The sequence below is a fragment of the Elephas maximus genome, chromosome 19 (genome assembly GCF_024166365.1).
Source record: "Elephas maximus indicus isolate mEleMax1 chromosome 19, mEleMax1 primary haplotype, whole genome shotgun sequence".
NCBI classification, from domain to species: domain Eukaryota; kingdom Metazoa; phylum Chordata; class Mammalia; order Proboscidea; family Elephantidae; genus Elephas; species Elephas maximus.
In genome coordinates, this window is record NC_064837.1 from 71851070 (window position 1) to 72134619 (window position 283550).

Consider the following 283550-nt stretch of genomic DNA (forward strand, 5'->3'; position numbering starts at 1 on the left):
GCTGATGTCAGATGGATCTTGGTTGAAAGAGAGAATACCAGAAAGATGGTTACCTGTGTTTTGTTGACCATGCATAAGCATTCGACTCTGTGGATCATGACAAACTATGGATAACATTGCGAACAATGGGAGTTCCAGAACAGTTAATTGTGCTCATGAGGAACCTGTACATAGACCAAGAGGCAGTCGTTCCAACAGAACAAGGGGATACTGGGAGGTTTAAAATCAGGGAAGGTGTGAGCCAGGGTTATATGCTTTGACTGTATTTTTTCATTCTGTATGCTGAGCAAATAACCTGAGAAGCTGGACTGTATGAAGAAGAATGGGGCATCAGGATTGGAGGAAGACTCATTAACAATGTGTGATATCAGATGACACAACCTTGCTTGCTGAAAGTGAAGAGGACTTGCAGAACTTACTGATGAAGATCAAAGACCAAAGCCTTCAGTATGGATTACACCTCAACATAAAGGACACAGAAATCCTCACAATCAGACCAATAAGCAACATCATGATAAACAGAGAAAAGATTGAGATTGTTAAGGATTTCATTTTACTTGGCTCAACAATCAATACTTACGGAAGCAGCATTCAAGAAATCAAACGAAGAATTGCAATTGTTAAATCTGCTGCAAAAGACCTCTTTAGAGTGTTAAAAAGCAAAGATGTCACTTTGAGGACTAAGGTGCACCTGACCCACGCCGTGGTATTTTCAGTTGTCTCATACACATGCACAAGCTGGGCAACGAATAAGGAAGACCAGAGAAGAATTGATGCCTTTTAATTATGGTGTTGGCAAAAAATACTGAGTATACAATGAACTGCCAGAAAAGCAAACAAATCTCTGTTGGAAGAAGTACAGCCAGATTGCTCCTTGGAAGCGAGGATGGGGAGACTTTGTCTCATGTACTTTGGACATGTTATCAGGAGGGACCAGTTCCTGGAAAAGGACATCATGCTTGGTAAAGTAGAGGGTCAGCGAAAAAAAGGAAGACCTTCAGCAAGATGGATTGACACAGTGGCTGCAACGATGAGCTCGAACATAGCAACTATTGTGAGGATGGCACAGGACCGGGCAGTATTTCATTCTGTTGTTCCTGGGGTTGCTATGAGTCGGACCTGACTCGACAGGACCTAACAACAACATAAGTGTAAAAGACACGCTGGGTTTCAAAGACTTGTTAGGAAAGAGAAAAAATGTAAAATATCTCATTTGGAATTTTTTAAAAATATTGATTACAGGTTTGTGGTGAAATGAGTTCCTTTAACGTGGCCTTTTGCCTTGGTTCTTTGGAAAAACAGCTTGAGAGATTTTTCCCCTAAACACTGAGGAGTTATCTTTGCCCTAGTTTTCTATCCCAGGGCAGTTGTTACTTTTGTCCAAGTTGATTGACATTTCCTGGGCAAGCTGTAAACAACTTGGTTTGATACTTTTTGTTTGGTCCTGGGCAGCACCCTGCCCTGTGATTGGTATGCATCTTGCAGGAATTGGTCAGTAGACTATGGAAATGAAGTGCCTGTGGTCTATGGAGAGGGGATTGGTCAATTCATAGCCCCTCGCCCCCCACTGGGAGGGGCCTCACCTTCAGTTGACAAGGAGTTGTATATATAAGCAGTTGCTCTGTGATAGAGCCATTTTGTGTCGTCTTTCTCATTATGTTCTTGTAACTCCCACCCAAGTGATTGCGGTGTACTGTGCAAATAAGATAATTGTGGCCCAACAAAGGGAGTGGTCATGTTTGCCATCCCACTAGGCTTAAAATGAGCCATCCCAGAGGATAGACGAGAGAATCTCACCAACACCATGGAAGAAGAGCCAAGAGCGTGGTACATTCTTTGAACCTGAGATCCCTGTGCAAAGACCCTCCTAGACCCAGGAGACAGACAGAGAAAGAGCTGTAACACTGAAGATGGCAAGATGGCGAGAATCAGCGGCAGAGATACAGCGGCAGCAAAGGCAGCAGAGCCAGGAGACTGGCAGGAGGCAGCATGGTGAGCTTTCCGGCCCATGGAGTAAGGTGCCTCTGGGCACTTGGTAGAGCTAGGTCTGCTGACCCATGGAGCCAGAGTCGAACGCTTCAGGCTGAAGCTTACTGGCAGGGTGAGGTGCCTCGGGGCACTTACTGGCAGAGCTAAAAGAGCTTTATAACACTTGCCCAAGCAGGGCAGAGGCCGAGGGGCCAGAGAGAGGCATGTGTGCAGGCATGGCTGGGAAGAGGCTGTTCCGATGGAAGAGCTGTGTCCTGAGCATTCCTGAGCCGGTTGTGACCTGTTATTTCCCTAATAAAGCTCGTAATCCTGATCACTGTCTACGAGTTCTGTGTGACTGTTGCAATGAGTTATCTAACTCAGCGGAGAAGTGGAGAGTGCTGTGGGAGAGCCATTTGGTATTAGAATTGGTAAAGATAGCAGAGGAAGGAGGCATGTTTGAACACTGCCTCATAGAAATCAACCTTGGGCTGTTGATCTTGATTCTCCTTCCCCCTCATGAAGTTAGAGGAAGTTAAATGCCACCCCCATGCTATTTTTATAGTAAACAACCCCACAGAGGGTTTCAGATAGAAAGAAGCAAGAAAAGCAGCAAGAAGAGAGAAGAAGCAGAGAGAGAGAGGAGGCAAAGAACCTCTAAAAGAGCTGTGACATGGGTCAAGGGCTGTGACACTGAAGACAGCAAGAGGCCCAGAAAGGGCCCAGTGGCAGAGCTGGTGGCAACGGGCCTGGGTGAGATCCAGCAACAGTCAGTGGTGACAGATGGCAAGGTCAAGAGGAGGCCTGTCCTTGGGGGGCCGAGAGGAGGCCTGCATGATTGAGAGGAGCCCAGAGAGCTGTTGTACACTGAAGAAGGGAGGCTTTGCCTTACACGGTTCCTGAATCCTGATCCTGTGTTGTAGCCTGTTAATCCTGATTCCACATTGTACCCTGTTCCTTCATAAACCACTTAACAGTAAGTATGGCCTGTGAGGGTGGTTTTTTTTTTTTTTTTTGCCCTGAGAAACTATTTTTTAAACGTTTTTCTATTGTGCATTAGATGAAAGTTTACAGAGCAAATTCATTTCCCATTCGATAGCTTGTACTTAAAGTGTTCCATAACATTGGTTTCATTCCCCACGATGTGTCAACACTCTCCCCATTTCCATCCTAGCTTTCCTGTTTCCTTTTGTCCCAATTATCTATCCCTTCCTGCCTTCTCATCTTTGCTTTTGGGCAAACCTTGTCCTTTTGATCTCATATAATTTATTGTTCTAAGGAGAACATTCTTCTTGGGTGTTATTGTTTACTTTATGGGGCTGTCTATGGTTTAGCTGAAAGGTGGCCTCCAGAAATGGCTTCAGTTCTAGTTTAGAAGGGTGTCTTAGTGCCATAGTCTTAGGGGTTCCTCCAGTCTCTGTCAGACCAGTAAGTCTGGTGTTGTTTGTGAATTTGATTTTCTGCTCCACAACTTCTGTCCTGCTCCGTCTGGGACCCTGTGTTGTCATCACGGTCAGAGCGATTGGTGGTGGCAGCTGGGCAGCATCTAGTTCCTCTGATCTTGGAGTCATGTAGGCCGTAGTTCATGTGGTCCAGCAGTCCTTTGGACTGTTTGCTCCCCTGAGTCCTTGATTTTCTTCACTCTCCTTTGCCCCAGGTGGTAAGAGACCAATAGATGTATCCTTGATGGCCATTCAAAAGCTTTTAAGACCCCAGACGCCACTCATCAAAGTAGGATGCAGCACTTTATGGACTATGTTGTGCCAGTTGATGTGGATGACCCCTGAGTAGTCTGTGAGTTCTGTGTGGCCATTGCAATGGATTATTGAAGCCAGAAGAGAAGTAGAGAATGCTGTGGAAGGGACAGCTGGTGTCAGAATTGGTAGAAAGTTTGGAGGATGGAGGTATGTCTGACCTCCACCTCATGGGAATCAGCTTTGGGTTGATCCTGGTCATTATCCTCCCTGAAGTTAGACAGGTTCTGATGCTACTACTACTACCATTTTACGAGGTCAAAATGAAAATATTTTTGATATATTGGGTTAGATAAAATACATTATTAAACCATCCAAGACACAACAATTGGTCTCTATTCACCTGGAACAACACAGGAAAAAGGAGAGTCAAGAGTAGGAGGGGGTTATGGAATGTGTGGCTACCCGCCTCCAGGAAAAACTGCCTCTTTTGCCACGAGACCAGAAGAACTGGATGGAGCCCAGCTACCATTACTGACCATTTTGATTGAAGATTTCATAGAAAAAGCCTGATCAAAAAGGGGAAAATGCAGAACATAATTTCAAATTTTCATGGACTGTGGACTTTCTGGAGCCATGGAGGTGGATGAACCCCTAAAACAGTTGCCTGGAGATAATATTTGAACCTTGACCCAGAAATATCCCCTGAGCCCTTTTTAAAACCAAAAAATAGTTCAGCTTAACTAGTAAAAAAGGTCTGCCTTTAGCATTGTGCTGTTTTAAGAGCTATCCATGTGGGATCAAATTGACAACAGCAACTTGCAAGATTGGATGGAAACCTTAGGGGACAGTGAGTTTATGTTAATGGGGGAGGGACAACTCAGAAAAGGAGGGTGAGAATGGCTGCACAACTAGAAGAATGTAATCAGTGTCACTAAATGGTACATGTTAGAAACTGTTGAATTGGTGTATGTTTTGCTGTGTATATTCTCAACAGCAACAAAATAAAGAAAATTTAAAGAAAAAAATACATTATTAAAGTTAATTTCGTCTGGTTTTTGTTACCTTTTTCAATGTGACTACCAGAAAATTTTAAATTACACATGTGGAACAGGACTTCCGGAATGGTGGAGCGAGGAGCTCAGCAAATCTTCTCCCAAAAGAGCGAGGCTCAAACTGGATAAAGTTGTTAAAACTAACCATTTTAGGACTCTGGAAATGAACTGAAGGCATCCAACATTTGATAAGCATTTATTTAAAAAAAAATCAAGAACAAGACTACTGAATCTCAGTATAAGCATGAACAGTGGGAGTCTGTGGAGTTTAAATGTGGGGTTACTTTTATTTTCTCCCACTCCGTGGTGGTTCTACCAGAGCCAGGTAGACTGAGAAAATCTGAAGTTCTGCTGACACTGGAAGGGGTTGAATTGATTGGAGGGGAAGGGGATACCCAAGAGGTGTTTGTCAAAAACAAGAGCAGTCTCTGCGGCAAACAGCTGGGCAAGACCAACATGGCAGCTATCTGAGTCCATGATACTGGTGGGAGCAAGCAATAGTTCAGTCAGAAATTTAGTAAGGAAATTCAGTCAATAATACAGTCATAATGGGCCTTGATAAAGCTCCCAGATGTCCTTGGTGGTCTTCAAGGCACGTGCACGGAGAGGCCCCAGCTATACACTCATCCCCAGCTGAATATGAGGCTTTGTGCCAGCAGAAAGTAAAAGCCAGGGCCAACTTGTAAACTGCCTGAACTCTGAATGCATTTCCCAACTCATATACAGAGTGACCCATATACTCATTTACAGAGAAGGTGGAAGCTTTACTGGTTCAAGATTTTTAAGCACAATCTCTGGCCAATAATTGGCTGGCCACTAAGCTATACTGATCCAGGGGAAAGCCTTAGGAAACCAGGCTTAAATATAAAAAATGAATTTAAAAAATATTGGAACAGAGACATCAGTGGCCACACACTGTATGCGAAACAGACTCTACAGAATTAGTCCAGGCAAGAAACTAAAATAAAAAACCAGCATCAACAACACCACCTATGGAAAGGGAAGAGGTACAGAATCCAGTGCTTCTACTATGCCGTTGTTGTTAGGTGCCGTCGAATCGGTTCCAACTCATAGCGACCCTATGCACAATAGAACGAAACACTGCCTGGTCCTGAGCCACCCTCACAATCATTGTTATGCTTGAGCTCATTGTTGCAACCACTGTCAATCCACCTCGTTGAGTGTCTTCCTCTTTTCTGCTGACCCTGTACTCTGCCAAGCATGATGTCCTTCTCCAGGGACTAATCCCTCCTGACAACATGTCCAAAGTATGTACGATGGAGTCTCTCTGTCCTTGCTTCTAAGGAGCATTCTGGTTGTACTTCTTCTAAGACAGATTTGTTCGTTCTTTTGGCAGTCCATGTTATATTCAATATTCTTCGCCAACACCACAATTCAAAGGCGTCAATTCTTCTCTGGTCTTCCTTATTCATTGTCCAGCTTTCACATGCATATGATGTGATTGAAAATACCATGGCTTGGGTCAGGTGCACCTTAGTCTTCAAGGTGACATCTTTGGTCTTCAACACTTTAGAGAGGTCCTTTGCAGCAGATTTACCCAATGCAATGTGTCTTTTGATTTCTTGACTGCTGCTTCCATGGCTGTTGATTGTGGATCCAAGTGAAATGAAATCCTTGACAACTTCTATCTTTTCTCCATTTATCATGATATTGCTCATTTGTCCAGTTGTGAGGAATTTTGTTTTCTACTATATGTTACTAAAATTGTCCAGTATTCAAGGAAAAATTATGAGACATGCAAAGAAACAAGAAAGTGTAGGCCATGCACAGGGGAAAAGCAGTTAATAGAAACTGTCTCTGAGGTGACCCAAATGTTGGGCTTAGCAGACAAGGACTTCAAAGTAGCTACCAGAGATGTATTCAAAGAACTAAAAGAAACAATGTTATAATGAATATTTTGTAAGTATGATGACCATGACTCATCAAAAACAAATTTCTAATAGAGAAATGATTTTTTTAAAAAAAAGCCAAATGGAAATTTGAGAGTTGAACAGTATAATAACTAAAATGAAAAACTCAGTAGAGGGGTTCAATGGCAGATATGAGCTGACAGAATCAGTGAACTTGAAGATAGATCAATAAAGATATCCAATCAAAAGATTAAAAAAAAAAAGGATAGGAAAAATGAGCAGAACCTCGGAGACCTGTGGAACACTATCAAATGTGCTAACATATGTATAACAGGAGCCCCAGAGGAAAGGAAAGAGAAAAAGGAGCAGAAAAAAAACATTTAAAGGAACTTTCTGAATTTGCTAAGAAACATTATATATACAAGAAGCTCAGTAAACTCGAAATAGAACAAACCCAAAGAGATTCATCATAGTCAAATTGTTGAAAGACAAAATCTTGAAATCAGCAAGAAAAAAAAATCAGGCCAAATAAAAAAGAAGGACTTCTACCTCAAACCTTATGCAAAAATTAACTCAAAATAATTCACAAACTTAAATGTAAAACTATAAAATTTTTAGAAAAAACATAGGATATTTTTGAAACCTACAAGATGAATGAAGAATTTTTTGGATTTGACACCAAAAGCATGATCCATAAAAGAACAAATTGATAAATTGGACTTCCCCCCCAAAAAACAAAAAAACTGTTGCTGTTGAGTCAATTTCAACTCATAGTGACCCTATAGGACAGAGTAGAATGTTCCCATAGGGTTTTCATGGAGCAGCTGGTGGATTTGAACTGATGGCCTTTTGGTTAGCAGCCAAGCACTTAACCACTGTACCACCAAGGCTTCAAACTGGACCTCATCAAAATTAAAATCTTTTGCTATGTGAAAGACCCTGAGAAAAAGATGAAAAGACGAGCTACAGACTAGGAAAAAATATTTTCACACTGTGTATTTATCCAAGAAAGGCCTTGAATCTAGAAAATATTAAAAATTGTCAAAAATCAACAATAGAAATGACTCCAGAGATATTCATATCAGACAAAGTAGGCCTTAAAACAAAAACGTTACTACACATAAAGACCACCACGTGTCTGTCAGTTTGTCGTTCTATACAGGCTTTTGTGTTGAAAATGAAGAAACTGAAGATTTTTACCAACTTCTGCAGTCTGAAATTGATCAAATGTGCAATCAAGATGCATTAAAAATTGCTGGCAATTGGAATGTGAAAGCTGGAGGCAAAGAAGGATTGGTAGTTGGAAAGTATGGCCTTGGTGATAGAATTTCCTCATCTTTGACATTAGTGGTTGGTGCATAAATTTGAATAGTAGTCATATTAACTGGTCTTCCTTGTAGGCAGGTGGATATTATCCTATCACTGACAGCATTGTACTTCAGGATAGATCTTGAAATGTTCTTTTTTAAGATGAACATGATGCCATTCCTCTTCAATTTGTCATTCCTGGCAGAGTAGACCGTATGGTTGTCTGGTTCGAAATGGCCAGTAACAGTCCATTTCAACTCACTGATACCTAGGATATCGATGTTTATGCATTCCATTTCATTTTTGACAGCTTCCAATTTTCCTAGATTCATACTTCGTACATTCCACGTTCAGATTATTAATGGATACTTCAGCTGTTCTCATTTTGAGTCATGCCACATCAGCAAATGAAGGTCCCGAAAGCTTGACTCCATCCACATCATTAAGGTCCACTCTACTTTGAGGAGGCAGTTCTTCCCCAGTGGTATTTTGAGCGCCTTCTAAACTGTGGGGCTCATCTTCAGGCACTGTATCAGACAATGCTCTGCTGCTATTCATCAGATTTTCACTGGCCAATTTTTTCAGAAGTAGACCATCAGGTCCTTCTTTCTAGTCTGTCTTAGTCTGGAAGCTCCACTGAAACCTGTCCATGGGAGACCCTACTGGTATTTGAAATACTGGTGACATAGTTTCCAGCATCACAGCAGCATTCAAGCCCCCACAGTACAAGAAACTACAGATGCATGGTGGAGAACAACTGGATAGGCACATGCAAAGGAATCAGGTTGGACCCCTACTACAAATAATAAACAAAAACTAACTCAAAATCGATCAAAGACCTAAATGGGAGAGCTAAAACTAGAAGTTTTGCTCCCACGTTTTCTAGATATGTTACAGTTTTGATCTAGAAACATTATAGTCTGTGATCCATTTCAAATTAACGTTTGTGCATGGTGTGAGACAGAATGCTGAGGTTCATTTCCCCATATGTATATCTAGTTATTCTAGCACATTTGTTTAAAGGACTGTCTTTTCCCTCATAAAGTATCTCAGGTAGCTTTTGAAAAAATAAAGCATGTATGTGTGGGTCCATCTCTGGATTCTCTGTTCAGTTTCATGATCTATCTGTCTATCTTTGCACCATACTGGCTTGATTAATACAACCCTGTGGTAAGTCTTTTCCTTCTTTCCTGTCTTTTCAATGACCTCTTGCTTTCTTCATGTATGATGTCCTTAATGTCATTCCACAACTCGTCTGGTCTTCGGTCACTAGTGTTCAGTGTGTCAAATCTCTTCTTGAGATGGTCTCTAAATTCAGGAGGGATATACTCAAGGTCATATTTTGGCTTTCATGGACTTGCTCTGGTTTTCTTCAGTTTCAGCTTGAACTTGCATATGAGCAATTGATGGTCTGTTCCACAGTTGGCCCCTGGCCTTGTTCTGACTGATGATATTGAGCTTTTTCCATTGCCTCTTTCCAGAGATGTAGTCAGTTTGATTCCTCTATGTTCCATCTGGCGAGGTCCATGTGTATACCCACTGCTGTCGAGTTGATTCTGACTCATAGTGACCCTATAGGACAGAGTAGAACTGCCCCGTAGTTTCCAAGGAGCACTTGGCGGATTCGAACTGCTGACCTTTTGGTTAGCAGCTGTAGCACTTAACCACTACGCCACCAGGCTTTCCAGAACCCACTGCCATTGAGTCAATTCTGACTCATAGCGACCCTATAGGACAAGGTAGAACTGCCCCACAGAGTTTCCAAGGAGCGCCTGGTGGATTCAAACAGCTGATCTCTTGCCTAGCAGCCGTAGTGCTTAACCACTGCACCACCAGGGTTTCCTTTTCTATGTGCATAGTCGCCGTTTATGTTGATGAAAGAAGGTATTTGCAGTGAAGAAGTTGTTGGTCTTGCAAAATTCTACCATTCGATCTCCAGCATTGTTTCTATCACCAAGGTCATAGTTTCCAACTACTGATCCTTCTTCTTTGTTTCCAACTTTCGCATTCCAATCACCAGTAATTATCAATGCATCTTGATTGCATGTTTGACCAATTTGAGACTGCAGCAGCTGATAAAAATCTTCAGTTTCTTCATCTTTGGCCTTAGTGGTTGGTGCGTAAATTTGAATAATAGTGGTATTAACTGCTCTCTTCCTTGTAGGCATATGGGTATTATCCTATCACTGTTGTACTTCAGGATAGATCTTGAAATGTTCTTTTTGACAATTAATGCAACACCGTTCCTCTTCAAGTTGTCATTCTCAGCATAGTAGACTATATGATTATCTGATTCAAAATGGCCAATACAAGTCCATTTCAGCGCACTAATGCTTAGTTATGTTTATGGCTTCCATTTCGTTTTTGATGAGTTCCAATTTTCCTAGATTTGTACTTTGTACATTCCAGGTTCCAATTATTAATGGATGTTTGCAGCTGTTTCTTCTCATTTTGAGTCGTGCCACATCAGCAAATGAAGGTCCCGAAAGCTTTACTCCATCCACGTCATTAAGGTCGACTCTACTTTGAGGACGCAGCTCTTTGCCAGTCATCTTTTGAGTGCCTTCCAACCTGGGGGGCTCATCTTCCAGCACTATATCAGACAATGTTCTGCTGCTATTCGTAAGGTTTTCACTGGTTAATGCTTTTCAGATATAGACTGCAAGGTCCTTCTTCCTAGTCTGTATTAGTCTGGCAGCTCAACTGAAACCTGCCCTCCATGGGTGACCCTGCTGGTATCTGAATACCAGTGGCACAGCTTCCAGCATCACAGCAACATGCAAGCCCCTACAGTATGACAAACTGACAGACACGTGGAGGAGGAAGGATTGGTAGTTGGAAAATATGGCCTTGGTGATAGAAATGATGCCAGAGATCGCATGATAGAATTTTGCAAGACCAATGACTTCTTCATTGCATATACCTTTTTTCACCAACATAAACAGCATCTATACACATGGACCTCACCAGATGGAATGCGCCGGAATCAAATCGACTACATCTGTGGAAAGAGACGATGAAAAAGCTCAATATCATCAGTCAGAACAAGGCCAGGGGCCGACTGCAGAGCAGACTATCAATTGCTCATATGCAAGTTCAGGTTGAAACTGAAGAAAATTAGAACAAGTCCACGAGAGCCAAAGTGCAACAACCTTGAGTATATCCCACCTGAGTTTAGAGACCATCTCAAGAATAGATGTGATACGTTGAACACTAATGACTGAAGACCAGAAGAGTTGTGGAATAACATCAAGGATGTCATACATGAAGAAAGCAAGAGGTCATTAAAAAGACAAGAAAAAAGAAAAGACCAAAATGGATGTGAGAAGAGATTCTGAAACTTGCTTTTGAATGTCTAGTATCTAAAGCAAAAGGAAGAAAGGATGAAGTAAAAGAACTGAACAGAAGATTTTAAAGTGTGGCTTGAAAAGACAAAGTAAAGGATTACGATGATATGTGCAAAGAGCTGGAGATAGAAAACCAAAAATCAAGAACACGCTCGGCATTCCTCAGGCTGAAAGAACTGAAGAAAAAATCCAGGCCTCAAGTTGCAATGGTGAAGAATTCTGTAGGGAAAATATTAAAGGACTCAGGAAGCATCAAAAGAAGATGGAATGAATACACAGAGTCATTATAGCAAAAAGAATTGGTTGATGTTCAACCATTTCAAGAGGTAGGATATGATCAGGAAATGATGGTACTGAAGGAAGAAGTCCAAGCTGCACTGAAGGCATTGGCAAAAAACAAGGCTCTAGGAATTGACAGAATATCAATTGAGATGTTTCAATAAACGGATGTACCACTGGAAGTGCCCACTTATCTATGTCAAGAAACCTGGCCAACCGACTGGAAGAGATCCATATTTATGCCTATTTCCAAGAAGGGTGGTCCAACTGAATGTAGAAATTATTGAACAGTATTACATGCAAGTAAAATTTTGCTGAAGATCATTCAATAGCAGCTGCAGGAGTTTATTGACAGTGAACTACCAGAAATTCAGGCCAGATCAGAAGAGGAACTGGAACCAGGGATATCATTGCTGATGTCGGATGAATCCTGGCTGAAAACAGAGAATACCAGAAAGATGTTTATCTGTGTTTTATTGACTATGCAAAGGCATTCGGCTGTGTGGGTCATAACACATTATGGATAACATTGTGAAGAATGGGAATTCCAGAACACTTAATTGAGCTCATGAGGAACGTGTACATAGATCAAGAGGCAGTCGTTCAGACAGAACAAGGGGATACTGCTTGGTTTAAAGTCAGGAAAGGTACGTCAGGGTTATATCCTTTCACTATACTTATTCAATCTGTATGCTGAGCAAATAATCTGAGAAGCTGGACTATATGAAGAAGGATGGACATCAGGATTGGAGGAAGACTCATTAACAACCTGCATTATGCAGATGACACAACCTTACTTGTTGAAGTGAAGAGGACTTGAAGCACTTACGAAGATCAAAGACCAAAGCCTTCAGTATGGATCACACCTCAGCGTAAAGAAAAAATCCTCACAACCGGACCAATAAGTGACGTCATGATAAGTGGAGAAAAGATTGAAGCTGTCAAGGGTTTGATTTCACTTGGATCCACAGTCAACACCCATGGAAGCAGCAGTCAAGAAATCAAAAGATGCATTGCATTGGGCAAATCTGCTGCAAAGAACCTCTTTAAAGTGTTGAAAAGCGAAGATGTCATCTTGAAGACTAAGTTGCGCCTGACCCAAAAAAAAAAAAAATGGTATTTTCAATCGTATCATATGCATGTGAGTGCTGGACAATGAATAAGACCGAAGAACAATTGATGCCTTTGAATTGTGGTGTTGGTGAAGAATATTGAATATACCCTGGACTGCCAAAAAAACAAGCAAATCTGTCTTGAAGAAGTACAACCAGAATGGCCCTTAGAAGCGAGGGTGGTAAGACTATGTCTTACATCCTTTGGACATGTTATCAGGAGGGATCAGTCCCTGGAGAAGGACATCATGCTTGATAAAGTAGAGGGTCAGGGAGAAAGAAGAAGACCCTCAATCAGATGGATTGACACAGTGGCTACAGCAATGGGCTCAAGCACAACGATTGTGAGCATGGTGCGGGACTGGGCAGAGTTTCGCTCTGTAGTGCATAGGGTTGCTATTGGTCAGAAGGGACTCGATGACACCTAACAACAACAGTTTCATTTTGTCAGTTTTTGCTTTTTTAATTTTGAAGCTCTCATTGAAGATGTATCCATGTTTAGGAATGCTGTGTCTTCCTGGTGAATTGCTCATTATGAAATGTCCCTCCATACCTCTTGTTCTGTCTTGAAGTCTGTTTTTTCCAGTTAATAATATAGCCATGCCTACTTTTATGCTTACTGTTTGCCTGGTACATCTTTTCCCCATCTTTTTGTTTTCAGCTAATTGTGTCTTTATTTTTTAACATCTGTCTCTTGTAGACAATATATAGTTGGGTCTTGCTTTTTTTAAAAAATAATTTTTATTGTACTTTAAGTGAAAGTTTACAAATCAAGTCAGTCTCTCACATATAAACTTGTATACACCTTACTACACACTCCCATTTACTCTCCTCCTAATGAGTCAGCCTGCTCCCTCCTTCCAGTCTTTCCTTTCGTGACCGTTTTGCCAGCTTCTAACCCTCTCTACCCTCCCATCTCCCCTCCAGACAGGAGATGCCAACAGTCTCAAGTATCCACCTGATACAAGTAGCTCACTCTTCATCAGCATCTCTCTCCAACCCACTGTCCAGTCCTTTCCATGTCTGATGAGTTATCTTCGGGAATGGTTCCTGTCCTGGGCCAACAGAAGGTTTGGGGACTATGACCACCGGGATTCCTCTAGTCTCAGTCAGTGGGTCTTGCTTTTTTATGCAGTCTGACAATCTCTTCCTTTTAATTGGAATGTTTAGTCTATTTACACTTAAGACAATTAGTGACATGGTTTAATTTAAGCCTTTCTTCTCCTTATTTGTTTTCCACTCGTCTCTTCTGCTTTGTGTTCCTCTATTGTTTCTTTCCTGCCTTCTGAGATAATCAAATATTATTTTAATAATCCATTTTATTTACTCTTTTGGCTTCCTAGCTATATCTCATTATATTCTATTTTAATTGGTCTAGGGCTTGTCAAAAGGAGCCCTGCTGGCAAAATGGTTAAGCACTCAGCTGCTAACCAAGAGGTTGAAAGATGGGTGGTTTGAAACTACCAGTACTCTGTGGGAGAAAAGACCTAGCAATCTGCCTCCATAAAGATTAACAGCTTAGGCCAACAATAACGACAAAATAAATAAAAGTTAGGAAAAAAAAAAAAAGATTACAGCCTAGGAAATCTCATGAGGCATCTCTACTCTGTCCTATAGAGTTGCTCTGAGTCAGAATCAACTCGACAGCACACAACGACCGCTGCTCTCCAGCCTTTGAGGTATTGTCAGCGCGTATAACTACATAAGTTATAAACCCTACAATGTTTTTTGTCTTTTCAGGAAATGATGAGAAGACAAAAAGCAGAGTTCTTTATAGATCTGCATTTTATCTGATGTCATTTCCCTTCAGTCTGAATTGTGTGCGTGTCTGCTAGAGATGAATTCTCTCACCTTTCATTTATTTGAAAATATCTTTATTTCACCCTAGATTTGATGGATTTTTTCCCTAGGTATAGAATTCAGGATTGACTTTTTTTTTTTATCACTTTAAAAATGGCTTTTCATTGTCTTGAACAGTCAGCAGCTGTCATGGCTCCCTGCATGTGATGTGCCTTTTCCCCCCAGCTTTTAAGATTTTCTCTTTCTCTTTGTTTTTTGTCAGTTTGTCTATGATGTGCCTCAGTGTGGTTTTATCTACATTCCCCTGCTCAGGGTTTGTTGAGCTCTTGCGTCTATAAATCAATATTGTCCTACAAATTTAGGAATTTTTCAGCCATTATTCCTTTAAGCATCTTTTCTGCCCCATTCTTACTTTCTTTACCTGACCCCCCCCCAAAAAAAACCCAAAAAAACCCATTGCCTTTGAGTCCATTCCGATGCATAGCGACCCTATAGGACAGAGTAGAATTGCTCTGTAGAGTTTCCAAGGAACAGCTGGTGGATTCAAACTGCTGAGCTTTTAGTCAGCAGCTGAGCTCTTACTCTCCCTTCTCAATTGCTTATCACCAAAATTCCTGTGGTTTTCAGCAGTGCTCTTAGGTTTGAAATTCCAGATCCCCTGTTACAAATGAAATCGCTTTCCGGACACTTCCCCTTGGGCAAAACCTCTGCAACACTGCGCCTGAAGGACAGGAGTGGACCTCCTCTCTCACAGTGACACCCCTGCTATAAAAAGGACACCAGGCAAGGGCAGTAGCCCCTGGTCTTCTCAACTTGCCTCGAAAGGTTGGCATGGAGTCTCTACCCTACAAGCAAGATGGGGTGAGAGTGAAAGGGACTTAATATTATTGACGTACCACACCTGGGGTTAACTTCCGCCCTACCAGTGAGGATGGATGGAGGAAGGGGGCCCCAGACTTCTTAGCTGCCTTTTCTTAGAATTGTGCTTCTGTGCACAGAACTGAGGTAGATGAGAGATGTTGGTGACCTGCCCCTCTTGAGGAGATACTGTAGTCCTAGACCAGGATCTGGGGGTGAGGGAGCCCCGTGCTCTTGGCTCTAACCACCTGGAGTAGCGCTTCCACCATGCTGAGCAGGAGGCAGGGAGGGGCTCTGGCTTCAGTGCCACAGACTCCCACAGTTCTTGCCAAGACTGAGTAATTGTTCTTGAATACATGTTTCTCCATTTGCTGTATGCCCTTAGGACAATCTTCAGAGACTATATAGCTGTTGTTTTTTTAAATAATTTAAATAATTTCACCTAGGGAGAGGTCCACAAAGCTCCTCAGGCTGCCCTTCTGAAAGTATGGACTCATTTTGATTCAATGCCTTTAGAATCTATTATTGTTGTTACTCGTTTCAATGCTCAAATTGTTCCAAATTTGGCCAGGGCAAGCAAGCCCCTCCGTCTGGCTCCTGTGATCTTTCAACACGTCATTTTTTAAATCTCTTCTCTGTGTTAATTTTATCCGTTTACTATGCAGTTAGGCTCATTTGTTTCTGTTTGTATTCCGTTTTAGTTTTGTTCCCATCTTTGTAAATTAAATTATGTTGTTTGAATATAGAACGTATTAATGTAATTCCGAAAATGTGTGTGTGTGTGCATGTATTGTGTTGTCGTAGGTGGTGTTTAGGATAAATTTCAAAAGTGGAAATGCATAGATAGCTTTTCTGCATATTGCCAAATTCCCTCTGGAGGGTTTGTGCTAGTTTGCATCTCCCCCAGCAGTGAGAGAGCCTGTTACCCCACCGCCTTGCCAAAAGAATGTGTAGTCAAAGTTTTGAATTTGTTCCAGTCTCGGGGGTAAGAAATGATATCCCAGTTGTGATTTGTATTGCCCTTATTATGAAAGGCAGTGATCATCCCTTTATATGTTTAGGGATCTGGCTTTTTTTTTTAAAACACAAAATAATTAGCATCTTTATTGTTTCAGCCACTGGGAGTCAGGTTTTTTTTTTAAATTGTGTTTTTGGTGAAATTTTACGTAGGAAATTGCATTCTCATTTAACAATTTCTTTTTAGTTTTTTTAATATTCAGTGACATTGATACATTTTTCACAATATATCGGCATTCTCGTTATTTCCATTTGGCTGTTCTGTTTCCATTAATCTAGCTTTCCTGTCCCTCCTAGCCTTCTCATTCTGGGTCTGGGGTAAATGTTAACCAATTGGTTTCATTTAGGTGATTATTTTGAGGAGCACAGTACTCACCAAAACCCATTGCCGTCAAGTTGATTCCAACTCGTAGTGACCCTATAGGACAGAGCCGAACTGCCCCATATGGTTTCCAAGGAGTGCCTGGTGGATTCGAACTGCCAACCTTTTGGTTAGCAGCTGTAGCTCTTACCACTATGCCACCAGGGTTTCCACGGTACTCACGGTGATATTTATTTTACGGGCCAATCTGTCATTTGGCTGAAAGATGACCTCTGGGAGTGGTTTGAGTTCCAAGTTTAAAGAGTATCTCAGGGCAATAGTCTTAGGGGTTCATCTAGTCTCTACTCGTTCAGTAAGTCTGGCCTTTTTTGGGGGGGAAGGAATTTGAGTTTCGTTTTACAGTTTTATCCCTTTCTATCCAGGGCAATCTATTGATAGATTGGTTGGAACCATTGATAGTGGTAGCTGGGCACTATTTCTGGTCTCAAAATAGGTGATGTCATTGTTTCTGTGGATTATTGGTTCTGTAGACTAGTTTCTTCTTTGAGTCTTTGGTTTCCTTCTTTCTCTCTTGCTCTGGATGAGTAGAGACCAATAGTTGTATCTTAGGTGGCCACTGGTAAGCTTTTAAGGTGGCAGATGCTACTCACCAAACTAGGATGTAGAATATTGTCTTTATAGAGTATATTGTGCCAACTGACCAAGTTGTACCATGAGACTATGATGCTAAGAACTTAAACCCAGTAGATCAATCCTGTGACTGTTTGATTGTGTCTAGGAAGTATCCAAACTATGCACCTCTAATGGACTTTTATTTGGTTTATGGATCTCTTTTTGTTAACTGCTTTTTTGATGTATAATTAACATTTAAAAACTGCACAGAAAGTGATCAGTTGGTAAGTTTTGACATATGTATACACCAGTGAAAGAATCACAATGAAAATAATCAAACTATCCATGATTTTCTTGTGACCCTTTGTCATCTGCCCCTTCCCCGACCCTCCTCTCCGGAGCAATCACTGACCTACCTCCTGTCACTATAGACTGGCATTTAAAAACTTTTGTATAAATGGAACCATATAATATGTACTCTTACTTGGTCTGGTTTCTTTCACTCATTATTATTATTTTGAGATTCATCCATGTTGTTAGGTGCCATCGAGCCATTTCCAACTCATAGCAACCCTGTGTACAAGAGAACGGAACACTGCCCCGCCCTTCACCACCCTCAGAATCGTCGCTATGTTTGAGTCCATCGTTGTAGCCACTGTATCAGTCCATCTCCTTAATGGTCTTCCTTTTTTTCACCGACCCTCTACCTTACCAAGTTTGATGTCCTTCTCCAGGGACTGGCCCCTCTTGATAACATGTCCAGAGTACAGGAGACGAAGTCTCAGTCTCGCCATCCTCACTTCTGAAGAGCATTCTGGCTGTACTTCTTCCAAGACACATTTGTCCATTCTTCTGGCAGTCCATGAATATTCAGTATTCTTCACCAACACCATAATTCAAAGGCATCAATTGTTCTTCTGTCTTCCTTATTCATTACCTAGCTTTCACATGCATATGAGGTGATTGAAAATATCATGGCTTGGGTCAGGCGCACCTTAGTCCTTAAAGTGACATTGTTGCTTTTTGACACTTTAAAGAGGTCCTTTGCAGCAGATTTACCCAATGCAGTGCGTCATCTGATTTCTTGACTGCTGCTTCCATGGTTGTTGATTGTGGGTCCAAGTGAAATGAAATCCTTGACAACTTCAGTGTTTTCTATATTTATCATGGTGTTGCTTATTGGTCCAGTTGTGAGGATTTTTGTTTTCTTTATGTTGAGGTGTAATCCATACTGAAGGCTGTGGCCTTTGATCTTCATCAATAAGTGCTTCAAGTCCTCTTCACTTTCAACAAGCAAGGTTATGTCATCTGCATATCGCACGTTGGTAATGAGTCTCACTCCAATCCTGGTGCTGCGTTCTTCTTCTTGAATTATTTGCTCAGCATACAGATTGAATAAGTATGGTGAAAGGATACAACCCTGGTGGATACCTTTCCTGATTTTAAACCAAGCAGTATGCCCTTGTCCTGTTGGAATGGCTGCCTCTTGGTCTATTCACCGGTTCCTCATGAGCACAATTAAGTGTTTTGGAATTCCCATTCTTCACAATGTTATCCGTAATTTGTTATGATCCACACAGTTGAAAGCCTTTGCACAGTCAACAGAACACAGGTAAATATCTTTCTGGTATTCCCTGCTTTCAGCCAAGATACCTTATTCCACATCCTCTTCAGAATCCAGCTTGAATTTCTAGCAGGTCCTTGTAGATGTATTGCTCCAACCATTTTTTAATTATCTTAAGCAATATTTTACTTGCACGTGATACAATTTCCACATTCTGTTGAATCACCTTTCTTTATAATGGGCACAAATATGGACCTTTTTAGTTTCTTGGCATAGACAAATCAGCAGTTCCAGTGCTGCATCTGTTTGTTGAAACATCTGAATTGGTATTCTGTCGTTTCCTGAGAGAGGCTTGTTTTTTGCCAGTGCCTTCGGGACAGCTTGAATTTCTTTCCTCATTACCATTGATCTTGATCATATGCTACTTCCTGAAATGGTTGAACAGTGGCGAGTTCTTTTTGGTACAATGACTCTGTGTATTCCTTCCATCATCTTTTGATGCTTCCTGGGTCGTTGAATATTTTGCCCACAGAATCTTCCAATATTGCAACTTGAGGCTTGAATTTTTTCTTCAGTTCTTTCAGCTTGAGAAATGCTGAGCATGTTCTTCCCTTTTGGTTTTCTAATTCCAGGTCTTTGCACATGTCATCATAATACTTTGTCTTTTCCAGCCACCCTTTGAAATCTCTGTTGAGCTCTTTTACTTCATTGTTTCTTTTTAGCAGCTCTGCATTCAAGAGTGAGTTTCACAGTCTCTTCTGACGTCCACTTTGGTCTTTTCTTTCTTTCCTATCTATTCAGTGACCTTTTGCTTTCCTCATATGATGTGTACCCATAGTTAACTAGTTTTTATTGTTGAGTGATATTTCATTGAATGGATACATCATAATTTATCCATTAACCCATTGCTATACACTCAGTTGTATCCATTTTTTGAATGTTGCAAATACAGCTGCCATGAACATTCATGTACAAGTATTTGTATGGACAAATTCTTTTATTTATCTTGGTTAAATAAGTCTAGGAGTGGAATGGCTGGGTCATATGACAGATATATGTTTAAATTTTTAAGAAGTGTTTTCCAGTGTGGTTGTACCATTTTACATCCCCACATCAGTGTGAGTTCCAGTTGCCCCACATCCTCACCAGCACTTGGTGTTTTTAATTTTAGCCACATGAATATGTGTGTACTGATATCTCATTGTGCTTTTAGGTTTCATTTCCCTATGACTAATGACATCATCTCTTCATGTGCTTATTTGCTATCTATATATCTTCATTGATGAAAGATCCGTTCAAATCTTTCGCTCATTAGAAAAATAATCGATAGCCCCTGAAAAATAAAATACCTAGGAATAAATCTAACCACAGACGTAAAAGACCTATACAAAGAAAACTATAAAACACTACTGCAAGAAACCAGAAGAGACTGACATAAATAGAAAAACATGCCATGCTCATGGATAGGTAGACTTAACAGTGTGAAAATGTCAATCGTACCCAAAGAGATCTACAGATATAGTGCAATCCCTATCCAAATACCACAGCATTCTTTAATGAGATGGAAAAACAATCATTAACTTTATGTGGAAAGGAAAGAGGTCCTGGATAAGTAAAAAATTATTGAAAGAGAACAAAGTAGGAGGCCTTATGGTAGTCAAAATAGCTTGGTACTGGTACAATGACAGACACATTGACCGATGGAACAGAATCGAGGGCCCAGATGTAAATCCATCACCTATGGTCAGCTGATATTTGACAAAGGCCCAAAGTCCATTAAATGGGGGAAAAGACAGTCTTTTTAACAAATGGTGCAGGCAAAACTGGACGTCCATCTGTGAAAAAATGAAACAGGACCCATACCTCACACCATAAACAAAACCTGGATCAAAGACCTAAATATAAAACTAAAAACTACAAAGATCATGGAAGAAAAAATAGGATTGCCACTAGAAAAAAAAAAAAAATAGTGGCCCTATTATATGGCATTAATGGAATGCAAACCATAACTAACAATACACAAACACCAGAACATAAACTAGATAACTGGGATCTTCTAAAAATTAAACACTTAAGCTCATAAAAAGGCTTCACCAAAAGAGTAAAAAGAGAGCCTACAGACTGGGAAAAAATTTCGACTATGACATATCTGACAAAGGTCTAATCTGTAAAATCTATAACATACTCCAACACCTCAACAACAAAAAGACAAATAATCCATTTAAAAAATGGCCAAAGGATATGAACAGACACTTCACCAAAGAAGACATTCAAGTGGCAAACAGACCCATGAGGAAATGCTTGTGATCACTAGCCATTAGAGAAATGCAAATCAAAACTACACGAGATACCATCTTACCTGGATATTACTGGCACTAATTAAAACAACAACAATAGAAAATAACAAATGTTGGAGAAAAACATGGATGAATCTGGAGGGCATTATGCCAAATGAAATAAGTCAATCATAAAAAGGACAAATACTGTATGAGATGCTATTATAAAAACTCAAGGTTTACACACAGAAAAAAAAAATCTTTGATGGTTATGAGGGAGGGAAAAACACTAACTAGAGAGTAGATAGGTGGTAACTTTGGTGAAGGGAAAGAGTACACAGTACAGGGGAAGTCAGCACAACTTAACCAAGGCAAAGTCACAGATGCTTCAGAAACACATCCAGATTCCCTAAGGGACCAAGCTACCGGGTTGAGGGCTGGGATCCATGGTTTTGGGGGACATCTAGATCAACTGGCATAACATAGTTTATAAAGAAAATGTTCTACATCTGACTTTGGTGAGTAGTGTCTGTGGTCTTAAAAGTGGCCATCTAAGATGCATCTACTGGTCCCATCCCATCTGGAGCAAAGGAGAATGAAGAAAACCAAAGACACAAGGGAAGTATTAGTCCAAAGGACTAATGGACCACAAGTACCACGGCCTCCACCAGCCTGAGCCCAGAGCAACTAGATGGTGCCTGGATACCACTATCAACTGCTCTGACAGGGATCACAATAGAGGGTCCAGCACAGAGTGGGAGAAAAACGTGTAACAAAATTCACATTTACAAAAAAAGACCAGACTTACTGGTCTGACTGAAGAAGCCCCGAAAGTATTGTCCCTGGACACCCTTTTAACTCAGAACTGAAGTCACTCCCAAAGTTTACCCTTCAGCCAAAGATTAGACAGGTTTATAAAACAAACAATAACACACATGAGGAATGTGCTTCATAGTTCAAATGGACACACCTGCCCAAAAGCAGACAAGAAGGCAGGAAGGGGCAAGAAAACTGGATGAATGGAAACGGGGAACCCGGGATGGAGAAGGGGAGAGTGTTGACACATTGCAGGGTTGGCAAGCAATGTCACAAAGTAATCTGTGTATTAACTGTTTAATGAGAAACTAATTTGCTCTGTCAACTTTGACCTAAAGTAGTTTAAAAAAGTCAAAAATTTAAAATAATTATATTAATTTTGTTGTTGAGGATATACACAGCAAAACATAGACCAACTGAACAGTTTCTACATGTACCTTTTAATGACATTGATTACACTCTGGGAGTTGTGTAACCATTCTCACCCTCTTTTTCTGAGTCCTTCCTCCCCCATTAACATAAATTCACTGCCTGCTAAGGTGCCTATCTAATCTTTCGAGTTGCTGTTATCAGTTTGACCCCATATCGCTAGTTCTTGAAAGAGCATAATGCTCAAGGCAGACATTTTTTCTAGTTAAGGTAAACTATATATATATATTTTTTTATTAGATGGATGGCTCCTGGCTGAAAGCAGAGAATACCAGAAAGATGTTTACCTGTGTTTTATTGACTATGTAAAGGCATTGGACTGTGTGGATCTTAACAAACTATGGATAACATTGTGAAGAATGGGAATTCCAGAACACTTAATTGTGCTCACAAGGAACCTGTGCATAGACCAAAAGGCAGTCATTCCAGTGGAACGAGGGGATACCGTGTGGTTTAAATTCAGAAATGGTGTGCGTCAGGGTGGTATCCTTTCACCATACCTATTCAATCTGTATGCTGATGAAATAATCCAAGAAGCTGGACTATATGAAGCGGAGCGAGGCATCAGGATTGGAGGCAGACTCCTTAATAACCTGTGACGTGTAGATGAGACACCCTTGGTTGCTGAAAGTGACGAGGACTTTGAAGCACTTACTGATGAAGATCAAAGACCACAGCCTTCAGTATGGATTACACCTCAACATAAAGAAAACAAAAATCCTCACAACTGGACCAATGAGCAACATCATGATAAACAGAGAAAAGATTGAAGTTGTCAAGATTTAATTTTCCTTGGATCCACAATCAACAACCATGGAAGCGGCAGTCAAGAAATAAAGACGCATTGCATTGGGCAAATCTGCTGCAAAGGACCTCTTCAAAGTGTTGAAGAGCAAAGATGTCACCTTGAAGACTAAGGCGTGCCTGACCCAAGCCATGGTATTTTCAATCGCATTATGTGCATGTGAAAGCTGGACAATGAATAAGTAAGACTGAAGAAGAATTAACGCCTTTCAATAATGGTGTTGGTGAAGAATATTGAATATACCACGGACTGCCAAAAGAACGAACAAATCTGTCTTGGAAAAAGCACAACCAGAATGCTCCTTAGAGGCAAGGATTGCAAAGACTGCGTCTTACACACTTTGGACGTGTTGTCAGGAGGGATCAGTCCCTGGAGAAGGATATCATGCTTGGCAGAGTACAGGGTCAGTGGAAAAGAGAAAGACCCTCAACGAGGTGGATTGACGCAGTGGCTGCAACAATGAGCTCAAGCGTAACGATTGTAAGGATGGCTCAGGACCAGGCAGTGTTTCGTTCTGTGGCACATAGGGTCGCTATGAGTCGGCACCTACTTGACAGTACGTAACAAGAGAACCTCCTTTTTCCATTCTTCTAGGGTAGATCTACTAGCAACAAATTATCTTCGTTTTTATTAAACTGAGAATGTCATGATTTCCCCTTCATTCCTGAAGGATATTTTCATTGGACATACAGTTCTAGGTTGACAGTTTTTTTTTTCCGGCACTTGAAAAATGTTGTGCCACTTCCTTCTGACCTCCATGGATTCCGACAAGAGATCTGCTGTCATTTGAATTGCTTTTCCCCTGTAGGTGTCATTTGTCTCACATTGCTTTTGAGTTTTTTTGCCTTTAGTTTTTAGAAGTTCAGATATGTGTCTTTGTGTGGATTACCTTGGGTTTATCCTGTTGGGAGTTCACTCATCTTTTGGAATCTGTAGGTTTATGTCTTTTGCCAAATTTGTTAATTTTTTGGATGTAATTTCAATAGTTTTTTCAGCCCTGTCTGCCTGGGACTCCAATGACACAAACGTTAGATCTACTTTTACAGTCCCACAAGTTCCTGAGGCTGTTCACGTCCCCCCCCCCCCACCAATCTATCTTCTCTCTGTTGTTCAAATTGGGTAATTTCTATTGTTCTGTCTTCACGTTTACTAAGTTTCTTTTTCTGTCTCTCTAGCCTATGATTGAGCTCATCCAGTGAGTTTATATTTTTAAGTTCTAAAATTTCCATTTGGTTCTTTTTTGTATCTATTTCTTCGTTGAAGCTATTTTTCCATTTGTTACAAGTATGTTTGTAATTGCTTGTGGAAACATTTTTATGCTGGCTGCTTTGAATCTGTCAATAATATGGACATCTTCATCATCCAGGTGTTAGCAGCTATTGTCTTTTCTCATTTAAAGCAAGAGCTGCCTAGTTCTTAGTATGACAAGTTGTTTTTTCAATTGAAACCTGTACATTTTGGGTATTGAGTCTGAATCTTAATTAAACCTTGCTTTAGCTGGCCTCCTTTGATGCCACTCCAGCAGGGGGAGGGGCAGGGTTCTGCCATGTTACTGCAGATAGGGGGAGCTTAACTCCAGGTTCCAGGAGCCCCGGTGGTTCTGCTGGGCAGGGGTAGGAGTGCCTTGTTAATGCTCCCCAAGCGGCCTCCACTGAAACTAGTGGGGTGGTTAGCTACTGCTAGGTGGTGGTGATAGTCACCTCTCCACTGAGTCTCCTCTGCCGTCTCTTCAGCAGGGAGGGATGGGCATCTCAGTACTGCCTAGAAAGTGCGAGTCTAGACTTCAGCTGCGTCTTCCTGGCTTGGTTTGGGGTGGGGCTGTAGTGTTTTCTTGGTGTTTGGCTGGAGTAGAAAGGATCAGTCTCTCCTGAGCACAGGGTGACCTGGAGGTCCCAGATCCTCCCACCCCTGGGTGCTGCCCTCAGCCCAAGTTGGTCCACAGAGTGTGTCCACCTTGGCCCTCCACACTGGTGCTCCCCATCCATGCTACCCGTGGGGCACTCCACACTCCCCACCCTGCAGCCCCCTCAGCTGGACCTTATGCTCCTCTATGGGCACCCCTACCCCAGCTAGTAGAAGATGCAGGGCTGGGTGGCAGTGGAGCCAGAACTACCCCCAACTATAGATCTGGGAAGGAAAAGAAAGACGTGACAAGCAGAGCTCACATGTGGTTTAATGGGGAAGGTAGGGGAAGACAGAACATCAAGGCAGCATTTTACCAAGTTGGCGTAAAAATGAGACAGAACCCAGACATGAATCTTTACACAACAGTTACAGTGAAGTTCCAAAACTGAAGCAGCAGTTTGAATTGTGTTCCTGAAAAACGCGCATGCGCACGTGCACACACGCACACACATGCGCGCACACACACACACACACACACTCGGTGGCTCCAGGTACCTCCACAGGGGCCAGGCCCAGCTCAGCCGGGGATTATGTGCCCCCAGGTCCCTGTATCATAGGTGCAGCCAGGGCACCGGAGCCAGGGCTGCAAGCCTGGGGCCTGCTATGCAGGGGCCAGAGCCAGGCCCTGGACCCAGGTGCCCAAGGATGAGTGTTGGGTATCTCCTGGGGTGAAAGAAGTCGCCAGATAGCTCTCCCAGTGATGCAATAAATATGAGAACCCAAATGAAGAAACAACAAATGAACCCACACGGCAAACCTCACACGGAACAAAGAGGCTCAGCCCAGCTCTTGCGGGCTTCAGCAGACCCTTCACAGACCAGGCAGCTCTCCGGATCAGCTGGCTAGCCCACTTGGCACGGGAGGACAGTTTACTTCTAGCAGTGGCCTGGGCAGCTATGTGTGCGTTGAGGCAGTGGTGTGAGCCCAGGACGGCAGGGCGGGGGGCCGTGGGGTGAGGTCCCACCGGCAGGACCCTCCCCAGCCTGGGGCAGCCTGGATGTGGTGTAGGGGGGAGGGGTGGGTGGTGAAAGCCATCAGATGGGGTGTTGGCTGGGTCGCATGGGGTGGCTAGCCCTCCCGCACACTGACCCGAGGCTCAGCCAAGGAGCTGTGGATGATGCTGATGACGGCCTCCAGGCCGCTGCCCTCCAGTAGGGTCCCATGGTCCCCCTCGATGACGTGCACGGACACCTTGCCGTCACACACCTGTGAGAGGTTGTAGTCGGCACCCAGATGGTCCCTGTAGGCGCTGCCTGTCTTGGCTCTCAGCAGAGTGACACTGCCATGGTACTTGGCATTAGGCGTGTACTGCTCAGCCGCACGCAGCTTATGGTAGAAGGAGAAGGCCGCGAAGCTGAGCTCTTGGAGGTTGATGCCGTGGTGCCTCCGGGTGATCAGGTCCACTGTGGCCGCCACACGCTGCTCCAGGTCCTTTAGAGGCAGCAGGGCCTCCAGCACCTGTGGGGATGGGCTCTCTGAGTGGGGCCAGGGGGAAGCCTCCACGACTCTGACCCAGCTCTTGGCACCAAGGCCTGGACGTACCCGACCGTACTCCACGTCCATGAACTGCTGCACAAAGAAGCTCATAGCTTCAGTCTCAGCCTCAGCCTCGGAGCCTGAGCTCAGCTTGGCCCGGTAGCTCTGAAAAGGAAAAAGGGAGTGCTGTAGGCAAGCACGTGGCCTGAGAATGACCAGGGACCGTCCTGGGAGAGTGGAGGCTGCAGACCCTGGCCCAGAAGGACCCCAGCCTCACCTGGGTGTAGGCCAGCACATAGGCATGGGAACCGTCCAACAGGAAGAGGCTGTTGTAGGCAGGGCCCTGCTGTGCCTGCAGCTGGGAGCACATCTCAAAGGCCACACAGGCCCCGAAGGAGTAGCCGGCAATGCGGTACGGGCCCTCAGGCTGCACCTGCCGGATGCAGTCCACGTAATAGGCGGCTAGGCTCTGGATACTGTCCAGGGGTGCAGCTGCAAAGGCACAGGGGCTCAGCAGGGTGGCCACAGGCAGGGTCCTAGGCAGGGGCTAGACCACCACCTGGCTCCCTGGGTCCCCATGCCCCTGCCCACACCTCGGGTACACTGGAGGCCGTAAGTGGGGATGCTCAGCCTGGAGGCCAGGCTGTGGAAGACAGTGAGGGAGCCCTCAATGGCGTGCACCAGAAACAGTGGCCGCTCTGAGCTCTGTACGGTGTTGAGGCGCGTCAGCGTCGGCGCCTCGGGGTTCACCAGCAGCATGCTCAGGTTCAGCTGGGTCTGCTGCTGGGCTGCTGGGCTGTCTTCCTTGGGCCCAGGGGATGACAGCTCTGTGAGGAAAGGGACCAGGTGAAGGGCTGGTCTCACTCACAGAAACACACACGGAGATGCGTATGCGCACACAAACACGTATACACGCACGCACGCACCCACACACGGCTAACTTGAGAAACCACCGATGCCTTACAGTGCTGAGCGCTGAACGCTCTCTGAAAGGAGCAAGCATGGGGTAGTGGGCAGCCAGTGAGTGGAAGAACTGTGCTACCCCATGCCAGGACCACCAGATACACAGGCTGCCAGGTGGTGGAGCAAGGGACCCCTCCTGAGAGCTGGGGCCAGCCGAGCAGGCCCTTCTCTGAAAGCAAGTGACCCTGCCCACCCGACCCGCACCTTTGGTGGCCGGCGACGAGAGCTCCTTCAGCTTGCGCAGTGTGAGCTGCCGCACTTCCCTCATGGACAACACCAAGTCATGCTCACGCTCCAGCATCTGTCGCACCTCCACACCCATGAGCGAGTCCAGGCCCAGGTCTGCCAACGAGCTGTCCAGGCTGATGGCCGCCACGTCTCGGATCCCTAAGGAGGCACACCTGGTCAGGCCCACACTGCGCAGGCACTCTGTCTGCCCTCATGGGACTCTGAGGGCCACCAGTGAGGACCAAGTGTGTCGGGACAGATCAGAATCTGAACCTGGCTGTGCCGCCATCCCTTTCCCTGGACCCACTGTGCTCACCCATGATGTGCGCCACGGCCTTCAGCAGGTCCCGCTGGCCGTCGGCCTCGCCATGTGCTGTGGCCTTCTTCTCGGCCAACACAAAGCTGCTCAGCACTGCATGGGGCTGGTTCAGGAACAGGTCGAGCACCTCCAGGCAGGAAACGATGCGCTGGGGCAGCGTCCCGCCGATGACTGTGTCATTGGTACCCATGGCATCCAGGACGATGCCCACGTCTCCGATGGCACCCCATTGCACAGCCAAGCCTGCAGGCAGGGGTGTGGTTGAGCAAGAGGGATGGGGTGTGGCGTTGGGTCTGGCTGGGCAGGGTCGGTGGCCCACCTGGGAGGCTGTCGTGCCGGCGCTGCTCACAGATACGCTCCATGGTGGAGTTGGCAAAGCCATAGTTGGTCTGGCCAGCATTGCCACGCCCACAGCTCACAGAGGAGAAGACCACGAAGTAGTCCAGTTCAGGGCATGCCTCCCGTGTCACCCTATGAAGAGCAGGTGTCGGCCTCCCGTGCCTGGCCCTTGAGCCCTGCCCCCACCCTCAGGGCTTACAGATCCCAGGGCACTTCGGAGGCGGGGCGCGGGAGTGGGGCAGAGAAGGCCCGTCCAAGACACAGCTGGCTGGGTGAACAGCGTGGGGGTGCTGTGTGCACACACCTGTCCAGGTTCAGTGTGCCGCTGTACTTGGGCTTGTTCACGTCCTGGAAGAACTCTGGGCTCTGGTTTTCCAGCATGGCGTCTCTCAGCACCTAGGTAACCAGGCCCCTCAGCACTGGCTCGATCAAGCCCCCAGCACCACCTCCCCCGCTTCAGGCCTCAAGGGGCTGCGCTCACCATGGCCAGGTTGAAGACGCCCCCTACAGGCCCGAGCTGTGCAGCTTCAGCGATGAGGCCTCGCGCGCCCTCCAGAGAGCCAGCGTTACTCGTGGACACAAGCAGCTGGACGCCCTGGCGCCTCAACTCACGGACCTGCTTGGCCTGGTAGCCTGTGGACACGGGGCGCTGGGTGGGCCGGCATGGATGTGCTGCCCTCACCGAGCCCTCCTAGACACAAGGCCCCCGGGCGGGCAAGCCCAGGGACAGGAGCTCCCCCACCTATGTGCCCCTCGTGCCCCCACCTGTCCGGATCCCTGAGCGGGAGGTCAGCACGAGCTTCTGGGCCCCCCGTAGCACAAGCCATCGGGCTAGCTCGAGACCAAAGCCACCCAGGCCGCCGGCGATGATGTAGCTCTTGTGGGCTGGGCAGAAAGTCCTGGAGATGGCCGTGGTCATGGCGGGCCGGGTGCCCTGTGGGACCGCACCCTGCTCCTCCTCGTGCACCTGTGGCCAGCAGCACTGTTAGCTCTGGAAGCCCCTCTGCGCAAAGACACCTGCCCACCCACCTGCCTGCCTCACCTGGACCACCACTTTGCCGATGTGCTTGCCATGCGCCATGTAGCGGAAGGCATCCTCCACCTGGTCCTTATGGAACACCGTGCGCTTGAGGGGCTGCACCACGCCGTCACGGATGCCCGCCTGTAGCAATCCTCTCACTTTTGGCCAGTCACCACTGCTGTCCTCGAAGAGTGCGTCCAGCAGGATGCCATGGAAGGTCACGTTCTTCAGGAAGATGGCCATGCCTGGGGGCAGGCTGGAGGCTCACTTGTGGCTACCAGGGTCCACCTCCCCCGTCTGCCTGCCTGTGCTCTACTCCGTCCACTCTCCTGCCTGCCCCATCCACCCGCCCCGTCCACTCCCCACCCCCATCATCTGCCCAGGCCTCACCCAGCGCGGTGTTGTTGAACAAGTCAATCTTGCCAATCTCCAGGAAGCGGCCGTGCTGTGCCAGGCACCGCACACTGGCCTGCAGCTTCTCCTCCGCCAGGGAGTTCAGGACCAGGTCAACGCCTGGGAAGACAAGCAAGGTGGTCCTCGGGGTCTGCCTGCTGCCCAAGCCAACTGCAAGATCCAGAGCAGACACTGTCCCTCCCAGGTGCCCACTCCCCCTGGACGATGGGGGGCATGCATGCTCACCCCGCCCGGCTGTGTGCCGTAGCACGTGCTGCTCGAAGGAAGTGTCCCGAGAGTTGGCGAAGCTGTCCTTGTTGAGCTGTGGGAAGCGGGCCTGCAGGTACTCACGCTTCTCGGCCGAGCCCACAGTGGTGAAGACGCGGCAGCCCAGGCTGAGGGCGATGGCAATGGCAGCCTGGCCCACGCCGCCTGAGCCCGAGTGGACAAGCACGGTCTCACCACGCTGGATGCGTCCCCGTACCACTAGCGAGTAGTACGCCGTGGCATAGACCACAGGCACGGAGGCCGCCTCTTCCAAGGTCCTGTGGGCGTAGGGAGTGGGTTTTCTCAAGCCGAGAACTGAAGGCCCCCCGGATACCCTAATGTTCCGACACTCACCAGCCAGAAGGCACGTCCCAGAGGAAGTCTGGGGACACCAGGATGGAGGTGGCCAGGCCCTCAGCACCCACCAGTCCCATCACACGCTTGCCGCTGGCGTCACGGCCAGAGAACTCCATGCCCAGCAGGCAGTCCTTGGTGGCCCACTTGCCTGGAGGGGACGTTGGGTCAACCCCCCTGTGCCCTGGTGCTCCACAAGCATGCCCGGGAGCATCCCCAGTCCCCACATGGCCCTTCTCCCAGAGGCCAATACCACCCTAACCTGGCCCAGCCCAGCAGGCTGCGAGTACCTGGGATGGCATCGGGGGTAAGCTTGCCCGTGGCCAGCATGACGTCACGAAAGTTGAGCGAGGCATAGTAGATGCGGCAAAGCTGAGCACCAGGGCTGGCAGGTGGGGCGTGGCGCAGGGGTGAGCACACCCAGCGGATGGAGGAGAGGTCCCCACGGGTCAGCACGTTCACGAAGGCATGCTCTGTCTGTTCCTCTGGCTTGTCTGTGGGAGGCAGCCGAGGCTGCTAAGGGCTGTGCAGGCACCAGGGCCAGCAGGGCTTGGTAAGGCAGCTGAGCTCACAGTGGGGGACAGATGGAGGGCAGGGGGGTTCACCTTGCTCCAGTGGGAAGTGGCGGAAGGCCCCCCAAGTGCCATCACGGTACACGTTCATCACCAGGTTCCTCTCCAGCAGCTTCTGCAGCTCCGGGGAGGTGGGGTCCGTCGGGGGCATGGGGGACGTGCTGCTGAGGTTGGACACCAGGATGCACCTGTGGACAGCCCGGGTGGTGAGGTGGGAAGAGAGAAGAAGGGAAGAGAAGATGGGATTGGGAGGTGGACGGTACGAGAAGAGCAAGGAGCTGTGGGGCGGGGGTGGGGCCATACCGCACTCGGTGGCCCCCTGGCTCCTTGCGCAGACAGTTCACCAAGCCCACGATGCCCGAGGTTGCGCAGCCGACGGCTGTCAGCCATACAGGCTGGGAGGAGGCATCGGCCAGAATGTTCTGCAAGAGCAGCAGGAAGGGTCAAGCCTTGGGCCATGCTGGTTGACCGTCCGGCACTGGGGCGGGCAGGGGTCTGACCTTCAGTGAGTCCACCCATCGGAAACTGGTGTCCTCCACAGGTAGGAAGATGGGGCTGTCCATGGGGGCCAGCCGGCGGCACAGGAAGAGCACAGACCCGTAGAAGGACCGCTTCAGCCCCACCAGGTGCAGCGAGGCCTTGGTGAAGAGGCTTTCCCACTCGTCCTGCAGATTAGGGGCATTAGTGGCTCCCACCTGCGTGCAATTCCCAGCCCTGCCCCAAGCCTGGGGGCCCCAGCACCTGGGTCAGGAGGTCGGCAGCAGTGAGGAAGGCCACAGTCTCTCCGAGCATGTGCCCCTTGAGCAGAGCGTGCACGAGCAGGAAACCACCCTCCTTGAGGGCCGCCACCATGTTGCCGAGTGCCTGGCTGGGGTTGCCGAGGGTGGCCACTGTGCAGTTGCACACCAGGAGATCAGCTGCGCCCAGGTTGCTGGGTGCGGGCTCTGAGGGATCCCACTGGCCTTGGGCCACATCATGCTGTTGCAACCGGTCCTGCAAAGCCTCCAGGGCCTGAGCGTGGCGGTCAGTGGCCGTGTAGTCCAGCTGCAGCATAGGCTGTGTTTTGAGCAATTCTGGTATGCGGGCATACAGGTGACCCTCACCGGCCAGCACCTGGAGGAGGGGAAGAGCTTCTCACTGAACCAGCTGCCCCTGGCACGTGTCCCTCACTGCCCTGCTGGCAGGCCTGTTAGGCAGCAGACACAGGACAACTACCCCAGTGTTCTGCCCTGAAGTTGCCTACGTTGTCCGGTTGCTGGGACAGATTTGTGACAGCACAACAGTAGCGCTCAAGTGACACCTTCCAGAGCAAAGGCCGCCTGCCACTGCGACCGTGCCTGTGTGCACACCCACCTCTACCACCTTCATCCGCAAGCCGTTCACGTTCTCCAGGGCCGTGTCCACACAGGCCCTGAGTTCTGGCCCATCCAGAAGGCCAGCTAGCAGGGGGTCGTTGGCCAGCAGGAGGCGCTCCTGGGTCAGCACGGGGCCCAGCTCCAGCTGCAGGTTCCCATTGAGCTGCAACTGGCAGGCAGCCACCAGCAGCCTCGCTAGGCCATGCTGTGGGGGGTCCCGGGCGGTCAAAACCCCACCCAGTTCAGGCACGGCCATCTTCAGCCCCTGCTGAGCTGCCTTGGCCTGCAGAGTCTGCACCAGCCCTGAGGAGGGAGAGACGGGCGCTGGGGCCTCATTCCATAGGCCAGGTGGGCAGGCAGGGGGTGGGGTCAAGGTGGGCTGGGGGCTCTGGGGCCAGCTGGGTCTCACCACTGCACAGTTGCAGCTCTGTCCGCAAGGCTGCGTTGTCTGCCAGGCACTCGGTTTCCAGGTGTGGCGTGAAGCTGAACTTTTCCAGGACGGGAGTGAGCTGCTCCTGATGCCGCCGTGGGGCCGCTGAGGTTTGTATCCGTGTGAGGAGAGCGCCACCTGCCACAACGCTGTTCAGGCAGCTGTTCACTACCACGTCGGCAGCTATACGGGAAAAGGACAGTGAGCGCCACAGAGTGCTGCACGGCAGGGGCAGAAGTGGAGCGGGACTACCTCGGGAGTTGTCCTGCAGCCTCTGCTGGTGGGTGGTAGGGTCGATGTGGACGGAACCGATGCGGACGGGCAGGAACAGGCTGCGCCGGTTAAGGCCAAGGATGGACGCCTGCAGCATGGTGTCCAGGAAGGTCACCCAGTTGTCGTTCCACAGCAGCTTGCCCGTGGTACCTGCACGGAATTGGAATCACATGTCTCCTTGGGCTCACCACTCACGCATCCTGGCTCTGAGGCCATCTGTGGCTCCCACACTGAAGACTGGTGAGGCCCCTGGGGGTGTGGTCAGTCCGAGTCACCTCCAGGGGCGCCGGGGCTCGTGTGACCAGCATCCACATGGAAACCCACCTTCTAGGTTGGCCTCAAGGATGCCCTGGAAATGGGGGCCGTAATCATAGCCGCGCAGCCGCAGTTCCTTGTACACGTCGCTCGAGGCGAGATGGAACTTGGTCGCCGGCTCCTGAGGGGCCAGGCCATCCTGGTTGTCCAAGAGTCTGGGGTTGGGGTCCTCCCACTGGTACACCTTTCCTATGGGCAGCGCAGCGGGGATGGTGTTAGGGCCACAACGGTACAGGGCTGGGCCCAGCTCCCCCGGGGCCCCCACTTACCACTTACTATCAGGTTGCCATTCTCAGACACCTCGAAGGTGCAGGATGCCTCCAGAAGGCGCACCTCCAGGGGCACAGTCCCTGTGGGCAGTGGGGAGGGGTCAGCACAGCCCCCCGCCCTGGGCCACACCCCCACACCCTGCCCTGAGCTGCCCATGGCTCACCCGTCTTGGGTAGGATGGTGGCCTGATGCAGGGTCACGTCCTCAAACACCACAGGCATCTGCTCCATGACCAGGCCCAGGGTGCGGGCCAGTGTCTTCCAGACGAGGCACAGGTAGCCCGTGGCAGGAAAGATGACCCGCCCATCCATGCGATGATCCACCAGGTAGTGATCAGGAGACTCGGGGCTGATGTCTGTGGCAAACATGGGTCTCAGTCCCTCCTCTCCCGCCCACCTGCCTGCCCACTGCCAGTCCGCCACCCACCCGCCACTCTGTACCAATGTTGTAGATGGTGGCAGAGGAGGAACTGGAACCACTGGGAAAGTCCTTGGCAGTGGGCACATCCCAGGTCTGGCTGTGGTCCCACTTGATGAGGGGCGAGATGAGCGGGGTGCCTCGGGGGACCGGGAACTCCACGGGCGGGAAGAGACCATTGGGGTTGATGTTGATGCTGGGGGGGGGAAGCACATGAGGGGCATGGTGGGGGGCTCTGGGAATCCTCTTGGGTGCCCACTTCTAATCGTCCTCCCTAACACTGTTGGACGCTGACAAGCAGGGTGCTGGAGGAACACTGTGACCAGCGCACCCAGGGTTCTTCTCCACCTATCGCCAAGACCAGCTCCGGCACATGGGTCCCAGGGGCCCCCCAGTCAGTGAGCCCACAGCTGATTATACACACTGCTGCCCTCTCTCCTGAGTAGTAAACTTGGGGTCCCCCTTGTAGGGCCAAGTGGAAGACCCAGGCCAGCAGAGTTGGTGGCCAACCTGCAGATGGAGGACAGGTGGAGCAGGGGCGGGCAGGTGTGGGCCTACCCGGTGAGGTGGAGCTTGCCGATGTTGGTGAGAAAGAACTCCAGGTTGTCCTTGTGGTCTTTCTTCATCAGTGGGATGATGATACAGCTAGACTTGAGACCTCGCTTCAGGACGGCCTGTGGGGACAGCACTCACTGTCCCCGGGCCCCAGCCCTCGCCCATGCCTACTCCTGTCCCACATCCCCTCCCAGGGCCCCTCACTGCCCCTTTACCCCGCTCCCATCTTTCCTGGGTGAACCCAGCCTGGCCCATTCCGCACCCCAAGCGGGCGGTGGCACACACCTGCAGCAGGGCGTGGGGTGCGATCTCCAGCACCACGGCATTCTCGGGCACGTGCCACAGCGCCTCCTGGAACAGCACGGGGCTCACGAGGTTGTTGACGTTGTACTCGGCTGAGCAGGTGCGCGCCAGGCTGCCCTGCCACTGGGCTTCAGGGATAGAGGTGCTAAGCCAGCGCGGTGAGCGAGGCTGTGGCTGCCGGATCACCTGTGACACAGGCTGGCTCAGTGGGGCAGCCACACTGACTCCATCCCAAGCCGATCCTGCAGGCAGCCCCCCACTAGCCCTCAGCTGGGCAGTGTCCAGTGGATCTAGACTTCCAACCTGAACAAAGGCCCCCTAAAACCAGGGACCAAGCCCCGTGACCCGGGCCAGCACCCACCTTCTTCAGTGCTTGAAGGAGCGTGGGCGCGATGGACTCCATGAAGTACGAGTGGAAGGCCAGGCCACCTGTCCGCACCTCCTTGGCAAACACACCCTCCTGCTTCAACTGCTCCACAAACTCGACCACAGCAGCCTAAGAAGGAACTATGTCAGGATCGGGTGGGACTAGATAAGCTTACTGTAGCGACATCTGCCGCACACTGGCAGTCTGGCACCCTCAGGGGACACCGTGTCCCGGAGGAGAGGAGTGCAGGAACCCCCCAAGGCCAAGCCTGGCCCACCAGGTCCTTTGGGGCTCATGCTCCAGTCTCGCCTCTGGTGCCCAGACTGCGTGCCTCCAGTCCACGTGGTATGATAGATGTCCAGGGTGGGCCCATCGTGGCTGCAGTACCCACCTGAGGCCCTGAGATGGTGACTGTGTCCTCGGAGTTGTGGCAGGCAGGCACAACACCAGGGGGGCAGCGCTCCTTGCACTCAGCCCAGGACAGGCCTGTGGGCAGAAAAAACCCACAGTAACGGTCACCACTGTGCCACCTTTACGGGCACTCTCTCCACCACGTCTGATCTTGGAAAGGCATCGTTATTCCTGTCCTGGGCCCCCGCCCGACCCCGTGCACACAGCATTTTGGGTCAGCCTGCCTGCTGCCAGCAGCACCCAGGTCCTACGGCTCTCGCCCACTCTCCTTGCGGCTCTCCAAGGGATCGGAACCTCATCTGCGGTGGGGGGGGGGGGGAGAGGGCCACTCCCAGGAGCCCCAGCCGATGCCTACCCACGGCCGCCATGGCGCCTGGTGGTATGTTAGCCTCCTTGATGCACTGGCCCCTCCAGTAGGCTGCCAGCACTGCCTCCTCCTGCGACATGCAGCCGTCAGCATAGCCACAGGCCACCTCGCCCAAGGAATGCCCAATGATGCCGTCTGGCCGCAGACCCATGGTGGTCAACAGGTCGATGAGAGCAATCTGGGGGCAGGACCAAGGGCGTATGTCAGCCTGCTCCTGTGGGCCCCAACCCGCACCAACTGCAGCCTCCCAAAGACCCATGTACCTGGATGGCAGTGAGGCTGACGAAAGCATGCACAATGTCGTCAAACGTGTTCTCTTCTGCACGGAGCAGCAAGTCTGATACCTTCAGCCCAAACTGCTTCACAACCTCATCCGAACGCAGGATGGACTCTCGGAAGCTGCCCAGGCACATGAGGCTCAGCCCCATGCCACGCCACTGTGTGCCCATGCCTGTGGTGAGAGGAGCTGGGGGTCAGGGATCCACCTGCCTGCTCCGCTCCTGTCCTCCTGGGGGAGGGAAAGGGGGCAGGGCTCACCGGAGCAGATGAACCAAAGCGGGCAGCTGCCGGCGGACACCTGCCGCACCTCCTGGCTTTTGCCCTGGCTGTCCAGCACAGTGTAGCCACGGAAAGGCATGGCAGAGGCAGGGGTGGCCGCGATATCATTGAGCATGCTGAGGAATGCCAGGTCCTGGCCGTGCCTGCAGCCCTGCTCCAGCAGGCTCTGCACAGCCTCATGGGTGCGCCCGCTGGCCAGCAGCAGCCAGGGCAGGGCAGGCGGGGTGGGCACCGGGGGCTGCACAGTGTGGGGCTTGAGGATGACGTGCACATTGGAGCCACCAAAGCCAAAGGAATTGATGCCCACGTAGCCACCGCTCACTGGGAGGGGCCGGTCCACCACACGCAGCCGCCCATCCTGTAGCGCTGGGACTTCAGGATTGGGGCTGTGGAAGTGCAGGTTGGGGGCCCACTGCTCGTGCTCCAGGGACAACAGCACCTGTGGGCAGGGAAGATGTGTGGGCAGGTGGCCCCCAGCCCACACCCTCCCGTCTCACTTGGGACCACAGGCAGGCCCCGCTCCCCAAACCCCCACGTGCTGCCTACCATACAGAACCAATTATAAACCCGCCATTGTCGCTGTTCCGGGGCCTGGCCATGTGTTGAGTGAGGCCCTGCCCACTCCCTGCCAAGACCCACCTGGCAGGTTGGCTGTGTGCCGACCCCTGCCCCGTCCTAGCTGCAAACATTGCTGGGTCAGCCAAATGATCGGGGACAGGCGGGCACATGTGCCATCTCAGTCCACTGCAGGCACGCCTGGCTATACCAGGCAGGCCAGGTGGGGCCGACACTCTGCCTGCTGGCCACCTGCCTGTCCTCCTTCCCTCTCTGAGTGTTTCTGGCTTCCCAGAACAGAGTCTCAGTGCTCGACAAGCAGAGTGGGTGCTCAGCTGGGTGCCTGAGGATCTCAGCTTGCAGCCCAGCCTTCGCTCCTCTACCACGTGGACAGGCAGCCCAAGAGCCCCAAAAGCCACATGACGGGAGGTCTGGGCGGCCCTCTGGTGCACCTACCTTGGCCAGGGCCGCAAGCCCGGAGGCGGGCTCGGGGTGGCCCATGTTGGACTTTGTGGACCCAATCAGCAGCGGGCTCTGGCGCGTGGCACACAGGGTCCGGGCAATGCCGTTCAGCTCCTGGGGGTCGCCCACCTATAGGGAGCATGGGAGGGTCACGGCTCTGTCCCCCTCCACCTCTGCCAGGCGGGCAGGGCAGACAGGCAGGCAAGGCCTCACCTTGGTGCCCGTGCCGTGGGCTTCGATGTATTCAAGGGACTCGGGGGCCACACCTGCTGACCCGTACATCAAGCAGAGGAGGCGCTCCTGGGCTTCTCCGGAGGGAAAGGTCACACCTGGGGAGACAGGGACCTTAGACCACAGCCCCCCACTGCCTCCGCCTGCCGCCCCCATTCCTGACGGCCCACCTTGTTCCTTGCAGCCATCCGTGTTGGTGCCTGCATTCAGGACGGTGGCATACACCCGCTTGGCTAGGGACTTCTTGGTGAGCAGGACGGCCACCACGGCCTCGGCGCGGCAGTACCCGTTCCCTGAGGCAAGTGTGGCAGCTCAGGCCCTGCCCCCTCTGCCTGACTGCCAGCTCCGGAAGGCCCCCCACAACCCGCCAGCCTGTGGCCTCACCAGCTTGGTCGAAAGACTTGCAGGTGCCCTCGGGGCTGAGCATGCCCAACTTCATGAACTGCACAGACGTGTTAGGCTTCAGAAGCAGGTTGATGCCACCCACGATGGCTGCAGGGCACTCCCCACTGCGGATGGCCTGGAAGGCGTTCTGCAGGGCCAGCAGACTGGACGAGCACGCTGTGTCCAGGGTGACGCTGGGCCCTGCAGGGGCATGCTGTGAGAACCGGGCCGCCCGAGCACCTGCCGGTGCGTGCCCTAGCCGACCGGGAACCAGGGTGGGGGCCCCAATAGGGCCGGGAGTGTGGGGAAAGGGGAGGCTGGAGCCTGAGGGCCTCAGCCTCTTGGATGTGGATCACACAAGGGGCTCTGGTGGCCTGGTCTAGTCCCCTGTGGCTTCCCCACTGGGCACTCGTGAGCACTGGTCCCAGGTCCCAGCCATACTCACCTCTGAAGTCGAAGAAGAAGGACAGGCGGTTGGCCATCATAGCCCGCTGGCAGCCCACCATGCTGTAGCCCAGGAGCGTCTCGGGATCCCGGCTCAGCGCCTCAGAGGCCTCGGAGCCGCTCACACCCACCCAGACCCCGGTGCTGGTGCCGCGCAGAGAGGCTGGGTTGATGCCTATCAGAAGCTGAGATCAGACCCCTCTGAAGCCAAGCAGTGCCCAACAAGCGTACCCCACCCCCCTGCTAGGAAGAAGCCACGGGGAAGGAATAGGTGTGAGTGGGCAGTGGGCCCAGCCTCCGTGTCAGGGGGGCAGCAGGCAGTCCAGGTGGCGAACAGAGAACCGGGCCATGGAGGAAACAGATGCCAGAGGGAACTGTAGACCTGGTGAGGCCCCACAGAGGCAGCCCAGGGAGGACAGAGGGTGGCATTGTCTCAGCAGCTCCCCGGCCCCAGTGCTGCCGCCACCGCAGACCTGACCAGCCCTGCTTGCCTACAGCTCTGCTAGCCAATAGGCACCCACGCTCCAAGGCCAGCAGCCCTGGGAAAGCTTCGATAACAAGTTGAATGAGATAAAGGATGACTGTCCAGGCTTGAAAGAAGAGATGCATGCCAGCCTGGAAGCCGGCCTTGGGAAAGGGGCCTCTTTCTTCTCCAACCAACATCACAACCAGACCCTCTGAGAGAGATTCAGGGTCAAGGGAGGAGAGACAGCCAGGATCACCCTGGGGGTAAGCGCCATACCCCCTCCCCGCAGTGGAAGGGACAGCCCCCCACACAAGCAGGGACCCAGGGAGGAGGCACAGCAGCCGTGACGCCAAGGCTCTTGGGCTTCCAGAAGCCCCCGTGCACGGCCAGACTGTAACTCTCAGAGGGGAGGGCAAAGGGCACGGGGCCAGGGACGTGGCCACGGAAACACTGGGATGAGGGCGGGGTGTAAGGGACCAGGCATTGCCGCAGCTGGCCCGACAGGTGCCCACTGGTCCTGGTCCTGATCTGGCCTGAACTTCTGTCCCAGGGCTCCCTGGGAGACGTGTGGGACCCCCTCCTCCCTGCCCGGGAGCCCCCTACCAGATTCTCCTATCCATCCATCAGTCCACTTTCTGCCCTGAGATCCGCAGTGGTGGGAGTGAGGAAACCAGGAGGCCGGGGCACATCCAAGGACACCTCATTGAAAAGCAGGGCCTGGCAGGCCAAATAGCCTGGGCACCTCTCACCTTCTGTTCTGCAAATGCTCCACTCTGACCCTCTCCCCCCGAGCCCTCAGCCACCCACCTCCATCCACAATGGCCTCGTAGGTGACTTCCAACAGCAGTCGGAGCTGGGGGTCCATTGTTTGGGCCTGCTTGGCGTGGACCCCGAAAAAGGAGGCATCAAACTTAGACAGGTCCTTCAGCTTCCCGGCCCGCCGGGGCAAGCCGTATATCCCTGGACAGGGGGAGAGACACAGCCTGTTGCTCCTGGCCAAGCACTAGGCAGGGAGTCTCTAAGCCCTGGAGCAACCAACCAACTGTGGAATTAGGAAGCTGAGAGAAGGGCCAAGTGGGGGAGGGCTCCACAGGGTCCGTGCCCCAATGGGCAGCACAGGACCCCTCATGGCCCCTCCTCAGGGGGACCCCCACTCAGGCACCTGTATGGCCCCAAAGCAGGGTGCAGGCCCCCCCTGCAGGTGGGGCGGAGACCCCCACCAGTCTGCCACTCCCAGCCCCGCCATGCTGACTCACACCTGCTGATCAGGTGAGGCCACCCTGGCTAAGGCGGGGTGAGTCAGTCAGCTTCCTGAAAGTGGATCTCGGTGTTTTATCTGACAGTTGGGACATCTGGGCTAGGTTGACCAGGCCAAGAGGCCTCCCCTGCTCTGGCACTCTTTGGTCGGCGACCCAGCCGGCCTCCCTACCCAAGGGCCTGCTCCCCATGCCTGCCTACCCCAGCTGTCTCAAGCCTCTGCTGCCCAGCTTTCCTGCTCCCGGCAGCAACCCTGCCAGGCAGTAGGTGTTGGGGTGTCAACACAGGGGGTGCCCACTTACCAGCCTTCCATCTCCGGTCGTCATCTGTAACCATGTCCACACCGTTAATGAGATTATCCCAGAACTCCTGTAAGTTCTCCGACTCGGGCAGCTTCCCGGACATGCCTGCGATCACCACCTCCTCCATGGCTCCGTCTGAGGAGGGGAGGATGTTGGTGAGGGCCCACCAAGATCCCACCACCTCAGGCTTTCACTGCCCCCACCCCAGCTACTCGCTCCTCCCAACTACTATTGAGTCTACGACACAACGTCCTGAGAACTTGGCTGACCCCACCCCACTGTGGGCTCCAGCGCGGCACTCAGAAATCGGAGGCCAGGCCACAGCCCCTAGGCCTTCCCTACACCGCGGGTGGGGTCACGCTGGTCTGCCCCGTCTCTCACCATGCCCTGCCACTTGCCCACCCAGCAGAGAGAAACCTGGAGTTGAGAAACTTGGCAGCAGGGGTCGGGGGGCTCCCAAGGAAAGACAAAGGAGCAGCAGGTTCAAGGAAATGGCAAGGTCGGAACTGAGAGGCTGCCCCATAGAAAGCGGAAAGAAGTGCCCACTCCCGCTGGCCAGGTGGCCCTGCGCTTGGCTCCCACGTATTAACCCACATATCACTGCACCCCTCGGCCTCTGACCTGCACGCTAAGCAATATCACAGCGGGGGTGGAGAGAGCTTTCAGGCCATGCTCTGGCCCTGGACCAGCCTATGAAGTATCATACCCCATGCCTCCTGCCAGGATAAGGACTCACGGGACTGGCCTGAGCAGCTAGGGTACCAAGGCCTGGCAGGGCTCTGGGGGAAAGGTGGCCCCTGCCCTTGGGGAATGACCCAGCCAGTCCGGCCCCTCCAGCTGGGTCTGCCTGGCCAAACACTGCAGGCCTGGCCTCAGGCCCCTTGTTTGCTGCCTGTCCACTGCCTGCCAGTCCCAAGACAGAAACCCTGAAAACCAAGGATCTGGGATGGGATTTCCTTGCAGCTCCTGCAAGAACTCTGAAGTCTGACCCACTCAGTAGAAGACAAGGCCAACAGTGGCCAGGCAATTTCCACCCATGCCCCAGGGGCTCATGGAGCAAAGCCACGGGCATCAACTCTCCTCAGACTAGCCCTGCCATCTCAGCTTCATCCCACCCCAGAGTCTTTCCCAAGGAGGGAGGGAGAAACCTTTGCCCTTGCGCAGCCCCCGCCCCCCTAAAGAGCTTTCAGGAGGGCTGGGGCAGTTTCCTTCAGTAAAGTGCTGCTATTTCTCTGCTTGTTATTCACACAAAAGTCTGGCCTGGCGCGGGGGAGCAGGTGAGAGCCCCCAGACAATGCACTTTCCCGCGTGGCTCCGACATCCGCCTTGTGTGAGCCTCCAACAGAACCGGGCCAAAGGCAGTGGAGCCTAGCGCAGCTCCCACGTGATAGGAATCCTCCGCCCGCCGCCACTCCCTCCCCCAGGGCATTCAGAAAGGCCGCCCCTCCCAGACTCGGGTCCAGACGCCGGTGGCACCCCAAGAAGGTCAGAGGGGCCACAGCCGCTCGGGCCCGAGTGTTTTTGTGGGCGCAGGACTGGGCAGGGGACTTCCTCCAGCCCCAGGATCTGCAGTACCAGGCTTGCCCCAGGCCAAGATGGCTGTTCGCAGACCTTCGCTGCACGCGCTGCGCGCCCCCCTCCCCAAGACCCGCTCACCTGCCCCGGCCGGGTTGCAGATGCCTTAGCTTGGGCGCCCGGCGGGGTCAAACACGAGACAAGGGGAAACAGGGCGGCCAGAGATGGAGGAATGGCGGCACTTCCTCAGAGTGAACGCACCGGCTGCGGGAGGCGCCCGATGGGTTCCCCGGCCCCGAGGTCCTCAAGCCCCAACTCCATCAGCCCCCCGGCTGGGCCCAGGGCCTGGACCTGGCTCTGCCCCAGTCTGCCTGCCCCCGGCCGCGAGGTCCCCCGGCGCCGGCTCCATCATCTTCCCTGCCCAGGCCCCGGCCCAGGCTGTGTCCCCATCCTCCCGCCCCGCAGCCCCCCGCTAGAAGTCCCCGATTTTGGCTCCAACATCCCTCTGGGCCAACCCCCGGCCCCTAGCCCAGGCTCTGTCCCAGTCCCCCCGGCCTCGTGGTTCCCCGCCCCAACTCGGTCCCCATTCCCGAATCCACCTTGCTGCCGGCTCTATCCCAGTCCCTCCGGCTTCGTGGTCCCCCGACCCCGGTTCTGCTCCCAGACCCCGCCACTCGTACCTGAGGCGCGGCGGGTGCGGCGAGTGCGGGCGGCGGGCGCTCGGCGGCGGCACGGAGACGAAGGACGGAGCGTGTAAGCGGGCGGAGCGGAGGCCGCGACGCTTTTCTCTCTGGCTCCCTCTAGCTCCGCGCCGACTCTATTTAAACCGCAGCCATCCCCGGGCGGCCACGCCACATGGGCTGACAGCTTGGCTGCGCCGCCCAGGCCAATGAGCGTCGGGGCTGCGCCCCGGGGCCCTGCGCACCGCGGAGAGTGGGGTGATCCCCGTGCGCGTCGCCGTCAGGACTCTGCTCGGGGGCGCGCACGAGCGGGGGCTGGGCCGGGGTACTCTGAGGACGGGAGGGGGGCATCGTTGGGGGGGCGGGGACACGCGGCTGAGCCACCACCCCCAACTTCCGTCCCCGCCCGCGCGGGCCGCGTGCTCCGCCCGGATCCGCCCGGGGCGCATGCGGAGCTCTCCTGTGACCCAGACCCCAGCCGCCCGTACCCGCGTATCTGCCGGGGCCACGTGTGCGTGGCGCCGCGGCGAGGGCTTCCCGGAGGCCTGGGTGTGCTTGGGCCACACTGGGGACACTGTGGTGGCGCTGTTGGGGGCGCGGGCCGCGCAAGGGCGAGCGGCGACCGTCCCCAATCCAGGCCTACAAACTCGCCGGCGGCTCCCGGTTCCACGCCGTGGTCCTTTCGGAGCCGGGGGCGTGGTCCTGGTCCCCGCCGCTACCAGTCGGGAGCCGGAGGCGGGCACACAAGCCCAAGGGCGGTGCGCGAGGGGGCGTTGCTAGGCGATAGGGTGACGAGCTGGGGGCGGGGGCACCCGGCGAGGCGCGGGCTCCGCGGCGAGAGCGCGGTCGTTGACCCTGCCGAGGGCGCCCTGGGCGGGGTTACTGTCGGTCACCGCAGCGCAGCCTGACCTGGTGAGGCCGGCGGACGCCCACCCTCCCGCCGAAGCCGAGTTACATGCAGATCCCGCCGCCCAGCGCCGCCTCCTCAGCTGCCGCCCCCGGGACGCAGGCCGAGGGGAGAGGGCGCACTCATCCGCGAGCAGGTCGGCCCAGACTCCCACTTGGTCTGATGGGGACAAAGGAGCCGCCCCCCCGCGCCACCCGGGCAGAGGTTGCGCGTTTTCTACAAGTGGACCGGAAGGGAGAAGACCGGGGTGCCAGGGCACCACCGTGCGCGGGGCTTCTGGCCCCGGGGAGAAAGCAGCCCCTCAAGGCGCCCGGGCCCGGCAGGGGTCCGCAGGAAGGCCGGAGGGTCGGAGCCGGCGGGGGAGGAGGCGCCCTCACCGGCATGCACGCCCCACGCACGTGCACCCCGAGATAGGCGCCAGCGCGCACACGGGCACACGCCGCACATGCGCCGCGCACTCACGGGGTGGCTCGCCAGCCCGCCCTCTGTGTTAACTCCCTAGTCAAATGTTTTAGAAACTCTCCCAAAAATGTTTCAGACCGAAGAGAACCCAGCGGGGGCCGGTTCTGGGTGGGCTAAGTGGCCGTCCAGGTGGCCCTTTGTGTGCAGCCTCTTTGGTCTCAGGACTTCTGGGCAGGAGGGCCCAGGTGGGGGCTGGCAGGGCTTTTACCCCAGGGGCCAGATGCCACAGCACCACCAGCCATGCTGCTCCGGTCTTTCTCTTCCGTCCAGCCCCTGGGCCACAAGGACAAATGCAGAGCTCCCACCTGCTGCAGTCCAACACCTTGGTTTCTGTCTGAGTTTGGGTGGCACAACCTGAGTGACCTCTCAGAGCTCTATTCCTCTTCTGGTTTACCAGTGCTTTGTGTTGTGGGGCCGGCGGGGCATGGCAGCTTCTTGGCTCCATGCCCACTGCCATCAGCTAAGCGACGGACCAACCTGCCTTAGAATGTGGCCCACCTGGGGTTCTACCCCAGAGAAGGTGTCAGAGACGCACCTGTGGAAGACACAGGCTACCTCTACTGGTTCCTTGGCTAAAGGAGGTCACCCGGCGGGCATCAAGGGAGCCTGGGCTGGCAAGGGAGGTGCAGCAGGGGCACAAGAAGCACCCACCTGCCCGCCTGGCAGAGCTGTGCCCAGTCTGTGTGTGGCCCCAGCATCAGGGGGCCTTGAGGCGCCTGCCTGTGACCCCTACTGCCTGAAGGTGCTGCGGCCCTGTCTCCACTTTCACAGGGAGTTGAGTGCAGCAAACGGCCAAGGTGAGGTGAAGCAAAAGTCCTGTGAACACATTGGGTCTGAATTCCAGCTGTCAGCCACATCAGCAGCGATGTGGCCAGCCAGGCCACCCTGTGTCTCTGCAGTGGCCAGTGTGGTGTGGCGTGCCTGCCCGTGCCTGCCCTCTTGGTGCACCGCCTGGGAGCTAGGCAGGAAGATTTCACCACTCACATCTTACAGGTGAGGCCCTGAAATCCAAGGTACAGAAGAGGTACTCCTGGAAGGCCGGGTCAGTGAGAGGCGGAGTCAGGGACGGAGAGCATTAGCAGCTACCTGAGGCCACGCCTGGGACTGGGGGGGTCTTCTAGGGAGACCAGCCCAGGGCGGGGGGGGGGGGTTCCCTGAGCTCTGCTGCGGGTGGGCTAGGGGAGAGGCGGCTGAGGGTTCTGCAAGGGGAGGTTGGACAGCTGCCCAGGAGTGAACCTCCAAGGATGGCTCTGACCACCGGCTACAAAGCAGATCAGAGGACGTGCGGGGGACAGGCAGGTTAGGATTCCTGACATCAGTGTGCTTCTGGGGAGAATGGGTATGCTTTGTACATTTGGGGTGATGGGGAGCACCCATGTGTACACAAGGCCCCAGGCATCCAGATGGTGGGGGTGGACAGGAAGGTGCCGGTGACCACTGGCCTGGACAGCCTTTATGCTGACAATACCCTGATGTGACCATTTGGTTCAGAAGAAGCTCCAGTACAAAGTTGGCAAAATCACAAACCACCAAGGGCCCTGTCGGTCTGTCCAGCGGTGGGCGAGGCTGACCTCAGTGAGGCAGGCCTCTGATTGGGTGGAGGGGTCACCACACAGAGGGTGGGAAGTTCTGGCCAGTGGTGTTCTTGCCCAGGAGGCCTAAGCGGAGGGCTCTGGGGGGCACTTTAGCCGTGGCTAAGGGAGTTGGTGGCGACGTCTGCAGTGACATGGCTGTGGAGGCTGGGTCAGGGCCTGCCTTGTTTGATTTGCATTCAAGTAGGGCAGACAACTTCTCCAGCCCCAGGTGCTCCGGTCCGGGCACTTCAATGGCCCTTGGTGGGACCAGGCCGCCCAGCAGTGACCACAGCGTGGGCTGCAGCCCTCCACCCCACACTGGCCGAGGTCTGAGCGGTCAGTCCTTCACGTTGTAGTTACGGATCCTGGGCGGCTGCTCATGGTCTCTGGGTTTTGCGGGAGACGACCGGGGGGGTCTGGTGGGCTTGGGCTTGGGCTGGGCTTCTACCTTCTTCCCTTCAATGGCCACCTTCCCCTGTGTCATGGCGTGATTCTGCGGTGGCTGGGGGCTGCTAGCCTCCGCAGGTGCTGGGCGTTCTGCCATGGAGAGAGAAGAGAGGCGTGTTAGCACAGCAGGCTGCTGGCCCCTGCATGGGCGCAGGAGGGGCCCTGGTGCCCATGCTCAGCCTGGTCTTGTTTGGTGGCCTTGGGTCCCAGCCGGAGGCCTGTGCCTGCACCACGTGCTCGATCGGTGGCCCTTGATGGTCCGGCAGCTGGCCCTGCAAACACCGTTTCCTGTCAACGACTGTTTGGAAGGAAACTGACCCCACAGCAGGTGCTGTGGTTAATGGTTGACGCACGGCCCCACCTCTGAGCAAGTCTTTAGCTCTTGCCACCTCCGAGGAGCAAGTCCTGCCCTCCCACCCACCGCCTTCTGTCTGCCTGGCCTCGAGAGGCCTGCTGGGCACTGACTGCGGAGGCGAGGCTCTACATGGCCGAGCGCAGGGCCTGGGAAACCCTACACGCCACAGGCATGGCCCAAACACTGGCCTTCCAAGTCCTGGCGTGATCTTTGCGCAAGGCCACTGCTGGCCACTTCCCCAACCTTTGAGGAAACGACTCTTTCCGGACTGTGAACTGAGAAAGTGCTTCTTTTGTAAATAGACAGAAACCGTTATTAAAGGAGCAACAACAAGAGCTCTGTTTCCTCACCAATCATGGGCTGGTGGGTGGGCCCCGCAGGTAGGGGCCCCAGCCACAGTCTTTAGAACGTCCAGGAGGGTCCGCACTAGATGGAAATGCTCCCTCAGGTTCCAAGTTGAGGCGCAGGTACCTCGTCTGGACAAAGGGCGCAGGATCCAGGGAAACCCAGTCACAGGCAGGCCGACCCACAGATAGGTCTCACAGGTATCAGACTCCTGGTGGTTACAGGAGGCACTGGGTAGGGAGCCAGGAGGGTTCCCCAGAGGGTGGAGGTCAAGCTGAGGCCAAGGCCGGGTCAGCTGGGTGGCTACATGCAGGGCATGTGGACAGCTGTGCAGGGCCGGCGTGACGCCTGGGTGACCGGGAGGGGTCTGTTGTGTTCAGTGGTCCCCTGCCATCTCTCTTATGGGCATCATGTGCTGGACTTGTCCCAAACCCCAGGGCCCAGCCATGGCCTTGGTTCCCTTGTCCTCTCATCTGGTTCCTCCTGGTTTCGCACCTTCTGTCTTCTAACATGCTTGAGACTCGGACACGCCCCCTGGCCTCACCAGGCCTCCCCCCGGTGCCGGGTCATGGGGAAGAGGGGCCCTGATGCCCCAGGCTGGAGGTGCAGGGTCCCGGTCCCTGCTCCCCTGTGCCTGTTGGGGGGACACTGGTGCCTTCCCTTCTCTAAGCCCCACCCGCTCCTCACTGATAAGACACAAGCCCCTCTGTCTCCCCCAGCAGACCCTCTGCCCCAGCACCGCAACCCGCCCTGAGAATTTTCTTTCCCTTTATTTTGGGCTGGCCCTGCTCTGCTCTGACCATCCTGAGTCCTGACCTGGGGCTCCTCAGACCCACCTGGGCCTGGGCGTTAGCTAATTCCCTGAGAGATGCCACCAGGGGTGGGGGTGGGGGGCTCCTTGAGAAAGTGAGGTTCAGCGCTAATGTGAGTGGGGGACCAGGGGCCCTGACCCCACAGGCGGCTGAGCTGGCCTGGCTGAGCTCTGATGAGAGGGAAGGCTGTGACCTCAGGTCCCACCCATAGCATCCTCCCAGGCCAGCCCGCCCCAGGGAGGTGGATGGAACTGGCAGGCTCGGAGACTCATGCTGCTTGGACCCTGCACCAGGGCAGCCCCAGACTAGAGATCAGCCTTGCAGTCCTGGGCCTGCAGCTCCCTGGCACTGTCCCGAGTGGCACACTCATACCCCCCAACACCCTGCAGCCTGCTCCCACTCCAGGTCTTTATCCTTTCCTCTCGCTGATTCTGCCATGTGCTGGGGCTCAGACAGGGCATCTGGGCCCAAGGACCCTGGTCCTGAGTGGGCATTGGGCTTGCTTCCAGCATGTTGCCCTGTGGTCTGACACGGGCCCGCCCACTCTGGCCTTACCTGCTTGCCCTACTCTGCACTGGACAGGTGGCTGTGGTGTCGGGGTGGCCAGACGGTGGGAGAAAAGTGTCTTCTACAGTTGTGGGGGGTGGGGGGGGCGGCAAGGTGGGAGCCTGTCCACTCCGTGTTTGTGCTTTAGTGTGAGCCTAGAACCATCTGTGGCTCGTCCACCTTGATAGGCATCCTGTGGGGGGTGGGACACGTTTCCTGGCATTTCCTTGGCTCTGCCCGGGGCACTCGGGGCACTCGGGGATCCCAAGCCCTTCTGGTTACCAGGTGGGTTCCTTCTCTTGAACCTGTACCGGAACCCCAAGACCAGGCCTGCGTAGTTCACTATTAGGATCAGGGGGCAGGCGGTGCTGTCTTCAGGGCTTTGAGAGGACAGGCAGGGAGAATGGGCGGGACTCCGTTCCCACCCTGGCTCTCCAGAGCCGCTCTCTCGGGACCTGGGGGTGGGGGTGGGGGAGTGGTGAGGCCAGAGAATTCAAGCCAGTTGTGCCTCGGGCACTGGGTACAAAGGCCTCCTGCTGGCTGAGGCCTCAAGCTGGTTGGACTAGTCCTGTATCACCTTCCCTGAGACCTGTCTCAGCTTCCAGGCTTGCTGGTCCCTGGGAACCCAGAGACCCACATCAGCCTCTGGGTGGACGGAAGCTAAGCCCCTTTGTGATCGATGTCCTAGATAACAGGACAACCCCTAGGCTCCATGACCCGCCTGCCCAGCTGCTCTTCCTAAAAGAGGCCTCCGGAGGCACCGCCCTCCACCCTGCACAGCCCAGCAGCGCCCCTCAGAGCTCCCCACGTCTGCAGGACCATGTGCAGAAGACAGTGCCTGCCACAGGGGGCGGTGCCAGCTGTCCTGGGCAGGGCGCTCTGCCAGGTGGGCCCAGGCCTCGCCAAGGGGAAGCATGAGGGAGGTGTCTGGGGGTAGCCACCGGTTCCTCAGGGGAGGAGAAGGGTGCAGGGCCAGGCCCTGACCTCAGGGCCATCCTGTGACACGCTGAAGCACACTGCATCTCTGAGCTGCCACTCCAGCCCCAATCCTTGTTGCTCCTTCTAGAACCATCCTCTGCTGCTGCCCACACAGGCTGCCCTGCCCTCGAGGAGGGAACAGAGAGGAGTGCCTTCAGTTGCCCCCCGATTGCCTCAGCAGGGGCTGCACTGACACAGGCCTGGTGGGCGGGGAGGAACCCCGAGCCTGCTCTGATTCTTGTCTGAAGTGCCACCTGATGACAGAGGGCTGGGAAGAGGCCCGGGGGCAGCTGGCAGGCGTGGTGGGGGTGGAGTGACCAGTGTGGCTTCAGAGACCCAGGCCTCTGCAGTGGAGTGGGTGAGGCCGAGGGGGAGGCCAGGTACAGAGGCGAGAGCTGGGCCTGCAGGGGCAGCTCTGGCCTCCGACCCCAGCCTCCTGTGGTCAGGGCGGTGTCACTGTGGGACGCATGTGGGGGCCAAGAGGAGAACACTGCCAGCAGACGTGGGATCTCATCTGTCTTCTGTTCACTGGGACCTGAGCCCGAGAACCAGGTAAACAGGCTCCATTTCACAGGTGCCACTTTCAGAAGAGGCCTGTGAGGCTCGGCCCAGCTCCCAGTCAGGCCGGCTCCGGCACATCTCCGGGGAGCCCTCGGTGGCAGGAGCTTCAGATGTGACTCAGGTGCCCCTCTGTATGGGAGAGGCTGGCCTTGTCCACTCCCTCCAAGGGCTCCGGGGGAGGTGCTGCCAGGGCTCAGCCTCACCCCAGCTGCGTCGGCTGTCACAAAGGGTCCCTAGGAGAGCTTGGCTCAGGGCTTAGGGAATGGACCCTCAGTGTGGACTCTGCCAGCAGGGCTCTGACCAGTGTAGGGATGGTGCCAAGAGTGTGTTCCCGAGAGACGGCCCTGAGCAGCCTGTACAGCCGGCTAGAGGCCCCTCGCCACCACCTGTGAGACACCGCCTCACCCCTGCCCACCCCCCAGCCTCCGTTCTGTCTGCCGTTGGTCACTAGGACCAGGTCAGTGGCTGGACCTAGAGACGGGGCGCTGAAGAACGTGCCTGTAGGGGGCTCGTGGTGAAGACAGAAGATGTGATGTATCAGAGACAAGGGAACTACCATGGACCTTGACAAACTGCGGAAAAAACTCGGTCTCTCCAGTGGAAAGCAGGAATGTAGAAAAATGAAACAGAGAGACCATAATAAAAAGCTGGAAATGAACTCAGGAGGATTTCCTCCCAATAGCCGTTAAGTCAATGGACCTGAGTGAGTTAAACTCACTGAGGAAAACAAAGGTCCTCAGACTGGATTAAAAAAAAAAGATAAGGTCCAATATGATGTTGTGTAAAAGACACATGAAAAAAAAAAAAAAAAAAAACCCATGCATAAAATTGAAAATAAAAAGGTGGAAAAAAACACGTAGAACTACGCCAGAAGTATTGTAAGAGGCAAAGAAGAACTCTATTTTTAAAGGCTTCAGATCATATCATATCAAGCAAAAACTGACAGAGCTGCAGGGAAAAACAGGTAAGTCAATAACGGTACACGCTCATCTAAAACTGACAGTCTAAACTGATCAAAATAAACAAGCCAGCCAACCCACACAGAGACCACGCACTTGACCTGTAGCAGTAACTGGCCTGATACTACACATGAGGAGCCCTGGTGGTGCAGTGGTTAAGAGCTCGGCTGCTAACCTAAAGCTCAACAGTTTGAGTCCACCAGGCTCTTCTTTGAAACCCTATGACCCTATGTCCTATAGGGTGGCTCTGAGTCAGAATCGACTCGACGGCAATGGTTTTTTTTTTTTTTTTATTGTACATGAAGATGTCTGCAGTACCAAGCTAATAGTGACTCTTTACAGCAAACACAGTGCACAGAGTCAGAGCACGAGCTGTGGTACAGGGAAAGCCTCATTCCAACCAACCCCAAAACCCTCCCAATCTTTCTGCCTCCAAACATCACCACATATTAGTGAATAATCCTTGGGTTATAAAGGAAATCACGACATGAATTAGGAAACATTTAGAACTGACTTTCTGAATCTGTAGGGCTGTCTGAAACGGTACAGCTTTACACAGGCCCTTGGGGAACATCCCATGTGAGAGGTGGAGGAGAAAAAGCAGAGCAAACTCAGAAATGAGAATAAGGAAAGCACGAAGCTGGAGTAGAAACCAGTGAAACAGAGACTAACACAAAACAAGGAGCAGAGATCAACAGAACCCAACTGGTATGTGAAGAGATTAATAAGATAACCTCTGCCGCAAGGGAGAGCAAAGGCACCCAGTGCACTGCCAGGTGTCACAGAGGAACACCGCCCCGTCAGGCGTCACACAGGAGCACTGCCTGTCAGGTGTCACATGGGAGCACAGCTCTGTAGCGTTTTCTTGGCTGGGATCTTTACAGAAGCAGATTGCCAAGTCCTTCTTCCTGGGCGGAGCCACTGGGTAGATTGGAAACTGTAAGTTAGTAGGACGAGCAGAAACCGTCTTCGCTACTCAGGAGCCCAGCAAACGAACAAGGCCAGAAAATGACCAAACCAAACCCATTGTCATCGAGTTTATTCCAACTCACAGTGACCCTATAGGACAGAGCAGAACTGTCCCACAGGGTTTCCAAGGCTGTGATCTTCATGAAAACAGACTGTTACATCTTTCTCCCTTGAAATGTTCAAACTGCTGACCTTTCGGTTAGCAGCAGAGTGCTTAGCCACTGCGCCACCAGAGCTCCTTAGGGAAGAAATAGGCGGCCATTATTTGAAGACAACCTAATCGTCTACTCAGAAACAAACAGAACCAAACACACTATCGTGTTAAGGTAGCAGTTGGAAGAGTGGATGGATGTCAGATCAGTTTACAAACCCCAATGCATTTCTCCACAGAAACACCACCAAGTACGGATCATATAAATACTCAGAAGGGTCCAGCCACCACTGGTCTTGCAGATAAAGTTTCACTGGGACACGGCACGCCCATTCCTCACAGGAGCTCTGTGGCTGGATTGGGGCCTGTTTCCACAGCTACTCTGCCAGCAGCCACCTCTGGCCTTCTGTATCCTCACAGAGTGAGTGTGAGGTTTGAAGCTGTTCCCCAGACACCTGTAACCTGCTGTGAATCAACAAAATGGAAGTGGGTTTGCTCTACGCACTGCTTCTTAAAGTTTTTTGAAGTTGAGGTATGACTTATTCAAACAGAGTCTCCTGTGCCGTCTGACACAGGGCAGTTGGGGCAGCTCTGGTCGGTGTTAGGGTGAGGACCAGAGGCACCTCCCCCCTCACTTCCAAGAAGCCCTTCTAGGATGCTCTCTATCCTCTGGGCTACAATAATGACTTCCCTGAGGAGTCCCTAAGTGCCACGGCGGGAAGAATTGTGAGAGCCCCAAGTGAGTCGAAAAGAATCATGCACCATGCAGCCACCACCACACACATGGGCATGTTGAGACCTGTGTCCTGCCAATGCTGGCTCTTGATTTTCTCTGTCACAGACCCAGATATGTACCAGAAACTGAGAGAGAGAAGGCTGAGGATGGGGCAGGCAAGAGGCAGGGAATAGCTGGGGGGTTATCCTGGGCAGAATGTTGACCTTTGCTAGACCAGTGTTTGGGTGACACCCTGCTTCTCTCTCTCCCCACCTCTTTTAAAATCAACTTTATTGAGGTATAATTTAAGAGTACATTTCAATGAGTTTTGGAAAATGCAGACACCACGTATGTGGAACATCCTGTCACCCCAAATACCAAGCAGCCACTGGTCTGCTTTCTGCCACTGGAAATCAGATACTTATTTCTAGAGTTAGACGTAAACAGAATCATATGCTAGGTGCCAGATACCAAAGGGATGTTTCTGAGGTTCATTCATGTTGTTATACGTATCAGTAGTTCTTTTAATTGCTGAGTGGTATCCCATTATATGGCCACACCATAACTTGCTTATCCATTTACCTGTTGATGGTGGCATTTGTGTTATTTCCACTTTTGGGGTATTATGAAAAAAGATGCTATGAACATGCCCGTACAGGTCTAGTTGTGCATGCGTGCTTCCATTTCTCTTGTATCAATACCTTGGAGTCGTACGGTGGGTTTAAGGTAAATATATGTTTAACTTTTTGAGAAAGTGTCCAGCTGTTTTGCAAAATAGTTGTGCCACTTTGTGTGTATGAAGAGTTTCAGTTGCTCCACATCCTCACCAACATTCGATACTGTCAGTTTTTAAAAATTTCAGTCACTTGAGTGAGTGGGCAGTAGCATCTTGTTATGGTTTTTAATTTGCATTTCCCGGATGACTAATAAAGCTGAGCATCTTTTTATGGGCTCATTGGCCATTTGTGTATCTTTTTTTTTTTTTTTTATTCTGCTTTAAGTGTAAGTTTACAAATCAAGTCAGTCTCTCACACAAAAACTTATATACACCTTGCTATATACTCCTAATTGCTCTCCCCCTGATGAGACAGCCCACTACTTCCCTCCACTCTCTTTTCGTGTCCATTCTGCCAGCTTCTAACCCCCTCTACCTTCTCATCTCCCCTCCAGGCAGGCGATGCCAACACAGTCTCAAGTGTCCACCTGATCCAAGAAGCTCACTCCTCACCAGCATCCCTCTCCACCCCATTGTCCAGTCCAATCCATGTCTGAAGGGTTGGCTTTGGGACTGGTGCCTGTCCTGGGCCAACAGAAGGTCTGGGGGGACATGACCACTGGGATCCTTCTAGTCTCAGTCAGACCACTAAGTCTGGTCTCTTTATGAGAATTTGGGGTCTGCATCTCACTGCTCTCCTGCTCCCTCAGGGGTTCTCTGATTGTGTTCCCTGTCAGGGCAGTCATAGGTTCTAGCCAGACACCATCCAGTTCTTCTGGTCTCAGGCTGATGTAGTCTCTGGTTTATGTGGCCCTTTCTGTCTCCTGGGCTTGTAATTACCTTGTGTCTTTGGTGTTCTTCATTCTCCTTTGGTCCAGGTGGGTTGAGACCCATTGATGCATCTTAGATGGCCACTTGCTAATGTTTAATACCCCAGATACCCCTCTCCAAGGTGGGATGCAGAATGTTTTCTTAGTACATTTTATTATGCCAACTGACTTAGATGTCCCCTGAAACCATGGTCCCCAAACCCCTGCCTCTGCTGCACTGGCCTTTGAAGCATTCTATTTATTCAGGAAACTTCTTTGCTTTTGGTTTAGTCCAGTTGTACTAACCTCGCCTATATTGTGTGTTGACTTTCCCGTCACCTAAAGTAGTTTTTATCTACTATCTAATTAGTGAATACCCCTGTCCCTCCCTCCCCCGCCTCGTAACCATCAAAGGATATTTTCTTCTGTGTTTAAACTGTTTCTTGAGTTCTTATAATAGTGGTCTCATACGATATTTGTCCTTTTGCAACTGATTAATTTCACTCAGCATAATGCCTTCCAGGTTCCTCTGTGTTAGGAAATGTTTCACAGATTCATCACTGTTCTTTATGGATGTGTAGTATTCCACTGTGTGAATATACCATAATTTATTTATCCATTCATCCATTGATGGGCACTTTGGTTGCTTCCATCTTTTTGCTATTGTAAACAGTGCTGTAATGAACATGGGTGTGCATATACCTGTTCTTGTAAAGGTTATTTCTCTAGGATATATTCCAAGGAGTGGGATTGCTGGATGGTATGGTAGTTCTATTTCTAGCTTTTCTAAGGAAGCACCAAATCGATTTCCAAAGTGGTTGTACCATTTTACATTCCCGCCAGCAGTGCATAAGTGTTCCAGTCTCTCCACAACCTCTCCAACATTTATTATTTTGTGTTTTTTGGATTAATGCCAGCCTTGCTGGAATGAGATGGAATCTCATTCTAGTTTTGATTTGCCTTTCTCTAATGGCTAATGATCGAGAGCACTTCCTCATGTATCTGTTAGCTACCTGAATGTCTTCTTTAGTGAAGTGCCTGTTCATATCTTTTGCCCATTTTTTAATCAGGTTATTTGTCTTTTTGTAGTTCAGTTTTTGCAGTATCATGTAGATTTTAGAGATCAGGTGCTGATTGGAAATGTCATAGCTAAAAACCTTTTTCCCAGTCTGTAGGTAACCTTTTTTACTATGTTGGTGAAGTCTTTGGATGAGCATAGGTATTTGATTTTTAGGAGCTCCCAGTTATGTAGTTTTTCTTCTGCATTCTTAGTAATGTTTTGTGTACTGTTTATGCCATGTTTTAGGGCTCCTAACATTGTCCCTATTTTTTCTTCCATGATCTTTATCATTTTAGATTTTATATTTAGGTTTTGATCCATTTTGAGTTTGTTTTTGTGCATGATGTGAGGTGTGGGTCTTGTTTCATTTTTTTGCAGATGGATATCCAGTTATGCCAGCACCATTTGTTAAAAAGACTGTCTTTTCCCCATTTAACTGATTTGGGGCCTTTGTCAAATATCAGCTGCTCATATGTGGATGGATTTATGTCTGGATTCTCAATTCTGTTCCATTGGCCCATGTACCTGTTGTTGTACCAGTACCAGGCTGTTTTGACTACTGTGGTGATATAACAGGTTCTAAAATCAGGTAGAGTGAGGCCTTTGTTCTTCTTTGTCAGTAATGCCTTATTTATCAGGGGCCTCTTTCCCTTCCATATGTAGTTGGTGATTTGTTTCTCCATCTCATTAAAAAATGTCATTGGAATTTGGATCGGAATTGCATTAAATGTATAGATCGCTTTTGGTAGAACAGACACTTTTATAATGTTAAGTCTTCCTATTCATGAGCAAAGTGTGGTTTTCCACTTATGTAGGTCTGTTTTGGTTTTCTGCAGAAGTGTTTTGTAGTTTTCTTTGTATAAGTCTTTTACATCTCTAGTAAGATTTATTCCTAAGTATTTTATCTTCTTGGGGGCTACTGTAAATGGTATTGAAATCCTGGTGGCATAGTGGTTAAGTGCTATGCCTACTAACCAAAAGGTCAGCAATTCGAATCCACCAGGTGCTCCTTGGAAACTCTGTGGGGCAGTTCCATTCTGTCCTATAGGGTCGCTATGAGTCGGAATTGACTTGACGGCAACGGGTACAGGTAAATGGTATTGATTTGGCGATTTCCTCTTCGATGTTCTTTTTGTTGGTGTAGAGGAATCCAACTGATTTTTGTGTGTTTATCTTGTATCCCGATACTCTGCTGAACTCTTCTATTAGTTTCAGTAGTTTTCTGGAGGATTCCTTAGGGTTTTCTGTGTATAAGATCATGTCATCTGCAAATAGAGATACTTTTATTTCTTCATTGCTAATGTGGATGCCACATTATTTCTTTATCTAGCCTAATTGCTCTGGCTAGGACCTCCAGCACAATGTTGAATGAGAGTGGTGATAAAAGGCATCCTTGTCTGGTTCCAGATCTCAAGGGTAATGCTTTCAGGCTCTCTCCATTTAGGATGATGTTGGCTATTGGCTTTGTATAAATGCCCTTTATTATGTTGAGGAATTTTCCTTCTATTCCTATTTTGCTGAGTTTTTTTTTTTTTTATCATGAATAGGTATTGAATTTTGTCAAATGCCTTTTCTGCATCAACTGATAAGATCATGTGGTTCCTGTCTTTTGTTTTATTTATATGATGGATTACATTAATTGTCTCTCTAACATTGAACCATCCCTGCGTACCAGGTATGAATCCCACTTGGTCATGGTGAATTATTTTTTTGATATGTTGTTGAATTCTGTTGGTTAGAATTTTGCTGAAGATTTTTGCATCTAAGTTCATGAGGGATATAGGTCTGTAATTTTCTTTTTTTGTGGTGTCTTTTTTTTTTTTTTTTACCTGGGTTTGGTATCGTGGATATGCTGGCTTCATAGAATGAGTTTGGGAGTATTCCGTGCTTTTCTATGCTCTGAAATACCTTTAGTAGTAGTGGTGTTAACTCTTCTCTGAAAGTTTGGTAGAACTCTGCAGTGAAGCCATCCAGGCCAGTGCTTTTTTTTGTTGGGAGTTTTTTGATTACCTTTTCAATCTCTTCATTCGTTATAGGTCTATTTAGTTGTTCTACCTCTGTTTGTGTTAGTTTAGGTAGGTAGTGCGTTTCTAGGAATTCATCCATTTCTTCTAGGTTTTCAAATTTGTTAGAGTACAATTTTTCATAGTAATCTGATATGATTCTTTTAATATCAGTCAGGCCTGTTGTAAAATCGCCCATCTCATTTCTTATTTGGGCTGTTTGCTTCCTCTTCTGTTTTTCTTTTGTCAGTTTGGCCAATGGTGTATCAACTTTGTTGATTTTTTCAAAGAATCAGCTTTTGGTCTTGTTAATTCTTTCAGTTGTTTTTCTGTTTTCTATTTCATTTAGTTCTGCTCTAATTTTTATTATTTGTTTTCTTCTGGTGCCTGTGGGTTTCTTTTGTTGCTCTCTTTCTATTTGTTCAAGTTGTAGGGATAATTCTTTGATTTTGGCCCTTTCTTCTTTTTGGATGTGTGCATTTATTGAAATAAATTCGTCTCTGAGCACTGCTTTTGCTGTGTCCCAAAGGTTCTGATAGGAAGTGTTTTCATTCTTATTGGATTCTCTGAATTTCTTTATTCCCTCCTTAATGTCTTCTATAATCCAGTCTTTTTTGAGCAGGGTATTGTTCAGTTTCCAAGTGTTTGATTTCTTTTCCCTGCTTTTCCTGTTACCGATTTCCACTTTTATGGCCTTATGGTCAGAGAAGATGCTTTGTAATATTTCAATGTTTTGGATTCTGCTAAGGCTTGCTTTCTGACCTAATATGTGGTCTATTCTAGAGAATGTTCCATGTGCACTAGAAAAGAAAGTATAGTTGGCTGCTGTTGGGTAGAGTGTTCTGTATATGTCTATGAGGTCAAGCTGGTTGATTGTGGAATTTAGATCTTCTGTGTCTTTATTGAGTTTCTTTCCGGATGTCCTGTCCTTCACCAAAAGTGGTGTGTTGAAGTCTCCTACTATTATTCTGGAGCTGTCTATCTCACTTTTCAATGCTGATAGAGTTTGTTTTATGTATCTTGCAGCCCCGTCACTGGATGCATAAATAATATGGTTATATCTTCTTGGTATATTGTCCTTTTAATCATTATATAGTGTCCTTCCTTATCCTTTCTGATGGATTTAACTTTAAAGTCTATTTTGTCAGAAATTAATATTGTCACTCCTGCTCTTTTTCAATTGTTGTTTGCTTGATATATTTTTTTCCATCCTCTGAGTTTTAGTTTGTTTGTGTCTCTAAGTCTAAGGTGTGTCTCTTGTAGGCAGCATATAGATGCACCGTGTTTTTTCATCCATTTTGGCCACTGTCTATCTCTTTATTGGTGCATTTAGTCCATTTACATTCAGCATAATTATGGATAGGTATGAATTTAGTGCTATCATTTTGATGTCTTTTTTTGTGTGTTGTTGACAGTTTCTTTTTCCCACTTAATTTTGTGCTGAGTAGATTATCTTTATATATTGTCCTTTCCTTATATTCTTTGTTGATTTTGTTTCTGCTGAGTCTCTATTTTTTTCTTGTATTTTATTTCGATGTGTAGGATAGTTTGTCTCCTTTGTGGTTACCTTATTATTTACCTGTATTTTTCTAAATTTAAACCTAACTTTTATTTCTTTGTATCGCCTTGTCTTCCTCTCCATATGGAAGATCTATAACTACATTTCTTAGTCCCTCTTTATTGTTTTAATGTTGTCCTCTTTTACATAATAACATCACTGTTTCCCTGTTTTGAGCATTTTTTTATCTTGATTTATTTTTGTGATTTCCCTGTCTGGGTTGACTTCCGATTACTCTGCCCAGTGTTCTAGTCTTGGGTTGAGACGTGACATTATTGATTTTCTAACCAAAGAACTCCCTTTAGTATTTCTTGTAGTTTTGGTTTGGTTTTTACTAATTCCCTAAACTTCTGTTTATCTGGAAATGTCCTAATTTCACCTTCATATTTGAGAGACACTTTTGCTGGCAATTTTTTTTTCCTTCAATCCTTTACATAAGTCATCCCATTGCCTTCTTGCCTGCATGGTTTCTGCCAAACAGTCCCAACTTATTCTTATTGACTCTCCTTTGTGACTTTTCATTTATCCCTAGCTGCTCTTAAAATTCTCTCTTTATCTTTGGTTTTGGCAAGGTTGATTATAATATGTCTAGGTGACTTTCTTTTAAAATTTACCTTATGAGGAGTTTGATGAGCATCATGGATAGATATCTTCTCATCTTTCACGATATCCAGGAAATTTTCTGCCAACAAATCTTCAGCAATTCTCTCTGTACTTTCTGTTATCCCTCCCTGTTCTGGTACTACAATCACTCGTAGGTTTTTTCTCTTGATAGAGTTCCACATGATTCTTAAGGTTTATTCATTTTTTTAAATTCTTTTATCTGATTTTTCTTCAAATATATTAGTGCCAAGTGCTTTATCTTCAAGTTCAGAAGCTCTGCCTTCCACTTGCTCAATTCTGCTCCTCTGACTTTCTACTGAGTTGTCTAATTCTGTAATTTTATTGTTAATCTGAATTTCTGATTGCTGTCTGTCTATGGATTTTTCCAGCTTATTAAACTTTTCATTATGTTCCTGAATAATCTTTCTGATTTCTTCAGTTGCTTTATCTGTGTGTTCCTTGGCTTGTTCTGGGTATTGCCTGATCTCCCTCCTGATGTCTTGAACGGTTCTGTATATTAATCTTTCGTATTCTGCCTCTGGTAATCCCAGGAAGGCACTTTCATCTAGAAGATCCCTTGATTCTTTATTCTGAGAGCTTGTGGAGGCAATCATGCTGCTTCTTTATGTGACTTGATACTGACTGTTGTCTCCAAGCCATCTAAAAGTTACTGTATTAGTTTATTTTATGTTTGCTTATTATATCCTAGCTTCTTGCTTTGTTTTGTTTTGATATGCCCAAATGCACTGCTTGAGTGAGCTTGCCTGATTATTTTCACCTTTGGAGTTCTGACATCCTGTTTCCAGATGGCTAGAGCTTTTTTAGAGCTGTTGTCAGGTATATTGGTCTAGGAACCCACTCACTTTTCTTGTATTGGTTCAGCTCACGTGTCCAGGTAGCTGATCAAGTGTGTGGTACAGGCTCTGTCCTACAGTCTTAGAGGGGCAGGGTTGATTGGTGTAGGGACTGGTATCTGGTTGCAGCAGGGTGTCACGCTCTGAACAAGGCAGGGGGCTGAGAATCGTCCCCCAAGTGTCTCTGAGGAAAGCATGTCCCTGTTCCCTAGAGCGTACAGGTGGGTGGGTTCTGCAGGCAGACTGTGGGCACCCAATGTTTTTGGTTGTAAGGACTGGGAGGTACTAGTTATCCTTGGACCTCTGTCACGGGTGGCTCAGTGACCTGAGTGGAGTCACCAGTCCTTAGGCCCCTGATGTGGGTAGGTGAGGACCCTGTTTAACAGGCAAAGCAATGTCAAACATCAAACACTCGCCTCTCTGCCGCACAGCTGAAACGGCTATAGTCTACCAACAAGGGCCTCTTCTCCTGAAATAGGCCCACACAGGTCCATGCAGAGGGAAAAGGCACTCAAAGTCCACAGACCATTTATGCCTGGACAAGAGCCGCTTCTGTCTTGAGCTTCCCTGGTTAGTGGGGCTGGCAAATTATCTTTTCCCCCAGTTGCAAATTTATTCCTTCACCAAGGCTGGGAGGATGGCTCTAGGCACTCAGCAGGGCCTATCTCAGGCCCAGGGAAATCAGCCTCTGAAGCCAGCTTGGGGATGGGGGGCACAGTAAAATATACTTAAAAAGTACTTAGCTTTTGCCAAGAGCGCCGTCCTGCTCTGGTTCTGGAGGTGTGAGTAGGCTGTGTGGCTGGCTGCTTCTCCCTGAGGAAACTGCGGCAGAATGCTAGTACTAGCCCACCACAGCCGCTCCCAGGAATGGTGCCTGAGGTCTCCCAGGGATTTAGGTCCGGTAACTCCTCTCTGCTTCTGAACTGTCTCTTTCTCACTCTGCCCCTCAGTTCATTTTCTAAGCTTGCCTTTGTTGTTCAGGACTCCTAGCTTGTCATAAATATACTTGTTTCACTTGTTTTTTTTGGTCTTTGTTGTAAGAGGGCTCGGCCGGAAGCATCTGTCTATTCTGTCATCCTGGCTCTGCCTCTTGTGTATCTTCTTTTGTAAGATGTCTATTCAAATATTTTGGCCATGAAAAAATTCGGTTTATCTGTTTCTTATTATTGAGTCGTACATTCTTTCTATATTCTGGATACAAGTCCTTGATCAGATATATGTATTCCAAATATTTTCTCCCAGCTTGTGCCTTATCTTTTCATTTTCCTTTTTATTTTTAAAATTTTTTTCATTGTGCTTTATGTGAAACTTTACAGAGCAAATTAGTTTCTCATTAAACAATTAATACACATATGTTTTGTAGCTTTGGTTGCCAACCCCATGATGTGTCAACACTCTCCCCTTCTTAATCCTGGGTTCCCCATTCCATTCATTCAGCTTTCCTGTCCCTTCCTGCCTCCTTGTCCTTGCCCCTGGGCTGGTGTGCCCGTTTAGTCTTGTATACATGGTTGAACTACATGTGCTATTGTTTGTGATTTAAGTAGCCAATTATCTTTTAAAGAAAAATTTAAAACTGTCTTCTTCATTTACCCACATATTTACTGTTCCTTGCTCTGCATTTCTTTCTGTTAGTCCACGTTTCCATCTGGTATCATCGTGAAGAACGTCCTTTAATATTTCTTGTTGTGTAGGTCTGTTGGTGATGAATTCCTTCAGTTTTGCTTGTCTAGAAAAGTTTTTATTTTGCCTTATTTTTGAAGGATATTTTCACTGGATATGGATTCTATGTTGACAGCTTTAGTTTTTTCAGCGTTGTAAAGACCCTTTGACCCTGGCTTGCATAGTTTCTAAAGAGAAGTTTCTCATTATTAGTCCCTCTGTATATAATGTGTCTTTTTCTTTGCTTTTAAGACTTTCTCTTCATCACTGATTTTCAGCAATTTATCATGTTCCCTGGTGTGTGTGTATGTGTATCCTACGTTTACTTAAGCTTCTTGGGTCTGTAGGTTCAGAGTTTTCATCAAATTTAGAAAAACTGTGGCCATTATTTCTTCAAATACTCTTTCTGTCCTTGCTTCTTTTCTCTGTTAGCCTGGCTGATATTATCTTTCAGGTCACTAAGGAACTTTTTTCTCCATGTTTCATTTTGGATAGATTCTACTGTGATGCCTTCAAGTTCCCTGTTCTTTCTTCTACAGTCTCTTTTCTGCTGTTAATCTTATCCAATGAGTTTTCTTTATCAGATATTGTATTTCTCATCTGTAGATGTTTTGCTTGTTTTTTTAGTATTTTTCATTTCTCATTTTTCTTTAAATACTTAAACATAGTCATAATAGCTCTTTTAATGTCCTTTTCTGTTTCTATTGACTGATCTTCCTCTTGGTTATGGATCACATTTTCCTTCTTTTTCATATTTTTTACTTTTTGATTGGATGCTCTTTTGTTGAGATTTTCTTGTCATCCTTTAAAGAATGTTAGGCTTTGTTTTGGTAGGCAAGTAAGTTACTTGTAGGTCAGTTTGATTCTTTCAAAGTCTATTTTTAAGCTTCCCTAGGGTAGGTCTAAGGAGCCCTGGTGGCGCAATGGTTAAGCACTTGGCTGTTAACCAAAAGGCTGGTGGCTGGAACCCACCAATGGAAAAAAAGGACTTGGCGATCTGCACCTATAAACATTAAAAAACAAAAAAAAAAAACGTTGCCATCGAGTCGATTCCAACTCATAGTGACCCTATAGGACAGAGGAGAGCTGCCCCATAGGGTTTCCAAGGAGCGCCTGGTGGATTTGAACTGCCAAACTTTTGGTTAGCAGGCGTAGCTCTTAACCACTGGGCCATAGCCTAGAAAACCCTATGGGGCAGTTCTACGCTGTCACGTAGGGTTCCCTGTGAGTCAGAATCGACTTGATGACACACGACGGCAACAACAGGGTAGGTGTAGATGAGCCTTCCCCCAGGGACAACACAGCCCTTTCACTAAGGTTACTTCTCTGTGGTCTCCACTCTATGCCCAGAGTGGTCACCAAGGACTCATCCCACTGATGGGTTGTAGAGCTTTGGGAAGTGTTCAGCTCACGACTCCCTTGTCTTTCCTTGGCCTGGCTTCGTGGAGTTTTATTCTGTACACATGTGGACTAGTACTCAGTAAAGACTCAAGAGAACCCCTCTGCAGATTTCTTGAGCTCCTTCCTGCATAGCTCCCTCCTTTCTGGACTCTGCCCTGAAAGTTCCAGTCTCTTCTGCCTCCCCAAACTCCAATTTCCATTTCCACAAGTCAGGGAGGTTGCAGGGCTGTTTGGCATTCCCCAACCTGTACCTACAGCCCAGAAGCTGCCTTCAGGCAGAAAGCTGTGGTCCTAGAGCTCCCATGCTACCTGTTGTCCCATATCTGAAAACAGCTGTTTCACATATTTGGTCCAGTTTTCTAGTTGTTTATGGAGGGATGGTAAAGAAGGGTCCTTAAAACTACATCATGGCCAGAAGCAGAAGTCAGTGCTGGCCACTCTTTAGGCCCAGGATAAAACACCATCAAAAGTAAGCTGCCTTAGCTCCTGTCTGGAGGGGAGATGAGAAGGCAGAGGGGGGTAGATGCTGGCCGAATGGACACGAACATAGAGAGTGGAGGGAAGAACTGTGTTGTCTCATTACGGGGAGAGCAACTAGGAGTGTAGTAAGGTGTATATAAGTTTTTGTATGAGAGACTAACTTGGTTTGTGAACTTTCATCTAAAGTACAATTAAAAAAAAAAAAAAAGGTAAGCCAAGTTGGCTATTTCTTAATTTACTTTATTACTGCAACACGAGTTCTCTTCCTAAGTGGCAGTAATTGTTTCATCACAACGTCAGAAAAAGAGCTAACAAAGGTCTATTTGACCATGTATTTGTTATAAATATTCTCAGAAAGTTAAGAGGATGCTCTGTACTTCTGAGAAGTCTCAGGTTGTGAAAACTGGCAAAGGGGGGAAGTTGGGGATTTCCCCAGCTCCAGACACTGCCACGCTCCCTGTTTTGGCCAGAGCACTAGTTCTGAGATCTGTTCAGTGGCAATTGCTATATGATGCTGTGAGGGTGGTGCCTACCAGTCTCATAAAAATTTCACCAGCCTGACCTGGTCTCTCATTCACAGACCTCGCCCAAGAGCAGCAGCATGGCGGAACCAAGAGGACAGAGGGAGATGCTGAGAAACACCAGGGCAGGAGCCCCTTCACCTCCTGCGGTGCTGGAGTGGCCGTGCTCACAATGTGCTCGTGGGTGATTCTTGCCACCGTCCATCCTCCCAAGGTTGCCACGGACAAAGGAGAATACGTGCTGAGCCTTTAGAGAGAGGAATGAATTCCATGTAATTCCTAGCTAACGTCCCTGGAGTCCAGCCAGTGGGGTGCTTGCTGGGGCTGACATCATTACACATTAGTGGTGAACCTCACACTGGCCTGTCTTTCCCCTGTGTTAGGCTCCCAGGTCTCTAAGCGGGTTTGTGGGAGGTCCTCTTGGGTCTGCTCATCTCACCTTGGCTCACTGGGAGCCTGGCTCTCACCTTCCAGTAGATTGTCTCAGGCTTGAGGGGGTTCTCTTGTCGGTGAACAGATCGGAGGACCATGGACGGAAAGAATGAAATATAATGTTCCCAGAGAGTTTACAATGGAGGCACAAGCTGTCCTCTGAGGTCACCCATCTTGTGTGATTTCCACCTTTTCTTCCTTATCACAGCCTGCTATTCCTCGTCATCTCACTGAAACCCTCACCAGGACCTTCCAACCTGCTCTTCTGGGCTCAACCTCTGGGCTTCAAAGAAACACAAAGTATTCTGCGTAGAGGCTGATAGCTCTGCTGGGGATGAGTGGACAAGGCGGCTCTGAGGTCCTCTGTGTACAGGACACGTTTGTATGTCTTCACAGATGCAAACCCCAAAGCCCGGCCAGCTGACCCAGGGCTGCACGCCCAAGCTGACTTCAGGCAGTGCCAGACTCGGTCCCTGGGTCCCAGCACCATTCCCAGAAAAGCTCAAAGCAGCCTCCTGTCCGAAACAAGCACCCAGGAGGGGAGAAGGGGCGGTGTCCATGGGGCTCTCCCTGGGACTGTCCTGGAGGCTGGCTGACCCCCTACAGAACTTCACACCGAATGAGGGCAGAGACTGCGGGTGCTCGCACACACATTTGCAGGTGTGTAAAGATTTGTGTCTGCTTCTTGGCACCGTGACTCCTGGGCATGAAGAGTCTCATTCTGCCCTGGAGTCTCTGTGGCACCTGGCAGCAGGGGCCCCTGGTTGGAGCGCAAGTACATTGCGGCATATTCCAGGAAGAAGCTCGCAGACACCGCCTCTGGAGCCCCTGGCTGAGTCAGGTCTCCGTGCAGATTCCTAGTGTTTCTGCCAATCTTTTAAAATTGCTAACAACTCCCTGCCACAGGGCCAGGCGTAGCTGAGTGCTGGCTGCGTGTCGCTGCATGTGGCTTGCTCCTACACTGAGGCAGGGTTTGGCCCATGCCTTGGTTTGCTGTGTAGTTAGTTACCAATATTCAAAAACTGACAAGTCTTTACGTAAGAGCCAAGGTTTCCAGCTTCTCTTGAGAAAACAGAAAGGCCAGGATGGTGGCATTGCTGCTCTGGAGGGCTGCTGCCATGTTGCACTGCCTACTGTGGACTGCAGCCCTGCACACTGCCTCAGGCAGCCCACACCCCTCACTCCACTCTTGCCTGCACCCCGGGCCGGGAGTGGGGCCCCCACACCTCTCCGGTTAGGTTCCAGGATGCAGCGGGCTGTGTTGCCGACAGACGGCCCTGGGGTTCTCATCTGTGATGAAGCCCTGCCTCCCCGAGTGCCACACTAATGCCCACATGGCACCCTGAGAGCAGTGGCTGTCAAAGGGGGGCGGGGGGCTCCCCAGGGTCCTCAGATAAGACATTAGGCAGTGCTACCTGATTTGGGTGCATATTAGACAGATTTGAATAGAAATGTTCTCAGAATAACTCTGGAGGAAGCTGCCCGTTAACGGGGTTATGCACAATTTACCTTAACATTTGTGCAGTAATTGTTAACCTTTATTCATAAACCCTTGTCCTTAGTTCGAGGGTGGGCGGGGGCACACGCAGGGCTGGGTTACCCAACAAGCAGGGTACGTGCAGACTCACGTGCACACTCGCTCATCTGTAGTGCACAACCTCACCTGCTTTTCACCACATCCACGTGAAGTTGTTCACAAAAGATTAGTAAATAAACACAAGTAAACCAGTGAGTACCTTGCTTAATGTAAACCAGTGTTTACCAGTTAACCCACCCCTAGGCGCAGGGTCGGGTAAGAGGCTTCTGGAGAAAACAGAACATGACCTGCCTGAGGGTGCCCCCAGGCCAGCAGAGAGCCCTGGGCCAGCTCGCAGTCCCCACTGTGACCCAGTGGACTCAGCCTGGAGTCAGGAGAGGAGACCGTCTAACCACGGGTGGGGTTGAAGGTCCCTGCCCTTTTCCTGAACCACCAGCCTCTAACCTTGACCTCACTTGACCCCTGGGATGACTTTTGCCTCCTGCCCCGACCCTCCTCCCACCCATCTCCTAGGTCCAGAATACCACCTGTCCTGTTTATGTCCTGTCCCCTCTGGGACTCGTGAGTGGACGGAAGGCTGGGATTTGGGCACCCTCCTGCCCCATCCTGTGGCCTTGGGCCTCAGTTTCCTCACTTGAAAACAGGGTGGTGGTGGCCTCAGCACACCATGTGCTGGGGGGACAGGATGGGTGTGACCCTGAGGCACTTGGTGAGTGCTCAGCAAATGCTGGCTTTACTGTTGCTCCCTCTGTATAAATCCATTGTTGTGTGCGGTCCTGTCGATTTCAACTCATAGCGACCCTACAGGACAGAGCAGAACTGCCCCATGGAGTTTCCAAGGAGCTCCTGGTATATTTGAACTGCTGACCTTTTGGTTACCAGCCGTATTACTTAATCAGTACACCACAAAAAAACCCATTAGATTGCATTTATTAGAGGGATACAGCCTCCCCCTGAAAACCGTGGCTGCATAGTGGTTAAGAGCTAGGTCTGCTAACCAAAAGGTCAGCAGTTTCAATCCACCAGGCACTCCTTGGCAACTCTACGGGGGCAGTTCTACTCTGTCCTGCAGGGTCACTATGAGTTGGAATCAACTCAACAGCACCAGGTTTGCTATTCTGGTTTAGCCTCTCTCCACTGCCCTCCAGTCACCCGCCGCCTTCCCAGTGGCAGCCAGGCAGGCATCCCCTCTAGGCCAGTGTTGCTGGTTTTAAAATCGGAGGTGGGGGAGGACGTTTCCCTCTGTTGCTAGCTTTCCTGGCACTATGGAAAGGGCTGCAAAGTCCCAACCGCACAGACAACGGTGACAGATGTGGAAACGCAGGCCCTGCTCACAGCTTAAACGCTGCCAGTTAGAACCAATAACGAAAGCACATTTCCACCTACCAGATTGGCAACAAGAAAATGTTCATAAAATCCCCAGAAACGGTGTGAGAAAAGATGTCCTCTGACGGACACTTGCCGCGTGAGCAGGCTGGGGCCGACTGTTGGAGGGCAATTTGGTAATATCCCTCAGAACAACCACACCCTCTGACCCAGCTATTTCACGACTAGATATTTATCCTGTGACAGACCACTCGGCAGACTCAGGAGGTGAAAATCCACCAGATGGCCCACTCAGGGACTGGTAGGTAACTGGAGACAGACTTCTGCTACGGGAAGTCAGCCAGCTCTGTGTAAGGAGACACAGAAGAGCACCTCGGGTAGACGTGAGAACACAACCAGCTAACTGATGCAGCTGGAAAGAAAAGAGGGGCCCATGAATTTAAGTCGATGCCTGTGTATTCACCGAGGCACAAACACAGGGGACACAGGAGGGTCACTGGGAGATGGGCGACAGGGGTGGGAAGGCAGGCTGGGAGAGTGGGGAGGTGAGCTTTCCCTCTGAACCCCTTTCTCCTGTTCTGACTTATTTCTCAGCCTAACCATTTGCTCTAGTCCTTGGCGGTGGGATGCCGGGACCGACATCTGCTCAGGGACATTTCGGGGTGCCTGACTGTGGGGTCGGGGCTCATGGAAGCCGGCTCTGTGGCTGTGAGGCCCATGGAGCCTGTGCATTTTCTAGTGCTGCTGTGGTCCAGGGTTCTTGTCCACGTGCAGCCGGTCAACCTGTGAGTTATTTATCCAGTAAGATGATGGACCTTTGTCATACTGCTTATGAATATTTACCCAGTTTGACTGTTTTTGAGTAAAAAGAAAATTATCTTAGAAATGGGTCTCTAGGTGGACTTGAACCTCCACCCTTTTGGTTAGGAGCTGAGTGCCACGGGGGGCGGGGGGACTCTAAGCCAGTTGGCCAGTGATTGGCTGAAGGAAGGCCATGTGACCCAGTCCTGGCCAACGAGACCCAAGAAGTCTTTTGGGCACTTTGGGAAACCTCTCCCTTGCTTTATGAGTAGGAAGTGTGAGGCGGGAGCAGCCATCATTGGGTCTCCGGACATTCTTGTGAGGAACAATTAGGAGAAAAGAGCCCAGAGCAGCCACCCTGAGACGCATGTACCCCTGGCCCTGTCATGTGCGTTGACAAACTCTACTTTTAGGCCAGTGTCCCCTGCTGCCATGCCCTGGTGTCAAGGTGCTGACCAGCTCGGCTCTCTTCTTGTCCCGTGTACACGTGTGATTCTCTGAGGGGCCGTGATGAGAGAAAGGCAGGGAAGCTGTTTTAGCCACTTTCACCAGGCTATCCCGTGGGTTGTGGACAAAGTCTTTTAACTGACATGTACCACCCCTTCTCCCTCCCCATGTCAGGCTCCATGCCAACCTGGGGGGGACCCATGCTGATGTCAGCACTCCGGCCACATGCCAGGGACTCCCCGACCACACCATGCTCATCCCACCCCAGACAACCCTGTTGTCACCATGGCCACCAGCTGGTTGCTTCAGACCAGGCCAGCTCTGTGGGGGCTTGCACTGTGGGGAGCCCATGATGCCCCCCCAACACTCCACAGGCCCATGTCACAGCTCCACTGTCACCCCTCCTCTCTCGGCTCATGGCCGCGCTCACACGTGAGAGGAGGAGACAGGGAGCCTGACAGCAACTGTTCTCCAGCCTATCGCTGAGACAGTGCTCCAGGTCCTGTGTTTCTGTATGCAGAGACACTGCAGCTCTTGCTCTGGACTGTCTTTCCAAGTGTGTCTGTAGAGCCAAAGCCTTGGAAGATACAGAGTCTTCCTCTGGGCAAAGGGCCATCTGCTCAAGGCCACTGTGATTCCCACGCTGGGGCTCCCCAGCTGGGCGCGTCCACCTGGGCAGCCTGCACTGCCTGTGGGACTCGGGGGCCCGGGAACCACGTTCCCTTGCTCACGCTGCCTGCTGTGCTGAAACAAAGTCCTTAGTGTCTGGCCCAGGAGTCTCATGTCTTCTACCAGCTTCTAAGAAACTGTGGAGGCTGCCTTGTGAGCTTGTGAGTGAGGTAAGTTCACGGTTCTTCACGACTCCGCCTCTGTCCTGTCACCAGCTAGAGAGGCTTGCTCCTGTCCAACGCCAGCCTTCCCCATGGGCACTGGGACCCACCCACTTGCCTCCTCCAGGACTTCTCTCCTGAGCCTGCCCCCTCCCCCTCCGGAATGATCAACTGTTTCCACCTCTTTCCCAGCAGCAAAGGGATGGAAAACACTGCTGCCTTCCAGAGCAACACCATTCTCTTACTCGGCTTCTCAGCAGCACTGCACACAGCTGGCTACTCCCTCCCTCTTTAAAACTTTTCATCATAAAATATACCAAAAATACATTTAAAAACAAACAAACAAACAAAAAAAAAAAACCCCACCAAAACAAACCTGCTGCCATTGAGTCGATTCTGACTCATAGTGACCCTACAGGACAGAGTAGGACCGCCCAATAGGGTTTCCAAGGAGTGGCTGGTGGATTCGAACTGTCGACCTTTTGGTGAGCAGCCGAGCTCTTAACCACTGTGCCACCAGGGCTCCAAAAATACGTAAAGCACATATAAAATATAGTATACATGCGTAGTTTAAAGAAGGAGCCCTGGTGGCCCAATGGTTAAGTGTTTGGCTGCTGTCATGGATTGAATTATATCCCCCAGAAATGCTTGTTATCAACTTGGTTAGGCCATGATTCCCAGTGTTCTGTGGTTGTCCTCCATTTTGTGATTGTAATTTTATGTTAAAAGGATTACAGTGGGATTGTAACACTACCCTTACCCAGGTCACCTCCCTGATCCAAGGTAAAGGGAATTTCCCTGGGATGTGGCCTGCACCACCTTTTATCTCTCAAGAGGTAAAAAAGAAAGGGAAGAAAGCAGAGAGTTGGGAACCTCATGCCACCAAGAAAGCAGCACCAGGAGCAGAGCACTCTGTTTGGTCCTGAGAAGCTCCTCGACTAGGGGAAGATTGAAGACAAGGACCTTCCTCCAGAGCCGACAGAGAGAAAGCCTTCCCCTGGGGCTGACGCCCCGAATTTGGACTTGTAACCTATTAGACTGTGAGAAAATAAATTTCACTTTGTTAAAGCCATCCACTTGTGGTATTTCTGTTATGGCAGCACTAGATGACTAAGACAGCTGCTAACCAAAAGGCTGGTACCCTACCCAGAGGCTCCATGGGAGAAAGGCCTGGTGGCCTGCTCCCATGAAGATTACAGCCTAGAAAACTCTAAGGGACAGTTCTACTCTGTCATGTGGAGTCACTGTGAGTTGAAAATCGACTTCACAACACACAACAATGTAGTTTAAAGAATAATGAAACTGATACCTGTTTGTCCATCATCCAGCTTAAGAAATAGGACATGACTGCCACCTGTTTTTGTAGTAACTTAAGGGAACACAGCCATTGCCCATTAGTGTCTATGGCTGCCTTTTGTGCTACAAGGACAGTGCTGAGTGGTTGCAAAAGAGACCTATAGCCCAAAAAGCCTAATGCTTCCTATCCGGCCCCTTACAGAAAAAGTTTGCTGATCCCTACTTTGGAATGTCCTTGGTGAGGGACATCTGGTGGCAAAGCCTCTCAGCTTTTATTGTCTGAAAAAGTTTGTTTTGCTCACATTTCCCCAAGTGTGGAGTTCTAGGTTGACAACTATTTTCTCTCAGCACATGAAAGATATCACTTCAATGTCTTCTGGCTTTCATTGCTGCTGATAAGAAGTCAGTGATCAGTCAGCCCTTCCTTTCTGGAAGTCGATCTGTCTTCTCTCTCTGGCTGCTTTCAAAATAATCACATTATCTTTGTTGTTCCTCAGTTTTATTGCGATGTATTCAGGTGTGTGTTTCTTTTTGATTATTCAGATTGGGGTTTGTTAGAATTCTTGGAATTGAGGATTAGTGTCCTGTAACATATCTGGAAAATTCTCAGCCTTAATTCCTTCAAATGTTGCCTGTGTCCATATTCCTTTTCCTTCTGAGGCTTTGATCAACCTGTATGAGACACTCTTACTCTATCCTCCATGTCTCTTAACCTGTTTTTCATATTTTTTAAATCTCTTTGTCTCTCTGGATAATTTCTTCATATCTAACATCCATTTATTAATTCTGTGGCATATAATCTGTGTTAAACCTGTCTATGTAATTTCAATTATTACATTTTTCATTTCTTTAAGTTCTATTTGTACTTTCTCAGATCTGCTTGGTCTTTATAGTTTCTTTCATTTCTTCAAAGATATTAAATATAGTTATTTTATACTCTGTATCTGAGAATTCCAGGTCTACTTTTGCTGTCTATTCCTGATACATAAAAAATCATTTGCCATTTCAACATGTTTTACACGTACAATTCGGTGACATCAGTGTGTCTGCCATGTTGGGCAACAACCACTACTAATGTTACTTATTTTTCATTGAAATCTCATTTGTGGGAATTATTTATGCTCTGGGATGGAGGTGGCTCCCCCTTGAAATGATTTGCGTTTGCTATTGCCTAGTGCTTGAGGGCTCTAGAAGTTCAGAATCCCTCTAAGTCAGCATTTTCAGTCTGAGGTTTATCAGACCGCCCATGTAGTGTGGACTGGGGCTGTAAGCCACATGAGAGCAGACCTGTGCTTGCAAGTAAGGAGCAGCCCTCCACCTCCCCCTCTGTGTCTGAGAACAAGTCTCGATTTTCCCCACAGGTCCTGATGGGATGGGAGGGGGCTGGGGGCATCCTGGTTCACCTTTACACTGAGAATGTTGCCCTTTGGAGTTCCAGTTTTATAGGTGGGTGGGGGCAAGATTTGGCCACTGGACTCCCACTTTGGCTGGGCCCTGGGTTTTATCACCTGTTTTTGAAGCCCTGTGAAGCTGTGAATACCAAATTTCAAGTTCACCCAGTTTGACAAAGTTCTTGGGGTAAAAGCCGACTTCAGTACTCAACTTCCTGTCAGAGTTCCTCCTTCACTTAATTGTTTGTCTTGAGATTTCTTTACCTTCTTGTCAGCTTATTAATGTTTCACAAAGATATTCTTAGTATTCTATATAGCAGTTATAGCTATTTTTAGTGGAAACATCAACCCAGGTACTTATCCTGATATATTACTAGAAATGGAAGCCTGGAATTTTATATTTAGTTAAAGTGTATTTAAATGTGAGGCAAAAATAAAAACACTCACATATAAGGCTTCAAAAAGTTTCCCAGAAACTCTCTTTTAAAATAATCTTGGAAGAATTATTCCAGCAAGAAGGAAAATATATCCAAAAGGCTACTACAAGAAATTCGGAAAGTAAAAATAAGTAAGGATAAATAAAAAAGAACTTAGTAAAATCCACTTCTGTCTAAAAACAACTCCCCTCCACAAACACATCCCTAAGACGACGACAATGGAAAGTGAGAACGTGTTAGGGTAACTTGTTTTACCGAGGAAAAAATACAAACGTTGAAAAGTTTAAGAAACTGATAGAAAGAAATTAAAATAAGTATGGGTCATAATGAAATTTATGAGTAAACATCAGAAGAATAAAAATAGGGAAGATAACTTAAAAGCAAGCAGAAGAAAACAGAAAACGTGATCTATCCAACTGAAGACAGGAGAAGAAAAAAAAAAAGAAAGCATGGCAAATAGAAAATACAAAATAAGATGTAGAAAAAAACAGTATAAGAGTACTCACAATAAATGAAACGTATGCGACCCACCAAACACACAGACTTTCAGGTTGGGGCAAATGGAAAGCAAGTGCTAGATTTTCTGCAGAAGGCGCCCTATAAACAAAGGGTACAGAAAATCTGAAAATAAAAGGAGATAGGTGACCCAGGCAAGTACGACTCAACGCAGGACCTACGGGGCAATCTCGGCATCAGACAGAATAGGCTTCTTGGTGCAAAACAAGCTAAGGGAACAGGAGGGATGCTAAACACGGGTAAAAGGAAGAAGAGATCAAGAAGGCAAAGAGCCTAAAGAGACATGTACCTAACAAAGCACCTCAAAAGATACAGAGCAACAACTGACAGAAGGAGATAAATCAATAATTGTAGTTGTGGATTTAACATATACCTCTCAGAAGAACTGACATCATAGTGGTTTTATTCTTTGACCAATGTAAAAATTTTAGAAATCAATAACTAAAAGATAGTTTTTAAAAAATCCCACAAATTTGGAAACATAAAAAAAAATCTATTCAAGTTAAGGAAAGAAGTCCTGAGGATTACGAAGTGCTTGCCCGAGTGACAGAAGCAATCCTACACGCTGAGGTCTGTGGGGAATGGCCAGAGCAGTACTTGGAGGGATGTGTGTATTTCTTTGGATTTATTGGAAAGGGAGGCTGATTTCTGTCTTGAAGTCATCATAAAGTCAGAACGTCTTCCCTGTCATCCTGTAAATCATCCACAAGGAAAACAGGGAGTGAAAAACAAAAATGCAGTCTTTTCTTCCAGGAAAGCACATTTCTCAAGGGTGAGTGGCACACCCTGAGGGGCAAAACCCAATTCCTTGTTTGTAACAGCAGAAACCGGGCTGGTAGCAAGTGCTTCCCTGACCATGTGTGATTCCTAGAAGACAGGCCCAAAAAAAAGAAAACCAAACCCATTGCCAACTCATAGTGACCCTATAGAAGACAGAAGGGGGGATTAAAAGGAACTGTTCAGGCCAGCCATGTTTGCAGAAGTCGGGATGTCTGTGGTGGAAGGGGAGAAGAGAAACTGTACTTTGTGAAAAACCCAGTAGCTATGGATTTTTATTGGCCAAGAATAAGTAGAAACTAAACAAACTCTTATTTAAGAAAACACACACACACAACAAAATTCTGCTAGACTGGAAAATGGTCCTGGCCTCATTTCCTATATAAACTTCTTATAAATAGCTGGTCAGAAAAATTTATCTTTTTCAAAGATGGGGTGGGGGGTGGACAAAAATGCTATCAGAAAAAAGGAGGAAGGAAACAAGAAAACTATGTGACAATCAACATTCACCAACAAAACTTCTGATGGGATAGACATTATAGTACAATTTTCTGTCATAATTTAAAATTGTAATGAAGCAACAGTCTCTAAGAAGCAAGAGCACAAAACAGAGACACAGAAGCTCAAGTAAGAGGTGTTAAGAAAATGGAGATATGGTTTGAACTGTGTTCAAAAAAAAAAAAAAAAGGAGAAAACAAAAAGATATTAAGAAGTGAAGGCAAAATTGGAGTAGAAGAGAGAATAGAAAACATGACATCATTATGATGTCACTTCTCCCTCAGATAGAGTATAAATTTAATGTAATACTAAGAAAACTAACAATAGGGTATTATTTATTGGAGGGGCTGGGGAACCAGACAAGCTGAATCTAAAGTTGGTATTGAAAAAAAAAAATAAACAAATGAGAATAACCAGGAAAATTCTGAAAAAGAAGTGTAAAGAGGAGACTAGAGCAGCCAGACATTAAAATGGACCATAAAGCTATAACAATTCAAACAATACAGCACTGGGCACGACCAGACCAGCAGGTCAGTGGAACAGAATAAACAGTCCAGGTACAGACTCAAAAGAGATGGAAAATTTAGTATTACAATGAAAGCGGGGTTCCAAACAAGTGGGTAACCACAGTGTCTATGAGTTGGAATTAACTAGATGGCAATGGGTTTTAGTTATCTAGTGCTGCTATAAACAGAAATACAACAAGCAAATAACTTAAACCAACATATTTGTTTTCTTAAAGTTTAGGAGGCTAGAATCTGAATCAGGGTGCCAGCTCTAGGGGAAGGCTTTGTCTCTCTGTCGGCTCTGAGGGGAAGGTCCTTGTCTCTTCAGCTTCTGCTTTCTGGTTCCTTGGAGATCTCCATGTGTCTTGGCATCAACTTTCCCCCATCTCTGCTTCTCTCATGCTTGTTTAATCTTTTATGTGTCAAAAGAGATTGACTCAAGACACACCCAACACAAATCCTGTTATATTAGCATTGAAGAGACAACCCATTTCCAAACAGGATTACAACCACAGGCATTAAAAAAAAAAAAAGCAAATCCCTTGTGCTGTATAGCGTTCATTCAGGCAATGTCCGACCACATGTATGTCCCTGGTCCCATAGGTTATAGTAAAACCTGTTACCATCGAGTTGATTCTGACTTATAGCAGCCCTACAGGACAGAGTAGAGCTGCTCCATAGGGTTTCCAAGGAGCAGCTGGTGGATTCGAACTGCCAACCTTTTGGTTAGCAGCCAAATGCTTACCACTGCGCCACCAGGGCTCCATCACAGGCACAGAGATTAGGATTTACAACACATATTTTTTGGGGACACATATTAATTCAGTCCATAACAATGAGTTACTTAGTAACTGCTGTTGAGGCCTCTGAGTAGCCACCAGGGAAAAAGGAATTTGGGTTTCTACTTCATACCATATATACTGTTGTCATGGATTGAACTGTGTCCCCCCAAAATGTGTCAACTTGGCTAGGTTGTGACTTCCAGTATTGTGTGATTGTCCACCATTTTGTCATTTGATGTGATTTCCCTATGTCCTATAAATCCTATCTCTATGTTGTTGATGAGTTGGGATTAGCAGCAGTTATGTAGACTCAATCTGTAAAATTAACCTACAATTTGAGCCAATCTCTTTTGTGATATAAAAGAATCAAGCAGAGAGATAGGGGGACCTCATACCACCAAAAAAGAAGCACCAGGAGCATAGTGCATCCTTTGGACCCAGAGTCCCTACACTGAGAAACTCCTCGATCAGGGAAGATTGATGACAAGGACCTTCCTCCAACTCTGACAGAGAGAGAGCCTTCCCCTGGAGCTGGTGCCCTGAATTTGGACTTGTAGCCTACTGGACTGTGAGAGAATAAAATTCTGTTTGTTGAACCCATCCACTTGTGGTATTTCTGTTATAGCAGCATCAGATGGCTAAGACAACCACATACCATGATAATTTCCAATGGATCATGGATTTAAATATTTAATAAAAAATGAAACCATAGCTGTATTAGAAGAAATCATGGGAGAATAATTTCTTATCTTGAGATGGAGAAGGCTTAAGTATGGCACAAAAAACCAGAAACAATTTAAAACAAAGACATTAACTACATAAAAACGGAAAATAAGTGCATGACAAACTACTATAAGCAAGGTCAAAAGACATATGAAAAACCAGGGGAAAATATCTGCAATTCATGTCTCAGGAAAGGCCTGATTTCCATCATGGTTAATAAGTTCCTACACATCATAATGGAAAAAGACAACAATCCAGTATATAAACGGGCAGAGAATTGACAGAAGAGGAAATGGAAATGCCTCCTAAGTGCGAGTTAAAACTACACCTATGAGACTGTAAAGATGAACGTCTAATAGCCCTGTGTAGGAGAGGGCTGGAAGGAGCACTCTCAAACACCGCTGGTGGGAGTGTGACCCCAGACAGTCTCTGTGGAGGTCAAAATGACAGAATCTACCAAAACTACACGAATATATGCCTTTGACAAAGCATCCCCCTTTTAGGAATTTACATATGTACTTTCACACACTCACTCTAGTGTACGTACGGGGTTATTCAATTTAACATTATTTGTAATGGTAAAAGATTGGAAATAACCTAATAAATGCATTGATGGGAGACTGTTAAGTAAGCTACGTAGCACCACATAATGGAGCACTCTGCAGTTGTAAAGAAAACTCAAGGAAGCTCTGGGTGTACGGACGCGGAACAGACGTGGTATGGACGCGGTACGGATTCAGTAGGCACACAGTACAAATACCGAGTAGATTACAGTCCACCTCCATCTCCTCACCTCACGTTTGGGTTCCCAGCTGTCTTCAGACAGCCTGGTCTTTTCCTCCCTCCATCTTCTTGCTACATATTGGTCTCATGCAGTTCCCCAAAGGCGGGCCCTTCAGATGAGTTTTCCCAAAAGCATCACAATGATGGTGAGAATCAACTAAAGGTGTGGCCTGGGCATGTGACTTAGGTGACAGAGAGAGAGGGGCCTGAGGGCAGCAATGCTGGGATGGCCACAGGATGAGGACACGTGCTTCTGAAGCCGCCCTGGCATTACGAGACTGAGGAAAGCCCGTCTCTGATGGAGTAACGGGACTCTACTCCATGCCAGCTCCCTGAGGAGGAATCATTCCACTCATCACATGGAATCCATTCAAAGCAAAACACACTGATCCGCATCAGCTAGGAGACAAGGTTTCTGCCCTACAAGTATGCCACCATAGTATGTGACATATTCAGGAACCAAAGCAGAGGAAAGGAATTTATCAAGACCAAAAAACCAAACCCTTTGTTGCTGGGTCAATTCCGAATCATGGCAACCCTGTGTGACAGACGAGAACAACCCCACACAGTTTTCCAGACTGTAATCTTCATGGAACTGGACAATGAGTAAGGAAGACCGAAGAAGAACTGATGCCTTTGAAATATGGGGTTGATGAATATTGAATGTACCATGGACTGCCAGAAGAACAAGTCTGTCTTGGAAGAAGTACAGCCAGAATGTTCCTTAGAAGCAAGGATGGTTAGACTTTGTCTCACGTTCTTTGGACATGTTATCAGGAGGGACCAGTCCCCAGAGAAGGACATCATGCTTGGTAAAGTAGAGGTCAGCGAAAAAGAGGAAGATCCTCAATGAGATGGATTGACACAGTGGCTGCAACAATGGTTTCAAACACAGCAATGATTATGAGGATGGCGCTGGACTGGGCAGTGTTTTGTTCTGTTGTACACAGACAGCGTCACTATGAGTCAGAACCAACTCAGTGGCACCTAACAACAACAGTTTTTATGGAAGCAGATTGCTAGGTCTGTCTTCTGTGATGCTATCAGGCAGGTTTGAACCCTCAACCTTTAGGTTTATAGTAGCTGAGTACAAACTGCTTGTGCCACATATACATGGCTTTATACCCTATTAAAACAAAGTGAGGGAGCCCTGGCGGCGCAGTGGTTAAGTGCTCAGCTGCTAACCAAGAGGTCGGCAGTTCAAATACATCAGCTGGTCCGTGAGAGAATGATGTGGCAGTCCGCTTCGGTAAAGATTTACAGCCTAGGAAACCCTGTGGGGCAGTTCCACCCTGCCCTATAGGGTTGCTATGAGTCAGAATTGACTCGACGGCAACGGGTTTGGTTTTTGGTAAAACAAAGTGCAGCAGTTTGGATAGGCAGAAAGAATGCAGGCGCTTCCTCTCAAGCCTGAGAGGAAGGCCACCAGACACCCTCCTGCCAGTACCCGGACACGCTGGCAGAGCCCAGAGAAGCCTGTTTCTCCTACCTGGAGTTGAGTCATCCTGGGAGGTGGGGCCAGAAGGACTGGACCCCAGATCTAGTAACTTCCATGTGTCCTGGAGGGAGCTGCTGACCAACGACAACGACCTCTGGGTGTGGCGGCTGTTTTCCTCACAGGGTTCCTGGGCCTGCGGTGGCTTTGGGGACCTGTTTTCTTTCTGACGGCTTGATTTGCAAGTCACCGTGGGAATTCTGGGCTGGCTCTATAAAAGTCAGGAAAGAAAATCATCCTTGGAAACCACCTGTTATGGGTGAACTGTGTCCCCTCAAAATATAAGTTGAAGTCCTAACCCCAGCACTTGTGAATGTGACCTTGTCTGGAAATGCGGTTTTCCTGTGCAGGTGTTACAGTGAAATCACAGCCCAGAAGGGTGGGTCCTAACCCTAATCCCTTCTGAGTGATGTTTTATAAAAAGAGGGAACAGACACAGAACAGAGTCCCACACCGGGGGAAGATGGTAAGTGAGGATTTGCGTACAAGCTAAGGAGTGCCAAACCTGGGGCTGAGCCAAACAAGGAAGGAGCCTCTCCAGAGCCGGCAGAGACAGCAGGGCCCCAAATTTGGACTTCTGGCCTCCAGAGCCGCCCGCTTGGTGGCCTTTTGTTGCGGCTGCCCTGGGCACTAAAACGCTAGCCTCTCTCGAGCCTGGAGGATGCAAAGGTCCCTGCCTGTTTCACCCCGATATGCATGTGGACAGCAGCTGGGCTCAGAGATGCACCATCAGAGGTTGGCTGCTGGAGGCCTACAGAGTCTGCTGGCAACACTGGGGTGTCCGTGCCGTACAATGAGCTGGGCAGCTCGGACACTTGTAGGGTGACTGTGGAACCCAGGTTCAGGCTACCCAGCCATCATGGGAGGTGAACCTCAGAGGACGCGGAGGGCAGGTGCCCCAGAGAATGCCCTCAGGTGCACAGAGCAGTAGGGCCACCTTGCCCCTGCCTTGCTTCCCCCCTACAGCTTCTTGGGGCCGTATTTCTTCTGACAGTTTTTGGTTCTCCCTAGCACTTGGAGAACCTCCTTCTTGGCATTCCCAGCATCTTGTATGGGAAAACCCAACAGCAGGAGAATCCTGGATCCTGTGGCTGGCTCCTGTTCATCTGTCCTCTGGTTCTTGGGACTTGAGCTAGCAGTTTACCTGCCAGTCTTGGGATCTGCCAGCCTCCACAGCCTGTGATCCTGCAGCCTGCCATCTTACTTGCTGATCTTGGGATTCAACAGCTTCCGCAGCTTATGAGCCAGAGAAGCCTCGATGAGCTTTCCCACAGGATTGTGAAAAATGCTCTCTCCAAATTCCTGGGGTTTGAGACGGGCTTTGCTGGGCAACACACCCACCACCACAAGCCAGGCCTAAACCATCAATTCAAGAAGCAACCCTCCTGCTCTCCCCCGACACCCAGCAAGGCCACGGGCCACCCAGGCAACCTTTCCACTGGCCACGAGCCTGACAGGAGACAGTAGTTGAGGCCCCCTTATAATCTCCCTGTGCAGTGCAGGCTCTCCGGGCCAAGAGAAGAGTTACCTCACTGGTCACGAGAGGGAGAGGCAGGAAGAAAGGAAAGAACTATTACAAAGAGCTGGACCCACGAGGAGCTGTGAGCGGGGCGGCCGCAAGGAGGCCCAGGTCCTCCTCTACAAAGGCCAGCAGCAGCGTCTACAGCGCTGCTTCAGATGGTGTCTGTGTGCTCCTGCTTGATTACACCGGCCCCCTCAGTCACACATGCCCCTGATGCTTGTGATGAGGAACATCTTTTCATGCGTATTAACCCTCGAGCTTCCTCTGCGGTTCTCACCCCAGGTACACACCCTAGAAGCATTTTTCTACACATAAACCAGACACACACACACGTACAACAACGCTCATGGATAAAAACTGTAAACGACCTCCGTGCCCATCAACAGGAGGAAGGTAAACAAACGTTGGTGTTTCCACACAGTAGAAAATATACCAACTAGTCTCTGGGCCGTGGGTTGGCAAAGAGAGGCTGCGGGCCACACGCAGCTCGTCTTCTTTTTCTGTACAGCCCAGAAGCTGCAAATAGTTTATACTTTTTAACTGTGGTGAAAATATACCCACCAAATACATTTTTAAGTAATCCACCCAGTTGAAAAAAATCATAAGAGTATTTAATAACATGCGAAAATACACGAACTTAACATTCAAACGTCCACACATAAAGTTCATCTGAGCACAGTCATCCCCACTCATTTACGTGTGGTCTGTGAGTGCTGTCAGAGCTGAGCCGTTGCAACTGTGCCCGTTTGGCCCTCAAAGCTGGAAGTATTTACTCTCTGGGTCTTTGCAGAAAGTCTGCCAACCCTGAATGGAACCGCACGCATCAACACGGCTGCAGCTCAAAAAAGCCTGCTGGGTGGAAAGTGTGTGCAGAGGGCACGTGCAGCCTGACGATGTTTACAGAGACCTTCAAGTACCTGCTAGGGGGAGAGGCTGAAAGAAGCTTGAGAAGCGCGAGGGACAGGATCTTAGGGCAGGGCACTCAAAGGGGTCGGACTTCGTGACGTTTTGTTGATTAGGTTGGGCAGTGTACACATGCATGCTCATTACATTAATCTTTGTATTTTCTTACATGTCTAAAAATATTATAGAATTTGTCATGGATTGAATTGTGTCCCCCAAAAATATGTGTATCAATTTGGCTAGGCCATGTGTCTTAGTCATCTAGTGCTGCTATAACAGAAATACCACAAGTGGATGGCTTTAACAAAGAGAAGTTTATCTCCTCAGAGTAAAGTAGCCTAAAAGTCCAAATTCAGGGCGTCAGCTCCAGGGGAAGGCTTTCTATCTCTGTAGGCCTTCTATCTCTGTAGGCCTTCTCATCAATATTTCCCTGGACTAGGAGCGTCTCCACACAGGAACCCTGGGTCCAAAGGATGCCCTCTGCTCCCGGCACTGCTTGGTTGGTGGTAGGAAGTCCGCCTGTCTCTCTGCTCACTTCTTTCTTTTATATCTCAAGAGATTGCCTCAAGACACAATCCAATCTTGTAGACTGAGTCCTGCCTCACTAACACAACTGCTGCCCATCCTCCCTCATCAACATCACAGAGGCGGGATTTACAACACATAGGAAAATCACACAATACCAGCAATCATGGCCCAGCCAAACTGATACCCACATTTTTGAGGGACATAATTCTATCCATGACACCATGATTCCCAGTACTGTGTGACTGTCCAGGATTTGTCATCTGATGTGATTTTCCTGTGTGTTATAAATCCTATCACTATGATGTTAATGAGAGGGATTAGGGGCAGTTATGTTGATGAGATCTACAAGATTAGATTGTGTCTTAAGGAAATCTCTTTTGAGATATAAAAGAGAAAGTTCAGCAGAGAGATATGGGGACCTTATACCACCAAGAAACAAGAGCCAGGAGAATAGCTTGTCCTTTGGACCTGAGGTCCCTGCACTGAGAAGCTCCTCTACCAGGGAAAGATTGATGACAAGGGCCTTCCTCCAGAGCTGACAGAGAGAGAAAGCTTTCACCTGGAGCTGACGCCCTGAATTTGGACTTTTAGCCTACTTTACGGTGAGGAAATAAATTTCTCTTTGTTAAAGACATCCATTTGTGGTATTTCTGTTACAGCAGCACTAGATAACTAAGACAGAATTAATTAAATAACAATACCCACACATTAAAGGATAAATGGGAAAAAATAGCCAAGGTAATTTGGTAGGAAAGAAATTAGAGCCAACCTGTTCTATGAGATATTTAAATATATTACAGTATTTAAAGCAGTGTAGCACCAGTTCAGGAACTGTATAGAAAACAAAATAATAAGGACTCTCTAACCTAAATCATTAAAATCAACTGACAACTTATTAGATTTAAAAAAAAAAAAATCTGAAGGTTAAAAAAATAAATAAAAACAGTCAAAAAATTAAAAGGCAAATGACTAGTGTGGGAAAGATGTGTAACAGACAAGTGGCAATCACTTTAATATGTAAAGAGCTCTCACAAAGCAACAAGAAACGTGCAAACGCACCAGCAGAAAAATTAACAAAGGATATGAATAAAAGAACTATCCAAGAGAAAAAGTGCAAATGGCCAATAAATAGATTAAAAACTTTAACACTACTAAGGATCAAAGAAAGTTTTCAAAGAGGCAATTTTTTTTTAACCTATCATATTGGTAAAAATTTAAAACAGAATTCCCCGGTGAGCAAAGCTACAGTAAAATAGGCATTCTCACTCACTGCTCGTAGTGTATAAATTGGTACAAGCTTTCTGGAAAGTAATTTGGTGGTATGGATCAAAAGTCTTAAAAATGTGTGTATCTTCAATCCAGTGATTTTAATTCTACAAATTTGTTCTAAGGTGATCAAGAAATAGCACAAATATTTATATACAAGAATATTTATCATATTGTTATTTATACTAACAAGAAATTGAAAAAAAATATGAAGGCCCAACAGAAGTAGAAATGGTTAAAGTGATAATGATATACCCTATATGAGTAAAAGCATCAACAAAAGTATTCTGAATAGTTAATATCAAAGGAAAATGTTCAAAATAAAATTGAAAAAGAACAGCTTATAAAACCACATATCACAGGGTCTCATCCTGAGAAAACATCACTGAAAAAAAGAAAGATAAGTACACGGAAAGGCGGTATAACCACGCGTGACAGCAAGGGGTGCGCGAGGAGAGAGGCGCTGAGGGCCTCCCTGATTCTGACAGGCGGTCAGGAACTGTTCAGGTTCTTACCCTTGAAACTGTACATATACATTTTATAATATGTATAATTTATAATTAAAAAAAACAGCAGGAAACACATTGAAATGCTACTGGTAACTATGTTTGGGTACTGAAAATTGGAAGGTTTTTTAAAATGAAAAGGCAATACTTAAACAACTAGTAAAAGCTATTAAAAATCCATTGCTTATTGGCAAAAGTTGTGCGATACAGATATTCACAACAATGACAAAAACAAAGGAGTAGCTGCTGCGGCTGCATATGTACAACTGTAAACATGGCGTGGCAGCAGCATCAGACCTTCTCCTATCACTTCACTACCTGTTGCCATGGAGTCGATTCTGACTCAAAGTGACCCTACACGACAGAGTAGGACTGCCCCGTGGGGTTTCCAAGGAGCAGCTGGTGGATTCAAACTGCCGACCTTTTGATTAGCAGCCAAGCTGTTAACCACTGCACTACCAGGGCTCCTCTCACTTCACTAGGGGAGGAGACTCATTAGCATCAACAGCCCAAGGCTGACTGCTATGAGGAGAGGTCAGACATACCTCCACTCTCCAACCTTTTTACAAATCCTGACACCAGCCATCCCTCCCAAGGCACTCTTTCCTTCTCTGCTGGGTTCGGTAACTCTTTGGAATGGCCACACAGAACGCGCAGACTGTACTCACAGTTACGCGGTTTATGAGGGAAGTAACAGGTTACAATTCAGGTTTAGGAACACTCAGGATACAGTTCTTTGATAAGGACAGCCACTTCTCAGCTGTGCCCACAGGCAGGTCTCTCTCTGGCCCTCGGCCCCTCGGCCTGGCCTCTGCCCTGCTTAGGCAAGTGTTACAAAGCTTTTTAGCTCTGCGGACAAGTGCCCAGAGGCACCCCACTCCGCAGGCAAGCCTCCTGTCCAACGTGGCTCAGGTTTTTTGCTCTGTGGGCCAGGAACGCACTGTCTCCTACTGGTCTCCTAGTTCTGCTGCTGCCGGTTCTCTGCCGTTCTTGCCACCACTTCTCACTGTCTTGAGCCATCTCCAGTGTCACAGCTCTTTCTTTGTCTTCTGAGTCTAGGAGGTTCTCAGCGCAGGAACCCCAGGTCCAAAGGACACAATGCACTCCCGTCTCTTCTTGGTGGTAGTGAGATCCCCCCCTTTCTGCCTCTGGGATGGCTCATTTGCCAAGCCTAGTGGGGTGCCAAAACTGACCAATCCCCTTGTTAGGGTTCCATACACCTTATTTACATGATCCTACCATTTTTTTTTTTTTTTTTTACCCCTAAAGGGTACCATGCACCTTACTTGCATTATTAGGAAGCTATCCAATCACCTTGGTGGGCCACAAGCACCTCATTTGCATAGTCCCACCTAGCCATACAGTGGGAGTTAGAAGACCATGGCAAGAAAGGCCAAATAACAGCAATCCATTGCACTGCAACAACCAAACACCTCATGAGATTTGGTTCCTTGGTTTGGAGGTTTAGGATCATGGTTTCATGAGCCTCAACCCAGTTAAGTGGTCTAATAACATGTCTAGTGCTTCTGTTCCACCTCCTAGTTTGTTGCATAGTGCCTGAGGTCTTAAAGGCTTGCAAGCAGCCATCCAGGCACAACAATTGGTCTCTATTCACCTGGAGCCACAGAGAAAGGAGAGTCAGGAATAGGAGGAGGAGATGGAACGTGTGGCCAATTGCCTCCAGCAACAACTGCCTCCTTTGCCGTGAGACCAGGAGAATTGGATGGTGCCCAGCTACCATTACTGAACATTTTGATCAAAGATTCTATAGAAGAATTCTTTTCAAAAGGAGGAAAATACAGAATAGAATCTCAAGTTTTCATGGACTCCCAACTTCCTGGAGCCAGGAAGGGTGAGTGAACCCCTGAAATTATTGCCCTGAGATAATCTTTAAACCTTAAACCAAAAATATCCCCTGAAGACTTCTTAAAACCAGACAATAATTTAGCTTAACTGGTAAAAAAAAAAAAAAAAAGTCTGCCTAGAGCATTATGCTCTTTTAAGACCTACCTATATGAGATCAATTGACAATAGCAACTTGAAAGGTTAGACAGGAAACTTAGGGGGCAGTGAGTTCACGTTAATGGGGGAAGAAGAACTCAGAAAAGGAGGGTGAGAATGTTTACACACTCAAAGAATGTAATCAGGGTCACTGAATTGTACATGTAGAAACTTGAATTGGTGTATTTTTTTGCTGTGTATATTTTCAACGACAACTTAAGAAATGATATACATATATACATATAAGTAAAGCCCATTCCTCAGATGAGGGACTGTTACCTGAACAGTGAAGCAGGGCTGCATCTGTCCTAAGGGCAGGCTACCATCTGGTGGTGGCCCAGGCACCTCCCCTGGGCTCCGGGCCTGCGGGGCAGGAAGGGAAGGGCGAGGTGGTGTCCCCACAGTCTCTGGAAACAAGAGGGAAAAAGTTTGTTCTCTGTGTGTACATCACTTCCGGATCTCTCTCTTGCCGAATACAAACACTCAAAAAGCACAGCATGTACCTCTCCAAAATCAAAGTAACTTCTATTTCACAGAGAAAATTGGGCCACAGACCAGTGGAAGGCACAGACATGCCGCCACACGTACGCAGCTTCTCAAGAGGGCAGCAGAAACGGACACGTTCACTAACAGACCCAAATACAGATCCCCTCCGTAGCATACACTTAAAAGTTGTGCCAGAAATAATCCAGGCACTCAATGAATATGCATTAATGGTCAGTCCAAGGTTTTAAAATACCTGAATATCTTGGAAATTTATCTTCAAGCCGACATACTATACAACATGGTTGCTGCTGAAATAATATTTATCACAATAATGAACCAATCTGGGTGGACACAAGCTTACTAAGGACACCAAAAGGTTTTTTTTTTTTTGCATACCTGTGTGTATGTGTTATAATTATTGATATTTACTGAACTGGAAGTTGAAACAGAAATCTTTTAAAAGCTTTTTTATCAGTTCATTTGAAGATGGCAACAATGACCATACTGTGTGGTTAGCATCTTAGCTGTGGCTAGCTGCCGTTGAATCAGCTCCAGCTCACGGTGGCCTTTTGTACTTCAGAACAAAATGCTGCCCAGTCCTGCACCATCCTCCCAGTCTTTGGTATTTTTGAGCCCATTGTTACAACCATCATGTCACTCCATCTCATGGGAGCTTTCGTTCATTTTGGCTGAACCTCTACTTTCCCGAAAGTGATGTCCTTTCCTAGCTATGGTCTTTCCTGATGACGTGTCCAAAGCAAGCAAGACAACGTCTGCCACCTTCTCTTCTATGGAGTATTTTGACATTCTTTTTCTTGGTTTATAACACCTAAATTGAAAAAGCTATGAAATGTGTTAACACCTTGGCCAAATTTGCTCTATTTCAATAGGTTTCCTTCCCTGGTTTACTATTTATGCCTTAGCCTAGAATAAGAAAAATTATTCTTCACCTTCTGTGGGCTCTGCCCAGACAGCAAAGATTCTGTCTTACCAGAATAATAATTTTCTGTGCTTTATACTGGCTTTATTATGTCTTGATTATTTAAGAAAACGTTTCCTTGCTTAAGAAAAAGCTCAGGTTCTTTACAGTTGAGTTACCATCTGCTTTTGTTTTTAAATATTTTTTTTAAATAATTTTTATTGTGCTTTAAGTGAAAGTTTACAAATCAAGTCAGTCCTCACACAAAAACCCATATACACCTTGCTACACACTCCCAATTACTCTCCCCCTGATGAGACAGCCCACTCTCTCCCTCCACTCTCTCTTTTCGTGTCCTTTTCGCCAGCTTCTAACCCCTCCACCCTCTCATCTCCCTTCCAGGCAGGAGATGCCAACATAATCTCAACTGTCCACCTGATCCAAGAAGCTCACTCCTCACCAGCATCCCTTTCCAACCCATTGTCCAGTCCAATCCATGTCTGAAGGGTTGGCTTCAGGAATGGTTCCTGTCCTAGGCCAACAGAAGGTCTGGGGGCCATGACCACCAGCGTCCTTCTAGTCTCAGTCAGAAGATTAAGTCTGGCCTTATGAGAATTTGGGGTCTGCATCCCACTGCTCTCCTGCTCCCTCAGGGGTTCTCTGTTGTGTTCCCTGTCAGGGCAGTCATCGGTTGTAGCCAGGCACCATCTAGTTCTTCTGGTCTCAGGATGATGTAGTAACTGGTTCATGTGGCTCTTTCCGTCTCTTGGGCTCATAATCACCTTGTGTCCTTGGTGTTCTTCATTCTCCTTTGATCCAGGTGTGTTGGGACTAATTGATGCATCTTAGATGGCTGCTTGCTAGCATTGGGGACCCCAGACGCCACTCTTCAAAGTGGGATGCAGAATGTTTTGTTAATAGATTTTATTATGCCAATTGACTTAGATGTCCCCTGAAACCACGGCCCCCAGATCCCTGTCCCTGCTACTCTGGCCTTTGAAGCATTCAGTTTATTCAGGAAACTTCTTTGCTTTTGGTTTAGTCCAATTGTGGTGACCTCCCCTGTATTGTGTCCTATCTTTCCCTTCACCTAAAGTTGTTCTTAACTACTATCTAATTAGTGAATAGCCCTCTCCCACCCCCTCCCTCCCCCCTCACGTAACCACAAAAGAATGTTTTCTTCTCAGTTTAAACTATTTCTCAAGTTCTTATAATAGTGGTCTTATACAATATTTGTCCTTTTGCAACTGACTAATTTCACTCAGCATAATGCCTTCCAGGTTCCTCCATGTTATGAAATGTTTCACGGATTCCTCACTGTTCTTTATCAATGGGTAGTATTCCATTGTGTGAATATACCATAATTTATTTATCCATTCATCCGTTGATGGGCACCTTGGTGGCTTCCATGTTTTTGCTATTGTAAACAGTGCTGCAATAAACATGGGTGTGCATATATCCGTTTGTGTAAAGGCTCTTATTTCTCTAGGATATATTCCAAGGAGTGGGATTGCTGGAGCGTATGGTAGTTCTATTTGTAACTTTTTAAGGAAGCGCCAAATCGATTTCCAAAGTGGTTGTACCATTTGACATTCCCACCAGCAGTGTAGAAGTGTTCCAATCTCTCCACAGCCTCTCCAACATTTATTATTTTGTGTTTTTTGGATTAATGCCAGCCTTGTTGGAGTGAGATGAAATCGCATTGTAGTTTTGATCTGCATTTCTCTAGTGGCTAATGATCGTGAACATTTCCTCATATATCTGTTAGCTACCTGAATGTCTTCTTTAGTGAAGTGTCTATTCATATCTTTTGCCCATTTTTTAATTGGGTTATTTATCTTTTTGCAGTTGAGTTTTTGCAGTATTATGTAGATTTTAGAGATCAGGCACTGATCAGAAATGTCATAGCTAAAAACTTTTTCCCAGTCTGTAGGTAGCCTTTTTACTCTTTTGGTGAAATCTTTGGATAAGCATAAGCGTTTGATTTTTAGGAGCTCCAAGTTATCTAGTTTTTCTTCTATGTTCTTTATAATGTTTTGTATACTGTTTATGCCGTGTATTAGGGATCCTAACGTTGTCCCTATTTTCTCTTCCATGATCTTTATCGTTTTAGATTTTATATTTAGGTCTTTGATCCACTTTGAGTTTGTTTTTGTGCATGGAGTGAGGTATGGGTCTTTTTTCATTTTTTTGCAGATGGATATCCAGTAATGCCAGCAGCATTTGTTAAAAAGACTGTCTTTTCCCCATTTAACTGTTTTAGGGCCTTTGTCAAATATCAACTGCTCATATGTGGGTGGATTTATGTCTGGATTCTCAATTCTGTTCCATTGGTCCATGTATCTGTTGTTGTACCAGTACCAGGCTGTTTTGACTACTGTGACAGTATAATAGGTTCTAAAATCGGGTAAAGTAAGGCCTCCCACTTTGTTCTTCTTTTTAGTAATGCCTTATTTATCCGGGGCCTCTTTCCCTTCCATATGAAATTGGTGATCTGTTTCTCCATCTCATTAAAGAATGTCCTTGGGATTTGGATTGGAACTGCATTAAATGTACAGATCGCTTTTGGTAGAATAGATATTTTTATAATGTTAAGTCTTCCTATCCATGACCAAAGTATGTTCTTCCACTTATGTCAGTCTCTTTTGGTTTCTTGCAGAAGTGTACTGTACTTTTCTTTGTATAAGTCTTTTACATCTCTGCTAAGATTTATTCCTAAGTATTTTATCTTCTGGGGGGCTACTGTAAATGGCATTGATTTGGTGATTTCCTCTTCGATGTTCTTTTTGTTGGTGTAGAGGAATTCAACTGATTTTTGTGTGTTTATCTTGTATCCCGATACTCTGCTGAACTCTTCTATTAGTTTCAGTAGTTTTCTGGAGGATTCCTTAGGGTTTTCTGTGTATAAGATCATGTCATCTGCAAATAGAGGTATTTTTACCTCTTCCTAGCTAATCTGGATGCCCTTTCTTTCTTTATCTAGCCTAATTGCTCTGGCTAGGACCTCCAGCACAATGTTGAATAAGAGTGGTGATAAAGGGCATCCTTGTCTGGTTCCCGATCACAATGGTAGTGTTTTCAGGCTCTCTCCATTTAGGGTGATGTTGGCTGTTGGCTTTGTATAAATGCCCTTTCTTATGTTGAGAAATTTTCCTTCTATTCCTATTTTGCTGAGAGTTTTTATCATGAATGAGTGTTGAACTTTGTCAAATGCCTTTTCTGCATCAATTGATAAAATCATGTGATTCTTGTCTTTTGTTTTATTTATGTGGTGGATCACATTAATTGTTTTGCTAATGTTGAACCATCCCTGCATACCTGGTATGAATCCCACTTGGTCATGGTGAATTATTTTTTTGATATGTTGTTGAATTCTATCGGCTAGAATTTTGTTGAGGATTTTTGCATCTACATTCATGAGGGATATAGGTCTGTAATTTTCTTCTCTTGTGGTGTCTTTACCTGGTTTTGGTATCAGGGATATGCTGGCTTCATAGAATGAGATTGGTAGTATTCCATCCTTTCCTATGCTCTGAAATACCTTTAGTAGTAGTACTGTTAACTCTTCTCTGAAAGTTTGGTAGAACTCTGCAGTGAAGCCATCCGGGCCAGGGCTTTTTTTTGTTGGGAGTTTTTTGATTACCTTTTCAATCTCTTCTTTTGTTAGGGGTCTATTTAGTTGTTCTACCTCTGTTTGTGTTAGTTTAGGTAGGTAGTGTGTTTCTAGGAATTCTTCCATTTCTTCTAGGTTTTCAGATTTTTTGAGTATAGTTTTTCATAGTAATCTGATACAATTCTTTTAATTTCAGTTGCATCTATTGTAAAATCGCCCATCTCATTTCTTATTCGGGTTATTTGCTTCCTCTCCTGTTTTTCTTTTGTCAGTTGGGCCAACGGTTTATCAATTTTGTTGAGTTTTTTAAAAAAACAGGTTTTGGTCTTGTTAATTCTTTCAGTTGTTTTTCTGTTTTCTGTTTCATTTAGTTCTGCTCTAATTTTTATTATTTGTTTTCTTCTGGTGCCTGTGGGTTTCTTTTGTTGCTCTCTATTTTTTCAAGTTGTAGCGATACTTCTTTGATTTTGGCCCTTTCTTCTTTTTGGATGTGTGCATTTATTGATATCAATTGGCCTCTGAGCACCACTTTTGCTGTGTCCCAAAGGTTCTGATAGGAAGTGTTTTCATTCTCACTGGATTCTCTGAATTTCTTTATTCCACCCTAAATGTCTTCTATAATCCAGTCTTTTTTGAGCAGGGTATTGGTCAGTTTCCAAGTGTTTGATTTCTTTTCCCTGCTTTTTCTGTTACTGATTTCCACTTTTATGGCCTTATGGTCAGAGAAGATGCTTTGTAATATTTCAATGTTTTGGATTCTGCTAAGGCTTGCTTTCTGACCTAATATGTGGTCTATTCTAGAGAATGTTCCATGTGCACTAGAAAAGAAAGTATAGTCGGTTGCTGTTGGGTGGAGTGTTCTGTATACGTCTATGAGGTCAAGTTGGCTGATTGTGGCATTTAGATCTTCCGTGTCTTTACTGAGTTTCTTTCTGGATGTCCTGTCCTTCACCGAAAGTGGTGTGTTGAAGTCTCCTACTATAATTGTGGAGCTGTCTATCTCACTTTTCAATGCTGATAGAGTTTGTTTTATGTATCTTGCAGCCCTGTCATTGGGTGCATAAATATTTAATATGGTTATATCTTCTTGGTGTTTTATCCCTTTAATCATTATATAGTGTCCTTCTTTATCCTTTCTGATGGATTTAACTTTAAAGTCTATTTTGTCAGAAATTAATATTGCCACTCCTGCTCTTTTTTGATTGTTGTTTGCTTGATATATTTTTTCCATCCTTTGAGTTTTAGTTTCTTTGTGTCTCTAAGTCTAAGGTGTGTCTCTTGTAGGCAGCATATAGACGGATCTTGTTTTTTAATCCATTCTGCCACTCTCTGTGTCTTTATTGGTGCATCTAGTCCGTTTACACTCAGGGTAATTATGGAGAGGTAGGAATTTAGTGCTATCATTTTGATGTCTTTTTTTTTGTGTGTTGACAGTTTCTTTTTCCCACTTGATTTTATGTGCTGAGTAGATCTTCTTTATATATTGTCCTTTCCTCATATTCGTTGCCATTGATTTTTTTTCTACTGAGTCTGTATTTTTCTCTTGTATTTTATTTTGATAAGTAGGATAGTTTGTCTCCTTTGTGGTTACCTTATTATTCACCCCTATTTTTCTGAATTTAAAACTAACTTTTATTTCTTTGTATCGCCATATCTTCCTCTCCATATGGAAGGTGTATGATTACATTTCTTAGTCCCTTTCTATTATTCTAACGTTGTCTTCTTTTGTATAATAACATCGCCATTACCCTGTGTTGGGCCTTTTTTTTTTTAATCTTGCTCTGTTTTTTTGGATTTCCCTGTCTGGGTTGACTTCTGGTTGCTCTGCCCAGTGTTCTAGTCTTGGGTTGATACCTGATATTATTGATTTTCTAACCAAAGAACTCCCTTTAGTATTTCTTGTAGTTTTGGTTTGGGTTTTACAAATTCCCTAAACTTGTGTTTATCTGGAAATGTCTTAATTTCACCTTCATGTTTAAGAGACAGTTTTGATGGATATATGATTCTTGGCAGGCAATTTTTTTCCTTCAATTTTTTAAATATGTCATCCCATTGCCTTCTCGCCTGCATGGTTTCTGCCAAGTAGTCCGAGCTTCTTCTTATTGGCTTCCCCTTGTGGGTGACTTTTCTTTTATCCCTCGCTGCTCTTATTATTCTCTCTGTATCTTTGGTTTTGGCAAGTTTGATTACAATATGTCTTGGTGACTTTCTTTTAACATCTACCTTATGTGGAGTTTGATGAGCATCTTGGATAGATATCGTCTCATCTTTCACAATATTGGGGAAGTTTTCTGCCAACAAATCCTCAACAGTTTTCTCTGTATTTCCTGTTATCCCTCCCTGTTCTGGTACTCCAATCACTTGTAGGTTATTTCTCTCGATAGAGCCCCACGTGATTCTTAAGGTTTCTTCATTTTTTTTTAATTCTTTTATCTGATTTTTCTTCAAATATTTTAGTGCCAAGTGATTTATCTTCGAGTTCAGAAATTCTAGCTTCTACTTGCTCAATTCTGCTCCTGTGACTTTCTATTGAGTTATCTAATTCTGTAATTTTATTGTTAATTTTCTGAATTTCTGATTGCTGTCTGTCTACAGATTTTTCCAGCTTATTCAACTTTTCATTATGTTCCTGAATAATCTTTCTAATTTCTTCAGTTGCTTTATCTCTGTGTTCCTTGGCTTGTTCTGCATATTGCTTCATTTCCTTCCTGATGTCTTGAAGGGTTCTGTATATTAAAGTTTTGTATTCTGCATCTGGTAATTCCCAGAATGCACCTGCATCTAGAAGATCCCTGGATACTTTGTTTTGAGAGCCTGTTGAGCTGATCATGGCCTGTTTCCTTACGTGACTTGATACTGACTGTTGTCTCTGAGCCATGTATAAGTTATTGTATGAGTTTATGCTTGCTTACTGTGTCGTAGCTGCTTGCTTTGTTTTGTTTTGGTATACCCCTATGGGTTGCTTGAGTGAGCTAGCTTGATTATTTTTGCCTTTGGAGCTCTGGTGTCCTGTCCCCAGCTGGCTAGAGCTGTTCTCAGGTATATCAGTCTAGGGGTCCATTCAGTTTTCTTGTATGAATTCAGCTCAGGTTTCCAGGTAGCTGATATCAAGTCTGTGGTACAGGCTCTGTCCTACAGTCTTAGAGGGGCAGGAGTGATTGGCGTATATACCGGTATCTGATTGCAGCAGGGGGTCATGCTCTGAACAAAGCAGGGGGCTGGGAACTGACCCCCAAGTGTCTCTGAGGAAAACGCGTCTCTGTTCCCTAGAGTGTGCTGGTGGGTGGGTTCTGCAGAGGGACCGTGGGCACCCAAAGTTTTTGTTGTAAGGACTGGGAGGTACCAGTTATCTCTGGACCCCTGTTGCGGGTGGCTGGGTGACCTGAATGGAGCTACCAGTCCTTAGGTCCCTGTTGTGGGTAGGTGAGGACCTTGTTTAATAGGCAAAGCAACGTCAAACGTCAAACACCCACCTCTCCACCGCACAGCTGAAATGGTTGGAGTTTGCCAACAAGGGCCTATTCTCCTGAAACAGGCCCACGCAGGTCCATGCAGAAGGGAAAAGTGTTCAAGGTCCATGGATGGTTTATGCCTGGACAGGTGCCGCTTCTGTCCTGAGCTCCCCCAGCTAATGGAGCTAGCAAATTATCTTTTCTCCCCAGTTGCAAATTTTTTCCTTCTCCAAGGCCGGGAGGACAGCTCTAGGTGCTCACCAGGGTCTATCTCAGACCCAGGGACTCAGCCGCTGAAGCCGGCTTGGGGGTGGGGGGCGGGCCTGGTAAAATATACGCAAGCACTTAGCTTTTGCAGAGAGCACCGTTCTCCTCAGGTTCCGGAGGTGTGAGTGGGCTGTGTGGCTGGCTGCTTCTCCCTGAGGAAACTGCGGCCCAAAGCTAGGACCAGCCTGCTGCCACTGCTACCGCCGCCGCTCCCAGCTTGTCACAAATATACTCGTTTCACTTGTTTCTTCGGGTCTTTGTTGTAAAGAGGGCTCGACAGAAGCATCTGTCTATTCCGCCATCTTGGCCCCACCCCAAAAACCTGTTTTTAAATGTTTATTGTCACTTTCACCTGGGCAAACAAGTATTGCTTCTCAGGCACCAGGCATCCTATCTGAAGTGCTCAAATCTCCTGACAATTTATGAATTTTTTCTCCCCAAAATTTAATCCTAAAGGAAAATAAAGCAAACTTGTAGGATATTTCTTATATCTAAAAATATCTTTGAGATTTCCCAGAGGACCCTGGAAAATCAAAAACATTTGTTTTTCCACCTTAGTAAAAAGAGAGGGACAGGAATAATTAGGTTTATTGGATGTGGTATATCGATGAGTTTCACGGGAAGCGCTGCCACCGGAGAAGAGAGGCTCGCCTCCCCTCAGCGATATCTGCCTGGGTGAGGGGCAAGGGGTGAGTTCCTGTGAGGTACCCGGAAATTGCTGGCAGCACGGGAAGTCCCTGGAGGTCTCTCAGGGCCCTTGTTGCCGAGAGGTGCTTCTGTTCAGCCCTGGGGCCTTTGCGCCTGGTGTTATCAGAAAACTGTATCGCAATCCCTCATAACTCAGCTATCTTTTTAAAGGTGAACTCGGCTGGGACCTTGCTCCTTTGATTTGAAGCTGGTGGCTCCTAGGCAGGGGTTTGTGGCTGGGCTTCACACCTCCCACCAAAGGAGTTTCATTAACTTGCAGATGCTCAGGGCTTGCTCCAGACTTCAGATTCTCCACCTGAGATTCAGGACTATTTTATGTTATATCCAGACACTTTTTTTGTCCTCTGTAAAAATTATGTTTATCCATTTTTATAAACCAGATACAATAACTGTTTCCTTTGACGTTTTGTCTAAAACTTTTCTTCAGGTTAGCTGTTTCGCATGCCACAGAGGCAACAAACCTAGCTCCTCAGTTGCAGTATTCCAGCTGGGGACTCCAGTCAGGCCTTTCACTTGTGAACTGTCAGTAAGAAGTCAACCACCACCACTTTAAGTCTTTTGTCATCTACAGGTACCTCTTCTGGTTTACTCCAGCTCATCCCTGAAGGCTCTGCCATCACAAAAGGCCAGAGACCCATCCTCAGCAGGTGACTCGTCCTCAGCAATGGACCGTCCTCAGCAGTGAACCATCCTTAGCAGGGGACCAGCCTCAGCAGTGGACCATCCTCAGCAATGGACCTGTCCTCAGTAGGGGACTGTCCTCAGCTGTGACCCGTCCTTAGCAGGGGACCCGTCCTCAGCCCTGGATCGGCCTCAGCAGGGGACCATCCTCAGCAGTGGACCCTCTCAGAGCCCGGCGGGGGGGGGGGGTGGGGTGGGGGGGACAACTATGCCAGAACCCGGGGCACAGGCAGTGTGGCTTCAACTCTGAGACTGAGCCCGTGTCAAGTAAGGATTTCCATAATGTTCAAGGAGAAGCAGGTGGGTTCTCGAGACTGCAAACCAGAGGTCCAGTGGACTGGGTGAGGGTGATTGTAGCTTTTGTTTGGAATACTGTCGATGTTTTAATGTTCTACTTTCCAGGCATACCCCAAACCAAAAACCAAAAGCGATTCTGAGTCGATTCTGACTCGTGGCAACCCCATGTGTTACAGAGTAAAACTGTGCCCTAGAGAGTTTTCAATGGCTGTGATTTTCAGGGAAGCAGATCACCAGGCCTGTCTTCCAAAGCCCCGCTGGACGGGTTCAAACCTGCAACCATTCCACTGGTAGTCCGCAAGCCATGTGTGCCACTCAGGGACCATTCCAGACACAGAAGTAAGCTCTTTCTCTCCTTAAGTGATCTGTCACACACAATTCAGTGGCTCTGCTTTTGTGAAAGAAAAAGACATATTTGTAACTGATCAATCTCTGATTCTCCTCACCTGACCCCCCCAGAATTCAGAAACTCTTCTGGAGTGTTCTGATTTTCAGGGTAATAGTTATCTGCATAGGTTCAGTAAGAGTCTGCCTTTGTTTTTATCAACACAGACTGTAACCAGGGCCCTCCTGGAAGGTCAGATTCCAGAATGACAGCCTTTAATGAGACAGGAACAGTCACATCTAAGGACTACCGTTGACTTAATGGACTGCCTGGTACCTGGCTTACAGGTCCCCAGCCTTACATGGGCCAGGAACCTTAGGGTATCTTGCAGGAAAAAGATTTTGCTCAGATTTATATTTTTTTTTACCGCAGGAGAAATCTGATGAGACCTTGGCTTGACTTTACAGCCTTCGCACAACAGATCAAAGACTTTCGGAAGTCTGGTCTGAGATTCCTCAGGAGCACTTCCAGCAAAGCAGACTTGAGAATGCCAGGCTGTACCTGGGCCAGGTCCCCTGAGACTGGCCTTGCTTTGCAATCAAGCAGAATCTTTCTTTGAGATTATTATTAAAAAACAAACAAACAAAACCCTCAATAGAAGCTCAGTGTCCCCTGAGCAGTGAGTCCCCCTTTCCTCTTCTCTCCCCAGGAACCACGAGTAAACTCTGATCCTGTATGCTTGCCTATTATTTCATCATATGCGCAGGGTCGTACAATATTTGTCCTTTTGTGACCAACTTCTTTCACTCGGCATGTGTTCAAGGTTTATCCATACTGTGGCATGTATCAGGACTTTCTCTGTGGCTGAATAATACTCCATGTTTTCTTTATCCATTCATCCATCCACAAACATTCAGGTGGCTTCCATTTTTTGGCTATTGTGATGAATGCTGTGGAAGAGATTATTTTTATCAAAGCAGGGAGACTGTAGAAAGCCCCTGGAGCATCAAGGGAAAGGATGCATTGTCCTGGTTATCTGGGGGCTGCTCTTTGTCTTGCTGTTTGTTGACAGACTTGCAAACTAGGCCTCAGTCCTGTGGGGTCTGGACTGACCTCCTTCCCCTTTGGAAGAGCCCGTTTTGCCTCCAATTGAACTCACTCCTTTGCTCTGGATAAACGTGTGCTTTTTGACTTTTCCTTTGAACTGCTTATAACACCCGCTTGGTTCCCTCATTGCTTAATAAACAGAAGAAAACCTTTAACATGCACTCATTTTTCTACCTGGTTGAGAGTCCTGATTTTACCTTTTTCTGAAAATTATCTTTTCACACATACTTAAAGAGACATGAGTAAACGCAAGGGGAGGTCAGGAAGGACACAGGTGACTGGAGCTGCGGTGGCCACCACTGTCGTGAGCTTTCTGCTCCAAGGGACGAGCATTAACACAGAATACAATGAGGGACAGGGGAGAAGAAGGAAACATCAGAGTCGTGGAAGACTGCAACACGGAAATCGTGATCCTCAGGAGTATAAGTAAGTTTAGGAAGAATGTTGATAAGTGTATGGATTTCAGTTGCTTTAGGGGGTCTACATTAAATTCTGTACCCTGCAAACAGAAGGAACCACATCTTCTTTTCAAGACTGCAGGGAGCACTGACAAGAGCTAAGGAAGTACAGGCCACATTCTCTGACCCTCCTGCAGTCAAAACTAGACATAGGAATCGAAAGTATAAACAAAAAAATGTTTAAAAAATAATCAAAGAAATTTTAAAACTCTCTCCTACACAACTCTTGGATGAGATAGAAAAATTGAGCCCACAAAGGCAGAATTTCTGGAAACTATAACAGATAATGTTATTGACAGAAACCCTGGTGGCGTAGTGGTTAAGGGCTACAGCTGCTAACCAAAAGGTTGGCAGTTCAAATTTCACCCGGCTCTCCTTGGAAACCCTATGGGGCAGTTCTGCTCTGTCCTGTAGGGTCGCTATGAGTCTGAATGGACTGCATGGCAATGGGTTTTTTAATGTTGTTGTTGGGTGCCATCCGGTCAATTCTGATTCACAGGGAACTCATAGAACAGAGTAGAACTGCCCCAGAGGGTTTCCTAGGCTGTAACCTTTATGGGAGCAGATTGCCAGATCTTTCTTCCTCGGAGCTGATGGATGGGTTCGGATCTCCAACCTTTTGGTTAGCAGCCGAGCACTTAACCGTTTGCCACCAGGGCTCCTTATATAATATATAAATATAATACTATACTTCAAAACATCTGGGACATGGCTAAAACTATACTCAAAGGAAAATTCACACCTTAAGAAATGCAATTCTAAATAAATAAAAAATAAATGTTAAACACTCAGTTTAAGAAATCAAGAAGAGAACAATAAAATAAGCCCAAGGAAAACAATGAAGAAAGATGACACGGAACCTTCCGGTCAAGACAGAAAAACGGGCAGACACGGGAATCCACCTGTCAGAGCGGCCTCTGAGGAAGCCTCCCGGACGGAAGCAGGGGGAGTCCTTCACACACGTCGAGAGGCACGTCTGACATGTCTGATAAGACCTCCTGAGGGACAGAAGGAGATGGAGGAGGGAGTGTGTGATGAAATCACGGCTGAAGATTTTCAAGGATGGAAAAACAAGAAAACACAAGTCCGAAGATCTAGAAACACAGTGGTTCCTGAGCAGGATGAAGCAAATCCCCACTTAGACACAGATGGTAAACAAGAGATTAAGAGAAAAAGCTTAGAAGCTGCCAGAGTTTGGAAAAGACAGGCCCCCCACAGAGGCGTGAAGGCCAGGCTACAGCTGCTTCTCTGGACAATGGAACATTACCTTTAAAGAGAATTGTAAGAAAATACCAACACGGAGTTCTATTTCCAGCTAAGCCATCCTTCAGAAAGGTGGTCAAAATAAAAATAATTTTGACATGTGAGGACAGAGCTTTACTGCCTACAGATCTTTCCTGAGAGAACTGCCAAAGCAGAGACACCGATACCTGGATATAGGGCGTCTACCTTCTCCCCAGATGCTCTCTTGGAAAGGAAGGAGCGGCCTCCTACCTGACCCAAATAAAGTCACGTGACCACGCCTTCTCGAAGGCCTCAGTGTAAACAAAGAGGCACTGTCTGTGGAGGGCAGTGCAGTGTGCAGCCATCACCCTCTGCGTGACTCCAGGCAGATGGGTGAGAATGAGGCTCTGCAATTCAACAGAACAGCCACCATTCCTGGGCACAGAGGTCTCCAGACACCCACAGCACAGAGTGCCGGATTTTACTGTGCACGATTCCTTTACAGACAGAACAGCAGATGGTGAATTCATCTGTGTCCCAGGCCACTGCTCTGCAGACACGCACTTGGGGTGAGTGTGGGGTCAAAGACTGGAGCTGGGAGGAGGCCAGGGGCTCAGAGGGGGGCTTGGGAGTCCAGGGAACTGGGGGGACCCAAGAGCGGGGGGCATCCAGGGCATGGGGGGCAGGGGACCCCCCCACTCCAGAACAGAGCTAGGTGACTCCGAAGTGGTTCTTTTCAGTGCCAAGAAACCAGCCTGTGACGTTCCAATAAATTGTTTGATAAAATGTGAACTAAAATGATTACTTCCAAATTAATATATTTCCACAATAGGATTTAAAATATGTATATAATAATTTATAACTAAACACAAATTGATACTTTACTCTTTACCCACAGGTGCTAATCAACAATATGGGTCAACTGACTAAAATACAGAAAACATAAAGCTAGATTCCAAGTTTGTTCTTCTTTTACAAAATCATTTCTAGATGGATCAAAGATTTAAATGTAAACATAAATAAATAAAATCATAGAAGTACTAGTAGACATGATTAAGTATTTTTCATAATTTTGAAGTGGAAAACATTACACAAAATCAAAAAACCATGAATTAAAACTTTGTTGGGCAAAAACACCACAAACATGTCACACCCACTAGGACTGCTCGAATCAGAAAGACAAAAACCAGTGTTGCGCAGAAGCGGAGGAACTGGAACCCTCTGATACTGCTGACAGGAATGTCGGATGGCGCAGCCACTGTGGAAGAGTCTGGCGGTTCCTCAAGTGAATCAACAGAGTTACCATATGACTCAGCCATTCCGCTTCTAGGTAGATGCCCTAGAAAAGTGAAAACGTGTCCACACGAACAGCAGCATTTGTCGTAAACGTCAAAAGGCAGAAATAATCTAAATGGCCATCAACTGATAAATGGATGCACAAACAGTGGTCAGTCCTACAACAGAATACTAATCAGCCACAAAAAAGAGTGAAGTTGTGACACATGCTGAAACACGGATGAACCTTGAGCACATGCTGAGTGAAAGAAGCTAGACACAAAAGGACACGTATTTTATGCTCCGATTTATATGAAACGTCCAGACTAGCCAGATCCATAGAGATAGAAGATAGACTGGTGGTTGCCAGAGGCTGGAAGAAGGGAGGGGAGGGAGTGGCTGATGCTGGGTATGGGATTATCTTTTTGGGGTGATGAAAATGTTGTAAAGCTGACCGGGGTGATGGTTGCACAGCTCTGTGAATATGCTAAAACCACTGAATTGTACAACTTAAATTGAAGAATTGTACAGTGTGTAAATCTCAATAAAACTGCTAAAAAAAACTCCATAAAAAATAAAAACCTGGGAAAAATATACAATATATTTGACAAATGGCTAACATTCCTAACACACAAAGAACTTTTACAAATCACTGAGGGAAAAAAAAACCCACAAACAATTCAGCAGGAAAATGGAGTAAAAGACATGATGACAAATCACAACGGCTGATAAACACACAAAAATTTAAAGAAATACAAATGAAAGCAACAGAGTACCCTTCCCTGTCTAGACTGGCAGGAACTACTTTTAAAATGAACGTTTAGCTTCTGTGAGGCTCTGGTCACACAGGTACTTTTATTTACTGTTAAGAACGGGAATCCATGCAACCTCCCTAGAGGAGGATTTTGTAAACCCCTCGCAATTTCAAATGTCTTTTTGGAGACCTGTGAGTCCTGGTGGTCATGCACTGCCCATCAGCTGGACAACCAACCAACCAGTGATGCCTTCACATGTAATCTCCTGGGAGAATCAGTGCTGGACAGGGACCTCAACAGGCTACAAGTGCCCTGATCCATGAGGACGTTTGCCCGTGCCTGTGTGCGTATCTGTGGCCATATGGGCGTGAGTGTGCCCCTGTGTGTGGGGGGGGGTCTACGTGTGGGCGTGTCTCTGCACGAACATGTACATGCTGATGGACAGATAGGCTCCTGGCATTTCCACCTAAAGGTGAATGATCTCTAGTTAGTTGTTTCTGCTTTCTTGATTTCCATGTTTATAACGAGCAAGCCTCCTTTTGCAACCAGAAACGTAAAGGCATGTTTTAAATGTCCGGATTCATGATGAAGCTTGTGAAGTGCCCAGGGGTCCTGATCTCTGGAAAAGGCAGAATTCGCAGGGGTGGGTTGCGGTAGGGAGCAGACAGGGACACCTGAGTCTGAGGGGGTGGTGAGACTCATGCTGGGTTGCGCCCTCTGTCCACCACAGGGAGAGTGGTGGGCAGGGCTCCCAAGAGCCCAGCTCAGGGCCACAGTTCTCACGCCAGGGTCACTTGTCTGCTGTGAGCGAGGTGGCGGGCCTAGGGGCCAAGGTGGCTTCCACTGCTCACCTCACGGTCAACAGAGCTAAGGTGTCGCTCTAGGAGGAGGGCCAGGGGTCAGCAGAGGCTGTGTAATCAGGCCTGGACGGGGAGGGATCACGTAGGTGAGAGGCCTCTCAGGCCTGACTGTGAGCGTGGGCTCCTGCCAAGAACAGAAATAGCCCAAGGCAGGCAGACATGAGTCCCTAGGCTGGGGGCCAGGTAGCCTGGGCCAGCCCTCAGGTGGCACAGAAAGTTCTCACCTTCTTCATCTTACTGAACAATGACAGCACATTTTGGTCACAGCATGCCAATGTATACTACTTAACAACTGAAGCCACCAGTTTATGAACTAGATGAATAATCTTGGTAAAAAAAATGCAGACAGACCGGTCTTGCTAAAGCCTTCACCTTCTCAGCTGCACATTTACCTTGGAGAGCAGAAATTTGAAAACCACGTGGTTTTGAGGAACGATGGCCTTCCCAAAAGAAAGCAAATGTCCCGGGTTTGTGTGTTTACAAGTCCTAAGTAAGTACACAGAGCAGAGCCCCAAGCCCCTCTGACTTTTCTTCCCAAACTGCCGAGAGACTGACACGCTTCCTCCCAGCGCACACACGTGCTCAACTTCAGTCTCTCACACATACCCGTGTACTCACAGTCTCTCACACATACCCGTGTACTCAGTCTCTCAAGCGTACCCGTGTACTCACAGTCTCTCACGCGTACCCGGGTACTCACAGTCTCTCACGCGTACCCGGGTACTCACAGTCTCTCACGCGTACCCGGGTACTCACAGTCTCTCACGCGTACCCGGGTACTCACAGTCTCTCACGCGTACCCGTGTACTCACAGTCTCTCACGCGTACCCGTGTACTCACAGTCTCTCACACATACCCATGTACTCAGTCTGAAACACTCACAAGCGTGCATACCCCACAGGCACGCACACACACTAGCATGCATCCACACATGCACAAGCACGTGGACACACTCAGTCACACGTGCACCCACACACACGCACATAAACTCACGCACACTCACACATACACCCCCCCCACACCCCCACTGCACTTTGGTGTGTTTGCTTCTGTAAACATGCTCTTCTGCAACTTGCTCCTCTCCTGTGGAGACCGTCCAGCCCAGTGCCTCACAGACATGTGTCCACGGGGTGGTCCACACGCAGTCTGTTCCAGAAATGTGTGACACAGAAAGTGAGAATGAGCACCTGGGAGCTCCTGTAGTCAGGAGGCATCGCCCCGAGATCTTCATGGCCATTAGCAGAAGCGTCAGCCCACAGGGACCTGAGGGAGAAGCCAGCCAACACCGTAACTAGTTGGAGGGGCATCCCTGGCGACGGTTCTCGCTGGCAGCTGCAACCTGATGCCGGGCGTCCAGACCATTCCCAGGTGTTTTTACTGTGACAAAAGTGCTGCTGAGAACATCCCTGCACATCTTCTCATGTTGGCGTGACTAATTTTAAATAGATTTCCAGGGAGGAACTGCTGATTCAAGGGTACCATAAGCATTTAAACTTTGAAAGATTCATTCAAACCACCCCCCAAAGGCTTCACCAGTTAAGGTTCCAGCCAACAACGTGTGGTGTGTCCCCACGTACTCCTCGACACCAAACAGCCTCGCATGCGGTCAACTTCACTGCTCTCCTGGGCCTGGGGCTGCAAGGGCTCCTTTGTCAGGCGCGCAAGTCTCTTTGGCACTCGCCATCCGGGCCTCACTTTCTGTGACTGGGTGTTAATTCCTTTTATCTGCCAAATGTGCTCAAACATCTTTCCCAGTCTGTTACTGATAGCTTATCTTTGTTTATGAGGCCTTTTCCTTAGAGACTTTTAAATGTGCAGTCATGTTCCGTATAATGTCCATCTGGGCAACGTCCAACTACATATACATCCCAGTAGTCCCATAAGGTTATAACGGAGTTCAGAAATTCTGTTGGGAGAACAGGACACAGCAGACGTAACTGGCCGTAGCGAACACAACAGCTTCCTGCACACAACCCACGTCTGTCTCTTGTATACACAGCGACTGCGCTGCCAGGTGTATAACGGTACAGTACCTAAAAACCCTGCAATGCATGCATGCTGGTAGTCATGATGCCTGTGTTGCTGGCTTATGGATGCACTGTACTGTACTTCCTACCATTGTTTGGATATGAACTTTCCCTACTTGCAAGTTAAAAGTTCACTGCCTAACAGTGTATGCTTCGAGGCCAATCTTGTGTATTGCGCGTCTCGAGCGTTGCAGTGTTATCTCTGTGTTTAATTTTCTCTAGAAAATATTACCATGAAGTGCATCACGGTTCCCAAATGTAGCAAAACCTGTGCTAGTGACAGCAGCAGTAAGGGGCAAAGGAGAAGCACCAATTTGGAAGTGAAACAGAAGATTATTCAACAAGACGAAGGTGGAAAATCAGTGAATGCTATTGCTGGCAATTTAAGTATGTCGCACTCGACAGTCAAAAGACCCTCAGAAACAAAGAAAAAATTATTCAAGCTGTTAAAAGATCAGCTCCATTGAAAGCTACAAGGCTAACAAAAATTTGAGAGGGACCTGTATCAGATACGGAGAAATCGATACTGATGTGGACTGAAGACCAAACACAAAAGCAAATCCCTCTCAGCCCGCTGACGATCACCGCTAAGGCACCACGCTTGTTCGAGGTGCTGAAAGAAAACGCAGGCCCCGACACGACGTCCAGGCTAGTGCTGGCTCTGGGGGGTTCAAGTGCTTCAAGCAACGCTTAGTGCTGACGCGAGGGCAGCACAAGAATGTGTTGAAACCTTAGATAAACTAATGGTGGAGGGAGGTTATTTGCCCCAGCAAATTTTTAATATGAACGAAGCCTCCTTATCCTGGAAGCGAATGCTTCATCCGTAAGGGGGCCAAGTCACCGCCAGACTTTAAGGCTTTTCGACAGAGGAACGGTGTTGTTAGGAGGCAATGTTGTATATAATATGGTGTTTACATAACGTCCTATTTCACAGAACATATCATGGACATTAAGCAATGTATGGCTGCAATGAGATCAAATCTGCTAATCGTTGACTTTCTGATGTTCAGGTGATGGTACTTTTTGTATCTTATGTACGTCAGCATGCCTCACTCCTTGGGGTTTTGCAGGGATTAACTGAATCAGGGAATGCATGGCCAGTGGCAGGAAGCAGTGAGAGCTGGACCCCGCATCACAGCACACCCAGGCGGACAGATGTCCTAACACACAAACTGCAGGGGCCCTAGGGGATGGAGAGGGAAACAGCCCAGTTCCCGCGGAGAGGGCAAGAACTATAAGACCACCAGACACTGCACTGTGGCCATCCTCTAAAGTCTAGAGGGGAGGGAGCTTTCAAATGAAATATAAACGTCCAAAACTGACCCAAGAGGCAGAAAACCCAGACAAACCACCATGGAAGAAAATGAGAAGATCCTTAAAAGTCAACCTGTAAGACAGGCACCAAGGACAGAAGTTTGTCATGTTTATTGCTCTCTCTACCTTCAGAGAAGGTTGTGACCTAACCGCAGGGAACTTGGGAATTTCTCTGACACTGAGGCAGCCAGGGTGCAGGTGGAGAGAGAGGACGATGGGTTAGCCAGGTTTGCGGCCTGGTGACAGAAAAATGGCTGAAGGCAGGAAGCACCTGGCACCTAGCAGGGGCTCCTTTACATGGATGGCTGGGAGGATGGGTGGGTGGGTGGGTGGATAGGTAGATGGATGAGAGGATAGATGGATGATTGGGTGGGTGGATGGATGGGTAGGTGGGTGGGTGGATGGGTGGGTAGATGGGTGGGTAGGTGGATGGGCAGATGGATGGAGGGGTGGATGGATGGATGCGTAGATGGATGGGTGAATGGATAGGTAGGTGGGTGGGTGGGTAGATGATTCACTGAAACACTTGGCCACAGACTGAGCTAGCTTCAGGAAGCCTCAATGAGGGAAAAGGCAGCTCATTGGAATGAGGGATCAGATGGCTAGGGAGCTATGGCTGCAATGGGACAAAAAGACTGGGATCTCAGGACCTGAGAGAGGGCCCCACAGCGCTGGCAGCACTGGCAGGCCTGACATGGAAGCCAAATTCAAAGAGCTACAAGGTCCAGATGTGGGAGAGGTGCAGGTTAGAAGGTGACAGAATGGAGCAGAATTAAAAGGAAAACGGAGCCATGATCGCTGGAGTCACTGTGACCGTCGAGGGTGAGTGAGGGGACTAGGGAAGGAGTGTGGGCAGATGGCACCGCCTTTAAAAGCAATGAGGCTTCCTTTGAAAACAGCAGAAAAACAGCCTAGAAGTGCCTCTGATGGGCCAGGGGAAGGCCACCTTTGCCCTCGACTGGAACAGAAGGAGGCGGTGAGAGCAGCTGAGTGCAGGTGCTGCCCAAGGGAGTGGGGAGGATAATCCGCACCCTGCCTTGGTTTACACATACAAACATCTTCTAGGAATACTTGCCATTCGGCCCTCTCTGAGCTCTGTTTTCGGGGTGGGAGGTGGTAGGTTCTTGGAATGACAAGGCTCCTAAGGTCTCATCCAATTATTGAGAACCTGAAGCGTTGCTATTTAACAGTGGTCTCTAAGACCGTTCAGGTGAATCTCTCAGATAAGATTCATTCTGAGTCTTTAGCACACAGCAGCCACGCAGCAAACACTTGTGCGGTGCAAATGACACGTGTCTGTGTCTGCTTTTTCCAGGCCATGGTCCACGCCGCTCTCCTGGAAGCCTGTGACCATTGCCCTGGGCTCTCCCTGATGCCAGCCCACCCCAACCCTGCTCACTCTGGCAGTCACAGGAGACCACACTTGTCAAGCACTAAACTTACTACTGTCCTCTGTGCAGGTCTGGGAATTCCCAGACCACAGGTAGAGAACAGCTTCCTGACCTTTCCTGTCTCTTGGTGGGAGTTGTTCCCGAATGCCTAAAAGCAGTTTAGAAAGACAGCCTGAGTGAAGCCAAGACTGGGGTCAGCAGAGATGCCCACCACCAACGTCCCTTCAAAATGCTCTTAGCTCTTTTGAGATACACCAGAACACTGTCCTCCCAAAAAGGAGTGAAGTGGCCTGGACCTGACTTCTAGAGCATTCTCAGTGGACATGGCTCCTGGGCCCTCAACCTCCCCTCAGCTTTCTGGCCCAGGGAAAGTGGAGTATCAGATCCATTCACACCTACAGTGGGCTGAAGACCCCACAGCCCCCACTCAAGGCTCATCATAATAACTTGAAGCTCTCTGGAAATCAGTGTCACACTGCAAATGGGGTGTGGGCAGGGGGATGAGTGAGGTAAGCAATGGTGGCGCGTGGCCGAGGGGGCAGGCAGACTCGCGGGTGAAGCGCAGGAGCAAAGCCTGAGCAAGGCCTGAGTGCGCCCAGGTTCTGCACAGACCACGGGCGAGTAGTCGGCAGAAGGCCATTTCCTCTGCAGTCAGAGGCTGTGATTCCCAGGCCCAGGCCCGCGCAGCGGCCATCTGGGAGGGCGAAGGCCTGGGAACGCTGCAGCCTCGCTTTGCTGCTGACCCGCCAGCCTTCTCACGCTCTGCCAGGTCACGGACCCCTGGCCACTCTACAAGGGCTGCTGTGTTCTGGGACCCCTCCCGGCCCGCCCTGTCCACACCCACTCACCCCGGGGCCGCCCCAGCCCCGCGCGGAGCCGGTTGCCCGCCTCCATGAGCCGCTCCTTGTCCTGCTGCAGACGGAGGATGCTCTTGGTGGCGGCCCTCAGCTTCCGCTGGAGTCGGAGCTCGGAGGAGCGCTGCTCGGGCTGTGGCCCCGGATCCCCGTTCCCCGTGGGCTCTCCGCCTGCTGGGGCCTGGAATGCAAATGTCGGACATGGCGCCGCCTCCCCGCTGGTGAGGGCCAGACGCGAGGGGGCGCCAGGGCACCCCAGCTTTGGCTCCCCTGTACCCTCAGGGTTCCCTCCCTGGCCCCCAGGGTCCCCTTCCTGACTCCCTGAGCGCCCCCTCCCGCCCCCAGGCTCTCCTCTTCTCCATAACAGGCACCTCTGTTCTCAACACTGGTGACATTCTTTCAAAATGAAAAACAAAAACCAGCCAGCATCTTCATGCCTTCTGCAGTAGCTCAGAGGGTAACTGCAAGCTGGGGCTCACCTGCCCCCGACAGCGTGTGGCCTCAGGCCCCTGCCCCTCCCCCCTGCACTCTGGCCCCTCCACCTCTGTCCCCCCCAGTGAGGACAGTGAGCATCAACCAGCCCTGTCCCTCCACTGGCACCCACAGCAACATCAGGCTTGAGGGCTGTCAGGCCTGGGGGTCTGGGGGCCTGGTCGCCTCTTCCGGGGGGTCCTTACAGACATGGAGAGGTGGGGTTGCCCCACCAACCCCAATGGGCACGCCCAGGACCCACCCAGGGCGGATTCGATCCAACCTGATCCGCTACATGGTGGGCAGGGGTGGCACAAAGTGTGGGCGCCCTCCGGCTGACACCAGCGGGCTCACCACCTCCCAGCCCCGCAGAGGGGAGTTTGGAAGGGGGCGGGCACAGAGCCAGTGCAGGAAGGAAGGATGGAGGAGAGGTGCCATCGGGTGAGGGCTGGGAGATGCCCTGGAGGGAGGCGTTGCCCCACTTGTGCTGCCTGGCCTCACACCTGTGAAACCCACATTGTGCCCGCCTGGCAGCGCAGCCCTGAACAAGGAACGAGCGCTGGGTCCTGGGAACACACAAGTACGCCCTGTCCCGCTTGGCATCCAGGTGTGCTGCACATGCTGTCCTAGGGGCTGGCACTGGAGGCCGGGCAGGTGCTACAGGCCAGGGTGACACACCACAGAGAGGGAGGGCAGAGTAACACGGACAACAGAGCTGGCCGTGCCAGCCTGAGGCCCTCTGGAGCAAGGCAGTACTGCGGCCCCACAGCCCCACGGCACACAGGCCCACAACCTCGTGGCCCATCCTCATCCTGGCTGGTCTCCACAACCTCACTCACTCCCTCAGGATGTGACTTGCAGATCCTCTCTCCAAAGGAGCACTACCACAGCCCTGGCAGGCTCTGGGCAGCCACCGTGCTCGTGGCTGCGCAGATCTGGGGGAAAGGCACCTGGAGCCACTCCACATCCAGGGCCCAGCTCTCCTCCAGGGTCCCAGAGGGACAGGAAGGCAGATTTGTGGGGAAACTGTCACGGCCTTTCTGCATGGCCAGCTATGAGCCAGTGCAAGGGGAGGGGAAAGAGGCCTGTAAGGAGGGGACAGTGGAGGGGAGGGGACCCAGGCCTGTGAGGAGGGGACAGCTGAGGGGAGGGGACCCTTCCTGTGGGCTATTTGATGTGAAAAGAGAAGTCCTAGTGGCTGAAACTTAGAATACCTCAAAACAGGTAGAGGTTTAGAACAAAATTCCTTCAAAAGCAGAACCCCTGAAGCTGGACAGGCTGTGGAGGCCAGCTCAGGCTCTGGCTCCAGCTTCGGTGGAGCCAGCCTCTTGGTCAGAGGCTGGGTGTGGGGGCCTGTTGGCAAGCCTCTGCCCATGTCTGGGAGGTCACAGAAGGAGGCTGCCTCCCTGGGCATCACTGTCTAGTCAAGTTCTCAGTTTACTTTGATGCCTCTCTACAGCTCCTCGCCAGAGTACTGACTGATTCCATGACCCAAGCTGAATGTCTGGAGCTGCAGGCCCACACCCCCTGACCCCAGAGGCCTGGCCCTGGTCTGCTTTCAAACTCAGCATCTTGGTGAGGACCGGACGATGTTCCGACGTACCCGGACAATTATAAGGAGAGTTTGGTTTGTTGAAATTCTGTTTCCACAGATGACCCCTCTGTCAGGGTCAGCAGCGGGGCTCTGCACCTTCTTATGTCCCAGGTGGTCCAGCAAACATCGCTGCCCTCAGCTGGCAATGACGTTGGACAACAGCGACACACTGCCTCCTGGTGACCAGAACACACGCAGCCAGCCAGGCCCAACGCTGTGGCTCCGCAACCCCAGGAGCAGGCGGCTCCATGCCAGGGTCTGTCTATCCAGTCACTGGTTTCTCGTCCCCCACCAGTTTCTTGTCCCCCCAGGATCACAGTACAAAGGCGAAGCTGCAGGCCCACAGAATTCAGGCAGAGAGGCTCTCCCGCTCTGCATATGTCTCTGCCTGCAGGGGGTGGCGTTAGCTTTTTATTTCATGGAATTTCAACTCACAGAAGAGTTGCCAGGGCAGTAGGAGGCACCCCGCGCGCTGTCCACCCAGGTTCACAGGGTGGCAGCTGCCCGCTTGTGTCATTACCCCTCACCCCATATGCTTTCTCCTGAGCCCTTTCAGGTCATTGGAGACGCTGGCCCTTTACGTCTTCAACTTCACACGGACAAGCCTCTGTAACCGTGACACAGCCATCAAATCGTAAGTGCCACCTGGACACAGTCCTACAGTCTAGTCCCCGTTCACATTCTATCCAGTGTCCCAGGAATGTCCCTGACCACCCAGGAGCCCACAGTCATTCCATTGTTGAGGCTCTTAAGTCTCCTTCTCTGAAACCCTCCTCAGCCTGCATCGTCCTCACGACGCTGACATTCGTAGCATGTCCCTCACTGTGGGTTCGTCTGACACATCCTCGTGGTTACATCCAGGGCCTGTGCCTTCGCAGGAGCCCCAGAAGGGATGCTGTGTCCCCTGTGGTGAGTAATGTGCAGAGCTGCAGGGTGTCTGTCTGTCCTGGTGTTGGTGACACTCGCTTTGTTCACTAGGTTAAGGTGGTGGCCACCAGGTTCCTCCACTGAAGAACCACTCTCCCCTTTGTCATTAATAAGTAATTCCTGGGAGAGACTCGAGGCTGTAAAATACCCTGTTTCTCGCTGGACCCCATTCTGCTCTGATCAGCTGGCTGATGGGCCCCTACGCTGTCAGCTGACCTCCACTGCAGGGTGAGCACCCTCCTTGCCTGTCTACCCACATGCAGGAGCTGTGTGGAGGCATGCATGGACACATGTGTGGATGCAGGGTCTCTTCTTCCTCCCTCCTACCATCACTGACTGCCCCCGTTTTTCCATGGAGCCTTCCAGGCTGGTTCCCGCATCCTTGGAGCGACTCCACGGAGCCTGGCTCTTTGAGTGCACAACAAACAGGCTCAGCTCTGGGCCTGGACGTGCTCATGGCTCCTGGGAGTGTCTGCCTCCAGGCCCTCTGGGGCACAGCTGGAAGTACACGTGCCTGCAGATACAGCCAGATCCAATCGCATGCAGCCGCAGCAGTACCCCAGCCTGTCACCCCTCTCCATGCCATGACCATCCCTAGCGGAAGCAGCCCAGTGCCCGGCATCCCCGCGTAGCCCTCTTCCTTCTGGCCCTGGATGGCTGCGCAGCAGTTCTGGGAGTGCCTGGTGAGCCTGGTTAGGGAGGGCGCCCATGCTTCCTGTGTGCCACATCCCCTAGGGGTGACTCGAGGTCATCCTGGCATTCTCCGAGTTCACGGAGTGGGGGAGTGCTCCCTAGGATCCTGCATATGAGGAACGTGGCCCAGAGAGCCAGCTGGCCCGTGGCCGAGTCCCTGTAGTCACCCCCCATGCAAATCGATACCATAATTATTCAATTCTGCTCATTTGCATGACTTCCCGCCCCTTCCCTCTAACCGAGCTGGGGGAGGTGCCAGGCCCCGCCTGCTAGATGGAGGGTCAGCAGCGCTCCACACTGAGCAGAGACATGAGCCATGCTGAGGAGACAACACAGGGAGCGGCCACCCTGCAGGGCCAGCAGACCAGGCGAGGCCCCCGGCACAGAACTGCAGGGCAGCTTGGGAGCCCGGAGCCTTGGGGACAGCATGACTCTCCAGCAGGTACAGACACCTGTCCTGCCCCCCAGCCCTGCCCACACTTCTGTCCTTCAGCACTGTCTGAACCCTCATCTTGGGACACCGAGCCACACCCGGACGCCCTAGATCTTCCGGAGCAGGCAGCCAGGTGCCGCATCTGCTTCAGTCCACTCCTAGTCACAGTTCCCGCAGGGGTCCTTGTCCACCCCTAGGTATTTGCTCACCTGTCTCCTGAGGGCTGTGGTCTCTGGTGTCCTTCCCACTGCCTTGCCTCCTTCCTTCCTGGTGGCACCAAGATGCTTCTCCAGCTCGGCCACCTGCTTGCCCAGCTCCAAGACCTCCACATGCACCTGGTCTACCTCACAGGGTAGCTGGAGCCTGACAGCATCCATCTCTGGGAGCTTCTGCAGCACCTAGAGTCATCCAGGAGGTGGGTTAGGAAGGATTCAGGGGTCCGGAGCAGGTCCCTGGAGCAGGTCTGTGGGAGCAGGTCCCAGGGAGGCCAGGAAGCACACGAGAAGAGCAAAGAGGTAGGAAGTGGGGAAGACACCGCCCCTGGCCAGCTGGTGGGTCTGCTTATCACAACTGTGACTGTGAAGCACCTGGGACAGCTGAGTCTCGGGGTTGCTGGGGCTAGCGGGCAGCTGGGGCAGAGCTTGCACTGGGCCCCAAGGTGATGGGGAGGAGCCTCAAACATTCTCCCTGAACCCGAATCCCAGGCAGAACTGAGGCCTCCTGAAAGGTGTAGGTAGGAGGGGCATCAAAGGGGCAGGGAGGGGGAGGGGCTGAGGCCATCAGGAGGGAAGTCCCTGGCCACAGGAACAAAGGGCAGTGACTCCGTTCTGCCTCAAAATTAGTCAAAATTTAAACTTTTGTGCTTCAAGGGACACCATCAAGAAAGTGAAAAGACAACCCACAGAAGGGGAAAAAATTTTTAAAACATAGATCTGCTGAGGGGACTCATACCTACAACATGTAAAGAATTCTCACAGCTCAATAGTGAAAAGACAATCCAATGTGAAAATGGACAAGGATCTGGACAGACATGTCCAAAGACGATCCGTAAGTGGCCAACAAGCACAGGAAAGATGCTCTGCATCATCAGTCACCAGGGAAATGAAACCAAAACCACCTCACACACAGTAAGATGGTTACGATCACAAAGGCAATTCCCAGTGTTGGTGAGGATGTGGAGCAATCAGAACCTACGTCCACTGCTGGTGGGAACATAAAATGGGGTGGCTGCTGTCCAAAACAGCCTAGTCGTCCCTCAAACGACAGAACATAGAATCACCATACGGCTCAGCAATTGCGCTCCTAGGTGTACACCCGAGAGGCTTGAAAGCAGGGACTGAGACAGGTACTTGTATGTGAGTGTTCACTGCAGCACTATTCACAATAGCCAAAAGGTGGTGACAACTCCAATGTCCATCAACGGATGATGGATAAACGAAATGTGGTGTACACATATCCAGCCATAAAAAGCAATGAAGGCCTGATACAGGCTACGACATGAATGAGCCTTGAAATGTTATGTTGAGTGAAAGAAGCCAGACACAGAAGGGCGCATTGTGCATGACAGGCAAATCCACAGAGACAGAGGTGGATTAGTAGTTGGCTGGGACCGGGAGGCTGGAGGGAAATGGGTAGGCACAGTTTCTTTCTAGGGTGATAATGTGTTCTAGAGCTGACTGTGGTGCTGGTTACACAGCTCTGCAAATGCGCTAAGGCCGCTGAGTGTCACTGTAAGCGGTGAGCCGGGAGGCGTGTGAGCCAGGAGGCGTGTGAGCTGTACCTCCACAAGCCTCCTCAGCGTGGCAGCTCTCGTGAGAGCTGGGAACATGACTTATCATGGCGAAAATAATTCATCTGAAAAGTCTGTTTTTCTAGCACCAGCACAAATCCTGGTAAAGTGTTAAAGGAGCCAAGGTGGAAGGCTCGGCTTTGTATCAGGCCATGCACCACCTCAGGATGGGGCCATCCAGGAGGGCGCCATGAGTGGCTGCCTGAGGCAGTGCCACACAGAGTCAGGGAGGCCGCCTCCCTTCCAGGGCCCCCTGCCCGCCCCCAGGGAAAAGTGGAGAATGTTTCCATCTAGCCAGGCCCAGCGTGTGGGCTCCCAGGGGAAGAGTCAGAGGTGCTCCGAGGGTCTGTGTGGGAGGCAGGGCCTTTTGCACCCAGAGATGGCGATGATGCCTGCGCCCTGATCCCTAGGAGAAAAACTAACCAAAGCGTAAAACAAAAAATATTTAAAATTGGGAAATATTTTTGAACTAAGCAGCCTTCAACTGTCATGGACTGCTCTGACCGTCATGGACAGATGGAAAATAAACAGACCCTCTGTTTAAAGACCTGAAAATGGGAAGAAAGTTCTCACTGTAAAAATAGATACTATGAACGTGCAGCAATACAACATGTGCACCAGGACTGGGGGTGCTAGGACTCGGGAAGCGGCCAGCCTTGTCTGACCATGACCTGGCCCTCGGGCCAATGAGGGCAAGGGGACTGACGGGAGACAAGCACCTGAATGTCAGCACTCCTGCCACCAGCTCAGCCTTTAGAGGGCCACATGGGTCCCTGGGGACACTGGGAACCTGGCCTGCCCACCCACACCGCCCTCCCTGCTCCAGGACTCTGCTTTTGTCACCAGGGTCTGACTGAGTGCCTTCTACAGACCCTCCCCACACACAGCATACACCGCACACATGCACACACACACACATTCTCACATATACATCAGACACACGGCATACAGTACGCACACTTCTACACACACATGCACACACATATACACATGGCTTATTGCACATACATGATGACACACAGATCACACACAAGGTATACAGTACAAACATGGCATACACACATGGCACACACACTTTCACACACACCACATACACATGCATACACACACGCCACATGGTACACACGGCACACGACACGGCACACGACACGGCACACACACGACACTCACATGCACACACATACATATACGTACAGCACACACACTCACACACACACACACACACAGGAGATCAGCTGACCACACAACACCCTGCCCGAGAGATTCCACGCCATGTGCATGGTCCCCGGGACTCGCACCTGCCACCAGCTCGGAGCCTGCGCATGTCCCACCCGGTGGCAGCCTGCACAACATGAGCTGTGACGGGTCGGCCTTACCTTTTGTCGGAGCCCCGAGACCAGGCAGTCCAGGAGATGGACCCTCCCCGCGAGCTTCCTGCATGCCAGCACGGTGGGCACCACCTCGGCCTGAGGAGGACCCTCTGCAGAGAAGATATCCGTCAGGCCCTGGCCACCACACAAGGTCTCCAGGACTCATGCATCCCTCTCTTGAGGGATTTGGGCGAGTGTTATCCAGGAACATCCCTCTGCTCTCTCCCACGGAGGGAAAACCCAACCACCGTCAAGTGTCGAGTGGATCCCAGTCTGTGCTAGCCTCTCCACTTAAATACAGGGTTGTCTGTGTGGAAATCAAGAGGAAACCTCCATATAACTCAGGGGTCAAAGAAGAAATCACCATGGATAGTAAGATAGATATGACAGAATAATAATAAAAACACTACCTATCAAAACTTAAGAAATACATCTAAGGCTGTCCTTTCAGAGGTATTAACAGCCTTAGATGCTTATTTTAGAAAAGTAGAAAAGCCGAAAATCAGAGTGCTGAAATACGCATCTCAGAAGATGAGATAAAGAACCAAATCAAAATCAAATAAAGCAGGAGGAAAAGAATAAAGCTAATATTAGGTATTGAGGAAATAGAAAATAAATGTATAATAGAAGATCAACAAGATCAACAGTTGATTTTTTGAAATTATTTTAAAAAAAGATAAATCCTTGTAAGACTAAGCAAGAAAAAGACAGCGAGTGAGAGAGTAGAAATAACCAAGATAATGAATGAAAAAAGGTGTTACCATTTCAGATCCTATACACATTTTAAAAATCATAGATACTTTAAGTGACCTTTTATCTAAAAATTTAGATCAGATGGACAATTTCCTAGTAAAATATTAAAAATGACACACCAAATTCTGGACAGTCCTGTTAACTACAAAGAAAACCTGAGCTCACGATTTAAAACCTTCTCACAAAGAAAACTCCAGGCCCAGGAGGTTTCAAGGTTGAATTCTACCAATTATTTAAGAAAACATTAATGTAAATCTGATACAAACTATTTCAGAAAAACAGGGAACACTTCCCAACACACTTATGAGGCCAGGATAACCTTGATCCCAAAACCTGACATGGACATTATGAGAAAGGAAAATTACAGGCCAGTCTCACTCATGGACTAAATATAATAATTCTAAGCAAGATATTAGCAATCCAAATCCAGCAACATATAAAAAGAAGAATATATCACAACGTGTTGGGTTTACTCCAGAAGTGCAAGTAGGTTTAGCAATCAGAAGCTGACTTAAGTTTCCGGTTCTGGACAAGATGGAGTATGTGCACGCCACCTTCTTGCTCTTGCTAGTTACAACGAAACGCCAAGGACAAAACACATAAAACAACGATGAGATGATTCTGAAAGGTGAGGATGAGGGGACCTCAGGATTCAAGGGGTAACCTGGCAGTGAGCTCCCTGTCTTGTCTTGTTTGTTTCTATGTATATATCCCAGCCTGGGTGCTAAAGCTGCCCATCACCCAGAAACACCAACAAGGGCAAAGACTCGAGGAAAGCCTGCCCACTGGAACCGAAGACCAGGAAGAGGCAGGCCGGCAAGGCGGAACCCTTGGTCACACCCACCCCACGAGACAGGACTCCCACCAACGGTGCTGTCAGCAGCACAGATGCTGGGCTGAACTTCAGCATAGGATGACATCTTTGGAGGATCTAACACATCTTCTAATTGTTCTTCTAGTGTTTTAAATTTATGCTTTAGATTTCGTATTTCTGCTTCAAGGCCCAGAACATAATCTGCCAAGATAAAAAAAAAAAAAGAAAAAGCACATAAACACACACACAGGGGTACACACATCCACAGCACAGAGGCACAGCACTTACCTGCCCTCTCAGGCCTGCTTGCTCACCATCCTGTCCTCCCCTCCCTACCCAACCTTACAACTGTTTTCATGCGATCATGCTATCTATGGGCCGCGACTGTGTTATGGATTCAATTGTGCCCCCCCAAAAGTTATGTGGAAGTCCTAACCCCTGTACCTGTAAACATGACCCTGTCTAGAAAGAAGGGCTTTCTCATTATGTTAATGAGCACATACCAGGGTAGGTGGGTCCTAAATCTAGCCCTCTGAGAGGTGTCTTGTAAAAAGAGCAGAACAGACACACACAAGGGGACAACAGATACCATGTGAGGACTGTCTATGACCAGAGGGCGCCAAGGAACGCCCAGGGCTACCGACAAGGAGGGATCCTCTCCTCAATATCAAGCCCTGATTTGGACCCCTAGCCTCTGAAACTGTAAGACAACAAATCCTTTAAAGCCACCCACTTGTGGTACCTTGTGCTACTGCGGCCCTAGGAAACAAAGACAGCCTAAAAAAACTTTCCCTTCTCAGCCACCAGAGGGCACCATACGGAGACCAGCTAAGCCTCCATGTTCTCCAAGAAGGGTCCAGTGATTGGGAGCAAATACAGTCATGCATCACTTAACATCCACAATTTGTTCTGTGAAATAGGACATTATGTGATATGGATGTGGTGTGAACACTATATTATTTGCTGGGGCAAATAACCTCCCTCTACAATTTACTGTACCATTACACGCCTGGCAGCGCAATCACTTTGTATGTAAGAGACATGAGATACACATGTTGTGTTGGGGACGCTGTTGCATTCACTAAATCCGGTTACGTCGGCTACGTCCTGTTCTCTGAACTCTATTATCACCTTGTGGGACCACAGACATACATGCTGTCAGACGCTGCCCGAAGGGACACCACACGGCACATGACTGCACCTACCCCTGCACCAACCCCACCTGCCTCTATGCACACTGCAGACAACAAGTCCCTGAGTATGGGGACCTTAGCAGGCTTCTGTCCCTCCATTCATGACCCCCGTGACTCCTCCACTATGAACAAGGCACAGAGGGGTGGCATGCCCACCTCAGCTACACCACGTGACACCCCCTTGCGGGTGGGAGCGCCTGTGACAAAACGTGTTTAACAGTCCTGTCCAGGCCTGAGTGTGATGTACGCATTCTTCACGTTTTCCCTTCTGCTAACCAGTGACAAGGTTTGTCTTAGAGGAAAAGCAGCTGTCATACTTTGATTTATTAAAGGAGATGTTAATTTATACAACTCTGAGATCATGTGCAGCCTAGCAGAGATCTGCGCTTGCCCCCTTCCTTCCTCTCTCTGTCTCTTTCTGTGCCCCTCTCTCCCTCTGTCTCTCTGTGCCTCTCTCTCTCTCCGTCTCTGTCTCTCTCTCTCACACACGCACCAGGAGTGGCAGTATCTGCTGCAGCATTTGGATCAGGCTGGTTTGTATCTGAGGTCTTTCCTCCGAGGTAGGCAGAAGGAAGAATTTGATCACTTAGCATTTCCATTTCTTTCCTCATTTGAGCAATAGCGTTCCGCAAGCTTATGTTCTGCTCTTGTAGCCGCTGGATCTCACTCGATGGAAAACCTGGACGGATCTCTTCTTTGTGATGCACTAGGACTGTCTGTCAAACAAGAAATAAAAACAATCTTGAAACACACCCATACAAGTAGAGCCAAGTGATTTTTTTACAAAGATACAAAGGCAGCTCTGTGGAGAAAGGGTAGTCTTTTCATCAAGTGGTGCTGGGACAACTGAAATCCCCGTGCACAAAAAGAACCTGAGCCACATCTCAAAGTTTAGGTAAGAAGTAACTCAAACTCAATCACAGACCCAAATGGGAAATGTTGAACCATAAAAGTTCGAGAGGAAACACAGGAGAAATGTTCTGTGACACTGGGTTTGGCACAGTTTTGAAATGGGACACCAAAAGCACAATCTGTACAAGAAAAAAATGGAGAAATCAGACTTTAGAAAAATGAAAACCTTTTGCTCTGCTAAGACTCAGAGAACTGTCAAAACTCCACAATGAGAAAATAAACAATAAAATGATGAACAAAAGATTTGAACAGACATATCATTAAAGGAGATGCAGGCATGCCAAATAAGCACATGAAAAGATGCTCAACATCATTAGTCATTAGGGAAACTCAAGCTAAACCACGATAAGATGTCAGTTGTTGTTTTTGTTAGGTGCCATTGAGTTGGTTCTGACTCACACTGCCCGGTCCTGAGCCATCCTCACGATTGTTATGCTTGAGCTCATTGTTGCAGCCACTGTGTCAATCCACCTCGTTGAGGGTCTTCTTCTTTTCTGCTGACCCTGTACTCTGCTCCAGGGACTGATCCCTCCTGACAACATGTCCAAACTATGTCAGACGTAGTCTCACCATCCATGCTTCTAAGGAGCATTCTAGAGCACTTCTACCAAGACAGATTTGTTCGTTCTTTTGGCAGTCCATGGTATATTCAATATTCTTCGCCAACACCACAATTCAAAGGCGTCAATTCTTCTTCAGTCTTCCTTTTTCATTGTCCAGCTTTCACATGCATATGATGCTATTGAAAATACCATGGCTTGGGTCAGGCGCACCTTAGTCTTCAAGGTGACATCTTTGCTCTTCAACACTTTAAAGAGGTCCTTTGCAGCAGATTTACCCAGTACAATAGGTCTTTTGACTTCTTGACTGCTGCCTCCATGGCTGTTGATTGTGGATCCAAGTAAAATTAAATCCTTGACAGCTTCAATCTTTTCTCCGTTTATCATGATGTTGCTCATTGGACCAGTTGTGAGGATTTTTGTTTTCTTTATGTTGAGGTACAATCCATACTGAAGGCTGTGGCCTTTGATCTTCATCAGTAAGTGATTCAAGTCCTCATCACTTTCAGCAAGCAAGGTTGTGTCATCTGCTTAGCGCAGGTTGGTAATAAGTCTTCCTCCAATCCTCATGCCCTGTTCTTCTTCATACAGTCCAGCTTCTCATAATATTTGCTCAGCATACAAATTAAATAGGTATGGTGAAAGAATACAACCCTGACGCACACCTTTCCTGACTTTAATCAGTATTCCCTCGTTCTGTCCAAACAACTGCCTGTTGATCCATGTAAAGGTCACTCATGAGCACAATTAAGTGTTCTGGAATTCTCATTCTTCGCAGTGCTACCCATAGTTTGTTATGATCCACGCAGTCGAATGACTTTGCATAATCAATAAAACACAGGTAAACATCCTTCTGGTATTCTCTGCTTTCAGCCAAGATCCATCTGACATCAGCAATGATATCCCTGGTTCCACATCCTCTTCTGAAACTAGCCTGAATTTCTGGCAGTTCCATGTCGATATACTGCTGCAGCCATTTTTGAATGATGTTCAGCAAAATTTTGCTTGCGTGTGATATTAATGATATTGTTCTATAATTTCCACATTCGGCTGGATCACCTTTCTTGGGAATAAGCATAAATATGGATCTCTTCCAGTCAGTTGGCCAGGAAGATGTCTTCCATATTTCTTGGCATAGACGAGTGAGCACCTCCAGCGCTGCTCAATTGATATTCCGTCAATTCCTGGAGCCTTGTTTTTCGCCAATGCCTTCAGAGCAGCTTGGACTTCTTCCTTCAGTACCATCAGTTCCTGATCATATGCCACCTCTTGAAATGGTTGAACATGGACTAATTCTTTTTGGTATAATGACTCTGTGTATTCTTTCCATCTTCTTTTGATGCTTCCTGTGTCGTTTAATATTTTCCCCATAGAATCCTTCACTATTGCAACTCGAGGTTTGAATTTTTTCTTCAGTTCTTTCACCTTGAGAAACGCCGAGCGTGTTCTTCCCTTTTGGTCTTCCATCTCCAGCTCTTTGCACATGTCAGTACATACTCCTCAAACAGTTTACAAAATGACAATGCCAACTGCTGGCAAGGATACAGAGCAACTGTGTTCTGGTAGGAATACAAAATAGTATACCACTTTGTACATCGGTTTGGCAGATTCTTTGCAAGATAAACATACACTTGCCATATGACCCAGCAATCATGCTCCAAGGTATTTACCCAAGAAAAATGAAGTTATATTCACACAAAAACCTGTATATGCAAAAGTTTATGGTTGCTTGATTCACAGTTGCCAAAAACTAAGCAACAACCCAAATGTCCTTCCACAGGTGAACGTACAAACGAACTGTGGCATGTCCCTACCATGGAATACTACTCAGTAATTAAAAAGAACGATGTAACACTGATACAGAGAGCAATAGGGATGAATCTCAAATGCAATGCATCAGTGAATGCAACCAGGCTCAAAAGGCTACCCACTGTGTGACTCCCTTTAATGAAACTCTAGAACAGGCAAAACTGGTGGGATAAAGAACAAACCAGTGGTTCCCAGGGTTAGGTTCAGAGTGGTCGGAGGGCTTTTCGGTGTGATGGAACTGTTCTGTATCTCCACGACGGTGTCAGTTGCACTACCCTATGTCTTTGTCAAAACTCCTAGAATTATAAGCAGTATATAATTTAAGAACTAAATTAAAAACGCAATGATAGTAATGGACTATGATCCACTGAATAACAGAAAACCATGAGTCTACACTGATGTACATGAACAAAAGCACAAATAAATGAGAAGAGGAAGCTCTTCTTTACAATAGGATGCCAACTCATAAATGGAGAAGGGATGACAGGTTTAGAAAATCACCATTTGGTAGCCATGGTAGTAAGTAATCCAGGCAAGAAACAACAGATGCTGAAATAGTGGGTGAAAGAATAATGAGTAGGGGGTGTTATGTAGCTCAAAGTATCTCCCCACAAAATACTTAAGGATTACAAGTATTTTAAAAAATAACTTCACAGTGAGGCCCCTCTTAATCGGGCAATCAGAGTTAGCATCACCAGACTGAGAAAAATCGTCACCACGTGCCACCCAATAGGATGCAATGAGAAGAACATGGTCCACTCTTGTCACATTCCAGCCAAAAAATCCAGACTCTTCTCCCAGGCCACCCTGGCCCTACTCCAGCCCACCTCTGCCTGCTGCCCAGCCCACACCAGAACTGAAGGAGTCCTGCCCCTTGTGAGTGGGAAGCTGCTGCTGTCCCAGCCCTGGCCCTTGTGCGTGGGAAGCTGCCGCTGTTCCAGCCCCGGACTACTACCATGAGGGGATGGCAGATTAAATGCTCTTTTGCCATCTGCAGCCAAACCCACTACTACTATCTTTGGGTAACAAGATCCTTGAAATTTAGTGTCACTTGCCCAAAAGAAAACATGGGGATAATTATACTACCCGATAGGACAGTTAGGAGAATACAAGGAGATGTGTAAAAGCGCTGGCACTTAGGAGAGTATTTAATACCTACTCATTTCTTTATTCCTTCTCAGTGTCTCAGCTCAACCACGACCGCTGTCCTCCACAGGCAGTTGCTTGAGCAAATTACCAGCTCCCCTCTCCAAGGCTGCCAAGGGCCCTGTCTGCCCACCCTGCAGTCAACATCCTCCTGAAGGATGTGTGTGCTCTGCAGCTCTGCAGGCCACAGGGACAAAATTGAAGCCAGGCCTGGTCCCCTCCTTGACGCTCTGACTTTCTAACTTGCTGTCAGCTCTTTCGTGGGCTCCTGTTTGTTAACCAGAAGGAAACCAGTCCGGGCTCATGAGAGGCAGGCATTAAATAACTACCAGGAAAAGGAGAAGACTGCAAACAGAACTGACCCTCTAACCAGGAGTGCCCACCTCAGGATTACAACAACACTTGCAAACAGTCGAAATGGCCAACACTGAGAGGATGGCTAGGCCAATTACAGGCACATGGTAAAATGTTGGTGTATTTGTTGTTGGGTGCCATTGAGTCCATTCCAACTCTTAGTGACCCTATGTACAACAGAATGAAACGATGCCTGGTCCTGCGCCGTCCTTACAACTGTTGTTATGCTTAAGCGCATTGTTGCAGCCACTGTATCAATTCATCTCATTGAGAGTCGTCTTCTTTTTCACTGACTCTCTACTTTACCAAGCATGATGTCCTTCTCCAGGGACTGATCCTTCCTGACATGACCAAAGTATGTGAGACAAAGTCTCGCCATCCTTGTTTCTAAGGAGCATTCTGGTTGTACTTCTTCCATTGTTCATTCTTTTGGCAGTCCATGGTACATTCAATATTCTTTTTCCAACACCACAGTTCAAAGGCTTCAAAGGCGTCCATTCTTCTTCAGCCTTCTTTATTTATCGTCCAGCTTTCACATGCATAGGAGGTGACTGAAAACACCATGGCTTGGGTCAGGTGCACCTGAGTCTTCAAAGTGACATCTTTGCTTTTCAAAGCTTTAAAGAAGGCTTTTGCAGCAGATCTGCCCAATGCAATGCATCTTTTGATTTCTTGACTGCTGCTTCCGTGGGTGCTGATTGTGGATCCAAGTAAAATGAAATCCTTGACAACTTCAACTGCCTTGGTTTTCCTGGTCTCACAAGTTTTTCACCTTTGACAGGGTGCAGTCTTACCACTTTTCTATGCTGTGAGTGGAAAATACTTACATTTTCCTTCTCTGACAGGTTTCGCCTTACACAAGTTCCAGCTCTCACAGATTTTACCGTACATCAAAACAGTGTGCACAGGAATATAGGTAATATATACAGATGTAGACAGACCAAACTAGGCTAGAAGGAAACAGACCAGCATGTCTGAGTGGGCAGGGCTGTGGCTGATCTCTATTTCCTTGTCAAGAATAACACCAGCTCACTTTTACCAGGTCTCCAGGTACTGCACTGACCGAGGGCCAGGCCTCCGGGTGCTGCGCTGACCGAGGGCCAAGCCTCCGGGTGCTGCACTGACCGAGGGCCAGGCCTCTGGGTGCTGCGCTGACCGAGGGCCAGGCCTCCGGGTGCTGCACTGACCAAGGGCTGGATCTCTGACCCTACAACTGCCCTGCAATGGGTCCCACTTGACAGACGGAGAAAAGATTTCCTCTAGTGAAAGTCAAATGTGTGGCAGGTCCCCGACTGCCACACTGCCGGTCATGATGACCGTGGCTCACGTGTGTGACTGCCTATGACATCACGTATGACGCCATGTTCTAGGTCCCACTAAGCACGTTACCTATGCTACCTCATTCATTTCCCACACTGATGCCACGGGAAAGCTGTCCTCTCTTCACAGTGACAAGCTGAGGCTCGGAGAGCCGAATGGTGGTCCAGCTGGTCTGGCCCTAGGTCTATTCCAAAGGCCATGATCCTGAACCATAGCTCTGAAAACTTCTGCTGTGGCCCGGCATCACTCTCAGGCCCAGAATGAGGCCATCATTCCTTTTTGAACCCCAGTTCCCACCTGTTGGCTTCCCATCATCCTGTCTGCCCTCTCAGGCTTGCCCCCATGACTTCACGGCTCACTGCCTACGCTCCAGAGACAAGAGGACACATTCTTCTGCAGATACCCAGCCTTCCCACCTCTTTCCCACTTCCCACTCCCTGCCCTCGGAGAACATCCCACCCTCTGCTGGGCAGAACTGTACAGGCTGCTTCCAGCACCAGGGGCAGAGGGTCTGGGACATGACGCTGCACCAGCCTGGCTCCATTCAAATTCTCCCTCTGCCACTTACAGGGCAGGTGACCAACTCTGTGTGCCTCAGTTTTCTCATCTGTCAATGGAGTTGACCATATCACCTCATAAAGCCCTGTGGGTAGGCCCTATGGACCTCAAATGACTGCTCTGAAGCCCACTGGATCTCACAGCAGTTGCAACCTCTCCTCCCCGTTCCTCCTAGAAACCACCCCCCTCAGTGAGGCCTTTGCACAGCAAGAGCTGGCACTTCAGTTCACAAAGAGACCCACCTGCTGCTCACAACTGAGCATCAACCTCCTTTATGGAGCCTAAGAGCCCACTAGCTGCAGCTATCCACCCCGATGTCTTTGCTTTACGGGGTGCTCTCCTCGCTGTTAGCACCCTGTGGGCAGGAAGGTGGGTTTGCTATCACTCCACACTCCACTTGTCAGCCAGAAACCTGTAAGCACACTCCCCAAGTCCTGGCTTCCAAGCCCTGCCACTCTCTTCAGTTAGCCAGAGCGGGCATCTGCAGATGCCCTGGGGGTTTCCATTTCTTCTTTGGGGACCTGGTGGTCAGAGGGCAGCTTGTGCTCCGCTTGGGCACAGCAGCCTCACCTGAGAGCCCCATGGGCAAAGGTCCTGCCACCCAGGCCCTGGGTGGGGTGGTGGGTGGGGCTATGACTGATCCTGACTCCAAACCATTTCTAAGGCCCATTGTCTATTTAACAAAGAAACTAGCCAGTTGACAGCCTCCCAGACCTGCTTGGGAGGAGCTCTTAGACAACCTGGGGGAAAATACACCAGAGACGACTAAGGGATGGGCATCAAGGAAAAAGAGCCATTGTCTCCCTTCTTCTGTCCCAGAGACAGTGTCCTTGGCCGCAGATGGGCAGTACCTGACCCCTGCACAGGCCACTGGCAGTGACCCCCAAGGGCACCATAGGATTGAGAGCAACAGGCTGGAGACGGTCCCTCCTCTCCTCCAGGGCTCTACGACATGTGCCCCCCAGGGACTGATCCCTCCTACATGTCCCAGCAGCCGGTAGTGTGGCTTCTGACAAGCTTGCCAGGGCCAGGAGCAGCCAGGCTGGGGGCAGCACCCGTGTCTGTCTTCTCAGCTGGCCGATGCCGCCTCCCTCGGAGTGGATGCAAGGCTGGGCTGTGGACACCCAGCCCCAGCACAGCCTCAGGGAAGCCCCCCAGCACGGGCACAGCCCCGAGCTGACAAATGCAGCAGCTGAAAGAGGGGATGGCTCACGGCATGTGAGCGAGCGTCTAGGGCTTGTTTCTTGGGTCTGTCCTCCCGGAGCTGACCTCTGTGGGCTGGGAAGTGTGTCCACCCTGCCCAGAAAGCTCTTCCAGGGAACCCCCGGGCTCCGTGACCTCAAGCAGAACACTCCCAGGCTCCCAGTCCGCCACAGACCATGGGAGCAGCGGGACAGGAAGCGCCATTTCTAATTAGAAACCAAGTTATTTGGCCTGTCCAAGGCGCCATGGCCAGCAACAGTGTGCTGGGCCGCAGTGTTGCAACCCTGCTCCAGGCCACCCACGCCCCGATCACACTCCGGGCCACCCTCGCCCCAATCACACTCCAGGCCACCCCCACCCAGACCCTGCTCCCAGCCACCCGCACCCCATCACGTTCCAGGCCACCCGACCCCGATCCAGGTCACCCATGCCCAGATCTCGTAGGCCACCTGTGTCCTGACCCCAACTAGGCCCCAGCCTCCCTCCAGGCCAGCCATGCCCTGACCCCTCCGAGGCCTCCTGCACCCCAAACCCCAGTTACTCCCTCTCCCTGTGAGCTCTTTCCACCCAAAGCACCAGACTTCCTGATCCTACCTGTGTCACCGTTCGAAGGAGCCTCCATCTACCCTGGTGACCACCCTTCAACAGTGTCTCAGGCAGACAAAGACAGGACCACAGACTGGTACCTGACTTTCTGCACTAGGGCCTGAACCCTTGGGAGAAGACAGAGTGCCCAGGCTCTGCACGCTCCTCAGGATGAAGATGCTGAGTACATGTGAATGAGTGGACGACCGTTATGAACAGTCCTAACATGGTCAGGGAGGGTCCTACATGCACGTAGCCTCCGTGGTGCTCTGGGGACCCTGCCCTGGGCTCCTCCACCACAAACCATGCCGGGACACAGTGAACCATGGGCAGAGGAGTCAGAGCAGTGGGGCCTCCAGGCGGGAGGTGGTGCCAACAGAAGGGTGTGGGGCTCTTTGGGTGCAGTGGAAACTGCCTATGTCTCCACAGAGGTGTGTTCACTGGTCAGAGCAACTGACCAGTGTACTTCGCTATGGGCAAATGCACCTATTAAAACAAGGCAGCAGGAAAAATAAAGCCAACCACAAACAAACCACAACCAAATCCACCGCCATCGAGTTGATTGCAAATCATAGCAACCCCAAAGGACAGAATAGAACTGCCCCATAGGGTTTCTGCCTAGAACCATTCTCAACCATTCTCACTTACTCTCTCTTCCCCTCCTGGCCTCATGCTGTTCCTCTGACTCCTGACCCCTGTGACTGTGCTGTGAGAGGGGCACAGCCCCAGCTCTGCTCCTTGCAAACTGTGGATCCTCCCAGGCAAGGGGCACCACACCTCCATGCCTCAGCCCCTGGGCACTACCTTGAGTGCAAGGAAGATGAAACAAGCTGGCAGAGGGGAAGTTCCAGGGACAGGCCCTGGCACAGGACAAGTACCTGCCAAGCAAGACCAAGAGCCACAGGGCAGTGCCCCAGGGACCCTTCGTTTGCTGTCTGCTGGGGCATGGCATTTGGTGGGGGGTCATAAAGATTCAGAGGTTAAGCTGAGTTCTTCAGGCCTTGATGTGCCCTGGCTGAGGTGCTGACGGGGCTGGCCTGGCTTCCCACTGACACTGGAGGGAGGTTCAGAGAGGGGTGGATGGAGGGAGGGCTCAGAGACAAGTGCTGGTAGGGACCACTCTCACCTGCGCCTCCCTCTCAGGAAGGAGCCCGTGCGTCCTCAGCGCTTGCACCGCCTGGTCTCTCTCGAAGGCCAAGGCCTTCAGCCTCTCCTCTTTGTCACACAGCCTCTGCTCTGCCTCCTGGAGTTTGGCCACAACCTGGGGGAAGGCAGGCGCAGTTCCTGTGTGGGCCACAGGGAGCAGGGCCAGCCAGGAGTGACCTGCTCCTGCTCCTCCCGGGGAGAAACTCTGCGCACTGGGCCCCCTGGGCCATCTGCACGTGTTCCAGCACCTGGGGGTAGGGGTGTCGGCAGCACCACAGAAGTCGGTGTGACCAGACAAGACGCTGTGAAAGACGGTAGCTGCATACACACCATGAGTGTAACTGACACTGCTAAGGTGTATACCAGAAAAATGCTCAACTGGCAAATGTAGTGTTATACATATTTTCACAACAATTTAAAAGATGCTGTGAAAGGGTGGCTGACAGGGTAGGCCACATTTCTGTGACTGTAGTTTTTGTCATCACAAATTAAACTGCTCAGTTAGGTTTACTGTTTTGCATTTAAAAGTAATTTAGTGAGAGCCCAGCCCCCTGCCCACCACTGAGTGGAACCCCCCTCCCAGCTTTCTCAGAAGACAGCACTGAGAAGACGGGCGTGAGGGCAGTGGTCGTGGGCCTCACACACACCTGCTCCCTGGCCGCGGTGAGGCCCTGGATCAGGTCCTCGGACCTGCGGTACTGGTCCCGCTCAGCAGCGTCACAGCGGCACTGCCAGTCCAGTGTCAGCTGCACCTTCTCCCGCTCCAGGCTCTGCTCCCTGTCCACTGCGGCTGCCAACTGCTGCTTGTACCTAGGAGGCCGCACCCCAGCACTCAGTTCCCGAGCCCTCGGGACGTGGCACCTTGGAGGAGCCTGGGTTCACCCGAATTGCTGGCCACCTGCCCTGCTCCCCGTCCCCCTCAACCCCTCTCCCCGTGTCCCCACGGGCATCCAGAGGAACCATAAAATCTTCCCAATGAAAAAAGCTAACCTCTCCATCACGGCTGTTTCTCTCCCCTCTGCTGACCGCCCCCTCCCTCCCTCGCTGGACCCCGTGCACCTCAAACCTGCTCCTACCAGGCCAGGCTGGTATCTCTAAGGCACCAACCCAGTCCTTCACCCAACCTGTCTGGCCACCCCAGCCAGGCTGCCATCACCTCCCCTGGCTGAGGCTGTGCACAGAGGGCCTTGCTGAGAGCCTCCCCACTGCTGGGCCCCCTCTCTGCCCGGCTCCTTCTCTTCACGGCCCTGTGCTTCTGCCACTTGCTGCACGTCAAATGTCGGTGAGGGAGGCATCCTCTGAGCTTGCTCCCACGCCCTTGCTCATCCCCACGGATGCTCAGAGGCCGGCCCAGCGGTGTTCAGGGCTGCGTTCTCAGCAGTAGACCCTGCCTGCCCCAGAGGTGCTCAGTAAGGACACCGCCTGGGATAGTTACCTGTCGATGTCCTGCTGGAGTCGGGCCAGCTGGGCCTTGAGCTGCACCCCATCCTCCTGCAGAGCATGAACCTGCAGGTCCTTGGAGACCGCCTCCTTGGAGAGTTGAGCCACCTGCGCATCCCAGCCGGACTTCAGAGCTGATGCCTCCTCTCGAAGTCTGCACAAAGAAGGGACATCCATGAACCACGTGTGGGTCTTGCTTGCTCAACTTATCCCAATCTCACACCAGGCCCCTGACACACTCACAGGCACACACTCACACACTTGCACACATGCCCTGTCTTCAAAGGAAATGCTGAAACCACTGTCTCCTCCAAGCTGTGTCTCCAGGAGTTAGGGAGCCACCTCGCCCCTCCTGGAGACTGTGCTGGGGGGCACGGCATGCTCACCGGGCAACAATAGTATCGTGGTCCCTTGCAGTGTCGGCCTGTTCCCACTCGGCCCGGCGAAGCCGCGTCTCCAGGCTCTCGCTGTGGGCCTGTAGCTCCAGCACCCTTGCTTCCAGTGCCCGCAGCTGCTCCACATGCGCCTCCTTCACAGAGGCCAGCACTGTGTCCCGCTCCCTGGCCAGACGGTCTAGCACTTCATGCCTGGAAAAAACAGCATGTGAGGGTCTCCCAGGGGCTCCCACGGTCCTGGAACAGAGCTGGCCTGAGCATCTGCTCCTATTCCCGGCTGACTTCCAGGCCACCTGTGCTCTTTGAGGCATCAGCCACGCTTTCTCTTGCTGTAGCTGTTCGTGTAGTCACGTCCTCAATGGGATTGCTTACGTCTATGAGGCGCCCTAGTTGTCTGTGTAGGACCCCTGCCCAACACTCCGCACATGTACACATGGACTGAGCAGTACTTGGCGCCGGGCACCGGGCTTTGCCCCCGGAGCTCACCGTCCCGCCCAAGAACAGACACCGACAGTGGGTGGTTAAAGTACAGCTGTGACACCCGCACCACCTTCAAGGGAGGGCTCCTGACCAACATACATGGGTGCTGACTGACCGGAGCGAGGGCCAGTCCTGTCCCAGGCAGCGTGCTTAGTCCGTACGCTTCTCAAAGTTCTATGAAACTCCTCCAAACACACTCATGTGAACGAAGATGAAGTTGGACTCTCTTGCAAAGCCAGCCTAGCCAGACACCATCTTCCCAGAGAGGGGGCCTCTGCTTCCGTTTCCTCACCTCTTCTGAGTAGAATGGGTTTTACAGGTGTCTCTGAGTGGAAAAATGTCAGTATATTTAACGGTCCTGCAACAAATCTTGGTAAAGCCTTTTACGTAAACCTTCTAGAAACTGAGGAAGTGATCGGATCCAATGACTGGGTTCCAGACCTCTTCACCAGACAACTGATTTCCAGGTCTTGGCCTTCACAGAGCTGGAGGGCTGCACTAAACCATCAGCTGCAGACTGAGAGGGGGCCTCAGGTGGTTTCTGGCTCGTAACTTGGAAGGAGTTCTGAGCACCGGAGATCTGCTGTAAGAGCCCCCCTTACCTCCCTGCCCAGCCTCCTCACCCACCCCCTTCTACCCCTGCCCCAGTCCGGCCATTTGAGTGGGTAAGCACAGAGGCCGAGGGGGATACCTCCTCACCTCATTAGGAAGTATGCCCCAAGACACTTTACATTTTATGTACCAATGTCTTATATCATATTTTTTGTTAAAGTGTGTGTTATCTCTCCATTTAGGAACCTTTCTGAGCACCCTGCTGGGAGCACAGGTTGCTGTTTCTACTCTCTGTGAAGGCATCTTAGGAACTGCTTCCAGAGTTCTTCAAGCCTGAGAAACACTTGTTCAGGTCAGAGTGCAGGGAGCTGGAAGGAAGTCCCAGCCCAGAAGTGAGACCCCCGGTGGGTGGAGAGGAGCCTGTCTGTCCAAGTGTTTTCAGGTCGGGGTCCTGGGGTTACACTAGGTACATTTGAAGGAGAGACTCGACGGTTTTATTTTTCATATAAATATTTATAACACGTTAGAAAGTACACTTATTTCCAACTATTGACGCATATGACAAAGAACTCCAGACACAAGGAGAACAGTGTTTCCACAACTCCCATTATGACACGCAGATGGGTCAGGCCTGTCCTGCCAGCCATGCTCTGCTCACACTGCTCATGCACCCGCCGGCCACGCCCTGCTCACGCAACTGGCCGTCTCGCTCTGCTCACACACCCACCCACCATGCTGCTCACATACCCGCCCATCACATTCTGCTCACACTGCTCATGCACCCACCAGCCACGCTCTGCTCACACACCTGCCCCTCACGCTCTGCTCATGCTGCTCACACACCCACCCATAACAGTTCCTCCATGGTAAGTCTGCAGTGCTGGTGCCACGTGCTGCTCTCCAGCCCACGGGTGTCACCACAGACTCGACAGCATTTCCAGCTACAGGTCTGGTGACAAGTTGAGAAGCAGCCGACGGACGGAGTTTGAAGTGTTTCTTCTCACTCTGCATGTGTTGACAAACGCCATGGCAACAAGACAGAAAACACCTGTGATTCATTGCACGCACGTCATTACACAGCCCTCTCACAATCGCCTCACACCTTTGCACAGAGTCTCAGTAGCGTTTCTTCAACAAAGAAAAGGGGATGCTTCTCATAGTAGCAGCTGACACGGAGACTGCCCCTCAGGTTCCCAGGACCCCTCACCTACCCCACACTGGGGCATCCTTCTAACCGGCATCACATGACCCCCACCCCGACCTGACCTGTACTTCAGCTCCACCCCTCCACAAAGCCGACTTGGCCCCACCTCCCCTTTCCTGAGCCCCGCCACGCTCCATCCTGGCCTGCCCTCATGTCTTAGGTTGGGTGGGGGTCTTGAGCTGCTGTGGCAGGGTGACCCTGATTCTGGGCCACCATGCGGTCTATTGACCGGGTCTCCCTGGATATCCTATGGTGCCAACCACAGAGGCCTTGCTGGCTGTACTGCCAGGCCACGTTATCCAATTACTTTGCCGCAGGAATTTAAAAAAAAAAAGGTGATTGCGTAGCCAAAGTGAAATTTGTTACTACAATCTGAAATTGATAAACTGATTAATAAAACTGAAAACAAACAAAGTAAAAACCCACTAAAAAGCCTACAGGTCATCACTGAGGGAATCCTGAGCAGAACCTAAAGTCAACTCAAACCAGCGAGTCTGCAGCCAACCAGGACCACGGCCCTCTGCACAGCGCTGACCCAGACCAGCGAGTCTGCAGCCAGCCAGGACCACGGCCCTCTGCACAGCGCTGACCCAGACCAGCGAGTCTGCAGCCAGCCACGACCACGGCCCTCTGCACAGCGCTGACCCAGACCAGCGAGTCTGCAGCCAGCCAGGACCACGGCCCTCTGCACAGCGCTGACCCAGACCAGCGAGTCTGCAGCCAGCCAGGACCATGGTCCTCTGCACAGCCAGCTCCCACCCCCTCTGGGCCACCCAAAAGTGGGATGCTCACTTCCTCTGGAAGGCTTCCTCCTCCTTCACCCGGGTCAGCTGCGCAAGGTGGAGCTTGCCCTCCAAGTCCTTTATCCTGAAAAGATGTAAATGTGAGCGCACGGAGCAGATAAGGGACCAAAGCAAAGGCCAGCCTGGAGTAGGTAGAAAGGGTAGAGCCCTAGGCCCAGACCACGCTACGTACCGGGCATCCTTCACGGCCATGAGGTCCTGAAGTTCCCGGTCCCTGAGCGCCACCTCACGCTCCAGCTCCTCATTGGCTGTCTCTGCTCTCTGCAGAGACTCCGCAGCCTCAGCACTAGCTTCCTTCAAGGCCTCAAGCTCTTTCCTCAACAGTTTAACCTTTGAAAGATTAAAAAAAAAAAAAAGTAAACGAAGACACAATTGGGACAAGTTGAGGAACTGGAGGTAAGCGCTGCCATTCTTTTTCCTAGTATGACCTTGAGTATATTCTACCTGAATTTAGAGACTATCTCAGGAATAGGTTTGAGTCACTGAACACTAATGACCAAAGACCAGAAGAATTATGGAAGGACATCACACATGAAGAAAGCAACAGGTCATTAAAAAGACAGGAAAGAAAGAAAAGACCAAAATGGATGCCAGACAACAATTATTTTAGGTGCAGGGAAGGACAACTCACGATACAGAGGAAGTCAGCACAACTGGAGTAAACCAAAAGCAAAGAAGTTTCCTGAATACAACCAAATGCTTCAAAAGCCAGAGTAGCAGGGACAGGGGCCTGGGGATCATGGTTTTAGGGGACATCTAGGTCAACTGGCATAACAAAATGAATTAAGAAAACGTTCTGCATCCCACTTTGGTGACAGGCATCTGGGGTCTTAAACGCTAGCATGCAGCCATCTAAGATCCATTAATTGGTCTCAACCCACCTGGGGCAAAGGAGAACGAAGAACACCAAAGACATATGGTAAAGATGAGCCCAAGAGACAGTAAGGGCCACATAAACCAGAGACTACATCAGCCTGAGACCAGAAGAACTAGATGGTGCCCAGCTACCACAGATCACTGCCCTGACAGGGAACACAACAGAGAAATCCCTGAGGGAGCAGGAGAACAATGGGATGCAGATCTCAAATTATCATAAAAAGACCAGGCTTAATGGTCTGACTGAGACTAGAGGGACCCTGGAGATCATGGTCCCCAGATCCATTGTTAATCCAAGATTGGAACCATTCCCGAAGCCAACGTTCCAGACAGGGATTGGACTGGACTATAAAATAGAAAATGATACTGGTGAAGAGTGAGCTTCCTGGCTCAAGTAGGCACATAAGACTATGTGGGCAGCTTCTGTCTGGAGATGAGATGAGAAGGAAGAGGGGGACAGGAGCTGGTTGAATGGACACGGGGAATACAGGGTAGAGAGGAGGAATGTGCTGTCTCATTAGGAGGAGAGCAGCTAGGAGTACATAGCAAGGTGTGTATAAGTTTTTGTATGAAAGACTGACTTGATGTGTAAACTTTCACTTAAAGCACAATAAATAAATTTTAAAAAATGGATGTCAGAAGAGACACTAAAACTTGCTCTTGAACATTGAGCAGCTAAAGCAAAAAGGAAGAAATGATGAAGTATAAGAACTGAACAGAAGATTTCAAAGGGAGCCTCGAGAAGACAAAGTATTATAATGAAATGTGCAAAGACCTGGAGTTAGAAAACCAAAAGGCAAGAACACGCTCAGCATTTCTCAAGCTGAGAGAACTGAAGAAAAATTCAAGCCTTAAGTTGCAATACTGAAGGATTCTATGGGCAAAATACTGAACAACATAGGAAGCACCATAAGAAACTGGAAGGAATACACAGTCACTATACCAAAAAGTATCGGTCGACAATCAACCATTTTAGGAGGTAGCATATGATCAAGAACAAATGGTATTGAAGGAAGAAGTCCAAGCTGCACTGAAGGCACTGGCAAAAAAACAAGGCTCTAGGAATTGACAGAATACCAACTGAGATGTTTCAGCAACGAATGCAATGCTGGAAGTGGTCAAATGTCTATGCCAAGAAATTTGGAAGACAGCTACCTGGCCAACCAACTGGAAGAGATCCACATTAGTGTCCATTCTAAACAAAGGTGATTCAACAGAATGCAGAAATTATCAAACAATATCATTAATATCATATTTAAGTAAAACTCTGCTGAAGATAATTCAAAAACAGTTTCAGCAGTACATCAGTAGGGAACGGCCAGAAATTCAAGCCGGATCCAGAAGAGGACGTGGGGTGAGGGATATCATTGCTGGTGTCAGACGGAGCTTGGCTGAAAGCAGAGAATACCAGAATGATGTTTACCTGTGTTTTATTGACTATGCAAAGGCATTTGGCTATGTGGATCTAACAAGTTATGGATAACGTGAAAAATGGGAATTCCAGAACACTTAATTGTGCTCATGAGGAACCTATATACAGACTAAGAGGCAGTTGCTCAAACAGAACAATGGGATAGTGCATGGTTTAAAATCAGGAAAGGTGTGCATCAGGGTTGTATCCTTTCCCCATGCTTATTTAATCTGTGTGCTGAGCAAATAAACCAAGAACCTGGACTGTATGAAGAATGTGGCATCAGGATTGCAGGAAGACTCCTTAACAACCTGCAATATGCAGATGACACAGCCTTGCTGTTGCTAAATACCTCTTTAATGTGTTAAAAAGCAAAGATATCAATTTGAGGAATAAGGTGCACCTAACTCAAGCCATGGTATTTTCAATCGCCTTATAGGCATGTGAAAACTGGACAATGAATAAGGAAGATCGAAGAACTGATGCCTTTGAATTGTGGTGTTGTAGGAGAACACTGGAAACCCTGGTGGCGTAGTGGTTAAGTGCCACGGCTGCTAACCAGAGGGTCGGCAGTTCGAATCTGCCAGGTGCTCCCTGGAAACTCTATGGGGGCGGTTCTACTCTGCTATGTAGGGTCGGAATCCACTCGGTGGCTCTGGGTTTGGTTTCGGTTTGGAGGAGAACACCGAATACACCATGTACTGCCAGAAGAACGAAAAAAATCTGTCTTGGAAGAAGTACAGCCAGAATGCTCCTTAGAAGGGAGACTTTGTCTCACATACTTTGGATGTGTTATCAGGAGGGACCAGTCCCTGGAGAAGGACATCATGCTTGGTAAAGCGGAGGGTCAGCCAAGAAGGGGAAGACCCTCAACGAGATGGACTGACACAGTGGCTGCAACAATGGACTCGAGTATAACAACAATCACAAGGATGGCACAGGACTGGGCAGTGTTTTGTTCTGTTGTACATGGGGTCGCTACGAGTTGGAGCCAGCTCAACGGCACCTAACAACAACAACGTTGCCGCCATGCCATAATCGGGAGAGAGAAAAAAGCTAAAGTTTGAGAATTAAAACAGTGATAACGTTCTCACACTCCTGTGGTACATCCGAGGGGTCCCCCGCGCCCTGTGGCTCAAGCCACGGTCCCACCTTGGTGCCAGACTGCGCCAAGCTCATCATGCAGGAGACCGGCTGAATCCTACTCATTCAGTTTCTTAGCACCTGATGTGAATGTCACTTACAGACATAAACGCAGCATGCAGGGCTCCACAGGTCCCCCTCCCATAGCCTGCTCCCCCTCCTGGTGCCAGGGCTGCCAGGGCAGGCAGGAAAGGCCGCTGCTCAGGCCATGACACACACAGGGATGCAGCCTGTCTTGAGTTCATGGGGTTTGAGGGGGGGAATTGGGGGGTTAGCCCAGAGGGAGCACGCTTCTCCACAGTCTCGAGGACAGGAGCTATGGCAGGAGCTGTCCTCTGAGAGGGTGCTCCTCATGCGCACCCCCGTCAGCTACAGAAGAGGCAGCTGGTCTGACTCACCCTCCACAGACGGGGCTCTTACTGCAGCACTGGAGAGGTGCCCGGTTACCTTGAGCTCCTGCGTCAGGACTGCGTTGCTCATGGCGTCGGCCTGCAGGCGGGACTCTCGATCCCTCCTCTGAATCTTGGACTCAAACTCCAGCAGGAGCTCCTGACGAGAGGGGCACTCATGAGGCAGGCCCACCGTGAGGACCACCAGGCCATGTGTCAGGGGTCAGCCTGGACCAACAGTACCACAGCAGAAGCCGGCAAATGCCCCAGAAGGTGGGATGAGGTCAAGGAGGCTGGCAAAGGAAGACTGCCGTCTACCAGGGGCCGATGACATCTCCTGACTTCTAGACAAGGACCTGAGACCCACAGGGTCTGCACAAAGAGCAATCAAGGGCTACCCGTTGTCCCCATGGTAGAGGTGGTCTGTCTATGTCTCTCTTTGGCCCTGTGGGTCTTGCAGCTTTATGTACAGTGCAGCTGGTCACGTGGTGCATGCAGCTTAGAGCTGCTACAAGTGGATCCTTCTCCAGAGGCCCTGAGGTGTGGCCAGCCTTCTCACTGGGGAGCATCCTTTGCTTGCCTCACTGCTGCCGGCTCCCCCTTATCCAAAGGGCCCAGGACGGCAAGAGCTGCCACTTTGCCACAAGGACAGGCAAGACACAGGGACCTGACGCTGGAGTTGGTCTGCTCCTCCCCATCGTCTGCCCCGAGCTCTCACACAGACTTTACCAGCATTTCTAATCCAGAGTGAAAGGTGATGCTCATTCCCACAGACCGCCCTGTGTGGCTGAGGATGTCCCAGAAGCCCCGGGTGCAAAGTGTGAGAAAGTGAGAGCACGGTTCTACACCGTGGCCACTAGGGGGCAGGCGCCCTGTCGGAGCCAAGCTCCAGAGGAGAAAGGCTTCCAGGGAGCTCAGGGGCCAGCACAGGGGCCGAATGTTTCTGCCCCACGTACAAATGGACAGAAGGCCGCTGCCCCACTGCGTGCTGGACCTGTGGTCAGCCACCCACCGCCCCGCCTGTGCTCAGTCCAACAAACAGGTGACCTTTGGAAACAGGACTCCACTTCTCCACTGAGACCCCAGTAGATCCTCATCTCACCCCCCATTCCCTCTGTGAATAGCCCTCTCCGCCCACCTGGCCTCGGGGCTCCCCAGCAGGTACCTGCCTCAGCCTCCCTCATCTGAGCACTCTCCTCCCCCACCCAGTGGTCACAACCCACCCTTCACCTCCTCAGATCTTTGCTCAGCCCCCTCCTGATCCCCCCTCCGCATTCAAATACCGCCTGCCCCACCCTGGCACCCCCACTTTGCCTTATCCACAGCAGGTAATGCCCTCAGAAGCCAAGCTACACATCTCTCTTCCAGGTTCGGTTATTAACGGCATCCCTTCAAGTGTAAGCCCACAGAGGGTGGGTGCACGCAGTGCCCGCTGCTGCCTCCAGAGCCCACGGAGGCCTGGCACATGCTTCAGTCAGTAAAGACTTGTCAAAGCACGAACAAATCAATTCATCGTTAATTTCTCGCTAGCCTGCTAGCCAACTAGGAAAAGTCTTTAAGTTCACAGTCTACAACCTACATACATAACAAGTCACACAGACTCTCTCAGGCACGACCATCTCAGGTTTCATTTCTCATGAGAAAAATCACTCCCCCCAGTGAGCTGGTTCTACCTCTGACAAGTCAGTAATGAGCCCAAAGAGCTTTCCAATGAGAGACACCGGAGACTAGCCCAAAGGGGGCATTGGAGAGACCCCCAGTTGATAATGGCCACCACTCAAGACCCCTGGTTAATAATGACAAGAGCCCAAAATCCTCGATTAATAATTACAAGCACTCAAGACCCCTGGCTAGTAATGGCGAGCGTGACCAACTGGAGACCTTGGGCAGGTTATGTCGTGCCTGTTTCCCCTCCGCACACTGGGCGTCACGCTGTGTCTCTGTCAGGGATGCTGCTGCGGGGCTCATGGATTCACGCACGTCAGAGGGGGCTTTGTGGGGAAGATGCCCCAAACACCGCTTGTCATCACTACAGTGTAAGCTCGCCACATCTACAGTAAACCAAGACCAAGAGGACCCATCACATCCACACACACGAACACGCACACCACCCTCACGTCCACACACGCACACATGCACGCTGCCCTCACGTCCATGCCCGCACACGCACGTTTACCCTCACGTCCACACCTGCACACACACGTGTTTACCCCCACGTCCACATCCACACACACACACGAACCACCCTCACGTCCACACCCACACATGCACAGCACTGCCAAAGGTGGAATCTAACGAGAGGATATCTTTTAGCCAAACTTCCAGCAGAATGAGTCTCTTGGAGGTGCAGACTGAGTTTCAAAGACTCTGAGGAGAAATTTTGGCGACAGGCTTGAGAGTCGTCTGTCAGTTGACACATCTTTACATAAAATTACAGTTAAGCATTGCTTTGTTGAAAGAAATAGTTACCATAATTTGAGTTTCCAGCTTTTGTCTACCGTAACTCTAGCATTTACTTTGTAATATTTTCCTAAACCCAGGAAATGTCACGTATTCATTTCTGAGGACAGCAATTCAACTTCTGCTCCCCAGGTAAGATATTCGATTAACAAAATGGTTGTCTTTTCCTTGTCACCTATAATTTAGATGTCACAGAGGGGGGCAGGAAGGAGCCCCAAAGTGGGACTCGACTCCAGAGGCGCGTACCTGTTTCTGCAGCGTAAGCTCCCCATCCAGCTCCTGGAGTCTCCTCTCCAGTTTCTGCGTCAGTTTTTCGTACTGTTCCCGATGGTGGTCAATTTCACTATTCTTGTCACTGTGGTAATGGAACACGGCATTAAGAACAGATACACCGAATAGCCACCACAGTGACTAGGTACATTTACAAGGTACACTTCACCGAGGTGGTGCTGGTGGGGCCCAGTGGAGGGCAGAGCTTCTGCCCCCACCTGGTGGCAAAAAGACAGTACTAGTCAGCACCCCACTGCCCCCGCACCTCCCCACCTCAGTGAGTGGGCCCCCCAGCTGCAATGTAGCAGTGTGCAGTGGTGTCCCACTTTCACCCGTGCTATATCAGAAGGGCCTAGTGGAGAGCTGACTATCTACCCCCAGTTAGACCCAAACGGGGTGACCGCCTGCAAAGAAAAGATGAATGGGATCTAGAGTCTCACAACATAATACCCAAAATGTCCCAAATACAATAAAAAATTACCCATCATACCAAGAACCAGAACCAAGAGCCAGGAAAATCTCAACTCGAATGATAAGAGACAGTCCGCAGATACAATACCGAGGTGGCAGAGGTGCTGGAATTACCTGACAAGGATTTTAAAGTAGCCATCACAAAAATGCTTCAGCAAGCAATTTAGTACACTCTTAAACGGAAAAACAGAAAGTCTCAGAAAAAAAAAAAAAAAGACATCACAAAGAATCAAATGGAAATCTGAGAACTGAAAATAAAATTACCAAAATATAAGCCTCACTGGATGGACTCAGTAGTAGAACAAATATGGCAGAAAGTGGGGCAGTGAATTATTTCATATGGCCCTTCTAGCCATGGTCTTGTGACTCCCACAAAATGATTGGGTGAGACCATGCAAATAAGGTACTTGTAGCCCATGACAGGGATTGGACAGTGTGATGGTTAAGACTGTGTCAACTTGGCTGGGCCACGATTCTCGGTGTTTCGGCAGGCGTATAACGTTGTGATCATTTCCCTGTTGAGATCTGATACGTGATCATCCCCATGATGGGATCTGCTGAGTAGTACCAGCAGGCGCGGGGCCTGGGGCAGCTCACCACCCCCTCAGCCTTCATCTCTCTGCCCTCCGCCACCTAGCCCTTCCCGTTCTCTTTGCCAGGGCTTTTGCTTGTTCCAGATCCTGCAGCTGGCTCCTATTTGTCTGACCTCCGGTTCTCAGGACTTGGGCTAGCAGTTTACCAGCAGTCTGCCTGTCAATCTTGAGATTCATCAATCTTCACAGCCTGCAACAGCATGGCTCTCCAGCCTGCCAATCTTGGGTTTCCCAGCACCTGTGGCTATGTGAATCCAGAAAAGCCCCTTTCCTGGCCCATGGACTTGGGATGTTACAGCCTCTAAAAACTGTGTGAGCCATTTCCTTGATACAAATCTCTCTCTTGATATATATATATTTATATGCTTTACTGGTTTTGTTTGTCTAGAGAACCCAGCCTAAGGCAGACAGCCTGCTAATAATGCAAATAAGGTACATGGAACACTTGTGGGGGTAGGGCCATGCAAATAAGGGGTACAGAACACTAGCAAGAGGGTTGGTCAGTTTTGCCACCCTACCAGACTAAACGGGAGCCAATCCCAGAAGTGGAGGTGGGGACCTCACTACCATCAAGAACAGCCAGGAGCAAAGCATGTCCTCTGGACCCTGAGTCTCTGTGCTGAGAACCTCCTAGACCCAGGAGACAGAGAGAGAGCTGTAACACCAGAGCTGGTAAGCAGCAGTGGCAAGAGAACCAGCGGACCAGCACAAGACAGCACAGTGTGCTTTCCGGCCCAAAGGGCGAGGTAGCTACAGTGGGCATACTGACCCACAGAGCAAGAGACCTGAGCACCTTAATGAAGGAGGCCTGCTGGCGGAGTGGGGTGCCACCAAGCACTTGGTGGAGCTAGGGTCCATGACCCACAGAAGGAGAGAACTGAGTGCCTTCGGGCTTGTCTTAGTCATCTTATGTTGCGATAACAGAAATACCACAAGTGGATGGCTTTAACAAAAAGAAGCTTATTCTCTCATAGTCTAGCAGGCTATAAGTCCAAATTCAGGGTGCCAGCTCCAGGGGAAGGCTTTCTTTCTCTGTCAGCTCTGGAGAGAGGCTCTTGTCATCAGTCTTCTCTCGGTCTGGGAGCATCTCAGCACAGGAACCTCAGGTCCAAAAGATGGACTCTGCTCCCAGCACTGCCTTCTTGCTGGTATGAGGTCCCCATGTCTCTTTGCTCACTTCTCTCTTTTATATCTCAAAAGAGATTGGCTTAAGACACTAATCTTGTAGACCTCATCAGTAGAACTGCCACTAATCCATCTTATTACATCATAGTGATAGGATTTACAACATACACGGAAAGCACATCGGAAGATAAAATGGTAGACAATCATACAAGGGAATCGTGACCCAGCCAAGCCGACAGATATTTTTGGAGGATGCAATTCAATCCACGACAGGACCTGAGGCTTACTGGCAGAGTGGGGTGCCTCTGGGTGCTTACTGGCCAAGTAAAGAGCTTTGTAACACTTGCCTGAGTAGGGCAAGGCAGGGGCTGAGGGACCAAAGGGCCGATGGGTCAAAAGCCTAGAGAGAGGCCTCGAAGCTGTCCTGACGGAAGAACTGTATCCTGAGCGTTCCTGACCCTGAGTTGTAACCTGTTACTTTCCTAACAAACCCCATAACTATGAGTCTGGTCTGTGAGTTCTGCGTGGCCACTGTAATGAATTATAGAACCCAGCAGAGGGGTAGAGAGTGCTATGGGAGTCGTGCTGTGTCACAACTGGCAAAAAGGTTGGAGGATGGAGGTATGTCTAACCTCTACCTCACAGGGATCAGCTTTGGGCTATGACGATGATGATTCGTCCCTCCTGAAGCTGGAGGAGGTCAGATGCCACCACGCCATTTTCCACAGAGAAAGGACTGCAGACGTGAAGACAGAACCACAGATAGTACGCAATCTGGACAGAGGGAACAGCTGGGACAAAAGCCGAGCAGGGCCTCAGGTGTTGTGGACAGTAACAAAAGACCCACATATGTGTCACTGGAGTTACAGGATGAAAGGAAAGAGTTTGGGGTTGAAAAGGTGTTGAAGAAATAATGGCTGAAAACGTCCCAATTTGGTAAAAAAAAGAATGGACAAAAACCCAAAGATACACTTCATAAAATAATGTAAAACATTTTTTGAAAGATGCTTTAAACACTCCCGAGCATGGCTGTGAGAAAGAAAATAAGTACTTTCATGGACAGCACTTTGCCAACAACTGTCACCACATCAAATGCAACTGCTGCTGACCTACAATTCACAGAGCAGACGTTTCAATATTCAAAGGTGGGGACTACCTGAATGTCCACGTCCACGCTCTGGGTGAAAGGCTATCAGGACCCTCTCCCGCTATGAGAGAAGGCTCTGGCTCCTTCATACACACAGGTGGTGTGTGTGTGAACAACGGCACTAAGGAGCACTGCTTGGACAAAAATGACCCATGCCGGTAAATTCTGCCTGGGGTGGGAGAAACACTGAGGCAACCATAAATACCTCCTGCCTCCCCAAAGGAAGTGGCTCTGTGACAAACCAAGCCAGTTGCAGAGACTTTGGAAGCTACATCTCTGGATACAAGAGACAATGGCTTCTGCAGGTAACAGGTTTCCACATCCCCAAGGTGGGCCTCCTCTCCCTGCACTTGAGAGGCTGCAGAAACCCCATTGCTGCCGTCCGACCCCCGCCGCCCCGCCCCGAGTAGGCAGGCAGCAGTGTGTGAGTGGCAGGCACAGCACACACCAGAGTGCCAGGCAACTGGTTCAAAGACCGTGGTAGAACCAAGCACACTGATAAGAAAAGATGCCAAAAATAGACGACAGGCTAATGAGAACAAGATGCAGAGTGGCGTACAGGGCAGCTCTACATGGGTGTGAAAGTAACCCTCCTAGAGAGAGCACAGCAGACCACATACAGTGGACCATGTGTCAAGGGACCACGTGCCAAGGGACCACGCACAGCAGACCATGCACAGCAGACCACGTGCAGAGGGACCACGTGTAGGGGGACCACACGCAGAGGGACCATGCACAGCAGACCATGCACAGCTGACCACGCGCAGTGGACCACACACACCTGACCATGAGCAGAGGGACCACGTGCAGAGGGACCACGCACAGTGGACCATGCACAGCTGACCAGATGCAGCGGACCACACACAGCCGACTATGTGCAGAGGGACCACATGCAGAGGGACCATGCACAGAGGGCCCACATGCAGAGGGACCATGCACAGATGACCACACACAGCCGACCACACACAGTCGACCATGTACAGAGGGACCACGCATGGAGGGACCACGCACAGCAGACAACGCATAGTGGACCACGCACAGAGGGACCACGTGCAGAGGGACCATGCACAGTGGACCACGTGCAGTGGACCATGCACAGAGGGACCATGCACAGTGGACCGTGTACAGCTGACCATGAGCAGAGGGACCATGCACAGCAGACCATGTGCAGAGGGACCATGCACAGCAGACCATGCACAGAGGGACCATGCACCATGGGCCACGTGCAAAGAGACCATGTGCAGAGGGACCACACACAGTGGACCACAAGCAGTGGGACCATGCATAGCTGACCACATACAGCAGGACCACGCACAGTGATGCTGCACAGAGTGGACAATGCACAGCAGATCACTCACAGCGGGACGTCACACAGGTAACAGATGGCGGGTCACTCACGGCAGGACTACATGCAGTGGGAACACAAGCAGTGGGTTGCTCACAGTGGGACCGCACACAGCAGGACCATGCACAGTAGTCCTTATGTCTGCTTCCCATCACAGTCTCCCATCCAGTCCGAATTTTGACCCTGAGAACGTCACTTTTGTGATTTAAACAATTGCTTAAAAATACTGTTTACAGCCTAAGAGATAGAAAGAGCCACATAAACCAGAGACTACATTAGCCTGAGACCAGAAGAACTAGATGGTGCCTAGCTAGAGCCGATGACGGCCCTGACAGGGAACACAACAGAGAATCCCTGAAGGAGCAGGAGAACAGTGGGATGCAGACCTCAAATTCTCGTAAAAAGACCAGACCTAATGGTCTGACTGAGACTAGAGGGAGCCCGGAGGTCATGGTCCCTGGACCTTCTGTTTGCCCAAGGCTGGAACCATTCCTAAAGCCAACTCTTCAGACAGGGATTGGACTGGACTATAAGACAGAAAATGATACCGGTGGGGAGTGAGCTTCTTGGCTCAAGTAGACACATGAGACTATGCGGCAGCTCCTGTCTGGAGGCAAGAGTGGGGAGACAAGCTGGGTGAATGGACACAGGGAATATAGGGTGGAGAGGGGGAGTGTGCTGTATCATTAGGGGGACAGCAGCTAGGAGTACGTAGCAAGGTGTGTGTAACTTTTTGTATGAGAGACTGACGATTTGTAAACTTTCACTTAAAGCACAATAGATTTAAAAACAAAAGGACTTTTCAGAGTACAAAAAAAGAGCTCTTAAAAATTAAGACATGATATCAACAATGAAAACTCAATAGATGGGTTAGAAGATAAAGTTGAAAAAAATATCCCAGAAAGTATAGCAGAAAGGCAAAAAGAGAGGAAATAAAGAAAATTAGAGAACTATTCTAGGAGATCCAGCATGTTAAAAACAGGGAATTAAAAAAAAAAAAAAAAGTGGGGAGAGGGACAGAGAGTTTCCGTGGGGGAAGAAAACATCAAATAAATAATACAAAAAAATTTTCCAGAGCTAAAGAATATCACAGCTTGCCTGGCATTATGAATTATGGCATGAAATTTATTCAACAATTCAAGAAATATCAGGATGTTTCCTAATTTAGAGTAAATATATTTTACCACCAAAATTGTATTTGTATAATCACCAGGGGAAAAAAAATTAAATTTACAGTAGCCTTTAAACAATGTGAAATGTTTCTTCTTTAAGTGAATGAGTTTCTAAAACACTTATTTTGATTTCATGTATTAGAAGAAAAACAAAATCGAACCATTATTGGGGTTAAGTGATTTTCTATTTAAAGCGCCTGTTGGCGCCACTATAGAACTGGCATCATTTACCCATTAATAGAACCAACACATGTACACAAGAAAACTTGAAATAAAAATATGAACAAAATTAATTTAGAAGACTAGCCACCTGATCTAACTGAAAAGTCATGTTTCATAGAGTGATATGTAATAGACCTGCACTGCGTATGTTAAAATAATGTCTTTTAAAAAAATACTGTCTCTGAGCAGTGTTCTTACAATAACCAGGAGCTTTTGACGTGGGTGCTGATGTTTCTTCAGCAGATGTGTGTGTTTAGATTTTCAGGTTGTCAGTGACATCCCTCAGCTCCACGATGGATGGAAAACGTCAACAGACATTTTGGGCAACTTACATGCTCATCATCAACTATCCTGAGACATGAACATATTACTTAATAGTTTATTAAACAAGCACTTCAATTCTTAAACAAATTGCTACTGAAAGGATTTGTTGCAAAATAAAAAGCATTAAAAAAAAATACTGTTTACACTGGAAGAACATGTAACATGAAAAAATATTCAGGATCTCGATCAGTGAAAAAGAACCTGCAGTAACCTCTTACTTTTATGTTCTATGCACACACATCACACACACACAGAAATGCAGGGAGGACACTCCCACCGTTAGCAGGGGACACACAGAGCATACACTACTTGCCAAGTAAGTGGCTTTTAAATGAAGCCTGGACTGTGCCCTCTACTGTCTCATCAAAGTCCCCCAGCTGCTGGCTCACTGTGACACCTGGACAGGTGCAGATGCACCGAAGCTGTCAACAGGCAGTGAGCCTACAGACAAGTATGTAGGGTCCTCATGTCAAAGTGCCTGAAATTAATATATGTTTCCCAACATTAAAACAATTATAAGGTCAAATATGTTTTATTAAAAGAATGTAGACTTAGAGTTAACGAAAAAAACAATCCCACCTACTTAAACCCACTTCCTGTGGTTTCAGCATGGCCTGGGAACCCAGAAAAAGACATCCTGTCCACATTCACTCAACAAGTCCGTGCTCAGGGCCATCTGCATCCACATCAGAGGCACTGGGTCCTTGATCAGGCAGCACCGGGCAGCACAGCTGGGGAGGTGGGCAGTCAGAGGGCACGTCTGCACAGGCTCACCTGTGTGCTCACCTGTGAACTCACCTGTGCACACGCTCCAGCTCCCGGCGATACTCCTGCATTGTCACCTGCTGCTGCTGCTGCAGCTCCTCTGCTCGCCGGGCCTCGCGGGCCAGCGCCTGCCTCAGCTTGGCTGCTTCGATCTTGAGCTCGCTGGCCTCCGCCTGCCGGGCCTCCTCTGCACGCTGGACCTGGGCGAAGGCGGCATCATAGCGCTCCAGCTCGCGGTCCCGCTCCTCTAGCACTTGCAGGTTGTAGACGAAGTCTTCCTGCAGACACCGCAGCTGACCCTGCGCCTCCTCCAGCCGGTGCTGCAAATCCTGCAGGGCGGCACTCTGCAGCTGGGCACGGCGGGCCTGCAGCGCCCGCCACTCCTCCTCCTTGTGAGCCAGCAGCTCCTCCAGGGCCTGTCCTGAGGACAGCATTGTGGCAACTGTGCGGAGAGAAGGCAGGTTTGGACTCAGGCTGGGCTCCGACGTCCCTCCACTGCACCCAGCTCAGAGCCCATCACAAACACAGGAGGACGCCCTGCGCCAGTCACCCTGAGGTCTGGTCAAACCTGAGTCCTGCAGCAGGTCAGGCCCCAAGCTGGGAGGGTCTGGCCCACACCTGGCTGGTCAGCAGGCTGGGGCCCTTGGTTTGCATGCTCTCACCACAGGGCAGAGGCAGCAGAGGTGGTCAAGAGAGAAGCTCTGCGTGCCACCTACCTGGCTAGTTCTTAAATACATCCACCCCGCAGATGAGAAAACTGGGACTGCCAATTGCTGAGCAAGGGCTGAAGCCCAGGCAGCCCCTACAGAGCCAGCACTCCCCAGCCCTGGCTCCCTCCTGGAGCTGGGGCTGCGTCCTGAGACTGACTGCCCGGCAGGGAGGGTGCCAGCAGAGCAGGTGCAGGTGAGTCCTTAATCTCCAGTCAACCGTGGGCCAGCACTTTTGTAAAGCACAATAAAACAAAAGGCTAGAAAACGCAACTGAGAAAGCAAAGGCGCACAATACTCAGCCCGTTTCTTTACTCTCGAGTTTACTCTGTCAGATTGCTAACCAGCATCCAGGGGCCTCTTGCTCTCTGTGTCTGTGTGGCTCTGCCAAGGACCAGGTGCACAAGGTTGGACAGCCTGCCCCACGCCACGGCAGGGTGTACGTTCTGGAGACACCTGGACTGTCCTGGTCCACTCCTGGTCAGATCACTTGGCAGATGGCGCTGGTTCTGACACACAAGCTGCTTAGCATCCCCCCTTCAGCCTTACTGCACCAAATGGATCAGAGGCCACACCATGAAAGGTGGGGGGCCACCCACTGGACACCCCCAGCCACACCACACATGAGGCCAGTCAGGCCTGGGTGTGGTTCTGGCTGTCCTCTCTGGGCAGGCAGCTTGAATGACGCCCTCCCCTCTAATCACTTTTCCAGAAGGGCCGAGGTGAATGGGACTGGGGATCCAGCAGAGACGTCTGAGTGTCATTCCCATCCAGAGGATTTAAAATGCCTGACCCACTGTGAAGGGTCTCCTTTCGGAAGGAGAGACATTTCCACACTCTCTCCAGGTCATCTTGACATGCCACTTCATAGAGTTTACGGGGAATCGTCTGGGTGAGAGGCAGCGTGCACAGCGCTGAGGCGATCGTTATGTACATGGGACAGGCGCATGAGAAGACTTGCAGAGCACAGCACATGGGTGCTGTGGGGGCTCAGTGTGGTGGTAACCACCCACCTGAGGTGTTACCCACATGCACCAATCCCGTGTGTCCACTCTGATCAACATAAACAAATATCCACAAAGACACAAATCTCAGAAACAGGAACCAGAGAACATTGTTGTTGTTAGGCGCCGTGGAGTTGGTTCTGGCTCATAGCCACCCTGTGTACAACAGAACAAAACACTGCCTGGTCCCGCGCCAGTCTCACAATCATCGTTATGCTTGAGCCCATCGTTACAGCCACTGTGTCAATCCATCTCGTTGAGGGTCTTCCTCTTTTTCGCTGACCCTATACTTTACCAAGCATGATGTCGTTCTCCAGGGGCTGGTCCCTCCAGACAACATGTCCAAAGTAGGCGAGACAAAGTCTCACCACCTTTGCTTCTAAGGAGCATTCCAGTTGTACCTCTTCCAAGACAGACTTGTTTGTTCTTCTGGCAGTCTATGGTATATTCAATATTCTTTGCCAGCACCCTAATTCAAAGTCATCAATTCTTCTTTGGTATTCCTTATTCATCGTCCAGCTCTCACATGCATATGAGGAGATTCAGGCATACTTTAGTCCTTAAAGTGACATTTTTGTTTTTTAACACTTTAAAGAGGTCTTTTGCGACAGATTTGCCTAATAAAAAAACCCAGTGCCGTCAATTTGCCTAATGCAATGTGTCATTGACTTCTTGACTTTTTTCTTTTTACATTAATTCTAGAATTCTTAAGCCAGCAGCCACTCCCTAAATCAGCAACAATACTGCCTTTCGGAGACATGAAGTTCATTTCAGTCCTGAAATCACTAATAGCAAACACTAACAACAAAAACACAAACTACAGAGATAAAACTATTTTAATACAACATCTTAGTAAAAGAAGGAAGAAAAAAAGAAACTGTCCAAATGGTCTGGGATCACATTTGAAGACTCCTGAAATATTTCGTCAGGACCAAAGCCACAGCGGGCTGCATTCTCCAGGAGGTACGCATGGGGCACCGTGCCCAGGTCATCCACCTCACGGCCACTGCCCACTACGGAAGGTCCATCAGGAAGCCACGCTCAGGACACACTTCAATCTCTTTGGCAAGGCACAAAACGGGCCCAGCCTAAGGGCCCAGCCAGCTCCTCTGGGCTCCCAGGAGCCAGCATGCTACTGTGACGGGTGTGTGCTGCTCTCTGCCGGAAAGGCTCTGTGGCCCTGATTGCGGTGTTCCCCTAGAGCCCGAGCCAGCACAGACGAGGTGCTGGGTGTTTAGTGAATGACTTAGCCTGTCAATCAGTGAGAAACTGCTCCTCTGGCTCCACTGTGCTCCCGGCAGAATGGGAAGCTCCTTGTGCACAAGGCGAGTCCGAGCCAGTGCTCAGAGCTTCTGTCCACCAGAGGGCAGCTGCCCTGCAGTCTGTGCACAGCTCACCAAAGGATGATCCCCCAGGGCCCCCAGGCCAAGGTGAACTGGCTTCAACATCACAGTCAGTCTCTGCCCAATCTGCCAGCCATCAGGGGCCCAACAGGTTCCTGATTTTCCAGCAGGGCAGCCATGAAGGTACTGGGACCTGAAAGGGAGCTTGCTCACAGGCCTCCAGCAGAACCGGAACCACACGAGCAGCGGCCTGGTCACTTCTACTTCTCATGTCCAAAATTCGGTGCTTTCTACCCCATTTCTGTCTAAAAGAGATGGAAGTTTACTTGTGTTGTCTGAAATTGCGGGTCTCAGAAAAATGGAAATAACTCCTCCTGAAAGCCATGGTCCCTCACACAGAGGACATTCAGGCTGCAGTTGTGCTTATCGGCAGCAGAGGCCCCACTGGACATACAGGCCTCATTAGCGAATAAAGCAGAGGCCGGAGAAACGCTGAACCAGCCTCAGCCTCACTCCAGTCACAGTGGACATCTGAATGCGCCCCTGGTTTTAAGACGATGATACAAGGAGCGTCCATGGAGTGTGGACCAGTGCCGGACGCTCTCACCTGACCGGAACCCGTGAGCAGTTCCTGGAGCACACCACCTCGTCAGAGCAGGGGCAGCAAGGCGAGGTTTGGCGCCCCATGGAGAAGGCAGGGGAAGAGCTGAAGAAGAGGCTCAGAAAACTGTTTCCAGCCAGTGGAAGCCTCTGCGGACCCAAAGTTTCAGCCAGATTTACAACAGGACCCAAAAGCCTGCTGGGCTGGGAGCAGTGCCCAGTGCATGCGCCCCCTAACAGCCAAGAGCATACTTCAGAAAAAAGAAAGGGTTAAAGCCAAAAGGGAACCAAAAATACCCCCTGAAGGTTTCTTTAATCCAAGGAATAGTTTAGTTTAACCGGTGTCAACTTGGTTGACAAAAGTATGTGTTAACTTGGTTAGGCCATGATTCCCAGCATTGTGTAGTTGTCCTCCATTTTGTGATTGATGTAATTTTTCTATGTGTTGTAAATCCTAATCGCTGCCTGTGGTTTATGAGGCAAGATTAGATTATGTTAAAGAGGGTTAGGGTGGGACTGTAACACCCTCACTCAGGTCACATGCTTGATCCAACGTAAAGGGAGTTTTCCTGGGGTGTGGCCTATATCACCTTTTGTCTTACAAGAGAAAAAAGGAAAGGGAAGCAAGCAGAGTGTTGGGGACCTCATACCACCAAGAAAGTAGCACCAGGAGCAGAGCATGTCCTTTGGACCCAGGGTTCTTGTGCAGAGAAGCTCCTAGACCAGGGGAAGACTGATGACAAGGACTTTCCTCCAAAGCCGACAGTGAAAGAAAGCCTCCCCCTGGAGCCGACACCCTGAATTCAGACTTCTAGCCTTCTAGACTGTGAGAGAATAAGCTTCTGTTTGATAAAGCCATCCACTTGTGGTATTTGTGTTACAGCAGCACTAAATAACCAAGACAACTGGTAAAGAATGTCTGCCTTGACATTGTGCTTTTTTTAAAAGAACTATCAGTATGAGATCAAACTGACAACAGCAACTCAAAATATTAGATAGGAAGCTTAGGGAGCGGCGAGTTTATATACATATATATACCAAAAACCAAACCCATTGCCGTCAAGTCAATTCTGACCCGTAGTGACCCTATAGGACAGAGTAGAACTGCCCCATAAAGTTTCCAAGGAGTGCCTGGTGGATTTGAACTGCCGACCTTTTGGTTAGCAGCCACAGCACTTAACCACTAGACCACCAGGGTTTCCATATATATATATATATATATATATATATATATATATATATATATATGTTGTGGTTGTTTGGTGCCATCGAGTCGGTTCCGACTCATAGCGACCCTATGCACAACAGAACGAAACACTGCCCAGTCCTGAGCCATCCGTACAATCGTTATGCTTGAGCTCATTGTTGCAGCTACTGTGTCAATCTACCTCGTTGAGGGTCTTCCTCTTTTCCACTGACCCTGTACTCTGCCAAGCATGATGTCCTTCTCCAGGGACTGATCCTTCCTGACAACATGTCCAAAGTATGCAGTTTTGCCATCCTTGCCTGTAAAGAGCATTCTGGTTGTACTTCTAAGACAGATTTGTTCGTTCTTTTGGCAGTCCATGGTATATTCAATATTCTTCGCCAACACCACAATTCAAAGGCGTCAATTCTTCTTCAGTCTTCCTTTTTCATTGTCCAGCTTTCCCATGCATATGATGCGACTGAAAATACCAAGGCTTGGGTCAGGTGCACCTTAGTCTTCAAGGTGCCATCTTTGCTCTTCAACACTTTGAAGAGGTCCTTTGCAGCAGATTTACTCAATGCAATGAGTCTTTTGATTTCTTGACTGCTGCTTCCATGGCTGTTGATTGTGGATCCAAGTAAAATTAAATCCTTGACAACTTCAATCTTTTCCCTGTTTATCATGATGTTGCTCATTGGTCCAGTTGTGAGGATTTTTGTTTTCTTTATGTTGAAGTGCAATCCGTACTGAAGGCTGTGGTCTTTGATTTTCATTAGTAAGTGCTTCAAGTCCTCTTCACTTTCAGCAAGCAAGGTTGTGTCATCTGCTTAACGCAGGTTGTTAATGAGCCTTCCTCCAATCCTCATGCCCTGTTCTTCTTCATATAGTACTGCTTCTCGTATTATTTGCTCAGCATACAGATTGAATAGGTATGGTGAAAGAATACAACCCTGACACACACCTTCCCTGACTTTAACCAATCAGTATCCCCTTGTTCTGTCCAAACAACTGCCTCTTGATCCATGTAAAGGTCACTCATGAGCACAATTAAGTGTTCTGGAATTCCCATTCTTCACAATGCTACCTATAGTTTGTTATGATCCACACAGTCGAATGACTTTGCATAGTCAATAAAACACAGGTAAACATCCTTCTGGTATTCTCTGCTTTCAGCCAAGATCCATCTGACACTGGCAATGATATCCCTGGTTCCACGCTGTCTTCTCAAACCGGCCTGAATTTCTGGCAGTTCCTTGTCGATATACTGCTGCAGCCGTTTTTTGAATGACCTTCAGCAAAATTTTGCTTGCGTGTGATATTAATGATAATTGTTCTATAATTTCCACATTCGGTTAGATCACCTTTCTTGGGAATAGGCATAAATATGGATCTCTTCCAGTCAGTTGGCCAGGAAGCTGTCTTCCATATTTCTTGGCATAGACGAGTGAGCAACTCCAGCACTGCATCTGTTTGTTGAAACATCTCAGTTGATATTCCATCAATTCCTGGAGCCTTGTTTTTCGCCAATGCCTTCAGAGCAGCTTGGACTTCTTCCTTCAGTACCATCGGTTCCTGATCATATGCCATCTCTTGAAATGGTTGAACATCGACTAATTCTTTTTGGTATAATGACTTTGCATATTCCTTCCATCTTCTTTTGATGCTTCCTGTGTTGTTTAATATTTTCCCCATAGAATCCTTCACTATTGCAACTCAAGGTTTGAATTTTTTCTTCAGTTCTTTCAACTTGAGAAACGCCAAGCGTGTTCTTCCCTTTTGGTTTTCCATCTCCAGCTCTTTGCACATGTCACTATAATACTTTACTTTGTCTTCTCGAGACGACCTTTGAAATCTTCTGTTCAGTTCTTTCACTTCATCAATTCTTCCTTTTGCTTTAGCTGCTCGATGTTCGAGAGCAAGTTTCAGAGTCTCCTCTGACATCCATCTTGGACTTTTCTTTCTTTCCTGTCTTTTCAATGACGTCTTGCTTTCTTCAGACAATGTTCCGCTGCTATTCACAAGGTTTTCACTGGCTAATGCTTTTCAGAAGTAGACTGCCGGGTCCTTCTTCCTAGTCTTTCTTAGTCTGGAAGCTTAGCTGAAACCTGTCCTCCGTGGGTGACCCTGTTGGTATCTGAATACTGGTGGCATAGCTTCCAGCATCACAGGAACACACAAGCCCCCACAGTACGACAAACTGACAGACACGTGGGGGATATATGTATACATATATATAAAATTAATTTTATTATTTTTTGCTGTTCTTGAGAATATACACAGCAGGACATGCCAATTCAACAGTTTCAACATGCACAATTCAGTGACATTGATTACATTCTTCAAGTTGTACAACCATTCTCACCCTCCTTTTCTGAGTTGTTCCTCCCCCATTAATGCAAACTTTTTTTTTCCCCATGGGGGCAGTGAGTTTATGTTAAAGGTGGAGGGTAAGAATGGTTGCACAACTTGAAGAATGTAATCAATGTCAATGATTATACATGTAGAAATGGTTGAAATGGTATGTGTTCTGCTGTGTGTATTTTCAACAACCAAAAAAATAAAATAAATTATTTTAAAAATAAAGGCAAAGGGGAGTCTCAAGGGCATTTGGAAAGGAGATCTAGGGAAGACAAAGAACATTCCGTGGTGGGCTATGCCTAGGGCCTTGCCTTGCCCCACTCTGGTGATGCCCACGCCCTCTGCAAGCACGCTGCAGCAACGATCCTGGATAAACAAGGAAGGAACAAGAGATGGTGCTTCTGTCCATCCCTGGAGATGATCCTACCCTTGCCAAGACTACAGGATAATCAGGGTAAAACACAGTCAGAGATAAACTTGTGGGTCACCTCATAGCAGATGTGATGGTAGAATTAGTGACGCTTCTGCTCAGCTGACTAAAAATTTGGAGCATTTTTTTAGAATAAACATTTCACTAATACTTAATTGAAAAAGCATTGCAGGACCCAACAAAACATATGCAGTAGCTTATCCACCAGTTTGTGAAGGCTAAGCATAAAATCTCTAGATGCCTGTGAATGAGACATGAGGCACCTGGACTTGCCAATAATACATCCAATGTGGGGGCTCCTCACGTGCCCTTCCTCTGCAGGTCTACCCTTCGAAGGTATCTGGCTCTCCACTCAGCTCCCAGCACATAAGCCCTGCATGGCCAATGCAGAAGACCCATATAGCTGGGGTAAAGAATGCTGTTGTCTTTTTGCTCCTTAAATGTAAACCCACTGCCGTCAAGTTGATTCCGACTCATAGCGACCCTATAGGACAGAGTAGAACTGCCCTGTAGGGTTTCCAAGGCTGTATGTAAATATTTACAGAAACAGACTGCCAAATATTTCTCGCGCGAAGTGGCTGATGGGTTTGAACTGCAGACCTTTGGCTTAGCAGCCAGGCACTTAACCGCTGTGCCAGCAGGGCTCCTCCTTAAATATAATTGAATATAAATACAGGGGGAATGGAAGGGAAGCCCAGGGTGGCTCTTGTGCTCAGCACTCAGTACACAAGATCAACCCAGTGCCCCATGGAGCCCCAGCACAAGGCGCGTAAGCTAAACCAAGAGCACCCATTCTTTAAATGGGTTCACAGGGACAAGATTATGTGCCGGTGACCCCAAGCCATCATTCTCTTCCCTGACTGTCAGAGAGTAGTCATACCAATTTTTAAAACCTGAAATAAGACCTTAATTCCATCCCTGGCACCTCCTGGAGGTGAGGGGGCATTACCCAGTAAGGGGCATGCAGTACTTTTTTCCTTGAATTCAAACTTGCCAAATCCCCCCCGACCACCACCAAAAAAATGTGAAATAAAACGGAAGGGAAACTGAAGTCTTGTAGTTAAGAGTTGAATCTCTGCTGACTTTCAGAGCCACAAGAATGTCATATATAACAAAAAAAAAAAAGAAGAAGAAAGAGAAAACTTAATATCAATAAGGACCCAAACTGGAATACAAACTGAAACAAGTGAATCTAACTTCATTACAAACAGATAAAATAAACATGCTAAAGTAACTTTGGAAAGCAGCATTTTGACTATACACCCTAAGGCTAAAAACAGAAGTAACTGAACACAAATACTAGACTTTAGTTAGTAGGTTTGTTTTTCACAGGAGTATGGATTGGCAACTCTGGAACTACTTTGTGCATGTTCTAGGACCAAGAAAATCAGTAAATATATCCAGGACAATGGGAGCCAGGCTCAGAGAAAGGATCACAAACCAGGCAAGGGAAAGTAGCACAAGCCCTGTGGTAATGGATGGGAACTGAAGGTGTCAGTGCAAATTCATAGGTACACAGATGTAGAAATAGACAGGTGTGTATGATATATACAAAGATGTATTTCCCTGCTCTGTCCCTTGAGAAGGCCAAGGAGCAATGACACCCCAGAAGCAGCGAGCACACCCAGTACCCAGATGTCTAAACACCGTCCTCAACTAAAAGGAACTAGAGAATAGCTGATTCCAGGGCTAGTCCAGGAGAGCACAAGATGAGCCTGGGACATCTGTGGTACCAGAAAGTAAAGAAGTGCTCCGGAAGAGGACCCAGAGGCCAACCTGAAGGGCTCCCAATGGCCAAATATGGGACAATCCAACCAACAAAATCAATGATAGTACTAGATTACAACCCATGGAATAAAATCACAATCCATGAGTTACGGACTAGTACACATACCCTACACAAAATACATAGACTAATATACGAATAGCTGGAGCCCTGGTGACCCTGTGGTTAAGAGCTCGGCTGTTAACCAAAAGACCAGCAGTTCAACTCCACCAGCCGCTCCTTGGAAACCCTATGGGGCAGCTCTACTCTGACCTACAGGGTCACCACTCAACAGCAATGGGTTTTTTTTTTTTTTTTAATATATGAATATATAAAAAATACACCAATACACAAAAATAAATGAATAAATAGATAAATGGGGGAGACGGGAAGGTTCTTCCTTACAGTTGTTGTTAGGTACCATGGAGTCAGTTCCGACTCATAGTGACCTTACAGTAGAATTTCAAATTACAAATGTAGAACGAATATGGAATAGACAGATATACATTAACAGCTGCTTCAGGCAAAACTCAGCTCATGATGCTAAAGCTAATGGTAGGAAGAACAGCGTGAAACAAGATACTTCCATAGTCTCAAAATATTCCCTCACAGATATATTTATCATTTACAAGAGAGAACAGCAACTGTACAGTGGAGAGGCCTGGCAGACGCGCTCACACCAAGTGATCGAAGTCAGCATCACCACGAATGGGACCAGTCAGTGTCACAGGCCTCCTGACAAGCTACACTGAGAAAAACACTGCTTCGCTTTTGAGATTTCCTTACATCAAAGGAAACTGAAACCAAGGGGCATCCTACAAAATTGCTAGCTAGAGCTCTGCAAATGTGTCAGGGTTGTGAAAGACACAGAGGCCGAGGAAAGGCTGCCGATTGAAGAAGGCGAAGAAAACACAGCAGCTAAACGCAAGGCGCAGCCACAACAACGGACTCAAACACACCAACGATGGTCAACGTGGTGCGGGACCAGGTGACGTTCCGTTCCGTTGTGCCTAAGGTAACCCTGAGTCGGAGAAACTCGATGGCAACAACCAGCCACCACCACCACCACCACAAAAGCAATGCAGGGTCCTGGACTGGATCCTGGGTCAGAGTGAAGTCCTCACAGAGATAGCTGCTAAGTTTGAATACAGCCTGGTACCCCTCGCCTTCGAGTCGACTCAGACTCATCGCGACCCTATAGGACAGAACAGAACTGCCTCCGTGGAATATCCAAAGAGCACCTGGTGGATTCAAACTGCCGACCTTTTGGTTAGCAGCGGTAGCACTTAACCACTACACCACCAGGGTTTCCTACCGCCTGATATCAATGTTAATTTCCTGACTTTTGGTACGTGAACTGTGTAAGAAGTTAACATTTTTTAGGAAACTGCTTGAAAAGTGCTCAGAAATTCTTTGTACTATTTTTGCAACTTTTCTGTAGGTCCTAAATAACTGGGGGGGGGGGGGGGGGTGGGTCAGACTCTGGAGCCAGACTGCCTAGGGTTGGCCCCCTTTACTGGCTGTAGAACTTGGGCAAATGATCTTATTTCTGTGTGTGGCACCTTCATCGTCTGTAAAAAGGCAATAACCATGCCCTGCCATCAGGTTATTGGGTTTGTTTTTTTTTTCCCCAAATAACGACAAAACACAAAGCACTATAGCAGGAAGCTTCGGTGCCAGGTTCCCATCCTTCCACCCGCACTTCATCAACCCAGGAAGTAATAGCAGTGTCGTCTACCACTGGGAGCAGAGAGGGGGAAGAAGGGCAAACAGCAGTCAGTGAGCTTCCGGGGCGCTCGGGTGGACCCGCGCTGTTCCAGCATTCTGCTGTTGTTGTTCCAGGCCTTGCAGTCGGTTCCGACTCACAGCGACCCTGTGCACAAAAGGAAACACTGCCCGGTCCTGCGCTATGCCCACAATCGCTGCTACGTCCGAGCCCACTGTTGCAGCCACTGTGTCAATCCTTCTCGTTGAGAGTCTCTTTTTTGCTGACCCTCCACTTTCCCAAGTGTGATGTCCTTCTCCAGGGACAGGTCCCTCCCGACAACATGTCCAAAGCAGTAAGACCGACTAGAACCAGAATGTTCCAGCATTCTAGCTGATACTATGTCCCCACTTCACAGGTGAGGGTGAAGAACTGTCCGGGCCGCGCCTGGCCGCGCCGGCGGACCCCGAGCCCGAGCCCGGCCGCGCCGGCGGACCCCGAGCCCGAGCCCGGCCGCGCCGGCGGACCCCGAGCCCGAGCCCGGCCGCGCCGGCGGACCCCGAGCCCGAGCCCGGCCGCGCCGGCGGACCCCGAGCCCGAGCCCGGCCGCGCCGGCGGACCCCGAGCCCGAGCCCGGCCGCGCCGGGGCGGTCACCGTCGGACACCGCGTTCCTGAGGAGCGATGTCCCCCGAGACGTGGAGGTCACGGGCTTCTGCACAGAGTGTGGCCAGCAGGCGGCGATCTGCAGGCCGAGGACGCGGTCCTCGCACGTTACCCGCCCCGGCGACCCTGTCTCTCCGCCGCGTCCGGGTCGCCAAGCCCCGCTCCTCCCCGTCCCCGCGCCGCGGCTCACCGGGATCTTCTGTCCGCCGCTGCCGCCAGTCCCCCCGCGTTGCCATGACGACTCGGTCCTTCGGCCGCGGCCGGGCGCGCTCCGTGCGCCGCTGGGCTCCGCCGGGCGGAAACGCGAACCCCGGCTCCGGGTTCCGGCTCGCGGCCGCCGCCACTCAAAACAACGAAGAGGAGTCCCGGGAAAAGGGCCTGGGCGACAGCCTGCCCGGCTCCCCCGGCCTGCTGCCTCGTACACTTAGCCCGGGCCGGCTTCCGCACCAGTCCGTGGGCCCCTCAGGACAGAGCTCCTGTTCGAGGGGAGCGGCCGCTGGTCGCCGGGTCCGCTCCAGGACCGGGTGCACCAAAGGGTGCCCGCGCTACCTCGCCCCGGCCCGGCCCCCAGAGCCACAGCACATCGGGGGCCAAGTCCATGTCCCGCAGTGAGCCCAGGCCTGGGGCCGGGAGATCCCACGGAGCGGACACAGCCCTCGGTGGCAATGAGGTCCCGGCAGAGGGGACAGCGCCCCTTCCGTGGGTCGGGGTCTGCGTCCTGGCCCTGCGTGCCTCAGTGGGGCCAACCTGCGAAGTGGGGTCGACGAGAGCTCTGCACACTCCCTGACCCTGTGGTGACTGTGACCATCCCTGCAGCCCAGCCAAGGGTGCCAGGCCCTCAAGCTTCACAGCTGGCTGACCAAGAACTTGGGCTCCGGGACCTCGATTCCTGAGTTCTAATCCCAGTCTGACTTGGTCGAGGATGTTATAGATTGAATTGTGTCCCCCAAAAATGTTTGTCAACTTGGCTAGGCCATGATTCCCAGTATCATGTCATTGTTCACCATTTTGTCATCTGCTGTGATCTCCCTGTTGTTAGGTGCCATCAAGTCAGTTCTGACTCATAGAGACCCTATGAATGAAACACTGCCCAGTCCTGCACCATCCTCACAATCATTCTGCTTAAACCCTCTGTTGCAGCCACTGTGTCAATTCATCTCATTTAGGGTCTTCCTCTTTTTCGCCAACCCTCTATTTTACCAAGCATGATGTCCTTCTCCAGGGACTGATCCCTCTTGACAACATGACCAAAGTATGTGAGACACAGCCTTGCCATCCGTGCTTCTAAGGAGCATTCTGGCTGTACTTCTTCTAAGATAGATTTGTTCATCCTTTTGGCAGTCCATGGTATATTCAAGATTCTTCACCAACACAATTCAGAGGTATCAACTCTTCTTCAGTCTTCTTTATTCATTGTCCAGCTTTCACCTGCATAGAAGGGGGTTGAAAACACCATGGTTTGGGTCATGAGCACCATAGTCTTCAGGGTGACATCTTTGCTCTTCAGCACTTTGAAGAGGTCCTTTGCAGCAGATTTGCCCAATGCAATGCGTCTTTTGATTTCTTGACTGCTGCTTCCATGGCTGTTGATTGTGGACCCAAGTAAAATTAAATCCTTGACAGCTTCAATCTTTTCTCCATTTATCATGATGTTGCTTATTGGTCCAGTTGTGGGGATTTTTGTTTTCTTTATGTTGAGGTGTAATCCATACTGAAGGCTGTGGTCTTCGATCTTCATCAGTAAGTGCTTCAAGTCCTCATCACTTTCAGCAAGCAAGGTTGTGTCATCTGCATAAGGCAGGTTGTTAATGAGTCTTCCTCCAGCTTCTCGTATTATTTGCTCAGCATACAGACTGAATAGGTATGGTGAAAGGATATAACCCTGACACACCCCTTTCCTGACTTTAAACCATGCAGTCTCCCCTTGTTCTGTTCCATCAGCTGCCTCTTAGTCTCTGTACAGGTTCTGCATGAGCACAATTCAGTGCTCTGGAATTCCCATTCTTTGCAATGTTATTCATACTCTGTTATGATCCACACAGACAAAAAACTTTGCATAGTCAATAAAACACAGGTAATATTTCTGGTATTCTCTGCTTTACAGGTAGGATCCATCTGACATCAGCAATGATATCCCTTGTTCCATATCCTCTTCTGAATCCAGCTTGAATTTCTGGCAGTTCCCTGTCAATGTACTGCTGTAGCCATTTTTGAATTATCTTCAGCAGAATTTTACTTGCAAAAAAAACACCCAGTTTTTTTTTTTTTTTTTTGCAGTGTGACATAAATGATATTGTTCAATAATTTTCACGTTCTGCTGGATCTCCTTTCTTTGGAATGGGCACAAATATGGATCTCTTCCTGTTGGCTGGCCAGGTAGTTGTCTTCCAAATTTCTTGGCATAGACAAGTGTGTACTTCCAGTGCTGTATCCGTTTGTTGAAACTTTTCAGTTGGTATTCCATCAATTCCTGGAGCCTTGTTTTTCACCCATGCCTTCAGTGCAACTTGGATTTCTTCCTTCAGTACCATTGGTTCCTGCTTATATGGTACTTCCTGAAATGGTTGAACATCAACCAATTCTTTCTGGTATAATGACTGTGTATTTCTTCTATCTTCTTTTGATGCTTCCTGAGTCATTTGATATTTTCCCCATTGAATCCTTCAATATTGCAACTGAAGGCTTTAATTTTTTTTTCAGTTCTTTCAATTTGATAAATGCAGAAAGCGTTCTTGCCTTTTGGTTTTCCATCTCCAGCTCTTTCCACATGTCATTATAATACTTTACTTTGTCTTCTAGAGCTGCCCTTTGAAATCTTCTGTTCAACTCTTTTACTTCATCATTTCTTCCTTTCGCTTTAGCTACTCAACGTTCAAAAGCAAGTTTCGGAGTCTCTTCTGACGTCCATCTTGGTCTTTTCTTTCTTTCCTGTCTTTTTAATGACCTGTTGCTTTCTTCATGTATGATATCCTTGATGTCGTTCCACACAACTCGTCTGGTCTTTTGGTCACGAGTGTTCAACACATCAAATCTGTTCTTGAGATGGTCTCTAAATTCAGGTGGGATATACTCAAGGTCATACTTTGGCTCTCGTCAACTTGTTCTAATTTTCTTCAGTTTCACCTTGAACTTGCATATGAGCAACTGATGGTCTGTTCCACAGTCAGCCCCTGGTCTTGTTTTGACTGATGATATTGAGCTTTTCTATTGTCTCTTTCCACAGATGTAGTCGATTTGATTCCTGTGTATTCCACCTGGAGAAGGCCATGTGTATAGTTGCCATTTATATTGGTGAAAAAACGGTATTTGCAATGAAGAAGTCATTGGTCTAGCAAAATTCTGTCATGTGATCTCCAACATCATTTCTATCACCAAGGTCATATTTTTCAAGTACCAATCCTTCTTCTTTGTTTCTGACTTTTGAATTCCAATCTCCAGTAACTATCAATGCATCTTGGTTGCCTGTTCGATCAATTTCAGACTGCAAAAGCTGGTAAAAATCTTCAATTTCTTCATTTTTGGCCTCAGTGGTTGGTGTGTAAATTTGAATAATAGTCCTATTAACTGGTCTTCCTTATAGGCATATGGATATTATCCTATCACTGACAGCATTGTACTTCAGGATAGATAATGTAATGTTCTTTTTCATGGTGAATGCAACACAATTCCTCTTTGTCATTCCTGGCATAGTAGACCATATGATTGTCCAATTCAAAATGGCCAATACCAGTCCATTTCAGCTCATTAATGGCTAGGACCTTCCCATGTGTTGAAAATCCTACTTCTATGATGTTAATGAGGCAGGAGTCAATCTACAAGGTTAGGCTGTGTCTTGAGTCAATGCCTTTTGAGACATTAAAGAGAGAAGCCAGCAGAGAGACAGGGGGACCTCTTGCCACCAAGAATGAAGGACCAGGAGGGGAGCATGTCTTTTGGACCCGAGGTCCTTGTGCTGAGAAGCTTCTAGACCCGGGGGAAGATTGATGACAAGGACCTTCCCCCAGAGCCGACAGAGAGAGAAAGCCTTCTCCTGGATCTGTTGCCCTGAAACTGGACTTCTAGTCTCCTAAACTGCAAGAGAATAAATTTTCCTTTGTTAAAGCAATTCACTTGTGGTATTTCTGTTATAGCAGCACTAGAAAACTAAGGGGAGGACCCCGACCCAGGGTGACCCCGTGCACAACGCTGCTAACCTTAAATATGACCCTGTTTGGGAATAAGGGGTTTTCTTTTGTCATGTTAACGAAGGCACACCAGCATAGGGTGAGTCCTAAACCTAATCTGAGGGGTGTCTCATAAAAAGAGCAAAATAGACACAGAGACACACAGGGGAAAATAGACACCACGTGAGGATCATCTGCGAGCCCAGACCCTGATTTGGACTTTCAGCCTCCAGAACTGTGAGAAAACAAATTTCTGTACTTGTGGCATTTGGGTTACAGCAGCTCTAGGTAACTAAGACAGTTCTGTAACTTGCCCCTGTTTACCGACAAGCAAACCGAAGTATTGTACTGCCCAGCACAGCGATGTCGACACACGTCAGCTGGTTCCATCATCCATGGCGCAAACAAGGGAAGAGGAAGGCCAAAAGGCCATCACCTGGGGGGTTGGGCCTGCAGCTCTCAGGATGCTACTGACTGACCACTGGGTGGGCACCCTGGCCCAGCAGCTGGGATGACCCTCCCAGGGCAATGCACCAGGGAGGCAGGGAGCCCAGGGCTGCCCAAGGACGCCCAGCCCTAATCACCCACGACCACTGGGCCTTTCTTCCAATTTCTGGCTGCTAGGTTTGTGGTACTGGTGGTCATCCCCAGTGGGAACCTCTGCCTCCAGGCTGCCTGGAGTCCCGTGAGTACAGGGCAAGGGGCAAGAGGCGTGGGTGGAGCCTAGCCTGAGCAAGTCACTTCCCCTGCTTTGGACCACGTCCTGCCCTAGGCCTGCCTGGCCACTTCTCCATCTGCCCAGCCGTCTGCTCACAGGCCCTGGAGGCAGGAGGGGAGCCCAGAACCACACCCAAGGCATGGCTTCCTCCTGCCCCCTGGGCTCAGCATCTGAGGATGCTCCCAGGAGAAGGCCAGTGGCACAGATGTTTGGGCAAATTCCCTGGCAGGATCCTAGGGAAAGAGAATGGGGGACTATGGGTGGGGACAGTCCAGTGGGGAGATATCCCCCCAACCCACCCTCCAGTCTGTGCCAGGTGATCCCTGCCCACCAAAAGCAAGGAGCTGCCCGTGAACAGGGCGGCACCCCTGCTCAGGGGTGGGGACAAGCAGGGGAGGTATGCCGGGTAAGGGGAAACCTCAGGGGAGCTCCCCTCCACCAGGAAAGAAGGAGGCCTCTGGGAAGGGACCCTCAGGACTAGGCTCAAGCATTGGGGTGAGGGGGCCAGATGGCAGTGTCAGCAGGAACTACCGGCGAGCCATCAATGGAAGCGCCTGGAAGGAGAGTAGGGGCGACGAGGGATGCTCTCCGCGGGGCCAGGCTGAGCCCACCTGACCTACAGTGGATGCCAGGTATCCTTTAACCAGACCACTCCCCCAGGCTGTCTTGGCCCAGAGATGCTGTCGTCCACTGCTTTCTGTTAGCTGCACCGACCAGGGCCTGGGGGCAGATGGTGCCTGGGGACAGATGACCAGGGCCTGGGATGTGCCCCCCAAGCCAGCCTCAACCCCAGGGGCAAGGGCACCCTGGGGACACATGGCACTTTCACATGGTCACCAGATACCCCAGAGACCATGAGGTCCATCCTTGTCAGTAAAAATGGGTAAACTGAGGTCTGGGAAACTAGAGGGCTCATCGTGACCCCACGTGGGGCAGGAACAGGACCCCCATCCCACACACCCAGACCAGCATAGAAAGGCCAGCCCCTCAGCCCGTGTCCCCGGTGTCCCCCAGAGGAGCCTGGTTCCAGCCTCTCCACCCCCACCCTCCCCAGGTGGTTTCTGGGAGTCCTCAGCGCTGAGTCACTGTGGGGGAGGTGCTTTCCTTTGAGGTCCCCTTGCAGGGAAGTTGGGCACTTTCTTGCCTTTGTACCCACGGCTCTAGGCTGCGGTGGGGCTGGGCCTCTGCCAAGGTCTGCTTCAGTCCTCCCATCCTCCTGCTTGAGTCCGGCCAGGGTGGGCTGGGCCAAGGCTGCAGCTGCAGTGGGGCGGAAGGGACTGCCCTCTGCCTCGGGGTGCCTTCACCTTGGGTCTCATCTCCTGGGTCACACCTCAGCACTGCACTAAGTCCAGACGGTTGTCACACTGGGGTGGGGAGGGGATGAGGCCAGGAAACACAATGAATTAAAGCAAGGGGTGGGGCTATGAGACCATTGCCCTGGGCAGGTGAGACCTGAAAGAAGCCGAGGGAACCTTCTGGACTGAGGAAGCCCCCTCACTTGCTCGTCCGCACTCACAAGCACCTGCTCTGTTCCAGGCACCCTTCCAGGTGGGCAAGACATCAGACAAACTCCTCTGCCTTCAGGGACATGGCTGGGGTGTGAGGAGCCATGGGGCGTGCTGGCAGGCCACCTGGATGTGGGGCATGAGGGAAAGAGGGCATCCCAGTTGGAGGCCTGAGGGGGGTTCACGTGGGGATTTCAGGGTCACCAGAGCAGATGTGGATGGAGAGTAGAATGAGGACTGGGCCCCCAAATGTGGCGTCGGGAGAGGGGGAGCCCCCAGGAGCTGCAGAAGAGCTGGAGACCACTGCAGGGAGCCGGAGGCCCAGAAGACGTCTACAGGTGGCTGAGAGGATGGGGCTGGAGACAGAGCAGCAACAATGTCATAGGGCAAATGTGGCCCGGAAGCAACTGACCTGCTTGCGCCTGTCTCAATGGACCATAGAGAGGATGGACGAAGGGCCTGTGCAGCACTGGGCTCAGCAGACTGTGCAGGGCGCCACAACCTACCTGGAGAGCAGGTACACTTGGCCACCTTGGGAGCTCATGGGGCAGGATCTGCCCCAGGGGCCTCATTCTGTCTTCCCTGGGAGGCTGTGGTGAGGGCCAGGCTCTAGTCTCCAGAGAAGACAAAGAACCTAGCCTGGGTCCCATCCCATCCAGCCCTTGGTGGTGTCAGCACAGCCTGGACACCCCCACCCCCCCGCCACGATGTCTCAGCAACGGTCCACTCCGCCAGGGCAGGGCCCCCTTGGCCAGGGCAGGGCTCACAGTGGTGGCCATGGTGGATGTGTTCAGAGCAAGACCCAACGCATTCCACCAGACTAACCCTGTGCCCACCTGCAGGTGCCCTAACGTTACCTCCACTTTACAGATGGGGACGTGGGTGCAGAGGGGTCAGGTGACACCCTCCCCCCCAGAAGGCTTGGGGCCAACACCTGAGCCCACAGCAAGAAAGGCCTGCCCTTCAGGTGGACAGGAGGGGCGCCAAGTGCGGCGTGGGTGGGGAGGAACTCCAGGAGGAGGCAGGGACGGGGGAATGAGGTGGGAAGGGCTGCCTGGGGGCCTAGCCAGGGAGTCAGGGGCTGTGCTGAGGATGTCAGCATCCCAGCAAATGGGACACACCAGTGGCCGCTCTGACCCTGACTCATCCCCCAACCCCTGGGGGCCCAGGGCCTACCTGGGCCGATATGTGGGGTGTGAACAGGCTGGCAAGGAGGGGCAGGGAAGTCCCAGGGTCCAGGCTAGATAGGGCAAGGGAGCAAGGGGAGGATCAAGGCTGAAAGGTTAGACCCAGGCAGCAGGTGGCAGCGGAGCAGCCCAGAGGTTCAGGGTTGCTCCTGGTCTGGCTCCCCAGCCAAAAGTCCACCTGCCTGCTCTGTCCCAGGTACAGGGGAGGATTTCTGGTGGTCTGGCTGAGGCCCCTAGAACTTCTCCGGCACCCAGGCGAGCTTCCTGCTACTCTGTGCCCACGACCCAGGCCTCCAGCTCAAGACCAGGGCCCTGCGGCTGAGGCTGGTATGATGGCGGCGACTAGCAAGGGCCTGTGTAGGGGCTTTACTCTTCAGGAGTGGGACAGGGAGATCCAGGGCAGCCTCTGGCTCCAGGGAGGCCCCTGCCTAGGGAACCTGGCGACAACGTGCACCCAACTTAGAGATGGGGGCGGGGGGAGCTGGCTAGTCACACACCTTTTTTTTTTTTTTAATAAACAGACTATTCCTAGAGCCGTTTTAGGTTTACAGAAAATTGAGTGCATACTACAGAGCTCACACATACCCCTCTCCCTTCACAGTCTCCCCTAAGATGTGGCACATTTGTTGTTGCTGTTGTTAGGTGACGTTGAGTCAGTTCAGATTCATAGCAACCATACAACAGAACGAAACACTGCCCAGTTCTATGCCATCCTCACAATCACCGCCATGTTTGAGCCCATTGTTGCAGCCACTGTGTCAATCCATTTCATGGGGGGGTCTTCCTGTTTTTCGCTGACCCTCTTCTTTACCAGGGACTGATCCCTTCTGATAACAAGTCCAGAGCATGTGAGACAAAGTCTCGCCATCCTTGCTTTTAAGGAGCATCTAAGACAGATTTGTTGGTTCTTCTGGCAGTCCATGGTATATTCAAAATTCTTCACTAACACCGCAATTCAAAGGTGTCAGTTCTTCTGACTTCCTTATTCATCTTGCAGCTTTCGCATGCATATGAGGCAACTGAAAACACCATGGCTTGGGTTAGCTGCACTTTAGTCTTCAACGTGACCTGTTTGCTTTTCAACACTTTAAGGAGGTCTATTGCTTTTTTATTGCAGCAGATTTGCCCAGTGCGACGCATCTTTTGATTTCTCGACTGCTGCTTCCACGGCTGTTGATTGTGGATCCAAGTAAAATGGAACCCTTGACAACTTCAATTTTTTCCCTGTTTATCATGATCTTGCTTATTGGTCCAGCTGTGAGGATTTTTGTTTTCTTTATGTTGAGGTGTAATCCATACTGAAGGCTGTGGTCTTTGTTACAACTGATGAACTGACATTGATACGCTGTTATTAACTAAAGTCCACAGTTCACATGAGGGTCCCTCTGTTGTTCCAGCCTATGGGTTTTGACAACCGTTTGATGCCATGTGTCCACTGTGACAGTATCACGCAGAATATTTCATGGCCCTAAAAGTGGTCCATGCTCATGGGATTTCTAGGGCACGTTTATTTTCTTAACTATAAAAGTAACAGATACTTCCTGCAGGAAAGCAGGGCATTCTAGAAAAGTGAAAAAGGGAGAATTTAACCTAACCCTAACCAACCCCACTCCCAGGGGTTAACATTGGGGGTGGTCCTTCTCATCTCTTCCTGCACATACATGTATTTCTAAAAACGAAAGTGTAACACTACACAAACCAACTGTGTGACCTACCTTCCCTGGCAGAATGTTTGTACTGCAAGCCTTCACGGCCAAGCAGGGATGCCAACAGCGCCCTTCACCTTCAGGCTGTTACCTGCGCCATGGGAGTGACAAGCCCAAGTTCCCAGGTGCTGCTCCTGGGCTCCGAGGCTGAAGAAGCAGGAGGAGGTGAAGAAGGGAGCCCTGTGGCTTGTTTCCTACAGACCAACATCAGAGCTGAGCAGCTGTGGGGGGCTACACAGCCCCAGGTTCTGATATTAAGTCCACTCACCACCACCACCACCCCCCCGCCGTGCCCCACCCCCCCCCAGCTGGGCAGGCCTTGGAGCTAGGGGCTCCCCTGAGGCCACTTGGCTTGCTCATCTCCAGTGTTATCCTCCACAGCTGAGACTTGCCCGAAAAAGGCATTGTCTGGAGGGCTCCACTGGAGGAGGGAAGGATAGCCCCCCATGGGGCACCTTGTGGTTGTGGCCCTGACTACAGCCAGCTCACATCCCCTCTACTTCCTTCTAGGGCCAGGGGTGGGGTGTGGACTCCTCTGGGGCCTCCTGACCCCTCAGTGCCTTGGGTGGTTTTTAAATAAATCCACATATCCTTTGATACTCCCCCCTTTCAAAGACAGGGCCTAAATCCTGACTCTTGAGTTTGGCTGAAGAGATGGTGGTGGACTTCTGGGACTAGGTCATAAAAAGCTTCCTTGCCATCCAGACTTCCTGGAGCCATGGAAGCCAGAGGGACCCTTGAAACTATTACCCTAAAATAATCTTTAAAGCTGAAACCAAAAATATCCCCTCAAGCCTTCTTTAAACCAAGCAATAGTTCAGCTAATTAAGCTGAACTAATTAAGTAAAGAATGTCTGCCTTGAGTGTTGTACTCTTTAAAGAACTATCTACATGGGATCAAACTGACAACAGCAACTCAAAAGGTTACATGGAAGCTTAGGGGGGAGTGAGTTGATGTTAATGGAGGAGGAACAATTTGGAAAAGGAGGGTGAAAATGGCTGCACAGCTTGAAGAGTGTAATCTGTGTCACTGAATTGTACAAGTAGAAACTGTTGAATTGGTGTGCGTTCTGCTGGGTATATTCTCAACAACAACAACAAAAAGGCTTCCTTGCTGGCTCTCGCTTGGATCACTCACTCTGGGGGAGCCGGCCACCATGTTGTGAGAACACGCAAGCAGCCTCAGGGAGAGGTCCATGTGTAGAGGAACCGAGGCCTCCTACCAACAGCCACATGAGGGATCCCCCTTGGAAGTGGATCCTCTAGCTCCAGCCAAGGCTCCGGACTACATCAGCCCCGCCAACATCTGACTGCAGCCTGGGGAGAGACCCTGGACCCCCCAGCCAAGCTGCTTCCAGGTCCCTGACCTTTGAAACCATGTGAGAAAACAAATGAGTATTGTTTTTAAGCTGCCAAGTTTTGGGGGGTGATTTCTTATGTAGCAATAGATAACCTAATACAGTTCCTACTCCATCCCTCCCTGGGTGGCTAGTAGAGAAGTAGGACAGGATGGGAGCCATGCAGAAGGGACAACAGTGGCTTTAGTACCAAGCATCCTACCCCAGCCTCTGCCAGGTTTGTTGCATCCACTGTGGCCCCGGGACTAGGACATCTACTCTCTGGGTGCCCAAGCAGGGGCAGAGCACTGCAGAGGCACAGAGGGGAGGCATGGAGGGGAGCGACAGAGTCACGGAGCCTGTGGGGCTGTGTGCTGCTCCACTGGACCCACAGTCTCTGTCTTAACCCCACAAAGTGCAGCCGTCCCCAGCCAGGCCGGCCAACTCCTCCCCGCACCCCGCCTCTACCTGCCCCAGAAAGCGATCCCAGGGGGTGGAGGGCAGGCATGTGTCTGAGCTCTCCCAGGGGTGGGAGTCAGAGGTGTCACTGACCTGGGGTCTAGGCAGGGACCGCACACCTCCAGCAGGCCCCACCCGCATGAACACCTTCCTCTCACATCCAAACACATCCCACACAAGCCATACCCCAACCCCATGTCCAACATACTCCAAGCACCCCCACAAACTACAGAGACTACACTCCATCCTCAAGCCCCCTCTCAGCCTGCTCCACCCCCGCCCATAGCCTGGCCACAGTCTACAGCGGAGGGCCAGCCCAGCCTGTGGTTACCTCTTTATTTTCCCAGGAGCTCAAACACCCTCAGACCAGAGGCAGTGGGGACAGTGAGGGGAGGACAGTTGGCCATGCCCTCCACCCCAGAGGCCAGGCTCAGCGGTGGGCTGGGTGGAGAAGTCGCCATCTCTACAGCCTCAGCTGTATCTGCACCCCCTTCCCAGCCTTCGGGGGAGGCTGCTTCTCCCCCACACCAGCTGCTCAGGCAAGGATCCCCAGGGACCTGGTGTCTGGGCAGGGAGGTGTGATCAGCAGGTGTGGAGTGACAGGCTGTGACAGTTGTGCTACCAGAGACAGTGGTGCCAAGTGCTCGGCCTCAGCCAGACAGGACCTACCAGGAGTGGGCAGGGCTGTAGTCCTCTGGAATCCGTCCTGTGACTTTCGTGGCCTAACCTGCCCAATCCATTCACTGGGCAGCAGCACTGGGTGGTACAGGCAGGGTTGGGGTGGGGAGGGGGTGTCTAGGCCCAAGTGCAGCAGAGGTCCCCAGGGAGGGCCTGAGTCCAGTGGGGATCCCTGGGGCCCCGGGGTGTCTGAGATCTGGCCCCAGGAGGTGTGGGGGGACTGCCCCCTCCCCCTCCTCATGCCATGCAGCTGCCGCAGGGACCTTGGGGAACTGGCTGTGTTTCCAAGATGCTTTTCGAGATGGGAGATGTGACAGCTTAGAACGCTCTTGGCAAAGGTGGAACAACGGCCCCCCAGCAGACTTCAGCTGGGCAGTGGGGAGGAGGCAGACCTGGAGCCTGCAGCTGCGAATCAGGAACACGCAGAGAAAGTAGGGCCCACGGCAGGCCCCTGGTGGGACTAGTGGACTGGGGGACAAGGGTGGGTCCTGTCACAGGGGGCCAGAGGATGGAAGGGTTGGGGAGCTGTCTCCGAGCTCTCAGTCATCCCCAGAAACCTCCCCTGGCCAGCGATGGCCACACCCTTCCCGTGCCTGGCCCAGGCCACCTCCCTCAAATGAGAATATCTGAAGGAAGGAACTGTACCCACAGCACAACAGCTCACTGACAGGCCTGGCCCCGCTGGAACGAGGAACCAAGCCTGAAGTTGGCTCAGCAACCCAGGTGCCCAGGGGTGTAGAATAGGGGCCCCGGGGCCAGATTCGGGGTGTGGGCCAGCTTCCCCCACCGGCCTGTTGGCCTTCCGAGGTGCAGGGACCAGAGCCCTGCCACTGTCCCCAGGGTGCTCAGAGGAGGGAGCCCTGAGCCTGGCATAGACACAGCCCTCCCCTGTGGGTATTTTCTGCCCCCCTCTGTGCGGCCCCAAAGTCTGTAGGCAGCTCATGGGTGGGCAGTGAGGGGCTGGGTACTGATTCCCGCTGTGGGTGGACATGACGGGCCCAGCCTGGCATGTCCCCCTGCCCTCCCAGCCCTGTGGCTTCTGCCTCCGGGTTGGGGGGACTCACCAGGTACCAGGCATACCATTGGAGCCCCTGTTCCCACTTGCTGGGGCACAGGAGCTGCTGGTCATGGGAGGGGGGCAACAGACTTGAAGCTGAGCCCCCACCCAATTCTGAAGGCTGAGCACTTAGAGGTGGGGGTGCCCCACGTTAAGAGGATGCCAGGATTGGGGTTAGGCCCTAAAGTGAGCTGTCCCAGGAGGCCACCTTCAGCAGCCAGCCCCTTCTTCACCTCTCTCTTATCGGGGAATTGGCTCATCCACAGGAACATCCCCCTCCAGCCCCTTTGTCCCTCCAAGTCAAAGCCCAGGCCCTGAATGCCCCATCCTTTGGCTGGGAATGGACCCCTCCCCTTGGAGGTGGGTCTGGGAAGCTGGTGCACTGATAGGTCCCTTCTCTGGGCACCCCCAGCTCAGCTCTGGGCGGGCAGCCAGGGTAGACTGGAGGACAGCAGAGAGGGGCTGGAGTGTCCCGGGGGTGCCAGGCAGGCCACCGTCTGCCCATCTGAGGTGGGGAAGATGTCTGTGGGCCCTCTCTTGGGCTGAACCTCCTGGAACTGAGAATCTCCCGGAGGACCCAAGTCTGGCAGGTGCCCCTCCTGGCTTCAGGAGGTGGGAAGGGGTGGTGGGACCCGGCAACATGGGCACTATCCCCCCTGGTTGGACTGGGCACTCTGAGCTACTGGGGCACGGTGGGCGCCCACAAGTTCCAGCCCACACCTCAAGCGACCACGCTCTTGCCACCCCATTTTTGAGAATCTGTGCACAGGTGTGGGGTGGAAGAGGGGAAGGCACTGGAAAGGGAGGGCGTGTGGTTGCAGTAGGGTGTGTGCCTAAATAACCTGGGGGCAGGAGAGGGCGGCACCCCCACCCCCCAAAGGCAGGAACTGCCAAGACAAGGGGATTCCTTCCCATAGCCGCTGTGTCCTCCTCTCTGGTGTCCCCCCCTGTCAGCCCAAGGGGGCTGGTGAATGCTAATTGGTATGGGCAGATGATGGGTCCCTCCAAGACCTCCGGAGGCCTCCTGGTCCAAGGGTCCCCAAGACTTGAGTGGCAGAAGGCCACCCTGTCCTATGAGGCTCAGCCAGCTCAGCAAGTTCTTCATCTGCTAGGTTAGCAGCCCCCACACCCGGGGCTGCAGGCTGGGCTCTGGGCTAACATTTAGAGGTGGCGGCAGACTTCTCAGGTGTACGCTTACACCACCATTTCAGCAGCCAAGGGGTAGCCTGGCTGCCCACCCTTCAGACTTTTCAGGTGTACGCTTACACCGCCATTTCAGCAGCCAAGGGGTAGCCTGGCTGCCCACCCTTCACTTACCACGTGGCCCACAGGAGGGCCTACAGCAGGAGTCCTCACTCCTGCCCCCCAAATCCTGGCCCTGATGAAGCCCCAGTTACACAGCCTTGGGCCTCCCATTGCCAGGAGACTTCAGAGCAGTCTGGAAACAGGTGGGAAGTGTTCCAGTGTCCCCCTCCCCCAGCTGGGTGGCCCAGGCTTCCCAGTGCTGAATACCAGGGTGTCCTCAAACATTAGTGCCCAAAGTGCCCTGTTACTCCATTTTGCAGATGGGAAAAGCCAGGCTCGGCAAAGTGCCTTGCCAAGCACCAGCGAGATGTGGCCCTCACCTTACCCCCATGGACCAGTGTCTGGGTGGATGTGAAGGGGTGACAGGATGGGAGACCCATCCCACGGCCGTGGCCCCACCTCAAGTGGGGCCGCGGGCGCTCAGAGTCGGTGGCTCCTCGGCTTTTCAGAGCGGGAGCCACGCTGGGGAAACGGAAGTTCACAGGGATGTCGACAGGCTTGCCCAAGAGCACCGGGCCATGGGGCTGCGGATCCAGGAGGGAGCGCCGGTTTGCACAGGGAGTAGGTCCTGCAGGACCGCGAGAGCCCCCCGGGGGGGGGGAACGTGGGGGCGGCCGGGGGCGACTGCCTGTCACAGGCCGCGACCGGGCGGGTAGAGGCTCACGGCCCATCCAGGTCTGCGCGGTCACTGCAGGCTCCGACCCTGGCACACAAGCCGCCCAGCTGGGCAGATGGAAGCCGCGATTTCCGCCAGGGCAAGCGGGGAGCGGGCGGGGGGCAGGGGGGACAGCCAGGGGGGCGCCCAGCCGAGGGGGGCGGGCCAGGGGCAAAGGGACATTTCCAGGCGTCCACGCACCGGTGGTCCCGATCGGGACTCAGGCGCCAGCCCTCCCCGCGGGCGGGTGGTGGCGGGGACCCGGGCGCGCCGTCGGGGAGCCTTCGGGAAGGGGGGCGCGGGGTCCGGGCGGGGCGGGCGGGGCGGCGCCAGCAGGAGGTGACGTGCGCAAGGGACGTGCGGCGCGAGCGACCAGAGCCTTAAAGTCGCCCCCGGCTGGGCGCCCGGGCACAGCGGGCGGAGTGGCGGCAGATAGGCGGCGGCGCGGATGCTCGACCCGAGCCCGGCACTCCTCCGCACCCTGGGGCGCTAAGCTCTAGCCGCGTGGGGGCGACGCCGGGCCAGCGCTCGCACACGCACTCCTTCTCCCCTGGTCCTCTGCGGGGCGCCCAGGTAGGGTCTCCACCCCTACCTCCCCTGCGCCCACCAGGGGCTCCGGGGAGCCCGCCGCGCCCCCATGTCCGCGGACCCTGGGCCCCTAGCCTCTGGGCCACCCCCTGCTCGGCCCAGGAGCCCTCCGTCGGGCGGCCCTTGGGGCTGGAGCTCCTTCGGTAGGCGGCGGCCCCCGCAGCCAGCTCCGCTGGATATAAATAGGGCCGGGCGGCTGTATTTGCTGGGGCCGTAGCGGCCCTCCGGGTGCCCCTCGCCGCCCCCGGCCCTCGGCCGCCTCCCGAGTGAGTGAGGAGCATGTGTGCTCCCGAGGTGGCGCTGGGGGGACCGCGCTTCCTGCTCCTCCTCCTCCCTGTTACCTTAAGGGTGCCTTAAACCTTCCAAAACCCACACCTGCCCTCGGGGGACGCTGGCAGTGCGGCCACCACACTAGGGCTAGGTCCCTGAAAACTGAGGGATTCTCCCAGCCTCAGTTTCCCTATCTAAAAAATGGATTGATAACACCCAGTGCAAGGTGGTTGGTTAGTCCAGGTCTGGGCCACTGGGGGAGGGGGAGGTGTCTGGAGTCTGGTAAGAAGGGTCAGCCTGGGGCCAGGGTCCTACCTGTCCAGAGGCAGAGTGGCCTGTCCAGACAGCCAGAATGGGGGAGCAGTGGCCTGATGGGGTCACCCTTCCTGTAATGAGGACCTCAGGCTGGGTGGTCTGAAGGCAATGGAGGGTCAGAAGGCCCTAGGACTTGACTGGCCTGCTCCATGCACTCAGGCCTGAAGGGCCTGTCCACAGCCAAAGGGTAAGGTGGGCGCTGGGGCAGGGGTTCCCAGCCTCATTCCCCAGGCCTAAGAGTCAGCCTGGCCTGGAGGGGCTGGCCTCTCTGTACTGGGGAGGGACAGGAAGTGTGGTGGTGGGCCCTCACTGGGCAGGCTATGCCCTCAGGAGCTGCCAGGAGGGCACAAGATGGAGTCTGCCCAGAGCAGCTCTGGGGGCAGGTGTGGAGACCTCCTGACCAGGGCATACACGTGGTGTGGACGGGCAGGGAGGCCTGGTCCCAAGGCAGGCTTGGCCATGACCCTGCGTGACCTTGGGCAGGGCTAGCCACCTATGAGGAGAGACCTCACTCTCACTGAGTGGACACTAGGTTTGGAGGGGCAGGACACAGTGGGGGAGGGGGTGCGGGGTCCTACTCCCCTGGCTGGCAGTAACCGGTGTGCTAGGCTGGGCTTACCCCAGGGCGGGTCCCCTCTGTGCCCAGGCTGGCAAGGGAGGGGAAGGCCCAGTGCCTGCCCTAGGGTGAGGAGGAGCCCAGTACATGCAACCCCCAGGGTGAGCCCTTCTGGGTGGCAAGAGGGGGAGGAAGGCGGTGCAGAGGGCAAATTGGAGGCGCCTCCTGATTAGACCTGGGGGGCAGGCCTGGGCACAGGGACAAGGCAGGACATGGTCAGGGCCTGGGGCATCTTCATGTGCCACCTTGATGAGTCCAGGCCTCCAATCCTCAGTCTCCATCTGTGAAATGGGCCGCTCCAGGCAGCCACTCACACGGGGGCGGGAAGGGGGCGCCCAAGAGGTCACAATTTTCCGGTCCCAGGGGTCGAGTTCACAAGGCAACGTTCTCCAGCCGCGCCCAGCCAGCTGGGCCTTGGGGAAGGGAAACGAAAGCCGGCCCCGCCCCGGAGGAGCCGCGATTGGGCTCACTCCACGGGGACCCAGAACAGCCGGTGGGGTCCCCGCGCTGGCAGAGAGGCTCCGGGGCTCCGCTAAACCCGGGCGGCCCTGTGAGTGCTCAATTCCGGGCGGCAGGTATTCACACGACCCGGCCAATACGGTAGCGGCTTGGTGGGCGTCTACTCTATGCAATACGGTGGCGGCTCCTCCCTTGGCGCGGTCACGTCCCCCACGTCCCAAGGCCGGGCTAGTGGGGCGTTCAGAGCATCCTCCCAACCCGCATCCTGGCTCCCCCATCGGTGGGGCTGGGCGGCCGAGCTCCGGGAGACCTAACCCCACGCGCCCAGGGGGAACGAGCCGGCTGAGCAGGAGCAGAGGCGCGGCTGGGTCCCTTTCCTTCCACTCAGGCTGGTGCGGGGCCCAGGGGCCTCTCCTGGCCAGGGCAGAGATGGGGCGTTGCCGTGGGTGGGGCTCAGGGTCCCTCCACTTGCTGCCTCCTGGGTTTTGATTGATGTTGCCTCTGCCCCCAGCCCTGGGCTGCCCTGTCAGTCCTCACTCAGGGCATCAGCAGTGGGCCAGGTGCGACCAGGGCACACCTTTATCCACCAGGCCCGGTGGGTGGGAGGAGAGGTGTTGCCTTGCAACCCCACTCTCCCCCTGCCCTTCTCCTTGGGGGCACTTGGTTTTACGGAATTTGCTACAAGGGCCCAGGTGCACAGGGCCAGCTGGGTCAGGCCCATCCCCAGGACGTCGCGCCCCCAGGGTGCCATGCCAGGGTGGCTGTGGTCCCTGCAGGCACCATGTGGAAGGGCTGTGTGGGTGGGACAAAGGGTGTATGACAGGACCTCAAAGCCTGGTGTGTCTGGGATGATCCTGGTGTGTGGTGTGGAGGTGGACTGGGCCAATCTCTGCCCTCCAAAACCCCCCTTCAGAGAAGCCAGCTGGGGTGCCCCCCCCCCCCGCCCGCAGCCACCCGTCCAGTGGCAGATTTGAAGCTGCCTGCAACCGGTGCCAGCCTTCTGGCCAGGGTGTGGTGTTAGAGATGAGTTTCGGCCCAGTGGTCCTTTGGGGCCTGGCCATGGGTCCCAGCTGAGGCTCAGAGCACGTGGCTGGCCTCTGGGCAGCATACAATCTGGCGAATGAGGCTGGTGTTTCTGCCCTGTCGGCCCCTCAGCCGCTGCAAGGACGTGAGCAGACACACGTGAGCCTGCAGGGGTACCAGCGCATGTCAGGGAGCTTGGGGGTCAGTGGGAATAGGGGCCCAGACCAGGCCTGGGTAGACCCTTACCCTGTGCCCACTCTCTGCCAGCATGGATTTTTCTTCCGTGCTGGTGAAAGCAAAGGAGCCCAATCTCCCCAGAAGAGGCCCCCACACCACACATTTGCAAACGGTCCCTCACACTTCCCTCTGAGCCAGGTGGGGGCAGCGGGGGGCCCTGGCTGCATCGACATGTGGTCATCTGTTTGTACAACATGCACAGGGCTGTGCAGTGAGAGGGAAGGGGAGCTCAGGGAGGCCCTACTCCTTCCCAGCCACCACCAACCCTGCTCCTTTGGGAGGCTCAGGGCTCAAGGTCAGGAGTGAGGGGCTGGCCATCTCCTTGGGCTATGTCCTCAGGCCTCTGGAGACTGGGGCCTCTGGTTTGCCAGGAAGGGATCTAGTTGCCGGCCGAGGGCTGGAAATCAGGTGACGGCTGGCCTCCCCCACACTCACTAGTGCCTAGACAGGCCGCTGGCCCGAGGGCCCAAGGCTCAGATCCCAGGGGACATGCCCTGCCCCTAAGGCTGGGAAGGGAGGATACTGTGCACAGACCCGCGGACCCTGCCCTCAGGGGGAGTGGCCAGTTCATGCAGGGAACAGCATTGAGCCCGCTGGGCTGGAACAGAGCAGGTGAGGTGGAGGAGGGTCTGAGGGGAGGGGTAATTTGCAGGACTGGGCAGAGCTGGTAGCCAGTGGACAATGGACCAAAGGGGACCGGGGGTCCCAGGAGGTGGGGGACGTTGGCAGGAATTGTGAGTGGATTAGATGGGCGGGTAGGGTGCTTAAGGTTGAGTCCGGGGTTGCCAGACGTGCTGAGCTGGGAGGCCATGGAGGGGCCGGCTGGGGCCCAGGAGTTCAGGTTGGAATGTTGCCGGTGATGTATGTCCTAGGTGGGCAGGTGAACGTTGCCAGTGATGTATGCCCTAGGTGGGCAGGTGAAACTGGAGTGTCAGTCCGGGAAGTGTCAGTTCCAAGATGGAGACCAAAGCCAGCATGAGCGTGGACAGAGGGGCTCTGGGGTGCTGTGAAGATGCTGCCCAGAGGCTCCCCAGACCTGACCCTGCTGGGGACTCCCTCAGACAGCCAGGTTGTCAGACCCCTGCTCTGAGACGCTGTGAGGGGGCTGCTGGCAGTGACCCTGATTTGGGAGGACACATTGGGCTTTCAGATCTGTGGGGCCTCACCCGATCAGCCTCCAGCAGCCTGGTGTTTGGGGGCCTTTGCTGTGGGCCCTTCACGTGGGCACACTAGCTGGGTGACCAGCCCTCAGGTGCCCCCAGGAGCCTCGCCCGACCCAGAGCAGGCACCCCCACCCACCTGGACGGATCAGCTTTCCGTGCTTGAGGGTGGTTATTTCTGGGCCTGGACGGATGGGTAATTTCCCTGGGAGGGTAAATGTCACAAAAGGCCAGCGTGCCTCGGCGGGCACGGGGGACACTCCCCTTCTCAGAGCAGCCAGGTGCTGCAGGGTACCCCGCTCTCCACATTGTGTCTGTGGGAGACAGGATCTCTTGAAATGCCCAACCCCCTTTCTCTACCTCCCTATACACACATACCTCTCAGCCCCACCCCAGAAACCCTGCCCCAGCCCTCCCTGCACATCCCCCACCCCTTGTCTCACAGCGCTGCCACAGTCAGCCCTGATTCGCCAGCTGACACCTAGTGGGCCAGCCTCACTTTAGGGGTCTTTGGACAAGAGGCAGGGGTGGGGACCGGCAGGGCTGTTCTGGTGTAGCAGGCACCCAGGCTGGGAATGACCCTGCGTCTGAAGGCACCTCAGCCCCACCTCTCACTGGCCCTTGGCAGGGAGGGCGGCACCCTCCACAGGAGCCTTATAGGCAGGTCCTGGAACACACTGTGCCTGCCTGTCCTCAGGACATTGGCCGTGCCACCCTCTGCCTCACTCCTCATCCTCCTGGAGGCCAGTTTGGGGACATCTCATCTCCCTGGGCTGGTGACACCCCCTTTCCCTGGCTCTGTGCCCGGCCACAGCCCCTGTTCCCTGTACACCCTCATCTGTCCCCTGAGGACCTTGGGGGCCTGAAGGAGGGCTAGCCCTGGTGGGCTTTGAGGCTGCACCCGAGATCCGGGGGGCCCTCAGAGCTCCTGGTCCGGTGCTTCGCTGCCTTCATTTCCTCCTTGGGCCCTTGGGTGCAGGGCTGGGTGGCCCCTAGTCTTACATATGCCTTTCCTTGGCGCGAGGAAAAGTGCAATGAACACCCATAAACCCGTTGTTCCCAAACCACCTGGGACCCCAGGACAGCCCCTCTCCATCAGCATTTCAGTGTATTCCTAAAATGTGTATATTTCTTAGTGTTTTTTTTTTAAGGGCTACTCTGCTGTATGTGGTCCTCCAAAAACCCACTGCTGTTGAGTAGATTCTGACTCAGCGGCCCTGTAGGACAGAGTAGAACTGCCCTGTAGGGTTTCCAAGGAGCTGCTGGTGGATGCGAACTGCCGACCTTTTGGTCACCAGCCGAGCTCTTGGACCCTGCACCACCAGGGCCCCTGTACGTGGTCTTCGGGACTTTTAAAACCTAATGTTAGCACACGGTAAGACCTCCCTGCGCTCTGTCTTCTGACTGCTGGGTGATGCTCCCCATCTCCTGGGCCTCATCCTGGCATGGCTGGTCACTGGGGGTCCAGGGCCTCGGGCGCAAACTCTAGCTGGGATGGTTGGAGGCAGGGCTCCACCTGGGCAGGGCACATGGCCCCTGAGCCTCAGCACGGGGCGGGGGCGACGCTTGTGCCAGACTGTCAACATCTCAGAGCCCCGGGCTTTGTGAGGTCGTAGGTCCATGAACAACTTTGCCAGGGGAATCTGAGGAGGGGCAGGGTATGGGGCTTGGCCCTCCCAGAAGTGAGGGATCCCAGGGGTCAGGGCTGGCTCTCATGGGCATGGCTGCAGGGGAGGGTATATACACCCTGGAAACCACAACCACCACAAGAGGGCTTTTTTTTCTCCCCAGAAAACAGGCTACCAGGACCCTGCAGTGGGAGGCCGAGCCTCGGGGTACTGAGCAGGCTGGACTGACTGTCCCCCAGTCCCAGGACTGCCCTCCACCCATCCCAGCCTCAAGGAGACAGCAGAGACCCCATCCACAGCGGCCAGAGTCAGGTGAGTAAGTAGGGGAGGATATGGAGCGTCTCTGTGATTAGCATGTGGGAGAGGGGACTCCCAGAGCTCTGGGAGAAGGGGGGCCTCAGCTGCAAGTCTAACCCCGTGCCCCGGCTTCCTGCACACATGGGCTGAGCTCCTGGGGTCAGCCTGGGCTGCTGTGGGGTTTTGGTCCTGTTGAGTGTGGCTGGCAGGCTGGAAGCCTAACCCATTTGCAGGTGGGCTAGGTGGAAGCTTCCCCGCACCCCATCCCGCCCTCCTGCCCATCTCCCCCACGGCAGGCACCCCCCACCAGTCCCTGGCTTCAAGCCTTCCCTGAACTGTATTGAGGCCCCTCTGTGGATAATTCTGGGGGAGTTGAGGCTCTACCCTGGGAAGAGCAGGGCATAGCCTGGTAGGCAAGCGCTGGGGAAGGCCCGTCCCCTGCCTGGAGACGGACTGGCCGGGGCTTGGCTGCGGGAGGGCCACCCCTTCTCTCCACCTTCTCCCCCCTGGGTTATATCCCACTGTTCCCTCCAAAGCTGCTTTGCTCCTGACAGCCCACACTTTGACTGTGAACCCAGAGGGAGGGGCAGGAGAGCAGGCACAGGGCCAGGGCACAAAGACCAGGCAAGAGACTGGGTGGGGTCTAGAGGGACCCCACTCTGGTATCAGGGCTCCTGAGTCCTCGTGTCCTGGGTGGCCCTGTCCGCCCCATGCGTTCATTGCTTTCGGGATGGGAATGCAGCCACTGCCAGAAAGAACAGTGACTCGGTGCTTCCAGAAACAGGGCCAATCAGGAGCCACGGTCTTGGTGGAAAAGGCCAGCCAGGCCAGCATCCCCACCAGGGTCCCCGCTGCCCAGGAGGCTGTAATCTGAGTCCTGCTGAGCCCAAAAAAGCCACTGCCCTTTAGAACTCTATGTCAGGCAGCAGATGTCAGGAAGCAGCCAGTGGCTGGTCCTGCACCCTGTGGCCCGCGCGGGGCAGAGGTGGCCGAGGGGTGGGCTCTGAGCTAGTACTGAGGCAGCCCCACTAAGCTGTGGTAGAGAGGAGACACTCTTTCGGCTGGCCGCTGAAGGTGCAGGCCCGGGCCTGGAGGCTGGGGACCCCGTGCAGACCTGGGTGGGAGGCTGGGGACCCCGTGCAGACCCTGGCTGGGAGGCTGGGGACCCCGTGCAAACTAGGGCTGGGAGGCTGAGGACTCCTGTGTGGACCCCGGCTGAGAGTCTGGGGACCTTGTGCAGGCCCAGGCCTGGAGGCTGGGGACCCCATGTAGACCCAGGCCTGGAGTCTGGGGACCCCCATGCATACCAGGGCAGGGAGGCTGAGGACCCCATGTAGACCCGGGCCTGGAGGATGGGGACCCCTGTGCAAACCCAGGTTGGGAGGCTGGGGGCCCCTATGCAGACCTGGGCTGGGAGGCTGGGGACCCCCCGTGCAGACCCTGGCAGGAGGCTAGCCCAGGGTATGGCCATTTGGTGTGCAGCACTGCCGTCCACGTGTCCTGTGCATGTCCTCTGTCTCCACCCCGCCCGGCTGTAGCCAGCCGAGATTGTCACCGTGACAACTAGTTGCCTGTGCTTCCTGTTGCAGGTGGCGCAGGCCGAGCCCTCCAGCCATGGGTGGTGCAGTGGTGGACGATGGCCCGACGGGAGTCCCGGCCCCTGATGGTGGCTGGGGCTGGGCTGTGCTCTTTGGCTGCTTTGTCATCACTGGGTTCTCCTACGCCTTCCCCAAGGCAGTCAGCGTCTTCTTCAAGGAGCTCATCAGGGAGTTCGGGATCGGCTACAGCGACACGGCCTGGATCTCCTCCATCCTACTGGCCATGCTTTACGGCACCGGTGAGGCCTCGCTGGGGTCTGCTGTTCCAAGGGTCACCTGTCAGGGGTTGCTTGTCTTGGGGACCTGCTGCTGGGGTCACTCTCCCGGGGGCTCCTGCTGAGGGCTTTCCTGTCGGGGGGCGGGGGCAGGGTCCTTAAGCAGTTGCATGGGACGAAAAGACTGCAGGGGACAGACTCTGGCATAGTGGTGTGGGGACTTTTGGAGAGACAGGGAGTCTGGTAGAGAGCAGCCTGTTTTCTGTAGGGCCAAACTGGGGACAGCAAGTTGGCTTGCACGGTGGTGGCTGTATTTATAGATGGTCCTGAGGATGGCCTGGAGATCGAGACACTGTGAGCTATCCTTTAAAAGATGCTGTTCTCAGGGGACTGCCCCATCCGCCTCAGAAAGCAGTACACAGGCCGTTCTCGTGGTGCTTATGGTGACCTGCAGCTGGCACTGTGGGGGGCTGACCAGCAGTAGAGACAGCCAGGTTACCAGTACACACAGGGGGCGAGCACTGGCTGAGCTGCAGGTGGTACAGGCTGCACAGCCCTGGGCAGGAAATGCTGTGGGGCCACCCCCAGACACAGCTCTTCAGCTAGGCTCTTCGGGCCAGCTCCACGGGGCATGGCTGTGGGCGGGCGTAGATGTGGTCAGAGCCTGTGAATGTGAGCGTGGCCTGGAGACATGGCAACGGTCTGTCCTCAGCCTGCCCCCTGCCCCCAGGTCCCCTGTGCAGTGTGTGCGTGAACCGCTTCGGCTGCCGGCCAGTGATGCTTGTGGGTGGCCTTTTCGCATCCCTGGGCATGGTGGCCGCATCCTTCTGCAGCAGCATCATTCAGATCTACCTCACCACGGGGGTCCTTACCGGTGAGTGCGCTGGCCCGTGTGATGAGAAGCAAACTCGTCAGGCTCCTCTGAGCATCCTGAGCCCAGAACCTGCCCTGGGACCCTGGTCAGAACGGCCCTGGGTGCCAGGTGGCTGGTGGGGGCTGGGGCTGTCCCTCAGCTGGTCCCCAGGCTCTGTGGCCAGCATCCTCCTAGGTTGACCAGAAGTGGACGGGGCAGGGTCCCTTCAGCTTGAGCAGGCACAGGGCCTTCCGTGGATGAGTGGTCTCCAGCCGCTTCCTCCTCTCCCCCCCGCTCCAGGGAGCAGTGTCCATGGGGTACCAGCGGGCCCCTCACTTCCCTGGTGCTCGGGGGGCTCTGCACACAGGGCAAGGTCCTCTAGCAGAGCATGGTGGGGGCTGGGCAGCCAGTGTCTCACCCATGTCCCCTCCCCTCCAGGCCTGGGCCTGGCACTCAATTTCCAGCCCTCACTCATCATGCTGAACCGCTACTTCAGCAAGCGGCGCCCGCTGGCCAATGGGCTGGCAGCTGCAGGCAGTCCTGTGTTCCTGTGCGCCCTGTCCCCGCTGGGCCAGCTGCTCCAAGACCACTATGGGTGGCGTGGCGGCTTCCTCATCCTGGGCGGCCTGCTGCTCAACTGCTGTGTATGTGCCGCACTCATGCGGCCCCTGGAGCTGCTTCGGGCGCCAGGCGCCGAGCCGGGGCCCCGCCGGCCAGTGCGGCGGCTGCTGGACTTCAGCGTCTTCCGCGACCGTGGCTTCGTCATCTACGCGCTGGCTGCCTCCATCATGGTGCTGGGGCTTTTCGTGCCACCCGTGTTTGTGGTGAGCTACGCCAAGGACATGGGCACGCCTGACACACAGGCCGCCTTCCTGCTGACGGTGCTGGGCTTCATCGACATCTTTGCGCGGCCCACCGCAGGCCTCATCACTGGGTTGCGGCAAGTGCGGCCCTACTCTGTCTACCTCTTCAGCTTCGCCATGTTCTTCAACAGTGTCGCTGACCTGGGGGGCTCCACAGCCACCGACTATGGTGGCCTGGTGGTCTTCTGCGTCTTCTTTGGCATCTCCTACGGCATGGTGGGTGCTCTGCAGTTTGAGGTGCTCATGGCCATCGTGGGTACCCAGAAGTTCTCCAGCGCCATCGGGCTGGTGCTGCTGCTGGAGGCCGTGGCCGTGCTCATTGGGCCACCCTCTGGGGGTGAGTGCCGGCCTGTTGGGGGGGTGGTCACTGTGCTGGGGGGGCCACCCTCCAGGGGTAAGTGGCAGCCTGCGGGAGGAACTACACGCCATCAGACACCTGGTCAGCAAGAGGAATTCACCTCCCCTGTGGTCATTCCTGACGCTGGAACTGCCGTGCACTGGGCAGAGGCCATGGGTTGGCCCTGGCCCACCCCACACACATCCAGTCCCCAGCCAGCAGGTCTCAGAGGAGGTGCCAGCGTCCACTGCCCCATGAGGACGTGCCTGGCCTGGTCATAGGGGTCGCACCCTGATTTGGGAGCCAGGAGTATGCTGGAGGTGCACGCTTAGGCTGTGCTGGCGGCATGGCTGGGGACAGGGGTGCCCAAGTCCTTCCCATCAGATCGTCCCCGTCTGGGGTCCCCACTTGACACCACATGGCCTGAGCCCTGCCCAGCACTTCTGGTGGCCTAGTGAGTCCCTGTGGCTCCACTGACCAGAAGACCCATGAAGGACTCTACAGCGCTGGGGCAGTGGGACCTCGTCACTCCGGCCCTGCCTTGGGCGAGGACCACCCCCAAACCTTCTCAGAGCCACTTCTGTTTTGACCCCCGGGTGGAAGAGGCCGGGGAGAGGATAGGTGGGCGAGGGGCAGGGGACGGCATATGGACAGTCCTGCCTGAACTTCCACAGCATAGAGGAAGCCTTTTCTCCAGGTCAGCCCCAGGAGGTGGGTGGGCAGGTGGGAACCTCAAAGCTGAGACACCAACTACACACCACAGGGACTTCAAGGGGCAGCACAGGGGCGGGGCGGCCGGCAGAGGCAGGGCAGCCCACAGTGAGTCTGGTCTCTTTGCAGGCAAGCTCCTGGATGCCACACACGTCTACCAGTATGTGTTCATCCTGGCGGGGGCCGAGGTGCTCTGCTCCTCCCTGGTGCTGCTGCTGGGCAACGTCTTCTGCAGGGGGAAAGGGCCCTCGGAGCCGCAGGCCAGCGAGGCGGCCACGGCCAAGGAGGAGCTCAACCAGCCCCCCGCAGACGGGCCAGTGGACGCCCGGGAAGTGGAGTGTTTCCTGAAGGGAGAGCTCGAGAAAAATGGGGAGGCCACTCTCAATCCTGAAACGAGCGTGTGAGGGGGGGCTGGGGGAGGAGGGAGGAGGACCAGAGACTCTGGAGTTCTTATTTATTTCACACACAGGACTGGCTGGCTGGGCCAGCGGCGTGGCTGCCTGGTCGGCACTGATCACTGTTTGGCAGGGGGGAGGTGGTGGGTTTGGAAACGCGTCATTCCACATCGGATCTGCGGTGGAGCCAAGCATGGTTACAACACTGTGTGCAGGGACCCAGCCTGACCACTGGCAGCCCGCCCTGCCCCCACCGAAGGACCCAGGACCCACGCTGCAAAGACAACATGACTTTAATTAGAAGCGGGGGCTGGGCACAGCTGGTGAGGGTGGGTGCTGCCAGCAGCCGTGCCCCCGTGTGTCTGGGCCTCCCAGCCTCTGCCCACCTGGTCCGAGGGTGCCGCCTGGGCACCACCCCGCTCAGACTGGGGGCCCAGGGGACATGGAGCTTCCACTTTGGAGGGCTCGCCACACACCTGGGGCAGGAGAAGAGGGCTCTCAGGACCCACGGAACCTGGTCTGAGTGGAGGGATGAGATGCTAACAGAGGTCCAGCTTTCTTCTGCTGAGAAGCTGGTCATTTTACAGTGTCTCTGTCCTGTGTCAGCCATCTCAGCTGTGTCTGTGGGGAGCCTCCCATGTGGCGCCAAGAAGGGGGGCCAGTGCAGCCTGGGGGCTGCAGGGCAGGGGCTCCCACAAGCCCACACTGGGGGGCCCTGGACTCTGGAGGGGTGGGGACCCGAGTGCTGTGCAGACTGGAGCTGCGACACAGAAGCAGTTTTGTTCAGTGGGGTGTTGCGTGTATGTGTGTGTGTAAAAACTGGTTCTCCTGCCTTTGTTGCCTTGTCTCTGACTGGCCCCCGACTCTGGGCGATCCCACTCCTGGCCTGCCCTACCTGACGCTGCCCTGGCCCGTGGTCGTGAGCCCGCCTTGCCCCGGGCGTGCCATACCCACCTGCCTTGTGGCCAGCAGTGGCCAGCGTGGTGGGAGCCTGGCTGGAGGCCGCTGGGGAGCCTCAGTAGGTGGTGCGTCGTGGGCGCTGTGGACGGCAGCGGGCACCCTGGCGGGCCACATGCAGCCGGAGGGATGCCATCTCCCTGCTTCTCTGCAACGAAAAGTGAGCAACGGCTCATGTCTCAGACCCAGCTTAGACAGCACAGTCTCTGGAGAAGCCATCCCTCCCTCGGCCTCGCCCCTCCCTCAGCCTGCCCCCCATGCTCTGGGCGCACTGGTGCCGCTCACTGCCCCCTTGCAGCCCCCCAACCCTGCAGTCCTGTTTTCTGCCCCTTCACTGGCCAGCTCCCCTCCCCCATGTGCTTCCCACTCTGGGTCCTCCCGTTCCCTCTGTCAAAACTAAGCTGGAGTCCCACTTCTCAGGTTCCAGAGGACCGACCCCCATGCTAGCTCACAGGCCCTGTGGGCCTTGACAAGGGCCCCGTGAGCCTACAAGGGGGACATCCAGAGGAGGCGGGGAGCAGGTGGCGTCACCGCCCACTGGGAGGGGAACAGGAGTGAGAACAGGTGGACTGTCTGCTCCCAGGGCCTGGATGACTGCTCAGACCCTCTCTCTGCCTTTGCCCCCCGCCCAGGGCGTGCATGCTGGCTGGACCTTGCTGCACTCTGGCCCTCTCAGGGGCAGCCCCTCCCAGTTGGGCAGGGCTGTGGGGAGAAAGGGGGCAGAAGACCCGCCTCTGGTTTAAGGCCTGCTTCTGGAACCTTCTATGTGCTGGATCACAACCGACAGTCCCACCCCAGCTCTCCCATCTGGGCTACCACTCCTGCTCATGAGGAGGGACACCAAGTATATGCCTCCTGTGCTCCACCAAGTAGAGCTCCTGTGGCTCCACCATTCTCCCAGATCCTGTCCCCACAGGATGGGGACAAAATATGAAGAATCTGGAACTGTGATCCCCAAAGTCATGCTCTGGGGGCACCGAGAGGCTTCAAAGTTGTCAGGATGTGGGGACTATCCCAGGGAGGGCCCCTGCTATGCTTGGGCCAGGACCTGGACCCACAGTCTGCCCAGGGGCTGCACAAAGCCCCATGATGCCCAGGGGCACGAGGGTATGGGGGCACAGAGCATGGGGGGCACAGGGTACCCTCCCCCCACAGGAACAAGAGCCCCTGGAACCCAGGCCCCCGTCTGCCCCTTGGCTGGCTCTCCATGGTGAGATCAAAGGTCTCAGGCACCACCAGACCACTGCGGCAGCACCCTGTGTCCAGAGGCCTGCCGTCTGCCGAGGTTTCTGGATCCAAGGCAGCAGGGACGTCTCTTGTCCTTGGACAGCTGGGCCTCGGGCATAGGTGTGGGAAGTTGCCACCAGCTGATCCTCAACCCCAAACCCTGCCAGGGACAAGAGACTTTCTTAAGCACCTGCAAGGGCCTGATCCACGTTGCTGATGCAGATGCCCCTCTAAGTAGGTCCGGTCAGCCAAGGGACACCCTAGCCAGGCCCGGTCAGGCTACTGCCCCCGCCACAACGTCTGCAGTGTACCAGCTTTCTGTGGAGACGGGGAGGCCAGTGGGCCCCCCCCAGATACCCTGACAGACTGCACTGCAGAGAGCACCTCCTTGGAGCAAGACACACTGGCCTTTGGAGAGACCTCAAGGGGTGGGGAGAGACATGGCAGAGCCAGGGCACCCACAAAGGGCCTATGCCTGGGGCCTGCAGGGGCCATGGCCACAGTGTCCTCTAAGGGACCACCCACCTCTGCTCTACATCCAAACCATACCAAGGACAGGTGTGGCTGGACTCGGGTCTGGAGAGGACCAGGCCCTCTGCAAACACCCCGTCATTGCACAACAAGGCAAGGACAGGCTGCTACACGCCTCCTAAGCAAACCTGCCCTCCCATGCTTGGTCTGCGTGGGGCCGTGCTTGGCAACAGCCAGCAACATGGCGCAGAAGGCAGCCACTGTGGCGTGGGGGCCTTATGGGGCAGGGGAGACTGCTATAAGAAGCCCCCGGGGCTCCAGCAGGGGAGCTGCTGGTAACAGGTTCTCTTGGGGGTGAGGCGGCAGGCAACGTGATGGGAGAAAGCTCTGGGAAGACTGAGCCCTGTGCGCCCCCTCCTGGCAGGAAATGGAAGGACAGTGACTGAGAGCTCTGACGGGAAGAGGGAACAGAAGTAGGATCCTCGCCCTCCATGGGGGAGACCCAGGTTCAATTCCCATCCAAGGCTCCTCATGCTCAGCCACCACCCATCTGTCTTGCCTGTTGCTGTGATGCTAAACAGGTTTCAGTAGAGCTTCCACACCGGACAGGCCAGGAAGAAAGGCCTAGACGTCTACTTCTGAAAATCAGCCTAGGAAAACCCTACAGGCATGATGGTCCAGTCTACCAACTGATCATGGGGACAATGCAGAATTGGGCAGCGTTTCGTGCTGCTGTGCACGGGGTCACCACGAGTCGGGGCTGACTTGACAGCAACTAACAAGGATTCTGGAAAGTTAGGAAGGTGCTTGGAACTTTTTTATTTCAAATTTCAGATTGGTGCAAGTCTGAGTAAAGGGCTTCAGTGAGTGGTTGGAGTCTCATTCTCACCAAGAACGAGGTTCCAAATGCCGTCTCCTCAGCCTCGGGCAGTGACAAGGTGTGGAGAGAAAAAGGAGAGCCGGCCCCATCTGACCCCCACGAGAGGCCCTGAGGTCCCAGCTAGAAGCTGGCCAGATGCCCAAGGCCAGAGTGGTGGCTTGAGGAGAGGTGGGGGAGACAAATCATTTGGGATAGGGTGAGGTAGATGGGAGGGCAGACAACCCGAAACCCCAACGAACACGACGGACTGCCGTGGGATTCCCTCACACACAAAACTGTGCAACTCAAAGGCCTGAGCGCTCCCGGAGAATGCCACAGCAACTACCACAAGGGTGTGGAGCGGGAAACCCTTCCGGGGAGCTGCGGTGCCGGACCGCTAGGACCACTTACCCCAAACAAGCGGATGTCCAGAGGAGAGGCGGGGCTCAGAGACAGAGGCCCTGTCTGCACTGCCCAGCCACACAGGTGGACATGTGTGCCACGTCCACACGCTTCCCTGGTACCACAGGGCACCCAGTCCAGCAAGACCACCCAACTACACCCTCATACGCTGAAAACTCCCAGACTACGAAATGAAGACCGGGAAAGGGACTGGGGAGAAATGTAGAAGCTGTATGAATTTATTATTTACACAGCTGTCACAGTACACAAATACAGTCGTGGTACAGACGCGCTGCCCAAACTCCGCACGCAGCTGATACAGACATCCTACTACATGTCCTGCAAGAACGGTGGGTTACAGCGTGCGGGGGGCAGAGCTGTTCACCCCGCAGCCTCAATCAGGAGCCGTGTGCCATGACATGGGGATCGTGGGCACACAGCCCTGCCACCACACCCGATGCTTCCCGAGTGACAGATCACTCTGACCATTCAGAACGAGGAGGCAGCCCGGGTGAGGTCTGCCACGCCTGTGAAGTCCACAAACAGTCATGGTGGGTGGTCCCAGTGCTCTTGGGCCAGGAAACATTGGTGAAGGGATGAAGTGGGCACTCTGGGTCCTAGCTTCCAAGGCGCAATCAGAAAGACACAGGAGTACCAGGGGCACCTGCCACCTGGCCCATCCATGTGGTCGGAGCAAGCCCGTCCTCTGGCAACTGAGCGCTTGACCTGAGGCACTGGGGCTGTTCTGTGTGGCGCAGGAACCCCCGTCACACAGCACATGCTCCCATGCCCTGTGACAAGTTTGGGTTCGTCACCTGCTTCTTGGCACCTCCGCGTGACATTCCCTTCACGTTGCCACCTCGCTGGGCACACCTGGGCGCCCCAGTCCACACCCCTTTGTTCTGAGCTCACAGGTCTTAACACAGTTTAAGTGCCAACCTGCACTGGCCGCACGTACAATTTGTTCAGAAAATTCCCCGAATTGAATTCAAAGGCATTTAGGCAACAGACATCCCCCGATCACATACACGGCCCTGACACGACCCGACAGCTCTCAACCAATAGTCCTCTCCCAGAAAACAAGAAATGCACCAGACTCTCAGCTGGGCGCCCAATGTCCTCCACATCCACGTCCCCAGTGTTCTTGGCGTCTTTGTCCTCCTCTGGGAAGGGCCTGGAAACACCCCAGTGCTCCTGTTCTCTGTAGCATCCGCGTCTTCCAACAGGCGAGAAATCCAGAACTGCCGCGTGAACAACACCTCCATCCCGAGAGGGGATAGGCGGGTGAGGAGGCCCAAACCTGGCTAGTGGGGCCATAAGACACCCACCCATGACACACACACACACACGCCCTGTACACACGTGCACAACTGACAGATCTCCGGTGAGATACCCCTCTCTACAGTGGACCACACAGCACAGCACGACAGGACAGTGGACAGATGGATGAACGAAGACCACTGGTGCCCCCAAGGGCTCTCCTGCCCGACCACCTCACACACAAAACACCAACCAGTGACTTTGTTTCAGGATTCTTTAACATCTTTTTAAGACCGCAAAAACAGACAAGAAGGAAACAATAAAAAGACATGTTTCATTACACAGATTTAAGCCAATAATCTTTAGCAAAATGATACAAAACTGTCTTAACCAAGAGAAAGGTCGGTAGTTACAGTAGACTGGCGGGGAGGCGGAGGGAAAGGCTCGTGGTGGGCTGAGTCTCTCGCAAGGTCTCGCGCACACGTGCTCCTCCCAGCGGTGGCTGAGCTCACGTGTGGGCCGTGGCGCCTGGCGTTGGCAGCACGTGGCATCTGTCCGTCTAGTGTGTGTGTGTCCCGTGCGCGTCGCTGGGTGAGTGGCCTGGAGAGCTCCGGTGTCAACATTCCTGCTCTAGGTCGGGGCGCATCACTAGGAAGCCATTGGTACAGAGTAGATCAGCCATGCATGTCTGCCCTTCACGGTACAGAGCGGCTCACCGGTGCACGGCAGACTGAAGACCACTGGACGCCACCCGACCGGGAATCTGTCGGAGCCAAAGCACAGAGAGCATCAGCGTGGGGCTGGGCCACACCAGCAGACAGCCCTGGGGACAAGCTTGCCCGCTCGGGACGCTCCGCCCTGCGTCCTGGATGCTGCTTGGAGACAGGGACAGAAGACTTGGAAAAGAGGCAGCATGCGAACGGGAGACAACATGGCCACGGGTGGACTCTCGACAAGAAGCCACGCACGCCAAGTTCCCCAGAAACTGAATGGTGTCTGGGGACGAGCACAGGCCTGTCTGCACCGCGACCAACCAGGGGTGCAGCGAGGCAGCTCCAAAGACCCCTGACAGTGCATTAAGTGAACTACAGCAGGCCGACAGTCATTAAAACCACCACAGCTACAAGTCCTCCATCGGGAGGGTACAAACTGCACGGGGCACCAAGGGCAGCAGCAGCAAGAGCACCATGCACCATGGGAGCGCAGGGCGAGGGGGCCAGCTAACACAGACAACAGCTGCGTGGAGAAGACGGCTGGGCAAAGCGCGTGAGTTTGAAAAAAACGAGACGAGGGGATGGAAATAAAGAAGAAAGAGCACTGAACAAGGCAGGTGGACAGAGACTGCAAGCACCTCTGAGCGCAACCCCACATCGAGCGGCGCCACGCAGCCTAGCAGGAGAACGCTCCCAGGCTTGAGCCCCAGCCCAGGCGTCTCCAGCTGAGGAGCCACAGGAGCAGTTGGGTAGACAGCGGGGGTCCCTGCTGCACAGGCAGCTCTTCTGGGACTTGCGAAGCCCCCTGGGAAAAGCCTGGCCCTGCCCAGAAAGCCTCGGGGTCACCACTCGGGGACCCACAGGGACAGGCTAGCAGAGGCCTCACGTGGCCTCAGCACCTGGCATGCAAGCCCAATCTGCCTGTAGACTCATGGGTGTGTGTGTGGGGCGGGGGGGAGGGCGGTGGTCTTGCTGTGCACCCAGACTGGCCCGGACACCAACACACTCACCCAGTGCTGCCTTCCACGGAGACGAGCAGCTACTTGCCGTGGTGTTCAAAAGGAATGCTATTCTGAGGTGGGGAAAAGACAGTAAGTGGCCGCTGGCTCATGAGGTCCAGCCCCTGACCACCTAGTCAGCCTGTTTCCAAAGGCACCTCCTCGTGTGGTCCACAGACCACACTGACGGTAGAGGGGAACCCAGGACCCACACGGACATTTCCATCCCCAGGGGTCATCTTCCTGCTGGCCTACCCCAACCCCACCCACCCTCGCCAACATCTCTCCTGCCTGTACGGCCCCCATGAGAGTAGCCACTGCCCCCTTCTAGATTAACCTGTCAAAGAGGTAAACGAGAGCAGGACGGAGCCCCCTACCTTTCCTCACACGCGACCCCTGTTGGGTGGCAAGGCTGGGGGCTCTAATGGGCAGGCTACATGAGGGCCAAGGCGGGTGTGGCCGGGACCCAGGACAGCTCCGCAAGTGGCCTCTGCCGCCTGAGCCAGGCCACACAGCCCACAGACACATCCTCACTGACATGTGGATGGGGCTGGGGTGTGCTCTGTGAACAGCACGGGCTGAGGGGGCCCTTCATCTCAAGACCCCAAAGACCATCAGCCTACAGGAGGTCCTGGCTGCAGGGGCCTAACCCACACTTGCAGGGACCTGGCCTCCCATGGAGTTGGGTCTGAGCCAGCTGTCCGGGGGCCCAGAGCGGGGGACAGGGTGAGGCCCATGTGGCATCCTAGACACACTGTGTCCAGGATGAGGGGCACTAGTCTCCACCTGCCTCCACCCAGTTCTCGCACTTGGGGCCTCTGACCACACAGAAAACCAATGTCTCCACGAGGCTAGGTGATACTCCACTGATACCTGTCAGACCTGGTGGGTGGGGTCTGGAACCGTGGCCTTGGTCCTTGGGCTGTGACCCCGCAGGAACCCACAAGCAGAAAACACTGACTGAGGTGGCAGCTCTGAGGGCAGGAAGTTCAACCCAGCCAAGCCCCCAAGCCCAAACAAGCCTGCGTCCTAGTCACTCTCTGACAGTTGGCCCTCACTTTAGCCCTTGGCTTATTCGGGGTATGAATGGGGGCTACAGACAGCATAAGCTGAAGCAGCCCTTGCCTGGCCGAGGGTCACAGAGAGGTAGTCCAGGGGGGAGCCTCCTGTGCCCCACAAGTCAAACCAGGGCCAGGGATGGCAATGTGAAGAGCACAGCTGGGAAGATGCTGGCACCGTGTCCCCAGGCAGAAGAGCTGCCCAGGGTCCGTGTGGACTGCACCAGCTGCTCCCACCCCCGCCCTGAAGGTGAACCAAGAAGGTACAGGATGTAATGCGCTAAGGGCACCCAAGCGGCTACATCTCGGGTACAACGAATACAGAGAGTAGCCCAGACAACATGGTGAATTAAACATGCTTCCTTTGGAGCAAAAATGTCACAAATCAAACGTCTTTGGGGACTGCTTCCTAATGCCAAAGCCCATTATATCTCCTGATATGGGAGCAGGGAGAAACAGGAACAAAAACCATGACTGATGCCTAAACATAAATGTGTATCTGGTCAATGAAGACCCTCTGGAGGAGGAGAACCTGGTCTCCCTCTGCCCCTCCTAACTCCTCCTTTACTGCAACGTTCCCAGGTCCACCAGATGCTTCGTGTCCCGTAACAGACGAATCCTGCCCCTTCCTGGGTCCACACTAACTGATGAAGAGGGCCTGGTGTTTCCAGGGCTGGGGAAGTGGCAAATGGGCCCCTGCCAGGTGCAGGGAGTGGGCTCCAAGGGCCGGGTTTGCTCCTGGATCCCAGATTTGAGGGAAGAGAACCACTCAGCCATTTCTATTCTGAGAGTGTGGAGGGCAATGAGAGGGATCCCGTTCAAGGAGCGTCTAACAAGGGGTCCAAATCTCATTAAACTGCTAAACCCTTCAAGCTGCACAATTCAAATCGGATCAGCAACTGCTCCCTCAAACCACGTGCCTCTTCAGTTTCTTTGGAAGAAAAAACTAGTATAAACATAGTCCGTTTACAGAGAAAGCGTTAGCAAACTAGAATTTTTTAGCTCAAGTACTCATTTTGTTTGATTACAACAAAGATGGTCAGAGCACCGCTCTGGCACAGCGGCACTCCCTGTAAGGAGACAGGTGGTGTGGTTCCAGTGGCCAAGACAGGTTTGGAGGCCCGGGCTTACTGAACACCACTGACCTCGCCAACGGGCTGCTCCCAGAGCCAGCAGTGCCACAGGAGGCGCTGGCTCTAATGTGTAAACCAAAGACAAAGGGCCGCCCACGAGAGTCCAGGGACTGGGCTCCTGATTCGCTCCTGGTCCCTAGTGGATCTGACGAGCAGGTTGAGAGCTGCGTGAGCAGCAGACAGACTGTCTGCTGGAGTGACACGCTAGAGGACGCATGAGGACAGCGACGACAAGCGACAGCGGGGACACGTGCAGAGGCAGGTGGTCACGAGCGAGCGGCGCGCGGCCTGCGGCGGGCGCGTTTCCAGGAGCTTGTCCGTCACAGAAGGGATCAGGACACAAAGTGTGAGCCCTCACTGCGTGGCTAGTCGCGAGGGCAGGCCCACCCCTGCGGCCACCAGGCTGCTCACCTGGAAACCCTCCCCCCACCGTGGGGGCCTATGTGGGATCGGTGCTGTGGCTGAGCAGCACAAGAAAAGGCCCTCAGAGGTACTGGTGCGTCTCCGAAGCCACATCCTTAACAAGAGACAGGAACAGGCATGCAGCCCCGGGTCCAGGGAGGTGCCCCACGGGCTAAGAGTCAAGCAGCCCTGTGCCCTACTCAGAGCTGGGGGAGCTGTCCTGTAAGGCCCAGCTTGTCTCTGAGGTGCTTAACTAGAAGTACAACTTCCCCTGAAAGTTAAAATCACTAAGGTGGGGGAGGAAGACCAGAGGGAGGGAGGGAAGAGACCCCTCTGCTCTGGGATGGCCAAGCCTAGCCCAGCCCCCGGCCCAGCACGGAGCAGCCAGCGTCCTGGGCCCCACGGGTGCAGAGGACACGGTGGACACCAAGAATCGCACCTGTGAGGTGGACATGCGCGAGGTATCTTGCCGGCCTGTGAGATCAGATGAGGACACGTTGACCGGGGCGCCGCGGTGCAGCCGCATACTCACTTTCCGCTCTCTTTCCATGCCAGAGACAGGCCGCGGAGAGGTGTTTGCTGAGGGAGGGAGAACAGGCCAGTGAGGCCCCCGGCCCACCTCGCCCCCCACACAAGAGGTCTCTGGGGCCTTTGCAAAGGGGTAAATCAGGCTCTGGGCTGAGGCTATACAACGTCCGTCTTGCCCTGGACAGCACGGGAGACCAGGAGAGCAGACAGCCAGGCAGCGCTGTGCACAGCCCCAACACCGAGCTGCGCCTCATGAGGAAGAGCCTCTGCGGGAGCAGGGGGGTGCTGAGGCTCACGGGGAAGGGGCTCGTAATGAGAGAGATGGCATCGGTCCCAGGGACCGAGTCTCTTGAGAAACAGCCTCAGCCAGTACCCAGGATGGAGGGACATAGCACACCCACGCAGGGCCCCACGTGCAGACAGGAGTGCAGAGCCCCCAGGATAACCCCCAGACAGACCCCACCAAGGCAGCATGGGAACAAATCCTAACTGTCTGCCGCTCACCAGTGTGTGAGGTAGGCGTGAGGGGCGTGGGGGGAGCCACTTCCTGTGTCCCCCTCAGGCGGCCTGAGGCCGTGGAAGGGAGGCCCCGGGTAGCTGGATTCCGAGAGTGTCTCAGCCGCTCCTCTCGGTCCCGGCGTTCCCGCTCAGCATCATCAGTGGCCCGGCTGGCACCCTAGGAGAAGGGAGGGTACGGCCAGGATGGAACGGTTTTGGTGGCAGCTCGAGAAAACACCAGGGGCCCCGAGGACAAGCCTGCCTGTGAGGCCACTGTGGAGACATAGCCCATTAGGGATGGGGTCCGCACAACAGGACACGGGAACGGTCTCATTTCACGATCCCTAAATGTGGCTGGAGCAAGGCCCCAGGGCAGGAACCTCAGCCCTTCTTCTCTCACCCAACACCAGTGAGCAAACACCCCCATCCTTGGAGGTGAAGTTCTGAACCGGAACCTTCACACACTGATGAAATGTGCAGGGAGGGAGAGGCGGGGACAGGAAATGGTCTGAGGCCAGCAACGGGACAAAACCGTGCCAATGTCAGCGAGAAGCAGGCCGAGGCTAGGGCTGTGGGGTGGGGGCTGAACACAACACCAGCAACACTGCACATGGGACAATGAGAAAGAGGGCAGCCAGGCACATGCTGGAGGCCGGGTGCTGTTTAACTAGGTTGGCCTCCTGCCACTACGCACTAACAAAACCAGAGGCGTGGGGCATTTTATCTTAAGCACATCAACAAAGATACCCACCTCACTAAAGGATATGTTTTAACTGCTGGCCCCGTAACGCAGGGGTTCGCAAACTCTGACCCACAGGTCAGACCCTGTCTGCTACCTGCTTTTGTAAATAAAGCTCTATTGGCACACAGTTCCACTCACTCATTCACAAACTGTCAACAGCAGAGTTAGTAGCTGTGACGCAGCCTGTGGCTCTTCACAGGACAGGCTGGCTGACAGCTGCTGAGGGAACAGGTGATAATGGACTAATAATTTAACAATGGCCCTGGAAGGACAGTCCAACTGAGTGTCCAGGCTTCGGTGAGACCTGAGGCACCACCACCATGGACACCCTCTAAATGCTGCTACACAAGGGGCTGACTTCCGCTGGTCTGTGCCTTCTCCTGAGCACACCCGCACTCCCAGACGACATCAGGAAGGAACCAAGGAGCTGACTCTGTGGGGCACCTCCTCCCAGCGTCCGGGCACGGGGAGCTGGCTGTGCTTGGGGCTTGCAACTGCCCCCCACTGACCTGTCTGAGCCCCCTGCGCCCTCCCAGGCGTCTGAAGAGGCTTCCTGCTTTGCACCCTCTGAAGAGGCAGCTCTGTGCCTCAGTCAGTCATCTTCCTGCCCTGGAAAGGTTCCAATTTCTGTTTCAAGCCGATAACTAAACCGAAGGTGTTTTTAATGAAAGAGGAAGTCAAAGTCCCACAAAAGCGTCAACTCTGGCAGCAGGGCCTGAACATTAATTAATTACACTCAATTAACAGCCCAGCCACAGACTGCCTATTGGGGAGGGCACAACAGAGGCTCTGGGCCGCCCATACCCAGTGGCGTACGCAAGCTCACGTGCACACACACTGAGTGAGAGGAGGAACTCAAAGACCAGCTGATCACAGGGCGAAAGGGGGACAGAAAGCCTCAGAAGCAGACCTCTGACACAGTACCCCTCACCCCAGGCAGCTTGTCCTGGGTGGTCAGAACAGTGTCCCCTGGGCCCAACCTGAGTCCTCTGGGTTAGTGAGGGGGAGGGCTCAGGCCAGGGGAGGCCCTCTGGCCCCTGTCCCAACCCTCCTTCAGAACAATCCTGTTTCTGTCCATTCAACATGCAAGCACAGAGCCTGAAACCCCACAGGCGGTCCAAGTGTGACGCTCTTCAGTTCATCACTGAAGACCGGCACTCAGGCGAGACCCCAGCTGTGGTGGATACGTCCCGAGGGGCTCGCCGTCCACACCCCGATGGGCCTGCTCCTTGGCCCCCAAGCCCAGGCAGTCACCCAAAGGAGCCCAAGCATTCCGGCCTCACCCCCAGGCAAAGATGTCCGCTGTAGCGAACTCGAGCCATACGCTGCTACTCCACCCGGAGACCTGGCACGGACCACAGCGCCCACACCTTTGTGGAAGGGATGGCGCGTCACACAGTCAGGAGTGAGCAAGTTGGCACTATCACTTACAAACTTGAGCATGTTCCAGTCAAACACATAGTCGTAGGAGAAACCCTGGCGATGAAACAGGTTCCGGAAGAGTTGTCTCAGGTACGAGTAGTCAGGCTTATCATCAAAACGCAACGAGCGGCAGAAATTCAGGTATGTGGCAAACTCAGCTGCAAAACAAGAGACCAGACACTATAGCCTGGGGTGGGCTACACCACCAGCCTTCCTGTCCACCTCCCACTGCCACAGAGCCTTGGGACGGTGACAGTCTCAATACCAGTCACATGCTTAAGCACCTGGGCCTCAGGGCAGCACTGGAAATTCACCCTCGCAAAGCATCCAAGTCTTATCTAGGGCACTGAGCTTAGGGCAGCCCAAAAGCACAGGAAATGCACTGAGTTTTGGCTCTAGACGTGGGCTAGGGATAAAGCTGCCGTCAGATAAAGGACAGCGAGAGCCACCTGCCAGCGTCACCTCCCAACTATTCAGAGGTTGAGAGAGAGGTGGGTCTGAGGTCGGCTCAGGGGCTCATCTCCCACCGCCCAGTGTGCCAGTCCCCAGGTACTGTTGAGGGTGGGGGCTGCTGCGCTTGGTACACAGCGCCCCTCCTGCCTTCTGTGGAGGGCGGCCGTGACAGGGGTCCCTCTGACAGATGGTGCAGGGCCAAGCCATATGGTATGCCGAGCACAGTGAGCCAAGGCCCTGGTCACCTCTGGTGGCAGGACGGGTGGGAAGTGACTTACAAGGGTAGCCTTTACACAACACCTCAATGGGAGTGGACATTTTCTTCTCACTAATCCTTTCGTATTTCTGTCTCTTGGTAGCAGCCTTCAGCCCCTGCCAGGGGAGAGAGCCCAGGTTGAAGTACATTAACACATAGCCCAGGGACTCCAAGTCATCTCGTCGAGATTGTTCTGAAAAGGAACGGGAGAGGAACCGTGAAGGATGGCCCTGCGCACCAGTAGGGACCACACGCCTGACAATGGACACGTCAGACACTTGACATGAACAGGAAGTGTAGCGCAGACACAGGTGGTTTTGCTTCACCAGAAGCGGTCCCTTGCATGCTCTCAGGAAACCTCAACACCCCACCGAGCAGCACCAAAGCCACTGGTAACTCCAAGAGAATCCCATTACACACCACCTCCAGCAAATCCTACAAAACACGCTGCCAACAGTCACCAAGCCACACCTGTCTAAGAAAGTGTGATGGCAGCTTCTAGGCCCACACATTCTACAGAGCAGGTGCACAGAGTACCAGCCTAGACCAACGCCCCTAGAGGACCCCAGGCCAGTGACGGAGTGTGGCTGCTGCTCCCCACAGCTCACCGATTCCAAGATGGGTGTTGATGGAGGCATATCGAGCAGTCCCGGTAAGGTTCTTGTTCTCACGGTAGGGGATGTGCTGGTGAGTCCTGGCGTCCCGGTACTTCTTGGCCAGCCCAAAGTCTATGATGTAGACCAGGTTGCCCTTCTTGCCCAGTCCCATGAGAAAGTTATCTGGCTTCACATCTCGGTGGATGAAGTTCTTTGAATGAATGTACTCAATACGACTAATCTACAGGTAAAGAAGGAAAGGTGAGAGTTTAAACCTCAGTGCAGCTAGCCCTGCAGAAAGAAACTGGTTGACAAAAGAACCAGGCCTGTAACCCACACTCTGCACCCTTGGCCAGGAAAAGAGCAACCTAACACTAGGAAGGGCAGACACTGGACCGACCAAAAGACGTCTCCCATAGCAGCCTGCAGCCCCCTGGATGGGCTTCAGGGTGAAGAGACAGCAGGCCACCAAACAGTCCATACTAACTGGACTGCTCACATCGAGCCCAGGAATTCTCTGAGAAATGTCACAGAAGTCCTGTGAGAAATCAAACTTGTATTCCCGAGACAATCAGGAGACCCTATAATTTCAAAGTACAATGCCAATGCTGTGAGGTTCAAACCAGATCAACGTGTATCCTGTGGCAAAAGGAAATTTCCATTTTCTCCCTAGGCACTAACAGGCATAACAACGAAAAGAAAAACAATTAATTTATCAAACCAACAAACATTGACTGAGCACCCGCACTGCTTGGTCACACTGACTGGGCCACCGGGTCCCAATGATTGAACTGCCTGGTCACAATGACTGAGCTGAGAGGACCCCATGACTGAGCCGCTCAGTCCCACTGGTCACATGGACTGAGCTGCCTGGACCCAATGACTGAGCCGCCCGTGTCGCTCACTTATTTCATAAAAGTAGACTCTTACCATTTGGTCAGCGAGGAGGAGGACAGTTTTGAGACTGAATTTCCTTGAGCAGAAGTTGAAGAGGTCTTCCAGGCTTGGTCCCAACAGCTCCATCACCATGACGTTGTAGTCCCCCTCTGCCCCGCACCATCGAATGGTGGGGATTCCCACTGCACAGAAAGCCGAAGAGTAGTTCAGTACAGCTGGGTCCTGCAACCACCGCACCAAGTCACCAGCATCTGCCCTGAGTCCTCGCACATGCCCACAGGCAGTGCATGGGGTTCTCCAGAGAAGACACCTGCAGGCTCACCCTCAAGGAGCTGAGATTCAGATTCAGTTATAACCACATCAAACAGACGGCATCTGACAAGGGTCAGGTGGGCAGTAGATAGAATGGGGGCAAGGAGAAAATCTGAGGCTAACTTCCCAAAGTGTCAACAGGGCTCAAAGACAGGTGAGTGGGGACGCGGGAAGGGAGAAGGCCATGTAGGGTAAGTGGGATCTCAAGTGGACATGGGTGGCAGAGCCAGTCAGAAACAACGGTCACACTGGAGAGAGACAGAGAAGGCTGAGGAGGAAGACCTGGAACGCAAAGCTGAGACAAAGAGAGGAGAGAGACAGAGAAAGCTGAGGTGGAAGACCTGGAACGCAAAGCTGAGACAAAGAGAAGAGAGAGACAGAGAAAGCTGAGGTGGAAGACCTGGAACGCAAAGCTGAGACAGAAAGGGGCACCTGTAGCGGGGTGGGTAGGAGAAAACACCTCCTGACTCAAGTAAAACAAGCAATGGAATCTGTCTGGGGATGAAACAGACAAGTTACTGGCAGTTAGAATAAAGAAGGCATGATAAATCCAACAGAAAGAATCAACTGATTCAGACCCATGAACAATGGGAAGAATTTAAAGATGACTTCAAGATTTCAGACCCAAAGACAGAATCAATGCCAAAAGGAGAAACAATCCACTTCTGAAAAAAATGGGCAAAAGTCCGGTCCACTTCACAAAGGAATATATATAACAGCCAATATCCCAAGAAAAGATGCTGAGGGAAACAAACATTAAAACCATAATTAGACCCTGTCTCATACCAACTAAAGGAGCTGAAACTAGAAAGATGGCCTTCACTGCCCACAAACTTGAAAGCTCTCTGGACTCTCACCCACTGCTGGGGAGAGTGTAATGTGCTGCAGCCATCAGAGACCCAATGAACTAAACTCTGTGTTTAGGCAACACCACTCCAAGGTGTACCCGAGAAAATGAAAGCATGTGCTCATGAGAAGACGTGTTCAAGTGTGCTCCCAGCAGCCTTATTCACAAGAGAACTCAAACACTGTAGAAACAGGCGCATGCCTTCTAACTGCCCCCAATGCTCATCAGGGGTTTGGTCATGCTCTCTCCCTGATAGTCACAAGAACGTGGGCACTCAGGCATGCCCCACAGACTGGGATTGCACGACCCAGCTGCTTCCCAGACCCGGCATGGCGGGGGCACCTCCTCTGCACAGCTGTTGAGGACACCACTCCACAGGCAGCACCCTATTTCTATATGTCTTCTTGCTCGCTGGTTTTCAACATCAGTGCAAACAACACTGCAAAAAATACTCCTAAATCTTGAAGGCAGAGGCCAGTCCTGCAAAGAGGGTCCTGCCTTTATTCCCGCCCGTTGTGTTCCAGTAGCTGCACTATCACTGCACACCGCGTCCAAGTGTTCCGGCTGTGTCCACAGTGTAAACATCAGCAAGGGGGATGTTTCTTTACACGTTCGCCTCACTGAATGGTTCTCTCGCTTTTAATGTCAAAGCCTTTAAGTCCCTCGCCCATTTTTTTTCACAGGTTGGCTGCTGGCCTCTTACTGATCTCTCTCCACCACCCATGAGTGGGTGACCAATTGTCCTAACGCAATCCACTGTACAATTTATTCTTTCTCCATTAATCCCAGATGCTATCTTATAATCACATAATAGGTTCTCACTTACGTAAGCGTTTTTACGGGCTTGCTATTCTGTTTCACGGATCTATGCTGACGCAGTTTCAGATTACAGACAAAACCAAAAAAGATGCCAAATTCTCGTATACCACCCAGGCCCAGTTTCCCCTATTTTAACTTCTTGTATTAGTATTTTTTTATTAGTATTTAACATCTTGTATTAGTATGGCCCATTTGTCACAGTTAATGAACCAAGGTTGATACATTACCATCAACTAAAGTCCACCGCAGGGCGTCTGCATCAATTATTTGGATTTCTGTGTGGGAGAGTTGTGTCTTTTCATTTACTTACATCAGTACGGACTCGGGGATATTTATTTTGCTTTTTTTTTTTTTTTTTACTATGGGTTACAATCTGGAGCCCCGGTGGCGTAGTGGTTAAGAGCTCAGCTGCTAGCCGACCTTTACCCACTCTCCTACTGTGTGGACCATTGAGTCCCTCCACCCCCACTATAAACAGTGCGATTAAGGACATTCTTAAGTATGTCCTCTGAAAAATTCTTAAATGTGAAATTCTTGATCATATCTTGTTTTGTTCCAGGTACAGATCTAGAAACATAGTTGCTGAGTCACAGGGTATAATGTATTCAGAGCCCTGGTGGTGCTGTGTTTAAGCACTCAGCTGCTGAAAGGTCAGCAGTTGGAACCCACCGCCACTCTGTGGGAAAGATTACAGTCTCCAAAACACTACGGTGCAGTTCTACTCTGTCCTACAGGGTCGCTGAGTTAGAATGGACTCAACGCTAATGGGTATGATTTTGGTTTTTTATACAGGATTAATGCCAAGTCGTTTTCCAAAACAGGTAAGCCAATTCACACTCCCACCAGCACTGAGTTCCTGTTGACCCACACCATCAACACTCAGTATGGTGAGAATTCTCATCAACCTGGTGCGTGCAAAAGGAGCCCTGGTGGCACAGTGGTTACGTGCTCAGCTGTTAACCCAGAGGTCGGCAGTTTGAACCTGCCAGCGTCTCCGTGGGAGAATGACATGGCAGCCTGCTTCTGTGAAGATTTCAACCTTGGGAACACTACAGGGCAGTTCTACTTTGTCCTACAGGGTCACTGAGTTGGAATCAACTGGACAGCAATGGCTATTGGTAGTGGTATAAAATAGTGTCTTACTGAACTCTGAACTCGATCTTTTCACAGATTTATCGGCCACCCGTTTCCTCTTCTCTGAAATGCCTGTGCGTATCTGCTGCCAATTTTTTCTATCAGGGTGTCTTTTTCCTATTTTATTTATAGCAGTTCTTTACATATTCTCAGTATATTGTTGGTTTTATGTGAGGCAGATAACTTCTCTCAGTTAACAACATGTTTTTCCATTTCTGCAGGAGTTTTTTTTTTTTTAAAAGATGTGCTTAATTTTAGTGAAGTTGAAGGTATTAATCTTTTCCTTTATGAGTAATTTGGCTTGTGTCCTTCACAGGAACTTCTTCCTGACCTTAAGAGTCAGAAAGGGACACTCTTTTTTCTTCTTAATTGTGACAAAATACATATGGCAAAAATATTTGGTATTTCTAAGGGCACATTCAGTGACATTATTACATTCACCATGCTGTACAGCCATCCCCACGTTTCCAGAAGTTTTTCATCATCCAAACAGAAATTCCGTGATCCTTCAGCAGTAAGAACCTTCTCTCTTCCTCCCAGACCCAGTACCACTGATAAATATGTCTCTATGCATTTGCCTATTCCTAGCATGTATGTGGAATCACACAGTATCTGTCCCTTGTACTTTACTTATTTCACTCAGCATCGTCTCGTCAAGGTTCATTCATGTCGTAGAACTTCATCTTTCTTTACAGCTGAGTAATATGCCATTGTGTGGATGGACCACATTCTGTTTTTCCATCATCTGTTGACGGACACTTGGGTTGTTTGCAACTTCTGGCTGTTGTGAATAGTGCTGCAACGAACATTAGGGTACCCTGTCATTTTCTTTTAAAAGTTGCTTCTACTTCTGGCCAATGTGGAGTAATAAGGAGCCAATAAACAAAACAAAGTGTATGAAACATATGGGCAGGCGGTTTCTAAGGCACTGGACATCAGGCTACAAATGCCACTGGTACCCGTGTGACAGGAACAAAGACTGCCTGGCTCACTGCCTTGGGTGTGTTCGCAGCTGTAGTGCAGGGAGTGAACTCAGGTGCAGGTGGTGGGCTCCCGGAGATGAGGGACAGAGCTGAGTTCATGGAACAGACTATCAGAGAGAAGAGAACTGCACAGAGAACCCCACGGATGTCTACACAGAGTGCCTCTCAAGTATTCAGCAAGTATGGATCAGCACACCGAGGAAACTACCAAAAGTTAGGGAGAGAACTACCTGGAAGGGTTAGAGGAAGAGTCGGTGCTCACACAGGGTTGGGGGCAGCGCCTGCTTCCACCAACCAGACTGGGTAGAACACTCAGGAAGGTTTCACCTCAGGGGTGGGGAATGATTAGCCTGAACTCAGCACTGCAGTGGGCCAACCTAACAAATTGTAAAAGGACTAAATGGATCTAAGTAGCTTAACTTCATCCCAGAACAAAGCTCAAGATTAATTCAGAGTAAAACAAAAATATTCAGCATGCATGAGGATAAATTTCACAACGTCTAGCATCCAGTCAAAGATTACCAGGCATGCAAAGAAGCAGAAAAACACAACCCATAATAAGGAAAATAACCAATCAACCAAAACTGACCCAGACCTGACCCAGATGTTAGAATTAGCAGAGAAGGGCATGAAGAGTTATCGGAACATATATTTCATTTGTAAAAAAAAAAAGTTAAATAGAAGAATGGAAAGTATACAAAATAAGATCCAAATCTAACTTTTAGAGATGAAAACTGTAACATCTGAGATGAAAAACACGGCGGAGTGGGATTAATAGCAGATTAGTGAACTTGAAGGCAAAGCAATAGAAACTATTTAAAGTGAAACAAAGAAAAAACAAATGAGCTGTGGGACAACTCAAAGACATCTGACATTGATGTAACTGGACTCCCTGAAGGAGAAGGGAGGGCAGAAACCACATCGGAAGAAATAATGGCTGAAAACTATCCAAGGTGGATGAAAACAATAAATCCACAGATCCGAGAAACTGAATGAGCACCAAGCAAAAGAACCATACAGAAAATTACACAACAGCATAAAAGCAGCTGGGGGTAGGGGGGTGGGGACGGGGGACGGCACAGTCCATACAGAGGAACAAAGATAAGGACGACGGCAGATTTCTTCTTGGAAACAACGCAAGTGAGAAGACAGAGGAGCAGCTGAAACTATTCAAAGGAAAAAAAAACTGGCAACCTACAAAATAATACACTGCCCCCCAAAAAAAAATCTCTGAAGAGCAAAGACAAAATGAAGATGTTCTCAGGTATAAAAAGTTGAGAATGTCATCATCAGCAGACATACACTGCCAGCTATGCTCATGGAAGCCCTTCACGTAGAAGGAAAATGGTGCCAGATGGAAATCTGAATCTACACAAAGGAATGACGAGAACTGGAAATAATAGAACACACATAAAATTTTTTAAACTACTTAAATCTCTTTAAAAGATATGACTTTAAATAAAAACAAAAAATCAATGAACTACAGCTACATCAACATGGAAGAATCTCAGGAATACGGTGGGGGGGAGTTACAGAGTACATAGTGTGATTTATAACTCATGTTCAACAGCTGTTATCTATCAAGAAGACAAAGGTGTTCAGGTGGCAGCAACTCCCTCGTGTGATGGCATGCCTTCTCACGGTTCCTCAGACACAGGGCCGACAAGGCACTCTAGCTCCAGTGCTGTCTCCTGGCCAAGAGAATAATCTTCCTTTGTTCCATGCTCCATTCTAAACAGACTCTCAGCTAAGGAGCCAGCTGGTGGGAGAGCACCAGGAAGAATCAGCTGTAGAAGCCACTAGCAAGACTGCACCCTTTAACACAGGGGTGAGGAGGAACCTCATGGCCATTGCTGGACATTTTGTGGCTCTGTGAAATCAGACATCTGGCACAAACAGTGATCCGGTATCTGAAACGGACCTGGGATCCTTGAGAGTCACCCTGGTGCTTCTGCAGAAAGCAGGTGAGGTTTCTGAGCAGCACCAGCGACAGCTCGAGCAAGTCATGAAGGGAGATTCTGCACTTAACTATTTGTAGTTCTGAATGTTTGATATTTTCCCCTCATGGGGTCCAAAGATACTCGAATAAATGCTTGTTGTTAGGTGCTGTCCAGTCAGTTCCAACTAACAGCGACCCTATGTATAAAAAAATGAAACACCGTCTAGTCCTGTGCCATCCTCACAATCATGGCTATGTTTAAGAGTCCACTAATTACACTGTGTCAATCCATCTCATCAGGGCTCTTTCTCTTTTTCACTGACCCTCTACCTTACCAGGAAACCCTGGTGATGTAGTAGTTAAGAGCTATGGCTGCTATCCAAAAGGTTGGCAGTTGGAATCCACCAAGCTCTCCTTGGAAACTCTATGGGGCAGTTCTACTTTGTCCTATAGGGTCGCTGAGTCAGAACTGACTCAACGGCAGTGGGTTTGGTTTTTTAGTTCTACTTTACCAAGCATGATGTCCTTTTCCAGGGACTGGTCCCTTCTGCTAACATGTCCAAAGTACATGAGACAAAGTCTCGCGACCCTCACCTCCAAGGAGTGTTCTGGCTGCACTTCTTCCAAGACAGATTTGTTTGCTCTACTGGGTTGTTACTGTCGTTGCTAGGTGCTGCAAAGTCCGTTCCAACTCACAGCGACCCTATATACAACAGAACTAAACACTGCCTGATCCTGTGTCATTCTCATAATCATTATGATTGAGCCCCTTGCTGTAGGCACTGTGTCAATCCATCTCATTCAGGGTCTTTCTCTTTTTCACTGACCCTCTACCAAGCATGATATCCTTCTCCAGGGACTGGTCCCTCCTGATAACATGTCCAAAGCATGTAAGATGAAGTCTCGCCATCCGTGCTTCTAGGGAGCATTCCGCCTGTACTTCTTCCAGAAAGATTTGTTTGTTCTGGCCACCACGGTATATTTAGCATTCTTCGCCAACACCATAATCCAAAGGCATCGATTCTTCTCTCGTCTTCCTTATTCATTGTCCAAATTTCGCATGCATGGGAGGTGACTAAAAACACCATGGCTTGGGTCAGGTGTACCTTTGTCCTTAAAGTGATGTCTTTGCTTTTTAACACTTTAAAGAGGTCTTTTGCAGTAGATTTGCCAATGCAACGCACTGCTTGATTTCTTGACTGCTGCTCCCATGGGCACTGATTGTGGATCCAAGTAAAATGAAATCCTTGACAACTTCAACAGATTTCTTGTTTTCTCTTCATGATTTTGCTTACTGGTCCAATTGTGAGAATTTTTGTTTGATGTTGAGGTGTAATCCACACCAAAGGCTGTAGTCTTTGACCTTTATCAAGTGCTTCAAATACTCTTTCACTTTCAGCAAGCAAGGTTGTGTCATCTGCATACTGGAAATTGTTAATGAGCCTTCCTCCAATCCTGATGCCCCGTTCTTCTTCACATAGTCTAGCTTCTCAAGTTATTTGCTCAGCATACAGATTATGTAAGTATGGTGAAAGGATACAACCCTGACACACACTTTTCCTGACTGTAAACCATGCAGTCTCCCCTTGTTCTGTTTCAACAACTGCCTCTTGGTCTATGCACAGGTTCTGCAAGAGCTCGATTCAGTGTTCTGGAATTCTCATCCTTTGCAATGTTACCCATTTGTTACGACACTCACAGACGAAAACCTTTGCAGAGTCAATAAAATACAGGTAAACACTTTTTGGTCTTCTCTGCTTTCAGCCAGGATCTATCTGACATCAGTAATGATACTCTTGTTCCACGTCCTCTTCTGAATCCAGCTTGAATTTCCGGCAGTTCCCTGTCAATGTACTACTGTAGCTGTTTTTGAATTCAGCAAAATTTTACTTGCATGTGACACTAATGATATTGTTCAATAATTTCCTCATTCTGTTGGATCACCTTTCTTTGGAATGGGGACAGATACAGATCTCTTCCAATAGTCTGGCCAGGTAGCTCTCTTTCAAATTTCTTGGCATAGATGAACGAGCACTTCCAGCATTGCATGCTTTTGTCGAAACATCTCGAATGGTATTCCGTCAATTCCTGGAGACTTGTTTTTTTGCCAAGGCCTTCACTGCAGCTTGGATTTCTTCCTTTAATACCCCCAGTTCTTGATCATATGCCACCTACTGAAATGGCTGAACATCAACCAAGTCGTTTTGGTACAGTGACTCTGTGTATTCCTTCCAATTTCTTTTGATGCTTCCTGTATTAACATTCTACCCATAGAATCCTTCAGTACCGCTACTCGAAGCTTGAATTTTTCCTTCTTTCAGCCTGAGAAATGCCAAACACGCTCTTTCCTTTTGGTTTTCTAATTCCAGGTCTTTGCACGTTTTATTATATTTTACACTTTGTCTTCTCAAGCTACCCTTTGAAATCTTCTGTTCAGCTCTCTTACGTCATCATTTCTTCCACTTGCTTTAGTTACTCTACGTTCAAGAGCAAGTTTCAGAGTCTCTTCTGGCATCCATTTTGTTTCTTTCTTGTCTTTTTAATGACCACTTGCTTTCTTCGTGTATGATGTCATTCCACAACTCGTCTGGTCTTTAGTCTTCAGTGTTCAATGCATCAAATCTATTCTTCAGATGGTCTCTAAAATTCTGGCGGGATATACTCAAAGTTGTACTTCGGCTCTCATGGGCTTTTTTCTTCAGCTGCAACTTTAATTTGCATTCCAGTCAGCCCTTGCCTTGTTCTGACTGATGATATCAAGCTTCTTCATCACCTTTCCACACATGTAGCTGTATTTCTATCTGGTGAGGTCCTGTGTATTCTATATATTCTATCTGGTGTGTTCCATCTGGTGAGGTCCATGTGTATAGTTGCCATTTATGTTGTTGAAAAAAAGTCTTTCCAATGAATAAGTCACTGGTCATGCTAAATTCTATCATGTGATCTTCGGCTTTGTTTCTATCACCAAGGTCCTATTTTTCAACTACGATTCTTATTTGTTTCTCCGATCACCAATAATTATCAGTGCATCTTGATTGCATGTTTGATCAACTTCAGACTGCAGAAGTTGGTAAAATTCTTCAATGTCTTCACCTCTGCATTAGTGGTTGGTGTATAAATTTGAATAATGCTCATATTAACTGGTCTTCCTAGGAGACGTATGGATATTATCCTGTCACTGAGTGTTGTACTTTAGGAAAGACCTTGAAATGTTCTTTTTGTCAACGAATGTGACACTCCTCTTCAGTTTGTCATTTCTGGCCTAGAAGACTATATGATTGTCTGATTCAAAATGGCCAATGCCAATTCATTTCAGCTCACTAATGCCTAGGACACTGATCCTCAAGCATTACATTTTTTTTCTTTTAATTTTTATTGTGCTTTAAGTGAAAGTTTACAAATCAAGTCAGTCTCTCACACAAAAACCCATATATACCCTGCTACATACTCCCAACTACTCTCCCCCTAATAAGACAGCCCGCTCTCTCCCTCCACTCTCTCCTTTCATGTCCATTTCACCACCTTCTAACCCCCTCTACCCTCTCATCTCCCCTCCAGGCAGGCGATGCCAACATAGTCTCAAGTGTCCACCTGATCCAAGAAGCTCACTCCTCACCAGCATCCCTCTCCAACCCGTTGTCCAGTCCATTCCATGTCTGATGAGCTGGCTTCAGGAATGGTTCCTGTCCTGGGCCAACAGAAGGGCTGGGGGCCATGACCACCAGGGTCCTTCTAGCCTCAGTCAGACCATTAAGTCTGGTCTTATGAGAATCTGGGGTCTGCATCCCACTGCTCTCCAGCTCCCTCAGGGGTTCTCTGTTGTGTTCCCTGTCAGGGCAGTCATCGGTTGTAACTGGGCACCATCTAGTTCTTCTGGTCTCAGTACATTTCATTTTTGACAACTTCCAATTTTCCTAGATTCACACTTTGTACATTTCACATTCCGATTACTAACAGACATTTGCAGCTGTTCATTTTGAATCTTGTCACATTAGCAAATGAAAGTCCTGAAAGCTTTACTCCATCCATGTCATTAAGGTCTACTCTACTTTGAAGAGGCAACTCTTACCCAGTTGTATTTTGAGTGTCTTCCAACCTGAGGGGCTCATCTTTCATCACTATTATCAGTGTCCCACTGCTATCTGTAAGGTTTTGACTGGCTGATTTTTTTCAGAAGTAGATTGCCAGGTCCTTCTTCCTAGTTTTTCTTAGTCTGGAAGCTCCGCTAAGCTCTGTCTACCATGGGTGACCATGCTGGTATTTGAAATACCAGTGGCATAGCTTCCAGCATCACAGCAACATGCAAGCCACTATGGTATGACAAACTGACAGATCAGTGAGGGAATATATGCTTGGGGGCAAAAAAAGGGCAGAATCAGGTGCCAGAAAGTGTTTCCACTGTCATTTATGACAAGTTTCTGCATAAATGTGGGACTCAACATTAGCGCAGGTAAAACTCTCATCTATGGTTTTCAGCAACTTAACCTTTAAAAGATTATAAATAAATCTGCCAAGTGTTTCCAATGTCGTTACTTAGATTAAAAAAAAAAAACTTCTTACAGAGTGATAGAGAAAACGTTAAAAACAAAAAAGCACAAAAGGGCTGTCAGAGACAGAAACCTTGTTGCGGGGGGGAGGAACTGGGGGTAGGGGGCTGTCTGTGTTCATTTTCATATTCTTGATACCTTATCTTCTTGGTATTAAAAAATATTTCATAAAAAAAAAGATGATGACCATGTGAATGAGGAAGTACCTGTGAGAACAGAGGCGAAGGTAGAGACAAGAAACCTTTGTTGAGATCTGTCCAGCCAGAGATGAAAGCGAAGGCACTCCCGGGATGAAGTGAGCCCCGTTTCTACCATTCGAACCACCCGGCAGCCACTGCCCTGCTATCCACGCATATGCCCCCTCCCGCCCCACCATGCCTGCCTCCAGCCTTCACAGAGCCAATGTGTGCTGAACAATGCTCTCAACTGTGGGCTACCAGGAGGAGGGAAGGTCCACAGATGCTTTTTGGAGATACTGTACTGGAATGAGCAGCTGAGACCGAGTCTATGTTCTGCCTGGCAGTCACTCTGTTGTGATTAAACTCTGGTGTCTATCCAAGTCTGTCACCAATCAATTCTGCTCCTCAAAACAACCAGGTCTGCAGGAGGTGGAAGCATCTGGGTACACTCCTGACAGCGCAACACCAGGAAAGCACTGCCGCTCCTCCTGGGAGCTGAAGTGCTCACATTCAAACCTGTGTCCTTTGGAAAGTTACTGAGCCTTCCTGTGCCTCAGTTTCCTCATTCACAACATGAGAATAACAATACGAGAACCTATTGCACAGGACTGTTGTGAGCAGCAAACATGCCAAGCCACGGACACCAGGAGCCGCTTTTAGCAAGCCTGACGCTGGTGTTTCCTTGCAAAATGCTGATGCCTCAGGCCCTCCTGACCAGTCTTTGCTGTCCTAGCTGGCCAGGCACTATGAGTCTGGGGACCAGCACTGCTGTCCATGCAGGATGTTTTCCAGATGGCTCCTGTCCCACAATGTGCTCCAGAGAATGGCAAGCAGCCACTCCACTCCACTTTGAGCTCTTCCTCCAGCGCGCCGAGGAGGAAGGCCCAATCACGGTGTCTCAGTCACCTAGTGCAGCTATAACAGAAACACCTCCCCCAGTGCACTGAGGAGGAAGGCCCAATCACAGTGTCTCAGTTACCTAGTGCTGCTGTAACACGAACACCTCCCCCAGTGCACTGAGGAGGAAGGCCTGATCAGTGTCTCAATCACCTAGTGCAGCTATAAAAGAAACACCTCCCCCAGTGCGCTAAGGAGGAAGGCCCAATCACGGTGTCTCAGTCACCTAGTGCGGCTGTAACAGAAACACCTCCCCCAGTGTGCTGAGGAGGAAGGCCCGATCACAGTGTCTCAGTCACCTAGTGCGGCTGTAACAGAAACACCTCCCCCAGTGTGCTAAGGAGGAAGGCCCGATCACGGTGTCTCAGTTACCTAGTGCTGCTGTAACACGAACACCTCCCCCAGTGCACTGAGGAGGAAGGCCTGATCACAGTGTCTCTATCACCTAGTGCAGCTGTAACAGAAACACCTCCCCCAGTGTGCTAAGGAGGAAGGCCCAATCACGGTGTCTCAGTCACCTAGTGCGGCTGTAACAGAAACACCTCCCCCAGTGTGCTGAGGAGGAAGGCCCGATCACGGTGTCTCAGTCACCTAGTGCAGCTGTAACAGAAACACCTCCCCCAGTGTGCTAAGGAGGAAGGCCCAATCACGGTGTCTCAGTCACCTAGTGCTGCTGTAACAGGAACACCTCCCCCAGTGTGCTGAGGAGGAAGGCCCAATCACGGTGTCTCAGTCACCTAGTGCGGCTATAACAGAAACACCTCCCCCAGTGCGCTGAGGAGGAAGGCCCAATCACGGTGTCTCAGTCACCTAGTGTGGCTATAACAGAAACACCTCCCCCAGTGTGCTGAGGAGGAAGGCCCAATCATGGTGTCTCAGTCACCCAGTGTGGCTATAACAGAAACACCTCCCCCAGTGTGCTGAGGAGGAAGGCCCAATCTCAGTTACCTAGTGTTGCTGTAACAGGAACACCTCCCTCAGTGTGCCGAGGAGAAAGGCCCGATCACGGTGTCTCAGTCACCTAGTGCTACTGTAACAGAAACACCACAAGTGGATGGCTTCAACCAAGGGAAGTTTATTCTCTCATGGTCCAGTAAGCTAGAAGTCTGAATTCAGGGCACCGACTCTAGGAGAAGGCTTTCTCTCTGCTGTCCCTGGAGAAAGGTCCTTGTCATCCAATCTTCCCTTGGTCTAGGAGCATCTCAGCACAGGAATTTCAGGTCCAAGGGATGTGCTCTGCGCCCGGCACTGCTTTCTTCGTGGTATGAGGTCCTCATGTCTCTACTTGCTTCTCTTTTTTATATCTCAAAAGAGATTGGCTTAAGATACTAATCTTGTAGATCTCATCAATATAACTGTCACTAATGCATCCTATTACATCATAGTGATAGGATTCACAACACATGGGGAAATCACATCAGATGATAAAGTGGTAGACAATCATACAATGGAATCATGACCTATCCAAGTTGACAGGTATTTCCAGGGGACACAATTCAATCCAAGGTAAGGCTGGAACTCAGCACCACTACTGGGCTTGCACAGAAGAGAACCACAGTCAGAAAAGTGTGCGGTCACTTTCAGAAGATGAGCCTATTAGCACACCTATGAGAGACGTGCTACAGAGGGTTGGGCCAACAGCAAAGCTGGCCTTTCTGAGCACCCTGGACTTCTGCCTCCTGCACCTGCTGGCCCCAAGCTGTGTCTCAGGTAGCATGAGCTCATGGACCGTCACGAGACAGTGCATGCTCTCCCGGCTAGTCTGCGTTCCGACAGGGACCTTCACGGGACCCACCAAGTGCACACTGAGAAGGGAGGAAGACAAGCCTGGCCGGCCAGGCAACAGGCAAGTGTGGGTTTGCGTTCCAGGCTCAGGCAGGAAAAAACCTTTCTGGAACCCTGCTGAGTTTCCAGAGTCCTAGAGAAGATACAAGGGGAAGGTGAAAAGAGCAAGCAGTTCTCTACCTTCTAAATCCACGGAGATGTCTGGAAACATGTTTGGGGTGGGTGCTGCAGTGCAGGGGACAGCCTCCTCCACAGAAGGTGAATGTGTCAAGGCCAAGGCCAAGGCCTCGGCTCTCAATGGAATAGACTTTTCTGCTCAGTCCTAGTCCACTTGGCCAGGTCCCATCCTGGGTATAGGCAATCATTCCTCTTCCCTCTGCCTTGGCACCCTCAGCATGGAAATTCTTATGGCAATGTTGCTCCTTAAAACTCCAGCTTCTAGGTTTTACTCAATCCTCACCAGGCTCCTTCTCATCTCCTTCTGCTCTATTCGTCACCACCTCAGAAGCCATGTAGACAGTCCTAATGCCCTGACTAAGGCTGCAGGGGCACAGTCTTCTGCTGAGCTTTCCCCGGGGCATGGAGGGAACTCAGACGCCCCACCCCCTGCCCCATGTGCCAGCTGAGAGCCAGGGCCTCTCTGGTCACTGGGCAAATGAGACACCCCTCCTCTCCGCCAGGGGCCACACAGGATGTGGGCTGGACACACCTGGCATGTCTGTTTCTAACAGCAGCACAGATTAAATTTCTTCTGTTGAGGAAAGATGGCAAAAAGCCGTATCAACAGTCTTCCCTTTTCACCTGGCAAAGGGACTAATAAAGGCTCTGAAAACAAGCTTCCCTTCAGTAAAGTACTGAGAAGTCCATACTTCTCCTCTTAAATACTGGTCCATCTGGAAAGTACCATGGGGGTCTCCTGGGGGTGTCTGACTCTCCAGTCAGTGCTCAGGTTTGAAACCCTCTTCCCAAGAGCTTGGTGGTCAGGCAGAGGCTAGGTTTCCAAACGCTACAGCGAGCAGCCCCAGGTGCTGCCATCACAGGGCAGTGTCTTCAGGGCCAGGACCCCAATGATAGGCCATCCCTGCTCCACAAGCCCAACTGTTTTAAATCCAGGGAGTGAGGTCAGGGTGGGAACGCCACAGTCAACATCCGACCCACAGCTGCCATCAGGCACCAGGCCCCTAAGGGGAGAGCATCTGTCTCACAGAACAAGGGCACAGTTGAGTGGGACTGGGTGGGGACTACTCAGTTCAAGGTCAGAAGGTCCGGCCTCCCCAAGCAGTGAGCAAGCATGTGGCCGGGCTCACACGCCAGGACACCTTCCCTGGTGGGACATATACCCTGAGGCCACTAGTGACCAGCAGGTGATATGCACGAGTGGCATCAAGGGCATGTTTACTTTAACATGCCTTGAAAAACTAAAATTCACACCAGGTCTTGATTCCAAAGTCGTTACTTATTATGAAACTAAGGAAGATAGTATTCAATCAGAGCGTACGGTCGCTCCTCTTTGTATCCAAGACATCTCTCAACGAGACCACAAGGACTGGCCAAGGTGGTGACATCTCCCTCCCCGCACCCCAAAACAAAGTGCTGTCGCCCTGTGAAGCATTCTCCCTCACAGCCAAGCCTGGCTTTCTTGCCAGCAGCGGAAGGCATACCTCCTCCCTGCATCATTTTGTAGATCTTGCTCTCGATGTGCAGCTGAGGGTGTTTGGTTTTGACACATTCAAGCTTGATGGCAACTTCTTCTCCTGCAGCAATGTCCGTACCTTGGCAAAGAAAGGGAAAAAGTCTGTCACACACCTGGTGACCTGGCGTCCACTGCCAGACCCCACATCACACCACACTGGAGAGGTTAGGAGCACAGCTTGACTTTTTCAAGAAGCCAGAAACCACCTGTGAGGAGCTATCCTTGTTCACGCAAGCAGCAGAAGCTGGGGGTGGGGGATATGCACCCACTCAGGCCACATCCCAAAAGGACCCCCGGCCGTCTGCTCTCGCCTTTCCCACCTGTGGCCATGCGTGGCTGAGTTCCAGGGTGATGTGTGCCTTCCTGGGCCCCATGGTTCCTGTTTCTCCACACTCCCTTTCTCTGCCGGTGGAGGTGTACGTGAGTTCTTTCCCTAGAAGTGGCTATGCTTTTACCAAACACCCATGCAACCTCATATTGTATGTCCCTGTGTATCCCAAAGGGACTCAGTTCCCACAAGGTGGCAGGGGTCATTGCTAGCCTGCCACAGGCCTGGCAAAGACCCCAGAGCAGGCCAAGAGCCGACCAGAGAGGCTCTGCACAGCCCACTCTCCTGGAAGCCAACCATCACCATGGATTTCTCACTGATGCTGATGCTAGACCAGACAGACGGACTGCTTTCAGAGCTTCCAAAGGTAGTGCTGCCTGGACAGTGTGAGTTTGCACACACTTTTCCTGTTAGTTTTGAGGCTAAAACTGGCACTGCCTCCCTGTTATTAGCCGGTAAGCCTGGAGGCGGAAATGGAAGTTTTTACCTAAAGTTGCCCTATCTCTGATGTACTCGAACAAGGCACTGCAAATCCGACCCCCACCCCACCCCCAAACACAGACAAGTCCCAAGCTAAGCCACGGCCTTGTCTCTAAGGCTTCTCCTCCACTTGCTGCTTAATCATCAATGAGCTCCAAGTAGAGAGAATGAGGACGAAGTTCACCCAGCAGACACCTTGCCCCTTCCTCCTGCCCTTCTCTCACAGTTCCTTCTAAGGACAGAACATGCCACTTCCTCTCAGCTCTCTCCACAAACCAGTTGGGAACCTGGGGCGCCTCCTTCCCAGACTCACTGGGCAGGCCAGCCAGCCGCCTGGAGCTAGCGTGTTTCACAGGGGAGTTGTGCAGGGGGTGAGTGAGCAGTCTCAGGGCCCACTGAGATGCCAGACGAAAGGCACCAAGTCACATCAACAAGCATTAGAGCAACAAGGGGACCTCCAGGAAAAGCCATGGCTAATCCTGATATTCACACAACCAGTAAACACCCGCAGACCATGGAGAGAGAGGATGCCCCCGAGATGCGGCCTGCTCCTAGCAAGCCTGGATCCAACACCCATCGGGAGTGCCGTGTCCAGGAACCACTACCACGTGACTACCATGGCAACCAGGCTGGACTCAGGACTTCACTCTCCATTCCACAAGGACTCTGAGCACTCAAAACAAAGGCAGGTAATGCACTTTGTTCTTCCTGCCTACAGCTGGGTGATCTATGTAATTGCCAGAGAAGTGACTTCATCGTGAAACATACCGTGCACATGAAAAATGAACTCAGAGTTCCTGTGAGGACTTGGAACTCTGAACTGAACTCGTCAGCTCCGGAGGGAACGGGTGACGAAATACACTGTGACATCAGACTCCTGGGCATGGGTGGCCAGTCCCAGTGACGGCACTCCGCTCCTCTGAGCATGGCAGCACTGCCACCCTTGCCAGCTGGCAGGTCCTCAATGACATGGCAGCCCTGGACCACCCAGAACCAGCACCTTCCAGAAGGAGGAAAGCATTGCTATCTCCACCTTTCTGTGGCCGATACAGTTAATGTCAATAGTCACCCTGCAGTACTGACAGTCTTGGGGCCAGTGACCGCCAGCCACTCTGGAACACAGCGTGAACTGCACCCTCTACATGCAACCCCAGACACCAAGACAGCATATGCTGTGCCCCTACACAGGATCTTACACGAAGGGTGCCGAGTTTGAGGACCAGCTAACAGGCAGAGGCTGGCCAAAAGCCTCACCCAGCACAGGGGCGCAGCACCGGGCTGCCTCCTCCAGGGCCCTTGCCCGCAGGGCAAATGCCAAGCAGCAGAGCCACAGGGTCTGTGTGCTCCTCAGGCACCAGCCATCACAGCACCCCCTGCAAGGCAGAGACCCACTGCCTGCAGGCCTGTGACTCTCCCGGCGCCACCTCACATACCATACCTGCTCCGGGAGTGGTGCTCAGATGCTGCTGGTGCACACGGGGACGAGCGTGGGGCCTGAGAGCAAGCACCGAGACCCTCCCCACACTGTGACCCTGCTACAGACTCCCGGCTGATTTTACAGAAGCCTTGGCCTGCCACAGACGGAAATGACAAAAGCTTTCCTCTGTGAGGAACAGGTATCTAAAACACAGGACTCAGCTCTGGGTTCCAGACTCAAAACAGGTCAAACCAAGTAACATGCGAGTGTCCATTTAGGTCATGGCTCACCCCAACACTTCGGGACCCTGTGTGCCCATCAAGGACAACGTCTGCTCTCAGACAGGGTGCCCCTTCACCAGGCAGAGACGCTAGTCTATGCTTAGAGAGCTTAATGTCAGCTCTAGGAAAACAAAATTACATCCTTCCAAGTTGTGTAGACCAAAGCAGACAGTGAATTAAACGAACCTAGCCTAGGGCTTCAGGAGGCCCTGGTGGTGCAAACTGTTAATGTGCTCAGCTGATAACCGAAAGGTTGGCGGTTCAAGTCCACCCAGAGGCACCTCACAGGAAACGCCTGGCCAATCTACTTTAGAAAAATCACAGCCACTGAAAACACTACGGAGCACAGCTCTACCCTAACATGCGTGGGGTCGCCATGAGTTAAGAATCAACTTGACATCAACTGGTTCTTTTCACTCAGAGCCCAACCCAGCCCTGGGACACGGAGGGACTCTGGATACCGGCCTGGGTGCTCCCGATTCTCCTCAAGGACCATCTTATCAACAAACAAGTAGAGAGACTCCTTGGAACAGCAGAGCAAAGGTCGTTCCCGCAGGGCAACTGTCAGCAAAGTAAGACAAAGCACCACCACGACTTCTCATTGGGACTGCTCAAGGAAAACACAATCCCATGGCAAACGAAAAGCCACTACCCCCTAAGAACACTGGGGGATGACCACTCCCCTCCTGGGGACCCTGGCTTGGTTGCTGGCCAGCAATCATTCTGGAACACCTGTGTCTCACCCCTGCTAGTTGCCCCTGAGGCGGAATGAAAGTCAGTAGGGGTAAAATGAAAATCAAGTATGAAGCTTTACAGCTCAGCTTTAGCTCCCACAGGTACCTATGAACATCACAAAGTCATACTGCACGGTCTACCTGGGTGATGAGCAAGAGGACACACGGATACTCTGGTAAAGTGACACAGTGGCAGGCTGAAGCTATAAAAGGTCACCAGCCAGTGAGAGAAACACACCAGACATGGGCTACAACCCAAGCCCCCTAGCACAGCCCTGCTCTGCCCACCTGCCTCCGAGCGCTCAGTGCCCAGGGCAAGTCACTGCTCATCCGGACGGAATGGCCTGGCCTTCCCACGCAGCCACCTGAGTGTCCCTCTCCTGCAGAACACATACATTTGTCACACTGGAGGGTGGGAAACATAGCCCACAGCGAGAACACTGGTCTCCTTTTTACCAAATCTACAAATGGCGCATTGCCAACAGAAGTGAAGAGACTCCGGCACCCCCTGCTCCGCAAAAGACATTGCCTCCAGCAGCAGCCAGACCCCAGTGCGTGATGTCTGAGCGCAAGGCAGGGCCAACAAGGCCAGATCCCATGTGCCTGGCTCTCTGCGGAGGTGCACCACAGGGTCTACTGCCTGCCCTTCTCAGGAGCCTTCCAGATTCTGCAGGCTCAGAGGCAGGTGGAGTCAGGATTGAGACTGGCCTTTCTAGGGTCCCATCATGGCCCAGGTCCAGTGCATATACTTTCTGAAGCCTGGGCCCTGGATAAAGAACCCCTCTGTAGTGGTGATTCTGGATTACAACTCTGGAAGGATCTGAAAGACAGCCTGTGGCCCTCCCTCAAGCTCCATCTGCACAGCAGGCAGCTAGAGAAGGTCGGCCAGCACTGGGTCTTCTTGCTCACAAAGTGCTCAGCAAACACAGGGACAGACTCCCCTCCCCACATTTGCAAACACCTACAAGCACTGAAGTCCGAGCTAGACCCCCAAAGCCTGGAATGCCAGTCTCAAAACAAGGTGAACCCTACCTTGAGCAGTTCAGAGCTATCTAATGTCAGAGTGGCGGCAACAGGAATGCTTTTAACCAGAATCTTACTAAATTCCTATGACCAGCTTTTCAGGATGAGGCCCCAACTCAATTGCCTAACTGCCTACACGAATGGGAACCAATAACATGGATGACTCAATGTACCTCACAGTGCTGGCCCAGCCTCTTGGACTCTTCACCACAGTATATGATGATTTTGCTCTAACCAACTGACCTAGCCATGTCTTACTCAAGCTAACAAGATCTCTTCACATTTCCTTGGTGGGGCAGCATGTAGCCTCCAAGAACATAGACTGTGAGCCAAAACCAATGCTGACTAACTAGAAATTAATCCGTCCTGCCTAGCCCCAGACAGGAGCCCTGGTGGCACAATAGTTAAAAGCCTAGCTGCTAACCAAATGGTCAGCAGTTCAAATCTACCAGCCACTCCTTAGAAACCCTATAGGGATAGTTCTACTCTGTCCTATACGGTCACCATGAATTGGAACCAACTTGACAGCACGTTACGACAACAGGCCCACACAAGTCATGGGCTGCCTAGGTGTGCCAATCCAAGTGTCCGGGAGCCACAGTGCACCACCTCAGAACACACAAAGAGGAGAAGCCTGAGAACAGACCCCTCGGGGCCCATCCCCCACCTGTATTAAACACCCACGCTGGGTTTAATATGAGGGAGGCCCAAAGGACACCACGGCAAATAAGCAGACAGGGTTCCCGCTCCAAGCTTCCAGCCCTGTGAGAAGAGGGCACCCCTCTGTGAACGACTCAGTGAAAACAATTCGGCAACTTAATGGTCTGAATTTATCTTCTGAAAGCACAAAGCTGTTTGGCAAGATCTCAGATCAGAGAACAAAAAGTTTCAAATCATCTACTTCTGATGCCCGTGTAAGGCTGGATAATGCATTGGCTTTTCAGTACAGCTCCCAGATCTGAGATTAAGACTTTTGCCAAGATCTCCTCCATAAATAAGGCAAACAGCTTGCATTTACCCAGCACTGCACTCCCAAACAGGCTGAGAACGCACCCAATGACTCCTTCGGTATAAATATTTAAACAGCAAAATCCAAGCATCTCTACAGCAGCCTTTCTTTAGCAGGCCAGTAAGGCAGAAGTATGGCCCACAGGCATCCACCCAGCACATGATGAGTTACCCTGGAGGTTAACCAGGCACCAAGAGCAGTGGGGGAGCTCCCCAAACATGTTAGCCACAAGGTCTTGGATCTCCTCCTCAGTAACAAGGGGAGGGTGGGGGTGTCAGCACAGACTTGGCTAGTCTGAAAAGCCAACAGAGAATCACTGTACACCCAGGAAGAAGACAGCGGTTCCTGGCCCTCCCTAACAGGCACACGAGCCAAACAGAACAGCCAAAGCGGGCTGCTCAACAACAGGCCATGTTTACCCTGAGGTTATGCAACAATTCTTCTGCACACTTGCCGGCACGCCAGGCTCATGTTCTCAAGTTCAGGAAGCTTGAGAAGCTTAGACACAACATGCTTGCTTGGGAAAATGCAGAAAAACTTGGTTATTTTTCAATTCCCAACTTTAAGATTTCAGCCATTCTTTTATCATAAGCCTGTGTATATACGTGCTTTTTTAAAAATCCCAAACACTTCAGCTGAAGCTTGAAAATTCTAGAGCCCTGGTTGCGCAATGGTTAAGCATTTGGCTGCTTACCAAAAGGTCAGCAGTTCAAATCCACCAGCCCCTCCGTGGAAACCCTACGGGGCAGTCCTACTCTGTCCTATAGGGCTGCCATGAGTCAAAATTGACTCCACAGCAATGGGTTTGGTTTCTGAGCATCCCAACAGCCAAATGCCAGGCTCAGAAACACAACTTTCTTCCTACTTTATCAGCCTGACTTTGTCCACAGTAACCTAACTCTTCACCTCTAGGCACCTTGCTTTGGCCTCACTTGATGCTCAACCTGTCCTCAGCGGTCACCCCGAGCCCCTACGCTGGGCTAAGATGCAAACAAGAGTGCTCTCAAAGCCTCCCTCCAGTCTCAGGGGAACTAAGGTCACAGCCCAGAGAGGACCCACCGAGGCCCATCCTGCAAAAGGCAGGAGTATAAAGCAACAAGAAACCAGAGTACCTAGGAACACAGCCACAGGATGTCCCACCTCCAACCGCATTCCAGTTGTTCTGACATTTTCCCCACGTGTGTGAGACGCAGCCGTGAGCCCCATGGGGGCTGCGGAGAAGGAGCCGTGGCCTTTACTTGTAGGCGACAGGAGGGCGTGGGGACGAGCACAGCCCGACCCTACAAGGCCGCAAGGTGGCCGGGGGGACAGCGCCTCGGGAGCTCGCCGACGCCCGAGACTCCCACGGGGCGCTGCCCCTCTCGGCCGCAGCTGTCCAGGCCCTGCCCACGCCACCCGCGGCACAGCTACTTCCGGCCGGCGACTGGGACTCGGGGCGCGGGGGCCGAGAGCGGGGCCGGGCGGGGGTCAGGGACCGGGACCGAGGGCGGGACTGCGCGGGGGTCAGGGCCGGGGACCGAGACTGGGGCCGGGCGGGGGTTAGGGCCGGAACACGGGCAGCCCCCGCCTCCTCGGCCACCAGGCCCTACAAGCGCCCCCAGCTCCCGCGCCCGGCCAGCGGAGCCCCCTTTTCCGGCCTCTTGGACGCCAAGCTCGGTCTCGAGCTGTCGGGGGGTGGGGGGTCTTGACACGGGGCGAACCCAGTGAACCGGGCGCGGACAGGAGTCCCCCCGCGAGGCCCCGGACCCCGGCGCCCCGCCCCGGCGCCCTCGGGGCCGGGGGCTCGCCCTCGGGGGCCGAACGCCGGGTTGGGGTCGGCTCCCGGGGCGGGGGAGGGGCGCGGGGGGCGGCAGGGGGGCGCCGCGGCCTCACCGAGATAGATGTCTCCGAAGGAGCCGCTGCCGATCTTCCGGCCCAGCCGGTACCTGTTCCCGACTCTCAGCTCCATGACTGCGGCCCGGCTCGCTCCTGTCTTCCCGGCCGCTTCCTGGGTCTGAGCTCCGGTGAGGCGGCGCCCCTGCTGCCGCTACTGCGGGTCCGGCTCCCGGCTCCGCCCCCCTCACGGCCCCGCTTTCACCATCGCTTTCCGGCCTCCCCGCCGCTCCCAGCGCCTCAATACGGGACGGATGGGACAGTCCGAGTGCCGCCGCCCCTGCTCCGGCCCCTGCCGGCCCCTGTGGTCCTCTCCCCGCCGCGGATGGACTCGGATCTTCCGGGCCTAAATCCCCCTTCGGCTGCCTAAGAGAGCCGCCGCCATGGCGCTGTGACGTCACTTCCCCTGGCAACACGGAGGGGCGGGGCCGCGCCGCTCGAGGGGCGGGGTCGGAGCGAGGCGGGAGGGGGCTTTGGGTATGGACTTTATTTAAAATTTTTATTGTGCTTTAAGTGAAAGTCTACAAATCAAGTCAGTCTCTCACACAAAAACTTATATACACCTTGCTACTTACTCCCAATTGCTCTCCTCCTAATGAGACAGTCCGCTCCCTCCCTCCACTCTCTCTTTTCGTGTCCATTTCTCCACCTTCTAACCCCCTCTACCCTCTCATCTCCCCTCTGGGCAGGAGATGCCAACATAGTCTCAAGTGTCCACCTGATCCAAGAAGCTCACTCCTCACCAGCATCCCTCTCCAACCCAATGTCCAGTCCAGTCCATGTCTGAAGAGTTGGCTTCAGGGATGGTTCCTGTCCTGGGCCAACAGAAGGGCTGGGGGCCATGACCACCGGGGTCCTTCTAGCCTCAGTCAGACCATTAAGTCTGGTCTTATGAGAATCTGGGGTCTGCATCCCACTGCTCTCCTGCTCCCTCAGGGGTTCTGTGTTGTGTTCCCTGTCAGGACAGTCATTGGTTGTAGCCGGGCACCATCTAGCTCTTCTGGTCTCAGGTTGATTGTACTCTCTGGTTTCTGTGGTCCTTTCTGTCTCTTGGCCTCATAATTACCTTGTGTCCTTGGTGTTCTTCATTCTTCTTTGCTCCAGGTGGGTTGAGACCAATTGATGCATCTTAGATGGGCGCTTGCTAACGTTGAAGACCCCAGACACCTCTCTCCAAGGTGGGATGCAGAATGTTTTCTTAATAGGTTTTATTATGCCATTTGACTTAGATGTCCCCTGAAACCATGGTCCCCAAACTCTGCCCCTGCTACGCTGGCCTTCAAAGCATTCAGTTTATTCAGGAAACTTCTTTCCTTTTGGTTTAGTCCAGTTGTGCTGACCTCACCTGTATTGTGTGTTGTCTTTCCTGTCACCTAAAGTAGTTCTTATCTACTATCTAACTAGTGAATACTCCTCTCCCACCCAGGGTATGGACTTTTGATCAGGGTGAGGCTGGGGGTACAGGCCTTGGGATAGGGTGGAATGGGGGGGACGCTTAGGGCATCTGATCAGGGTGAGGTGGGGGCTTTGGCCATGGGGAAAGGGTGGGGCAGGAAGCTTGGGCACCTGGGCGGGCCGGGGCAGGGGGCTTTGGGCATCCGGACAGGGCGGGGTGGGGGGCGTCTGGGCGGGGCGAGCGCACTGAAGCCTCCTCCTGGGGCTCCTTCCTCGCCCCGCCCCCAGACCCATCCTGCGCACCGGCTCCACGTGCTCGCGCTGGGGCGTTGTGTGCCCCCGGCAGGTCTAGGAAGCCTGGGGATCCTACGGACAGACCTGGGCGGGGCCCTAACGCTGTCCTTTTGCGGGATGCAGAGATGGCACTAGTTTTTTTTTTTTTAGAGAGGGCCAGAGTCTGTCCCTCCAGCCCTGGACCTGCGCCACCGGGGTCGGCAGGTCCGCTGAGGCACCCAGGCGGGATGCAGGTGTGCGCTGGCCTTGTGGTCCTGCCAGGGACATCTACTGGTCCGTCCCTCCAGGAGATGCCAGTTTCTGGATTTAGGGGGCTTGGGAATTGAGTGCCTGTAGCCTTCTAACACCTCCTACACCCCTGGAACTCAGATATAAAGCAAAGGGAGGAGTAGGCCACCCAGGACCCAGGTCAGGGGGCCCTACTGGGTGAAGGCTGGGTTGATGCAAGCAGGCCTCCAAAGGGCGAGCTGACACCACCTCTCCAGTGCCATTGCCTGGGCCCCAAGTGAGCATCTTTACCTCATCTGCCTGCATCTGGATATTTTTAATTGCAAAATAGTGCAGGATGCTCAGGCACCAAGTTGGAACTCTTGACTCGGACCATTGGGAACAGCCTACCAGAGTGGCCCCCAAGCCCAAGCAAGCTTCTGTAGACACCTCCAGGGGCAGATGACCCAGTAAGCAAGGTAAGCACAGGCTTACTTATGCTTGCTTACTAATGTGTAGTGAACAATTTCACACGGGTGATTGGGTTATCTGTCTCTGTCAGGGATTATAAGTTTGAAAAGAGGCTTTGTAGGAAGGTGCTGTGGGGTTGGGAGAGAGACAGATGCCAGCCACACCTAGAAGCACAAAGTTTGATGTGGTGAGAAAAACGTGCTTACCTTTCCTATTGAATAACCCGCCCCTCCCCGCCAACCCCCAGCTAAAAAAGAACCATGAAATGGGTTGATGAAACGCACTCCTAAACATCCAGCAGGCATCCCGCTGGGCACAGGGTTCACAGAGGCTAAAGAGAGGGCATGGAGGGTGCGCTGGCCCCTGGCACACAGCAGAGCTGCCTTTTCCCACTTGGAAGTCTCCCGTCTCTGCCTTCAGCCTCAGGCATGCAGCCCTCACCAAAAATAGTTGGAAGTCCAGTAGTCCAAACAGCCTCGGACTGGTACAACAACAGATATATAGACCAATGGAGTAGAACAGAGAATCCAGACATAAATCCATCCACATATGAACACCTGATATTTGACAAAGGCCCAAAGTCAGTTAAATGGGGAAAACACAGTTTCTTTAATAAATGGTGCTGGTATAACTGGATATCCATCTGCAAAAAAAAAAAAAAAAAACAAGACCCATACCTCACACCATGCACAAAAACTAACTCAAAATGGATCAAAGACCTAAATATAAAGTCTAAAATGATAAAGACATGGTGTAAACAGTATACAAGACATTACTAACAATGTGCAAACACCAGAAGAGAAACTAGATAACTGGGAGCTCCTAAAAATTAAACACCTATGCTCATCCAAACACTTCACCAAAAGAGTCAAAAGACCTGACACTGCCCTTTTGCAGGATGAGGAGAGAGCCGGAGTCTGTCTCTCCAGCCCTGGACCCACGCCACCGGGCGTCTGCAGGTCCTCGGAGGCACCATCCCTACTGGCCCCCGGAGGGGTAGTATCCAGGTACCAGGCCTGGCCACCTGGCAGTCCAGCCTGGGAAAAAGTTTTTAGCTATGACATTTCCTATCAGCATCTGATCTCTAAAGTCTGCATGATACTGCAAAAACTCAACAACAAAAAGACAAATAACCGAATTAAAAAATGGACAAAGGATATGAACAGACAGTTCACCAAAGAGGACATTCAGGCAGCTAACAGATGCATGAGGAAATGCTCACGATCATTAGCCATTAAAACCCACTGCCACCGAGTTGATTTCGACTCATAGCGACCCTATGGGACGGAGTAGAACTGCCCTGTAGAGTTTCTAAGGAGCACCTGGCGGATTTGAACTGCCGACCTTTTGGTTAGCAGCTGTAGCACTTAACCACTACACTACCAGGGTTTCTGAAATGCAAATCGAAACTGCAATGAGATACCATCTCACTCCAACAAGGCTGGCATTAATCCAAAAAACACAGAATAATAAACGCTGGAGAGGTTGTGGAGAGACTGGAACACTTATACACTGCTGGTGGGAACGTAAAATGGTACAACCACTTTGGAAATCGATTTGGTGCTTCCTTAAAAAGCTAGAAATAGAACTACCATATGATCCAGCAATTCCACTCCTTGAAATATATCCTAGAGAAATAAGAGCATTTACATGAACAGATATATGCACACGCATGTTCATTGTAGCACTGTTTACAATAGCAAAAAAATGGAAGCAACCAAGGTGACGATCAATGAATGAATGGATAAATAAATTATGGTATATTCACACAACGGAGTACTATGCATCAATAAAGAACAATGATGAATCCATGAAACATTTCATAACATGGAGGAATCTGGAAGGCATTATGCTGAGTGAAATTAGTTGCAAAAAGGCAAATATTGTATAAGACCACTATTATAAGAACTCGAGAAATAGTAGAAACACAGAATATTCTTTGGTGGTTATGAGTGTGCAGGGGGAGGGACGGGGTATTCACTAATTAGTAGACAAGAACTATTTTAGGTGAAGGGAAAGACAACATACAATACAGGAGAGGTCAGCACAACTGGACTAAACAACAAAAAAAGAAGTTTCTTGAATAAACCGAATGCTTCGAAGGCCAGCGTAAGAGGAGTGGGAGTCTGGGGACCTTGGTTTCAGTACATCTAGGTCAATAAAACCAAAAAAAAAAAACCCAGTGCCGTCGAGTCAATTCCTACTCATAGCGACTCTAGGTCGATAGGCATAGTAAAATCTATTAAGAAAACATTCTGTATCCCACTTCGGTGAGTGGAGTCTGGGGTCTTAAACACTAGCAAGCGGCCATCTAAGATGCATCAATTGGTCTCAACCCACCTGGAGCAAAGGAGAACAAAGAACACCAAAGACACAAGGTTATTATGAGCCCAAGAGACAGAAAGGGCCACGTAAATCAGAGACTGCATCAGCCCAAGACCAGAAGAACTAGATGGTGCCCAGCTACAACCGATGACTGCCCTGACAGGGAACACAACAGAGAATCCCTGCGGGAGCAGGAGAGCAGTGGGATGCAGACCCCAAATTCTCGTAAAAAGACCAGACTTAATGGTCTGACTGAGACTAGAAGGACCCGTGAGGTCATGGTCCCTGGACCTTCTGTTAGCCCAAGAGTGGAACCATTCCCAAAGCCAACTCTTCAGACAGGGACTGGACTGGTCTGTTGTTGTTGTTGTTAGGTGCCGTTGAGTCAGTTCCAACTCATAGCAACCCTATGCACAGCAGAATGAAACACTGCCCAGTCCTGCACCATCCCCACAATCGTTGTTATGCTTAAGATCATTGTTGCAGCCACTGCGTCAATCCACCTTGTTGAGGGTCTTCCTCTTTTCCACTGACCCTGTACTCTGCCAAGCATGATGTCCTTCTCCAGGGACTGATCCCTCCTGACAACATGTCTAAAGTACGTAAGACACAGTCTCGCCATCCTTGCCTCTAAGGAGCATTTTGGCCGCACTTCTTCCAAGACAGATTTTTTCGTTCTTTTGGCAGTCCATGGTATATTCAATATTCTTCGCCAACACCACAATTCAAAGGCGTCAACTCTTCTTTGGTCTTCCTTAATCATTGTCCAGCTTTCACATGCATACGATGTGATTGAAAATACCAAGGCTTGGGTCAGGCGCACCTTAGTCTTCAGGGTGACATCTTTGCTCTTCAACACTTTGAAGAGGTCCTTTGCAGCAGATTTACTCAATCCAATGCGTCTTTTGATTTCTTGACTGCTGCTTCCATGGGTGTTGATTGTGGATCCAAGTAAAATGAAATCCTTGACAACTTCAATCTTTTCTCTGTTTACCATGATGTTGCTTATTGGTCCAGTTGTGAGGATTTTTGTTTTCTTTATGTTGAGGTGTAATCCATACTGAAGGCTATGGTCTTTGATCTTCATTAGTAAGTGCTTCAAATCCTCTTCACTTTCAGCAAGCAAGGTTGTGTCATCTGCATAACATAGGTTGTTAACGAGTCTTCCTCCAATCCTGATGCCCCATTCTTCTTCATATAGTCCAGCTTCTCGTATTATTTGTTCAGCATACAGATTAAATAGGTATAGTGAAAGAATACAACCCTGACACACACCTTCCCTGACTTTAACCAATCAGTATCCCCTTGTTTTGTCCGAACAACTGCCTCTTGATCTATGTAAAGGTTCCTCATGAGCACAATTAAGTGTTCTGGAATTCCCATTCTTTGCAGTGTTATCCATAATTTGTTATGATCCACACAATCGAATGCCTTTGCATAGTCAATAAAACATAGGTAAACATCCTTCTGGTATTCTCTGCTTTAAGCCGGGATCCATCAGACTGGTCTATAAGATAAAAAATGATACTGGTGAGGAGTGAGCTTCTTGGCTCAAGCAGACACTTGAGACTATGTGGGCAGCTCCTCTCTGGAGGGGAGATGAGAAGGCAGAGGGGGACAAAAGCTGGCTGAATGGACACGGGGAATACAGGGTGGAGAGAAGGAGTGTGCTGTTTCATTAGGGGGAGAGCAACTAGGAGTACATAGCAAGGCGTATATAAATTTTTGTATGAGAGACTGACTTGATTTGTAAACTTTCACTTAAAGTGCAATAAAAATAATTAAAAAGTCAGAAGTTGAGTTGGGGAGGACAGGCATCTATACCCGAGTGCTAGGTAGCAGTGCAAGGGGGTAGAAAGTAATGCCTGGCCACCTGTGGCTTCCCCTTGGCCAGATCCTGTGGTGGTCCTGGGTCCCTGAGGAGAGGCTTGTGCCCCAGCTTACACTCTGGAGATAAGATCACCCAGCTGCCTCTCCACATCTGGCTACCCAAGGAAACAGAGGTTGAAAGTCTTGTTTTTGCTCCTAACAAAAACCAACACACCGTGACTCATAGTCATGACACTGTAGAACTGTCCCAGAGGGTCACCAAGATTGTCGTTCTCCTTCAGAGCGGCTAGTGGGTTTGAATCACCTACCTTCCAGTTAGCAAATGAGTGCTTAACCACTGCACCACCAGAGCTCCTTTTTGCTCCTTATACCCATTGGCAAATTGTAGGAATGTTGAGATCGTTCCTTTAGAGATTGCAATGAGTTGAATAGTGTACCCCCCAAATTCATGTGCGCCTAGAACCTCAGATGTGGCCTTGTTGTTTGGACATAGGGCCTTTGCAGATGTAACTAGTTACGATGAGGCCATGCTGGAGCAGGGTGGCCCCAAATCCGGTGAGCTGTGTCCTTATGAGAGGAGAAGACAGACAGACGCAGCGGGAAGATGGCCGTGTGAGGATGCAGCCAGAGATTCGAGCAATGTCGGCACAAGCCAAGGAGCACCAGGAGTCACCAGAAGCTAGAAGAGGCAAGGAAGGATCTTCCCCTAGGGTCTTCAGAGGGAGCATGGCCCTGCTGACACCTTGGTTTTGGATTTGTGGCCTCCAGAACTGTGAGAGACTAAATCTGTGTTGTTTCAAGCCCCTCAGTTGGCGGTAATTTGTTGTAGCTGCCCCAGGACAGATACCATCTAGTGATCCTTGTGCAGATGCGATGCAGGAACAGGCCCAGAGAGGCTGCGCGTTAAAAATTCTAGATTCTTCTGAAGAAGCTCCAGTGTCAAATATTGTGTATGATTTTAACAGAAGCCAGCAAAACCAGAGGATCAAGAGAGGATGGAAGGTGAGGACACAGAGACAATGGCATAGACAACCTTGACCTGAAAAGGTTGGCAGATGTGACTTACTGTCCTTTCTCCTTGGGAACTCACCTCCTTACTGGTCAGCGCCAGCCCACCCTCACACCCGCTCCCTCTCTCCCCTCACTCTCTCACAGCCTCTTCCCGGCCCAAGCTGGAAGTGAAGGGAAGAGAGCCTCAGGGCTGCATCTTCCCAGAGCCCCTTGCCATTCCCATGCCCCCTCACCCCATCCACACTTCCAGGCCCCTAGTCAAGACTCAGTCCAATGAACACACACAAACACCAGCTTGGGCCACGCAGAGTGCATGGGCAGCCATAGGCAGGGCCGCCGCTTTGGCTTCCATCTTCAATGGGGCCGCTTATGAAGCCCCTCTCCACCGCCAGGCCCAGCAGCAACCAGCTGACAAAGGAACAGGACAGCATGGAGAAGGGGTCCTAGGACCCAGAGGGGACGAAGCAGCTCTCAAGCCCAGCAGGAGGAAATGGACAGCACTGCTAACCCGCCATGACCGGCCGAGAGCACGGAAGTACAAAGAGCGTGGCTTTCTGCAGCAAGACCCATAACTTTTTTTTCTTCTGTAACACACATAACTTGAAATTTGCTTTTCACCATTTTCAAGCATACGGTCCAGGGGCATTAGTCACAAAATGTTGTGCAACCAGCAACATGATTTGTTTCCAAAGCTTTGACATCACCCCGGAGAGAAACTCTGTGCCCACTGCATAGCCACTCCCATTCCCCTCCTGCCTGCCCCTGGGAACCTCTAATAAACCATGGTCTCTGCCTCTGCCCATTCTAGATACTTCATGCAAGTGGGACCATGCAATATTTGCCCTTTTGTTCCTGACATCTCACTTAGCATAGTGTTCTCAAGGTTCATCGGTGTCATAGCTTGTATTAGAACTTCATTCCTTTTTATGGCTGAAAAATATCCCATTGTTTGAATGTACCCCATTCTGTTTATCCATCATGGTTTTTTTTTTTGGGTTGATGGACAGCTGGGTTGTTTCCGCCTTTTGGCTATTGAGAACAGTGCTGCTATGGACAATGGTGTACACACATCTGTTTGAGTCCCTGCTTTCAGAGTCTCTCAGATATATACTCAACACCCATGACTTTTGAACTTAAACAACCTTGGCAGATGAACTGAAGGCGAGGACGGTATTGATGAGCAGCCTGGCTCTCCAGGTAAAACGAACATCTTATATCACAGAATAAAAAGGCCAAAAAGTACACATCGGAAGAGAAAAGCCTTCAAGGATGGGTGTGAGTAGATGTCTGTGCCATTAGGTGTGTGTGGGGGGGTCCCAGAAGGGGCAGAGTGATGGGCTGAGGGGCATTCATTGGAAGAATCAGGTTTGCAGATGACGAGGCCCCAACAGGCAGAGTCTGCAAGGACAGGCACACACTTGGGCCTGCCTGATACAACCCCTGAACTCCATGGGCAAGGAAGACAAGTTACAAGGCCCCGTTCGGAAAGATGCTGCTGGCCAAGGAAAAGGATCTGAGTGGGCTTCTATGTAACTGGTAGCCCGCGGAAGGCTGTGGAAAGACCTCTCCAGGCAGCTGAGAGGAAAGGATGACAACAGGACCTGTGGGCCAGAATAGGTGCCATTTGCCTGGCAGAGCTGAGAGAGCCTCGCAGGTATGTGGGGATTTGGAGAGCCATGGAGGGGCTAGAACGGCCTCCCAGTAAGCAACAAACGAGACAGAATGAGTCTCAAGACTGGGAGATCAATGGGGAAGCAGGATGGCCACCTCCGGGAGGTCTCTGTGTGTGTATGCATGCACAGTTGTATACCTGATACACAAGCTCCCGTGTGTTTATATGTGCATGTGCATGCATGCACACTTGCCAGCCTGAGGCACACATGAACATGTGTGTATATGTGTGTTTGTGTGCATGCAAGCATGCTTATATGCCTGATACATACATGCACACTCATGTATGTTTGAGTGCATATACACACAAGCTTGTATGTATGTATGTGTGCTGTACGTACACATGAATGTACACCTGCATGCCCTTACACATATGTACGTATGCATATGTGAATGTACGTGTATATACATCTTAAGAATGTATGTCATGTATGTATGCATGCGCCTATACCTGCATTATGTGTATGCATGCCCACGTAAATAATATTGGTTGTGACTGCATGCACACACTCATACATGTATTACGTGTATAAGGTATTGTTTATACATACCTGCACATGTGCGCATGTGTACTTGTGTATGCATGTATGTGTGTGTGTTGCTGGCATGTATATATGCATACATGTACACATGCGTGTTTACTGCATGTCCATATATTTGGGCATACATATGTATTGTGCATATGTGTTCACTGTGTATGCATGCATGTGGTATGCATGTGCGTACCTGTGTGCCTCTCTGGATGTGCATATGAAATTAGACTGTTGAAAAAGGTGACTGCAAGGAGTTTTCTCAGCTGGCTGGCACCCAATGTCTTAAAAGATCTCAGCAAAACCAGGAAGCTGGGGGTGGGAGGGTAAAATCATTCCAAGGCCTCATCCGGGGGTGGGGAGGAAGGAGGAGAGGGAAAATAAAAGCCTTCTGTAGACTTCCTACTTCCGGGGGTGGAGGGAGTGAGGCATGGAGCATCTTGGTGGGAAACACAGTGGTGTCTTATTTTCAAATAAAAGTGGAGAAGCATCTGATTATCAGCCCTGGCCAGGGAAAGAAACAGCACAGTGGGTGTCCCAGGGCACGGGCACCGTGGGTCAAGCCAGCAGACACAGGAAGGAAGGAGGAAGGCGCGAGAAGGGCCTGTGGCTGGCGAGTGAGCAGCTGGACTTGGGGCCCTGGGTTTGGGGGGCCTAGGTTTGAGGAGCTGGGCTTGGGGGGCCTAGGTGTGAGGGGCTTGGGCTTGGGGGACCTGCATCTCCTCTACTGCTGTCCTCAAACCTTCCCTATGAAACCCCCATTCCAGCCTTTACCGCTCCCCACTGACCGCATGGTTTTCTGACCAACTGTTGAAATACAAGCCTGTTGGGTTAGTTAAGGCCCATTTTCCCGTACTTGGAGCCCAGTCTCCTGCCAGGCCCAGGTTGGCTGAAGCTGGGTCCTGGAGGGGAGAGGTGCCCACAGTTGCACCTTCTTCCACACCTCCCACCTTTTTCACTCTTACCAGAGGAAAGGTTAGAAGATATGGGGTGGACCCAGACAACGGGCACCCGAAACAAGCCTCTGAGGCACACGCAGGCTTCTGCGAGGGCAAAGTGTGCCTGGCCTGACTCGGTGACTGAGCCCTGTGAGCTGTGATGACCTCTGGTGACTCCTCCCGACCTCAGCTTCAGCACCGGCCCCTACCTGGTAGGCCGCCCACCTGAACGGAGCTCCTTGGCAGGGGCGGATGATCCAGTAGGCAAGGTAAGCACCTGTAATGAACGATTTCACATTTTTCACCACCAAAGATTCTGCTTCTAAAAATGTTCTAATTCTACTTTAGTGAGTAGCATCTGGGTCTTAAAAGCTTGTGAGTGGCAAAAAAAAAAAAGCTTGTGAGTGGCCATCTAACATACTCCACTGGAGTAAAAGAGAATGAGGAAAACCAAGGACACAAGGGAAAGATTAGTCCAAAGGACTAATGGACCACAACTACCTCAGGGTCCACCAGACTGAGTCCAGCACAGCTAGACTGTGCCTGGCTACCACCACCCACTGCTCTGACAGGGGTCACAATAGAAGGTCCCGGACAAAACTGGAGAAAAACGTAGAACAAAATTCTAACTCACAAAAACAAACAAAAAGATCAGACTTACTGGTCTGACAGAGACTGGAGAAACTGTGAGAGTATGGCCTCATGACACCCTTTTAGCTCAGTATTGAAGTCACTCCTGAGGTTCATCTTTCAGCCAAAGATTAGACAGGCCCATAAAATAAACAATAACACACGTAGTTCAACCATGTACATGAGACTAAACGGGCACACCAGCCCAGGGGCAAGGACAAGAAGGCAGGAGGGGACAGGAAACCTGGACAAATGGAAATAGGGAACCCAAGGTTGAGAAAAAGAGATTGTTGAGATGTTGCGGTGTTGGCAACCAATGTCACAAAGCAACATGTGCATTAATTGTTTAGTGAGAAACTAATTTGCCCTGTAAACCTTCATCTAAAGCACAGTTTTAAAAAAAAAAAGATCTGCTTCTAAGTATGGTTGGCATCTGTCTCTCTCCCAACCCCACAGCACCTTCCTGCAGCATCAAAGCCTTTTTTCAGATTAACAGTCCCTGAAAGGGGTGGACTACCAGCAATCCCTTTACGAGCAAGCCCATGCTTAACTTGCTTACTGAGTAATCCGCCCCTGCTGTTGCATCTGCCTCAGTCCATCGCCTTCCAGGTGTCCACCCTCGAGCACTGGACACCTCAGGATCACGTAGTTACAGATGGCATCAGGGAGGCTGGGCTGGGCACACTGCAGTGACAAACCTTCCCCAGATCTCAGAAGCCTGGGCTCTCGGGGCTCAGTGCCCACCAGAGGGACACTCACCAGGCTTCTGGGAAATGGGAGGGAAAGGTGTCTTTGTTAAGTCATGGGAATTTGGACCTAAGTGAGGTAGAAAGTGTTGAGCAGGAGCTCTTAGAAAGGAGAGAGGCCCATCCCGTTTCCATTTGTAGTGGCTTCTGGTGAACTGAAAAATTAAGAGATTATGAAACACGGTTATGAGGTTGTAATGTATTTTAAATATTTACATTAAAAGTATTAAGGCTCTTAACACGTGAAAAAATGTAGTGTCTTGTTTAAAGATACTGTCTGATCTCAATTTGAGGCCTTCAGGGACTGTGTGCCCTGGGTCGAGCACTCTCCTGCTGGCCAGGCCTGGGCCCAGGGAGTGACCGACAGGAGAACTGGCTGGGAGAATGTGCTGGAGAAGGAAGAAGGCAGGGCAGGTGGTGTTCAGACCCACACGAGGGCTGGGTTTATTCCGGGATGCATCAGAGAGCCTACCTCTCTGTGGGTAAGACATGTAAGAATCGGGGTTCCCCAAGAATGGTGGGGCTTCTAGGAAAGGGGTCCCATTGTGGCAAGGGCCTGGGCGGTTCACCACTTACCCGGTGTGTGGCAGAGTCTAGGTGAGCCTAAAGCCAAGCCCTGTTATTCGTTCCACACCCTGCCAACCTTGACCCCTGACCTGGGCTCCCCACCCCCTTGTGGTATGCTATTACACCCCAACTTGAGATTGGGAGCTTGTTCCCAGCCTGAACCTGCCAGCCAGCCTGGAAACAGCAGGTGGTCTTTAGACATTGTCTGTTGGACCCTGAAGAAATTAGGTACAAAAAAACCTGAAATAAAATACCAGGTGGACCCAATTATATACACACTATGGACCTCATGGCCAACTTGGCTTCCTTACTCTAGTATCAGAGTGTCAGTGCTGTTCACCTCATGGGAGCTCTTATAAGAGAAAAACCCTGTGATTGTCTCTGTGGACAGTATGTCTCAGTTGTCTAGTGCTGCTGTAACAGAAAGGCCACGGACAGTGGCTTTCACAAACAGAAATTCATTCTCTCACAGTTTAGGAGGCTAGGAGTCCAAATTCAGATGCTGGCTTTAGAGGAAGGCTTTCTGTCTCTGTCGGCTCTGGGGAAGGTTCTTGTCTCTTCTGAGCTTCGGCTCCTGGGCTGTCTTCATGTGGCTTGGCTCTCTTCCCCCATCTGCTGCTTTCGCTCACTTGTTTAATCTCTTTTATATCTCAAAAGAAAGATTGACTCGACATACCTTATATAATCCTGCGTCATTCACATAACAAAGACAACTCATTCCCAAATTGGATTATAACCACAGGCATAAAACCAAACCAACCCCTTTGCCGTCAAGTTGATCCTGACTCATAGCAACCCTATAGGGCAGAGTAGAACTGCCCATAGGGTTTCCAAGGAGCAGCAGGTGGATTCAAACTGCCGACCTTTGGTTAGCAGCTGAGCTTTTAACCACTGTGCCACCAGGGCCCCACCACAGGCTGAGGACTTACATCACATATTTTGGGGACACAATTCAATCCAACAGATGCACAAAGCATTTCCTGGGCCACGATGGCTATTGGTAATCAAAGCTCCCAGCACGGGACTTGTGTGGGCTGCTGTCACTCACAGCTGTGGACTCAGTCGGCCGTCACCACCAGGAATGTATCCCTAGTACCCAAAGTGGCCCCAAGTCCTGCTCTGGCTGGAGCCTCCTCCGGGGTCTGAAGGCGGCTCCCCTTGGGCCCACAGCACTGAACTTCAGGGTGCCCTCCCCACCCTTCCTGCCTCGCCTTGGTGCATGTTTCTGTGTGGTACCCAGCCAAGCCTCCGCAGCCCTTCCTCCCGGCCCCACCTCTGCTCGAGGGCCTGGATGGCACCATGGGCCTTCTGAACAGCGTTGCTGAGCCGGCCCCCACCTGTCCAGCCTCCTCTGTCCACCACCACCTGGGCCCTGCCCATGTGGCTGCCCCACCCTCCAGTTGGGGTCTTCACTTACTCCTGCCCCCTCCATCCCTCAGACCTGGGTGGGCAGAGCCGTAGGACACCAGGCCCAGTGACTGCAGCCCTGGTGGGTGTTGCCAGCATGGCTGAAGTGTCTGTGTCCCGGCCAGCCTGGGAGATGTTGGAGTGACCCCACGCCCCCCCCCCCCCCGCCAGGGGCCATGACTGCCGGCTCCAGGGCACCAAAGAGGCCGCTTGTGCCCCTGGACTCAGGTGGGCTTGTCCTCTCAGGTGGGTTGGAGCTGCAGAAGCCCCCTGTCACATGCCCCGATGCTATAGGTGCCCACCAGCTGGGGAGCAATCGCACCTGGCACCCTGGCTTTGTTGCTGGACGCCTGGTTATCATCCACCCACTTATCTCTGCTTTGCTTGCTGTGTCCTGAGTCATCATGCTGAGTCACTGGGCGGAGCTTCTCCCTGGCTCCAGTGTGGCACCGGTCTCCCACATGGCCCATGTGAGCACAGTCCCTCCAGGTGGTCCAGGTGAGCTGGCTGCCCCAGGCAGTGCTCACTGAGGTCAGGGTCTGCCTACCCCAGGCAGGCTGGAGACTCCCTGTCACATGCCCAGAGGACCCTGTAGGGCAGCTCCTAATGGGGTAGGGGGCCTCTGATGACAGAGGGAACCTGCCACCTCCTTCCTGGGTCGCACCTGTGGCCACCTCCTCCAGCAGAAAATTTGACTGAAATGGCCTGAATATGTTGCTTTAGCCAGGGGGGCACTTGGCCAAGGGCAGTGACACACATTAGGTAGGTACCTGGCCAGCCCTGGTCAAGCATCTTCCCCTCGGGAGGCCACTGGGAAGGCTGTCTGGGCCCTGAAGGGGGAGGGTGCTGAGGGAAGTGAAGCCTTGGTGCTGGACACACCTGGGGCCAAGTCACAGTAAACCTGCAGCCTCTCTGACTGGTTCACCTGCCCAGGGGCCTGGGGTGAGGGTTGGAGGGGATGTCTGAGAAGGGTCTAGCCCAGCTCGAGAGCTGCAGAACGGGTCACTGTCATGGCTGCTAGAGATCATGATGATGGTGTCGGGAGAGAGGGGAGGCCAGAAAGGCAGCTGCCTCTACCAGCTGACTCAAGCCCAGCTCAGCTCTCAACTGAGCATCCATTCAAGAAAGCCACTCAATTCAGGGCAAACCACAGACACGAGAAGGAAATAAGTTTTAAAAAGGAATAAAAGAGGGAAGGAATCTATGGGAGAGGAAGGGAGAGGGGGAGGAATAGGGAGGGAAAGAAGGAGAGAGAGGGGGAGGGGAGGGAAGAGGATAACTAAACCCGAAGCTGGTTCATTGAGAAGGACAATCGTGAGAAAGAACTCAGGCAAGAACCAAAATGAAAAAACGCAAGATGCTCAAATAAACAAGACATATAGACAAGGGAAGTAACTGCAGACAGGACAGAGACTAAAAAAAAAATAGAACTGGAACACTTACATAAAGAAAACCTAAATGAAGTAGATAAATTCCTGAAAATGAAATACAAAATGAAAAAAATAGGGGGCAAGAAGAAACAAAGATCAGGAACAGACCAAAAAATAGTTGTTGGACACCTCCCCTCCTCCAGCCTCAAGCCCCAGCTGCTCTAGAAGTGAGGGACAAAGTGTTCCAGAAAGTGAGAAAGAGGGAGGTGTGTCCAGCTCATTTTATTAGGCTGGGGCAATTGTGACTCTAAAGGCAGACAAGGACAATCGAACAGAGACAATATAGGCCTATTTCACTTAGGAAGTTGGATGCCAAAAATATGAAACAAAATATTAGGTAACTGGATCCAGTTACATACGAGAAATAGACTTCATGGTCCCTTCTGTTTCTCTAGTTTAATGTCAGACAGCATCAATGCAATTGATAGACTACAGTAGAAAAATCCTGATTATTTCAATAGATACGGAAAAGCATTTGATACCATATTATAACTGCATCTAATCTAAAAACTCCTAGTGCAAGAAAAATAGAAGAATGTTTCCCTCACACAGTAAGAGTTAGATACCCAAGCCTACAGCAACTGTACATTTAATGGCGACTGAGACCATGACCAGGATGGGACACCAGCACATGGCTTCTGTTCACACAGCTCTGGGGACCAAACGATCCAGCGGTCACGCTCCTAGGTATTTACTCAACTGAGCTGAAAAATGTACATCCACACAAAAACCTGCATGTGAATGTTTATAGCAGCTTTATTCATAATTGCCCCAAACTGGAAGCAACCAAGATGCCTTACCATAGGTGAATGTTTAAACAAACTATGGTACACGCACAGAATGGGATACTCTTCAGGGATTAAAAAGGAATGAGTTATCAAGCTGTTGAAAATAAATAAATAAATAAATAAATTTATTTTTTTTATAGATGTGGATAAATTGTATAGTGAAACATGCCAGGCTTAGTTGGTATTAAACCATCATCTCTTAAGATAAAATAAATACTCACATATCACACACATCGGTCGGGCTGTCTATGGGGGAGGAGCAGGGATGGAGTCGGGAATGAAGGAGCCAGCTGTGGATGGGTGAAACCAGAGGGGCCTGCACTTGTTGATTGTGATGGTGTTCCCGCACTGAGGCCCATGACGAGCTCCACCCCTACATGAGAGCCTTGAAAAGAAAGACTGCAGAAGACAACCCAAGCTGGGGAGCTTGGAGGAGCAGCCAAGCTCAGCATCAGTCGACTCTTTGGAAAGGGGTGCTGGAGGGGCCGCTCGGCCACTGTTGTGCAGATGACACAGGAGAGGCCTGTTCAGTTCTGGGGTGCCAGCACTAAGGTCAATTCGAGGGCTCTTCCGGGTAAACCCAGGTGAATGAAGGAAGTGCTGAGCTGGGGAAGCTGGCCTGCCCAGAGAAGAGAACACACAGGCATCATTGCGAAATCGTGGGAAATGGTTAAAAACAAAAAAAAGGAAGCACAGTGGTTTAAAAAACACAAACAGTACAATTTCTAAATATGCAGAGAGAACTAGGAAGAATGGAGAGAGACAAAGCAGAAAAACAGATATCCATAGCTGGTCTTTGGGGCATTATTTTTTTTTGCTCTTTGGGGCATTAGATCCACAGGCAGATTGCTCTTTCAGGAGGGAGAGAGCCTGAAGATGTGTCTCTGGCTGTAGGCTGCTTCCCGCTTTCATCAAGAATAGCTGAGATTAATGAGGGAGGAACAAACTCAGAAAAGGGGAGTAAGAATGTTTGCACAACTTGAAGAATGTAATCAATGTCACTGAATGGCACATGTAGAAACTGTTGAACTGTTTTGCTGTGTATATTCTCAACAACAACAGAATAAATGCAATTTAGAAAAAAAAGAACAGTTGAGAGCTTGGGGTCTTTCATTTCCTGTCCTGATGGCACAGAAAGAAATCTAGCATAGGAAGACACCTCAGACTCTCAGACGAACCCGAGATTCTCAGAATGCACTGCTGGGCTCTAGAGGCACTGACCCATACAAGTGTCTTCACACAACAGAGTCCTAGACAAGTCCCCGGCTCAGGAACCAGTGAGTGAGCAACGCACCTCCCAATCCAGCACTGGGATCATTCCATGGGCCAAAAGGCCTGCGATGGCGTTTTGCATCTTTCATGATATTGTGCCCAAAACCTGGAGCCTTGGTGGTGCAGTGGTTAATCAAAAGGTTGGCAGTTGCAATCCACCAGCTGCCCCTTGGAAACCCTATGAGGTAGTTCTACTCTGTCCTGTGGGGTTGCTATGTGTTGCAATTGACTCAACTGCAATGAATTTTTGGTTTTGGTGCCTGAAGCTCAGTTGATACAAAGAGGTTTGCTATGTTTAAATGTTTATTTCTAATCAGGTTTTTTTTACTAACCTTTTATTTTTACTTTTGTAAATGATTTAAAATATAAAATAACAGAAAGGGGGCTCTTCTGTTCCTGGCACACTGAGGCAAGGCGCGGCCTCAACCCTGAGCTGGGCTGGGCTCAGGAAACACCTGAACCCCAAGGTCCCTTCTACCTAAAGCCTGGACCTTAACCTCAGACTTACTTGGTGGCCCCCAAAGATGCCCTTCCATCTGAGACCAGAAGGTGTAGGAGGAGAGGTGGGGGGCTGGACCAGCTAGGCGGGTAAGTCTGGGGGAGAGTTCTGCAGAGTGGTGAGGGCCGACATGGTGGAGAGGGAGCAGCCTGCTTGTGTGGGTGTTATGGGCTGAATTGTGTCCCCAAAAAGATATATCCAAGTCCTGACCCTGGGTACCTGTGAACTTGACCTTGTTGGGAAATAGGTCTCTGAAGACGTTGTCAGTTAACATGAGGTCACACTGGAGTGGGGTGGGCCCTCATCCAAGGACTCGTGTCCTCAAGAAAAGGAGAGACACAGCCAAGAAATGCCAGGAACCACCAGAGACTGGAGGGGGAAGGAAACATCCTTCCCTAGAGCTGGAGGGGATGTGGGCCTGCTGACACCTTCATTTCGGACTTCTAACCTCCAGAACTGTGAGAAAATCAATTTCTGTTGTTTTACGCCACCTAGTTTGCGGTACTTTGTACGGCAGCCCTAGGAAGCTAATACACTGATCGGGGGGCAGGCTTGTGTATGTGTGTGTGAGTGGGAGCAGGTTTGTTTGGGGATCAGGCTTTTGTGTGTGTTGGGGAGCAGGTTTGTTTGGGGGGCAGGCTTATGTGTGTCTTGGGGAGAGCCTGGCCTGGGCCTGGAGCCCTTCCAGGAATTGGGGTTTGCCTGGATGTGGGCCTTCAGCCAACAAAAGTCTCTGTCTTGTGGACATTCAAATGCTTTTCTGGTTGGTCACTCTAGGACTTGCTCCAGCCCAGCTGCGTCTTTTGAAGGCTGGTGTTCATCAGCGCCCTGACTTACCACAGGCCTTCATTAGTAACCCGGGACCTCATCCTCTGGAAGGAGGCCGTGGGCCCAGGAGTGATGACATCACCCAGGAATGTGAGAAGTGGAGACGCCCAGCCTCCAAGGAAACACTCCGCCAGGAGTGGGGTCTTCATTCTGACTAGAGCTGAACCAGAATCAGGTAGCCATAGCCCCTCAGCCTCCAGGGAGGCCCCTTCACAGCCCAGACAGGGCTGGCTCCTTTGGGTGACTATGCCCAGTGTGACCTCCCCAGCTGTCCCTGGGCATTAGTCCAGGCAGTGCAGCTGGATACTGGGCCAGGAGGAGCATGGACCACACAGACCACCCTGGGTCACCCAGGAGGAATGGGTGCCCAACGACCCTCTCCCATGGGGTCAGGGCCCTGAACAGGGCAGAGGGCAGCCATACCTGAGAGGGTGGCAGTGGGCAGATGGCCTGGGGTGGGGGCACAGGGGGCAGGAGTGCAGATGCTCCCAGGCCTCAGTTCCCCCATCTTTCATGTGGGCTGGGCTGGATGCATAACGCTCCTTCCAGTTGGGCCGTGTCCCAGCAAGGAGACGCTAGCTAGCGGTCTCCCCGCCTGCCATCCCTTGTCCTGCCACCAGAGGGCAGGGACTCTCTCGGAGCTGTGGGAGCCTATGGAGTGGCTTAGAAGAGATGCCGACCAGGGCGACTTACTGCCCCCTGGGCGTCCATCAGGGGCTGGGTGCACATGCCCTGCCACCACCCAGGATCCCCATCCCTGCAGGCTTCCCTTGAGGTGAGGTGCAGGCTCAGGGACAGAGATGAGGACTCCAGCCAGGTGGTGCCCCCTTGCTCCCTGCATGTCCTTGGGCCAGCACAGCCTGTGGGTGTCTGACTTCTTGGGCCACCCACAACTGTCCCTCCCGACTCCTCTTGCCCTTAAGGAGGGGCTGGGCTGGCTGCCTTGGCTCCCAGGATGGGCCCAGGGCTGGGGGAACCCATACTTTGCCTCGGGGTGGTCAGGCAGCCAAGGGAGGAAGCCACTAAGGGAGGGGTCTGGTCAGCCTCCTGCGGCGCGTGAACCTCTCAGGCAAGAGGACATAAGATCTGGGTGCCACAGGGAAAGTGTTACCTCAGGTCCCCCATCCCCCCATGATCACCATTTCACCCATGAGGGCCGGCAACCCCTATGAGAGGCCTGGTCCCTGACCACGGGGAGCTGGAGTAGACACAAACTCACACCAGGCAGTGATGTCATCCTGTTGTGGCCATAGGACCTGGTTCCTGCCCCCTCCCTAGCAGGGCCCCCCCACACACAGTGCAGGCACTGGGCTGGGGGTGGGGCTGGGTGCCCTTCCCCCACCTGGGCGGGTTCGCTTCCATGGGGGTTTTGTAGTCCCTTTAGAAGCCCTTTCCAGGTCACCCATGTGGGTAGGACCAGGTGGGCCCCGGGCAGGCTGGCCATCCCCTGGCCTTCACTCTCCTCTCGGTTCAGCCCTGCTGGTGGCCTAAACCTTTACCAGCATCTGGTAGAAAGTCCTGGCTCCCAAAATGGGGCTAGAGGGAGGAACAGCGTGCTAGGAAAGAGAGGTGGGTGGGGGCTTGTTAGAAGAATGGGGGGGGGGTTGGGGAGGGTCCCAGGCAGTGGGGACAGCAGTTGGAGGCCTGGGATGAGGAGGGCGTGGATGGGCTTGGGGAGCTGAGTGTTGTCACAGGAGAAAGAATGAGCCCCCACCTGCGAGGAACAGGAAGTGGCCTTTGGAGGCCCAACCTCTCTACCCGCTTCACAAGCAGTCTAGGCTGTGGGTTAATGCTGGCCCAAGAGGCCAGGACAGGCCTGAGCTCCAGGCCCTGGGTGTTGGCAATGACCCCAAGCCATCACAGGTGTGCCCGGCACGACCTTGGCTACTGGGAACCCCTCCCCACACCCCTTAGCAGGTCCACCCTCACCCCTGTGGGCTGAGCCAAGCAGGCTCTGCTAGTGAAGCAGACCAGGGGCAGCTGCTGGGCCGGCCACACACGCCTCGGCCCCGTCCTCCTGGACTTTACCTGGCCTAGCTCAGGGAGGTGTCCTCAGACCATTGGCATTCCCCTCAGAGCTCCTGAGGCTCCAGGTGCCAGGACCGGTGGCTGCACAGGTACGGTGGCTGTACCGGTGTGGTGGCTGCACAGGTATGGTGGCCTAGCCCCCAGAATGGCCCGACCACTTGCCACAGGACCATCTTCCCAGAGCGGAGGTCCTCTCACCCTTTCCCAGCCCCTCTGACGGGGGTCTTCTCTGTGGTCTCTGAGGCAAGAAGGAGCCACAGAGGAGCTGGAGGTTGGGGGGCTCTGAGGCAGACAGACTGAGTGGGGGCCTGCTTCAGGCCTTTGCTGTGTGTCAGTCTCATAGCCAAAGTCTCAAAGTGTCTGCTGCTCAGCACCTTCCTTGTCTCCCGCTTCCTCTCACAGGCTGACCCGCAGGCTGACCAGGCTCAGGTGCTGCCTGAAAGGGAGCTGGCCTGGCCCACCCACGTGGGAGCCGGGCTGGACCCTCTCCCTGAAGGCCCCAAAGGCCCTAGAGGCCCAGGCTCTGCCCACTTCCTCCCTCCCCCTTCCTCTTTCTCTCCTGTCCCTCCCCTTCTCTGCTGTCCCCTCCCTGGCCCACCACCAGGCCCTCTGGCCCTCCTACCCTCTGTGGGCACCCTAGGTTAACGCTTGGTCTGGCCCTGGGCGGTCCTCACACACCTGGCCTGGTCTGTCCACTAGACATTCAACCCCTTGGCGGCGGGGTCCAGGCGAAGGTGAGGCTAGTGTGGGGGGCGTGGAGGCTTTCTCCAGCATCTGAGGTCCTGGGACCTGCACCTGGGTGCAGCCCCTGCGGGTGGGGGAGGGGGTCTTCTGCGGTGGCATTTAGTCCGTCCGCCTGGGTCTGTGAGAATGTGGAGGGTGCTGCAGCCCCAGGCCCCTTCCTGCCCCAACCACAGCTCTAGCCCAGCGGGAAGTTTGGTCTGGGGCAGACAGACAGACATTCTGCAGGCTGACATTTGGTGGCTGCTCTGTGGCCTGGTGGGAGGGTAGGTGGGGGTGGGGCCAGACTGGGCCTTCTCCCCAGGGGGCCTCCGGAAGCTTCTGGAAAGCCTTTGCCACTTCCACAGACCTTCCCCCTTCACCCTGTGGTCCCCCTCCTCTAACTCAGACACCCCAGCCCTGCCCAACACTTTGAATCTAGCCAGGACCGTGCAGGGGGTGTGAACACTTGTTCACCCCTTCAAGGCCTGGGTGCCCTCCTTGCCGGTGAGGCAGGGTTCTCTGGGTGAGGACGCCTGGGTGCTGCTCTGTCTCTGTCCTGCCTTCCTGACCCATCCAGTCCTGCAGGCTGCCCACAACACCCTGTCCTCTTTTGTCTCCAACCCCTCCCAATCCTTCTGATCTCAGGTCCCCTGCCTAGGCTCACCGTGGCCGCCTTCTCCCACCCCGTGCATCTGCCGCCCACCCCCTCACGTTGCCCTGAGTCCCCCTTCTCTGCCTCCTCTGCCACTTCCCCTGGGTTCCAGCTATGATTCCTGTTCTGGTGGCTTAGGCTGCTTGTTGTCATATCACAACTTTATCTTGTCTTCTTACTTCCTATTTTTCATTCACTGCACATTCTTTACGTTTATTTTTTTCCTCCTTTCCTGCTTTCCACTGGATAGAACCTTATGCTGTGTTTAAAAACCTGTGTATTGTTTTGATTCTCACTGTGGTTTCTCTGTGCCTCACACACGTCTACGTACCCGGATTGATTTCTTAATCTTATCTTCCTTGGCATCTTTCTTCTGATGGGTTAGTGCTTCAGCGTTCTCACTTCCCTTCCGTCTTCATGGTTCCTTTTTCTATCATTATGTTGGTATTATCTAGAATTCTAGTTCTAGATTGTATGTAGATACCTTTTATTTTCTTTAGTTATTATTTTATTTTGGTTTTTCTTTTTTTTTTTTAAAGACAAAATAAACTCTACCCAGTTATTTTGATCCCTTCTTATCTCTCACATAATGCTCTCCTGCTTTTTGGCTTTTCTTCGTTGAATGCTGCCTCCAAGAGCGATTTCAAAGTCTACGCTTTGTGGTGTGCCTTAAGAACTTACATGCCTGAGAATATCTTTATTATACCCCTACATTTTGTGTTGCTATGATGCTAGAAGTTATGTCACTGATATTTCAAATACCAGCAAGGTCACCCAGGGTGGGTGGGCAGGTTTCAGCAGAGCTTCCAGACTAAGAGAGACTAGGAAGAAAGGCCTGGCAGTCTACTGAGAAAGGCCAGACTCAAAGAGGCTCAGTTGGGAGGTGGGCAGCATGGAGCCAGGACCTAGACCCGAGCCTAGGCCCTTTGTCGTTAGAGGAATACACCTAGTAGTGCACTGGGGTGGGGGACTCAGGATGAAGGACCCAGCCCCACCCCCCATGTCCTCACCGTCCAGGTGACAACAGAGTAAAGAGATGAAGCCAGCACCCTTCAGCCAGGGTTGGTGCAGCATTGGGGGAGTCACATGGGGGGAGGAGGACTCAGGGATCATGACCCTGTCCACAGAGGGGATCACACAGGGAAAGGAGAACTCGGGGATCATGGCCCTGTGCATGGAGGGGGTCATGGATTGAATCGTGTCCCCTCAAAATGTATGTCAACTTGGCTAGGGTGTGATTCCCACTACTGTGTGGTTGTCCTCCATTTTGTGATCTGATGTAATTATCCTATGGGTTGTAAATCCTAGCCTCTTATGCCTGCAGTTACGATCCTATTTGGGAGTGTTATGGATTGAATAGTGTCCCCCCAAAGTGTGTATCAACTTGGCTAGGCTATGAATCCCAGTATTGTGTGGTTGCCCACCGTTTTGTGACCTGATGTGATTATCCTACGTGTTATAAATCCTAAACTCTACCTGTGGCTAATGAGGCAAGATTAGGTTATGTCAATGAGGATTAGGGTGGAATGTAACACCCTTACTCAGGTCACAGCCCTGATCCAATGTAAAGGGAGTTTCCCTGGGGTGTGGCCTTTTATCTTACAAGGGGTGAAAGGAGAGAGAAGCAAACAGAGAGAGAGGGACCTCATATCACCAAAAAAGAAGAGCCAGGAGTGGGGAGCGTCCTTTGGACTGGGGTCCCTGTGCTGAGAAACTCCTAGACCCAGGGAAAGATGACAAGGACCTTCCTCCAGAGCTGACAGAGAAAGAAAGCTTTCCCCTGGAGCTGGCACTCTGAATTTGGACTTCTAGCCTCCTAAACCGTGAAAGAATAAGTTTCTCTTTGTTAAAACCATCCGCTTGTAATGTTTCTGTTATAGCAGCACTTTTTTAGTCTTTAGATAACTAAGACAGGGAGAACAGTCTGTTATGTCAGCGAGGCAGGATTAGGAGCAGTTATGTCAATGAGGCAGGGCAAAATCTACAGGATTAGGTTGTTCCTTGAGTCAATCCGTTTTGAGATATAAAAGAGAGAAGCCAGCAGAGAGGAGAGGGACCTACTACCACGAAGAAGGAAGAGCTAGACTCAGAGTGCATCCTTGGGACCCATGGTAACTGTGCTGAGAAACTTCTAGGCCCAGGGGAAGATTGATGACAAGGACCTTCCCCCAGAGGTGACACAGAAAGAAAGCCTTTCCCTGGAGCTGACGCCCTGTCCTTGGATTTCTAGCCTTTTTTAAACATACGATGAACGGCAGGATCTATTTTTTAATGTCTCTGTATTGTTTTTGTTGTTAGGTGCCGTTGGGCCAGTTCCAACTCATAGTGACCATATGCACAACACAATGAAACACCACCTGGTCCTGCGCCGTCCTTACGATTATTGCTACATCTGAGCCCGTTGTTTGCAGCTGCTGTGTCGATACGTCTTATTGAGGGTCTTCCTATTTTTCACTGACCCTCTTCTTTACCAAGCACGATACCCTCCAGGGACTGGTTCCTCCTGATACCATGTCCAAAGTTTGTGAGATGAAGTCTCACCATCCTTACTTCTGAGGAGTCTTCTGGCTGTACTTCTTCCAAGACAGATTTGTTCCTTCTTCTGGCAGTCCGTGGTATATTCAATATTCTTTGCCAACACCACAATTTAAAGGCATCAATTCTTCTTCAGTCTTCCCTATTCATTGTGCAGCTTCTGTGTGCATATGAAGAGACAGAAAATACCATGGCTTGGGTCAGGCGCACCTTAGTCCTCAAAGTGACATCTTTGCTTTTCAACACTTTAAAGAGGTTTTTTATAGCAGATTTGCCCAATGCCACATACATTTGATTTCTTGACTGCTGCTTCCATGGGTGTTGATTGTGGATCCAAGTAAAATGAAATCCTTGACAACTTCAATCTTTTCTCCGTTTATCATGATGTTGCTTATTGGTCCAGTTGTGAGGATTTTTGTTTTCTTTATGTTGAGGTGTAATCCATACTGAGGGCTATAGTCTTTGATCTTCATCAGTAAGTGCTTCAAATCCTCTTCACTTTTAGCAAGTGAGGTTGTGTCATCTGTATAACACAGGTTGTTAATGAGTCTTCCTCCAATCCTGATGCCACGTTCTTCATATACTCCAGCTTCTCGGATTATTTGCTCAGCATACCGATAGAATAGGTATGGTGAAAGCATAAAACCCTGACACACACCCTTCCTGACTTTAAACCTGGAAGTATCCCCTTGTTCTGTCTGAACAACTAACTGCCTCTTTGTCTATGTGCAGTGTCTTGGTCATCTAGTGCTGTTATAACAGAAATACCACAATTGGATTGCTTTAACAAAGAGAAATGTATTCTCTCACAGTCTGGTAGGTTACAAGTTCAAATTCAGGGTTGTCAGCTCCCGGGGATGGCTTTCTCTCTCTGTTGGCTCTGGAGGGAGATTCCTTGTCATTGATATTCCCCCGGTGGAAGAGCTTCTCAGGCGCAGGGACCCCAGGTCCAAAGGATGCGCTCTGCTCCAGGTGCTGCTTTCTTGATGGTATGAGGTCCCCAACTCTCTGCTTACTTCCCTTTCCTTTTATGTCTTGAGAGATAAAATATGGTGCAGGCCACACCCCAGGGAAACTCACTTTATATTGGATCAGGGAAGTGACCTGAGTAAGGGTGGTGTTACAATCCCACCCGAATTTTCTTAACATAAAATTAAGATCACAAAATGGAGGACAACCATATGTGGCCTAACCAAGTTGATACACACATTTTTGGGGGGACATAATTCAATCTATAACATATAGGTTCTTCATGAGCACAATTAAGCGTTCTGGAATACCCATTCTTCAAATTGTTATCCATAATTTTTATGATCCACACAGTCAAATGCCTTTGCATAGTCAATAAAACACAGGTAAATATCCTTCTGGTATTCTCTACTTTCAGCCAGGATCCATCTGACATCAGCAATGATACCCCTGCTTCCACGTCCTCTTCTGAAATTAGCCTCAATTTCTGGCAGTTCATTGTCGATGGATTGCTGCAAATGTTTTGAATTATCTTCAGCCATATTTTACTTGCGTGTGACATTAATGATTGTTCGATATCTGTATATCTACCTATATAAAAAAAAAAGTGTAATACAATTATATATCATATAATAATGTCATATATTCTACATAAGGAGCCCTGGTCCCGCAATGGTTAAGAACTCAGCTGCTCACCAAAGGTCAGCGGTTTGAACCCACCAGGAGCTCCTGAGGAGAAAGATCTGGCCACCTGCTCCCATAAAGATTAAAAAAAACAGCCTAGAAAACCCTATGGGGCAGTTCTACTGTGTCCCATGGGGTGGACTTGACAGAGTCGACTTAGTGGCACCCAACAACAACAACATGCTACATATATGATTATATACGTAGCGTAGCTGATAAATGTACATCATTTTCCCCTTGAGTTCCAGTGGTGATGTGTGTCGTCCAGGACAGAACGGAGAGGCAGCGTAGCTCTGAGAGCTTGCAGGGCCTGCCGTGCCCACAGCCTCCCCATGGGGGTTCCTCACAAGTGTGATTGTAGCTCGGGGGTGGGCTGCCCCTCCCCTCCCCTCCCCATGAGCAGTGATGGGCAGCGCCTGTCAGCCCAGCAGACCCTCTCCTGGGGACAGAGTGTGAGACGTGAGACAGAACCCCCACAGTACTGTATTCTTTACCTGGCTTCTTCCTTGTCTTAGTCATCTAGTGCTACTATAACAGAAATACCACAAGTGGATGGCTTTAACAAAGAAAAGTTTATTCTCTTGCAGTCCGGTAGGCTAAAAGTCCAAAATCAGGGCGCCAACTCTAGGCTTTCTTTCACTGTCGGCTCTGGAGGAAGGTCCTTGTCATCAGCCTTTCCCTGGTCTGGGAGCATCTCGGTGCAGGAACCCCAGGTCCAAAGGACCTGCTCTGCTCCGGGTGCTGCTTTCTTGGTAGTACAAGGTCCCCATATCTCTCTGCTTGCTTCTCTCTTTTATATCTCAAAAGAGATTGGCTTATGACACTATCTAATCTGCTAGACCTTATCAACATAACTGCCACCAATCCATCTCATTAACATCATCGTGACGGGATTTACAACATTTAAGGAAATCTCATCAGAAGATAAAATGGTAGACAATCATACAAGGGAATCGTGACCCAGCCAAGCTGACGGACATTTTGGGGGATCCAATTCAATCCATGACACCCACCTACAGTGCTGTATTGCAAAATCATTTTCTTTGCTGGGCTCCCCTCCCCCCGCCCCAGTTTTGCATTTGAATCCTGCTTTGAGTCGGAATCCTCTGGGATGGCCACAGGTTTGGTTTGGTTTTTGCTTGAAGGTTGTATGTAAACCCCTTTACACCTCCGTAGTATTATTAAGAACGTTGCTGAAGTAACTTGTAGGAACTCCCTACTTGTAAACCCATTTGCAAGTAACTTACCTGCCCACCCTTGGCAAGCAGTCTTGGCAGCAGTAAGCACCGACTGACCCCATTTCCTTGTATAATGAACTAAAGGTGCCTATCTTGTCCTCCCGCCTCAGTCTTTCGTTTATTGGCCGATACGAGTCATGCTGAATAAGAATTTGGGGTTTGCATCCAGTAACAGACGCACAGAGAGTGCCAGGGTCGGGGACGCATGGGGGCAGAGGATACCTGGTGAGGGTGGAAAGCGGTGAGGTGCCATGGTTACAGCCAGAGCTGGGGTGCAGGGCAGCTGGGCCGGTCACCAGGGACTCCCCAAGAACCTGACTGTATCCTGGCCGCTCGCCCCACACCCAAGGGGTCCTGGGGACTCACTGTCCCTGGCTAACACACAGCTAGCAAATACAGAGACCGTGAAGAGAAGTTCTGACACCTGCTACAACGTAGATGAACCTTGGAAACATGCTGAGTGAAAGAAGCCAGACACAAAAGGACAAATATTGTACATTCCCCTTTGTGTGAAATGTCTAGAGTAGACAGATGCACAGAGGCCAAAGTTTATTAGCGCTTACCGGAGGCGGGGGACGGGGAAAGGGGAGTTTATTGCTCAAGAGGCCACGTGTCTGTTTCAGGAGGTGAAAACCATTCAGGAACTGACAGTGGGGATGGTTGCACAGCCTGGTGAACGTAATTAATGTCACTGAGTTGTGCACACAACGATGCTTGAAATGGCAAGCCTTTTGTTATACGTATTCTTCTGCAATTAAAATAGAGAGACTCCGAAAAAAGAAGACAAAGTCCCCACACCCCGCCGCCCAGAGAGAAGCAGGACCAGTGCCTGGTCTTCCGTTGTTTCGCACTCTAGAGATAAAAATACACACAAGTGTTGGCATAGCCGTGTATGTGCCTGTGTGTTATGTTTATAAATGTGGGGTCGTACTGGATCTCTGTCACTTCACGGTGGCCGGCGAACGTCCTGGGGAAAACCCCGGATTCTCCCTCAGCAGCACGGCCAGCGTGTGTGCTGAAATCAACACAGCTGTTCTCTTAACATTCGGGTCATTTCTCAGTGGTTAATTTTTATATTGAAAGCAGCACTGGAATGGACATCACTGTGCCTCACGGCTCTCCAGAGAAACAGTGAGTGTGTGTGTGCACGTATGTACACACACATATATGCCAATTGCTGTCGAGTCAACTTCAACTCATGACAGTGTTGTGTGCCAGAGTAGAACTGTGCTCTACAAGATTTTCAACGGGGAACTTTTCAGAAGTAGGTTGCAGGACTTTCTTCCAAGGTGCCTCTGGGTGGACTCGAACCTCCAGCCTTTCAGTTTCACATTCACTCTTTGCATCACCCAAGGACTCCCCCTTGAAAATACACCTGCAGAAATGCTGTGAGGATGCCAGGAGAGGGTGGGGAGGGCAGCCCTGGCCATCTAAGCCCTCTCTTCCCCTCTGCTCCGGGCTAGGGAGAAACAGACGGGGACTCAGAACGGAAAGAAAACAAACACTTTATTTCTGGCAAGGCTGGGCAGGGGGCTGGGCCTCCCCATGCCCCTCTGCCCCAGGCTGCCCAAGGGCTGGGGGCCCACCTGCTGCAGGGTGAGGGTGCTGATGAGAGAATAGGGGCCACAGCCTTGCCCCCAGACCCATCAAGCAGAGGAGCCCCCGTGAGGCCACAGGAGGAGAAGGCACAGCAGGAGAGCCAGAGCTTCTCCTGGTGGCTGCAGAGGCAAGGAGGGCTTCCTGGATAAGGCATCCCATCAAGCTGCCACAGGGCAAAGGAGGCGTCCGACAGTGCCATGGAGCCGCCCACTGCCCTGAGCTCCCTGGGCCCTGGGCAGAGTGCCTCGCTGGCATCTGGCTGGTTCTCTCTGAGTTCCCGGTGGCAGGCTCACTGGTACTCATTGGGCCTGGACAGGGTGTTGTGGCGGCTGCAGGACATGTCCTCATAGACCACGATGGCCGTGGGCCGATTGCTCCGCCGGCACAGCTTCTTGATCTGGAAGACAGCCCACTGCTCAGTGCTGGCCGTGCTCTGGGGCACCCTCCTCCTACCCTCACACCACGGAACCTCACAAGGCTGCTGGGCCTCCTGGTCCCGCCTGCCTAAAGCCTATTCACAAGGTCCAGACCAGGACCCCAGTTCTGAGCTTCCAGCAGCTTGCCAGCACCATCCCCAGCCCTGGTGGGTGGGGCAGCAATCCCCAAGGCCCCGGGGAGCTGGAGCAGGAGCTGGGCCAGGGCGGGATGAGGAACTGTAGGCTGAGCTTCAGGACCGGTCTGAGGGATGAAGACCTGGAGGGGAGGCTGTCTCTGTCACTGCTCCTGCCCCCGCCCCAGGCAAATGGCTGAATGAGCACTTCCTGCCCCTGCTTCCGTCAGCCTCTTGCTCACACCTCAGCACACACTCTCATATACACACACGCACACACACTTGCACACACCATGCACTCACGCACGTGCACATACCACACACAGACTCCAGTATTCACAACACTCTCACACAGGCACACATGCGCATGCAGGGTATTCACGTGCACACACCACACATTCACATCTATGTACATACCACACGTACTCTCACACTCACACACACACATGGACCTACACACACCACGCACTCACAGGTGCACACACACCACGCACATTCTCCCATGGGCTCCCACGGCATGCACAGGAGTCTGGTCAGCTGATCCCACACCCTCTGGACCCTTCACACCCCACATCCCTGACATGTCTGCCATGAGTGTCTTCCCTGGGTCCCCTGCCCTGCTGCGTGCCGTGCCGGTGTCTACATCTCTGCTTCGCTCTGGGTTCTGGAGTCCCCCTTCCCACCTTGGTGCTGATCTCCCTGGTTCTCAGCACTCGCTGGCAACCCTCAGGAGGGGTTCAGCTCCCAGGGGCTAGCGGCTCCACTCCCCCTTCCACTCTCCTGAGAGGAGCGGCTTAGGAGCCGAGTTACAGGCGACAGCTCAGGGCACGCTGACCTGTGTCCTCCTCACTGCACACACCACCCCCAGGCCCAGCCCGGCAAGGAAGCAGGCCACAGCCAGTGCCACAGGGAGGCCGAAGGCTCTCTCCCAGTCCTTCTGGCATGAGTTTGCTCTGTCATCTAAAAAAAAAAAGGAATGGAGAACACTTTATAGGTGGGGATCCCACGGTATGGGGCCCCCTGTAGAGCGTTCAGGTTTCAGGGAGAGGTTGTGGAGTTTGGGGGGAATTCGGGGGGCTTCCTGGAGGAGAGAGGCTTTGAACTTGAAGGAGAGACTGCAGTGAATGTAGGAGGGAAGGTGCCCGGTCAGGGGCCCTGTTGGAGCAGAGGGGTGTCCCGGGAGTGAGCACGCTCCCACCTGTCACCACAACCAGGGTCCCAGGGCCTGAGATCTTGTTGTCCATGATGGCCTGGCAGGTGTAGACGCCTGTGTCATTGGGCTGCAGGTGGTACATGGTGATGGTCAGCTCGTGCTGCGACCCCGAGAAGTTGATGCGCATCCAGAACAGCTCGTCCACGGTGGGCTCCTTCCCGTCTGCATAGTAGATCACGTGGCTTCCTGGGTCGGGCCAGTCTCGGTTCAGGTAGATCCCCTTCAAGGAGCCGATGCTGGAGCAGGTGATGTTGACGGAGCTGCCCTTTGGGGCAATCGCGTAGGGGGGGAACTGCTGCACCACTGTGGGAGACCCAGCATGTTACCACTGGCCTGCAGGGGCCCTCCTCTGCCGGTGCCAGGGGACGGTGTTGGGGACAACACAGGACCCAGGGACAGCTGGCACGTCACTGGGCACAAGATGCTGCTGCAAAGCCCGGCCGACACTTTGCTGGGCATCTCCAGGCCCTGTGGCCCTCTGACACTCTGCCCTAGGTCTACAGCTTCTCCCCCTCTTAGATGAGGCCCCCAAATAGCCGAGAGCCACTCTCCTATCTCCCCTTAGCCTTCTTTTCCCCACTTGGGCTGCCTCAATTTTCCTACTGCTTCTAGGTGCCTGGAGCCCGTGGCTGTCTGGCTGACACTCTCTTGTTTGTTATGGGATGTCCAGAACCTACATTGGTGGACCAGCCGGGGGCTCAGCAGAACCAGCTTCCCGGGTGGGGACACAAACCCTTTAACCTTTAATGCGGCCCGGAGGGCAACTTCTCAGGGAACACAATCCGCAGTGCTTTGCTCTGCTTTTGCAGGCTGGGTGCCTGCCCTCCTCCCCGTTCCCACACTGGTCTAACGCTCGTTGGCACATGTGGCAGAACTTTACTGATGAACCTGTTGTAAAAGTTAAACAAGAACCAGAGTCCCCACTTTAAGGGATGGCCGACAACTGCTGATCATAGAAAGGAAACGCTGCAGGCGTTCAGGTAAGGAAAAAGAAAACCAAAGCCACTGTGGTCCTCCACTCAGATATCACCATGGCCCAGGTTGTATGCCATTAGCCCCGAAACTGATTCAAAGTGAACCTGACCCCTGGAGGGTGGGCGGTGGGGGCTCTGCAAGAGGTCACAGTCAGCACCCTTCCCACCCCAGGCGGGGAGTGGGGTGGACTGAGCCCCCTGGGGCACCAGGAGGCGCCGTGGGGGACAGGCCCAGGAAGCACTTACCCTGGGTGGCTAGGCTGACAGGCATGGTGAGGGTGAGTGCCAGGAACAGGTGGAGATGCGGGGGCTGGGGGGCCATGCTCACTGCTGCTGGCCCAGGACCAGGGGAAGACGGCGCCGCCTCCCCTCTTTCAGACTAAATGGATTGGAGCCTCTTCCTGTCACAGCGCCCAGTTGTGTGTGCTGGGAGGCACCGCCCCAAACCCGATGAAAAGTCACCTCCCAGGGTGGGCAGGGTGCAAAATCAGTGAGTGGGCGCAGGTGACTGGCAGGGAGCCCACAGGGAGGGCTTCCTGGAGGCGGTGCCTGGAGAGGCGGAGCCAGCGGGTCTGGGTGGGATGAGACCATCCCCAACCGCCGAGTGCAGCCTTTGAGCCCACATGGCCCAATGCAGGGAGGGCTAGGGCGGGCCCACTGCCATGGAAGCCTGCCAACCTTGACCCCTGATCCAGGCTGCCCACCCCCTGGTGGCACTCTGTTTACATTCCATCCTGACACTGGGAGGTTGTCTTCAGCCCAAACCTCCCAGGGTGACAGTACGTCTCCACAGGGGGCACAGGGGAGTGGCAGGAGGAGAAGGGTGAGGCTGGGGGCTGGGCCTGAGGAGGGGAGAGGCAGAGGGTCCCCTGGGAGTGTTGGAGTTACGAGGGGGGCTCTTTGGCTGCAGGCTCAAGCCGCCTTGTTCCCTGGCTGTGAGAAAGCGCCCTTGGCTGGGACCTGATTCTCACCCAGAAACCTGGTGTGTCACTGTCAGCCACCTGCAGGGCCGTGAGGAAGGCTCTGGGTGTTCACCCAAGGATGTGGCCACCTGATGACACTGTATTCTGCCTCCTGTGTGTACAGGGGCCACAGAAGCTCAGCTGATGTCCCCCATCTCTGCGCAGGGGCGCGGGCTGCCAAGAGGGACCAGAGCCCCAGGCCCAGGGCTCAGCCCCTGAGGCTGGGGGACCCGCGTGTACCCCCTGACCCATGAGGACAGAGAGCCTCAGGAGAGAGAGCAGATGCTGGGCAACCAGGAGGGGGCTTTCTCTGACTTCGGGGCCCCTGCCATGACTGCAGAGCTGCCATTGCTGGTGCCCAAAGCCACTGTGTGTGTGTGCATGCACGCTTGCGTACACATATGTATGTGTGTGCACACAGGAGGCTACATGGGCACTTGACTCACACAGGGACCTACAGTCCAGAGCCGTGTGCACACGTGTGTGTACATGAGGGCATGTGTTTGCACAGAAGTCTACATGAGTACACAGCCCACAGATGGACCTACAGCCCTCAACTCTTTTCTGACTGCCATCCACCCTCAGCTGGCCGGGTATGGTCCCCTCTGCCAAAGGGCTGGGTCCTGTGACGTGTGTGTGTGTGTGTGTGTGTGTGTGTGTGTGTGTGTGTGGTGCAGGCTCAGGCTGGCTGGGCGTGTTTGGGCAGCTGGTCTCCCCTCCAGGAGTCCCTGCAGAAGGACCCCCCTTTTGGGGCAGAACCTTGCCCTCGAGGCTCCTAAAGAGGAGTTGGCAGGAGGCAACTCCACAATAGGGTCTCTGAGACCACTGCTTTTTATAGCTTGTTTCTCCTGTTTCTTCACTCAGGTACTTGTGGCGGCCTCTACCTGCCCCGAGCAGGGGGCGCAGGAATGGTGGAGTAGAGAACAGGGGAGTAGTAAGCCCGAAGCAAGGGGCAGGGGGGTGGGGTGAGGGAGTGGGGAGGTAGGGGTTGGGGGGATGGTGCAGCTGAGAACGGGGGACAGTAAGCCCTGCCACCTGGAGCTGCCTCTTGTGGGGCACCCAGCACTCAGGCTGTGAGCTAGCGAGAGGGGAATGTGAGGGCATCCCGGGAAAGTCCCGTGGGAAGCGGCCATCTGAGAAAATGACAGCTGTAGTGGGGGGCCACATGGTGTCTGATGTACAACCCAGGCCAGGAAGTGCCTGGTGTGTCTGAATATGGTGGGGGGGGGGAGGGTAGGAGGGCAGTGAGTTGGGGGGAGAAAAGAGAGACAGAAGGGAGTGGGGAGAGGGCAGGCCTCACCCAGGTGAGTGCCCCCCGACCCAGGGCCCCAAGGCTCCTGGGCCTGTTCTGCCCCCTGGTGATGGTGGGGGACCAGGCCATCTCCTCTCTAATCTCTCTCTGCCTTGCCACCTGACAGGGGCTCCCCAAGGGCTTGTTACTGTTCAAAGGACAGCTGTGCGCCCAGGACAGACTCAAATCCAAAAATGGGAGCTGATCTGAGGTTATCCTGACAACAGGGAGAGGAAAGTGGGGCAAGAGAGAGCTCAGAAGGGGCTGGGGTGGCATCCCAGCATGGGCAGGGCCCCAAGGTCATCATAAGGACACAGAACTGAGTCCCCATCGGAGGAAACCTTGAGAGTGTGGACCAGCAGTCCGGGGAAGATGGGAGCCATCAAGGAGCCCTAGGCCCAGCCCCCTCCTCCAAGTTTCACTGGTGTGTGGGGCCATTGTGACTTCCATGGCCCTTCCCACCAGGTCAGCAGCATTAAAACTTATCTTGAGATAGCTTTAAATGCCTCAACGTTTCGTTTTTTGTCTGTTTTAGGCAAAATGTAGTAGACTGTTGTGGTCCCCAAAGCCTGGTGGGCCTGAGGCACTAGGCATGGGGTGCCTGGCCATGTGGGGGCTCCTAGCCCAGCCAGGGGTACAGACCCAGGTGGCAGAGCAACACTCCTCATGCTCTGACCATGATGCGCTGACCGGTGTTGCAGGAATGCGGCCTCGGTCACCAGCCACGACCGTGGTCGCTACCCTCAACCCTGGCCACCACTCATAACCCCTGCCGTCCTTGACCCTGGTCACCACCCACTACCTTCACTTTGAGATTCTTTAGAGAGGGCAAGACTTTGAAGACACCCTATAAGACAGGGTAGAACAGACCCATAGGGTTTCCAAGGAGTGGCTGGTGGATTTGAACTGCTGACCTTTTGGTTAGCAGCCGAGTTCTTAACCACTGTGCCATCAGGGCTCCAAAGAGCTCAAGGCTTTAAAGATATCTTCAATCCGAGCGGGAGCTTCTCTCAGATTTTTGTGATTTTCTTTTCCCATTTTTAAAAAACACAATTATATTTCCCCAGCTAATATGAAGGGTTGTTGGCTGGCTTACTGTATTTATTGAAGGGTTAGTATTGACGAGACTTCACAGCAAGGAAGGCAGTCCTCACCGCACCGTCTCACTCTTGTTTGTATTTAGGAAACATTCACGCAGCCAAACTATTCCAATAAAGGGAGATAGTCTGGCATAAGACACTGACCATGTTTGGGATCAGGGACTGGGGGGGCGCTGGGGTCCCCCAATCACCGCAGAGCTGAGGCTCAGAGGGCTCCAGAGAGGAGAACCGCTAGGGGAGGTGAACTCACACAGCCTGTCTTCCTTATGGAGGGCTAACGTAGGTGAGCGGCTTTCCAAGGGGGCCATGGCTGCCAGGCCTGGTCTGTCCCGGGTGAGGGGGGCTGGTGAGGCCAGCTGGTCCCTAATCTCTCCTCTCCTCTCCTCTCCTGAGACCCCTGCTAGGATGGTCCCCAAGAGCTTATTACTGTTCACACCTAAAGGACAGCTGTGTGCCCAGGACAGGCTTAATCCAAAAGTTGGAGACCAGCCGAGATTATCTCAACAGTGGCCCCACCCTCCCTTGCGTAAGGGGAGACTCAGAGGGTGGGGGTAGATCCCAGGTACAGCCCTGGCACTGGGTAAGGGGCAGGGACGGCATCCCGCTAGATCAAGTGCTTTTTTTTTTTTTTGTAGGTACATTTTTCTTTACTTATATTACGCTTTAATACAAAGTTAAAGCTATAAGCCTACAGTCATCAAACGAATCTTGTAAGTTAATTGACACTTTAAAATCCCGCTACAAGGAAACAGAGACCTTATTCCCTCAGGTTATGCCCTGTATTCCATGAGGGAGAAGAGAGAAAGCAAGGCGTCCTGGCCATTTACATTCACTTCCCTCTTTATCCCGTTTGTTGTTGTTGCGTGCTGTCGTTGATTCCAACTTACAGTGATCCTATATGACAGGGTAGAACTGCCCCATAGGGTTTCCTAGGCTGTAATCATTTTTTTCCCCTAAATTTTATTTATTTTGTTGTTGTCGTTGAGAATATACACAGCAAAAACATACATCAATTCGACAGTTTCTATGCGTACAATTTAGTGACATTGATTACTTTCTCTAAGTTGCGCAACTATTCTCACCCTCCCTTTCTGAGCTGTTAAGCTCACTGCCACCTAAGCTTCCTATCTAATCTTTCAAGTTGCTGTTGTCAGTTTGATCCCATATAGATAGTTCTTAAAAAACCATAATGTTCCAAGTAGACGTTTTTGACTAGTTAAGCTAAACTATTGTTCAGTTTTAAGATGACTTCAGGGGATATTTTTGCTTTAAGGTTTATAGATTATCTCAGGGCAATAGTTTCAGGGGTTCATCCACCATGCATGGTCCATAAGAATTTGAAATTCTGTTCTGCATATTCCCCCTTTTGATCAGGACTCTTGTATGGAAACTTTGATCAAAATAGGTCATGTGCTTTGAAACTTGCCATGTTTGCATCTTGGGCCATGGGCTTGTGGGAGCAGAGACAGCCAGGCAGTGCAGAAAGGTCTCATCAGGTCCAACTGCTGGTCCCTGGCATGAGTGACAGAGGAGAGCCACATGTGGCCTGGGACAAAGCCCCAGCCTGCCCCCTGCTAGGACACGGGCACCCTCACCACCCAGCGTCTCGGCATGGTGGTGGGCTCACCTTAGTCTGCAGACAGACTGGCCAGCTTTCTTTCTGCAACTTCAGGTGACAGGTTGTCTTAGTCATCTAGTGTTGCTGTAACAGAAATGCCACAGGTGGATGGTTTTAACAAAGAGAAATTTATTTCCTCACAGTAAAGTAGGCTAAAAGTCCATACTCAGAGTGTGAGCTCCAGAGGAAGGCTTTCCCTCTCTGTCGGCTCTGGAGGAAGGTCCTTGTCCTCAACTTCCCTGGCTGAGGAGGTTCTCAGTCGCAGGGACCCTGAGAACAAAGGACGTGCTCTTCTCCTGGCGCTGCTTTCTTTGTGGTACGAGGTCCCCCTGTCTCTCTGCTTGCTTCTATCTTTTATATCTCAAGAGATTGCCTCAAGACACAATCCAATCTTGTAGACTGAGTCCTGCCTCACTAACACAACTGCTGCCCATCCTCTCTCATTAACATCATAGAGGCAGGATTTACACCACACAAGAAGATCACCCAATACTGAGAATTGAGGCCAGCCAAGTTGACGCACACATTTTTGGAGGGAACAATTCAATCCATGACGCAAATTCATGAGTGTGTTTTCAAATTCATGAGTATGTTTTAATCCAGATGGGCGAGATGGCCAGGCAGGGCTTCACGTGCTGAGATGTGTGTCTAAGGTGCTGAGCTTCCTCATCTGGGGATAGAGGGAGGGAGAGGTGTGAGCTGTGCACAGACACGTGTGCACACAGAGACACCCACACATACCCACATACACATATACTGTTGAACACTCAGACACACCCACACATGCCCACAACACAGACACACACGCACCACTGCATGCTCACAAACACACACACTCTCTCACACACACCCACACTGCTCACGCACAAACATACTGCTTACACACAGATACACACACTGCTGCATGGTCACACACACACAGACACCCACACTGCTCACACACAGACATACACACTGCTCACACAGACACACAAACACCGCTGCATGCTCAAACACACACACTCTCTCACACACACCACTGCATGCTCACACACACAGACACCCACACTGCTCACACACAGACATACATGCTGCTCACACAGACACACAAACACCGCTGCATGCTCACACACACACCCACACTGCTCACACACACAGACACCCACACTGCTCACACACAGACACACACACTGCTGCATGCTCACACACACAGACACCCACACTGCTCACACACACAGACACCCACACTGCTCACACACAGACATACACACTGCTCACACAGACACACAAACACTGCTGCATGCTCACACACACACTCACACACACCCACACACACTGCTCACACAGACACACACACCACTGCATGCTCACACACACACAGACACCCACACTGCTCACACACACACACACTGCTCACACACAGACACACACACTGCTGCATGCTCACACACACAGACACCCACACTGCTCACACACAGACATACATGCTGCTCACACAGACACACAAACACCGCTGCATGCTCACACACACACCCACACTGCTCACACAGACACACACACACTGCTCACACAGACACACACACACTGCTGCATGCTCTCACACACACACAGATGCCCACCCTGTTCACACACAGACACACACACTGCTGCATGCTCACACACACACTCACTCACACCCACAGGCATCCACACTGCTCACACAGACACACACACCGTTGCATGCTCACACACACTCACACACACATAGACACCCAGCTGGCTCACACAAAACAACAGACACGGCTGCATGCTCACATGCACACACTCACTCACACACACCCAAGACACCCACACTGCTCACACAGACACACAAACACCACTGCATGCTCACACACACACTCACACACAGATACCCACACTGCTCATACACAGACACACAGACACTGCTGCGTGCTCACACACACACTCACTCACACACATGACACCCACGCTGCTCACACACAGACACTCCTGTGTGCTCACACACACTCACTCACACACACCCACACTGCTCACACACAAACACGCACCGCTGCAAGCTCACACACACACTCAGACACACACACACAGATACCCACACCACTGCATGCTCTCACACACACTCACACACACACAGACACCCAGACTGCTTGCACAGACACACACACACTCAGGCACTCACACACACACGGACAGCACACTGCTCAAGACACACACACACCACTGCATGCTTACACACACACAGACACCCACACAGCTCACACAGACACACACACTGCTGCATGCTCACACACGCACACTCACACACACCTACAGACACCCACACTGTTCAACAGACACTCATGCACCGTTGCACACCCACATGCTCACCACTCGCTCATGCACACTCTGACACACCAAAGTGCTCACACAAAGACACAAAATACACTCACGCAACACACACTCAGAGCCCCATCCACCCACCTCAGCCCAGTGGGAGACGAACCACTGCCCCGCCCCTCCCATCAGGAGGCTTCCCGGCTCAGAAAGGCAGAGTTGGTCCCTGAAGGAAATTTCTAGGACTCCTGGGAGGAACGGGAAATGCAGACCCCCCCATCTCCCCCTGCAGGCATTCTAGGGACAATCGATGGGCCTGGGGTGCAGTGGGGCTGAGGGGGGCCCTGGTCAGGGAGTTGGCACCTGAGCTCTCAAGACCCCACGCCCCTGCCTCCTGGCCCCTCAGCTCTGAGTCTGGTGGGGCTTAGTGCCCTCTGGTGGCTACAGGGCCATGAGGCAGTGAATGTGGCCTGGGGTGGGAGTATTCAGGCTGGGGTCCTTGGGCTGGTGTCGGGGTGGCCCCCAACTAGCCCCTGTTGCCATGGCCTGGGACCGTGTATGCAAGCACAGCCCCTCATACCTGCATGTGATTCTGGGGGCCATGGCACCTGCACCAGGTGATGAGCCCGGCCGTCCCCAGGACCAGGCCCAGGACCACGACAGTGGGGACCACGATGTTGGAGACCGCAGCAATGGGTGAGGACATTAGCAGGGCCTCCATGGCTGCGGGAAACAGTGGTCAGGGGTGAGGAGGGAGGTCCCTACCCCACCCATCCCTCGAGAGCATCGCAGCCAGGGAGCCCAGGGGAGGGCCAAGGAGACCTGGGGGGCCCTGACACCAGGGATGATGACAAAGTAAGTACCTACCCACCGTGGGAGCTGTGAGTCCTCCTCCCTTTCCATCAGTCGCTGGGCCCTGGTTCTGGTCTGCCAGAGTGGAAGCCAGGCAGGTTATGGGGACCGCCCAGACGAGCCAGCTCCCCTCAAGGGGGCTGTCCTGCTGGGGTCCCGGTTGCAGCCCCCTGAGGAAATCCCTGCTCCCTGCACATGCAGCTCAGAGGGATTCCTGGGGGCCCATGGACAGGTCACATATGTAGGCCGACTGTCCACGATTTCCCTGGGCAAAGACATCACCCTGGTCTCCAGCTGGGGGAGGTGGGGACTTCTGCATGGTTGGGGACACAGGACACATGCAAAGATGGACAGTGGCTGGGGAGGTGCCTCCCTGAGTCAGGGCCACAGGAGCCGAGGGCTGGGGCCGCACAGGCCTCCGGGGGTCCTGAGTTGGGCATCTCGTGCCAAGTGGACAGCAGCCTGCCCCAAGAATGTGCTCTGCCCCCCGACTTCACATCAGGGCCCATGAGATCAGCCTGAGGGGGGCTTCCACCTGAGAGAAGTGAGCATGTGCACAGAGGACCCCCAGTTCCTAGGCAAAGGCACCAAAGCAGACCCCAGAGAGGGGGAGAAGGGCAGGGCTCCTGGGAGGGCAGCGGGTCAGAAACAGGTTTCCAGGGAAAGGAGCTCCTTGCCCTGGGCAGGTGGGGTGGCCGCAGGAGAGGGTGTGGGAGGTACAGGAGTTGGTGGGGGGAGGTGTGGGGGGCTCCAGTGATGAAACAGGAACTTGGGCTGTGGGCAGAGATGAGGGCAGGAGGGCAGGTAGAGGGAACAGGGGTGGGGTGGGGGGAGCGGCCAGTGGGGCTGGGTCACAATGTGAAGGGATGTGTGCCGTCAAGGGCTGGGCTCACCCTGGGGAAGCTATGGGGGTGGGATGCAGAGCAATGACAGAACCTGGAAAGTGGGGAGGACAGAGAAGGGGGGCTAGATGGGGGAAGGCAGGGAAGACAGAGAAGGGGGGGCTAGGTGGTGGAGGCGGGGAGATGGTGAAGGGGGGCTAGGTGGGGGGAGTGGAGAGGGCAGAGAAGGGGGCTAGGTGGGGGAGGTGGGGAGGACAGAGAAGGGGTGCTAGGTGGGGAAGGTGCGGAGATGGTGAAGGCGGGGCTAGGTGGGGGAGGCGAGGAGATGGTGAACGGGGGCTAGGAGGAGGAAGGTGGGGGCAGAGAGTGGAATCTGATGGGGGCTGTCATTCTAGTTGAGGTAGACAGTGTCAAGGCTGGAGAGTGGCTGCAGTGAGTGGAGGCCAGGACTGGGGTGAATGGGCACCCCTGAACCGAGGGGGTTCCTCTGTGAGTGCTGAATTCACCAAATGCAGTGCTGGGGGGCAGCCAGGGAGCATGATCAGAGACAATTGGGGAGGGGAGGGATGAAGGGGGAGCCTTGCGGGGCACCAGGATTTGGGGTGGAATGTCCTCCTTTGCCTGGGGGTGAGTGGGAGGTCTGGGGTGGTATGTCCCCTAGCCTGGGGGTGAGCAGGAGAAGGTTTGGGGGTGGCAGGAGAAGAGGTCCAGAACCCTCAGCTGGCCCCTGCCGGCTTTGGACCTGGCCCCCTCCCCGGGATGCGGCCTGTGTCTCAGGTGCCCAGCTCCTTTCTGTGGACTCCAGGAGCCAGGCCCCCTGCCTTCTCCTGGGCACTTCGGGTGGGCCAGAATCCCTCCTCCCCAACTCCACCCAGTGAAAACCAGAAAGCCACCCAAGTGCTCAAGCAGCCCCCTGCCCCCTCACCTGAAACGCCCCCCGCCCCCTCACCTGAAACGTTCAGCTTGGTGGTTTCCGAATTCCACTGGCGTCCCTCCAGGTACCACCTGTACTCCCCTGTCTGCGTGGTTTGGGCTTTCTCGATCACCAGCTCCGCCACCCCTCCTTGAACCTGGAGATACCACCCACCATTGCTGTCGTTTCCTGGGGCCTTCACCGTGACGACCTGCTGGCAGTCATGGTGGCTGACGCACAGGAAGACATCCACGTGGAAGAAATCGTTGCAGATGGTGCAGGTCATCACCGCTCTCTCGCCCTGGGACACGGAAACCACGCCGCTGGTGCAGGTGGGGCTGTCCCAACCTGTGTGCAGGGGACAGGCCACACATGTGGGTCATGGCAGGGAATTCAGGACACTTGCTGACTGTCCACTATTTCCCCAGTGCTGGAGAAGCAAGAGCATCACCCAGGTCTCTGCCAGAGAGGCTTACGCACAGTGGGAGTTACAGGACACGTGCAAAGACGGACAGCGGCTGGGGAGGCACCTCCCGGAGTCAGGGTCACGGGAGCCGAGGACTGGGGCCACGCAGGCCTCTGGGGGCTATGAGCTGGGCATCTCGTGCCAGGTGGGCAGCAGCCTGCCCCAAGAATGTGCTCTGTCTTCCCTCCTCCCTGCCCCCCGACTTCACATCAGAGTCTATCAGACCAGCCTGAGGGGGGCTTCCACCTGAGAGAAGTGAGCATGTGCACAGAGGACCCGCAGTTCATAGGAAAAGGCACCAAAGCAAACCCCAGAGAGGGGGAGAAGGGTGGGGCTGGAAAGCAGAGAAGGGGCAGAGAGATTGGGGGCAGAGCTTCCACGGGTTCTCTGGTGCCTGGACGCCCCCATCCAGCACAGGTGGCCCCCTCTGTTGCTCCTGTGGGGCCGATTCACTGTCAGGTTTGACTGCGGGGGGTGGGGGGTGCGGGGAGCCCAGAATAAGGAGACTGGTTAATCGCGCTGCCCTCCTTCCCAGACCTGCTCAGTCTATAGGGCAATCCCACTGCCACCACCCACACCAGTGTAGGGGAGGGATAGGCGACGGGACCTCCAAGGGACACAGGTGCCTGGCACTGGGCTGCTGAGAACACACAGAGTAATTTATACATTGAACTGATCAGCACCTAACTTGTGTAGAAGAAGTGACAGTAGACACAAAACACAGGAGGAAGGGTATGCCTGGGCGTCTGTTCCCAGGTCCTGAGAAACCTCTTTGGTTTTGTGGTGGATCTCCTTGGCTGGGCTGAAAGATTTCCTAGAATCCTCCTGTGTTTCCACTGGGGGCGGCCCCAGGGAGATTCTGGGGGTTCGGAGGGTAGCAGAGAAGCAGCACTAACTGTAGCTTATCGGGTCACTTCTGAGTAGCGGACTCACCTTTACTGAACGAAGCAGGGCCTACAGCCCTTCCACCTCTCTGAGGAAACTGTTGGGCCAGGTGTCTGTGTTCAAGTCCCTGACGAAGGGCTTCAGCTCCTGCAGGGCCCACAGCACCAACATTAGGGCCAGCAATGACGGACACCGGTCCCCTCTGTCCGTACTTGTGCACAGGGTCCAGCCCGGTCAAGAACTCACACCCGACCCCATCATGCGCCACATGATCTTAATCTCCCCTGCAACCTCCCTCTCCCCCACTTCCCTCTCCCCCCGCCTCCCTCTCCCCACCTCTCTCTCCTCCACCTCCCTCTGCCCCCACCTCCCTCACCCCCACCTCCATCTCTCCCACCTCCATCTCCCCTCATGTCCTTCTCCCTCCACGTCCCTCTCCCTCCACCTCCATCTCCCCCCACGTCCCTCTCCCCCACCTCCCTCTCCCCACCTCCATCTCCTCCCACCTCCATCACCCCCACCTCCGTCTCCCCCACCTCCCTCTCCTCCACCTCCCTCTTCCCCCACATCCCTCTCCCCCACCTCTCTCCCCACCTCCATCTCCTCCCACCTCCATCACCCCCACCTCCATCTCCCCCACGTCCCTCTCCCCCCACCTCCCTCTCCCCCACCTCCCTCTCCCCCACCTCCCTCTCCCCCACCTCCCTCTCCCCCACCTCCCTCTCCCCCCACCGCTCTCTCCCCACCTCCATCTCCTCCCACCTTCTTCACCCCCACCTCCCTCTCCCCCCACGTCCCTCTCCCCCAACCTCCATCTACCCCTACCTCCATCTCCCTCACCTCCATCTCCCCTACCTCTATCTCCCCACGTCCATCTCCCCACACCTCAGGAATCAGGAACCCACTGGATGTCAAGCAGCACCAGCCCTGGGTGGATCTGACAGGAAGATTACGGCAGCCAAGGTGGCTGCACCACTAGAGGGGGTCTTTGGCAGCAAAGGCAAGATCCCCTGTTGTCTCCAAGCTGACCAGGTGGGCAGAGCTTAGCAGAGGCCACCCTCCCTCTCTGAGGTGACAGGAAATCAGCTTGCCCCCCGACCTCTGTTCTTTTTGACCAGACATATCCCAGCTAAGGGATGTCCAAACAGAGAACACCAACTTCCCAGAGTTCAACTTCGGACAAGGGGACAAATTGCAAACCCTGCATGGTAGGAACAGTTGGCTGCTAACTGAAAGGCTGGTGGTTCCAGTCCACACAGAGGTACCTTGTCAGAAAGGCCTGGCAATCCACTGCCAAAAAATCAGCCACTGAAAACCCTGTGGAGCACAGTTCTACTCTGACACACGAGGTCAACGGAAACTGGAATCTCTGTGTTTTTACAAAATCTGCCGAGCTTTAAAGACCACCAAAAATCAAAACCAAACCCACTGCCATCAAGTCAATTCCAACTCACAGTGACCCCGTAGGACAGGGTATAACTGCCCCACAGGGCTTCCAAGTCTGTCAGTCTTCATGGAAGCAGACTGCCACATCTTTCTCCCATGGAGAGGCTGGTGGGTTCGAACTGCTGACCTTTTAATTAGCAGTTGAGCACTTAACCACTGTGCCACCTGGGCTGCTTTTAAAGTCCACACCCCACCCCAAATTTATAGAGGCAGCATGGTGGGGGAGCCCGAGGTAGGGGAGGAGCCCAGTTCCCGCCCCTCTGCTCCCCAACCCCTGGAGATGAGCTGAGCCTGGAACACGGGAGAAACCACAGCACCTTGTGGGAGGGTCTTAACATGGTGGACCTCACCTGTCTGCTGCTCAGGGCTGCTTGAGCTGACCATCCAGGCCCCCGTCCCTGCCCCTGCCAGCCGGGCATGGGAGGAGCTGGGAGGGAGGTATGGGGCCCCACGCCGGGGGGGAGCCAGGGAGAACATGCGGGCTGGCAAGAGGTGGTGGCCTGGGGCTCTGCATTTCCCCTGTCCCGGTGATTCTGAGCCCGCTCAGCACCCTGCTCTGGGCCAGGGTCCCCCATCTGACTGCACACTGGAGTCACTGGGAGCTTCCAAAGCTGCTGATGCCTGCACTCCACACCTTGATTGGTTCGGGGTGCTGCCGCCCGGGATGTTTGAAAAGCCCCTAGGTGGTGTCAGTGGCGGCGGGGGTGGGAACTCATCTAAGCCGAGGGGTAGATCACAGGGATCCTGTTAAAAGGCAGTCCTGGCTCTGCAGATCTGAGGCCACCTGAGACCCTGCCCCAGTCCGTGGCCACACACACGTCCTGACGGGTCCGGACCCTCTTTCTCACAGAACCTGGGCATGGTCCAGGGAACAACAGTGCTCACACCCAACAGGTGTGAGGCTGGGCACCTGCCCACCACCTGCCCCTGCATCACTGCCTAGGGGCGCCAGCTCAGCCCCTCATCAGGGCCCTGGCCCAAGGTCTCAGTCACTACCTGGGGCCCAGCCTCACCCAGCTGCAGACAGGGCAGGACCAAGCCTTACCTCCACGCTCCACGCTCGGGGAGGCAGCCAGGAGCAGCAGGGTCTGCAGCACCCTGGGGAGTGAGGCGGGCATGGCTGGCAGCAGGATGGAGGCAGGGCTCAGGGGTCCTTCGTCCTCGTCACTGGTTGAAGGAAGGGAAACTGGTGGGTCAGAGGCCAGAGCAGAGCCAGGGGCTGGGAAGCCTAGATTCCACTGCCACTCCCTGGGCTAGACACACCTGGGATGCCCCAGGGCTGATCTGGAGGGACAGGTACCCCCTAGGGCCCCAAACTCCCTCTCTTCTCCAGAGAAAATGTTTAAACTAAGTGATGCTAGCCTATGTTACACAGAAAGGGAATAACATAAAAGCACTCAACACCAGTTAGAGATAATCTGTTTACAACAACGTGTTGAAAACTTGGAGCTTGCCCTTCATTAAGGAAGGAGTCCCTAGGTGGTGCAAACTGTTAACCAGTTAATTGAAAAGTTCGAGGTTCAAATTCACCCACGAGTGCCTGGGATGAAAGACCATGCAACCTACATCTGGAAAATCAGCCATTGAAAACCCTATGGAGCACAGTTCTATTCTGACACACATGGGGTCACTGTGAGTCAGAATTGACTTGTAACAGCAACTGGTTTTTTTAGTTTGAAGTGTCCCTTTAAAAAGGTCTCCTGGCCCCAGAGAATCTACCCATGGCCCATGTTTTATTGATTTTCATGTTTGAATCTCAGATCCATCTGGGAGTCATTTTTGTAAACGGCATGTGTGTGACAGGGGCCACCTGTCCTTTTCCCCAGAACACAGGGTTGGGTGGAGTGTGTGCTCAGTGCAGTGCCCTTGCCTCACATGGGCCACCCTGGACCTGCCCGTGGGTGGCTCTGCTCCAGGACCACCTGCCCCATCCTGAGTAAGTCGCATTGTCTCTGTGTTCACACCTTCGTAGTCATTTAGTCTCCCGTGAGAACCTCAGCTTAATTGTAGTCATTTCTCTTCTTAGAATCAAGAATTTGGAGGAATGGAGGGTGCAGCTGCCCCACCCTGCCAGGAAGCGTTCTGAATCACAAAGATGCCGAGATTCAGAGCTGGAGGCAAACCCAACACAGACTTTCTAGCTTCACTGCTGCTCCTGCTTCTGCTCATCGTGGAGCCTTCTGAGGGTGGAATGTTCTAGAACAGGTACCACAACTCTCGCTGGCACCTCAGATAAGATCTGCACACCCCTTTTCCTATAATATTTTTACAAAATAACTTTTCCTAAATTGGATGATTCTGCCAGGACACACAAAACGGTGGCCAGTGGCCCAGTAGCAGCCCAAACGCACCCCACCACCATCCTTGGAGGTGAGCCCCTCAGTGCCTCACCTGGCAGGGCGTCTCCTCCCTGTGCCGCCTACAGGGAGCTCCTGCCGAGCTTCCGGCCCCCTGTGCGCTGGCCACCTCTCAAAGCGCACAGCCTGGAAATTAGCCTTATTTTTTCCCCTGCCGCCCACGCATCCTAGCCTGGAGTCCTCATTTGGCTGTGGAGGGTGGCTGGGTCTGCAGCAGTTCCAGCTCTTCCTGCCTCAAGAGCAGGCTCGGTGCAGCCGTATAAATGGCCCAGGACAGGAAGACTAGAACGCTGAGCCTTGTGCAATCTGCGCCTCTCTTCCTCCGGCTCGTGCCACTCAGGGAAACTTCCAGAAGGCCCACGCACTGCCGCTGTGCTTTCTGCTGAGACGTCTCCCCTGAGCTCCCTGGGCTTCAGTTCCTGCAGACATTCTCTGGGTTCTGACAGACAATCCCAGGAGTGAGCGGTTTGTTTGTGCAAGGCCAAGACTTCCACAACAAGGAGCTGAGCCGCTGAGATGCCAGGAGTTCTGGGCCCTGCCAGCCACCTGCGCCCTCCACATGGCCCACTCCACATACAGATGAGGTGCTGTCTTGGGGATCCCTCAGAGGCCGAGCATCCCAAATGCCACCTCCTGAGAAGCCTTTTATGATCTTCCTCTTGCTCGCTGGCCCTCTGGCTCCCACCACCACATGCACACACACGGGCACACATGGATACCTGCATGTACATGCACACACAAGTGTACACAGTGCACACACATGTGCACACAAACACACATGCAGGTATGAGCACACACATGTACACACATGTCAGTGTGCACACAAGAACACACATGTGCACACACAGGCACAGTGCACGCATGTGTGTACACACACATGCACATGGTGCAAGGAGAAGGGCCAGCCAGGCAGAGCAGAGCTTCAGACGGACTCCCATGACAACACCATCTCTGCTCCCTGCTGGCCTCACATACTCTCTGTATACAGTAGGTGCTCAATTCGTATGGACCAGTCAGTCTAGGTCCCTGCACAGCCCCTCCCAAAGCCCGGCCTGCATGTGGGCTCAGCTTTGCCTGGGGCCTCACAATCAGTCTCTCCAGGCTGGGTCTGGGGCCAGGACACCATGGCCTGGGATATTCTGGCCAAAGGTCAGCCTTGCTCCTTGCCTGAAGGAAGGTCATGTGTACAGAGCTCGTCTGACGCTGGCCTCAGAGAAGACCTGCTCACAAAACACCTAAGTCCAGTCTGACTGGCCGAACTGGACTTTGGGAAGGGTGTGCATGTGGACAGGTGAACGGCAGGAAGGGAAAGAGAAGGCCAGATGGCCTCACCTCCCTGCACACTAGGCTGCTCTGGTCAGGGTCTAGCGGTCATCCCTGGAGGGCAGCCCCATTCACCGCGGTGGGGGCGGGGTGCAGGTGCTTGGCTGCCCTTTGCTCTTTGGGTATTTCGCCTGCCTGCAGGGCGGCTCTTCAGCCAAGACCACACAACTTGCCGACCCGTCAGCTTTCAGCCTCCCGTCCACACAGCCTACAATCAGAATCATGCAATAATCGTCGTGGACTTGTTTTTAAACCCCTTTTTACCTACTTTAGCCTAAGAAACAAGGATCTGTGGGGTCACTTGTGGGGTCAACTGATGGTGCAAATGAATGGTCAACATGCTCGGTTCCTAACCAAAAGGTTGAAGGTTCAAGTCCACCCAGAGGCGCCTCGAAACACTTGAAACTTGAACCTTTCAGTTAGCAGCCAACCTATTCACCGTTTGCACCACCCGGGGACTCTGGGAAGGTTAAAAATAAGAGCTGACGCTGCGCCTGCCCAGGGCACTGAGCTGTGGGTCCTAGAGGCCTTGGGCCATCCTCCAGACCTGTCCTAACACACCCACCTGGTCTGAACCAAATCTGAGTGGATGGTCCACTGCGAAGCCTCAAGAATGAGCACCCAGAGGAGCCTCCAGCCCCTGGCAGGGAGGAAGGGCCAGGCCAGAGGGGTGGGCAGCTTCCCAGCAGGATGGGGGGGTGGAAGAAGGTGGGGTGCCTAGGCCGGCTGCACCTCCAGACACACTTCCCAAGGGGTGCCGAGGGGCCCCGAGCAAGGCACCTTGGAGCGGCACCAAGCACCCCTCAGCAAGGGAGAGAACCGAGGGGTGGGGGCTAGGGGAGGCCTTCAGCCTCAGGCCAGCCCCCAGGGACCTTGGACAACTGTTAGCTTCTCTGAACCAAACCAGCGATGGACACAACTGTCCAGCTCAGAGAAGGGGTAAGGAGCAGAGTGTAAAGGCACATAGGCTCTGCTACCGATAGCAGCATCTGGCATAACCCCACCCATTACAGTGAAAGCGAAAGCACCCGGGGTTATCCTCCGATAGCTGGCAAACAGTTTGGGTTATCCTCTGATAACAGCCCGGCTTGGCCCTTATCACACCTGGCCTGCCTACCAACCAGGACAAAGCTGGGAGTGGGCCCCTCCACCTGTAGCTACATGCAGGGAAGGACTCCGTTCTGGGTCACCGTGGTGAGGCCTTGGGGCAGGGCTCTGACTGCCCATCAGCCTGTTCCTTGACAGGGCCTGCTACAAGCAGCCCCAACATGCCCCGCTCTTGCAGACCCAGCCTCCTTGCCATAGGGGCCTGTCCCCAGGCCCCCCTTCCCGTTCCAGCCTGGATCCAGCACACTCTTTCCTCTGGAAGGAGGTTCCAGGCCTGATCTGAGCTGATATCTGAATGAGGAGAGGTGGCCACCCGAGGCTGCGCGTGGATGCACAGCCTGCTGTGGGGACTGGATAGCTGTAGGGACTGGGGGGCAGAGGATGGCCGTGGGGACTTGGGGGGGATGACCCTGGGGACTGGGAGGACAGCCACAGGGACTGGGGGGCAGAGGATGGCTGTGGGGACTGGGGGGGAGGATGGCCCTGGGGACTGGGAGGACAGCCACAGGGACTGGGGGGCAGAGGATGGCTGTGGGGACTGGGGAGGGGAAAATGGCCCTGAGGACTGGGAGGACAGCACTAGGGACTGGGGGACAGAGGTTGGCTGTGGGGACTGGGGGGTGGGGAGGATGGCCCTGGGGACTGGGAGGACAGCCACAGGGACTGGGGGGCAGAGGATGGCCGTGGGGACTGGGCGGGGGAGGATGGCCCTGGGGACTGGGAGGACAGCCCTAGGGACTGGGGGGCAGAGGATGGCCGTGGGGACTGGGAGGGGGGAGGATGGCCCTGGGGGCTGGGGGCTGGGGGCTGAGAGACCAGGAGCGAGGGACCTCTGGTTCTCACCTCTTCAAAGTGCAGCTCTAAAGCCTTCTGTTCTCACCACCATTTCCCCCTGCTCTTTTGGCACTGACCTTCTGGAAATTCTGCTAACCATCCCCACTTACTCTCCTTCTCATTCTCCGTGGAGCCCTGCCCCACCACAGGAGCTGGGACTCTGCCGCCTCTACCTTCAGGCCCAACAGAGCAACACAGCCCTTCCCTGCTATGCGCCCTGGCAGAACCTTCCAGAATGCCCGGGGGCCACATGACTGACACATTCATAGCACCAGTGGACCCATGCCTTCACCAGCACAAACAGGCCACACTGAGGTAAAAGACAAACCATGTTTTCACCACTTGCCCCCAGAGCCCCAGACCTCACTGCAGCCTGCCCCTGTACCCTCTGCCCCAAGCTCCCGTCCAATTGCTCTTCTGTCCATTTCCCCTCCCTAAGACCCGTCCCCTGCAAGAGCCCTTGTCAAGAAGGAACCGGAAGTGGACGGAAGGAAAATTCGCAGGAGCTGGGGGTGGGGGCTGTGCATGCTAGCCCCCATGTCTGCCCCCAGGGTTGTTCTGGTCTGACAGCACCCTCCCAGAGTTACCTGTTACCCATTGCCATCGAGTTGATTCCCACTCACAGCAACCATATAAGACAGAGTAGAATTGCCCCATAGGGTTTCCAAGGAGCGCCCATTAGATTCAAACTGCCAACCTTTTGGTTAGCAGCCGTAGCTCTTAACTGCTGCACCACCAGGGTTTCCCTCCCAGAGTTAGCGCCTCCTTATGCCCAGCTGGTGCGGTGGGGGGGTACTCTTTCTGCAGCTGGAAGCCAGCGCCGCCGGGGGTCATGGTCTTCGGGGTCTCCTGCAGCTGGACGTGGCCCATGAGCTGAATGAGCGGAGACCCCAGTGCTGAGTGGCCTCTCGCTGGGCCCTGAGGACTGCCAGGGAGAAAGCCCAAGCTGGAGAGATGAGAGGCAAATGAGAAGGCACAACTGGCCACTGGGTCAGTCTGTGGTGCAGGAAAACTGTGCAGGGACGAACGAGGCCTGGAGGGGTCTCAGAACTTCTAACCAGCTGCTGCCTAGTTGACTTTGACACGTGGTGACCTCATGAGTGTCAGAGCAGAGCTGTGCTCATAGGGTTTTCAAGGCTGTGACCTTTTGGAAGTAGACTGCCACACCTTTCTTCTGAGGTGCCTTTGGGTGGACTAGAACCTCCAATCTTTCGGTTAGCAGCTGAGTGCATCAACCATTTGCACCACCCAGGGACTCCTCGAAACTTCTAGAGTTGAAAAAACTAAAGGAAACAACAATTCAGATTTCTCTCAAACCATCCAAACAGGGATCGGCATCTGCAGAAAAGCTCCTGGAAGTACTGACAACACGGTGGTTACTGACATCCAGAAACCCCTCTCTGCCACCTCGGCTTCCTTTACAGAAATGTTTTACACGAGCACACACGCGTGTACATACAATGCTGTGCAAGAGGAAAACACCTTTCTTCTCCCATCTGTGTATGGAAGCATGAACACCTGACACCGACACAGGCAGGATTCACACATCCCTGTCGGGATGACTCTTAGGTCCTGGAGCATCTCACACTCGGAAGCTGGCATGAAGCCTGGGAGCTGTGCGTGCAGGCTCTGGTCAGACAGGCCCAGGCGGCTCTCGGCAGCACTGTGTGTGCCATTGGCCTTGGGGGAGTCCTTGTCCCAGCTCTGCAGGTCCCCACGGGAACCCCAAAGAGCTGCTTTGTGGGGTGCTCATGGGGTGTACATAGGGACCAGTGACTTGGCATTTAGCTTGGGCCCTGTCTCTAGGCCCACTGGGGCCTGATGGTAGCCGGGTCCCATCCCCACCTCCTGCAGGGTGCTCTAGGGACAGGAGGAGGTCTCGGCACTGCAGAGGGACAGGTCACCCACCACAGCCTGGGCCACCCAGGGGGCCAGGCCACCTCCCAGACAACAGCTGCAGCTGGAACAGGCTGCGGAGGCCCACCTGGGACCAATCCAGGGCTCTTCGCTGCTGCAGGCTGGGGAGTGCCCCCAGCAGGCAGTGCAGGCCCCCAGGCCGCGACAAGGCTTGGGGGAATCTGCCCCACAGCCCCCTCATGCTGTCCCACCTGGCAGGCTCCTGGTTTTCTTGGCCCTTGGCTCACAATCCACCTTCCCCACCCACCCGTTGGAAACAGCCGCATCCCTGCCCTCTGCATTCCCTGCCCTCTGAGTTCCCTCCGCTCTGCTGCTGTCAGTGCCTCTCACAGCTGTTCCTACTGTCACCTCCCCCTGCAGACAAGAGGGCTTCCAGCTCCTCCACCCAGGCTCAGGGAAGAGGCTTTGACCATAAAGGTCGTGGGGCCAGACTGAAAGCAGATTGCTGCAGTGTTTACCAGAAATGAACTGGAGAAGCACCCCCTTGCTTAGGGGAAGCCTCCATATCTCATTTCTCCTGTTTGTGACTGTGCACGAGTGAGTGTGTGTGAGTGTTCATGTGAGTGTGAACATGAGATGTCTGTGTAAACGTGGGTCCATGAGTGTGTCAGTGTGTAAGTGCACACACATACTTGAGTGTGTGCACAAGGGGTTGAGTGTATGAGTGTGAGTGAGCCCATGAATGTACACAGGTGCGTGTGCCTTAAAAAAATGTGGGTATATCAGTGTGTCTGTGAGTTCGTGTGTGTGCCCGTGCGCGTTTACACGTGTATGCAGGATTCTAAGTGTGGGTGCATGGGTAAGTGCGCCCGTACTGGGCCCTCACGCAGTGCATTTCTCTGGCACCCTCACAGAGGGCAGGGGAAGCGCTGCGCTCCTGCGTGGTTCACGCCCAGAAGCCGATGAAGCCGCTAAGCGGGACCCACGGCGCGCGGTGCTCGGTCATGTCCGTGGCCGCCTCTCCTTGCTGCCCGTCTGATAGCGGAGCTTGGGTGGGGGGTGCGGCCTAGCGGCCAAACCACTAGTTCCCACAGCGCCCCGCCACCCCGGTTCCCCAGTCCCCCAGCGCCCAGTGACCCAGCCAGCCCTCCCCAGCGCGCCCCCTCTGAGCCCCAGCAGCCTGGCTCGCGGCAGCCTGGTGGATCTCGCAGCTCTCCGCAAAGGGCTGCTGGCCGGCAGGGGAGCCCATTCCCCCTCGTGTACCTGGTGACCCCCGAATACCCTCAACACCCAGAGTCCCCCTGAGCTGTCCCCTCTCGCATACCCAGCAGCTCTGAATACATGGAGTCCCCCAACAGACGGGGCCCCACCACCCTGGAGTCCTCCCCACCCCTGCACCCTACGCCCTCGGACACTCATGAGAAGAGAGAAGAGCGCAGCACGAACTCTGAGGAACCCTCGGATTTATGGGGCATGCAGAGGAGGAGCTCAGTCAAGACTCGGCAGATAGTCCCAGCTGCTGTCCACAGAGCGCCCGGACCCTCAGAGGTCCTCGCAGCCGAGCAGGACCCCCCATGGCCCCGCGCCTCCCCAGTCCTGGCCCCCTCCGGCCGGGCGCCCAGCCTCACCTTCGCCCGCAGCGCTTCTGCCCAGGTGTGTGGGGCTCCAGCAGTTCCCGGCGACAATAAAAGCGCCTGGAGCAGGACGAAACCGAAAGAGAGACTGGGAGGAGCCGGAAGGCAGAGAGAACCATGAAGTGGGAAGAAGCAATACCAGTTATGGGAAGCCTGGAGTTCAGGAACCATCCCTAGGTTCGCAGAAAGCATTTTATGACAGTTTCTTGGGAGTGAGCGGGTTATTTTGCTTTTTATCAGAATGACTTCAATCCTTGTGCATTCTCAGGAAAACAGAAAAGGAGCAGGAGGCTGTGCTCAGGCTCAGAGATGCTCCTCAGGGAGAGGGTGGGCTCACTTGCGCACGGCTGGGGCAGGGGGTCCAGACCGTGCCTCCCACACACATTGACACACATACAGGCATTCACACACATGAATGCTCACACACGCATACAGGCACACACGTGAACATGCACACACATATACAGGCAATCACACACATGAACACAGGCACTCACACGTGAACACGCACACACACGCTCACACAGACACACATGTGAACTTGCACATGCACTCACACATACAGAGACACATGTGGACGCACATATACTCACACGTACAGGCACGGACACACATATGCACCACAGGCATTGTCAAGAACCACAAGGACCTTGCTATGGCTGAGTTGTCAGAAAAGGTAGTTGGCCCGTTTCATAGTGCTGGGTTGTGCAGGCAGGAAGAAAGAGCAGTAAAGTTAGAAGGATAAAATGCCTTTTATTCATTCACCATGAAATAAAATGGGGGGGAGGGGAGGGCTAGGAAGGGAGCCTAGAGCCCAGGAAGCCATGAATCAGTGGGCCTCAGTTTGGTCGGAAGGCTCTGAGGTGCTGGCAGGTGGGGACACAGGATAAGAGGGAAGGGGATGAACTTGGTCTTGGACACGTCCAGTTAGAGGTGAGGATGGACACCAGGGGGCCCTGCAGTCTGTGGACACACAGTGGGCAAGTCCTCAGGAGGCGATGCCCCAGTGTCTATGAGAAGAGGGGTTAAGCCCTGGTTTGAACCCACCAGCTGCTGTGTGGGAGAAAGGTGTAGCAGCCTGCTTCCGTAAAGATTCCAAACCAAGCAAAACCAAACCTGTTGCCGTCGAGTCGATTCCTGCTCATAGCAGCCCTAAAGGACAGAGTACAGCTGCCCCATAGAGCTTCCGTAAAGATTATAGTCTCAGAAACCCTATGGGGCAGTTCTACTCTGTCCTACAGGGTCGCTATGAATGAGAATTGACTCCACAGCAGCAGGTTTGGTTTTGGTTTAGAGGAGAGGCCCAGACAAGATCCAGTACAAAGCCTCGACGCAGCGCCTGTACCCTCAGAGGCGGTCAGAGAGCAAGCAAGGCGTTCCTGGCTGGCTGAGGGGTCTGGAGATCAGCAGCCCAGGCCTCAAGAGCTAGAAAGCAGAACAAACTTTTCCCAGATGTTCCGGGGGAGCAGCCTTCATCTCGAGGGCAGATAGGACTCGTAGGAAGATAGCCTCTCAACTCAAGGGGCTCCTGGTGGCCATCAGGGCTGAGGGGGGTCGGGCTGTCCAGGCAGGAGGGTCCCAAATGGGGAGGGGCTTTGAACATCGGCTGAGGGCTTCGGAGTCTTTCATCTGAGCACAGGAGATTAAGCAAGGTTGTAAAAACATACAACACAACAAGCTTCAATGTTCTCACCCCCTGGCTCCCGTTTCACTTTCAGAAGTAACTTCGAGGACACTTCCTTATATGACATTCTAGAAACTTCCTGCTCTGATACAAATAAGTGCACATGTCTAATGCGTGTACACTGAAGAGGAAGGCTGGAATTCTTCCATGCCTTCGGGCGGGCAGCGTTGCACCAATTTCCCACCTTCTCTATTCCCAGGATGAGAGCTCCAGGCTGGGCATCTTCCTCCAGGCTCAGTGGCTGCCGTGTCGTGATGTGGGGGGGAAGGATTTCATTTTGTTCCAGTTCTAGGATTATCGATTTTAGCTACGATTTCTTCTTTGACCCATGAGTTATTCAGCAGCATGTTCTCACAATTCCTAAAGTGCCGGACTTCCTGTTTGTTTTTAATTTTATTGTGTTTCGGCTGAAAGCTGACACCGCAAATAGGTTTCTCATACAAAAACGTATGCCCAGGAGGCAGAGCCAAGATGGCAGAATAGACAGACACTTCCGTAGAGCCTCTTTACAACAAAGACCTGAAAAAACAAGTAAAACGAGTATATTTGTGACAAGCTGGGAGCCCTGAGCATCAAAGGCAAGCTTAGACAATGAACTGAGGGGCAGGGAGAGGAAGAGACAGTTTAGAAGTAGAGAGGAGTTACGGGACCTGAATCACGGGAGCCCTCAGGCACCATTCCTGGAGTGGCGGCAGTGGTGGCGGCGGGCGGGGTCTGGTCCTAGTGTTGGGCCTCAGTTTCCTCAGGGAGAAGCAGCCAGCCACACAGCCCACTCACACCTCCGGAACCTGAGGAGAACGGCACTCTTGGCAAAAGCTAAGTACTTGCGTATATTTTACCGTGCCCCCGACCCCCAGGCTGGCTTCAGAGGCTGAATCCCTGGGCCTGAGATAGACCCTGGTGACCACTTAGACCCATCCTCCTGGCCTTGGGGAAGGAAAAAATTTGCAACTGGGAGGAAAAGATAATTTCCTAGCTCCATTAACCAGGGGAGCTCAGGACAGAAGTGGCTCCTGTTCAGGCATAAACCGTCCGTGGACCTTGAGCACCTTTCCCTTCTGCAGGGACCTGTGTGGGCCTATTTCAGGAGAATAGGCCATTGTTGGCAAACTCCAACCATTTCAGCTGTGCGGTGGAGAGGCAGGTGTTTGACCTTTGACACTGCTTTGCCTATTAAACAAGGTCCTCACCTACCCAATACAGGGACCTAAGGACCGGTAGCTCTACTCAGGTCACCCAGCCACCCGCAACTGGTCCAAAGAAAACTGGTACCCCCCAGCCCTTACAACAAAAACTTTTGGGTGCCCACGGTCGCTCTGCAGAACCAACCCACCAGCACGCTCTAGGGAACAGAGACACGTTTTCCTCAGAGACACTCGGGGGTTGGTTCCCAGTCCCCTGCCTTGTTCAGAGCGTGACCCCCTGCTACAATCAGATACCGGTATATAAACCAATCATCTCTGCCCCTCTAAGACTGTAGGACAGAGTCTGTACCACACACTTAATATCAGCTACCTGGAAACCTGAGCTGAATTCATACAAGAAAACTGAATGGACTCCTAGACTGATATACCTGAGAACAGCTCTAGCCAGCTGGGGACGGGACACCAGAGCTCCAAAGGCGAAAATAATCAAGCTAGCTCACTCAAGCAACCCATAGGGGTATACCAAAACAAAACAAAGCAAGCAGCTACGACACAGTAAGCAAGCATAAACTAATAAAATAACTTATAGATGGCTCGGAGACAACAATCGATATCAAGTCACATAAAGAAACAGACAATGATCACCTCAACAGGTTGTCAAAACAAAGAATCCAGGGATCTTTTAGATGAAGGTGCATTCCTGGAATTACCAGATGCAGAATACAAAACTTTAATACACAGAACCCTTCAAGACATCAGGAAGGATGTGAGGCAATATGCAGAACAAGCCAAGGAACACACAGATAAGGCAACTGAAGAAATTAGAAAGATTATTCAGGAAAATAATGCAAAGTTTAATAATCTGGAAAAATCTGTAGACAGACAGCAATCAGAAATTCAGAAGATTAACAATAAAATTACAGAATTAGATAACTCAATAGAAAGTCAGAGGAGCAGAATTGAGCAAGTAGAAGCTAGAATTTCTGAACTCAAAGACAAATCACTTAGCACTAATATATTTGAAGAAAAATCAGATAAAAGAATTTAAAAAAATGAAGAAACCTTAAGAATCATGTGGGTCTCTATTGAGAGAAATAACCTACGAGTGACTGGAGTACCAGAACAGGGATGGGTAACAGAAAATACAGAGAAAATTGTTGAAGATTTGTTGGCAGAAAACTTCCCTGATATTGTGGAAGATGAGAAGATATCTATCCAAAATGCTCATCAAACTCCACATAATGTAGATGTTAAAAGAAAGTCACCGAGACATATTGTAATCAAACTTGCCAAAACCAAAGATAAAGAGAGAATTATAAGAGCAGCGAGGGATAAACGAAAAGTGACCTACAAAGGAGAGACAATAAGAATAAGCTCAGACTACTCTGCAGAAACCATGCAGGCGAGAAGGCAATAGGATGACATATTAAAAAAATTGAAGGAAAAAAATTGCCTGCGAAGAATCATATATCCAGCAAAACTGTCTCTTAAATATGAAGGTGAAATTAAGACATTTCCAGATAAACACAAGTTGAGGGAATTCGTAAAAGTCAAACCAAAACTACAAGAAATACTAAAGGGAGTACTTTGGTTAAAAAATCAATAATATCAGCTATCGACCCAAGACCAGAACACTGGGCAGAGCAACCAGAAGTCAACCCAGATAGGGAAATCCAAAAAAACAGAGCAAGATTTAAAAAAAAGACAGAAAGAAAGCCCAACACAGGGTAACAGCAATGTTATTATATAAAGGAAGACAATATTAAAATAATAAACAGGGACTAAGAAATGTAATCCTACACCTTCCATATGCAGAGGAAGATACGACGATACAAAGAAATAAAAGTTAGTTTTAAATTCAGAAAAATAGGGGTAAATAAGAAGGTAACCACAAAGGAGACAAACTATCCTACTCATCAAAATAAAATACAAGGGAAAAATACAGACTCACGAGAAACTGAATCAACAACAACAAATATGAGGAAAGGAAAATACATAAAGAAGATCTACTCAGCACATAAAATCAAGTGGGAAAAAGAAACTGTCAACACACAAACAAAGACATCAAAATGGTAGCACTAAATCCACACCTATCCATAGTTACCCTGAGTGTAAACGGACTAGATGCACCAATAAAGACACAGAGAGTGGCGGAACGGATTAAAAAACCAGATCCGTCTATATGCTGCCTCCGAGAGACACACCTTAGACTTAGAGACACAAACTAAAACTCAAAGGATGGAAAAAGATATATCAAGCAAACAACAATCAAAAAAGAGCAGGAGTGGCAATATTAATTTCTGACAAAATAGACTTCAGAGTTAAATCCATCAGAAAGGATAAGGAAGGATACTACATGATAATTAAAGGGACAATACGCCAAGAAGATATAACCATATTAAATATTTATGCACCCAAGGACAGGGCTGCAAGACGCATAAACTCTATCAGCATTGAAAAGTGAGAAAGACAGCTCCACAATAATAGTAGGAGACCTCAACACAACGCTTCCGGTGAAGGACAGGACATCCACAAAGAAGCTCAATAAAGAGAAGGAAGATCTAAATGCCACAATCAACCAACTTGACCTCATAGACATATACAGAACACTCCACCCAACAGGAACCAACTATACTTTCTTTTCTAGTGCACGTGGAACATTCTCTAGAACAGGCCACATATTAGGTCATAAAGCAAGCCTTGGCAGAATCCAAAACCTTGAAATATTACAAAGCATCTTCTCTGACCATAAGGCCATAAAAGTGGAAATCAATAAAGGAAAAGCAGGGAAAAGAAATCAAACACTTGGAAACTGAACAATACCCTGCTCAAAAAAGACTGGATTATAGAAGACATTAAGGATGGAATAAAGAAATTCATAGAATCCAATGAGAACGAAAACACTTCCTATCAGAACCTTTGGGACACGGCAAAAGCAGTGCTCAGAGGCCCATTTATATCAATAAATGCACACATCCAAAAAGAAGAAAGGGCCCAGATCAAAGAATTATCCCTACAACCTGAACAAATAGAAAGAGAGCAACAAAAGAAACCCACAGGCACCAGAAGAAAACAAATAATAAAAATTAGAGCTGAACTGAATGAAATAGAAAACAGGGAAACAATTGAAAGAATTAACAAGACCAAAAGCTGGTTTTTTGAAAAACTCAACAAAATTGACAAACCACTGGCCAAACAGACAAAAGAAAAACAGGAGTGGAAGTAAATAACCAGAATAAGAAATGAGATGGACGATATTACAACAGACCCAACTGAAATTAAAAGAATCATATCAGATAACTATGAAAAACTATACTCAAAAAATTTGAAAACCTAGAGGAAATGGATGAATTCCTAGAAACACACTACCTACCTAAACTAACACAAACAGAGGTAGAACAACTAAACAGACCCATAACAAAAGAAGAGATTGAAAACTCCCAATAAAAAAAAGCCCTGGCCCGGACGGCTTCACTGCAGAGTTCTACCAAACTTTCAGAGAAGAGTTAACACCACTACTACTAAAGGTATTTCAGAACATCGAAAAGGATGGAATACTACCAAACTCATTCTATGAAGCCACCATATCCCTGATACCAAAACCAGGTAAAAACACCACAAGAAAAGAAAATTATAGACCTATATCCCTCATGAATGTAGACGCAAAAATCCTCAACAAAATTCTAGCCAATAGAATTCAACAACATATCAAAAAAATAATTCACCATGACCAAGTGGGATTCATACGAGGTATGCAGGGATGGTTCAACATTAGAAAAACAATTAATGTAATCCACCACATAGATAAAACAAAAGACAAGAATCATATGATTTTATCAATTGATGCAGAAAAGGCATTTGACAAAGTTCAACACCCATTCATGATAAAAACTCTGTAAAATAGGAATAGAAGGAAAATTTCTCAGCATAATAAAGGGCATTTATACACAGCCAACATCACTCTAAATGGAGAGAGCCTGAAAACATTCCCATTGAGATCAGGAACCAGACAAGGATGCCCTTTATCACCACTCTTATTCAACATTGTGCTGGAGGTCCTAGCCAGAGCAATTAGGCTAGACAAAGAAATAAAGGGCATCCAGATTGGCAAGGAAGAAGTAAAAGTATCTCTGTTTGCAGAAGACATGATCTTATACACAGAAAGCCCTAAGGAATCCTCCAGAAAACTACTGAAACTAATAGAAGAGTTCAGCAGAGTATCAGGATACAAGATAAACATACAAAAATCAGTTGGATCCCTCTACACCAAAAAAAAGAACATCGAAGAGGAAATCACCAAATCAATGCCATTTACAGTAGCCCCCAAGAAGATAAAATACTTAGGAATAAATCTTATCAGAGATGTAAAAGACTTATACAAAGAAAACTACAGTACACTTCTGCAAGAAACCAAAAGAGATTTACATAAGTGGAAGAACATACCTTGCTCGTGGATAGGAAGACTTAACATTATAGAAATGTCTATTCTACCAAAAGTGATCTATACATTTAATGCAATTCTGATCCAAATCCCAAGGACATTCTTTAATGAGATGGAGAAACAAATCACCAATTTCATATGGAAGGGAAAGAGGCCCCGGATAAATAAGGCATTACTGAAAAAGAACAACAAAGTGGGAGGCCTCACTTCACCTTATTTTAGAACCTATTATACCGCTACAGTAGTCAAAACAGCCTGGTACTGGTACAACAGATACATGGACCAACGGAACAGAATTGAAAATCCAGACATAAATCCATCCACATATGAGCAATTGATATTTGACAAAGGCCCCAAAACAGTTAAATGGGGAAAAGACAGTCTTTTTAACAAATGGTGCTGGCAGAACTGGATATCCATCTGCAAAAAAATGAAACAAGACCCATACCTCACTCCATGCACAAAAACGAACTCAAAATGGATCAAAGACCTAAATAGAAAATCTAAAACGATAAAGATCATGGAAGAAAAAATAGGGACAACGTTAGGAGCCCTAATACATGGCATAAACAGTATACGAAACATTGTAAAGAATGTAGAAGAAAAACTAGATAACTGGGAGCTCCTAAAAATCAAACACTTATGCTCATCCAAAGACTTCACCAAAAGAGTAAAAAGACTACCTACGGGCTGGGAAAAAGTTTTTAGCTATGACATTTCTGATCAGCACCTGATCTCTAAAATCTACATGATACTGCAAAAACTCAACTGCAAAAAGACAACCCAATTAAAAAAAACGGGCAAAAGATATGAATAGACACTTCACTAAAGAAGACATTCAGGTAGCTAACAAATATATGAGGAAATGTTCACGATCATTAGCCATTAGAGAAATGCAGATCAAAACTACAATGAGATTTCATCTCACTCCAACAAGGCTGGCATTAATCCAAACAACACAAAATAATAAATGTTGGAGAGGCTGTGGAGAGATTGGAACACTTCTACACTGCTGGTGGGAATGTCGAATGGTACAAGCACTTTGGAAATCGATTTCGCACTTCCTTAAAAAGCTAGAAATAGAACTACCATACGATCCAGCAATCCCACTCCTTGGAATATATCCTAGAGAAATAAGAACCTTTACACGAACAGATACATGTACACCCATGTTTACTGCAGCACTGTTTACAATAGCGAAAACATGGAAGCAACCAAGGTGCCCATCAACGAATGAATGGATAAATAAATTATGGTATATTTGCACAATAGAATACTAAAAAACAAACCCTACATATCGATAAAGAACAGTGAGGAATCTGTGAAACATTGCATAACATGGAGGAACCTGGAAGGCATTATGCTGAGTGAAATTAGTCAGT

General features: G+C 51.2%; 7 protein-coding genes and 1 long non-coding RNA gene across 26 annotated transcripts; 3 read left to right on the forward strand and 5 right to left on the reverse strand.

The window, feature by feature from the left end:
• Positions 1-25270: 25270 nt before the first annotated feature.
• On the reverse strand, positions 25271-43185 carry FASN (fatty acid synthase). Its single transcript, XM_049861391.1, has 41 exons — positions 42888-43185; positions 40693-40827; positions 39941-40093; positions 38669-38842; positions 38224-38424; positions 38010-38132; positions 37822-37937; positions 37603-37737; positions 36571-37030; positions 36297-36484; positions 36022-36211; positions 35647-35741; positions 35250-35384; positions 34871-35074; positions 34589-34704; positions 34054-34226; positions 33777-33968; positions 33613-33693; positions 33353-33532; positions 33008-33178; positions 32735-32938; positions 32324-32628; positions 31712-32083; positions 31471-31635; positions 31274-31392; positions 31004-31158; positions 30689-30892; positions 30399-30549; positions 30024-30322; positions 29775-29897; positions 29406-29629; positions 29129-29330; positions 28845-28996; positions 28668-28759; positions 28344-28495; positions 28022-28267; positions 27682-27864; positions 27108-27341; positions 26792-27006; positions 26581-26679; positions 25271-26496 (listed from the first exon to the last, which is right to left on the reverse strand). Exons 2-41 carry the CDS (start codon positions 40817-40819, stop codon positions 26107-26109), a joined length of 7500 nt encoding a protein of 2499 aa, XP_049717348.1. The 5' UTR covers positions 40820-40827; positions 42888-43185; the 3' UTR covers positions 25271-26106.
• Positions 43186-43227: 42 nt separating this feature from the next.
• Positions 43228-157929, reverse strand: CCDC57 (coiled-coil domain containing 57). Of its 6 annotated transcripts, none has more exons than XM_049861393.1 (18): positions 157820-157929; positions 145898-146306; positions 138677-138785; positions 136029-136130; positions 132324-132481; positions 132141-132215; positions 129104-129304; positions 128713-128871; positions 127925-128087; positions 127258-127392; positions 118178-118400; positions 116522-116692; positions 114931-115034; positions 111975-112163; positions 107642-107828; positions 85914-86041; positions 78903-79119; positions 43228-46367 (listed from the first exon to the last, which is right to left on the reverse strand). In XM_049861393.1, the coding sequence occupies exons 1-18, from the start codon at positions 157863-157865 to the stop codon at positions 46168-46170; spliced, it is 2976 nt and encodes a 991-aa protein (XP_049717350.1). In that variant the 5' UTR covers positions 157866-157929; the 3' UTR covers positions 43228-46167. The 6 variants fall into 6 exon arrangements, with proteins under 6 accessions (XP_049717350.1, XP_049717351.1, XP_049717352.1 ...); XM_049861394.1 differs by lacking the exon at positions 43228-46367 and adding an exon at positions 50750-51754; XM_049861395.1 differs by lacking the exon at positions 43228-46367 and adding an exon at positions 54593-64578.
• A 4352-nt stretch (positions 157930-162281) lies between these two features.
• LOC126063221 (uncharacterized) lies at positions 162282-168286 on the forward strand. 5 transcript variants are annotated; one of them, XM_049861412.1, is made up of 4 exons: positions 162282-162477; positions 164214-164532; positions 165399-165529; positions 166320-166919. In XM_049861412.1, exons 2-4 carry the CDS (start codon positions 164228-164230, stop codon positions 166502-166504), a joined length of 621 nt encoding a protein of 206 aa, XP_049717369.1. In that variant the 5' UTR covers positions 162282-162477; positions 164214-164227; the 3' UTR covers positions 166505-166919. The 5 variants fall into 5 exon arrangements, 3 of the variants coding, with proteins under 3 accessions (XP_049717369.1, XP_049717368.1, XP_049717370.1); XM_049861411.1 differs by lacking the exon at positions 162282-162477 and adding an exon at positions 163649-164058; XR_007514221.1 differs by lacking the exons at positions 162282-162477; positions 165399-165529 and adding an exon at positions 162500-163142 and having other exon boundaries at positions 163956-164532.
• Positions 168287-170017: 1731 nt separating this feature from the next.
• SLC16A3 (solute carrier family 16 member 3) lies at positions 170018-184778 on the forward strand. Of its 5 annotated transcripts, none has more exons than XM_049861399.1 (6): positions 170018-170105; positions 178859-179007; positions 180582-180829; positions 181536-181679; positions 182097-182858; positions 183699-184778. In XM_049861399.1, exons 3-6 carry the CDS (start codon positions 180607-180609, stop codon positions 183971-183973), a joined length of 1404 nt encoding a protein of 467 aa, XP_049717356.1. In that variant the 5' UTR covers positions 170018-170105; positions 178859-179007; positions 180582-180606; the 3' UTR covers positions 183974-184778. The 5 variants fall into 5 exon arrangements, with proteins under 5 accessions (XP_049717356.1, XP_049717358.1, XP_049717360.1 ...); XM_049861401.1 differs by lacking the exon at positions 170018-170105 and adding an exon at positions 170119-171029; XM_049861403.1 differs by lacking the exon at positions 170018-170105 and adding an exon at positions 171039-172305.
• Positions 184779-184790: 12 nt separating this feature from the next.
• CSNK1D (casein kinase 1 delta) lies at positions 184791-221514 on the reverse strand. Of its 6 annotated transcripts, none has more exons than XM_049861410.1 (10): positions 221116-221514; positions 213940-214050; positions 198870-199018; positions 197952-198180; positions 197366-197536; positions 196644-196792; positions 194477-194648; positions 193884-194023; positions 190864-190925; positions 188098-189903 (listed from the first exon to the last, which is right to left on the reverse strand). In XM_049861410.1, exons 1-9 carry the CDS (start codon positions 221189-221191, stop codon positions 190893-190895), a joined length of 1230 nt encoding a protein of 409 aa, XP_049717367.1. In that variant the 5' UTR covers positions 221192-221514; the 3' UTR covers positions 188098-189903; positions 190864-190892. The 6 variants fall into 6 exon arrangements, with proteins under 6 accessions (XP_049717362.1, XP_049717361.1, XP_049717367.1 ...); XM_049861409.1 differs by lacking the exon at positions 221116-221514 and adding an exon at positions 220356-221044; XM_049861405.1 differs by lacking the exons at positions 188098-189903; positions 190864-190925 and adding an exon at positions 184791-185069.
• Positions 221515-242424: 20910 nt separating this feature from the next.
• On the forward strand, positions 242425-246256 carry LOC126062459 (uncharacterized). Its single transcript, XR_007514060.1, has 2 exons — positions 242425-242716; positions 245656-246256. It is a non-coding gene; the product is annotated as an uncharacterized LOC126062459 (long non-coding RNA).
• Positions 246257-250272: 4016 nt separating this feature from the next.
• On the reverse strand, positions 250273-253614 carry CD7 (CD7 molecule). The gene is made up of 4 exons (XM_049859755.1): positions 253366-253614; positions 252131-252448; positions 251768-251892; positions 250273-250779 (listed from the first exon to the last, which is right to left on the reverse strand). Exons 1-4 carry the CDS (start codon positions 253439-253441, stop codon positions 250672-250674), a joined length of 627 nt encoding a protein of 208 aa, XP_049715712.1. The 5' UTR covers positions 253442-253614; the 3' UTR covers positions 250273-250671.
• A 4585-nt stretch (positions 253615-258199) lies between these two features.
• SECTM1 (secreted and transmembrane 1) lies at positions 258200-275017 on the reverse strand. The gene is made up of 7 exons (XM_049861384.1): positions 274893-275017; positions 266832-266953; positions 264389-264487; positions 263026-263337; positions 261250-261309; positions 260963-261105; positions 258200-258760 (listed from the first exon to the last, which is right to left on the reverse strand). Exons 1-7 carry the CDS (start codon positions 275015-275017, stop codon positions 258719-258721), a joined length of 903 nt encoding a protein of 300 aa, XP_049717341.1. The 3' UTR covers positions 258200-258718.
• Between the last annotated feature and the right edge of the window lie 8533 nt (positions 275018-283550).

Excerpts from the sequence above, each read along its gene's own strand:
- CCDC57 (XM_049861393.1), bottom strand. The coding sequence starts at position 157,865 with ATGGCAACGCGGGGGGACTGGCGGCAGCGGCGGACAGAAGATCCCG. Across the intron at positions 132,216-132,323 it reads ATGGCCGTGAAGGATGCCCG|GATAAAGGACTTGGAGGGCA; the intron begins GTACGTAGCGTG and ends ACATCTTTTCAG. Across the intron at positions 116,693-118,177 it reads AGCAGATACTGCCACTCCTG|ATTATGTTCTGGGCCTTGAA; the intron begins GTGCGTGTGTGA and ends TTATCTTGGCAG.
- SLC16A3 (XM_049861399.1), top strand. The coding sequence starts at position 180,607 with ATGGGTGGTGCAGTGGTGGACGATGGCCCGACGGGAGTCCCGGCCCCT. Across the intron at positions 181,680-182,096 it reads CACCACGGGGGTCCTTACCG|GCCTGGGCCTGGCACTCAAT; the intron begins GTGAGTGCGCTG and ends CCTCCCCTCCAG. Across the intron at positions 182,859-183,698 it reads CATTGGGCCACCCTCTGGGG|GCAAGCTCCTGGATGCCACA; the intron begins GTGAGTGCCGGC and ends GTCTCTTTGCAG.
- CSNK1D (XM_049861404.1), bottom strand. The coding sequence starts at position 220,449 with ATGGGGCTCACGGCTGCGTCTCACACACGTGGGGAAAATGTCAGAACA. Across the intron at positions 199,019-213,939 it reads CAAAATGATGCAGGGAGGAG|TGGGAATCCCCACCATTCGA; the intron begins GTATGCCTTCCG and ends CTTTCTGTGCAG. Across the intron at positions 198,181-198,869 it reads TCCTCCTCGCTGACCAAATG|ATTAGTCGTATTGAGTACAT; the intron begins GTAAGAGTCTAC and ends CTTTACCTGTAG.
- CD7 (XM_049859755.1), bottom strand. The coding sequence starts at position 253,441 with ATGGCCCCCCAGCCCCCGCATCTCCACCTGTTCCTGGCACTCACCCTC. Across the intron at positions 251,893-252,130 it reads GACCCTGGTTGTGGTGACAG|ATGACAGAGCAAACTCATGC; the intron begins GTGGGAGCGTGC and ends TTTTTTTTTTAG. Across the intron at positions 250,780-251,767 it reads GTGCAGTGAGGAGGACACAG|ATCAAGAAGCTGTGCCGGCG; the intron begins GTCAGCGTGCCC and ends GCTGTCTTCCAG.
- FASN (XM_049861391.1), bottom strand. The coding sequence starts at position 40,819 with ATGGAGGAGGTGGTGATCGCAGGCATGTCCGGGAAGCTGCCCGAGTCG. Across the intron at positions 28,760-28,844 it reads GCGTCTTCAACCTGGCCATG|GTGCTGAGAGACGCCATGCT; the intron begins GTGAGCGCAGCC and ends CTGGTTACCTAG. Across the intron at positions 27,342-27,681 it reads CTCGTCGCCGGCCACCAAAG|AGCTGTCATCCCCTGGGCCC; the intron begins GTGCGGGTCGGG and ends CTTTCCTCACAG.
- LOC126063221 (XM_049861412.1), top strand. The coding sequence starts at position 164,228 with ATGTGGATGGAGAGTAGAATGAGGACTGGGCCCCCAAATGTGGCGTCG. Across the intron at positions 164,533-165,398 it reads ACAACCTACCTGGAGAGCAG|GTACAGGGGAGGATTTCTGG; the intron begins GTACACTTGGCC and ends GCTCTGTCCCAG. Across the intron at positions 165,530-166,319 it reads GGGCCCTGCGGCTGAGGCTG|CAGATTTGCCCAGTGCGACG; the intron begins GTATGATGGCGG and ends TTTTTATTGCAG.
- SECTM1 (XM_049861384.1), bottom strand. The coding sequence starts at position 275,017 with ATGGTTCTCTCTGCCTTCCGGCTCCTCCCAGTCTCTCTTTCGGTTTCG. Across the intron at positions 266,954-274,892 it reads CAGAAGCGCTGCGGGCGAAG|TGACGAGGACGAAGGACCCC; the intron begins GTGAGGCTGGGC and ends TCCTTCAACCAG. Across the intron at positions 258,761-260,962 it reads GCCCCCAGAATCACATGCAG|ATGAGGAAGCTCAGCACCTT; the intron begins GTATGAGGGGCT and ends CTCTATCCCCAG.